At 41.0% G+C, this 288,358-nt stretch overlaps 1 protein-coding gene across 4 annotated transcripts; it reads right to left on the bottom strand.

The window, feature by feature from the left end:
• Positions 1-47,321: 47,321 nt before the first annotated feature.
• ARID5B (AT-rich interaction domain 5B) lies at positions 47,322-237,200 on the bottom strand. 4 transcript variants are annotated; one of them, XM_057530645.1, is made up of 10 exons: positions 237,180-237,200; positions 236,498-236,752; positions 205,722-205,947; positions 144,115-144,345; positions 93,057-93,169; positions 86,503-86,707; positions 84,501-84,553; positions 74,780-74,877; positions 56,785-56,983; positions 47,322-53,413 (listed from the first exon to the last, which is right to left on the bottom strand). In XM_057530645.1, exons 1-10 carry the CDS (start codon positions 237,198-237,200, stop codon positions 51,260-51,262), a joined length of 3,555 nt encoding a protein of 1,184 aa, XP_057386628.1. In that variant the 3' UTR covers positions 47,322-51,259. The 4 variants fall into 4 exon arrangements, with proteins under 4 accessions (XP_057386628.1, XP_057386629.1, XP_057386630.1 ...); XM_057530646.1 differs by lacking the exons at positions 236,498-236,752; positions 237,180-237,200 and adding an exon at positions 235,560-235,721; XM_057530647.1 differs by lacking the exons at positions 236,498-236,752; positions 237,180-237,200 and adding an exon at positions 234,860-234,917.
• Between the last annotated feature and the right edge of the window lie 51,158 nt (positions 237,201-288,358).

The raw sequence follows: 288,358 nt of genomic DNA, 5'->3' as shown, positions 1-288,358 counted from the left end.
CATGCCTTTTGTTCCATTTAGAGGAGGAGAGACGCAAAGCTTTAGACTCATTTAATCCTCGGGTTCCAAGCAACAGGTGCTCAGAGCGAACCCAACCAATTCCTGGGAGAAGGACTTTGGGGCAAGAGGTCACAGGGCCACGTTCTCTCTGACCTGGAAGAACATTCCTCTCATCTTCTATTTTGTTTCTAAACATGTTTAGTGAAAATACAAGTTGTTTCTCTGTAATTTTTTGAATTTTGAAAAGTCTGTCACCTTCTCTTTGTTTTTTTTTTTATTGTGACAAAATATACGTAACGTAAAATTTACCATTTTAACCATTTTTCAGTGTACAGTTCAGTGGTATTCAGTACATTCATAGCGTTGTGAACCATCATCACCCTCTATCTCCAGAACTTTTTCCGTCTTACTCAACTGAAATCCATACCCATTAAATGGTAACTGCCTGTTTCCTCTCCAACTAGCCACTGGCGACCTGTTTTACTTTCTGTTTCTAAGAACTTGGCTACTCTAGGTACCTCATAGAAATGGAATTTGTCCTTTCGAGACTGGCTTATTTCATTTAGCATGTCTTCAGGGTTCATCCATGTGGTAGCGTGCGTCAGAATGTCCTTCCTTTTTAAGGCTGAATAAGTCCACTGTACATATGTACCACATTTTGCTTATTCATTATCTGTCGATGGGCATTTGGATTGCTTCCACTTTTTAGCTATTATGAATGATGTGCTGTGAACATGGGTGTACAGATATCTATTCAAATACTTGCTTTCAGCCCTTTTGGGTGTACACCCAGAAGTAGAATTGCTGGATCAGTTGGTAATTCTGTTGTAATTTTTTTGAGGAACTACCATACTGTTGTCCCCGGTGACTGTGCCATTTTACGCTCCCACCAGTAGTGTTCAAGGTTCCAATTTGTCACCAATACTTGTTATTTTCTATTTTTTAAAACAATAGCCATCCTAATGGGTCTTTCTGGGTTTTAAAGATTATGCTAGCTGGTCCCAAAGGATGTGGCAAGTTCAATGCAGTAGAATCTCTTTGTAGAGGATTTTCCTTCCCCTTAATTTTCAAGGTATCATCATTCTTTAGGTAAAACACTAGGTGGAGTAGACCACATTTAGAAAAATATGTCCTGAAAAATTCTTTTTCTTATTAGTACTGTCTGATCAGACGGTTGTACCAGCTTTCGAGAACAGACATAAAGAATGACTTTGAAATAATTGCATGTGTCTCCCTTCAAAGCCCTGGAGGAAATGGTGCCTTTGGGGAGGTTTTCTGAGGGCAGAACTGTGGGCGGTGGTTCATAGGTAGTGGGCATTGACCTCCCTCTCCGCCAGAGCAGGGACCCTGATTTGATCATGACCCAGGTGTTCATGGAGCAGCTCCTTGGCCAAAGTACTGGCTTTTGAACAAAGATGCATAAGACGTGGTCTCTGCCCTGATGGAGGGCTGCCTGTTGGATTGGATCAGAAGTCATAGGTGGACAGTGTAGTCCCGGTTGCTGGAGAGAAAGTAAATGCTTCGGGGCTCTGAAGGCTCTCCTCGGGGCTGTGGTCATCTAGGACGGCTACCTGCAGGTGATGGGACACCTCGGGGCTGGGTAGGTCTGAGGGGATGTGGCGGGAGAGGGAGTGAGGGACATTCCCGGGAGGAGGAAGAGGCTGAGGAAAGGGAGGAGAAAATACAGCCTAGTCATCCATGCCTCATTTTAGGGTGCTGAAAAGTCACTAAGAGGATCTTCGACGTTATCTTTTCTTCAAGCAGGAGGTTTCTGAGCGGAGGAGTGATACCATCGAACTGCTGCTTACAAGGATTGTTCTAGTAACAGGCTGTGGATCGGATAGAAAGTGGAGAGAGCGGACAGGAGGGCCCTCGTATTCTGTGACGGGAGGCTCTAAACTTCGGACGAGGCTGGCAGTAAGTAACGCTAAGGGATTCCCATAAACACAACGCTTTATTTACTTTCTGTCCCAATACCTGGTGCCCTTAGGCCTCCAGCATCCAGCCAGCCCAGGCCTGTCCCCTGGTGAGCCAGAGCAGCCGTGTGCGGTCTGCCCCGCTTTCTCTTCCCTCTGGTTTCTCCTCCTTTCCTGCGCCAGCAGACCCCTCACCAAGGCAGGGTCCGCTCCATGGCCAGCCTGGGAGAGGAGGGAAATTGGCCTTTCTAGCCTAGATGCTCCTGTGATAAGGCTTTTGGACCGACCCACAAATCCTGCCCGTATTTTGGCTTTAGCCAGAGGGGAAAAGTCAGAAACTATAATAACCAAAGAAGAAAATAAAAATCAGCCATACTCCCTATCATCAGGAGTACAGGTTAGGTTTTGTTAAGGTAACAAATAATTAGCAGTATCGGTGGTTTAAAACCATTGGTCTTTTTCTTCTGCAAGCTACATGATCATCATGTCAGAAGGTTGCCTGGGGCATCTACTCCAGTGTCATCTTCCTCATTCTGGGACCCAGATAGGTAGAGCTGCCACTTAACTTTTGGAACATTGCCAGTTGCTGTGGCTGAGGGGAAAGAAGGGAGCAATGGAAAGTCTCACGCCAACAGTCACACACTTGACCCAGCAATGATACTTGTACTTCGGCTTACAACTCACTGGCTAGGACGCTCGCATGGTCCCACCCCACTACAATGGAGCAAGGGAGTATGCTCTTACTATGTGTCTTCATGGTTGGGAGCCAGAAATATTAGGTCAGGAGCACAAATGACTATTATACCAGGACCAAGTAGAGCTACAGTGCTAACGTTTTGGTGTTTATCCTCCAGGGTTTTGTTTTGTGTTTTTTAAATGCACATAGGCCTGCCTAGTCATCCACACATAAAAACAGATATTTTGTATTGATTTTTTTGTTTGTTTTGTTTTTACAAAAATGGAATCATGTTATATGTATTATCTTGCAACCTGCTTTTGGCACTTAACGGATTATGGTTGTTTTTACTTATCACTGAACACATCTAATGGCTGCATAGCATTCTACTACATGAAGACCATTATGTATTTAACCAGTCTCCTACTGTTGGACATTTAGGTTATTGTGCAAGTTTTACTATGTTAAATAATGCTGCAATGGACATCCACGGAAATGTCTTTGTATTCTTATACTATTATTTCCTTAGAATATATTTCCAGAAATGAAATTACTGTCTCCAAAGATATGCCATGTTTTATATTTTGATAGATATGGCAAACCTGCCTTGCAATAATGCCTTGCCAAGTAACTCTCTTACCAGTGGCATTTAAGATTCCCGAGAGCCTGGTTTCATCAGGAACGACTTAGTTCTCCAGCAAGAGCTTTCTAATAACAATGATCTTAATAGCACTTACTAGACATGGCAGTGTGCAAGTATTTATTGAGCATTATTTCATTTGATTCATACAATGTTAAGGAAGATATTATTATCTTTTTCCAGATGAAAAATCAGAAGCTAAGAGAGGTTAGTTAACTTACCCAAGTTAACCCAACCAGGAGGTAACAGTGCTGGGAATGACAAAGACTTTGCTTTACCAAACTTGAGTTAGGTTCCTCTGAGGCCTCTTTGTGACTGGCTTCACTCTTAGGCTCTGTCCTTGGCCCACTTAGTCCAGTTTTTTTTTTTTTTTTTTTTTTTTATTTATTTATTTTTGGCTGTGTTGGGTCTTCGGTTCGTGCGAGGGCTTTCTCCAGTTGCGGCAAGCGGGGGCCACTCTTCATCGCGGTGCGGGGACCGCTCTTCATCGCGGTGCGCGGGCCTCTCACTATCGCGGCCCCTCCTGTTGCGGGGCACAGGCTCCAGACGCGCAGGCTCAGTAGTTGTGGCTCACGGGCCCAGCCGCTCCGCGGCATGTGGGATCTTCCCAGACCAGGGCTCGAACCCGTGTCCCCTGCATTAGCAGGCAGATTCTCAACCACTGCGCCACCAGGGAAGCCCACACTTAGTCCAGTTTTAGCTCAAATCCTGCTGGGTCATTTTAGTGAATATCCCCCGCCCTTGATATCTGATCAAATTTCTCATCCCACGCCCTGGCCTGCTTTTAGCAAAAATCCTATCAAAATTGGTTTAGCCAGAATTTCCCTTACCCCCATGTTTCTTCTTAGTAATTTCCCATCCAGTAACCCGTACTCTGCTCCTTGACTATAAATTTCCACTTGCTTTCTTGTGTTCAGAGTTGAACCCCATCTTTCTCCCCTACAGCTAAACTCCATTGCAGTAGCCCACCTTGAATAGTCTGCCTTACCGTTTTTAACAAGGGTCACGAATACTATTTTTCTTTGACAAGTATTTAAACCCAGCTGTCTCTGATTTCATAGCAAATGCCATGGTCTCCAACCTCCTTGACAGAAGATTTCTAAAAAATTTGAAGCTGAACCTCCAATAAAACCGTAATATGCTTAAAAACAAATTTTTTACATGAAGGCGACACAGTGCAGTAGTTAAGAGAACTGACTATGGTACTAGACTGCCCGGCTCCAAGTCCCACTCTGACACTCCTGAGCTGGGAAAGTCACTTAACTTTCTGTGCCTCTGTTTCTTCCTCTGTAAGGTGGAGAGGATATCAGTATGTACGTCATGGAGTTGTGAAGATTAGAGTCAGTATATGTGAGTACTTTGAACAATGTCTAAGTACATAGCAAGCACTACTAGGTGTTTGCTATTATTGTTATCCCAGTAATGTATCATATTTATTATAAAGAACATCCCCCCTAAAAAATGAAGAACGGTGAAATCAACTAGTAGATAAAAGAGAAGTGCAGTGTCTTTTGCCTGCCTTGGGTTGGCTTGCACAGGCATCAGCTCCCTCACCCTCTCCTTTGGATACCACTAGGCTTACATGTACCCACCTTGATGAGTCCAATGGGCCATGAAGGCCCGCAGTCTGGGCCCATTAGGATGCCATCATGGACTTGGAGCTCGCCATCGTGGAAACATATTTGCAGTGAGGACCAGTCTACGTACCCAGTCACGGAGCTGGGATGTGGGCTGGCTCCTCATTTCGGCTAAGGTTACACCTCAGAGGGGCTTATCCTGACCCATCCCTTTGCAAGTAGCTCCCTCACCCCAGGCATGCTCTCTTCCATTACCTAGTCCTATTTTCTTCTTCACAGCTCCTATCACTTTCTGAAATTATCCAGTTTCTTTATGTTTTTGCTCATTTACTGCCTGTCTTCCTCATCAGGATATAAGATGTTGTCTGTTTTATTCACAGCGGTATTTCCAGTGGTTAAGCCAGTGCCCGGTACAGAGGAGGTGCTCAGTACACATTTATGGGATAAATGAGCGATCAGATGTTCCCTTCTATGTTCCAAGGACTGCAAGGCATCAGTAAATAGAAGGAGAATGAACTCCAGAGCTTACCTAAGCAACTCCATCCCTCGCCCCTTTCCACACACTTCCATTTTACAGATGAGGAAACTGAAGAGGTTAGGAGGACATCCAAGAACACACACAGGGCAGGACAAAGGGCTCCCCATTCTTTATTTGACACACAGTGGCCACACCATCGTACTTTGTCCCACTGGGAGGGAATGGAAGAATGCAGAAGTCTTCTCTGTGGGTTCAATAGGTTAGAAGGTTGAAAGACCAGGCCCCATCATCTGCATAGCTTTATTAGCCCCATTTTATACCAAGGGAGACAGAGACCCAGAAAAGTTAAGTAATAATTTATCCTGGTAAACCACAGTACTGGAATCTGAAGCCAAATCTTTCAATTCCAGGCACTTTCCACTGTATCGGAGCTACTGCCTCTTAAGACCAGGTGTATCAGTTAACAGTGGATTTGGCTGCAAATAATAGAACATCCGATTAGTAGCAGCTTAAACAAATGGGGAGCTTATTTTTCCTCACGTAACAAAAAATCTGGATGTGGGTAATCAGAGCTGGTGCAGTGGCCCAACAATGTCTGTGGAGACTCAGGTTCTTTATATCTTGCACTCTGCCCTTCGAAACATTTTGGCTTTACCCTCATGCATGTCGCCACTGGTTGTAAGGTGGCTACTTCCCCTTCAGCCTCAGGGCCACGTCCCCAAGTTAAGAAAAAGCGGGCAGGGGCAAAGGCCAAAGGAACATGGTGACTGGGTCTGTCCTTTTTGCAAATGTTTTTTTTCTTTTAGCGCAAAGATTTCTGTTCGTACCTCTTTGCCCAAACGGTGTTGCAGGGCCACCCCTTGCTGTATAGATGAAGAGGAGGTTAGCTGGTTGGGTCAGTCAACCAACAACGTTTGCTGCCTCTCAAACTCTGGCTGAAATTCTTTCTTTAGATCCCTGTTTTCACGTGGCTGCCTAATTGTTTTCTGAGGCGCCTCAGAGCATCCAGTAGTTCTCTGAGCGTAGGCTCTGAGTTTACCATCTCTTGCACCCATGGGATGCCACACACACAGCTGGCCTCAGAGAGCTGCTTCAGTACAGATGGATTGGGCAGAATTGCCCTCCAAGAAGGGCATGGGCGAGGAAGAGCCTCAGAAACTGGTGATGCAGGAGAGAAGACCCACCAGGATCACAGCACACGTTCCTGGGGCATCCAGCTGAAGCCCTGCAAGTTTAGACCACTGGGGCATGCCGGGCCCACAGTTAGGCAGTTAGTCTGCCCAACTACGGGGGGGAAGAAGAAGCATGAGGTGAGCCTATATCTGTTCTTGTCATCTCACTGAGGTTTATCAATAGAGAGGAAATGCTTGCGCAGATCATAATGACAGTGTTTTCTAAGCCTAATTTCCTTTGGTTTACTTTAACCCTGTTGATGCTGAAGCCAAGTTCCCTGATGGGCATGTATGGGAAGACCATCGTTATGCAAGGCAAGTGGGGAAATCTGTGAGATGCTGGAAAGTCCCCTCTAGAAATACCTCCTCCTGGGGCTCTAACAGTATCAGACAGGTCACCATTGAGATTTATTCCTTTGGGTCAAGACTTTACCTGTTATCTTTTTCTTTATTCCTCCACCAAACTGTTTTTTTTTTAAACTACAGACATTTCAAGAAAAGAAAAAAGTTCATTATCCCACTACTCAGGTAATCCATGTTCATATTTTAATTAAATGAAAGTGGATAATCTGTATATTTTAAAACTGTAAAATGAAATGTAAAAGTCTGCACCCCTCAGTCCCATGCCTCTGCCCAAAGATAGCCACAGATAAAATACTTTTGATTGCTTTCAGAAAATGTTTTTATGCCTATACCGGTGTGCATCTCCCTTGCTCCCTCCTTCCCTCTCTCCCTCTGTCTACCTATCGTCATCATTTATCTATTATGTTTCCTTTTTGACAGAAAAAGGATGATATTACACACAGTTCCGCACCTCTTTTTTTCCCTATATCTGTACACACAAAACTACTCCATTCTTTTTCATACCTGCATAAGAATCATCATGCGGTAGCCCCGTACTTTATATAACCCCTAATTGGTGGGTTTCTTTCCTCTCTTTTGTAATCAAATAATGCCACAATGAACACACTTTTATACATTTCTTGACCAACATCTTTAGGTACATTTACATAGGTAAATTCCTGGCAAAGTCATTGTTAAGTTAAATGGTATCTGTCTTAGTCCACTTAGGCTGCTATAACAGAACACCATAGGCTGGGTGGCTTAGAAACTTATTTCTCACAGTTCCGGAGGCTGGGAAGTCCAAGATCAAGGTGTCAGGAAATAACAGTGTCTGGTGAGGACCCTTCCTGGTTCATAGATGGCCTTCATTTTCCTGTGTCCTCACATGGTGGAAGGGGTGAGGGAACTCTCTGGGGTCTCTTTTTATAAGGGTACTAATACCATTCATGAGGGTTCCACCTGCATGGTCTAATCACCTCCCTCTTAAATACCTCCTAATCACCTAATACTATCACACTGTGGGGGTTAGGATTTAGCATATGAATTTTGGAAGGATGCAAACATTCAGTCTATAGCAGTCCCTTTAAAATGGATTTTGCCAAGTTTTTTTTCCCGGAAATGAGCCAGTTCACCAGCCCTTGCTTTAGCTCTTGCCTGTTTGCCTCTCCATAGCCTTCTCAGAATAGGACCTCATCACATTAGCTTCCCACGATCTGAGTTAAAACTGGTCTCTTGTTGCTGTGTAATTTGCATGTCTTTACTTATGAGTAATGTTGAGCATATTTTCATATCTACTGACTACTTTTTTATTTCACTTTTTAGTAATTGACCACTGATCTGCATTGTTCATCATTTCTCTATTTTATTTGCATGAGCTTTTTAAGAATGAAAGAAATTAGTCCCTTTCCTGTCACATAAGTTAAAATTTTCCCAACTTGTCATTTCTCTTGACTTATAGTATATTTTTATTTTAAATAATCATAATTTTTAATATAGTCATTTATTCTTCCAGAAGTTTTATAGTTTCTTTTTTACATTTAAATTCTTGATCCATCTGGAACTGATGCTGGTGTAATAAGTGAGGTAGAGATCTAGCTTTATTTTTTTTCTCCAATCAGCTGCAACACCATTTATTCACAAATCACCTTTTCCTTACTGTTTTGAAGTGTTACTATTTCATATATTAAGTTCCTTTATGAATTTGGTTCTGTTTATGGATTCTTTTTAAAATTTTTAAAATTTAATTTATTTAAACTAACATATATATACACACACACCGTTTGCCTATTCCTTCCACCCCTCTACCCTCCGACTCTTGCGACCACTAATCTGTTCTCTGTATCTGTGAGCTTGTTTTTTTGTTTGCTTGTTTTTGTTTTTTTAAAATATTCCATATGTAAGAGAGATTACATGGTATTTGTCTTTCTTTGTCTGACTTATTTCACTTATCATAATGTCCTCAAGGTTCATCCATGTTGTTTGCAATGAACATAGGGTTGCATATATCTTTTCTAATTAGTGTTTCTGTTTTCTTCAGATAAATACCCAGAAGTAGAATTGCTGGACCATATGGTTCAAGTTCTATTTTTTTATTTTTTGAGGAACCTCCATACTATTGTCCATAGTGACTGTACCAATTCACATTCCCATCAATAGCGGACAAAGTCTACATCCTTGCCAAAACTTCTTATTTCTTGCTTTTGTTAATAGCCATTCTAACAGGTGTGAGGTGATATCTTATTGCGGTTCTGATTTGCATTTCCCTAATAATTAATGATGTTGAGCATCTTTTCATGTACCTGTTGGCTGTCTGTCTCCTTTTGAAAAATGTCTATTCATATCTTCTATTTTTTAATTGGACTTTTTTTTTTTTTTGCTATTGAGTCATATGAGCTCTTTATATATTTTGGATATTAGCCCCTTATCAGATATATTATTTGCACATATTTTCTCCCATTTGGTAGGTTGCATTTTCATTTTGTTGGTGGTTTCCTTTGATGTCTGGAAGCTTTTTAGTTTGATATTGTCCCACTTGTTTATTTTTGCTTTCGTTGCTTTTGCTTTTGGTGTCAGATTCAAAAAGTCGTCGCCAAGACCTGTGTCAAGGAGCTTACTGCCTATGTTTTCTTCTAGGAGTTTTATGGATTCAGGGCTTACTTTCAAGTAAGTAAGTCTTTAATCCATTTTGAGTTAATTTTTGTGTATTATGTAAGATAGTGGTCCAGCTTCATTCTTTTGCATGTGCCTGTCTAATTTCCCCAACACCATTTATTGAAGGAACTGTCCTTTCCCCATTGTATATTCTTGGCTCCTTGTAGTGTGGATTTATTTCTGGTCTCTCAATTTTGTTTCATTGATCTCTGTGTCTGTTTTTATGCCAGTGCCATACTGTTGGTTTTTTAAAATTTATTTATTTATTTATTTATTTTTGGCTGCATTGGGTCTTCATTGCTGTGTGTGGGCTTTCTCCAGTTGTGGTGAGCGGGGGCTCCTCTTTGTTGTGGTGCCCGGGCTTCTCATTGTGGTGGCTTCTCATTGCAGAGCACAGGCTCTAGTGAACGGGCTTCAGTAGTTATGGCACATGGGCTCAGTAGTTGTGGCTTGTGGGCTCTAGAGAACACGCTCAGTGGTTGTGGAGCACGGGCTTAGTTGCTCCGTGGCCTGTGGGATCTTCCCGGACCAGGGATTTAACCCGTGTCCCCTGCATTGGCAGGTGGATTCTTAACCACTGCGCGCCACCAGGGAAGTCCTGCCGTACTGTTTTAATCACAATAACTTTGTAATATAGTTTGAAATCAGAGCGCATGATGCCTCCAGCTTTGTTTTTCTTTCTCAACATTGCTTTGGCTATTTGGAGTATTTTATGGTTCCATACAAGTTTTAATATTGTCTGTTCTCTTTCTGTGAAAGATACCATTGAAATTTTGATAGGGATTTCAATGAATCTGTAGATTGCTTTGGGCAATATGGACATTTTAACAATATTAATTCTTCCAGTCCATGATTACGGAATATCTTTCCATTTATTTGTGTCTTCTTCAATTTCTTTCATTAACAGCTTATAGTTTTCAATATAGAGGTCTTTCATGGCCTTGATTAAATTTATTCCTAGGAATTTTATTCTTTTTGATGTAATTATAAATGAGGTTGTTTTCTTAATTCCTCTTTCTGATAGTTTACTATTAGTGTAGAGAAATGCAACAAATTTTCGTGTATTGATTTTGTATCTGGCAACTTTGTCTCCTGGATTCATTTTTTAGTTCTAATGGTTTTTTAGTGGAGTCTTTATGGTTTCCTATATATAATATCATGCCATCTGCAAATAGTGACAGTTTTACTTTTTCCTTTCTGATTTGGATGCCTTTTATTTCTTTTTCTTGCCTAATTTCTCTGGCTAAGACTTAAAATACTATGTTGAATAAAAGTAGCAAACGTGGATGTCCTTGTCTTATTCCTGATCTTAGAGGAAAAGCTTTCAGCTTTTCACCATTGAGTATGATGTTAGCTGTGGACTTGACATATGTGGCCTTTAATGTTAAAGTACATTCCCTCTCTACCTGCTTTGTTGAGAGTTTTTATCATAAAGGGATACTGAATTTTGTCAAACGCTTTTTCTGCATCTATTGAAATGCTCATATTATTTTTATCCTTAATTTTGTTAATGTCATGTGTCACATTGATTTGTGGATGTTGAACCATCCTTGCATCTGTGGAATAAATCCTACTTGATTGTGGTGTATGATCCTTTTAATGTAATGTCTTTATTCTTAGTCACTAATATATTTTTTCCCTAATAACAAACTTTTAAAATTATTATAGCTTTAAAATTGTTTTGGTATCAGACTTGGCTAGTTCCTCTTATTGTTTTTCATTTTCAAGAAATTAATTAATCTTCTTAAGTTGTTTTACAAACTTTAATATTATTTTAAGTTTAAAAAGTGGTATTTTAACTGAGATTTAATTATCTGTATAAATTAATTTAGGAAAAATTGATATCTTTCCATCAAAGACCATAGTTTGTCTTTCAATTTCTTAAGTCATCTTTAGGCCTGTCAATAGATTATTAAAGTGTTTTTAATAAAGACCTTGCAAATTATTTGTTACATCTATCCCTAGGATTCTTTGTGGTTGATATTTTTAATGAGATCTTTTCTTTTACCACAATTTCTAACAAGTTATGGCTTAGGAAAATCCATTGGTTTTATATATTTACTTTGCAACTCATCTCTGAATTCTCTTACTGTTTCATGTTGTGGTTTTTTTTAAATTAATTAATTAATTTATTTATTTATTTTTGTCTATGTTGGGTCTTTGTTTCTGTGTGAGGGCTCTCTCTATTTGCGGCAAGCGGGGGCCACTCTTCATCGCGGTGCACGGGCCTCTCACTACCGTGGCCTCTCTTGTTGCGGAGCACAGGCTCCAGACGCGCAGGCTCAGTAGTTGTGGCTCATGGGCCTAGTTGCTCCGCGGCATGTGGGATCCTCCCAGACCAGGGCTTGAACCCGTGTCCCCTGCACTAGCAGGCAGACTCTCAACCATTGCGCCACCAGGGAAGCCCCTTCATGTTGTTTTACAGTTGGTTCTCTCAGGTTTTATGGGCCTGGCATTCTCTTTTAGAATGTAAATTATCCCATTAGGGGTAATTTTGTTAAATCATTTATTTGCCTAATATTTGACTATTCAAGTTTTATGGGAGGTTGTGCCACAGTTGTATGCAGTAAGTCAGTGCTTTTCCTACTTTCTTATTTAGGTACTTCCCCCGCCACCCCAGCCACTGACCCCGCTGCTTTCTCAGTTCCTAGGACACCCATGCTCTCTCTTGTTTTTTGAAATTTCATGTATCTTATTTCCCCATTCATCACTTCCCAGATCACTGCTTAACAGTCACTTCCTCCAAAGAGTCTTCCCCGAATCCTAGTTGAAGTTACCACTCCCCTAGCTCTATGCTCCCACAGCTCTTTGCTCTCTTTTATAATACTCAACACACTTAAGACGTACTGCTTTCATAACTGTTTTTCTCCCTAGACTTCAGGTTCTGGAAGAAACAGAAAGGCACTGCCCTACTCAGTGCTCGAATTGGGAGCTCTGCACTGTGCCTGGCACATAGGAGGCCCCCAATGAGCATTTGCTGGATTGTAGCCTAAAGCACCCTGCTGCATATTTGACATTTTTTTGATGTCTTTTTGGTTTTATCTTAAAACTCAGAAGAATTTTGCCTTCAATTACATAATATGTCTGTGTTATTTTCAATATAAAAATAATGTTTTTTTTTAATGATGGAGTAAATTAGCACAACAGGAGATGGCCTTGGTTTTTGCATGCCTTTGTAAACTGCAAGAGATTTAAACTCTCCATCTTCAGCTTAAAATAGTAATGATGATTTAGCTTTCCACTGAAGTTATTTTCTGAATGAGGATATTTTTTTCCAAAATATTTGCTTGGGGGATCATCATATGTTAGTTTGAGATGGGTGGAGGAACCTTATCATTTACACTTTTCTGTGAGCTCCTCCACGCCAGCCACATGAGGCAGGATACAGGGGCTCAGGTTCTGATGAAGAGTGAGGCAGAAGAAATGGCACATGTGTAACGATAGGGCAAGAATATATGATGAATAAAAAATGAATTTTCCCAAAGATGCACCTCCCAAAGTTTGGGTGGTAGACCCAGAGCAGCTGAAAAAGAGCAGTCACCAAGAGGCCAGATGGAGAGGGCCGAAGGTGGCTGTGTGCCGGCCTCACACTCACACCCACGCCAAGAGCCCGGCAGCAAAGATGCAAATCCTAAGGGGTGAATTCCTGCTGTTTCAGTTCAGGGTAGAGGCTGGGCTCTGGGATGCTGGAGCCAGAGGCCATCACATGTTCACAGTCACAGCGCTGACACTTACCAGCTGGGTGACTATGGGCAAGTTACTTACTTTTTTTTTTTTTTTTAACTTTGGGTTTATTTATTTATTTATTTATTTATGGCTGTGTTGGGTCTTTGTTTCTGTGCAAGGGCTTTCTCTAGTTGCGGCAAGTGGGGGCCACTCTTCATTGCGGTGCGCGGGCCTCTCACTGTCGCGGCCTCTCTTGTTGCGGAGCACAGGCTCCAGACACGCAGGCTCAGTAATTGTGGCTCACGGGCCTAGTTGCTCCGCGGCATGTGGGATCTTCCCAGACCAGGGCTCGAACCCGTGTCCCCTGCATTGACAGGCAGATTCTCAACCACTGCGCCACCAGGGAAGCCCTACTTACTCTTTATAAGCCCCAGTTTCCTCATCTATAAGGTTTTAATGGAAAAAAAATGAAAGAATGTGTCTTGCTTGTATTGTAACAAAGAATCACCAAACACTACATTATGAGGTCACAAAATCTAAGCTTGCAAAAAACTCCATTTTTTCCCACCAACATATCCCCAGATCTGAGCTGCTTACTAATTTAAGAAGCACCAACTCTGGTGAAGACCCCATTGCTCTTTGGTTCTTTTGCAGAATTTCCCAAATTAAGGGAAGCTTGACTTACTGTCTGAGTATGACTTGGTTTGCATACATGGATGCAGCACCTTCCAGGAATCAGACGTTATACTAAAAGTGAGGGAACATGGGCAGGACCCCCGTGCTCAAGGACTAAATGAGTCACCAGCATGTCTTTCTAATACACAGCAAAACATCTCCCTATTGGGGCCCCCACGAAATAAAAGAGGTGAGGGATTAAGACATCCTCTTAGAGTAGGAAGGTCTGGCCTTGAATTATGGCTTTGCCTTAAATAATCTAGATGACTTTTGGCAAGTTGTTTAACCTCTCTGAGCTTTAGTTTCCACATCTTTAAAGAAAGTATGATGACCTAACCCCAGAGGATTGTTATAAGGAGATCATATATGTGGGAGCACTAAGCACAGCATCTGTGTTATACACACACACACACACACACACACACACACACACACTCAACACTCACAGAGGAGGAATTGTAAGTGAATCTTCCTGGCTCATGGAAACTAGTCCCATTATTTTGCACCCTCAGTTTCTCAGGAGGACGTTTGGAGGTCCACACCTCTCCTGTCCTAATCTTCCCCCTCTGGGCAGGTCAGTTTGCTGCTGCATGCACAGAGATGTACCACTATCCCCAGCCTCCTCCCACATGGAGTAGAAGCCTGAACTGGATGGCATTCTCATCATGTTCTTGAAATGTGGAAAATTCGCTCCAAAAGAAAAGCAGAAGGGAGTTCCCTGGTGGTCCAGTGGTTAGGACTTGGTGCTTTCACTGCTGTGGCCCGGGGTTCAATCCCTGGTGGGGAACTAGGATCCTGCAAGCCACACGGTGCAGCCAAAAAAAAAAAATCAAAAACAAACCTGTTCAGAACAGCAGAAAAGTCCTCCTCTTTAATCCTTGGGCACCACTGTAATGACTGCTTCCCAGCCCCACTTGGTTTTGAGGCAAAGGGCCAGGCTGTTGAGGCCCCGCGTTGGGAAGGAATGAGGAGCTGAGCTAAGAAGCGGATTGATGTGCTCTGTGGGGGATTTGAGCCCTTCTAATGAGATCCCAGGCTTTCGTCTTTCTCTGCATTAGGGCAACCGGGAATAAGACCCACCTGTCCTGAAGATAGGCGGGGGAAGCTTGGTGGGGGGTGGGTGGAAGCGCGGGGGTAGATGGGAGTTGATAAGGGGTGGGTAGGACACCCGGAGGTGGGTGGGAGTCTCGGTAACAGAGGCTAGAGTGTTGCGAGGTGTCTTTGCGTGAACACTGACAAGTCTGGGCTGGGAAGTAGACGTCCAGTTCTCAAGAGCAGAGTGTGCGATGCAGTCGTAAACATCAACAGTAACAATAACGTTAGCTGCGTGGAACTTCACTGCTTATTAAACGTCTTCATATCCTGACAACAACGCCGAGAGGAGCCCAGGCAGGTGCTATTCATCTCCAATTTACAGGTGAGTTAACTGAGTCTTGGAGGCTGCAAACCCGTGTGTCTTTACTCCGTATGCGGCGTTATATGTCAGTTAGTTTATAAAGTAGAATTTCATATATACAAAAATATGTCATAGTATATCACCACATTCTTTCCACTCAAATTCAGTAAATATTAACATTTGCCATCTTGCTCCACATTTCAAAAGAAACAAACTCTACAGGCAGTTAAAGGGTTTCCTCCCTCATCTGATTCTCCTTTTCCCTCTCCTGTAAATAACCTAATTTTGATGTGTTGCTGTCTATGTCCTTACCTATGTCCTATTCGTTAAATGCAATATATTCATAAACAGTATTACCTTGTTAGTGTGTGTTTTTCTTTTTTGTGTGTGTGTGTCTGTACCTGTGTCCATTTATTTATTTAAATTTTTTATTGCAGTATAGTTGATTTACAGTGCTGTTAGTTTCTGGAGTACAGCAAAGTTATGTGTGTGTGTGTGTGTGTGTGTGTGTGTGTGTGTGTGTATATGTATGTCTCTATATATTCTTTTTCATATTCTTTCCCATTATAGTTTATGACAAGATATTGAATATAGTTCCCTGTGCTACACAGCAGGATCTTGTTGTTTATCTATTTTATATATAGTAGTTTGTATCTGCTAATCTCAAACTCCTAATTTATCCCCACCACCCCTGTTTCCCGTTTGGTAACCATAAGTTTGTTTTCTATGTCTGTGAGTCTGTTTCTGTTTTATAAATAAGTTCATTTGTATCATAGTTTAGATTCCGCATATAAGTGATATCATATGATATTTGTCTTTCTCTTTCTGACTTACTTCACTTAGTATGATAATCTCTAGGTCCATACGTGTGTTTAATTCTTATCATACTGTCTGAAACGTTTTGCAATGTTTTTCTTTTCCACTCAACATTAAGTATTTGATTGCTTCTTTACCTTGATACATAGAGATTTTAAATATTCATTTTTAACTACTTCATATTATTCCATTTATGTGTCCTTTCTTTATTGATGGACTTTTCTGTTGTTTTGTGTCTCTGTGTTTGTTTCTCAGTGTGTGATGAGAATCAAGGCTGCAAAAAGAATTCCCCTACCTACTCCTTCTAACACAAGTGTCAGGGTTCTCAGGATATATCTAAAAGTGTTCCTTCCGAGTTTATAGTAAGCATGTCTACAACTTTACTGGAGTTTGCCAAATTGCTTTTCAAATTATTTTCTTAGATTTATTCTTAGGTACCTTTTGGTTTTATTGCTACTGTGAATGGAAAAATTTTTACAGTACCATTTCAGTTGTTGCTGGTAGATAAAATGTTATGGGCTTGGGTATTTTCATCTTATATTCAACAAATATGTTGAGCTCTCTCATTCATTATAATAATTATAAATTCTCTTGGATTTTTTGGGTAATCATATTGTTTATGAAAATTTTCAATTTTATTTCTTCCTTTCCAAACTTTTTGCCTTTAATTTCCTTTCCCTGTCATATTACACTGCAAAGGACCTACAGTGCTATGTTAAATAAAAGCAGTGACATGATGGTAAATATCTTTGTGCTCCCAATTTTTAAAAGAGTGCTAAAAACAAGGTAAACAAATCTGATCATAGAAATCAGGATAGCGATTCCCTACCTGGTCAGAGTAGGTGAATCGACAAGAAAGTGGCGTGAGGAAACATGACAAAATGGAGGTGGACTATATTTTGTCCTCGGTCATGGTCACATGGCTGTACACATTTGTCAAAGTTCCTTGAACTGTACACTTAAGGTTTGTGCATTTTACTGTCACTTGCCCATTTTCTTCCTGATTTCTAGGAGCTCTTTAAAGAGATTAGCCCTTGGTGACTTGAATTGCAATATTTGTTACCAAAGTAAAATTTGCCTTTTGAATTTACTTATTTTTTGCATAGACGTTAAATTTTTATGTAAGTAAATAATTTTTTACGGTTTCTAAATTTTGAATCATAGTTAGAAAGGCTTTCCCTACAATTCTCCAATGTTTTCTTCATTGAAATTCATATCTGTTTTGTTTGAGGTATGGATCCAACTTAATTTTTTTTCAAATGGCTTTCACATGTTATTACATTAATAGAATTTCTAATGTTTCACCATCTTTATATTTCTAGGATAAATTCTTCTTGGTCATGCTATAATATTTTTAATACATTTCACATGACTATGTCGCTTTAGTATGTTATGTATGCATGTATATGTACACATACACATTTATGTGTGTATATGAATGTACACACATAAGTTTATAAACAAGTTTATATAAACATAAACTTAATAATTTTCTGATATTTTACCACAGATTTCTGCATCTGGTTCATAAGTGAGATTGGTCTATATTTTTTTTTCTTTCTTTCACAGTCCTTTTTGAGTTTTGGTAATGAGGTCAAAATAAAGTCATAAAACGAATTCCGTAGCTTTTCCTCCTTTTCATTTCTCTGACACAGTTCTTATAACCATCTGGGCCTGGCGCTCTTTTGTGGAGATTTGATTCCTGGTCAAATTTTTAATTTTTATTTGTTTTATATTTCTTCTTGGGAAAATTTTGTTAAGTATTTTTTTGTAGAAAATACCTTCTTTTATCTAAGTTTTCCAATTTACAGGCTTAAAGTTAATGCTATTCTCTAATCATTTAAAAAGTCTCTACTGCATCTGTTTTTCTTTCCTAATACTATTTCTTGGTGTCTTTACTCTTTTTTGCTTCATTGATGTACAAACAAGCTTAGGGTGCTCTGCTGACATTTTTGGCTGATCACTTGAATTTCTGGGTCAGGGTGGCAGAATAAAGGAGAGAAGAGGAACACAATAAAAACAAATTTAAGGAAAGAATCTTCTGATACTACAGCGCAGGCACTGCTCCTTTTGTTTGGTCATCATAAGCTCAATTATGCCTTTTTTCCTTCAACTGTAAGGTAGGAACAAATAGAGTATCTACATTTTGGGATACTATGAGGATCAAATGAATTAATACTAAAAAACCATTTGAAGCAGCGTCTGGCATATATGGAGTTATCAGTCTATATCCTTAGTGTTTGTTGTTGTTGTGTAAAGGAGAAATAAAGTGACATACCCAGGTTTGAAGTATAAGGACCACTGAAAATATGTTTGTTATGGATTCTTCCACGCTTGGTGACTGGGTCCTTTCCCTACCTGGTCATCTCTTTCCTGCTAAATACTTTCCTAGTCTCCAGAGATAAATACTGAATTACCATGAAATAAAACAATGTGGTTTGAACATGGCCACATTAGCATTACATAAACTTTCTGGAAGTCGCATTCAAGCCTCACACAGTCAGATTTAACATGAAAGGCAGGACTGGATTGCAAAATGCCACAATTGTTTGTAGGCTCCTTTTTTTTTTTTTTAATTTTATTGGAGTATAGTTGATTTACAATGTTGTGTTAGTTACAGATGTTACAGATGTACAATGTTGTGTTAGTTACAGATTCAGTTATACACATACATATATTCATTCTTTTTCAGATTCTATTCCCATATGGGTTACTATAGACTACTCAGTAGAGTTCCCTGTGCTATACAGTGGGTCCTTGTTGGTTATCTATTTTATATATAGTAGTGTGTGTGTGTGTTCATCCCAAACTCCTAATTAATCCCTCCCCACCCCCACAGATCCCCCCTGGTAACCATAAATTTCTTTTCGAAATCTGTGAGTCTGTTTCTGTTTTGTAAATAAGTTCATTTGTATCATTTTTTAAAAATTAGATTCCACATATGAGTGATGGTGTATGATATTTGTCTTTCTCTGACTTACTTCACTTAGTATGATAATCCCTAGGTCCATCCATGTTGCCACAAATGGCATTATTTCATTCTTTTTTATGGCTGAGTAATATTCCACTGTATATTGGAATATACATGTTTTGGCTATTGTAAATAGTGCTGCAGTGAACACTGGGTGCGTGTATCTTTTTGAGTTATGATTTTCTCCAGATATATGCTTAGGAGTGGGATTGCTGGATCATTTGGTAGTTCTATTTTTAGTTTTTTAAGGAACCTCCATACTGTTCTCCATAGAGGTTGTACCAATTTACATTCCCACCAACAGAGTAGGAGGGTTCCGTTTTCTCCACACTCTCTCCAGCATTTATTGTTTGTAGATTTTTTTAAATTTGAAGTATAGTTGACTTACAATGTTGTGCCAGTCTCTGCTGTACAGCAAAGTGACTCAGTTGTACAGATATATACATTCTTTTTTTTAATATTCTTTTCCATTATGGTTTATCCCAGGATATTGGATATGGTTCCCTGTGCTATACAGCAGGACCTTGTTCTTTATCCATTCTAAATGTAATGGTTTGCATCTACCAACCCCAAATTACCCAGTCCATTCCTCTCCCTCCACCCCTCCCCCTTGGCAATCACAAGTGCGATCTCTATGTCTGTGAGTCTGTTTCTGTTTTGTAGATAGGTTCATTTGTGCCATATTTTAGAGTCCAGATATAAGTGGTATCATATGGTATGTGTCTTTCTCTTTCTGACTTATTTCACTTAGTATGATAATCTCTAGTTGCTGCAAATGGCAGTATTTCATTCTTTTTTATGGCTGAGTAGTGTTCCATTGTATATATGTACCACATCTTCTTTATCCATTCTTCTGTTGATGGACATTTAGGTTGTTTTCATGTTTTAGCTATTGTGAATAGTGCTGCTATGAACATTGGGGTGCAGGTATCTTTTTGAATTATAGTTTTGTCTGGGTGTATGCCCAGGAGCGGGATTGCTGGATCATACAGTAGTGCTACTTTTAGTTTTCTGAGGAAACTCCATACTGTTTTCCATAGTGGCTGCACCAACTTATATTCCCACCAACAGTGCAGGAGGGTTCCCTTTTCTCCACACCCTCTCCAGCATTTGTTATTTATAGACTTTTTAATGATGGTCATTCTGACTGGTGTGAGGTGGTACTTCATTGTAGTTTTGATTTGCATTTCCCTAATAATTACTGATGTTGAGCATCTTTTCATGTGCCTGTTGGTCATCTGTATGTCTTCTTTGGAGAAATGTCTATTAAGGTCTTCTGCCCATTTTTCCATTGGGTTGTTTGTTTTTTTGTTGTTGAGATGTATGAGCTGTTTCTATATTTTGGAGATTAAGCCCTTGTCTGTTGCATCATTTGCAAATATTTTCTCCTAGTCTGTAGGTTGTCTTTTCATTTTTTTTTTTAGGGTTTCCTTTGCTGTGCAAAAGCTTGTAAGCTTGATCAGGTCCCATTTGTTTATTTTTAGTTTTATTTCTGTGTTGCCTTGGGAGACTGACCTAAGAAAACATTGGTACAATTTATGTCAGAAAATTTTTGCCTATGCTCTCTTCTAGGAGGTTTACGGTGTCATGTCTTATGTTTAAGTGTTTAAGCCATTTTGAGTTTATTTTTGTGCATGGTGTGAGGGTGTGTTCTAACTTTATTGATTTACATGCAGCTGTCCAATTTTCCCAGCACCGCTTGGGACTGTCTCTTTCCCATTTTATATTCTTACCTCCTGTAAGAAGGAGGTAATTGACTGTAGGTGTGTGGGTTTATTTCTGGGCTCTCTATTCTGTTCCATTGATCTGTATGTCTGTTTTTGTACCAATGCCACATTGTTTTGATTACTGTAGCTTTGTAGTATTGTCTGAAGTCTGGGAGAGTTATGCCTCCTGCTTTGTTTCTTTTCCTCAGGATTGCTTTGGCAATTCTGGATCGTTTATGGTTTCATATAAATTTTTGGATTATTTGTTCTAGTTCTCTGAAAAATTTCATGGGTGTTTTGATAAGGATCACATTAAATCTGTAGATTGCTTTGGTTAGTATGGCCATTTTAACAATATTAATTCTTCCACTCCAAGAGCATGGGATATCTTTGCATATCTTTAGGGATCACATTAAATCTGTAAATTGCTTTGGGTAGTATTGCCATTTAAAAAAATCTTTTTATTGGAGTATAGTTGATTTACAATGTTGTGTTAGTTTCGGGTGTACAGCAAAGTGAATCAGTTATACATATACCTATATCTGTTCTTTTTTAAGATTCTTTTCCCAGGCTATTACAGAGTATTGAGTAGAGTTCCCTATGCTATACAGTAGGTCCTTATTAGTTATCTGTTTTATATATAGTAGCGTGTATATGTCAATCCCAATCTCCCAATTTATCCCTCTACCCACTTACCCCCTGGTAACCATAAATTAGTTCTCTAAGTCCATGAGTCTGTTTCTGTTTTGTAGATAAGTTCATTTGTGCCCTTTTTTTTGATTCCACAAGTAAGCGATATCATATATTTCTCTTTCTCTGACTTAACTTCACTCCGTATGATAATCTCTAGGTCCATTCATGTTGCTGCAAATGGCATTATTTCATTCTTTCTTAAGGCTGAGTAATATTCCATTGTGTATATGTACCACATCTTCTTCATCCATTTCTCTGTTGATAGACATTAGGTTGCTTCCATGTCCTGGCTATTAAATAGTAAATAGTGCTGCAGTGAACATTGGGGTGCATGTATCTTTTTGAATTATGGTCTTCGCTGGATATATGCCCAGGACTGTGATTGCTGGATCATATGGTAGCTCTTTTTTTAGTTTTTTAAGGAACCTCCATACTGTTCTGCATAGTGGCTGCAGAATTTACATTCCAATTTACATTCCAACCAACAGTGTAGGAGAGTCCCCTTTTCTCCACACCCCCTCCAGCATTTATTGTTTGTAGTTTTTTGGATGATGGCCATTCACACCGGTGTGAGGGGATACCTCATTGTAGTTTTGATTTGCATTTCTCTAATAATCAGTGAGGTTGAGCATCTTTTCATGTGCTCTTGGCCATATGTATGTCTTCTTTGGAGAAATGTCTATTTATATCTTCTGCCCATTTTTTGATTGAGTTGTTTGTTTTTTTGATATAGAGCTGCATGAGCTATTTGTATATTTTGGAGATTAATCCCTTGGTGGTTGCTTCATTTGCAAATATTTTCTCCCATCCCGAGGGTTGTCTTTTCGTTTTGTTTATGGTTTCCTTTGCTGTGCAAAAGCTTTTAAGTTTAATTAAGTCCAATTTGTTTATTTTTGTTTTTATTTTCATTACTCTAGGAGGTGGATCGAAATGATCTTGCTGCAATTTATATCAAAGAGTGGTCTTCCTATGTTTTCCTCCAAGAGTTTTATAGTGTCTGGCCTTACATTTAGGTCTTTAAACCATTTTATGTTTATTTTTGTATATGGTGTTAGGAAGTGTTCTAATTTCATTCTTCTACATGTAGCTGTCCAGTTTTCCCAGCACCACTTATTGAAGAGCCTATCTTTTCTCCATTGTATATTCTTGCTTCCTTTGTCAAAGATTCAAAGGTAAGGTGACCATAGGCACGTGGGTTTATCTCTGGGCTTTCTATCCTGTTACATTGATCTATGTTTTTGTGCCAGTACCATACTGTTTTGATGAGTGTAGCTTTGTAGGACGGTCTGAAGTCAGGGAGCATGATTCCTCCAGCTCCATTTTTCTTTCTCAGAATTGCTTTGGCTATTCATGGTCTTCTGTGTTTCCATACCTATTGTAAATTTTTTTGTTCTAATTCTTTGAAAAATGCCATTGGTAATTTGATGGGGATTGCATTGTATCTGTAGGCTCCTTTGGGTAGTATAGCCATTTTCACAATATTGATTCTTGTAATCCAAGAACATGGTATATCTCTCCATCTGTTTGTGTCCTCTTTTATTTCTTTCTTCAGCATTTTATAATTTTCAGAGTACAGGTCTTTTGCCTCTGTAGGTAGGTTTATTCCTAGGTATTTTATTCTTTTTGATGAGTTGGTAAATGGGATTGTTTCCTTGATTTCCCTTTCTGATCTTTTGTTGTTAGTGTATAGGAATGCAAGAGATTGCTGTTTTAATTTTGTATCCTGCAACTTTACCAAATTCTTTGATGAGCTCTATTAGTTTTCTGATAGCATCTTTAGGATTTCCTATGTAGAGTATCTTGTCATCTGCAAACAGTGACAGTTTTTACTCTTCTTTTCCAATTTGGATTCCTTTTATTTCTTTTTCTTTTCTGATTGCCAAGGCTAGGATTTCCAAAACTATGTTGAATAATAGTGGCGAGAGTGGATATCCTTGTGTTGTTCCTGATCTTAGAGGAAATGCTTTCACTTTTTCACCATTCTGAATGATGTTTGCTGTGAGTGGGTCACATATGGTCTTTATTATGTTGAGGTAGTTTTCCTCTGTGCCAACTTTCTGGAGAGTTTTTATCATGAATGGGTGTTGAATTTTGTCAAAAGCTTTTCCCACATCTATTGAGATGATCATATGGTTTTTATTTTTCAATTTGTTTTTGTTTTTGTTTTTGTTTTTGGCTGCATTGGGTCTTCATTGCTGTGCATGAGTTTTCTCTAGTTGTGGCAAGCGAGGGCTATTCTTCGTTTCAGTGTGCGGGCTTCTCATTGCGATGGCTTCTCTTGTTGCGGAGCATGGGCTCTAGGCACATGGGCTTCAGTAGTTGCAGCGTGTGGGCTCAGTAATTGTCGCTTGCAGGCTCTAGAGTGCAGGCTCAGTAGTTGTGGTGCATGGGCTTAGTTGCTCCGCGGCATGTGAGATCTTCCCAGACCAGGACTCAAACCCATGTGCCCTGCATTGGCAGGTGGATTCTTAACCACTGTGCCATCAGGGAAGCTCCAGTTTGCTAGTATTTTGTTGAGGATTTTCATGTCTATGTTCATCAGTGATATTGGCCTGTAGTTTTCGTTTATTTTTTAATTAATTAATTGATTGATTTATTTTTGGCTATGTTGGGTCTTCATTGATGCATGTGGGCTTTCTCTAGTTGCGGTGAGTGGGGGCTACTCTTCGTTGCAGTGCGCAGGCTTCTCATTGTGGTGGCTTCTCTTGTTGTGGAGCACGGGCTCTAGGTGCACGGGCTTCAGTGATTGTGGCACGCAGGCTCTAGAATGCAGGCTCGGTAGTTGTGGCACATGGGCTTAGTTGCTCCGCGACATTTGGGATCTTCCCAGACCGGGGATCAAACCTGTGTCCCCTTCATTGGCAGGTGGATTCTTAACCACTGCACCATCAGGGAAGTCCCTATAATTTTCTTTTTTTGTGATATCTTTGTCTGATTTTCGTGGTCAGGGTGGCCTTGTAGAATGAGCTTCAGAGTTTTCCTTCCTCTGCAGTTTTTTCGAAGTTTCCGAAAGAGGTGTTAACTGTTCTCTAAAAGTTTGATAGAATTCGCCTTTGAAGCCAACTGGTCCTGGACTTTTGTTTGTTGGAAGATTTTTAATCACAGTTTCCATTTCAGTATTTTTGATTGTTCTGTTCATATTTTTTTTTTCTTCCTGGTTCAGTGTTGGAAGCTTGCATCTTTCTAATGATTTGTCCATTTCTTCTAAATTCTCCATTTTATTGGCATATAGTTGCTTGTAGTAGTCTCTTATGATCCTTTGTATTTCTGTGTTGTCCATTGTAACTTCTCCTTTTTCATTTCTAATTTTATTGATTTGAGTCCTCTCCCTTTTTTCTTGATGAGTCAGCTAAAGGTTTATCAATTTTGTTTATCTTCTCAGAGAACCAGCTTTTAGTTTCATTGATCTTTGCTATTGTTTTCTTCATCTCTATTTCATCTATTTCTGTTCTGATCTTTATGATTTCTTTCCTTCTACTAACTTTGGGTTTCATTTGTTCTTCTTTCTCTAGTTGGTTTAGGTGTAAGATTAGGTTGTTTATTTGAGATTTTTCTTGTTTTTTTAAAATTTTTGAATTTTATTTTATTTATTTTTTTATACAGCAGGTTCTTATTCCTCATCCATTTTATACACATCAGTGTATACATGTCAATCCCAATCTCCCAATTCATCACACCACCACCCCCACCACCCCACTGCTTTCCCCCCTTGGTGTCCATACGTTTGTTCTCTACATCTGTGTCTCAATTTCTGCCCTGCAAACCGGTTCATCTGTACCATTTTTCTAGGTTCCACATATATGCGTTAATATATGATATTTGTTTTTCTTTCTGACTTACTTCACTCTGTATGACAGTCTCTAGATCCATCCACGTCTCAACAAATGACCCAATTTCATTCTTTTTATGGCTGAGTAATATTCCATTGTATATATGTACCACATCTTCTTTATCCATTTGTCTGTCGACGGGCATTTAGGTTGTTTCCATGACTTGGCTATTGTAAGTAGTGCTGCAATGAACATTGGGGTGCATGTTTCTTTTTGAATTATGGTTTTCTCTGGGTATATGCCCAGTAGTGGGATTGCCGGATCATATGGTAATTCTATTTTTAGTTTTTTAAGGAGCCTCCATACTGTTCTCCATAGTGGCTGTATCAATTTACATTCCCACCAACAGTGCAAGAGGGTTCCCTTTTCTCCACACCCTCTCCAGCATTTGTTTGTAGATTTTCTGATCATGCCCATTCTAACTGGTGTGAGGTTTATTTGAGATTTTTCTTGTTTCTTGAGGTAAGATTGTATTGCTATAAACTTCCCTCTTAAAACTACTTTTGCTGCGTCCCATAGGTTTTGGATCATTGTGTTTTCATTGTCATTCATCTCTAGGTATTTTTTAATTTCCTCTTTGATTTCTTTCTGATCCATTGTTTAGTAACATATTGTTTAGCCTCCATGTGTTTGTGTTTTTTACCAGTTTTTTTTCCTGTAATTGATTTCTAATCTCATAACATTGTGGTCAGAAAAGATGCTTGATATGATTTCAATTTTCTTAAATTTACTGAGGCTTGATTTGTGACCCAAGATGTGATCTGTCCTGGAGGATATTCCATGTGCACTTGAGAAGAAAATGTATTCTGCTGTTTTCAGATGGAATGTCCTATAAATATCAATTAAGTCTATCTAGTCTAATGTGTCATTTAAGGCTTGTGTTTCCTTATTAATTTTCTGTCTGGATGATCTGTCACTTGGTGTAAGTGGTGTGTTAAAGTCCCCCACTATTATTGTGTTACTGTTGATTTCCCCTTTTATGGCTGTTAACATTTGCCTTATATATTGAGGTGCTCCTATGTTGGGTGCATGTATATTTACAACTGTTATATCTTCTACTTGGATTCATCCCTTGATCATTAAGTAGTGTCCTTCCTTGTCTCTTGAAACATTCTTTATTTTGAAGTCTATTTTGTCTGATATGAGTATTGCTACTCCAGTTTTCTTTTGACTTCCATTTGCATGAAATATCTTTTTCCATCCCCTCACTTTCGGTCTGTTTGTGTCCCTAGGTCTGAAGTGAGTCTCTTGGAGACAGCATATATATGGGTCTTGTTTTTGTATCTATTCAGCTAGTCTGTGTCTTTTGGTTGGAGCATTTAATCCATTTACATTTAAGGTAATTATCAATATGTATGTTCCTATTACCATGTTCTTAATTGTTTTGTGTTTGTTTTTGTAGGTCTTTTTTCTTCCCTTCCTCTTTTGTTGTCTTCTCTTGTGATTTGATGTCTGTCTTTAGTGATGTGTATGTGTTTGGATTGCTTTTTCCTTTTTGTGTGTGTATCTATTGTAGATAGATTTGGTTTGCATTTCTCATGAGGTTTTGATAAAGCAGTCTATATATATATATATACAAGGTTGTTTTAAGTCGGTGGTCTCTTAATTTCAAATGCAATTCCCATTTCATGAATTTGTACTCTCCTCTTCTCATGGTTGCTGGTTTTGATATCATATTTGTGTATGGATGATTTCTTGCTTTTACTGTATGTTTGCTTTTACCAGTGAGCTTTCCCATTTATGATTTTCTTGTTTCTAGTAATGGCCTCTTTTTTTTTTTTTTTTTTTTTCCCCTGACTAGAGAAGTTCCTTTAGCATTAGTTGGTTCGGTGGTGCTGAATTCTCTTAGCTTCTGCTTGTCTGTAAAACTTTTGATTTCTTCCTCGCATCTAAATGAGAGCCTTGCTGGGTAGAATATTTTTGTGTGTACGTTTTTTCCCTTTCATTACTTTAAATATATCATGCCACTCCAGTCTGGCCTGTAGAGTTTCTGCTGAAAAATCAGCTGATAACCTTAAGGGGATTCCCTTTTATGTTATTTGTTGCTTTTAATATTTTTTCTTTGTACTTAATTTTTGTTAGTTTGACTAATGTGTGTCTTGGCATGTTCCTCCTTGGGTTTATCCTGTATGGGACTCTCTGTACTTCCCGGACTTGGGTGACTATTTCCTTTCCCATGTTAGGGAAGTTTTCAACTATAATCTCTTCAAATATTTTCTCAGGCCCTTTCTCTTTTTCTTCTTCTTCTGGGATCCCTATAATTCGAATGTTGGTGTGTTTAATGTTGTCCCAGAGGTCACTGAGACTGTCCTCATTTCTTTTCTTTCTTTTTTCTTTATTGTTCTGCAGCAGTGATTTCCACCATTCTGTCTTCCAGGTCACTTATCTGTTCTTCTGCCTCAGTTGATTCTGCTGCTGATTCCTTCTAGTATGTTTTTCATTTCAGTTATTGTATTGTTCATCTCTGTTTGTTTGTTCTTTAGTTCTTCTAGGTCTATGTTAAACATGTCTTGGATCTTCTTGATCCATGCCTTCATTCTTTTTCCGAGATCTTGGATCATCTTTACTAGCATTACTTTGAATTCTTTTTCAGGTAGATTGCCTGTCTCCCCTTCATTTAGTTGTTCTTGTAGGTTTTTATCTTGCTCCTTCACCTGCAACGTATTTCTTTGTTGTCTCAATTTGTATAACTTACTGTGTTTCTGCACATAGCCTTTCTGCAGGCTGCAGGATCGTAGTATGTCTTCTGGTGTCTGCCCGCTGGTGGGTGAGGTTGGTCCAGAGGCTTATGCCCTTATCCCCTTGATAGGGGGTTTGACTGGTGGTGTGGTCACAAGAGCTTGCCCTGGATATTGAGCAGGGCCTTCCCTTTGCTCTGTGGTTGTCACTGCCCTGTCAGGGATGGGGCCTGCTCCCTAGTTGTTGGAGTAGAGGCCCCCAGATCTATTTCTTCCCTGTGTTTCAGATCTGCATTGCGAGGTAGGCGGGATTGGAGCACTCCCACTGGGAGAGAAGCCACTGAGTATTCCTGCTTTGTAACTGTTCACCTGTGAATGTGCTCTGTTGTGTCCCCTTTCACCCATTGTGCAGGCTCACAGTGTATACTGTTGTTGGCACTGTTCTCGGTCCCACCTTAACTGTGGGTACGCCAGCAATTGGCCCTGGTGACTCTCAGGCATTGTTTTCACCAGGCCACCAGTGCAGATCCACTGAGGTCAGTTCCCAGGACTGCAGTAGCTGTGCACCTGGACCCACTGTGGGAGCTGTGGAGGCAGCACAGACTCTGGCCTGGCCCAACCCCCACGTGTACTTGCCCACAAAGCCCACGGCTGCTAAAGCTAGTCCTGTCACAGCTGCAAGAGCAGTTGTTGTCCTTCCGGATGTTTCCCAGGCACTGAATTTAGGAAGCTGTCAATGGAGGTGTAACTCCGCAGTTCATGCAGCCGCGAGGAGAGATTTCAGCTCTCCTTCCATAGTCACACAGCCCCTGGGGCTCAGCTGTGGTTTCAGCCCCACCTCTATATGTGGTCCTCCCACTGGAGTCTGCTCCAGAGGTTGCCAGAGCACATGAGCCCATCAGGCAGGGAGGAGCCAAGGTGGCGACTGGGGCGAGTGGGCCACCCAGGTGGGAGGGCGCTGGGGTAGCAGTTTGAATGCACGAGCCCATCAGGCAGCGATTGGGGTAAGCATGCTGCCCAGGCCAGGGAGGGGAGGTGGGGGAGAAGGAGGCGATGGCAGGGGTGCGTGAGCCGGCCCTGGCAGGAGCCCTCCCTAGTTAGTGCCTGTGGAGGCAGGGGCTGACATGGGATGAGAGAGGCTGCAATGGCGGCCCTGCCCTTTGTGCATCACTCAACAGTGGTGCTTCGCTTCTGTGGCAATCCAGGTTTCCTCCGCGAGAATCCCCGGTTGCGGAGCTCCTCACTCCCATCCCCTCAGGCTGTCTCCACACAGCCAGCAGCAGTCCCCTCCCCAGGTCTACTCTCCAAACCCCACATTCCAGCACCCAGACTCCGTGCACACTGGCAGACACCCATCTCAGGCTGGGGTGTGCAGGGCTGTGGCACGGACTATCTGTGTACGTCTCGCTCTGTCCTGCCTGCCACAGACCGGTTGTTGCTCTCTCCTCCGAGCCCTTGAAGCTCCCCTTCTGTCCCAGCTGATCTCTGCACCAGTGAGGGCATCCCCAGATGCGGGAGCATCTCTTCACCTTCAGCTCCCCACCAGGGGCGCAGGCCCCATCCTGCTTCCTCTCCTCTTCCTTTTCCCTTCTTGTTTCTTTTGTCCTAACCAGTTACGTGGGGACCTTTCTTGTCCTTTTAGGTGTCTGAGGTCCTCTGCTAGTGTTCAGCAGGTGCTCGATGAGAATTGTTCCATTTATAGATTTATTCTTCATGCATTTGTGGGGAAAGGTGAACTCCACATCCTCCTACTCCTCCGCCATCTTGAGCACCTTTGCCAGGGAAAAAATCAGTATTGCCATTTTAACAATATTAATTCTTCCGATCCAAGAACATGGGATATCTTTCCATTTCTTTGAATCCTATTTAACTTCCTTTATTATGTTTTATAGTTCTCTGCGTACAACTTTTTCACCTCCTTGGTGAGGTTTATTTCTAGGGTTTTTTTTTTTTTTTGGTGTGATTTTAAAAGGTACTTTTTTTTACATTCCCTTTCTGATATTTCATTTTTAATATAACAAAATGCAACTGATTTCTGAATGTTAATCTTGTATCCTGCTACTTTGCTGAATTCATTTATTAGATCTAGTAGTTTTTGTGTGTAGTCCTTGGAGTTTTCTGTATATAGTATCATGTCATCTGCATATAATGGCAATTTTACCTCTGCCCTTCCAATTTGGATACCTTTTATTGATATTTCCTTTTCTTGTCTGATTGCTGTGGCTAGGGCTTCCAATACTATGTTGAATAGAACTGGTGAGAGTGGACATCCTTGTCTTGTTCCAGATTTTACTGGAAAGTCTTTCAGCTTTTCACCTTTGAGTATTATATTGGCTGTGGGTTTGTCATAAATGGCTTTTATTATGTTGAGATGTTCCCTCTATACCCACTTTGGTAAGAATTTTTATCATGTACAGATGTTTGGATGGATGGATGGATGTTTTATCATGTATGGATGAGTTTTGTCAAATGCTTTTTCTGCATCTATTGAGATGATCATGTGGTTTTTGTCTTTTCTTTTGTTAATGTGGTGTATTACATTGATTGATTTGCATATGTTGAACCATCTTTGTGAACTTGGGTTGAATTCCACTTGGTCGTGGTGTGTGATCTTTTTTATGTGTTGTTGGATTTCGTTTGCTAATATTTTGTTGAGAATTTTTGCATATATATTCATCAAAGATACTGGCCTGTAATTTTCTTTTTTGGTGTTATCTTTGTCTGGATTTTGTATCAGGGTGATGTTGGCTTCATAGAATGTCTTAGGGAGTGTTCCCTCCTCTGCAATCTTTTGGAAGAGTTTGAGAAGAATCTGTGTAAGTTCTTCTTTGTATGTTTGGTTGAATTCACCTGTGAAGCCATCTGGTCCTGGACTATTGTTTGTAGGGAGTTTTTAGTACAGATTCTATTTCACTTCTAGTGATTGGTCTGTTCAAATTATCCATTTCTTCTTGATGCAGTTTTGGTGGGCTGTATGTTTCTAGTAAGTTGTCCATTTCTTCTGTGTTGTCACATTTATTGGCATATAATTGTTCATAGTATTCTTTTACTTTTTTTTTTTGTATTTCTGCAGTATCAGTTGAGATTTCTCCTTTTTCATTTCTTATCAATATTTTGTTTATTTCGGTTTTCTCTCTTCTTTTTGGTGCGCTTGGCCAGAGGTTCGAAAATTTTGTTTACAGTTTCAAAAACCAGCTCTTGGTTTTATTGATTTTTTCTATTGTTTTTTTAATCTCTATCTTATTTATTTCCTCCCTGATCGTTATTATTTCCTTCCTTCTGCTGACTTTAGGTTTTGTTTGTTCTTTTTCTAATTCTTTTAGGTGGTAGGTTAGGTTGTTTATTTGAGATTTTTCTTGTTTTTTTTTTTGAGGAAGGCCTGTATCGCTATGAACTTCCCTCTAGGAACTGCTTTTGCTGCATCCCATATATATGGGTTTTTTGTTTTTGTTTTTGTTTTTTTTAATATTTATTTATTGATTTATTTGGCTGCACTGGGTCTTAGTTGCGGAATGCAGGATCTTCGTTGTGACATGCGGGATCTTCAGTTGCAGCATGTGGGATCTAGTTCCCTGACCAAGGATTGAACCTGGGCTCCCTGCATTGGGAGCATGGAGTCTTAACCACTGGACCACCAGGGAAGTCCCCCCATATATTTTGTATTTGTGTTTTCATTTTCATTTGTCTCAAAGTATTTTTTAATTTCCTTTTTGATTTTTCTCATTGACCCATTGGTTTTTTAGTAGTATGTTATTTATTCTCCATGTAATCATTTTTTCCCTCATTTCTTTTCCTGTGGTTGATTTCTGGTTTCATACCATTGTGGTCATAGAAGATGCTTGAAATAATTTCTATACTCTTAAATTTGTTGAGGTTAATTTTGTGCCCTAGTATGTGCACAATCAGTCATAGAGAATGTTCCATGTGCACTTGAAAAGAATGTGTATTCTGGTGTGTTTTTTTGCTGTAATGTCCTGAAAGTATGAATTAAGTCTAACTGTTGTATCATTTAGGATCTCTTTTGCCTTATTTTCTGCCTAGAAGATCTGCCCATTGATGTGAATGTGGTGTTAAAGTCTCCTACTATTGTTGTATTCCCATCAATTTCTCCCTTTATGTCTGTTAGTATTTGTTTTATGTATCTAGGTGCTCCTGTATTAGGTGCATATATGTTGATGAATGCAAAATCCTCTTCTTGTATTGATCCTTTTATCATTGTATAGTGTCCTTCTTTTTCTTTTTTATAGCCTTTTCTTTAAAATCTATTTTGTCTGATATGAGTATTGCAGCTCCCACTTTCTTGTCATTTCCATCAGCATGAAATATCTTTTCCCATCCCCTCACTTTCAATCTGTGTATGTACTTTGCCCTAAGATGGGTCTCTTGTAGGCAACATATTGTAGGTTCTTCTTTTTTTATCCAGTCTGCCACTCTGTGTCTTTTGATTGGAGCATTCAGTCCATTGACATTGAAGGTAACATTGATACATGTGTATTTATTGCCATTTTAAACCTTGTTTTCCAGTTGATTCTTTGTTTCTTCTTTGTTTCTTTCTTTTTCTTTCTGTTTTTCTTTTTGGTTTGATGATTTCCTTTTATTTTATGCTTGTGTTCTCTTCTTTATGGTTTTTGTGAATCTATTGTAAATATGTTTTTAATTGTGGTTGCCCTGTTTTTCAAGTATGTTAACCTCCTCCTATATCTGCCTGCTTTAGACTGGTAGTCATATAGGCTCGAACACGTTCTTAAGAGAAAAAAAAGGAAGAAGGAGAATCTGCATTTTATTACTCTCCTTCCCCACGTTTTATGATTTTGATGTCCTTTTTTTACATCTTCATGTTTATCCTTTTGCTGTTCCTTGTGTTTATCATCACTTTCACAGATAGGGTTTTGTTTGTTTGTTTGTTTTTAATCTGTATATGGGCTAATTTAAGTGATTTACTTTCCAATTTGTGATTTCCTCCTTCCTATATCTTTTTGCTTCTTTTCTATTTAGAGAAGACTTTCAGTATTTCTTTTAGGATAGGTTTAGGGTTGCTGTATTGTTTTAGTTTTTGCTTGTCTGAGAAATTCTTTAATCCTCCTATTCTAAATGATAATCTTGCTGGGTAGAGTAGTCTAGGTTGCATATTTTTCCTTTTCAAGACCTTGAATATATTTTGCCACTTCTTTCTGGCCTGCAGTATTTCTGTAGGGAAATCAGCTGATAGCCTTATGGTGGGTCGCTTGTAATGAAGTCTTTGTTTTTCTCTTGCTGCCTTTAGAATCCTCTCTTTATCTTTACCTCTTGCCATTTTTATTATATTGGGTCGGTCAAAAGGTTCATTCTTTTTTTCCTGTAAGATGGCTCTAGTAGCAGTTAGTTGTCTTTAACTTCAGTCAAAACAATTTTGTTAGATTGTATGTGACAGCTGTCATATCAGTGTGCATTTTAAAAAAGACATCAAAATTGGTGAATTTTTGTGTAGCCATTTTAATATTGATGATGGAAGAAAAAAAGCAACATTTTTGGCATATTTTGCTCTATTATTTCAAGAAAGGTAAAAACGCAACTGAAATGCAAAAAATTGATTTGTGCAGTGTATGGAGAAGGTGCTGCGATTGATCAAACTTATCAAAAGTGGTTTGTGAAGTTTCATGCTGGAGATTTCTCACTGGACGATGTTCCAGGGTCAGGTAGACCAGTTGAAGTTGATAGCAATCAAATCAAGACATTAATTGACAACAATCCACATTATGCCACACGGAAGATAGCCGACATAATCAAAATATCCAAGTCAAGCACTGAAAATCATTTGCACCAGCTTGGTTATGTTCCTCAATTTGATATTTGGGTTCCACATAAGTTAAGTGAAAAAAACTTTGTTGGCTGTATTTCCGCATGTGATTCTCTACTTAAACGTAATGAAAACGTTCCATCTTTTAAAAAAATTGTGACGGGCGATGAAAAGTGGATACTGTACAACAATATGGAACAGAAGAGACCATGGGGCAAGCGAAATGAACCACCACCAACCACACCAAAGGCCAGTCTTTGTTCAAAGAAGGTGGTGTTGTGTATATGGTGGGATTGGAAGGGAGTCCTCTATTATGAGCTCCTTCCAGAAAACCAAACAATTAATGCCAACGAGTACTGCTCCCAGTTAGACCAACTGAAAGCAGCACTCAACTAAAAGTGTCCAGAATTAGTCAACAGAAAATGCATAATCTTCCATCAGGATAACGCAAGACTGCATGTTTCTTTGATGATGAGGCAAAAACTGTTACAGCTTGGCTGGGAAGTTCTGATTCATCTGCCATATTCATCAGACATTGCACCTTTGGATTTCCATTTATTTTGGTCCTTACAAAATTCTCTTAATAGAAAATTTTTAATTCCCTGGAAAACTGTAAAAGGCACTTGGAACAGTTCTTTACTCAAAAAGATAAAAAGTTTTGAGAAGATGGAGTTATGAAGTTGCCTGGAAAATGGCAGAAGGTAGTGGAACAAAAGGGTACATACATTGTTCAATAAAGTTCTTGGTGAAAATGAAAAATGTGTCTTTTATTTTTACTTAAAAATTGAAGGCACTTTTTGGCCAACCCAATAATATGTCTTCATGTAGGTCTGTTTGGGTTCCTCTTGTTTGGGACTCTCTGTGCTTCCTGTATCTGGATATCTGTTCCCTTCTTTAGCTTTGGGAAGTTTTCAGCCATAATTTCTTTAAATACATTTTCAATCCCCTTTTCTCTTTCTTCTACAATCTATGCATAATCCCTATTATGCATAGATTGGCACACTTTGTATTATCCCATAGGTCTCTTATATTGCTTTCATTTTTTTTTTAATTTGGCTTTCTGTCTCCTGTTTTTTTTATTCTTTTTTTTTTTTTTTTTTAATTTTATAGCTACTTTATTTATTTATTTATTTATTTTTGGCAGTGTTGGGTCTTCGGTTCGTGCGAGGGCTTTCTCTGGTTACGGCAAGTGGGGGCCACTCTTCATCGCGGTGCGGGGACCGCTCTTCATCGCGGTGCGCGGGCCTCTCACTATCGCGGCCCCTCCCGTTGCGGGGCACAGGCTCCAGACGCGCAGGCTCAGCAGCTGTGGCTCACGGGCCCAGCTGCTCCGTGGCATGTGGGATCTTCCCAGACCAGGGCTCGAACCCGTGTCCCCTGCATTAGCAGGCAGATTCTCAACCACTGCGCCACCAGGGAAGCCCTCCTGTTTTTTTTAAAAATATTATTTTACTCTTTTTTTTAATGATATATTTTAATTAATTAATTAATTATTTATTTATTTATTTTTGCTGTGTTGGGTCTTCGTTTCTGTGTGAGGGCTTTCTCTAGTTGCGGCAAGCGGGGGCCACTCCTCATCACGGTGCGCGGGCCTCTCACTATCGCGGCCTCTCTTGTTGCGGAGCACAGGCTCCAGACGAGCAGGCTCAGCAATTGTGGCTCACGGGCCCAGTTGCTCCGCGGCATGTGGGATCCTCCCAGACCAGGGCTCGAACCTGCGTCCCCTGCATTGGCAGGCAGACTCTCAACCACTGTGCCACCAGGGAAGCCCATGTCTCCTGTTTTAATTGGGTAATTTCCATTATTCTGTCTTCCAGATCACTTATTCTTTTTCTGCATTATTCATTCTGCTATACATTGCCTTGAGCTCAGCTTTTGTCTCAGCAAATGAATTTTCTAATTTTTCTTGGCTCCTCCTTATAGTTTCTAGTTCCTTTTCACAGTATTCTGCATTTCTGTCAATAGCTTTTCTTAATTCCTTCAGCAGTGTTATTACCTCCTTTTTGAACTCGGTGTCCATTAGACTGAAGAGGACTGTTTCACTGTTTGTTCCTTCAGGGGAATTCTCTTGGTCTTTTAACTGGGAATGGTTCCTCTGCTTCATTTTGCTTGTATTTCTCTTACTCTGAGTTTAGGAGAAACAATTATCTACTGTAGTCTTGGAGCGCTATTTATATGCAGGAGCGTCCCTGCATAGCTTGTGTGGGTTCAATATTTTTTTGGCATGAGAGCTGGTTTTGGTTTGGATACTTGCTGTCTTTTTCCTCAGCGTGTGCTGGCTGTTATCCCCTTGATAGGGGGTGTGCAGGTGCCTGGACCATGCACACTCCCGGGGAGGTGGGGGCAGTGGTTGGTGCCTGGTTGCAGCACCCTTGGTGTCAGGCCGCACAGTTCCCAGGAAGGTGGGGGCAGTGACCAGTGCCCGCTTGCAGGATGCTCGGCAGTGGTAGCAGTCCATGCCCACCTCTGGAGTCCAAGATGGCAGCGGTGGCTTGTGCTCATCCCTGGAGCTCGTGTAGGTGGTGCCCTGCCACCTAACAGCATGTGCGGAGAAAGAAACTCCTATAGTGGGACTGCCCCTTGCCTCGCGTGCCCCCCAACAATGGAGGCTTGCCTCTCTGGCAGGCCCTGGCTTCTTTCCGTACTCCCTTGGTCGTGGCCCACCACACCCTAGCCCCTGCAGACTGTCTCCATGCAGCCAACCACAGTCTTCTCCCCAGGGTCCATCCTCTGAAACCTGAGCCTCAGCACCCAGCCCCCGCCTGCCCCAACAGACAATCATCTCAGGCTGGGGAGTGCCGGGCAGCACCGACCTTCTGTGCAGGTCTCTCTCAGCTTTGCCCTCTGCAAACCAGTTGCTGCACTCTCCTCCAAGGCTCCAGAACTCCCCCTTTGTCCCAGCTGATCTCCCCGCCAGTGAGGGGATTTCCCAGTGTGCAGAAACCTGTCCTCTTTCACAGCTCCCTCCCAGCGGCACAGGTCACATTCTGATTCCTTTCTCTCTTTTTTTCTTTTTTTCTTTTGTCCTTCCCAGTTATGTGGAGATTTTCATGACCTTTTGGAAGTCTGAGGTCTTCTGCCAGTGTTCAGTAGATGCTCTGTGAGAATCATTCCACATGTAGATGTATTTTTGATGTACTTGTGGGAGAAGGTGAGCTCCATGTCCTATTCCTCTGCCATCTTGATCTGATCCTCTGTAGACCTTATGATCATGGCCATTCTGACCAGTGTGAGGTGATACCTCATTGTACTTTTGATTTGCACTTCTCTAATAATTAGTGATATTGAGCATCTTTTCGTGTGGTTTTTAGCCATCTGTATGTCTTTAGAGAAATGTTTGTTTAGATCTTCTGCCCATTTTTTGATTGGGTTGTTTGTTTTTTGTTTTATATAGAGCTGCATAAATTTTTTTTCATAAATTGTTTTTATACTTTGGAGATTAATCGCTTGTCAGTCGCTTCATTTGCAAATATTTTCTCCCATTCTGTGGGTTGTCTTTTCGTTTTGTTTATGGTTTCCTTTGCTGTGCAAAAGCTTTTAAGTTTAATTAGGTCCCATTTGTTTATTTTTGTTTTTATTTTCATTACTCTAGGAGGTGGATGAAAAAAACATATTGCTGTGATTTATGTCAATGACTGTTCTGCCTATATTTTCCTCTAAGAGTTTTATAGTGTCTGGCCTTACATTTAGGTCTTTAATCCATTTTGAGTTTATTTTTGTGTATGGTGTTAGGAAGTGTTCTAATTTCATTCTTTTACATGTAGCTGTCCAGTTTTCCCAGCACCACTTATTGAAGAGACTGTCTTTTCTCCATTATATATTCTTGCCTCCTTAATCAAAGATAAGGTGACCATATGTGCGTGGGTTTATCTCTGGGCTTTCTATCCTGTTCCATTGATCTGTATTTGTTTTTGCTCTATACCATACTGTTTTGATTACAGTAACTTTGTAGTATAGTCTGAAGTCAGGGAGCCTGATTCCTCCATCTCCGTTTTTCTTTCTCAGGATAGCTTTGGCTATTCAGGATCTTTTGTGTTTCCATACAAATTGTGAAATTTTTTGTTCTAGATTTATGAAAAATGCCATTGGTAATTTGATAGGGATTGCATTAAATCTCTAGATTGCCCTGGGTAGTATACTCATTTTGACAATACTGATTCTTCCAGTCCAAGAACATGGTATATCTTTCCATCTGTCTGTATCATCTTTGGTTTCCTTCATCAGCATCACATACTTTTCAGAGTACAGGTCTTTTGCCTCCTTAGGTAGGTTTATTCCTAGGTATTTTATTCTTTTTGATGCAGTGGTAAATAGGATTGTTTCCTTAATTTCTCTTTCTGATCTTTTATTGTTAGTGTATAGAAATGCAACAGATTTCTGTGTGTTAACTTTGTATCCTGCAACTTTACTGAATTCATCGATGAGCTCTAGTAGTTTTCTGGTAGCATCTTGAGGATTCTCTATGTAGAGTATCGTGTCATCTGCACACAGTGACAGTTTTAATTCTTCTTTTCCAATTTGGATTGCTTTTATTTCTTTTACTTCTCTTATTGCCCTGGCCAGGACTTCCAAAACTATGTTGAATAAAAATGGCACGAGTGGACATCCTTGTCTTGTTCCTGATCTTAGTGGGAATGCTTTCAGCTTTTCACCATTGAGAATGATGTTAGCTGTAGGGCTGTCATATATGGTCTTTATTGTGTTGAGGTAGGTTCCCTCTGTGCCACTATCTGTAGAGTTTTTATCATAAATGGGTGTTTAATTTTGTCAAAAGCTCTTTCTGCATCTGTTGAGATGATCATAAGGTTTCTATTATTGAATTTGTTGATGTGGTGTATCACACTGATTGATTTGCAGATATTGAAGAATCCTTGCATCCCTGGGATTAATCCCACTTGATCATGGTGTATGATTCTTTTAATGTATTGTTGGATTTGGTTTGCTAGTATTTTGTTGAGGATTTTTGCATCTATGTTCATTGGTGTTATTGGCCTGCAGTTTTCTTTTTTTGTGATATCTTTGTCTGGTTTTGGTATCAGGGTGATGGTGACCTCATAGAATGAGCTTGGGAGTGTTCCTTCCTTGGAAATTTTTTGGAAGAGTTTCAGAGGGATAGGTGTTAGCTCTTCTCTAAATGGTCAATAGAACTTGCCTGTGAAGCCATCTGGTCCTGGGCTTTTGTTTTTTGGAAGTTTTTTAATCACAGTTTCAATTTCAGTACTTGTGATTGGTCTGTTCATATTTCCTATTTCTTCCTGGTTCAGTGTTGGAAGGTTGTATGTTTCTAAGAATTTATACATTTCTTCTAGCTTGTTCATTTTATTGGCGTATAACTGCTTGTAGTAGTCTCTTATTATCCTTTGTATTTCTGTGGTGTCCATTGCAACTTCTCCTTTTTCAATTCTAATATTATTGATTTGAGTCCTCTCCCTTTTTCTCTTGATGAATCTGGGTAAACTTTTATCAGTTTTGTTTATCTTCTCAGAGAACCAGCTTTTAGTTTCTTTGATCTTTGGTATTGTTTTCTTCATCTCTATTTCATCTACTTCTGCTCTGATATTTATGATTTCTTTCCTTCTACTAACTTTGGATTTTGTTTGTGCCTCTTTCTCTAGTTGCTTTAGGTGTAAGCTTAGGTTGTTTATTTGAGATTTTTCTTATTTCCTGAGGTAAGATTGTATTGCTATAAACTTCCCTCTTAGAACAGCTTTTACTGTGTCCCATAGCTTTTTGGGGGGGGGGGGGTTTATGTGGACCATTTTTAAAGTCTTTATTGAATTAGTTACAATATTGCTTCTGTTTTATGTTTTGGTTTTTTGGCTGCGAGGCAAGTGGGATCTTAGCTCCCTGACCAGGGGTCAAACCCACACCGCCTGCACTGGAAGGCGAAGCGTTAACCACTGGACTGCCAGGGAAGTCCCCCATAGCTTTTGGACCATTGTGTTTTCATTGTCATTTGTCTCTAGATATTTTTTTGATTTCTTTTTTGATTCTTCAGTGATTCATTGGTTGTTGGGTAACATATTATTTGGCTTCCAGGTGTATGTGTTTTTTACAGGTTTTTTTTTCTGTAATTGATTTCTAATCTCATAGCATTGTGGTCGGAAAAGATGCTTGATATGATTTCAGTTTCTTAAATTTACCAAGGCTTTACCTGTGACCCAAGATGTGATCTATCCTGGAGAATGTTCCATGTGCACTTGAGAAGAAAGTGTATTCTGCTGCTTTCAAATGGAATGTTCTATTAATATCAATTAAATCCATCTGGTCTGATGTGTCATTTAAGGCCTGTGTTTCCTTTATTGATTTTCTGTCTGGATGATCTGTCCATTGATGAAAGTGGGACGTTAAAGTCCCCCACTCTTATTGTGTTACTGTCGATTTCTTTTTTTTATGGCTGTTACAATTTGCCTTATATATTGAAGTGCTCCTATGTTGGATGCATATATTCTTACAATTGTTATATCTTCTTTTTGGATTGATCCTTTGATCATTATGTAGTGTCCTTCTTTGTCTTTTTTTTTTTTTTTTTTTTTTTTTATAGCTACTTTATTTATTTATTTATTTATTTTTGGCTGTGTTGGGTCTTCGGTTCGTGCGAGGGCTTTCTCCGGCTACGGCAAGTGGGGGCCACTCTTCATCGCGGTGCGGGGACCGCTCTTCATCGCGGTGCGCGGGCCTTTCACCATCGCGGCCCCTCCCGTTGCGGGGCACAGGCTCCAGACGCGCAGGCTCAGTAGTTGTGGCTCACGGGCCCAGCTGCTCCGCGGCATGTGGGATCTTCCCAGACCAGGGCTCGAACCCGTGTCCCCTGCACTAGCAGGCAGACTCTCAACCACTGCGCCACCAGGGAAGCCCTCTTTGTCTTTTAAACAGTCTTTATTTTAAAGTCTATTTTATCTGATATAAGTATTGCTACTCCAGCTTTTTTTTTTTTTTTCTATTTACATGGAATAACTTTTTCCATCCCCTCACTTTCAGTCTGTATGTGTCCCTAGATCTGAAGTGGGCCTCTTGTGGACAGCATATATACAGGTCTTGTTTTTGTATCCATTCAGCCAGTGTATATCTTTTGGTTGGAGCATGTAATCCATTTACATTTAAGGTAATTATTGATATGAATGTTCTTATTGCCATTTTGTTAATTGCTTTGGATTTGTATTTGAGTCTTTTTTCTTCCCTTCCTTTTTTGTTTTCTTCTCTTGCCATTTGATGTCTGTCTTCAGTGATGTGTTTGAATTGCTTTTTCTTTTCTGTGTGTGTGTCTATTGTAGATTTTTCGTTTGTGGTTCCCATGAGGTTTTGCTTTGTTCTGTTTTGTTTTGTCTTTTTATAAATTTATTTATTTTATTTTTGGTTGCATTGGGTCCTCATTGCTGTATATGGGCTTTCTTTTAGTTGCAGCGAGCGGGGGCTACTCTTCGTTGCGGTGCATGGGCTTCTCACTGCGGTGGCTTCTCTTGTTGTGGAGCATGGGCTCTAGGCGCACGGGCTTCAGTAGTTGTGGCACATGGGCTCAGTAGTTGTGGCTCGTGGGGTCTAGAGCGCAGGCTCAGTAGTTGTGGCTCACGGGCTTAGTTGCTCTGCGCCATGTGGGATCTTCCTAGACCAGGGCTTGAACCCATGTCCCCTGTGTTGGCAGGCAGATTCTTAACCACTGTGCCATCAGGGAAGCCCTCCCATGAGGTTTTGATATAGCAGTCTATATATGTACAAGATTGTTTTAAGTTGCTGATCTCTTAATTTCAGTTTCATTGCACTATCCTGCATTTGTACTCTCCTCTTCTCATGATTGCTGGTTTTGATATCATATTTGTGTGTGGATGATTTTCTACCTTTACTGTATGTTTGCCTTTACCAGTGAGCTTCCCCATTCGTAATTTTCTTGATTCTAGTTGTGGCCTTTTCTTTTTTACCTAGGGAATTTCCTTTAGGACTTGTTGTAATGCTGTTTTGGTGATGCTGAATTCTCTTAGTTTTTGCTTGTCTGTAAAACTTTTGATTTCTCCATTGAATCTGAATGAGAGCCTTGCTGGGTAGAGTATTCTTGGGTATAGGTTTTTGCCTTTCATTACTTTAAATATATTGTGCCACTCCCTTCTGGCCTGTAGTTTCTGCTGAAAAATCAGCTGATAACCTTATGATGGTTCCCTTGTATGTTATTTGTTGTTTTCCCTTGTTGCTTTTAATATTTTTTCTTTGTATTTAATTTTTGCCAGTTTCATTAACATGTGTCTCGGTATGTTCCTCCTTGGACTTATCTGGTATGGGACTCGCTGTACATCTTGGACTTGAGTGATTGTTTCCTTTCTCATGTTAAGGAAGTTTTCCACTATAATATCTTCAAATATTTTCTCAGGCCCTTTCTCTCTCTCTTCTCCTTCTGGGATCCCTATAATTCGAACGTTGGTGCATTTAACCTCATCCCAGAGGTCTCTGAGACTGTCCTCATTTCTTTTTATTCTTTTTTTCTTTATTCTGTTCCACAGCAGTGACTTCTACCATTCTTTCAGCTCACTTATCCATTCTTCTGCCTCAGTTATTCTGCTATTGATTCCTTCTAGTGTATTTTTTCATTCCAGTTGTGGTATTTTTCATCTCTGTTCTTTAAGTCTTCTAGCTCTTTGTTAAACATCTCTTTTATCTTCTTAGTCTGTACCTCCATTCTTTTTCTGCGATCTTGGGTCATCTTTACTATCATTACTCTAAATTATTTTTCAGGTAAGTTGCCTATATCCACTTCATTTAGTTTTTCTCATGGGTTTTTGTCTTATTCCTTCATCTGGAACATATTTCTCTGCCGTCTAATTTTGCCTGACTTTTTGTGTTTGTGGTCTCCTTTCTGCTGGCTGGAGGATCGTAACTCCTCTTGCTTCTGGTATCTGCCCTCTGCTGGGTCAGGTTGGTCCTAAGGCTTGTGTAGACTTCCTGGTAAGTGACATTGGTGCCTGCCCACTAGTGGATGGAACTGGTCTTGTCCCTCTGGTGGGCAGGGCCATGTCAAGGGTTGTGTTTTTAGGTGGCTGTGAGCTTAGCATAGCTTTAGGCACCCTGTTTGTTGATGTGTGGAGCTGTGTTCCTATCCTGCTGTTTTTTTGGCCTGAGGTGTTTCAGCACTGGAGTCTGTATGCTGTTTGGTAGGGCCAAGTCTTGATGCCAAAATGGCAACCTCTGGGAGAGCTCACGCCAATCAGTATACTCTGGGGCCTCTTCCACCAGTGTCCTTCGCCCCCCCCCCACCACAGTGAGCCACAGCCAACCCCCGACTCCCCAGGAGACTCTCCGAGATTTGTAGGTACGCCTAGCCCAGGCTCCTATGGAGTTACTGCTTTGTGCTGGGTCTCAGTGTACATGAAACCTTGTGTGTGCCGTCCAAGAGTAGAGTCTCTGTTGCCTCCAGTCGTGCGGAGCTCCTGCATTCAAGCCCTGCTGGCCTTCAAAGCCAAATGCTTTGGGGATTCCTCCTCCGGATGCCAGACCCTCAGGCTGGGGATCCTGACATGGGGCTCAGGACTCTCACTCTTGTGGGAAAACCTCTGCAATATAATTATTTTCCAGTGTGTGGGTCACCCACCCAATGGGTATGGGATTTGATTATGTCACAAAAGCACCCCTCCTGCTGTCTTTTTGTGGCTTCTTCTTTGTCTTTGAATGTAAAATATCTTTTTTCATAGTTCCCAGTCTTTTTTATCAGTGGTTGTTCAGCAGTTAGTTGTGATTTTGGTGTTTTTGCGAGAGCTGGTAAGCTTAAGTCCTTCTACTCTGCCCCTTTTTTGCAGTCAAGGGACTGCTTTTAGTTTGGATGCTTGCTGCATCTTTCCTCAGCGTGTACTGGCTATTATTCCCTTGATATGGGCTGTGCAGCTACAGTGGCCCTTGTGTGCTCCCGGGTCAGCAGGGGTGGTGCTTGGCACCTGGTGGGGGGTCTCGTATGGGTGGCTGCTCTCAGCTCACTCCCTGGACAGCAGGGGCAGGGCCTGGCGCCTGCTCACAGGTTCCGTATGGGTTTCTCTTTCCACGCCCTCCTGGGACAATTGTGGCAGGGCCTGGTGCCTGCTCTCGGGTCTCATAGCAGCGGCCCGTGCCTGCCTCTGGAGCCCACTATGGTGGTGGTGACTTGTACCCGCCCCTGGATCTCCTGTAGGTGGTGTCCTGTTGCCTGGGAGCACACACGCAGGGATAGAAGCTCTTCTGGTGGTTGTGCCCCTCTCCTGGTGCAAGCCTGAACAGTGGCACCTTGCCTCTCTGGTGAGCCCAGGCTTCTTCCGGGTACACCCTCAGCCACCACAGTCCAGCCTCTTCACGCTGTTTCTGTGCACCCAACCCCGGTCCTCTCCCTGAGTCTGACCTCTGAAGCCTGAGCTTCAGCACCCAGCCCCCACCTGCACGGGCAGACGAGTGTCTCAGGCTGGGGAGCACAGGGCGGCGGTGCTGTTCTGACTTCTGCAAAAACCAGTTGCTGCGCTCTCCTCTGAGGCTCTGAAGCAACCCCTCCGTCCAGGCTGATCTCCCTGCCGGAGAGGGGGCTTCCCAGCGTGAGGGCACCTTTCCTCCTTCACAGCTCCCTCCCTGGGGCACAGGTCCTGTCCTGATGCCTTCTTTCTCTTTTGCCTTTTGTTCTGCCCGGTTACGTGGAGGTTTTCTTGTCCTTTCGGAAGTCTGAGGTCCTTGTCCTTTCTGCCAGCATTTAGTAGGTGTTCTGTGCGAATCGTTCCAGTTGTAGATGTATTTTTAATGTTTTTGTGGGAGAAGGTGACCTCCACGTCCTACTCCTCCACCATCTTGATCCCCTCTGTAATCATAGTTTCATTACTTGTGATGGGTCTGTTCATATTTTGTCTTTCTCCCTGGTTCAGTCTTGGAAGGTTGTACCTTTCCAAGAATTTGTCCATTTCTTCTAGGTTGTCCATTTTATTGGCATATGCTCTCCCAATGATTTATTTGTTCATTAGTAAGTATTTAGATGCTTATGATGTGTAAATCCTGAGTGAAAAATAGTGTTAACTCTATAGTTACCCCCTAATGGATTAACGAAGTTTTGCCCAGAAGAGATACAGCGTTGCCTGCTTTAGTGTCTACGTTAAAATTCACTTGCAGATTTTGTCCCATCTGTAATTGTGTCTGTATGTATGTGCTCATTGGCCAATTGCACATTCTAGGGCTGCGCTGTTGAATATAGTACCCATTAGCCACATGTGGCTATTTAAATTTAAGTGAATAAAAATTAAATAGAATTACAGAATCAGTTCCTCCATCATACTAGGCGTGTTTCAAGAGCTCAGTAGCCACTTTGACTAGTAGCTACAGTATTGGAAAACTCTGAATTGTAAGACATTTCCACCATTCTAGAAAGTACCATTGGACGGTTCTGTTCTAGAGAGAGTTTCAACAATATTAAAGTAGTAGTAGTTCTTGTATGGATGCCTCAGGGAGCAGATCACCTTGTCCTTACTAGGTTGGCTGAATGCCTGTGGTTATAGCTAGCATGATTAAAATAGTTTGTTCTTTTAAGCAGGTTAAACAAATGCTTTGCAATGTTGTTTATCCCAGGAGGTAGCCTGGAGATTCCAAAATTCAGGAATTCTCTATTAATGGACCCAAATTAGTGTCATTTACTCTACTGTCTAGGTCAACCCTGAAGGCTATGCTTTTTTTTTACATTATTCCTGGCCAGAGGTCACCCCACCCCCTACCCCACGCCCTCCTCCTCCACTTACCTACTTGTTGATGTAAATGATCACCCATTTCCTGGTCACTATCAGCCCTCAAACATTTGTCAACTTTGGCCACTTTCCTAGAATAAATCATTGGGCAGTTTTATTGCTTTTGCACCATGAGTGACATCTTTAGCAAAAGCACCCTCCTTCCCAAAAGTATTAGTGAGCCAGGCCTGGTAAAAATAGATAACTTATCATGATGCTTCCTGTTGTGTATGATTCAAGTATCAGATCTATAAATGCTGAATGTGTCGTAGATGGAAGAACATTCTTTTGATGTACTCATAACAATTCACATGATACGGTGAAATACACATGAATCAGAATGAGGGCGAGGAGACCACGGGGCTAGGCGTTCTTTCTGTGTTTGGTGTGTTTGGATTAACAAAGGGATGAGAGCCGGGGGAAGAGGGTGAGAGCTCTAACATGTTGCTGTAACTCCTGCTGGCCTGAGAGGGGTGGGCAGGTCCTTCAGGGAGTCAACCATGATAAGAAAAAGGGTCTTAGGTCTTTTATCAAAACGTATTGATATTTGTGGTTTTCTTCCCCCAGAGTTGTGGTGACATGCTGGTTAGCAGTTTACTCTCACCTGTCTATTCAAAGTCCACCCTGACCAGATGGTGTGGGTTGTAAACTAAGACACTCAGCAGAGTCTGTCCACCCTCTCCCCTGCCCCAGTCTCTGGGACCCATTAAGAAGGGAGCACACAGGGTGCTACTTTGTGAACGCCTCACTTCAACTAATAGTAAGCTGAGCAAAACCAGGGGGAAGCTTGGAGGCAGTGGACTAAGGGGATGAAAGACCAGAAATCTTTGTCCATGATCACCAGACATCAGAACGTGCTGTTTTCCTAGCTTTTCAATCCTGAATATACATCAGTTGTTCCATTTAACCCATCACTAAGTCTGTTCATCCTTCCTTCCAAGTACCTCTGAAATGTATCCACTCCTCCATTCCACCACCCCAACTGAAATGACCACCATCTTTGCATTAGATTGCTCTCAATATGCCTTCACACAGCAGCCAGAGGGTGACATTGAAAAAGACAAATCTGAACATATCACCTCCCCACTTAAACCTCTTCTTGCTTAGGATAAAGACCAAATGCTCAACTGGTTCTCTTAGGACCTATCTGGCTGACCCCTGCTATACTCTGAACCTCAACTCAACCTCATTCCCTGGACCTTATTAATTATGCTTCTGTCACATAGGCTTTATTCGATTCCTATAATAAGTTAAACTTGTTCCTGCCTCCGGGCCTTTGCACATGTGTTAGCTTGTGCTTGGATAACTCTTCTCCCAATTCCTTCTCACCTGGTCAACTCATACTCATCCTTCACGTTATCAATTTAGTCACCACCTCCTCTTCATGTATCACTTTTCATCACGTTCCTCTCCCCTGGAACTAAGTCAGGTTGAAGTTTTGTATTTATGTGGGTGACTATTTGATTAACTCTCTTTGCTGTAAGATTTATGAACTCCAGAGACAGTATTTTTTATCTTTTACTCACCATTGTAGTCCCAGCTCCTAACACTATGCCTGGCAGTTGAGACATGAAAAAATCTTTGTTGACCAAATAAGTAAATGGTGACTTCTGTTACCTGCCAGGAGAGGAGCATGGTATACAAAGGAAGTTGTAGACTTAAGAGCCCTGGGTTCAAATCCTAACTCTGCCAATTAGTTAGCCAGGTGATCTTGGGCAAGTTGATTTACCTAAGCTTCAGTCTTCTCATCAGTAAAATGGGCATAACCATATTTACATGGGGCTGTGAAGAGTAAAGATACTGTATGCCAACTGGGCACCCAGTAGGTTCTCAACAAACATACACATCATCATCATCATTGTTATTGTTATTATCCTACTTGGGGACAATGGGGTAGAAAGTACTCTGGTGAGGTCACAGGGCTCCTCAGGAGGAAGTGACAGATTACACCCAAAAGGAAACAGATAGTAACATTTTTTATTAAATATTACAGTGGATCAAAAAGTACAAAATATCTCTTGCCTGCTATGTGATTGGGAAACTATTGGCACGTAATACAGTATCAAAAGCAGTAATAAGTACAATTTGGAAAACATACAAAATTGAGTGTTTATAGTTGGCTCAGCATTCTTCTGGTAGTGTTTAAACTAATGCAAAGGTTACTCAATAACCTCTCCATTGGGAAACTATATAGTATCACTGGGCCATGTTGCTATATACAAATAATCACCTTACAGAGCATAGAGGTTACATAGCTGGAGTCACCAAAAGTATACAATATTTACAACACAGGAAGGTTTAAAAAAGTATAAACAGCCAAGAGATTATGCTGCTATTCTTCAGACATATTTCAACCATGAGGAGACAAGCAGAATATCAAATACATCAACAGCCAACACTGGAATTTAAGTGCTCAAGATATTCATTGCAATGGTGTGGGTCTCACCAGGGCAGACTTGTTCCCATTTTTCTTTAAAATTGGGACAAGAGTAAAACTAGACCAGATGGGACTTGGCTGACCACGACCAAATGTGACTTGTGGGACAACAAGTGAAGAGAAATAAATGGTTCTCTTTGAAGGCACACTACATAAAATATTTTTGTGGGATCACCTCGAAATTTCCATCAGACACACCAACACAGTGAAATACAGTACTTGAGAATTCATGCACCAGGTCAGAAAGTTGTAAAGTCAATGCTGAGTTTTAACAAACCCTTCTGTATATGCCCTGATAAACAAGTGAACTTAAGAGCTTCTAGCTAGTAAATAAATAAGTCAGTCCTGTGGCAAAAACTACAAGTTCCAATCACTTACTAGAATACTTAATTCTGAAACTTGGTTGGGCTGGTTTTTGTGGGGTTTTTTTTTTTTTTTCTTTAATGTTGAGTTGCCAAAAGTTAAGCCAGAAATTTTTTAAAAATATTATTTAGAATCTCCAAATCTCCAGTAAATCACGGACTTAGTGCATTTTGAATTGCAACATTTCTTGGAAGCCACACTTTGTAAATAGATTTATGACTCCACTGCCAATTAGATTCCACAGTTTCCTTTACAGAACTACCAATAACAATGGTTTGATTGCACAAAGAAAGGCTTGTGCAATTCCATTCAATAATAAGGCCCCTTGAACTCAAACAATGCAAACAAAGCCCTATTTAAGACTTTTTAAAATGTAGTTCTCAGCCAATGAAGAATTCAATGGTCTTTTTGAAAGATTTCCAAGATCTCTGTTCGGAGTTTTAAAACAACACACTGCTTCTGTTGGGAATGTATACCCCCATTTCTCTTTATTTGTCCTGCTGTTTTGCCAAGGGTATGAGCTTCCTCAGACAGAAACAGTGAATCTCCTCTCGGAAGAGATGAGAAAAACAAAAGCTGGACTGTGTTAACATTGTTTGAAAATGGTGTGATCGAATTCCAACATGATGAAACCAGACTGAAATCATTGCACTGGGGAAAACAAATGCCCCATATTCAAAACGGATAGGTGAGCTCCACCAGGGACAGATGCCATTTTCTTTGAGAAACGAGCTCAGAGAAACCATGTAGGAGCTAGCCCAGGTCAGCTGCAGAAACACTGGAGTTTCCTCCTTCTTCCATGTCCTCTGATTCTGTGACTATTCAATCTAGTGCAGCTTTCTTATATGTGTCCTGGCCAGCATTCTGCCAGCTGGAATTGAGATTTTTTTCCCCCCTCTATCTTGTGCAATAGCAGGATAATCTGCATTCACACATTTATAATCTAAATTCTACTAGTCTATCTATGGTTCTATTAAATATATATATATATATATATATATATATATATATATTATTCCACAGGAAGGTAAATAATTAATTGAAGCAAATGGAACTCTTAAAACTAGATCTCTACATTCTTTTGTTTCCACCTTTGGATATTAAGTATGTTACACTGAATATTTGGCTTCGTATCATAGAGACATTTCAATACAAATGCACGGCATGCATGGCTTGGTTTAAGAGCCACGGTTTCACTGTTTACCAGTTTTGATTATTTTGCAGTCAAGTTACCTATTTAGAAGTTGAAAATTGTCATCAATTTTCATAGAATGAAATATCTCACAGGTAAAAGGCTTGGTTAACTATGGTTCTAATGTCTACCGGTAGTGGTGGGGCAGGGGAGGGTTGACTGGGGAGTTCATCAAAGCTGTCTTATCATCAGCAGGGATGGGATGTGGAAGGAAAATCCACTCTCTGTGTCGATCGACTTTTAACACACTTAGAAAATGCATCCACCTTGATGTTACGTCTCGGCAGCAAACAGAATAAAGTGGCAAGAATGACAGTACACATTCTCTACATCTTTTGACTGCTTGAACAGCTTGACCATTTCTTTCCAACAATAAAAGAAATTGTTAAGTGGACTGTATTGCCAGGTGGTTAAAAACATGACACAAATCACCCTATGTGTGTGCATACACACAGAAGTCATGCCCCATAAGCCCGAAGAGGATGGCTTTCTTTTGAAATGGGTAATCAGTTTGCCGGTTACCCCCCAAAGATGTGACCTGTGAGGTTCTCCCTGGGAATAGCGAGAAACCAGCTTGAGGAAGGCAATGTGACCACCTATTACTCGAAAGACCACGGCCCTGGGCAGGTATCTGGTGCCTGGGCCTCCTGCTGTTCATTTTCTTCTGGATAGTCAAGCTCTATCTATCTTCTTCCCAACCCCCTTTCCCAGACTGTTTAAAGGGATCAGTGCCAACACGAATGTAAATCATTTTGGCTTCTATTCTAATTTCTGAAATTCCTAAAATATGTGTGCAGCCCACAAATATGTCCTCTAGACTCTGTTGTTATTCAGCAGCTTGCTGCCAGTGAGGTTTTTGTTTTTATGATTCCTCTGGTATGTAGGACAGTTTCACAGCCTAGATAAGGTAAGTACAATGCTCGATATTTTCACATAACCCAATACTTCAAAGCAAAGCATTTGGCCGGGTAAGCAGTGTATAAGCTCTTTCAACTATGCCATTTATGAGGAACAAAATCCTTAAGTTGCAGATTTGCAAAGGAACGTTCTTTGCACTATTGTGTGCTCAACTGTTTCTTTGATCATTTGTTCCACTAGAATCAGTTGCTTCAATTTGTAAACAATAACATTACCACCCAAAGCTGCTCAAAATGATAAGATGTGGAAAAATTACAAACACACATCAACAACTAAGGACAGTCAGCCTTTAAAACAAAACAAAACAAAATAAAACAAAAACAAGACCTGCAAACAAAAGCGATACTGTTTAATTAAAAAAAAAAAAAAAAAAGGGACAAGAAGGAACTGGGAGAAAATAGGACTACCTGTATATAAATTAGGTGAGCAAACAAACAGTGATACGGGTAGTTTTTTAAAGAAGCAAATATATACAGTCAGTTTAACAGTGTTTACTTCTCTGGATTGTTTAATAGTGTCAAAATGAAAGATCTATTGAAGTTTCACTATACATTGCATTGATTGAACCTTGGAGAGTTTTATGAAGAGAGGGGCATCCCTTGGCATATTTGCCAGTCTTCCTTGCCCCTTCCTCTGAAATATCTGCCCTTTTTTGCCCAGATTGTTTCCTGACCATCAGAACTCAGACGGGGTCCTCTAAGTTCTTCCTGGATACACGTGAATCCCTTCACAAGACCCCCGTGCGAAGTGAACGATCTGAGGTGCGAGGGCATCTGTGTTGGCAGGGGCTCAAGACTGACCAGCCAGGGCTAGAGTCATCCCGGAAATATCAGGTATGTTCACCTCCCCTCTAGGCCCCTTTTGGCCGGGACTGATCTCACCCCAGATTAGAAGAATACTGACTTCTAATTCTACAAGCCGTCACCCCGAGGCTAAGGAGTGAAGCTCTGTTATCCACGCCATTTGGGATGCTAGGTAGGGCCAGGCTTACAGTTTTGTACTGGGGTGTACGGACGACAGCTGAGAAGATGGGAAGGCGGCTTGAGGATTTAGAGCAGCTAAAGGGTAAATGCTGTTGTGCAAAAGGTCCCCATACGAACTTCCTACAGGTGTGGCTGCAGCCAAGTGTCTATATAGCTGCTGAGAATTTGTTGGCGACGTAAAAATTCCTCTTTGCATCACAAGCGAGTGGAAAGCCAGGGGCTGCATGAGTGGAGAAAGCACAGTCTGGTTTTTCAAGTACTGCAGAGAATGAGAATACCCAGCCGGGAGCCTGGAGTTGAGGCCCGAGTTACACAGGCTCCCAGAATACAAACCTGGGAAGATAGGGGAGGAGAGGGGCAGCTTGTGGCTTTCCGAGGCGCCCCCGGCATGCCCACCGTGCGTGGCCTTGCTGCCTTCGCTCTCCTGCTCTGAGGCCTTCTCCTTTCCAGAGACCTCCTTGGAGGGGTCCAGAGGAGACACGGCCCGGGCCTTTTTCCCGGCGATCACAAGGTCCAAATCCTCCAGGCTACGCTTTATGGGACGCGCTGCACCAATGTTCTGAGGGCTCATTTTCCGGTGCAGGATGGGGTGGACCATGCCTTCCATCTTCCTGAAATTCTCCAGTCTCACAGGGTGAGGTCTTCCCGATCTGGAAAGCGATTCAGGGTATTTTTTAGGGGCCGACATGGTCATGGGCGATACCCGACAGGCCTTGGGGTGACAGTCTCGACTCTGGCTGTTTATGACCTGGAACTGGGAGGCGCCCTTGCTCTCCTGAGGCCCGGGCGCCGAGTGGGCCAGGCCCAGGGCCTTGCCAGTGGGTTTGTGAGGGTTCTTGGGAAGGCTCAGGTCCGTTGGCTGATCGTCTGTGAGGGCTTCTGCTGCAGCCGACTTTTTGTCTTGCAGATGTAGAGACGCCAGATAATTTACGTGGAGCTTCTCTTGGTGTTTGTGGGAAGGAAAAGAACTGTTTTCCGATTCCCTGTACATGTCCCTGCAAGGGTACTTGGATGTCTGTTCGTTATGCAGATGGTGTTCAGTGTGTCTGTAGAGGCTGTGGAGATGAGGAGATGAGTAGAAATCGGCCAGGCAGCTAGGCATGTGGGAGTGGGGAAGAGCCCTTCTCTCTAGCAGTTTCTCCTTGCCCTCCTGAACGTCTTGCTTGAGGACATAGGAGTCGGCAAGGGGGCTAAGGTGATGCTTGGAGAAGCTGCAGCGGTGGGGCTCCGATCGACTCAGTTTGTCGTGCTTAAAAATGTCACCAATGCTCTTTCTCTCCTCTGAGGGCTTGCTTCTGAAACTCTGGACGTGCTGAATCACTGACGGCCGGCTGACTGCCATGTGGTCAGCGCTTTGGCCGTGATGGGCCTGGGACAAACCCGAACACCGGTCGTCCCTCACAATCAGTTTCTTTTTGCTGATCAGAGGGGGTGGGGAGCCATAGGGGTAGCTGCTGGAGAGGCCGGCCCCGCTCACTTGGGACAAAAGTTTTTTCTTGGCCAGCGGGGACATGATGCCTGGGTTGCCCCTTGAGTAGAGCAGGGGTGTGTAATTAAGTCCATGGTTCTCATTCATGGGCCCAGTCAAGTCTTTGTCTTTGAACATGTCAAATGACTGGACCACAAGGACCTTCGGGGTCTGCTTGAGTGCACTGTGGATGTCGTCACTGCCCAGCTGGTCCACCTTCACGGTGCAGTTGGCGATATAATCCGCCATCGCGGGGAGTTTGTCGTCCTCCATTTCACTCTGGTTTGCCAGTGGTGGCTGCGTGGTGGGGAAGCCGGGGAAGGACGCTTCTTGGAGTTCATTTTCAGGGCTCTCTGTAAAACAGCAGGGCTTGGGTTCTTGTTTTGAGTCCAGGAGAGCACTGGGAGAGGTGCGCGACTGTTTGCCAGCGCCGGGGATCGGGGCTGGGTCCCTTTCGGGGGCCAGAGGGGCGCTCGCGAGTGGAGGGGCAGGCCCCTTCTCTCCCGCCTCCTCGTTGCTGGCACCTTGATCTGTGTCGTCGTCCTTTTCTGGGTCTGCTCGGGACACCAGGGGCCTTGCTGCAAAATCCTGGTACCCTTCCACTTTTTTCTTTGTGTCTGCTACTGGGAGGGGCTCAGTGATGCTTTTCTGGTGTAAAGTCTCTTGTTCCTTCTCTTGCTCTGACGAAACCTGATAAAATATTGCAAAAGATAGTCAGAAGGAAGCCAAATGCGTTGACACTTTATGCTATGAAATAAAATATTACACACAGCCATTTTTTGAAAACAGCTTTTTCAGTCAGCTCATGGAGTTTCTGTAAAGCTTTATTACTCCCCAATCATGGCTCTAAACAAAGAAATATAAATGACAGAAACATTAGGGGAAATATGCATATTCACTCCAGTCCCTTATGAGATACCTATCAAAATAGCAAAGAATTATGTACTCCCGGTATACAGTCATATCACTCCTTGATTCTAATAAATAGTTTAATTCTGAGGTTGTTTTCTTGTCAAATCAGTCAATTATCCAAATGGGTTTTAAATTACATGTTGCGGTTTATGACACTTTGGAGAAAGATTTTTTTAGAATCTTTCAAAAATCCAACCCCGTGTCAACAACAAACTTACTAAAATCCCTTGTTTTTTCTTCGAGAGAGCAAATCCCGTCCTAACATGTTCAGTATGATGGGTTAAATTAGCAATGCTTAAGTGTTAATAATTTCTACCCAGTGCCATATGACATGCAGATAAAGCTAAAATATTGAAAAATTATGCAGATGCAACGTCAGCCTGTCTACCTGAGGGACAGAAGGACTCCAAGTCCTTCTAGGCTGCAGCAAACCACATTTCCATTAAAGCTGAAAATGAAATTGTCAAAATTCAAGCAGTGAATGCCACAACACATACAGCTTTTCTGTTCACTGAAATAAGTTGTAGTCAATGAGATGGATGGTCTTTATGTGTCCCTCCTGACAGAAGTTGTGGGTACAATTCGACTCATTCACTGCATTACGTAGCTGTACAGACTTTGGCCTTAGAAGGTCATCTTAACTTTCCATCTGTGACCCAGGGGGACTGGCAAGTTCTTTCAAAACTTCTGTCATTCTGCCCTGATGTGTCTTGGTGGAGAACAGTCACAAAACGGTTATATTGAGATGGTCTTCCCCCCCACCCCCCACCTCATCCCTTGAATATTTTTCTTCTTTGTTAAGGAAAGAAGTGCCTACCACTTTAGGATCTTTGGGCAAGATTGAGGATGCTGGTGTAGGGGTGCATAGGAACAAAAATTTTAAGGAACCATACCCATTTCATAGATATTTCTCCTTAAATCCACTTCAAGATATCCCTGTTTTTTAGGGATGCTTATCATCATTCTTTTCCTTTCTTTGTTTTTGTACTAATAGCTGCCTTTTCCAGTACAAATATCATTACTTGTTCTACATTAACAATCATCATTGGTCTCGTGAGCTTATACACCACATGAAAATATAGAAAAATGACTCCGGCTAGGGAAAAAGGCATATTGCATTTAAGTGTTAGCTTCTGATGGGGCTGTGGAGGAGTCTCAGCCCCACTGACGTCTCTGTGACCTAGGCCTTCAGCTACACGGAGTTCTATGTTTTTGATTGTAAACAGGTTTAGGAGGTCATTGAAAGCTAGGCAGAAAAAAAAAAAAAAAGTAAAGGACCCTTTTTGTAGGATGGCATTTTATGATTTGCCTTAGTATATATTAAATGGTACCTTCCCACCACACAGCTTATAATCTGATTACTTGAAGATAGTGGGTTTGACTAGAAGGGCTTTTTAAGCCCTCCTATCTCCAAATTAAAAACAATGACAATAATAACAACAACAATAAAATTCAAACCCCAAACACACAGTCAATGAGAAGAAATATACTTGCTATGTATGGAAATATATATAGCAAGTATATTTCTATATATAGAGAGAAATATACTTGTTATATATATATAACATGGGTCTGTGTAGGAGGCAGGGAGCAATTCTTATCTTTGCATCAACCTTGGAGAGAGGGTGTGGGATTCCAGGTAGTTTAGATAACCTGATCATAATCACCTTGGTCACTTAGATACTTACAGTCCCTGAAGGGAACCTGTGGGGGCCTACAGGAAACAGGGATCCTTAAGGCTTTCAGGATTTCTGTGGACCGCAGGGCATCGGGCTCTACTCTTGACAGTGGTCACCTCCCAAGCTGATGGGCTCAGGGCATGGGTTGAGGATTCCTCCCCAAACTCACAAACCAGCCCTTTCAATTCTCATGCCCAGAGTGGAGCCATTCAAAGGTCAGCTGGCCTCTTGGTCCTCAGTTTGTCCCCTGGTGCTTTGGCAATGCTGTACATATGGTATCTAATAGAACTCACTGATCCCAAGCCCTATAATAAATCACCAGACCAACAGGATAAAGGGAGAATGGAATGTAAGCCTTAACTTGGAATTTCCTTGCTTTTGGCCATTTATGTTGCAAGCCTGCAGATGTTTAGAAATCTCTGCATCATCCCCCCCCCTTTTAATTACTAGAGCTTAAAATAATTATGAAACAAAAATTAAAGCAAATTTCTCTTCTTGGTATTAATATTATCTTCTTACACAGGAGTCAGTTCTGTAAGTTAATTTCTAGTTAGGAGGCTGGTGTGTGTGTTGTGAGGGTGTTTTAAGCCGGTGTTTGTTTAATTAGAGAGTCTCTTATGTGTTCATTATAAACCTGATTTTTAGGGAGTGTTTAATATCAGCACCAAAGTTCCCTCTGGGGTTGAATCTTAGAACATGCTGTCTTCAAATGTGGCTGCTAAGTTTTTTTTGTTTTGGTTTGGTTTTTTTGTTTTTGTTTTTTAATGGGCGGCAGAGTTTTTTATTATTCATCTTGAAACAGAGCCCAGCTCACCCACCATGACTGTCTGGACGATGATAGTAACGGCTTCTACCAGAGAGCTGCTGGGGGCTGTGGGTAGCTGGGGCCTGTTTTAAAAGGTTCAGAAACTACCTGTTAACAAGACAGATAATCATGGTTTCAGAGGAACCATTTCAAAATTCCCCTATAAATAATATGTACTTAAGATGTTCCTAAATTGGTCTTAACCCAAGTCTGGTGCACAGAGGTCAATTAATGGAGGCAAACAAGTCTCTGAAGTTTTTAGGACAGTCCTGCAGAGACACAGCAGATCCCACAATGCGTGTTTTAAAGTCACACCGACTCCTCAGACAGGCTGGCTGTGAAATGGCAAAGAAGCCACATCTTTCACACGGGAGTCCCTTGGCTTTAAGAGCTGGAGCTCTGGCTCCTTCTATCTCAAAGTCGGGTCTGCTCTCAGTTTTCTACAGCATGTTTGCTTCCTTCTAGATCCTATTCTTGGCCTATCCCATTCAATCCACGTGCTGCCCCGAAAGGCCCACTACTCAGGCAACTGTGAAGTTCAGATGATTAGGTTTCTTAGTCTGGCGTTGTCTCTGGCAGGGAGGCAGCTATAGATGCAGGGCTCCAGAAGACCCCGAGGCAGGACCAACCTCCCAGAGGTGTTTCTGTGGAGGAGCCCAACTCACCTCTGATGCATCCTGGGGCTTCGGGGCATTCTCTTTTTCTTTCTTGCTCTTAGAGATTTCGTGTTTGATGCGTTTGGCTCCTGATACTTTTGTTTTATTCTCGTTTTCCTGTGAATTGTTCTCCTGTTTTCGAGGTTTGATTGGAGGCAGGGGCTTATCTTCCTCTCCTTTAATAAACCTTTCATACGGCAGGATTAATCTACAAGGGTATCAGAAGAGAGGATCGGTCAGGGCAGGCAATTCCAGTAGTGTTGATGCTATGGGGGTTTACTTTCTTGTCTCAATACAGGCAATTTATCGAGTGACTTCATCTTCCCCGGTCAAAACCAGCACCTGGTAGCTTACATACTGCTTTGCAAGACCTCTTTCTTGTTTTGCGAAGCTGTACACCGAGGATACCAATGGACACATCCAAAGTCACATCATTATCACTGCCCATGGGACCTGGCTAAATGCTGATAACAACATCACAATAATAGCAACTATAATGCTAGCTGCCATTCATTTATCATTCTGCCAACAGCTGTTTATTGAGCACTTACTATGTGTCAGGCAGTGTTCTAGGCACCAAGATACAGCAGCGAGCACGATAATCAAAGCCCCTGAGGCTTACATTCTAGTAAAGTACTAGTATGTGCCAGGTAATGCCCTAGGTACATTATATAGGTTATTTCACGTAATGTCCACAACATCCCTATGGAGTATTTACTATTATTGTTGTTGTTATTATTATTCCCTTTTCAACAGATGAGGCAACTGAGGCCCATAAAGGCTAAATAGTTTGCCTGAGTCACCCCATTTGTTAGATGTGGAATTTGAACCTAGTTCTGCCTGTCTCCCAAGTTTGCATTCATTCATGTCAAAATATAGACCAGACACTTAAGATAAAGAGGTTACAGGAGGGAAGCACGGCACAGCGGGGAGACGGCTGTCTTATCCAGAGCTCTTAGGGGGGGGTAGGTGCCTCCAGTATGAGAAGCTCTGTTTTGGGGTGCCAAGTTAAAGAGGGCCGCAGAGAGAAGGAAGGCAGGCAGAACGTTCAAGCCACAAAAATCAGAGGGCTGAAAAATTCAAGCATTTTAATTATATAACTTTTTAAACAAAGTACATAAAATTGCTCTAAAAAGAGAAACATCAAACAGCTCTTGTTTTAATCTGTTTTCCCTTTGCAACATAGCGCTTGATCTGAAAGGGAAAAATAGCTGATGTAATTAAACGGGATGGATTGCATTACAATCTCAGTTTCAACTTCAGTGATTAAAGTTTTTATAATGCATTTGGTATGATTAATGACTCACTGTGGGATTAATACAAGACTCAGCCTTAAAAATATGAACTTTAATACAGCAAACATAATTTGTTTTAAATAAGACAAGTTGACTCAATGAAGAAAATGTACTTGGCTTATAAACAACATAAATCTGTTCAAATATTGGGAACCGTAATTATTTTTAAACTAAGACTCCCAGGCAAAAACTTCTTTGGCTTGGATATTTGTTAGCTATCCTAAAACTGGTTTCTAACTATGCAATTTGGATCTCAACTACTTAAACGTACACAACTGTTTGGGTTTGTGAGTACAGACGTGGGGACATTTGTGATCATGATATTTCACTCTTTAATAAAATACCAAGTAAATTATGGGAAAATCAAATCTCAATTTATAGCAATTAGAAACAAAAGTCATTACTGAGCATGCTCAGGCAAGGTATGTGCAAGAAGGCGTGAATAATAGTTTCGAGCCCTGCGTCTGGCAGTGGGCCAGCCATGAAGATCAACACAGCCCATGGGGAATAGTTATCTTCAGATCCCATTACAAACTGAGTTTAAACATGTTACAGCTGCTAAAACTGGAAACTGTTCTCTCTATGTAGACTTACTAAAATAATATATGGCTGCCAAATACCTGCTTCCCACTGTAATATTACAGTTAATGTTTATATAATAAAAAGCATAACTAAGCAGAAGAGAGAAAAAAGCAATCTTGTTCATACTTGAATGTATTCCGTCTCATCTGTAAAGTCCCCAACATTCCCCCCAGTTGCTTTTATCTGCATGGCTCTGCCAGGGACTTTATCCCCTTCAGCAGTGGCAGGTTGGGGATTTTTGTCCGGGAGCAAAATGCACTGAATATTTTAAATTAGGAAAAATATGTTAAATTGACTTTAATGAAAACATATTTTTATTGTTAGGACAGATAGGTTTGTTTTACTTTTGTTTGGTTGCCATGGGAACCCAAGGAGCATCGAAGTCTGGGTATTCCAATGGTTATTGTTCGTTGGTACCACCCTCCCCCCAAACTCCACTCTAATTGAGGTGGTGGCACCGTGAGGGACTCCCTTCACTAAGGATGACAGCGTTACCTCTGAGTGTGGGGAAGGGGGTGAGAGGAAGCAGAGAACCGGGTGGGAGAGACACCCAAGGTGAGGACCCCTCACCTCAGGTCCTGATAGTCCTGGGCCAACCCAGCTTTCTAGATGGGTGCTAAGGAGACTTTAATTTCCTCGCACAATTTTGCAAGTTCAAGAAGCAGGGCGACACTTCTATTTCATTTCTTTCTTTTTTTTTTTTTCCCTTTCCTTCATTTTTTTTTTTTTTTTTTTTTTTTTTTCTTCCCTTCACTCAGCTCAGCAGCTGGCTGGCTGACAGCAGTAAAAAATACATTTCACTTTGCTGGTCAAAGGCCTAAAGCCAGAAGCAGGAAATCTGGAATTAAATGTTTCTTGTATCTGGAAAGAGGCATGACTAAGGTAAAACTGAATCCAAACACAAACCCTGCTTGTTCAAGGCTTCCAGAGGGAGAGTGTGTGTGAGTGTGTGTGTGTGTAAAGGTCAATTGAGTGTTTTTTTTCCCTTCTAAATCACTGAAAGATAATTATAGTGGCTCAGGGAATAAAGGCTCCCGAAATAAAACAAGAAAGGCAGCAGCTAAAAGGAAACAAGTAGAAATATGACCAGCTAAGCCCTGAAGAGCAGAGCTCCCCTCACCCAGCACACAAACAATCACTGTTCATATAGTGATTTCCGTTTGGTACGATTTTCACTGAATGTTTTTTCAGTTATCCTGTCATGGTACAACACAATTACCCCACAGGATATGATCTTATCATCTGATTATTAGAAGTTTTTACACAGTACAGAGGACGAAAGCTATTTTAGGTTTCTGAACATTTAAACATTTAACGTACATGCGATACCAGTGAAAACAGGTTAGCCAACATAAGGTCAACATTGCCCAATGCAGCAAGCGTTGTATAAAGAATTTAGTATAAAGCAACATGACTGCACCTTACAACAAAGATTTAATCAGCCTCTAAACTGTACAGATAAAAGCCAAAATGCACCCCAGCCCCTAAGAACTCATTACACAGGAGAAATATTTTCAATGGATTGCAACTCTAAGAATGTGGTTTGGGTTTCTGGTGGATGGAAGTAATAGGGAAGAGAAGCAATATATTCATTAGAAAATCCAGAGAAATTCCCCCTCCCACCCCACCCCCCAATCTAATGTAGTCTGAGGACTGAAAGCTAAGCAGATAAATGGGCCTTTACTATTATCCAGATTTCACATTTCAGATTAGCAAAATGCTTATTTACGATGCCATTAATGGATCTGAAATAGGTAAGCCATCATGTATTAAAAAATAACATCTTTCCATAGACATAAGAATTGTAGCAGCATGAGATTTTATTTTTCCCTAGGAATAATACAAGAATAACATTTTCCACCCCAAAGCAGAAACAGTAGGGGAGCCTTTTTCTATCACGGAGATTCTTACTAAATTCAGTCACTGTGAAAAGCAAGATTTTTTTCTCCTTCTCCTTTTTTTTTTTTTTTTTTTTTCGTAAATAAAGACAACTTAAAATCAACCCAAGTTAAAATTAACAAATCAGTGGCATTATAACCTTGATTTATTAGCGTCTGAGCCACTAAATTATCATCATACAAGAAACTGCTGGTTTGAAAAGATTTCTGCTTTGTTAAATCTCAACTTAAATAATGGTGCTCAGTATACTAGGTTTTTAGATCTGCCTCATCTGATATTATGAAAAATTCAATACATTTCTCTTCAGCAGAAGTCAAGGGTCAGCAAATCTATTACTGTAATGTAAGTAATCTGGCAACCTGCCAACTCTTTCTCCCTTTTATTATTTTTTTAAACACGAAGGCAGATAATTTTATATTTACAAATTCTGAAATCCTCCAGGGCCTTGCCTCTCTTTCTCAACAAAAAGCAGCAGCTTCATGTTCAAGAAATGAATATTGCACATGTCCTCATCATTTGCATTTCATACAAAAGAAGAAAAGACCCTTCATCTTTATTAGGCAACATTCCCCTCCCCTCCGCATAGACAGAGGAAAAATAATGTCAAATCTCATCAGAACGAGTAACCACTAATGTCTCCTGTATTGACTAATGCTTGCATGGAATGACTGACTGAATTTTGGGGCCAAAACATTTAGCAAACAGTGCTTAAGAGGAGAAATGAGAATCCATGTATTTATAGAGCTCTGAAAAATGATATTATAAGAATGTCTAGGACTTATTCAGTCTGAAGAGTTAGAAGAAGTGGCAAATCTTTTTTTTTTTTTTTAATTTATTTATTTTTGGCTGTGTTGGGTCTTAGTTGCTGCGCGAGGGCTTTCTCTAGTTGCAGCGAGCAGGGGCTACTATTCATTGCGGTGCGTGGGCTTCTCATTGTGGTGGCTTCTCTTGTTGCAGAGCACTGGCCCTAGGCGGGCGGGCTTCATTAGTTGTGGCATGTGGGCTCAGTAGATGTGGCGTGCAGGCTCTAGAGCGCAGGCTCAGTAGTTGTGGCGCACGGGCCTCGTTGCTCCGCGGCACAGTGGCAAATCTTTAGGGTTGTATATGAACCTCAAACTTACCCTAGTTACCGCATAGGCACTTTGATGCTATCAAACCAGTGAACAATTCGAGGCCCAGATTTCTACTGGTGCCTTTGCAGCAGAATATCTTAGGGGCAGAGGGAATAAAGTTGGCGTGCATATCAGGGCAAAAATGCTACTACTGTGCTTTTAACTATTAGGTTTTATCGTGGCATTAGAAAAGAAATGACATATTGGTTCCACTGGGGCTTCAGACCTGATCTGATCCCAAATGGAGTTATTATACCTCCAAGTTGATTCTAGGGTCGATAAATTCTAAGGTTTTGCCAGACATTTCCCTTCTCAGCCAGAAACTGAAAATATATAACTTCACTGTGAAGTGTGGGAAGCACTCTTTCACCAAATATGGAGCCAATAGAAGGTATGTTTTTCTTTTTTGAAGATGAAGTACACACACTTGTTAAGGTTCCAAGAAACATGGAAAGTTCTAATCTCATATACTGTTCACCTCCAGCTCAAGGTACCAGACCATCACTATAAAAATGGCTAAAGAGCATTTGTTGGCGGCGGGGGACGGGGGGGGGGGGCGGGCAAGTACCAAAACAAAAGCCAAATACACAAATGTGCTGCTACGTCAACGTGCGGAGCAGTGGGAATGTTTCCTCAGTGGGCACAACACTGGTTGAGTATAATGGCAATTATGCCGCTTTGTTCCTACTCTTTTAAAAGCCAAGCTCCATCTAAGAAAAAATGTGGGCTCCAGATGAAGATCTCCACCAGTTTATGGTGTAAGTAAGTTTCAGTGGAGCAGAAAGAATGGTGTGCAGAGTGCGGAGCAAAATATCAGTCACAAAGAGAGCGGAGAAAGAGGACTTCAGTGTCAGCTTCTGACAGACGAAGGGGTGAACTCAAAGCTTGGAGCACCGAACCATGGAGGGAGGCGCCACGCTGACATGCAGGCCACGGGGAATAAGCCAGCGGCAGGACCCACCTGAGCCAAGAAAACGGTGGGAGAACGCAACATGGGTTCTGTGTGAAAGACTCAGCTTGCCCATGAGCTACCAACGGTAAACTGTACAGAGCTCTTTAAAAAGGAAGTAGGTAAAAAGAGCATCATTTGTATTCCACTCTAAGATGCCTAAACGGCACGTGGCCCATTATTATCAACGACCACTATCAATGTCCTCTCGTCTTCAGAAAATCTCTGCCTTGGGAAAATAATCAGCTCACTAGGGGCTTCATTACCTACTCAAGGGCAAGCAGAAGATGAACAAGAAAACCTTGTGAAGGCACTCATTTTCTCCATTTGCCCCAGTTGTGGGAGAGTTGTTTCTGAGGCCCATTGATGACTCTATGCCTTCCCATAGTCGTGGAGTAACTGTGACCCTAACTAAGCAAAGAGAGGAAAGAACGGTGCTGGGGTCCCTGGCTTGATGGATGGTGGCTTGACTCCCATGAAGGAGAGTCAGCGTGAGAGACGCAGCTCCAGGATGACAGGCCTCTGAACCAAATACATGGGCTGTGGGAGCCAGGCTTAGAGGGGGGGGTGGAGAGAAACTCCTGGGTGTTCCTCTGAATCTCTTTCAAGGGCAGATGAACATCATTTCAAGAATAATAGACAAATACAACTACAGCGTTTTCAACATGATGTGCACCCCCAACATGAAGGGTCCATATGTAAAAGCACAAACAACTGTCGCATTCAAGTCCCACGTAAGTGAGACACCACACATCCCAGAGCTTCTGAAATGCTCAACAATTCCCCCAAACATGTATCACTTTGATCAAACTTTGTAATAACTTGCACAAAACCAAAATGTTCCAAGAGGTTTTCAGTGGAAGAGTTAAGGGTATATTTTAATGGTAAACAATTACATTCTTCTGTCATCTGATACTTTTTTTTTCCTTTCTTTTTTGGAAACATGCTTTCTGAATTTTCAATAGTTCCTTTGTGAAGGCATCTGTTACTCACATAATTGAAAAGATGTTTGTGCAGTGGCATGCTTGAGAATACAGTTATTTAATCTTAATGATAAAGCCCTGAGGACAGAAAATCATAAGTAGAAACCTCTTGTTATTTATCAAAAAGAAAAAGGGCTAAGACACCTAATCTATTCTCAAATTTAAATTCAGGCTGGATGAAAACTATCAATAAAACATGGAACCTGCAAAGTTTCTTAAATACTATAGCAAGGTTCAAAGGGGGTTGGGTACGGGGAGTGGGAAGAAAACAAAAATGAGACAATAAGGGGGCTGGACAAAGAAGAAACTGCTGTTTGGCAAGCCTTTTTTGGGTCAAACAAAGAACTTGCTGTAGTTTACAGCATGACATACACACTTGATTAGTTTGTGCCTGAGGGTGTTTTTACACTCAACAGTGTAAACTCCAACTTCTATTAATTACAACTTGCATTTAGAGGCAAATTTAAGAATTTTTAAATAGAGATTTTTCAAAGGCTGTTGTTTATTTTTTTTTTAAACAGAAACCAGTTTTTCTACTCCAGGGCCTGGCTGGGGTTCTGTTTTCCTTTTTAAAAGTTTCTTGAAAAATCCAGGCATTGGAAAGTTATCAGAGCATTATAGGCATGCTGAGTGATACGGAGGGAGGCTCTTGCTTATGAAATTACCTGACTGTCCTTTGGGGAGAAATTCTTTACAGATGAGAAGCTGCTCCGGGCATAGGGTGCTTACACCCACCCAATTCAGGTGCCCTTATAAGAACAAGCCTGATGGGGTATCATTGGAAGAGCAGCAGCAATACCTTATTTAGTCTGCCTAAATCTCAACACTTTGTGTTAGATTTTGGGGGTCACTGGTTGCTGATAAGGGCCAGGTGGCCTTCTGTGGGTGTGGGGAAAAGGGAGATGAGAGCGCCTGGGTGGCGGTATTACAGAAGCGTTACCAACAGAGTACCCGTTGGCCAGAGTCCCCGTTACCAAGACAGTGTTTACAAAGGAGATGCAAGTCCATAGATTGGTCGACCCCACCATGGGTGAGGATGGGGCACGGTCTACCCATTGGACCTCAAGGCAAGAGACTGAACAGACACTGAGAGGATAAACTATAATACCTGCCTTTGGTGTATCCAATTTGGAAATTCAGCCTTAGACCTCTCCTGACTGCCCCTTCTACCAACTCATTCCCTACCTCTTTGTACACATTTCCTAGAGAAAGCTGTCCTTTTTGTTTGGATTTAATTTAATTCATTCAACCCCTAATTCTTGAGTCCCTGGTATGTTCACGACGCAGTACTGGGTGCACTGGTGAGTCTCAAGGAAAGCAATACCACAAGGTCCTTGCCCTCAAATATAATTTCTTTACTGTTTCTGAGTTCTACAACTGAATTATTTTAGGCAGTGTACGATGATCTATCTTAGGTTCTAACCTAATCTCTTTAAGGTCCAGTTCATAAATTGGTACAACCACTATGGAGAACAGTACGGAGGTTCCTTAAAAAACTAAAAATAGAACTACCATATGATCCAGCAATCCCACTCCTGGGCATAAATCCAGAGAAAACCATAATTCAAAATGATACATGCACCTCAGTGTTCACTGCAGCACTATTTACAATAGCCAAGACATGGAAGCAACCTAAATGCCCATCGACAGAGGAATGGATAAAGAAGATGTGGTACATATACACAATGGAATATTGTATATATATTGCCATAAAAAAGAACAAAATAATGCCATTGACAGCAACCTGGATAGATCTAGAGACTGTCATACTGAGTGAAGTAAGTCAGAGAAAGACAAATCTAGAACGTCACCCATATGTGGAATCTAATTTTAAAAAATGATAAAAAATGGACTTATTTACAAAACAGAAACAGACTTACAGATATCAAAAACCACTATGGTTACCAAAGGGGAAATATGGCGGGGAGGGATAAATCAGGAGCTTGGGATTAACATACATACACCACTATATATAAGGTAGATAACCCACGAGGACCCACTGTATAGCACAGGGAACTCTACTCAATATTCTGTGATAATCTATATGAGAAAAAAATGAATATATGTATATGTATAAATGAATCACTTTGCTGTATACCTGAAACTAACACAACATTGTAAATCAACTATACTCCAATAAAAAAAAAAAATCCAGTTCAAATTCTAGATCCCCACGCTGGAAGACTCTGCTTATTCCATTTGGAAATTTTCTCTTCTTTCTTTGATCTCTGTTGAACTTATTATCTGTATCTATTACTTCCTTACCTAAGGTTTTTATAGCCTTAAATATTTAACTCTGTTTCATGTATGTATGGACTGTGAGTCGGGTCACATAAGATATGGTCACGCCCAGCAACCCCACTACTGGGCACGTACCCAGAGAAAACCGTAATTCAGAAAGACACGTGCACCCCAGTGTTCACTGCAGCACTATTTACAATACCCAGCTCATGGAAGCAACCTAAATGCCCATCGACAGACGAATGGATAAAGAAGACGTGGTACATATATACAATGGAATATTACTCTGCCTTAAAAAGGAACGAAATTGGGTCATTTTCAGAGACGCGGATGGACCTAGAGACTTAAACAGAATGAAGTCAGAAAAAGAAAAACAAATATCGTATATTAACGCATATATGTGGAATCCAGAAAAATGGTACAGATGAACCGGTTTGCAAGGCAGAAATAGAGACACAGAGGTAGAGAACAAATGTATGGCTACCAAGGGGGGAAAGTGGTGGGGGAGGGGGGAGGTGGTGGGATGAATTGGGAGATTGGGATTGACATATATACACCAATATGTATAAAATAGATAACTAATAAGAACCTGCTGTATAAAAAAATTAAATTCAAAAAAATAAACAAAAAAAAAATAAAAAGAAAGCAAATTTTATATAAAAAAAAAAAAAGAGAGGGTCACAGCACCTCCCAGTTCTAGTGAGTTGGCAGTAGTGCCTACGGGCGCCATATTGAGGAGAATTGTGAAGCTGAGCCTGGGTTCTCGGGAAGCGGCATCACGTTCCCTTAGCAGTCTCTGCCATGAATGTGGCAGCATGGGCACATCCTCATTTTTTGCCAGCCCTATTCTTGGTAGATGTTCAGAAAACACCAACTGGCTCTTGAGGGCAGCAGCAAAGGAAAAAGGCAGTCAATCAAATGGCAAATCTATCCTACCCGAGAAAAAGAAACTGGCCACCAATTTCAAACGTAATCTTAGGCTCTGACACTGCCCACATCCCAAGAAATACTATATGCGACATCTGGAACAGCTTTGGGTCTTCTAAGTGACACGAATGGGAGGCATTTACACGAGAGCAAGCCAAACTGGTGAAAGTCCATATATCGTGCTCTGAGGCTTGAATGAATGGATTAGGAAGACTTGAAGTGAGAGAGGAGCTTTGCCAAGTGTAAGGAGGCCCATCACCGAGAAAAAAGAGCATGTGGAATGAGTCAGCCCCAAAAGGCAAGGTAGAGTCAATGGGAAGCCACAGGTATGTTGCTCAGTATGGGGAAGAGTGTACGGATGAAGAGTGCCTTCAACAGTGGTGCTTCTTCGTTGCCTTCCCACTGCAGGGCGATTAAGCAGAGGCTGGATTATAGCCCGATGCCAGAGACAGTTCAGTCCTCGTGGAACACAGCAGCCCACAGGCATGTTTAGTTTAGTTTACATAAAATATTTTCAGAAATACTGGAGCCAGTATTTGTAAGTTGGGTGATTTCACATAAAAATTATCTCCAGAACATGGAAGGTCTGGAAGCACCGAGACTGTATCCTTCTAAGGCAGTAAGCGTCGCTGATCCCCCTGGGCCTCTCTCTCGCCCGGCTGTGTGCTTGGCACTTTCCAGCCTGGCCACACCTGTGCTCACCCATGCTACCTGCCCCCATCAACATCTGAGTTTGTGACCACTGGTGTGGAGCGCTGCTTCTCCAGTGACCTGGTGAGAGGGGCTAGTTTCCTAAATTTCCTGTCTGTTGCTGACTGACACTTTTGTAAAATACCATAAAAAGGAATTAACAGGAAAATGAGAAATTTTAAAAGACATACAAAATGCAAGTTCCCATTAAAAAAAAATTATTCTGGCAAACTGCCATGTAAGTGTATCAGTGCTTCTGCATAGCTGCCCCATTCACAGAGCACAGATGGGCCAGAAGAACCTCACTTGAGTAACACTGGTCTAGAGGATTGCTAAAGGATCCCTGAAATCTGTGTATCCTGCCTGTGGCCCCCTGAACTGTGTACTGATTAACTCCAAGGATGTCAAAATGAGCACGAAGGCACCAAGTCTTGAGCTGGACATGAACAGAGCTGTAGCCCGCCTTACTTCCCCTTGGCTTCCCCCAGTATGACTGGCTGAGTCCCTTAGAACCTGATGTACGTTTGGCATTTACCTTAAAGCACATACTTATCTTATTTAAAACGTGAACCTCTCACACACTGCCTTCCACCTGCAGAGAAAAAAAGGCCGAAGCTCCATCTGACTATTACTCGGGTTCTGCCCAAATGCATGGGGCTTGGGTGCAGCTCCCCCCAAGTCACTGCCCAGGAAGCCGCCTCAGCCAGGCGGCAGGACAGTCTCAGCCCAGGAATGCTTGTGGGAAAAGCAAGACGGGAGACTTTGAAATTGGGCATTAAGTACAGAAGAAGATGAGGCATAATTGTTCATTTCCCCCACAAACAAATACATTTGTTTATGATTTTCTAAATACTCAGAAAAGCACATCATAAAGTACTTTTGCCTTAATGCTCCTTTTAAAATCCCTAGTAACAATTTCATGTGCTCCACAGACACAGACCATGTAATTTATTCAGGAAAATTAAAACCAGTAATCTGGTATTCTGTGTAAAGATTTTTTTCCCCCTTGAATGTGCTTAAAAAACAAAACAAAAAAAAAAAGAGAAAACAAATCTGCATGTGAAAACAGTCTTTAAAGTGAATTACTATTCCAGAAAATCAAGCTAAGAGAATTCCACTAATGTAACCATTTTCCTTTTTGTTCCTTTACTGATAAAAGAAAGTTATTTGGGGCATCTTCAACGAAGAGTTGAACGAGAAAGAAAATGTTCCACTGAGAAGTGTCCTGCACAGAAGGAGGTGGGCATTTTTCTTTGCATTATAATCTACAGTAACTTTATCTATAAATCCTGAACAAGAAATGTCCAGAATAACCACACTTCATAAGCTTTGCTGAGTTGGAGACATCTACATAGCAACAGTCTTTCGATGGGGAAACATTAATGCTTCTTATATTGGTGATCATCTGTAACATGAGCAATTAAGTACAGTACTAATGGACTGTGGCCAGGAGCCTGGTACTAATATTAAAAACTGACAGAGATGAATAGGTTTGGAAGCAAAACCAGGCTGACAAAGACATTTTTATGAAGTGCTTGGACCTATTTGATTTAAACCAATCAGAGGCAAGTTTGGACCAGTCAGGCCTTCAGCGACAATGATGCATTCACAGGCATTGTACCATTCCTGCTATGCCTTAAATAAAAACAACATTGATTCTTTTCAACAACCTGCACTTTCATTATTACACTCATTAATAAACCAAAAGTGCCCAACTAATATACAAGTAACATTTACTGAGGGAACCGGCTACTTTTTTCTTGTTGGAAAATAACATTTACTGGAAGCATGAACCACACTGCATGAAAAATACATCAGTGGATAATGCATAGTAGATCACTCACTGCTTCTTCATCTTCTAGGAAAGCAAAGCTGGTGGCAGGGAAATAGGAAAAGGAGCCAGTCTCTGTATTAGAGTGAAAACAAGAGCCCAGGTGAACTGGCAGCAGAGGGGGCGCTCCAATCATTCCGATCTGGTTTGGAAGGCTTTAAACATTTCCAAGGGCATCTCCAGACTAGATGCGTGCTCACAAAACCCTGACCCTTTAAAACTCCCTGAACCTTCTGGAAGACAATGGCCCTTCACCAATCTAGTCATCTCTGTTTTAATTGTGTTAGCACAGCCTATAACTAGCAGGAATGAATGAAATCTGCCAAAATCACTCAACACAGTTGTAGTCAAGAGCTTCAGCCTTTTCTTTGACCAAAGCATAACTGGTTCAAGTCCCTGGACAGATCTGAGTGTATACTCTTCCCTTCTTTGGTAGAACCATCAAAGAGAAGTAAGACATCTAGTGCAGTGATTCGCAGACATTTCTCCCCACCACAGCACACAGGAGTACGGGTGATTCCTTTAGAGCATCATTCAAATGAGGGAGGGTGGCATTATGGTAAGTAGAGTCTGATTTTTTTTTAAAAAATACCAATATTTGCAGATGATTGATTTAACTATTATAGATTACTAATTATTCATGACACCCCTTGTATCTGACCACAACAACGCAAGAGGGACTAAGATGGCAAAAGGAAGTGCCTACTATAAAACTCTTAGAGGAAAACACAGGCAGAACACTCTTTGACATAAATCACAGCAATATCTTTTTTGATCCACCTCCTAGAGTAATGAAAATAGAAACAAAAATAAACAAATGGGACCTGATTAAACTTAAAAGCTTTTGCACAGCAAAGGAAACCATAAGCAAAATGAAAAGACAACCCTCAGAATGGGAGAAAATATTTGCAAATGATGTGACCGACAAGGGATTAATCTCCAAAATATATAAACAGCTCATGCAGCTCTGTATCAAAACAAAAACAAAAACCAACCCAATCAAAAAACAGGCAAAAGACCTAAATAGACATTTCTCCAAAGAAGACATACAGGTGGCCAAAAAGCACATGACAAGATGCTCAGCATCTCTAATCATTAGAGAAATGCAAATCAACACTACGAGGTATCACCTCATACCAGTCAGAATGGCCATCATCAAAAAATCTACAATCAGTAAATGCTGGAGAGGGTGTGAAGTAAAGGGAACCCTCTTGCACTGTTGGTAGGAATGTAAATTGGTGCAACCACTATGGAGAACAGTATGGAGGTTCCTTAAAAAAACTACAACAGAACTACCGTATGATCCAGCAATCCCACTCCTGGCATATATCTGGAGAAAACCATAATTCGAAAAGATACAGGGGCTTCCCTGGTGGCGCAGTGGTTAAGAATCTGCCTGCCAGTGCAGGGGACACGGGTTCAAGCCCTGGTCCAGGAAGATCCCACATGCCGCGGAGCAACTAAGCCCATGAGCCACAACTACTGAGTCTGCGCTCTAGAGCCCGCGAGCCACAACTACTGAGCCCGCGTGCCACAACTAATGAAGCCCACGTGCCTAGAGCCTGTGCTCTGCAACAAGAGAAGCCACCGCAAAGAGAAGCCTGAGCACCTCAACAAAGAGTAGCCCCCGCTTACTGCAACTAGAGGAAGGCCTGCGTGCAGCAACGAAGACCCAAAGCAACCAAAAAAAAAAAAACTTATTAATTAATTAATTTAAAAAACACAGACTCTTTAAAAAAAAAAAAAAAAGATACATGCACCCCAATATTCACTGCAGCACTATTTACAATAGCCAAGACATGGAAGCAACCTAAATTTCCATTGACAGAGGAATGGAGAAAGAAAATGTGGTACATATGTATAATGGAATATTACTCAGCCATAAAAAAGGACGAAATAATACCATTTGCAGCAACATGGATGGACCTGGAGATTATCATACTAAGTGAAGTAAGTCAGAGAGAGAAAGACAAATATTATATGATATCACCCATATGTGGAATCTAGTTTTTAAAAAATTATAAAAATGCACTTATTTTACCATACAGAAACAGACTTACAGATATCAAAAACAATTTATGGTTACCAAAGGGGAAATATGGCGGGGAGGGATAAATCAGGAGCTTGGGATTAACGTACACACACTACTATACATAAGATAGATAACCAACAAGGACCCGCTGTATAGCACAGGGAACTCTACTCAATACTCTACACAATGGCCTATATGGGAAAAGAATCTGAAAAAGAATGGATACATGTATATCTATAACTGAATCACTTAGTTGTACACCTGAAACAAACAACATTGTAAATCCACTATACTCCACTGTAAAATAAAAATTAAATTAAAAAAAAGAAAGGAAATGCAAATATGCCAAGAACGGGTTAAGGACCGTGCTAATCACCCTGGAACAGCTGTGCTCCAACCTGGGTTTCAGGTTCTGTGCAGGGATTTCTATGTTGGGGGCCCCATGGGGCGCCCACAGCTGACTACTGTCTCTCAACTCCGAATCCACTCTTCTGTGCTCCGCTTGGTGATGCTGGGACTGGGACAACATAAATTACATGTCTCTCTTGTCAGCTGTCTTCCTATTGGGGTTCTGCAAATGGGGCCCTAGCAGGCCAGGGGAAGGGAGAAGGGACCACCTTCCCTTTTGCTTGCTGTTCATTTCAGTGCCAACCCAACAATAACGTAGCACGGTGCCTCTCCTCTGAGCCCCTGAAGGACCGGTACTGGCTGGGCGCCTCTACCTATGAGGGATCTGAACCCCAGTTTGGCGAGGTCCACTCTCCAAACTTCTGGGTGGTGATAACCTACCTTCTTTTCTCTATTCCTTCAACCCTAGGAAACCTATGGTTACTGCCTCCATATTAGTGGACTGCTTCACACCAACGCTTGTTAAGCAGTTCCCTACAGTAAATTCTCTTTGTTGAATACTTAGTGTGGATTTTTATTTTCCTTCCTGGATCCTGACTGATACACTGACCAAACAAATTCTAGATTTGGAGCAGTAACCGACATAGCTTTTCAAAAAATGTATTCCAGTGGGAGACCAAACCTTTATGAAGTCTGCTCCCAAGAATGAGAGAAGAAAAATCTCTAAAAATCTTTAATAATGTTTTTAGTTGCTAAAGTTGGAGGTATCTCTATTAGAATTTTCCATTTTGACTGACTGAAGGCATGTGGGATTCTGCTACTCCAGGAAGAGGTAAATCATAAAACAAAAGTACACAACCTTCAAAAGAACATATCTTGGCATTTCATTTAAGAGTGAAGCTATTTTTATCCACACAACTGCTTGAGTAAATTAAACACACAGCCACACACACATACACACACACACACACGTACCTAGTACTATGAAATCCAATCCTTTTTCTATTACAAACCTTATCTGTTTTTTGACCATGTGATGCTTTGTAATACATTTGATTAATTTTTCACTCTAACTAGGTGAGCCAGCTCACAGCTGAGATAACACTCCTTTTTCAAATTTTAATTGCTATCTGGTCCTTTAAGTGTGACGGTTCACATGTTGGGGACGTTTGCACATGGAGCTAAGGGAGGTTCACTATCATTAAGAAAAACTTTGCAAGTAGAGACAGTGTTGCTAATGAAAATGTTTTGATTAAAGCCTTGACTCATAATCAAAACAAGATGACTGTGGTACCTCAGACACTACCGAACACTCACCCCAGGTACCAGTGCCTTTTCGTACTAGAACTTCAGTGCTGTAAGTGTTATGTACAGTGAGGGTGCGGGCTTTTGTATTAAATACTGCGAGACATAACACTCACATTTAAAAAATTCGTGCAGTATATTGCAAACAATGCTATGAAAAGTAATAATTTGAATTCCTCTTATCAATTTTTAAAAAATCCTTTTCTGGATTATAACACTGTCAAGTAAGGCAATCTCTTGGGAATACTTTGTGAGAATTTTTCATAGGGTACTAAACCCAACTCAATTTTCTATGATTATACCTATAAAAACATTCCAAGTTTCACTGAATGGCCATACTAAAAGAGGCTCTGTGTTAAGTGCAATGCAGATAAAAATATAATTGGACTCAAAAGAAATATGACTAAGAGTTGATGTGTGCGGTGACATTATCTGAAGATGCATTTGTATGATCCAAAGACGGGTGTTAAGCGTGTGGGCTGAAGTTGGAATGGTAGCTGACTATGTGAAGAGCGACCATCAAATTTAGCACTTGTGTTTTATTTTTCAAAGGAGCAACCTAACTGGCCCGTTTGCTCAGCTGACCGTGTCTTGACTTCATTCCATCCATGGCCATCATTAAAACACACACAGACACACAGACACCTCTACTTGGATCTCACAAGCTCTGAATTTGAAACCATGAAGCCAAGTCGGTCAACACTACTGCAGGGAAATGCCAGTGATAAGGAAGTTGTTATGACCTAAAGAAATTAAGTCGGGGCTGGAAGTACAGAGCAAGGATAACGCGTGATTTATGCTAACTGGTCTTCAGCACTGTGGGTAACAGAGTCCTCATGCAAAGGGGAGAAATTCCTGAGGATACAACCCTCAGAGGAGGCCAATTTGGCATTATTTCTTGTTTGCATTATCATCACCTTTCTGAGAGAAGCTGAAATTATTAGAAAACCAAACCACACAGAGCTTGGCAAGAAAGGATTTCCTAGGTCAAAAGCATTAGAAGAGGGCTTCCCTGGTGGCGCAGTGGTTGAGAATCCTCCTGCCAATGCAGAGGACACGGGTTCGAGCCCTGGTCCGGGAAGATCCCACATGCCGCGGAGCAACTGGGCCCGTGAGCCACGATTACTGAGCCTGTGCGTCGGAAACCTGTGCTCCGCAACAGGAGAGGCTGCGATAGTGAAAGGCCCGCGCATCGCGATGAAGAGTGGCCCCCGCTTGCCGCAACTAGAGAAAGCCCTTGCACAGAAACGAAGACCCAACACAGCCAAAAATAAATAAATAAATAAATAATTTAAAAAAAAAAAAAAAAGCATTAGAAGAAAAACACCAAGATGGGAAAAAACAATGGATCTTATCTGGGACCAATTTTCTTATTAAAGAAATGCTTACTTTTCAATATTAATACAGTCAACATTAATACTTTTCAATATTAATGCAGTTACATGGCAACCTCATAGTAACACCACAGACCCCAGAAGCTCAAAGTTTTCCAGAAGCTGAAAGTTCTCATAGCAAATAAACCTACAGAGTACAGAGAACATATTGAATAATCTATGCTTGCGGTGGGGCGGGGAAGGGTAAGTATTATCAGGCAGGTGGTCACAGAATAAAACCAAACTAAAGGAACTTAATCTAATTTCATCCCTTATAACCAGAGAGAGCCATGTTCCCTAAAAATCACAAGGCAGTATGCAAAGTAAAATGCCAGAGGGATACTTTCTGTTTCCTAAAAGGTCTTACGTTTGACCAATTAACTTCCAAGTAACACACTTTTAATTAATCAGTGACTTTCCAAGAAAGGGTGCCTTACCTTTCATAATGTCTGCGGGTACAAGTGGCGGCACTGGTGCTCCCAGGATTACCGCCTAATTCATCATAAATATGTTTCCATTGACGGCGGGCTGTTATCTGAAAAAAGTGGCGATGAGAAATTTAATCTTGCATCATAAGAGATTCACAGTGCCAGGATTCAATACATATGCAACAGTCAGAAGAGAACGGTCTATTCTGGAAACCCAGAAACAGAGAAGTCCAAATGAATATATGGGAGACTTACGGGCTTATACTAAGATCTCACTTTTAGCATTTTTCTTTACAGTAAAAATGGAATTCTGCTTTGGGCTCTATATTTTGTCACCCTTAGCGCATTTTTATCTGAGGCATCTCCCTGGATATTCATGTAGTTATTTGCCCCCAAGGTCCCAAACTTATACTCTGTTCCTTTATGTCATGTGATAAAGCATCAAAATAAAATAAGATTTCAGCTAACATACATCTTAGTGTAGCAGTCTAAGTGAATCAGAATTAACATTACTTGCTTAAGGGGGATGGTAATGGGTGGCTAAGCACACAGGTAAAGACAGAGTTTTCATAAAACATGCTTTTGTATCTTCCGGTTTTTCAACTATTGTGATGTGTTGCCTACTTTAAAAACTAAAAAAAAAATTACTACACAAATTAATTAAAATGATCAAGTTGGTTATGAAATTTATAGTCATCTCAGGCTGTATTTTTATGCCAGCTCCTCTAACCATCAGAACAAAACCAAAATCTGAAACTGTCTATGTCGCAAGCTGTTTATTTTTCTTCACTTAGGTCAGGAAAATGGGATATCCATCAAATCCTATGAAAATTAACATATTCCAAAGTTAAAATGTAAGCTCTGTATTTTACTGAGTTGGGTGAATAAAAACAAACAGCTTGCAACATACCGAAAGGCATACTATGGTCTTGTTTTCTTTAATTTTATTTTTATATATAAATTACGATTTTACAAAATAAGAGATGCATGATCTAGCAAATGATTAATCTGGGGAAACCACGTCATTTACTACATCTGAGCAATCTAGTGTTTCCTTGAAACTGGGAAGACCGAGCAAGTTCTGAGATCCTTGTGAACGTTTCTAAACAGGGCTCCAGGAAAACTCTGTTAGTGGAATGTGCAGGGGGCAGGGCGTGGCAGAGGTGCCAGTGGCATTTAAACAATCAGAACAGGAGGCTTCTTTTGAAAAACACCCGCAGAGCTGCCAGCGGAGTTCACTTAGGGGCTAGAGGCAGCAATGCGTGAAAAAAAATCTCAGCGTGCATCCAGGGGCTCTGTGATTGTGATCTCAGGAGGAGAAGGGTGGTTAAATATCATAGGGTAAATGGTACCCTTTCCATTTCAAGTAAAAAGAACCCCTTCATTTCCATAAACCCTTCTTAACAGACACAGGTAGGACCTCGAGACAATGTGAGTTTTGCATTGTTCAATTTCCCATGAAGCATTCGCGAACCAATTTGTTTCAATAGCTCTTGTTAGCCTGAGCCACCTCTTACATCTACTAGCAGGTATAACTAAAAATCCTCCTGTATCTGTAGCTTGGTTTAGATTATAATAATAAATGTTTTTCCAAGCCCCTTTAAAAATACTCAAAATACATATTTTGGTAATTATTTTATATTTAGTTACAATCTCCCTCCAACCTTTTAAATATTACAGTTTCAGGCTGATCCATTCTAGACCTGTGTATCACAGAAGAATAAACAGGTTCTCCTTCTTCCAAGTATCTACCTTATTCCTCAAAGCCCTTAGAATACTGAGTCCCTTGAAACAAATCTCCATATTCCCTTCCCTCAGGTGAGGTGTGGGCCCTGGAAAATAGCCTATGTGTGTTCCTGCAATCACTTCAGAAAGAAACCATCACTCGTGTCATTCTTGTATCTCTTGTGTACACTGTATTTTATATTTTGTAAAGAGTTTTCATATCCATGATATCATTTAATCCTCCTATCAGCCTGTGAGGCAGATTATAGGAATCTCATTCACAGACAAAGGAAACAAGTCTCAGAGAGGTTGCACGACTTCCCTAAGGACACAGAGCAGCAGAGTGGGAATGCCAGGACTCATACCGATGTCTTATGGTCCCAAGAGCAGACTTTTTTCCACTACATCAAAGCAGCCTCCAGATCAGAATGACCTGATGCACAGTGTAGCAGGGTGACAATATAGAACTCCAGGGGCCTTTTGCTTCAAAGGAAGGAGATAACTGTGGGACCCATGGCTTCTGCTACAATTTCTCAAATTCTCACTAGTGGGAAAATAGCATCACTACGAGGTCAGCAAGAATATAAGGGGGTGGGTTGGGTTACCAGTGCTCTGAGATTGTACTCTTAAAGTAAAACCATTAAAACTGTGGTTCCTGCCACCCTGCCCACTTGTGTCTCTAGTTAGAACATAGGTTCACCATTAAGTCACGGATAAGTCCCAATTATACCAGAATCCATCCATTCACTCATCCATTCACTCACCAAACATTTATTGAATATCTCCCATTTGTTGGGTACTGTGCTAGCAGCTGGGTGGCAACAGTAAAAACCCAACACCCAAGATGACTGCATCCTAGTGGCAGATACCCAAAAATAAACAAATGACCAAATATATAAACAAAGTACTACTGACTGTGAAAAATATAATGAACAAGAGGCCACTGCTGACAGGGATATGTGTGGAAACTGGCCGTGTTCCCTACCCACAACCCATCATCCAGACTAGGGGATGCCCTGTTAAACACATGCCTATGACAGAAATGACAAAACTTCTTTGAGAATAAATAATGAATTATCAAAAGGAAAAACAAAAAATCTTCCTCACACTAGGATTGAAACTGTGGCAGCGGGAAGCCAGCATCAGTCACCACTTGGCATTAATAAACCATATGCAGCTGGCTAGGGGTCTGTGTTAGCCCCCCGCTAGCAGGTTCTGGTGTTTCAATACAGTTTTTACCAGTGGAGAAAAGACAAGGGCTGGGCCTTCAAGGAAGTGGGTTCTCAACTGTTTACTGAGCTTCCACTGGCCATCCTGGATGAATCAGGCCATTTTGAGATATTTTCTTTCCACAGGAAAGTCATAAAATGTGCTCTTTCCAACTGCTAAATGCTTTTAAGTACACAGTTCTCCTGGGTATACGTCTCTTATTTTTTGTGCCCAGATGCGCTTTCAATTCAAACGCTGACCATAGGCTCTACAGCAAGAAACGTCTAAATCCTCGCCTTGTCCAAACCTACAGGGGGTCCCAGAGCCCTATGAGGAGAGAGAGGAGGACAGAGCTGGGACAGCTCCTGGGCGTCATGCCCCCACCTGTGTACCTCTGCCTTCTGTACTAATAGGCTTTCGTCGTGCCTAGGTACGCATTGGCTTTGGGTTTTTATTCTGTTGTCCTCTCTGGATGTGTGTAAGCTTTAAACCCAGTCTCAGGCAGAAGCAATGTCTGCCTCCTGGTATCTGGCCCCCAGCCCCATTCAGCTGGAAAGTTTGATCTAGCCATGGGGTTAGCTTAATCAACTCTCTCATAAAGCCTCAGGCTTCCTGGACATGTTCATGTTTCAACCTGACCTTCTATTATTTTAGGTTTTTAAGGATACAAAGAACTGTGGCTGTCTGTTTCCTAAAGAAAATTCATCCAAGCAGTTACTTCTCTTGGATTCCTGACCTCAACACATCCGCTGCTGCTTACCATTCTAGGACGCTACCAGGTACAGAGGATCGGAGGCGGAAGGGAGGGTGGAGGGTTGAGGGTGGGGTGATAGCATGAAAAGAAAGAGACGTCACCGCTTTTAAGGGTTCACAACCTAGCAGGATTCATAACGCCATACAATTAACCATAAAGCAAGACGGAAAACTGAGCGGACCACACCCAGGTAAAGTAAACCAATCTAGGTGCATATGAAACTTAATCTCACTCTGAAGACACTTGATAGTTACTTCTTTCCCTAGTGTGGATAAGACCCAAGGAACTCTGTGAAAAGCACTCTACACCTATCATGTTCATGAAGTTTTCACTGCTTAGGAATACAGTCGCCCCTCTGCATCCACAGACCCCTGCAGATACCAAAATCTGCGGACGCCTAAGTCCCATATAAAATTTGCATATAACCTATGCACGTCCTTCTGTATACTTTAAATCATCTCCAGATTGGTTATACTACTGAATACAATGTAAATGCTATGTAAATAGTTGCCGGTACTTGGCAAATTCAAGTTTTGCTTTTTGGAACTTTCTGGAATTAAAAAAAATTTTTTTTCCGATACAAGACTGGTTGAATTTTCGGATGTGGAACCCACAGATACAGAGGCGCAGATACAGAGGGCAGACTGTACAGTGGTTTTCAAACTGCTTTTTAGAATTCAGGTGGTGTTTTAAAAGGTGGCGTGAAACTAACTCTCAACAATGCTAATCCCTGCCAAGAAAATGGGCCCAGTGAGTGGGAAAGGAATCTGTCCCTCCCATAATTTTATTTGATGAAAATAGTCTGTCACTTAAAAAAAAAATTGGAAAACTATTTAACCCAAGACACAGTCTTGGAGGCTTTATATTTCCTACCTTTGAGGTCTCTAGGATGAAATAATTTTGGTACTTCTGTGGCCTGGTGAGGAAACAGTCATCAGAAATCTTTTAGGACAACAGTGCTTCCACTATTATATTAATTGTAAGAATGTGTAGGACGTCACGAAGTCAGAAGGAGAGTTTGCCTGCGAGCAGTGTTGCCCAGGCTGCTGTCAGAAAGCCTTTTTCCTCAGGACACCTTGAAGGTGGACTGCATTCAAGGAAGATGACTTTTTTTTCCTGGTAGTACTCCAGGAACTGGAGCCTTTCAAAGCGATATGACATCATCTTTGGCCTCGAGAATTCTGAATTAAGCAAGAGGCTTTGTCTGTCCAGAGAACTAGGGTTAGATTCAGAGGATGTCTTGAAATGATGTCAAAGCCAGCATCTGATGTCAAAGCCTAATCCTTCCAGCAAGAAGACAAGTGACTTCTTCCAGTTGGGAAATAATGGTCCGGTCTCACCCATGGGGCGAGGCGGGGCTGTGAGCTGACATTCTTAGAAGGCAGCACTTGCATGGTCCTCCGCCTCTAGGATAAGATTTACTCAAGACCCATTTCCCGACTCAACCTCTCTCCAAATATTGCCTCTGGCTCGCCATCAAATGTTTAGCCAAATGGAAATCGCTTTAGCAAACCATCATCAACACGCTGCATCCTGGTAATACCCCAAGCTACTCTGCAAGCTTTAATTGCTTCACCAGACACTGAAGTGAAGACCTCCTTAGGTCATCAGCAAAACTTGATTCAGTTCTGCCTCTTCCACGGTAGGTGACCCGGACTCTTAAATGTTTGGAAGGAGAAATTGGATATATGACTGTTAAAGAAGGGTCCTCATTGCCAACCAATCAAAATGCCAGTATACTGTTTTTTAGGAAATCAAATCCATTCAATACATTTATGATCTCTAAACCTAGGGGTGCAGAGACACAATATACATTTCTAGCAGAGGCAGAAGAGGCCAAGAGAACAGAATATAGCCATTAGTTGAATGCTGTAAAGGCTTAAAATAGAACTTCTGCTCCTTTTTTTTTTTTTTTTATTCAATTTGAGGGTTGTGAAGGACTAAAATGAAATAATCCGTAATCCTCAATTCGAACCAGAAGGTTTGGAATAGTTTATAACCACAAACAAAAACAAGCCAATTAAGATGGCCTCTTTTTATAACCAGAAGGAATTCCAGAGAGATGTCTTTATCCAATCACAAGTTAACAGCAGAAGAAATATATCTACACATTTTAAACTTGCAATTTTTTACTATTACTGAGTATTTACATCTTCCAGACTTCTTGACCCATCTTCTAAGGTCACACATTTTTCTCAAGAATAAGAAAATCTCAGCTAATAGTTAGTATATCTGGTAAGGTTCATGTTAAGTACAAAGAAATGACTGAAAGATGCTACCAATGAAGGTAGGTTATTAGATCTTTTTTTTTTTTTTTCCCAAAACATCACCCCAAATACATAAAAAGATACATAAGAGACTGCTGGGAACGGAAGACACAAAGAATTTATAAATCTCTTTCTTCCCAGTGATACTATGGAGGTTGAAGTAATTACGCACAAAATTCTCAGCAATTCAGAATGTGAAGAACGCCACGATGACCCCATTCAACTCATTTCATCTCCCTGTGCCTCAGTTTCATGTGGAGCAGGGCAAGGATCCTTTTCTGCACGAAGGCCAATTTGTGAAAAATAAAAAAGTTGGGGGGCTACACTTTTCCTTATTCAAAATGAAAGTGGCTTATTGAGTCCCAATTTAGATTGCCCCTTTACCAAATGGAAAAATATTCATTGGAAACTTTGTGCTACTTCTGAGCCAAGGAATGTTAATATTCTGGCATGTTTATCATGTTTATTTAGTACTAGCATGAAGACAACATTCTAATCTTTGATACTTGACTTAGATGGGGGCTTCTGAAGCTAGGAGTCATGAGGTGTAGTAATCATTGTTACCATTAGCTTTGGATTAACATAATCTGGGCAGTTTAAAAAAAAAAAAAAAAGGATTCTCAAATTCTCAGGCCAGGCCCCACCCCAGAGTTAATATCTTAGAGACCTAGAAAACTACTTACACTTTAAAGTTCCCCATTGAAAATTTGAGCCCCAGTTCTTGAGTAGCCTCTGGGAAGCCTTTAGAATCTTCTTCACTGATCTCGAAGATTCTAAGATCTCTTTTGAGCTCTAAATGACAAGTCTACACTTGCTTCCGATATCAGATAATCTCACAGATAAGTATCCTCTAGTAAGGCTGTGATGACAAGGATAGGTCCTCAGACTCTGGACATTGTTCATACATCTCCTGCACTGACTTCACAACTGAATCCCCATTGAGCATCTCATGGTTTTATTAGTCAAAATATACTAGAGAAAAATGTTTTCTGTACTTCACAGGTTCAAAAGCTTAAAGGTAGAATGGGAGTGGCAAACTTAAGTGCCTGCAGGGCCAACAGGTAGTATGAGGCGTTTTTTAAAAAGGAAGGAAGGAAGGAGGGAAAGAAGGAAAGAAGGAAAGAAAGAAGGCAGGAAAAATCCCACCAGTTGGCTTCATTCAGTTTATGGCCCCAAATAGATTTTATAGTGAGATAGCCACGTAGATTCACTGCTTGAGATGAGATGAAAAAATATGGCGTATTGTGAAGAGTGGCAGGGACCCACCAAAGGATGAAGGAGTTGAAGGGTGAGTGGTGAGGGAAGGAGGGAAAGGGCCACCCCACAGGTCACCAGTCCTCTTTGTGGCTTGGCTACAGAGACGTGAAGCACATAACCAGATGGAAAGCGGATGCCAGTCTGGTCTTGCCATGTTCACCCATCCCACTCACTCTCTCCTCCACTCCATCCAGCACGACACAGTGCAGGAAGAGTACGTGGCAAAACGTAACACTTAACTTGTTATCAATCTTCATAGCCCCCCAGCCCCATCCCTCACTGCCTAGCATCCAAGGGCCTTCTTCCCTTGGTTCCATCCTTCTCTCTGGATTCCTCTTCATGGTCACTTATCCCCACCACCTAGTGACTCTACTTTAAGTTACAAACTCTCTATACCCAACTTTATTCTACCTACATAGTTTGTTTCCCCATCTGATTTTCTCTTCCAAGAAGGCCATGATCTTTCATGTCTAAATTCCATCCGTTCTCCAAAATTCTGCTCAACTGGCATCAGAGCCATAAGTCTTTCTTCCTCATCTCTAAACGAGGAAGTACTTTACCTGAACTGGGCACTGATCTTTTTTTCCACCTTGTCTTATAATTACTGCCTTTCCTGGATGGTAAGCAACTGGAACCCCTGGCCTAGATATTTTTATGTCTCCCAGAGTGTCTAACACAATACCTTATACACATAAGACACTCAGTAAATATGTGGTCAGGTGATCTGCTGATTGTGTGATTCATTCATTCATTCATTCATTCATTCAACAGAAGAATAATCACTGGTTGTTCAAAGAGTATTGCAAATGCCTTGAGACTCATCAGAAGTTTCTTCTGTATTTTCTACACCACTTTGCTATTGCATGTTAAAAAAAAAAAAATCCTTGTGCAAATACAGAAGATACAAAAGCAGGAAAAACTGATTCTGTGAAATTTGCTGGCACTCTCCCTATCAGTGAATAACAAAAAATTCCTGGGTTTAAAAAGACATTCTAAATGTTGTGCAATATCATGTAACTGCCTGCAGTCACAGTCTGTAAGAATGTGTATTCCTATTCTGAACATTAAAGGTTAGGCTTAAAAGTCTAAGCTATGGGGTTGACTCCTCAATTTATGAGACTAACACTGAATAAGTTATCAGCTTTTTCACATGCACAAAAGCTATAATTAGCTCAAGATTTTGCAAAACTATGAGCCACAGTGGGAAGGAGTCAAACTCCCTGTCCTATCAACAGATCCAACCAAGTGAAAAATTACATTATTTATTTTTCAATACGGCACTTGGTAAAACAAATATTTTAAACAAATTCATGTCTATGAAGTGCACCTTTAAATGTACCTCATATGAGTATTCGATTTCCTTATAAAAACCTATGCACTGCCCATATATTAAATAAGCATTTTACATGTATATAGACTCACATCAAAGAATTTTTAGTCAGAATTCACAGCAGGTATCTCCACATTAATACCAGATTACGTGAGTCACATAACACTTGCTATCTTTTCCCATCCCAAGCCCCTGACATCACACCCTTACATTAGTTTGTGGAACAATATGCTATATCTGGCAAGAAACACTCATTATTTTGGGTTAAAATGAATTTCATTTTCTTGACTCTGTGTCTCTTACTGTCATTTTACTACGATACAGGGACATACCCCAGGTTACTCTGTAAGGAAAGAAAAAAAATAATTTCTTCTTCAGTTGTAGAAGAACCTGCACAACTCAATCTGATCATTGTGTGGAGGAGAAAAATCTTTCCAATGACGACATCTTCCTGTGTCACTTGATTTTATTACAGATGTCATCTCTGCGTGCTATATTAGTGCAGCTCTCTCTTCTTCTTTCAAGATTTTAATCTGAGTCTGTTGCTCTAACATTTTATCAGTTCAAAATACATGCTGTAAACCTCCGTGGCCATCAGATTTTCCTGTGAGCTAAAAATAACCCGTTCCTGTCAGTTAGAATTAGCTGATAAAGAGTGTCAGAGCCTGTTCTGAATAAGTTTGATAACTTCCTGTTTATGCGGCACTGACCCTTGTCTAATAAAGCTTCTTTGCCCTAGAATGAGAGGAGATTCTGCTGCATTCTATTCTTTAATGGCCAATACTGATTACTTTTGAAAGCCTTTAATACATTTCCCATATTAGACATGAACAGATGTCAGGTATGTTGCCAAGGGAAATTTCTTTTATGCAATCTTGGCTTGTTGTACAATAATAGCCCTTTCTCAACATGGGAAAAAATTACAGACCCAACTAATTTCCCTGACAGGGGAGAGTTACATATGTTTTCCACTTGTAGTTTTTACGACAAGTTTACAATTTTGCCAAACCTGGAACTAATTGGGACTGTTTCCAAAAGCGGCCCAATAAACCCCCAAAAGTGTAGAGCCATTTGAAAAGGCAAGTCAGCGATGGTTTGCTTTTGCATTTTCTCCATTTTGGTCACAGCAGGGTGCGGGTGGGGGGTTAGATTGCAAAACTATTTCATTTAAGTCGCTTAAACACTTACTGTTTCATATCCTCCCAGTTTTTGAGCAGCTTGAAACATAGTCCAAAGGTTAACTGTTAGAGGGACAATAAGTATTTAGATAAGCATTGCATTAACATATTTCCAAGAAATGTCAATTAAAACATTTTGCTTTGTTTTTTTTCAATGAGAAAGAGAAAAAAAAAAAAAGAAATACTAAACGTAACCCAGGGAGCTAAGTTCTTAGGAAACAATTTGCCAAAGGGTGTTCAACAACAGGATATATTAGTACCACTTAAAATATTTCTTAAGAAACAGTCACAAATACGGAAATAGTTCTACTTTTAGGATAAAGGACAAACACAATTTTTAGTCCTATTGCCATCAGCAGACCAAGGGAAGCTAAGTTACAGCCTCCTTGGGAAAAGAGGGGGATTTCAAAACGGGGGTTGTTCTTGTAGGACCCTTAGAAAGAAGCCATTGACTAAACGGTAATATATAATGCCTCCTTCAGATAAGAACTCTCCATAATCAATAAATAACAACCACTTTAATATATGATTAGCTTCTTAATAGAATGTCTGATGGCAGCACTATATTAAAAGCTCATAGCATATTTCACTAGCACATGGTACCTTGCACTGAGAAGGAAAACAGCTATTTCACCCTTGAGGCTGCAGTGATACAACAGATCAAAGGAAAGGAAGATACTGGTTCACAGAGGAATTGAGTCATTTGTCCACTCAGTCCCCTAACTTGCCTGTGTGATGTTGCAAATTTATATTTTTAAAAACAATTTTCTCTTCTCAGGGCATGCATGTGTTTATGCTATTAAACATCTACGCCAAATTGCTAGCAACCCTGTTCATTTGTACTAAATACCATGGAATGGGACTGCTACGGATTTGATTCTTTCACAAGAGGGGAAAATTGAACTTCAAGTAATTCCTTGGGAAAGGAAATGAAGAATAAAATTAAAATTAAAAAAAAAAAGAAGGCTCTTTGACACAACACGTTCGAAAAGCCTCATTGAACCCTGCACTATTTCAAAGCTATCAAGAGCCCTGCCTCAGCCTTGATTTAATCTGAACCAATGCATAATGCAACAAAGCTGTTCATAGTACATTAATTTTACTTCTATTTCAAGCAACCAGTTTTCAGACAAACATTGTAATCATTCGTAGTTATATAAGTTTATAATGGCTGCGAGTGTTCTCTTGCAATCAGTGCCAGTTGCTATTGGGTATGTAAATTGTTATGTAAAACACACAGGTTTGACATTCTTCATCAAAATGACACATGGTTTTAATCTAGGAAGATGCATTTGGAGAAAATACTATTTCAAGCCAGGGGCTCATTGCTTTGTGTGCCACAAAGTCCAGACAGAGGCAGTATATATATTCAGTTGTGAAACCAGGACAGGGTCTGGGTTTCTTCTCTTTTTATAAGGAATTCTGCTCAGCTAAGACTTCCCTGTTCTACTTTAAAATATGTGATGACGCTTACATGTACATGTCAAAGTAATTCAAAATTGGGCCCTCGGTTCAAATTTGTGTATTTCTTGCTTCCTCTGAAGTCATCAGGTTTTTGTTATCTCCTAACAAATTTTGGGGCTTAGGAAATATGTTTTCTCTTTGTGGTTGTTTTGTCCATCTTTAAATGTCCTCCTTTTAAAAGCTGTCTCTTCAGGCAACATCTGTGCCTGATAAAGCTACGTCATATTATTATCTCAGAAGAAAGGCGTTACAGACACTCAAGACTGACAAAACAGAAAATGAGAAACTTTCAACATGTCTATTTCCAGTCATAATCAGTGGATTCGAGCCTATAAATATCTCACTGCAACTGCCCCAGAAGGGAACAATATCGCGGAAAGAGGCAGGGGGAAAAATTCCTGGCCTGGATGATTTGTGGATTTAGTATAAACAGAAAGCATCATCCCCAGAATAGGATTTCAACATAATCCTGAGTCAAAATTCTTTTTTCCCAATTCAAAGAATCTGAGCGCTTTTGATATTTCAGAAATGAAAACAAGTATACTTACTCTGTTTAAAACCTAAATACGGTATTCGTTCTATTGGTGTCTTCCTTTCTTTCATGTATTTATAAAGTGCCACCAGGAAGGCCTGCTCATCTGCCCTGCACTCTTCACCAATTCCAACCTTTGGTTTTTCCTCATTGGAGACTTTTTTACAGTTATTATGGTTATTCTTCGGCTTGGTCAAGGCTGACCTGGCCTCACATTTCACCTGGAAAAGGGAAAAAAACATGCCACATCAAATCAAGCACAGCTCTGGAACACTTACAAAGACATAGCTAGGACAGGAACCAGTAAACTACCCTTGCCCTGAAATAGCTCTTAGAGGCACCGCTGAATATGAATTGTCTCAGACCAGGAGATGGTAAATTTCTGTGAAGGGCCCGAGGGTAACTATGGCAGGCTTTTGGGCACTATCGTCTTGGTCACGGCTACTCAGCTCTAGCACGAGAGCCATCCCAGACAATATGTAAATGCACGCATGAGGCTGTGTTCCAATAAAATTTTATTTATAGAAACAGGTGGCCAGTGGGCCATGGTTTGCCAACCTGTGCCAGCCTCTTTTAGACGCCTTACAAGTATGTTGATACGAAACCAGAAACAGTGTTTGCATCCACTTAGGACCATTCTCCCGTCTTTTTTTTTTTTTTTTTTTTATTATATTATTATTATTATTATTATTTATTTATTTATGGCTGTGTTGGGTCTTCGTTTCTGTGCGAGGGCTTTCTCTAGTTGCGGCAAGCGGGGGCCACTCTTCATCGCGGTGCGCGGGCCTCTCACTATCGCGGCCTCTCCCGTTGCGGAGCACAGGCTCCAGACGCGCAGGCTCAGTAACTGTGGCTCACGGGCCCAGTCGCTCCGCGGCATGTGGGATCTTCCCAGACCAGGGCTCGAACCCGCGTCCCCCGCATTGGCAGGCGGATTCTCAACCACTGCGCCACCAGGGAAGCCCAACCCTGCGTTCTTAATAACAGTCCCATGTTTCGCACTTTGTATCAAAATGAAAGGCAAGTGCATTTCTTCATAGTAAGCTTATCTTGTTGCCACTCTTCCCAGCAACCTGGAAAAACAGGTCAATGCCGGCAGATGTTGGCATCAGGAATACCAGCAAGGTCTCTGCTACCTGTCACCCGAGGGTGATGCCCAGATACACCCTCAGTAGGAAACAAAACACCTCACTCTTTAAGGAGGGTGTCTCGCTTTTCAGTCAGCTCTGAGAATCTCATAGATGCTAAGTTGCCACAAAGGAGAAAGTAGAGGTCAGCTAAAAACCCAAGAAGAGTAAGTGAAAAGCTCCATAATTAATAAATAAATGACAGTAAATGGGCCAGATGTTCTTCCCTCCACACTCCAGGCAAATATGGAGCTCGCCACATGGAGCAGCTAACCTCCTGTTCCCTCCTCACTGCCACCTTCTACAAGAGGCCTTTGATGGTTGTTAAATATAACACTAAGTTGCTGAGCTATTTTAATTGTCAAAGGGGGAAGTACAAAGGGTCAAGCTCCGAGTTCAAGTGAGCCCATGGGGAATGTGTACATTCCAATATTCTTTACATCTCCCGATCTAACGTCAGAGAGAAGAGGATGATTGCCCAGGAAATGTTATGAATTAAAATGTCCCACACATTCAACAAGGTTTTCCATTTCAGATTTCTGACCCCTCTTATTCTTTCCCTTCAGATTCTCCTTCCCAAGCGCTAAGAACATAAAAGGCTACACTTATTTATTAAAGGGGAATGTCTCCTCTAAGAACATAAAAGCCTACATTTATTTATTAAAGGGAAACAAACGTCTCCTCTGCAAGGGTCTTCTTTATTGTTTATTCTCTCAAATGGACACACTAGTTTAATATCTTTAGAGTCCTGGAAAAAACTAAAACTTCCTGCACAACTCAATCAACTGGGCCTCTAGATAAGATTTTTAATTTTTAAAGATCAGTGGAAGTGGGATGAAAACATTTTTCCATACAGGATTTCTTCTTCCAGTATTTTCAAACTTTAGTACTTTGTAACATTATATTAAGGCAAGCATCCTGGGAAACTTTATATTGTCATCATTTTTCACTGTCAAATTTCAGATTGTTGAGTCTGAAGTTCTGATGAAATCTATAATTTAACGGCTCTTTGAAATCATAAAATCACTCCAGTTCTAACCTGTCCTGCTCTCTGGCCTTTTTTGAGTGCTTACTATGTAACCAGGCTCTATTCTAAGCCCTGTTTTGGCCCTATCTCATTTCATGCTCACAACCCTAATGGGGCAGGTTATTACTCTCCTGTTAGGGAGGAGGAAACAGGTACAGAGAGGATGGGTAACGCATCCAAGATCACAAGATCATGTCCAGGTTAGTAAGCGGCGAGTTTGGAATTTGAACCCAGGTAGTCTCACTCGATGGCTTGTGGTTTTAAACACTGTATTTTACTGACACTCATAAAAATATTAAATTGGTAGTCAAAACATACTTCCAGTTAAAGAGCATATCTTATCACTAGGCATTACAAAACCTACAGCTTAGAAATGTGATTTATCAAATGAGAAGTTGAAGATAAAACTCGGTGGTTTCCAAAGTGTAAAAGGGCTCCATTCCTTCCATTGTGTGTTGAGCAGAGGGAAGGAAACCAGTATCAACGGAGCAGCTACAGTGAGCCAGGTACAGCGCCCTGGGCTTCACACAGTCTACCTAATGTTCACAAGAATCATAAAAGGGAGGTTTTGAGCCCCATTTCACAGTCGAGGAAACTGAAGCTCAGCGGTGTGTATTTTAGTGTGTGGCTAGTGTCGGGTAGAACTCTGAGTTGAGAACTCAGGTCTCCCACACTCCAAACCCATCTTTTAAAACCAGGAGTAGATGTCAGTTTTGCATATTAAAACAGGCCGAGGTCTTAAATCTGCAGTGATAACAGGCCACTTAAAGTGCCACTGTTAAGGGAGTATGAGGTTTGCCCCTCAGCGTCTAGGGAGCTGCCTCACCCATGCAGAAACACCCAGAAACAGAAGGAAAGCACAGAGGGCGTGCACAAGCCCGACCCAAAGTCATTCAGACCCCACGATCACAGGGGAGGCTCCAGGGGATGCTGGGCTGCCACCTACTGAGCTGCATCCTGAAAGTCAGGGCGCTTCTCTTGGGGGCCAGGGGCTTCGTAAGACATGAACAGTGCTTTCTGTTCTCAGACTAGCTCCCTACGTTTCTTCACTTAACATAATAAATGAGCTCTTTAGGGTATTACTCTGTTTCTGGATAGGACCAGGCCAAGGTCCTTTCTACATTTTTTTCACACTTACCGGAAACATTCTCAGCATTTTAAGCTACTGAAATATGACACGGGAGCTAGTCTTCATGCTGACCTTGAGAAAGCCCAGCCTTTTGATGGTGACAGTTAATTGACTAGATCTGTTCCCCCACCCCTCCGCCCCCCCGAGACCTGAACACCTTACACTTGTTGAGTTCAGTAAGAGCTTTGGGGTTCCCAAGTGATTGGGGAAGTGCTAATTAAAGAGCCCACATTTAACATTGTCAGCGAGCCGTCACCTATTTGATACTAACCACATCCTTTCACCGGATTGAGTTGTAACTAATGCAGCCTTCAACTGGGGCAGCAAGATGTGCTGAACCAGCAGGAAGGGAACTAGAGTCTAATTTCGATTTGGTCACTAACTTCCTAGGAAACCCTCATTTTCTTCCTCAGGAAAGCAAGAAGGGATAACCCCTGGGGTGAGTTCTGCGGACCAAATGGGATGAAAAATATTGAAAATAATGGCAGTATCACATTTGTGAAATATCAAAAGTATGTTTGTGATTTAAATGAAAGAACATATTGCAGTCTCCCTTTTTAATGTCCCTTTAAGAATATAAGCCACCTGTCAATGTACTTCTGGCCTTTGGAATGTGCTTACAGGATGTGAAAAGTCATTTGCCTTTTATCAATGGGGGCCTTTCATTAGAGAGCCAGGCTGAGAAGACTTCTCTTGTACAGGTCGCCATTATGAATGGGCTTTTGCCCCAGACCTGGATTTGTGTTGGACACATTCATGACATCTTCAGAGAACTGGTAGCCTCTTCTCCATGAGACTTTTGCTATTGTTGGAAAGCCATGAAATTCTCTGTCCCTTGGAAAACAGAGTCTTGCAAAGTTAGTTTTCATGTTCTCACTGAAAGCGGGCAGCCTTTGGATAGCAACAGGCAAATTACTTGACTCGCTTTTCCAGTCATGCACACAACAAACTGAGTGGGTTCTTATTCCAAGAGCTCTGCTGCGTGGAGCTGCGGGAAGCTGGTACTTATCCACAGTTAGAAATGGTCTGTTTGAGGCACTTTTGAAAAAAAAAAAAACAGTCATACAAGTCTTGGTCATAAAGCCAAACTATCACCTGAAATGTTGCTTCCAGTTCAGCAAATGATCAGATGGTCACAGCCTTGTAACCTCTACGGTAGCGTTCCATGAGAAGAGGCCGCTTTAAGTCACAAACGTCTTTTTAATGCTGTCCTGGCCCCAGATGTGGCTTGTTCATTCAGCAGGGATTTTACATCCATTTGTTGGTGCCAACAGATAAGCCCGCCGTACTTCATACCTACCAGTCTCTCTCTTCTAGGTGAAGCGGTCTTTCCAGACCCACTGGAAGCAGCCGAAGCAGGACTGTAATCCAAGACTCCGAGAAGAGCAGGGCGTTTCAACCAGTCCCTGGGAGCTGACTGCAGCATGACATTCATCAAGTCACCACTGAAACTAATGATGGAAGGATGATCCTCCTCCTGGTCAAGATTCTAAATGGCGGTGCTGGTGCACATCAGGTGGAAAAGGTCTCTTCGAAAACCCAGGCTTGACTACTATCCCTTCTGAGAAGGGTAAGTCAGTGAACAGCAATTACAGACTCCAGTTCTCTTCAGTTTTGCGGGTCCTAGTAGGGGTCCTGAGCTGCCTTCCATGGAGGGAGATAGCAGAGGTGCTGTTCTTTCAGATCAATTGTATGAGTTCTGTAAAACTCCCAGAGGCATTCTTTGGTGGTGGCTCCAAATGAAATGACATGGGAAGGAGCTTCCTCCTGCTGGGCTCAGGTGCAGAACATGCTGGGATAAACACGTGATGTCACCTTAGAGGTATGGGGCAGGGCGCCAACACAAGACCTTGTCAGGACAAGCTCTGCTGAATGCCTCGCGATCCTAAAACCCTCTCACTCCATTCTGCAGTATCTTGCAAGCCACGTCACAGGGAATAAACTGTTCCCGCTGACATCCTTCAAGACCACAGCAGTCGAAGCCCTAGATAGGTAGTTGTAGGGCCAAGATGTCCGAATTCCTAGAAAATTCATTTCTGGTATCCACACAAGACTCACTCGCAGAAGGTCAAAGGAACAGAACAAAAACAACTTTAGGGAAAAACAGATTTGTTTTTAGCCAGAAAACACACATTTCTACTGGGTGGTCTCTTTTTAACCCCTTGCAATCTTGGAAGCGTGAAGAAATTTTAACCAATAAGTCTTCAGAACTTCCTGATGAAATAATCCTTGAAGATAAGATATAGAATGTGAATGTCTGGGATTTGCTTCTTTACACTGGGAGGAGAAGAGGAGGCCATGGCAGAAAAATAGTAGATGGTCAACAGAGACCTGAATTGATGTTTTCCTACGTCAGGATCTTCCAAATTCACTAATAATGCTCCCATTTTCGTAAGCTTAGTCCTTGGATCTGGAAACGTGGTATCAGTTGAAATCCGGGCTTCAATTCAGGTCCTAAAGGGGCTACTGCTGTCTTTGGCACAGAAACAACACCTAAACGCAAACACCCCGTAAACGGAATCATGGAAACACGATCCAAGCCCACAAAAGTAAAAAAAAAAAAAAAAAAAAAGATAAGCCTAAAAATATGAAGTGACACTTCACCCTTCATGGTGCTAAATACTTCAGGCATGCACTTTCCAGATTCCAAAGAATGCTTAGGCCCCAGGGTCTGAAAAAGAGTCTAGAATTTGGACTTTCATTCTGCATCAAGAGTGATCTTTAAAAACATGTAAATCTATATATGAGTCTATGTATACATGTAAGTACTGGGCTACGTGTCTTTAATTCTAAGGTAAATTAGAGGTGACTTTGAAAAAAAAGTAACTTGAAAAAAGATTAATTCTAGCCATTTCTAATTTCATCCTCTGTTAACTGCTGAAACATATTTAGATGAGTACATTCAGAAAGAGGATGGTTCAGCTCGTCTATTTTTGATACAAGCAGAGTAAACTATGTCATTGTGTCACCTACTATGAAATCTCAGCCTCAATGACGTGGGCGCTTAATCATCTGTCCTTTACCCAACAGGCCAAACAGGGAGGTGGGAAGTCTTTCTGTTGACTAATCAAAATGCCTGCACTGCCCCTCCCCCAGCCCCCCCCCCCGGGGGAGGGGAGGGGAGGGGAGGGGAGGTGGCGGGAACAGGCACAGCGGAGAGCTGTGAATAGCAAAGTCAGACTCTGAATTGAAAACTGCCACCAAGACACAGGAGCAGAGAGAGAAAGAGAAGAGGGAAAAATAAAAAGATGCAGCAAAACGAATACCATGGAGCCGAATGACCGTACCTTGGCAACGGATTTGCCATCGGAATTGTTGTTGGAATCTTTACCACCACTGAATGAATCTCTTCTCTGTGGGCATGGTTTCTTTTTGCGTGGTCTGCCTTTAAGATTTGGCGCTGAAAACAAATGGAGAACAGATGAGATACGTTTTCATTTGCGTGGGTTTCCTTATGAAAAACCAAGGATCTTAACTCCAGTGGCGCCCTCTAATTGTTCAGAGAAACATACACATGTGTGGTAGCCAAGCCTCCTTTTAGGCGTCTCTCTCTGAAGGGCTGCCTCTTGGTAGACTCTACACTTCTGTCCATGTTCCCCAAAGCTAATCTATTACACTTGAACGCGTCTAATTAATATAAATAAAATGAAGCCCTGAGCTTTAAAGGATGATGATAAGGGAAATGTACTTCCCCATTGTTATAAAAGAAACATGCTGGGCTGAAAGACAGCCCTGAGCCTGGCTCATTCCTTGTTTTTTGTTTTGTATCTTGTTTTCAGAAACCCAAATGATATGCCAGCCCATTATGGTATCATAGGAATGTAACGTTTGAAAACATCTCTCTTTGAGAGGGAGGACATGAGCATTTTCTCAAAGTATGATACAAACAAGTAAGGAGAGAGCTGTAGAAAAAGAGGCATTCAAAATAACCATCTGAAAAATATTATCCCATGTATTTACTATTAATATTGCGACCAGCATGTTTCAAATCTCAACAAATCTGGCAGATACATTTAAGTCAGCATGTTCTCTTTTCCTTTTCAATGTATTTTTTTTTTATGAAGATCTTGAGGGTTATTTAAAATAACTTCCAAAGATCACAGTGGAGTTAGCCTGATTCCGTGGAGATTATACTTTTTAAAAGCCATAGACAAGACACAAATCAAAGTTATATTTCATCTTGGATGCTGAGCTTGAATCCCTTTAAGATCCATACAGAAAGAAGGAAAAAAAAAAAAAAAAAAAGGCTGCTGTTTATTGAGTGCTACGACTCTCCGGCATCAGCTTTCACATTTAACTTCATCAGTCACTGGAGTCAAGCAAAAATAAAACAAACCAACGAACCGACTAGCCCTTGAAGAATTCCAAACGAACAAATTATACCCCAAGCAATTTCTTTAGGACCTTTCAAGGTACCCACACTTTTTTTATTGCTTTAAGGTATGATTATGACCATGGAAAATCTGAACAACTCAAACCCTCTTAACTGTTGTTAATCTTACTCATGTCACGCCGTTAACCAGTGCTTTTAGGACACTGTACACTGTACTCCTCTTAACAAACACAATTAATCCCACTAATTTGATTTTCTACTGTGGATAATAGTCTTGCTGTTGACAAAGCACAATAAAGCAGAGCTGCCTTTACGATCAGGCAAAAGTTTAAAAAAGTGGCTTTGGGGCTCAGACTCCCCCCTTCCCAAATCCGTTCTCCTCTCATTTCCCCAAAACGTTTGTCTGAAAGTCCATCTCAGAAAGCCAGCTTGGAATTATCAAAGGTAAACAAACTCACAAACAAAAAATCAAGCAAAGAGAAAGCGGCGATTACCCATTCCAGTCGACAAACATCTGCCTGATGATGTCTGTGCTGGTGAAAGCTACAGCATGTGACTGCTTCCCGGCCCTACGTCCCTGAAGTCTCCACTTGACTTGGTGTGGATGTCAGCTTCCCTCCGAATGCGGGCTGCGAGGCTCAGCGCTCTGCTTACAACTCCCCTCCCCCGGCAGCTCCATTACTCATGTAAACACACAGCAGTGACTAGCACGGGGGTGTGTGGGATGAGCTCGGAGGACTTGGCTTGAGTTGCCAGACTGGCAGGCAGGGCTTGCCTCTCTCTGAGACTGCCACACGGGGTTGGTGATTTCATCCGGCCTGTTTTGTGGATCCTGGCCTCCTGCTCCCCTGGAGCCCGATGCCACCTTCCTTCCAGGCTCGGCCTGGGGCCAGGGCGGGGACCATTTTGGTTTGAGGACGCAGCGTAGCACAGAAGTGTTTCCACAACTGACCCAAGGGCTAATAAGACTTTAATGACCGCGAGGGAAGGATGTACTTTCAAGTCCCTTATCAAAATAATAGCAGAGCAGAAAGCTGACAGAAACCCACAGAACTTGGGGTAGGTCTGAGGCATTTCATTAAAAGGAAGAAAACAATATTGCCTCTGTTCTAAGACTTGTTACTATGATCTTTCCTTCCTAACATGTTGGCAAAAAAGCATTTAAACCTAAAAGGCATTTATTTCCAGAAAAGCTTTCAAATCCCAAAGGCCTTTTAGATAGAGAGAACTTGCACTGAACAGGCTGTTTTGAATAAAGGCAGAGGTTCCGGGAACTGACAATAAGTCATCCCCAAATCGGGTCTATTTTCTCCATTCTTTGAGCTGCTTTCAGAACCCAGAGAGGCACATGCCCGTCCCCAGCAAATTCTGAGAACTGCAAATTTAGAACAGACTAACACCTAATAGTCTGGTCGCACAAACTTAAACTCTAAGTGGAATCTGATCAAGAGAAAAGGGCTTTTGTCCCTAAGAAAGGCAAGTACACTGATGTTTCAGGTATGGTTACGTAAATCTCACCAGCCACTAAAGCCTCAAACTCAAATAGCTCTTTTAGTCTCCCCTCTGAACTTCTTTTCCGACCTTCTCTGATGGAAAGTATCGCTGTATTATTTGTACTTGAACTGTGCCTCATAGCTTACTATTATACTAAGTTGGAGAGTCCTTAAGGGCAGGACCATGTTAGACTCACTTTTCTCTGCCCCAGCATCCCTCCAGGGGCAGCACTGTCTAACATACTGTTGAATAATCAAGTGACTAGTGGAAATACAGGTGCCCACATAGGCCTCCTTGGTGTCAAGAGCTGGGCTCGCCAACCTGACCACATGTATGCCCGTCACACTGGGCACCTGAAAAACGGCACTCACCTTTCCTGCTTACCTGTGAGCTCTGGGAGCACACCCCAGTGACCTGAGTTTGCTGTAGGAAATGAGACGGAAAACCTACAGCCTTTGGTTCCTGCTCAGGGTAATTGTATCTGGCATCTCAGTGGGGCCATGACTGTCCCACATGCAATGAACAAATGCCCTGAAGAGCATACGTTCAAAGCCCCGGGGGAATGGACCGTGCGGGACTCCGTATGGGGTGGGAGCCCCCATCATACAACTGGAGACTTTTTGGATCCACAAGACCCCAGGTGAATCTTTGGGACCGAAAGGCTGGCTTTTGGGGAGAGCGAATATTCTTGTCCCCAGATTACATTTTTTTCCTACAGGGTCAAGAAGACAAATCATTTGCTAGGCGGGTGAATGAAAGCAAATGCTCTATGGTGTGGTGGGGTCAGGGGGGCGTGGCTCTGGCCTTTAACTCTTCCCCACCTCCTCCTAGCTGCCCTGGACCAACCTAAACCTGCCCTCTCCTTGACAGCTAAGGGCCGCACACTTCCTGAGAGAACCCAAATCCTAAAACTCCAGAAGCACACCAGCTCCCGTGCTTTAGATGAGAGCAGTCTCTACCAACAAAGCCATTCTTGGAAGCCAGCAATACATTTACTGATAGCATAACTGGTTCTGGTGAGTTCTACTTCAAAAAAATACATGTAGTGTATTTTAGTGTGAAGCAATAAATGCACAGTTACTTTGATATGTGTGTATAGCCACTGGCCAACCCTGGCCTGGCTCAGATAGTTCAGTCAAAGCTCTTTGCACGAATGTTTTCAGTATTATTCACAAATAATACTAATAGCTGATGCTTACGGAGCACTTTTTCTTGCCAGTCAGCACTCTGCATACAGTAACTCATTTAAAACTCAAAACAAGCCAACAGGAAGGCACAAGTATTATCCCCATTTTACAGACCAGGTAACTGAGATAGAGTGAAAGTACTTTTGTCTTAGGTCATACCGCTGGTTACTGGTAGCAGAAGGCTTCCAACCCAGGCAACTGGACATTATCCAGAGCCCCTGCTTTAAGGAACTTCTCTCTAACAGAGGACACACACACTGTGTCTCATAATGAGGTATTTATATTATTAACTTCGGCTGGCGGTCTCCAGGGAGCTTTCCCCAAATGAAAACACTCTCAAATACCACACAGCACGAGGGCGCTGCAGCCCATCTCAGGCATCAGACAGTATCCTACTAGCCCTGAGGGCGAGCAGGGTCCCCACCAGTTAAGTCACAGAGTTCCAATAAAACTTAGAGCACCAAAGTACATTACCCCCTTGCCCTGAGCCACTGACTGACTCTTCTGCCTAATCGGTGAAAGATCTCTGTGGTTTTAAAAAAAAAAAATCTTCCCTCTCTGACTGCCCATCTGTTCCTCTTACTCAGCGCCATGAAATTAACAAGTATTCACCATTGTGACGTCACCGCTATTTCTATAGGTGTTAATCCCAGGAGAATCGGCACCCCCCAGTGCCCCAGGCTACTTTGACATCTGACCCATGTGTTTTGTTTTGTTTTTTCCTTTTCTTAAAAACTCCTTCAACTATTACTGAATCACAGTCTTTTTTTTTTTAAACAGTATAGCAAAACATGCTTTGTGTTTTGCTTTGTTTTTCTTAAAGAGTCTAGAAGCTCAGAGTTGCAGGCGTTCACGTACGTATTTACTTCACTGTGGGTTCTGACAAGGTATGTGTCAGGGCAGCACAGGTGTGGGAAACTTTCATCTTGCAATAATAATAATAAAACAAAGGAAATGTAACCAGTTACTGGCAAAGTAAATTGCTTTTGGCTTAAATGTTCCTGTTTTTTTCCTACTGTGTTCTTCCTGTCATGACCGTCTCTCTTTTTTTTTTTATAACATTTATGCTCTTGGAAATGCCATGAAGATAAACTGCTATAAAAGCTGGATTGACTCATCAGTTAACAACTCTTTCTTCTCGTTTTGCAGAGAGGATTTTGTTGCCAGCACAGCAACATGTTCTCTCGAGAAATTCTTTGTGAGCTTCCACTCAGAGATAGGACTTGCTTGTTGGTAGGGGCTGGAATTAGGGGAATGGAAAACCAGGCATCATTTTCCTAAGAGTTTGACCCCCAGGGTCAATGTCTAGAGGAAGCTGGCAGAGCGTCAACTCATTTGATTTGCAAGTTGTGTGTGTGTGTGTGTGTGTTAAACACTAAACACAAGTCAGGAAACTAAACGACACCGATTGAAGTATTATGGACTGGCAAACATTGTTCTATGCATAGTGTGCATTACTGATAATACTTTGCATTTCTTTAATGCCTTTCCTCTGAGCATCTCAATTCTTTGGTACATTGTCTTTACAGACAATAATCTTAAAATACTCTGGCAAGTTTCAGCATGGAGCACTGCTCCTGCTGGGGGAAGAAAAAAAAAAAACAAACCTATCCTAATTTAGTTATCATTTATTGTGTTCTATTTTCAATGTTTCCCTTTCGACTCTTTAGAAACTTCCTCTTGCACTACAACAAAAATAGGATGAGTGTTTTTAAAGTTATTAACGTATGAGTAAAAGATTTAGAAACCGAGAATGGCAGAAGGCTTGATCAAAGCCACTCCTGAAATTTATGGGTGTAATAAAAGAAAGGCATTTCACAGATAATCTCTTACAGAATTTCAGTTTTCAAATACTTGGAAAAAAAGAAAAGAAAAACAGAAGCTCTCAGCTCTCATGTTGGCTTTAACTTAAAGCCAACTTTCTTACTTTTAAATTCATAAATGATTCCCTGAAATTTTTATTTCAAATCCACGGTTACGTTCCATATACTCCCCGCTCCACACCTCACAGAGCAAGGCCAGAAAACTGCAGCCGCTGGTACTCAGCGTCTGATAATTGGTTGAATCTTTCCATGAATTCACAGAGCATCAATTACATATAGATTTAAGAACACGCAAGTTTACTTTTATTCTGTTCGCCTATAAATAATTTCCCACACCCAGCAGAAATGTTTGAGAAGCAACTGTGCTGTCTGAGAGATGAACACACCGGGCTATTAACAAGCACAATTCCATCCTGAGGGGCTTGCTAACTTAAATGATGACTTTAAAGCAATAGGCACAGTTTAAAAAAAAGCTGCAAGAGTGTTATCATTTTCTGTCATTGTTCTGACAGTTTCCTTTTTAAGAGTAATTTTTTCCCTCAAATAAAGGCATTAAAAAGATGAGTCCAGACTTGCAAGCTGAGACCAGAGCCAGCCTCAAATGCCCTCACTCTCAAATGCCACCAAGACGAGGCAGCCCTGAACAGGGACCAAGGGGTGTGCCTCAGGGGAATGGTCACACTCACTCCTCTGGATGTCATGGCTGCTTTGAGTTTCCAAGGTTGCTTTAGCCCAAGCCATACCTTGATGTGGGTTCAACCACCGTGCCTATTAACTACAATTTAGCATTTCCAATGAACTATGCTCTCACTGAATCCAGGTCCTCTCCTACCACCTGTGGAAGGGTGAGCGGTATAGTGTTATTAGAAAGAGTGTGGGGGGAAAAAAAATGAAGCAGGCTTTATATGAGGTCAAGCCACTTGGGCTCTTTGTCACTGAGATCCCCAAGAGTCACTAATGAGAGTGGAATGTATCACTGCATTTGTCATACCTGGACTGGTCAGGCAACTTAAGTCCAAAACAGCCGTGGACTTCACTGACTGCTCAACAAACCATGCAAGTAAACACTTTTGTAATGCCTTCCAAATATGCCCTGTCTTACTCACTCCTTGTTTCCTACTTGCGAATGCTGGAGCAGTTGTTAATGCCTCTGATCAAAGTCTTAGTAATTTCATAGGCATGTGATTTGCATAGCTATTTCCTGATCCGCCTTCTCTCTGCCCTGGAGGTCTTCATTTCTCAGAAACACTTAACAACACAGATTATTTTACTTCTCCCCTTCCCCCAGCCTATAAATGGAACTTGACTTGCTAGCTCATCTGTATTGCTAATTGGTTTGAAAGCCTGTGACTACATGCGTTCTTGCCATTAATACACAATCAAACCTCTTTTTTAGGCAGGTTTTACCAGCAGTGATGGGCAGATCTCTATCTTTATTTCCCCTCCGTGTCTTGAGGAGGGAGACAAATTTAAATGGCCAAATGTTATCTTATATTATTTCAAAATGATGTAGGGAATTCCAAAGGAATTCAGAAATGCTCCAGAAGTCCATGATAGGCTTGTCTAAAAGGGCGCTGGCAAAGAAGAAAGGGATTATAGATGGCTTTTCACTACCACTTGCAGAGTAAGAGGGAAATCGGGGAGCTAAATTGAGGTCTAGAGTGAGGAGAGATTCTGGGTTTTCAGAGGATTGACTCTTTAAGGAGAGAGTTCTGGAAAAAGGGAAGGAGACTGACGTCAGTGCCAGCAGGCCTTTCAAACTTTGGTCTGTTCTGGCTACTCACAGTATCCTTTCAACCATCTCAGATGAAAGATCCCCTTCAGGACCTTGGTGGCTCATAGCTGCTCTGCAAATGCTTATTCGTCTTTTGGGGTAATGAAGTCTATAGGCCATGGCCTCAGGAGCCTGTGGAAAGACTCTGGCCTTAGAATCCCAAATATTTTGTAAAGAGACATCAGGGCAGCATGGACACCTGAGGGCTTGGCTTGGATCTTAAGGTACAGGAGGCAGCACTGTGTAGGTGCTCAGGCTGCGCGCAAAGGGTCAATTTCCTCCCCAGCTGCCAAGTCTTGTCGAGAAGTCGCAAACCCAGCCAAACCAATAAATGGACTCTAAAACGCTATCGTGGCTCGAACTTCACTTTCCCATCTACCTGGCAACTCATTTCTCCTGCTGTTCATCTCCCCAGATGCCAGGTACCCACCAGCCATTTCCAAGCCCCAGGCTCCTCAATTAATGAAGATCATGCTGGATGTTGAGGAAAAAAAAGAAAACCTGCATCAAAACTCCTACAATTAGAACAAGCGTGTCGTCTCAATGCTCACTATGTACTCTTTCTTAAGATTTTGAAATAACTCAATGTTTCCATTTTTTGAAAACTATTCAGTATACACAGATTTCGTTTTTCTTAGTATGATTATCTACAATACCAATGGAACATTAACTTAAGATTCTTGTCTTTTTTTTTTCTTAGGCTATTTAAGGATCCACTTTGGAAATGATTTTTTAAGGACATTTTGATTTCTGTAATTTATGAAGTTTATAAAGATAGGACCTCTTGGGCTTCCCTGGTGGCGCCGTGTCCGCCTGCCAATGCAGGGGACGGACACGGGTTCGAGCCCTGGTCCAGGAAGATCCCACATGCCGCGGAGCAACTAAGCCCACGAGCCACAACTACTGAGCCTGCGCTCTAGAGCACATGAGCCGCAACTACTGAAGCCCGCACGCCTAGAGCCCGTGCTCTGCAACAAAGAGTAGCCCCCACTCACCGCAACTAGAGAAAGCCGGCTCGTGGCAACGAAGACTCAACACAGCCAAAAAAAAAAAAAAAAGATAGGACCTCGTAAACATAGAGAATTAATTTTTGTCTCTCTCTTTTTTTGTTATAATCAATAAACCTGTTTATTCTAGTCCATGATTGATATGTTCTATGGTGTTACTATTGTACGTGACAGCACAGAAGCGCAAGCCACATTTTTGTATTGAATAACCTTGCGAGGATCAGTAAATATCAGAACAGTTCTTAAACTCGTGTATAAATAGAACATTCTTGTTCAGCCATTTCTCCAGGTTTGGAAATGAGATATTCCATTTTCAACACTGAGGATAACTGATTTGCTGCATCTCTAAAGAAAACATTGGAAGTAAGTAAAAGAGACTTTTTTGTGTGTGTATATATGTGGATTAACATGGAGATATTTAACTTACTACAGACTTGGACTAATATAGTATGAGACTTTTCACTTTTTCAAACACATACAGAAGAGTAAAAAGTAAAAGATCATCAAGTAATAGGTTCCCGATTTCTTTTTAAAAAGATCCCAAAAGGAATTTGTACTTAAAGGGGATTTTTCACTCTCTTCATGTTTTTCTACCTTTCAGAAAGAATAATTTAAGAAGTAGGATAGTCCCAGGGAATTCCCTGGAGAACCACTGGTTAGGATGCAGTGCTTTCACTGCTGAGGGCGCAGGTTCAATCCCTGGTCAGGGAACTAAGATCCCGCAAGCCACGAGGTGCAGCCAAAAAAAAAAAAAAAAAAAAAAAGAAGAAGAAGAAGAAGAAGTAGCATAGTCTCTTACTTAGAAGTAAAAAGATGACTGTTCCTGTTTGTCTGAGACTTTGAGACATTCTTCTTTGCTCAGGTAAATCCCTCTCATCCGTTCCTCCTCTATGAGCTGCGAGCCACAATACTGGAAAACGACTTTAAAAGCTCTACTGTGGTACCAAGGAACTCACAGGTGGCAGAGAAGAGTGTGTGTTGCAGCAGGGTAGAGTGAGGGTCCAAAAGGAGAAGAGAAAGGGGCTGGTGGTATATTAAGTAAGGTCAGCTCGTTATAACCCCAGCAGGGCAAGCTAGGGAGCTCAGCTCCCGGGAGTGAGAGTGTGTCACACTGTGGGGAAACAGCGGACAGATACAGATAGGAATCTTATGATGAAGATAGAGAACACACAGAAGATGTTAGAATTTATTCCCACTTATTTCAGTGAAAGCCAAAACATTTCTAGGACTGTTTAGAGTTGCTCTGTCCAATATGGCAAGCACTAGCCACATGGGGCTCGCGAGCACTTAAAAGATGTCTAGTCCAAGGACTTCCCTGGCAGTCCAGTGGTTGAGAATCTGCCTTTCAATGCAGGGGACGCGGGTTTGATCTCTGGCCGGGCAACTAAGATCCCACATGCCATGCCCGTGCGCACCGCAACTACTGAGCCGCACGACACAACTAGAGAGCCCCCGCTCCACAACGAAGATCCCGCGTGCTGCAACTAAGACTGGACGCAGCCAAATAAATAAATATTAAAAAAAAAAAAAAAAGATGTCTAGTCCAAATTGAGGTGTGCTGTAAGTGTAAAACACACACTGGATTTCCAAGACAATACAAAAAATATGAAATAGCTCATTAATAACATGTTATATTGATTACATACTGAAATATTTTGGACATACTGCATTAAATTAAATGTTATTAAAATTAATTCTACCTGTTTCTTTTTACCTTTTAAAATGGGGTTATTGGAAAATTTTAAGTTACACATGGCTTGCGGTATCTTTCCCTTGGGTGATGCTGGTTTAGTCAACAGTTCAACGTTACGATTATAGATATAGGTCCTTAGAAATGTGTGTTAAAGTGCAGACAGAACAAGACTAACATCTGAAGCTAAAATAGTCAGCAAAAATCATGAGTCAAACTTTCAATACAATTTAGAGTTTTATTCACTGTTTTGCAGGGTAGTCATGCATAGATGTTAGTATCTGAAAATTTTGCCAAAGCTGAGGTGTCTCCTTCGTAAAATTCAAATCTGGTAATCATTGATTCAAAGTAACCACATGGCCCCGATGAAGATGTTATTTCATTAACTTCCTTAACTAAGATGTCAAAGCAAATTTTAAGCCTTGACAACAGACTTGGGGAGTTGGGTGGGGGGTAGGGAAGAAAGTGAGAAAAAGAGCTGTCTAATTTTTTATTTTACTTGTTATTCTCTCCTGCTACCAGCATGGGCTGGGCATAAGGTAAGTCATTTGCGAACTGAATAAGAGAAAATCGATTCTGAGTGATTTTGGCTCACTGGAAAAGTAGAAGCTTCTACACCACAAATTGTTGAATAAGTTCATGGTCTGCGTGTGTTTTTCTTTTTGGAGTTTTCATCTGCAAGTAAGTAGAGAGGTTTGATACAGCCAGGTCCAAAGGCAAGGGCACAGCCTTCACAGCTTTGCCAAGGTGCTTGAAGTCCCATGGTTTAATATGACATAAAGGGAGACTGTTCATTGAAGACAGGAGCTCCATCAAGCCCAGAAAAGCTGACAGAACAAAAAAGTTTGAACTCTAGGGGGCAGGAGAGGAGATACATCCTTTTCCCAATCTTAGCACCAAAAAGACCAGGGGGCATCACTCCGAGAATATGGCTGCTCAGTTGGCCCCATGTCTCAACTTCCCAAATAACTTGTCACAGTTGCTGAATCAAAGCCTGTCCCCCTCCACCTCCTCACCTTTTGATTCCTGTGGCAGCAGCAACATAGAAACATACCTAGACATTAAGGGTTCTCCAAATATAACATGCCAATCAAAGGGCTACACACCTGCCTGGATTCTTTTATGGTACCCCCTGCCCCTTACCCCCTTTTTAGGGCTCTCATTATAAAAATAAAAGAACAGCAATGGTAGCAGTAGAAATAAGCTTAGGAAATATTTTCTCTTCTTAGAAGGCAAGAGTTGCTATAGCATTTAAGGCAGTAACATGCAGCGAGATTAAGACCAAAATCCCCGCAACATCAACAGAAACGTGCAATGACTATTATTCATTCTACTGTATAATACTTATAACAATAATTTTTATGAAATTATTTGGCAGGTTCAACCTACATCCAGAGAAGCAGTCTGCACACCTCTGGTATGCTTTTGATATCTAACTATAGCAGTATTTGTCTTTGTCCTCCAAACTCTTTTATAGCACATGGCATGCATATTTCAGCATCCAACATTATTAACTCATGACCAACTGTCAGTTGATGGTTATCTAACACGTGGGGTCTCCACAAAAGGGATCCTTATTTGGGCAAAAGCTCTTGTCTGCACCAGTCTGTCTATATTTTCCCTCAGAAGAACTTTATTTGGATTATTATTCGCTGTTAGTGGAAACTCGGAGGCTGCATGTGTGGCAATTGGAAGGCGGGGAAATAAATCCTTAGCAAGTTAAAACACTTAGCTGATATTAAAACCATTTCTGGCTTTGTTAGCTGAAAGGAAACTCTCGGTTGCCCTCTTGTGGTCAATCTATGTGATGTGGTGGGATGACCATTAAAAAACCAGAAACTAACAAGAGAGTTTAATCAAATACAGGTAAGAACATTCAGCCTTGACAGAAACAGTCACAAATCACAACCTTATGTTGTTTTATATGTTTTAGAATTTACATTGAGCAGCCCTCCTATGTGGAGAGGGAGGGGGGAGGGGGGAGGGCTAGTAATATGGAAATTAGAACTCTGTCTTGCTGGAATACAATGACTTCCCTGTATTTACAACCATAACTGTTATATATGTGGCAAACTGATTTTTAGGAGATTTAGAACCTGAAAAAAAATCATGCCTACATTTTCAAAGTTTCTTCATAACCAAAAATAGACTGATGTTCCAACTAGTTTGGAATTATAAGAACCAAGGAAAGAAGTCTGAATAATTCCCTAATATGGAAGAAAACCACTTTTTTTTTCTTTTTAAATAAGGAACAGTTTATTTGTTCCTGACAATAGGCAACATATGGAAACGCAGAATTTATAGAAGTTTAAGTACAGAACTTAGCCTTATTGCCTAAAAATAAAATTTTATAAAAATCTGAACTCCAAATCTAATAATTGGTTACCCAATTTGGTATTTAATTTTAATTTTAAAAAACAGCATTTAAATAAAAATTCTGCTGTAGGCCTTTCAACAATTTCCTGCCTAACAGGCCCATCCCCAAAAAGCAAACAAACCTGGTATTAAAACAGACTGAGGAGCTTAAGAAAGAGCTGGGGGCAAAGTACATGAGAACATAAACTATTTTTCATCTTATTACCAGTAAATGTACCATTTCCCTCTTTTATGTGTCTTCTCTTTAGATAAAAGCCGCTCCTCCAACCAGCATTAACAAAAATGCTCTGTATTTTTAATATGAGGTTGGGGGCAGATTAATCTTAACTTGGCTTTTCCACTCACACGTGGAAGTTCAGTGTTGCGACAACAGTTGTTTGGTTTTGTCTTTGAATTTGCAAAGTTCTTAAAGTAATTTTACTACAAAATTAAACAGCTGTGAGTTCTTTAGCAAACATGATGATTCTTGTTCTTTTTTGTACTATTGTGCAAGCTGAAATACCCTTTCTTTCATGTCTTTTTATTCCAAAATGAATTCCCTAGTTAGCCTTGTTTAGCTTTAAAAAAATATAATGAAGAAAGGGGGCGGTGTCTGCTGACCTCTGAAATTCATCCGCATTTAAGCACAGGGAGCTCACACAAGGTGCACACTCAAAAGGGCTTTTGTTTAAGTCCCATTATGGAATGAAAAATGATACTCGGCCCCAATTTAATGCCAATCCTTGCGTACAACAAAGCCATTTGCAAATATTTCTGTGGCGCAAGGGATCTTATGCCTATTTTGCAGATGAGAAAACTGATGCGGATGAGAAAACTGAAACATCAAAAAAATGGTGAGAGAGTGAAGAACGAAGACGTTCACAGAGACTGGAATTATATTTAGAATTTGACTCCTAGCCCAGGACTCTTAACCACGTGAGGGCTCTGACTCTTCGGAATCAACAGAAGAGCAATTTTAAAACATTCTTTTGACATTATTAACCACAGCCTCAGGGCTCTGGGAAGTGGAGGCGGGGCCTGGAAAGGACACAGAGCTGCTAGGTGACAGCCTCTGGCGACACTAATGAAGTGGATTATTTGATCCATACCACCATCTATTCGAGGAACAGTCAGGGGCTTAGCAATTCCCTTTGTACCTTAAAAAATTAAAATCTAGATTTGAGTGCCAGTGTAGACGGCCTCCTAAAATATGGAGCCAGAAAATCATGACAAGACGTGAAGTGCAGAAAGTGGTTTGTGGCTTTTCTACTGGATTTGGAACCAAAGATCGCCGCTAGGAGCTGTGAGGACGGTAGGCTTCTTCACTTGAGTAATTTAAAGAATGATGAAATTCCAGAGAGTAAGGAGACCCTCAGACACCATCTAGCCCAAACCCTTATTCTACACATCAGGAAAGGGAGGCCCAGAGAGTCTGCCAATTGCCCAGAGTCACACTGGTGTCTGTTGGCTGCAGGGGATTAGCAGCAGTGCCTTGGCAACAGACGGCTTTGCAATGGGCCCCGAATACCTCCTCTTGGGTCTCTGCAGGGCAAGCTCCGTCATCCCAAGACCATGTAACTAAAACACACTTTCCAAGGAACTGCAATTAATAAAGTCAAATGGGAGCTGACAAGGACATTCCCGCTGTGTTCAAATGCCAAAACACACAACGGAGAAAGCTCACTTGGAGCGCACGGACCGTGGGTCCTTCTGGCGGGACTTCTGTGCACCACACTCCCAGCTGTTTGCTCAGACCAAGATGGGAGGGACTAAGAGGAAAATACTCACGAAGCCATCGTGGCAACACTTGGCACTTGGCGACGGTGCCTGCCACCTGCTTGCTTTTGCTGGGCTGGGCGGAAAACCGAAGGGGCCTCCTCATGTGCGGAAAGGCTTTGGGAATTCAAGACTTCTGGGAGCAACGGACCACTGCCCACCTTGCTGCGGGGTGTCCTCGGTACCTTCCAATAGTAACAAATACCCTAGAGGTCCCAAGCTCTTCACATGGCTCCGCACCTGTGTGCCCGAGCTCCCCGGCTGTCTCCGACGATACCCTTCCTTTTTCACCATTTTCCCTCCTGCCCCAACTTGTAATTGTTCCCCAGACTCGCACTGGGAATTGCATCCCCCAAAAAACTTCCTTATTCTCCCACAACCCCAGCTGGGGGAGGAACTCTCTGTCTGTAACTTCTGTATCCAGTAGGCTTCTACCCTAGCACCTAGCACCCTGTATTGAAATCCTCTGTGAGTCTCTCTCCTCACCAGACTCTAAAGGGATGATGTCTGTCTTAGTCACTGTGGCATCATCATAGTAGGTGAACAATAAAACTTTGCAGGCTCTCTGTATCATGTTTTGAAAGCAGTGTCTGGCACTTAGTGAGAGTCTAGTAAATGTTTATTAAACTGCACTGACTGCTGATTCCACTAGAGAAAAGAAATACCTCTGAAGACGGCAAGGTGGCTGGGCTGTCCTTGGTGGTTCACCTTCCTGTCTGTAGTACCTTCCCTTGGTTGCCATTAGTAAGGGGGGAAAATACACGTCCACATTTTATTTCCCACTATGTAATTCTGAGACCCAGCAATTGTCAACCAGTTAAATGCTTAACAGAGACCTGCCTTGTCTGTGAATCTATAAATCTGACTTGTTTTGCCAAGACCCTCCAAGCCCAGGGGATGATGCTGGCCCTATTGGAGAACCTAAACAGGGGAAAAGACAGCAACACCTAAGAGAAACAAAGTTCCTTGGGGAAGATGGCAGACTGTCTGGTGAGAATTACTTTTTTAAGAAAACCCATCCCTGCAAAGCTACCTAAAAAAATGTTCCTGCAGGCCAAAGTCTGGGCAAATCTATAATGTAGAGATTAAATTTAAATTCTAATAAAGATTTTCAACAAAGATCAATAAAATAGGAGATTGATCTGCAGTTAAAAGTTCCCAGTAATGGGATAGCCTAGAAATTTCATAAATAATGCTTTTATTTTGATTGCAAAATAATCCCCTGCCACAAAAACAAGGCAAATCAAGGTAGGAAATTGTTCAGCGGGAATTAAAATGTCACACTTTACACAGAATAAAGCATTGCAATCACCAGGGAAACACACATTGCAAATGTGTTAACACAAAATTACATACATCACTTAATTATATAAGCGCATAGCTCCTGAGTAACCCATTAGCTAAACATGTCGGGTTGCGGTTGAATATATACATGCAATATTTTTAGCACAGAGGGGATGTAACTATGTCGGGCCTGGCACCATAAAGCCTGAGATGGCAAGTGCTATTAAACTGAGATGCAATCATGTTGAAAGGAAACATTAACAAACGGCAGACAATTGAGAAGAAAATACAGTGAGCTTGTGTTCTACTACATGTGCTTCCAAAACCTTATATAACTATTCATTGTCTATTTCGTCTGGCTTGCATCCCTGGTTTGTTCTATGCAATACTAATTTTATAATAATAAACTGCTACACCAGTTTTATGAAGTCACACATGCAGAGAGGTTGCAAGATGACATTACATCTGATTACCTTTGGCAGCAAAGGACACTGTTCTGAAATTAAACAGTCTCATTCAAAATCGCCATCCGCTTTGTTTAAAATGTCCCTTAGAGTTGGCTTCTGAAAAAAGATACACCTTTCACTCCAGAAGGCTTGTGAAGTTGGTAAAATTGCTGCTGCAGACCCAAGTTTCATAAAGAAGGCAGAGCCTTGGAGAGCAGGTAGTTCTTCATAAAATTCACAAACCAAACAACCGTGTGACCCTGGGCAAGTCCATCTCTCTGGGGTTGAATTTGCCCATTTATCAAAAAGGGATTGAAAGATTATGACTGAGAAAGACTACGAGTGAGATAAAATGAGGCAACATGACTAGCACATTATCTGGTATCTAGAAAACACCGATAAATGGTGGACGCCATTATTATTACTATTATACGCACAGACACATGGAAGTAATACATCAAGCATTTCAAGAGGCCAGTAGTTCTCTCGTGGGTGAGTTACTGGCACACTGGGAACACCTGCACCCTCAGCATAGAGGTGAGCACCCAAGAAGAAAGAGTAAGTGCGATCAAAGCTGGAGGACCGCTTGGCAGCTGGTGTACCTCCTTGGAGGCTGACAGCTGTCCACTTGCGCAGAGCCTTCCAATAGAGAGCCAGTAACCAGAGGTTGTTAAAAGAGGAGAACATGTCTTGGTGATAACTGATTCTATGTTTGGGGCAACGTGAAATCTCAAAACAAAAAGTGAAGAAAGGAAACCGCCACACGGTAGTGTATCGCCTAAATAGGGTGAAACATTTTTTAAAGAAGAGACTATATGCCAAGTATCTTCATTCTCTAAGTTAATCATTGAAATCCCACCCCCACCCGCCGGCCGCCAGCTCCTCTGAATCCCCTGTGTCTTGAAATCACCATACAGAGGCCTCTGCACACTGTAGGAGCTCAATTAATAGACAGAAAGTTGAATGGAATTGGGGACCTCCCTGGCGGTCCAGTAGTTAACACTCCACGCCTCCACTGCAGGAGGCGTGGGTTCCATCCCTGGTTGGGGAACTAAGATCCCGTGTGCTGCATGATGCGGCCAAAAAATAAAAATAAAAAATTTAAAAATCTGAATGGAATTGAATATGGTAGGCCAAGAAAACCTATTGTTTGTAGGAGTCCCAGTATAGACAAATCTATGGGAAGGCTGAACCCCAGATAGAATCCAGGGCTTTTCCTTTGGCATTTTCACTAGAACATTCCTATTAATCAAATACCGCCTTAAACAAGCCACAACCTGGCAAAAGAGCAAGTTCTATCTAAACAGAAGCTAGTGAAGGTCACTTAGAAGGAAAATAAAGTCATTTAAGAGAAAGTATTTAAGGTCCTGATTTCTTACTCACCAAGTCCTGGTTTTGCCTCTAACACCTCATATTTGTTGATTCGATACATACTTATGGAGTTGCCATCATATGCCTGACCCTGTGCTAGTCCAGCTGGGAATAAAACAGAGAAGACAGCACCGTTCCCCACTTTAAGGAGTTCACATAGTCACTGAATTTGAGTAAGTCTCCTCACTCACCAGGCCTCAGTTCCCTCATCTATAACATTACAGGTTCATTAAACAAGATTGGTTCATGGACTAAATCTGCCTTGGTAGCATAGTTTATTTAGTTTGAAGACTTCTTAAAAATTATTATTGTCATCAGTTGAAAATCATGAGATTTTTCACATAAAAATTGATACGTCTGGCTTTTCTTAAAGAGTTGAGAGATCTGAGAACTCTGGGCTCATATTCCTACAACACAACAAAAGACTGGAGCTGAAAAGTAGCTGCTGCTTTTTACAGACCATGGGTATCTACTGTTTCCTGATTTCTCATAGGCCCCACTGGCCCTCCTCCCTCAAGGTTCTCTGCTGACACCTCTGGGCACCCGTGTTTGTGACCTCTGATCTAGAAGATCCCTTAGGTTCTTTTCATTTAGAATAAGGTATGACTGTGAAAGCCAACCATTAGTATAAATCAGTAACCCAAAGAAAAGAGGTTAATTCCTGGATTAACCCACGTTCTTTACCTAGTGGTCTCAGTCCAAAGGCTGCAAGATTCCGAAGTGGGTTACCAGAGGAGGTGTTATAATAATCCTTCTTCTTAAGTGTTTTCCAAAACCCCGTTACCTACACATCCATGTGGGATTAGGTAGGAGGCAGTCCTGCCTGAAAGCAAAGCAGTGGATCAAGCTACACTTAGAGGTTCCTCTTGTATCTACATATTCCCTCTCTGCATGCGTCCAACACGAACAGGACATTTCAGTGGGTCTCTAAGGATGCCAGATCAGATCTTGTTACTCTTAAGGGATGCCTGGCCTGATTCCTGGGGGGTCTGCTTTGAAACTGCTATCAGAAACCTGGTCATCTCAGCTGTAACTTCAACTGTTTTTGCTCTTCATTCATTTTTAGACCCTTTGCACTCCAAAAAATGCTTCTTGATGGTTGCTAGGCAACTTTTGTTGAATACATGCAAGAGGTATTAATCATGTGAATGTTTTCGAAAACAGGGGAAAAAACTGTTTGAAACTGAGGATGTTGCCATACCTAAAATAAAACATTTTCTCCTTAGGCAGCTGTCCAGAATAGGGACACTGCAGGCTGTTGGCTTCTGTATGTCTGGAGGCAAGAAGATTCACCAAAACCGGTAATATATACAATGGATAAACAACAAGGTCCTACTGTAGAGCACAGGGAACTGTATTCAATACCCTGTGATAGACCATAATGGAAAAGAACATGAAATAGAATGTATATGTATGTATAACTGAGTCACTTTGCTGTACAGCAGTAATTAAAACAACATTGTAATTCAACTACACTTCAATAAAAAATAAATTAAAAAAAAAAGAAGATTCACCAAAAATCACTCATCCACACTTCTGTCTCTTCTACCATCCGTCATCAGCCCCTGACTCACATAAATAAGTGGTCTCATCTTATAACAAAGTCTCGCTCACAGGATAACTGGGACTTGTCTTATTAAGTATTTTCTGCTTTTCCCGTTGTGCGGTTCCTCACTGACTACATTTTTCCTGACGTGTGGATTTCACACTTGCATATCCTCAGGGCAGGACAACTTGTGGCTCGTTGATGATTACATCCAGCGTTGGAACCCACTAACCTTATCAGAGAGCCATCATCTCTTTCTCTGACCCAAATGGAAACAGCGAGAACTCTTCTATTTTCTACATCAAAGACTAAGCTTTCTGCTGATGCCAAATGCTCTGTGCTTCTTACCAGTAAACGTAGATTTCATTTCATAGTGTTCTCCCCTCTTCTTTTTTACTTTGACATTCCAATGTCATGATCAAGCTACAGAGATGTAGACTTCTATAAACTGAGTCAAATGTTTCAACTAAACAAGGGTAGAACTTGTGGCAAGGTGATCTCCTTCTTTTGTTGGATATTAAGTGGAGAAAAATAATTTTCTATCAGGATGGAGTCCTAAGGGCAAAGTAGGCTAATTACATATTCTTTCCACTATATGGTTCACACAGGCAACTAGTTCCACCCTCTGTAAAACGGAGAAAATGATTCAGGGCTCAGACGAGCGCCTGGCACATAGTAAACAGCACAGAAGCCTCAGCAGCAGCAGCGCTTCTGGGTCTTAGATCCTACAACTGTCTTCCCACTATTTCTTGGCCATATATTCTCATTTTGTTTAATTCCAATGAAAGATTATGTCTTCCCTATGAAATCAATTTAGAAAAAATTGAGGATAATAGACTTAAACAGAAAGAAAAAAGAGGCTGTTATCAGAGATTAAAAATGTGTCAAATAAAGAAATCTGGCTTTTGGAAAGCCACCAAGGTAAGTTAGGGTGTGGCGCACCTGGAACTGAGAGTGGTCTGTACGTGGAGCGCAAGTGCTGGGTGGTGGGATGGAGGGAGAGAATAAAAACAAGAGACAAGAACACTGTGGCTCTGGAATGTTCTGGACAGATAAATCCTAGGCCTCTCTGTGTACCCACAAACAGTTCTGGGGAGCAGACGGAGGCTAGTCGGTCTCCCTTGATGGAGGCGAATAGTGATAGATATTGCAGGTCACTAACAAATGTCTCATGCCAGGTGCTGTGCTGAGAGCATTACGCGCAGCACTTCACTTAATCCTCGTGTACAATCAGCCCACCGTATCTGTGTGCTTTTTGATCCTCAGGTTCAACCAACCACGGATCAAAAATATATATTAAAAAAAAAACTTCAGAAAGCTCCAAAAAGCAACACTTGAATTTGCCACCTGCCAGCAACTATTTACATAACATTTACATTGTATTAGGCATTAAAAGCAATCTACAGATGATTCAAAGTATATGAGCGGTTGTTTAGGTTATATGCAAATAATAATTTTATATAAGGGACTTGAGCATCCTCTGATTTTGGTATCAGAGGGAGTCCTGGAACCAATCCCCTGAGGATACCGAGGGATGATTATAATATCCCCTTGAGGTGTGTAGCAACATTACTGCCAACTCAAAAATGAGAAAACTGAGGCTTAGAGAGGGTAAGTAATTGCCCAGGAGCACAAAGGTGGTGAGTAACCGTGAGTGGAGACTGAAACCCAGATTCATGTATCTTTGGAGTTCAATTTCTTGGCGCCGTGCTACCTGCCTGTACAGAGCAGCCTACGCAAAGACCCTACTGAGGAATAGATTTTGTTCCCTGAGATGAGGGCCAAGGAAAAGAGAGGCTGTAAAGCAGAATGCAGTGACAACTGGCAGACACTTCACAGGCGATTGCTCATTCAATACTATAAACTAGTGTTTTTGTGCTTATGTAACTCCTTCCAACTAAGAAAGAAACAGGCCCAAGCTCGTTCATTCCTCTCGCTGTCCCACACATCATTAAAGGAAACTCCTCTCATGCCTAGCTAAGGTAATAACATAATTAAGAATTATTTTCAACAAACATTTCTTGGGCACCACTTAGCCTTACGAGGGTCACCAAAGATTCATGAGACGAGATTCTTGCTTTCTAGGGAAGCAGAATTGAGTTTGTTTGCTGCAAGTCAGAACTGAAACATCCCTTCAACACATGCTGGTTACCGAGGATATGCAGGCTACACACAGGGGTTCCCACGGCATCCCTTGGCCCTCCTCTCACAAAGCTGAGGTTCTGGCGTGAAGAGTAGAGGGAGAGGGTAAAGTGGGTGGGTAGGTGTTATCAACAAGCAAGAGAAGAAGCTCTGAGAACACCGCGGGGGTGCTGAACGCATGGAAACATCAGGGAAGACCTGTCTCAGGAAGTGATGTTTAAGCTGAGATCTGCAAGACGGAAGAAGCTGGCCAGTTTGAGGGGTGAGACGATGATGACAGGTTTTCTTTTCCAGGAAGGACATATGCAGAAGGTTTACAATCAAGGGAGAGAAGAGCAAGGTCAAGAAACTGAAAACAGTCCCATATTGCCCAGCTGGACAGAGCACAAGGGAGGGACCATTATCCTCTTCCCCATCTCCATGAGACAAATGCATCACCGTGGCAGAGACCTTCACGAGCCACACAGACGGATCCAAGGAGGCTGGTGCAGGACGTGTGGCAGGAAGGGGCTTGAGGGGCAGGCAGGATAGGAAAGACAGAGGGAGGAAGAGAGGACACACAGACCCCGCTTCCTTCCCTGCTCTTTCAGTCTGTATTAGGGACACAGCCGGAGGTGAAGCTGGCTGCCCACCCCGCCAAGAGCCTCCTTACCCCAGCTCCCTGTCTCTGTGACACAACTCTACATTTGTACGTGTCATCCTCGGTGAAAAAGGGCTCACAATGACTCCTCTCACCATTCCCCGCTAGCCCATGTTCAGCTCCTTCTGCAGGCGGACGACGCCCGTTCTGACATGTGATTCTTCATTTATTCATTTCCAGCTAGCAAACAATCTTTAATCAGCCTGCTCTCTACTAAGGACATGGAGCAGGGTATTAACTAGGTGCATCTCTGGGTCTTTAAAAAGAGCGAAAAAGACATAATCAATCTGTGTGTGATGTTTAGGGGTTTAACTGGTATTAGTCAACATCTTTAGAACAAATCTCATCAAGTTCCATTTTTAAGCCCTGACTCAACTGACAATCCCACAAGGCAGAAGGGAAGAGTGGGATTAATGTATTAGTCACTTGTAAAACTTGCCAGTCCCTCAGTTACATTAGTTCCAGTAAAATATTCAAGGGAATAATCGAAATTTAAAAATAATAAGTATTTTCCTCTCTTCTGCTGAATCTGAGGATTCTCTTAGCTCTATCACAGCACTTAAATAACATTTTAAGTGTCTGTTTAATTCAAGGGAGCCTCCACTAGCACGTGTGCGCCTCAAAGGTTAACACTGTGCTGTGCTGCTCATTGTAGTAGCCCCACAGCCTTACACAGGGCTACATACCATGACAGAGCTGGTTATCAACACGCGTCGGTTGGACATACGGATAAATGAACAAACTGACTGTCCTCAAAAGTACGTGCTAGTACATTATTCAGGAAAGTGCGGGATCAAGAGAACCACGTGAGCTTCCCATGACCTGGAGGAGAAGGCCTTTAGGTCACCCCATCCGGCAGTCCTGCCCTGGTCGGTTGTTCTTTGTGGTTCTGTTTCTTGCAACACGGATTGGGTATAACTACCCAGCGTGAGTCTGACTTCACTTATGGAAAAGCCATTTGGGATGTGGACCTAATTGAAGGGGATGAAAAGGAGGGAAGTGAGTGGTATCACCACCTTATTAGAAAGCTTAGCCCTTTCGAAGTTACTCAGATATTTCTTTATTATCCATTCTGAGGCACAAGTCAGAATTTGCAAGACCAGCATCTTTGGTGTACCTTCACCAGATACAAACACCGCTTGAACCTCCACTTAGTGAAAGCCATTTTGGAAAATATTTATCAAAATCTTTTAGAAATCCTTCTAATTTGCCAAAGTTAAAAGTGCAAATATGCTTTTCCTTTGCTTCAATCCCACTGTCCCTAAGTCAGCCTACTTTGGAATGACCTGCTTGATTATACATAAGAAACTTGAAGGATTTATGTAAATACAGGCCCCACAACATGGTTGTAAGTTAGTTCCACCTATACTTCTCAACGTGCAGGGACTTGATCAAGAGTGATTTGTATTTAGCATGTTTGTCTAATTACACCTCTGTTGTAATATCTAGCATCTATCACAGGAAGTACACAAGCAAACATAGGTCATCTAGCTAATTTCAAGGCAACGTATACCAACTGTGGATACAGTAGCAAGACCACAACCTAAGTACAAATGCCCAAGGCTTGTTGTAGAGAAATTTTTAACGAGTAAAAGTAGATAGACAAATCCAGATTACCTTTCCAAAAAGCATTAGAAATGCCCCCAAATCTTCCCCACTCCAAACTCTCTTTAAAGATACCCGTATCACTCTGCTCAAAATAATGTCACTAAATTCTATGGCCAAAATAAAGAGGTTCCTTTACTGTGATATTTGTTGCAGCAAAAAATAAGGCACAAATGAATCACAAAGATGTTAAGAACTGTGTGGAAAACACTGTGATAGATGACACATCTCATTAAATATAATTTTATGTGATCGGTTACTGTATTGCCCTGTTTAATTGATTTATATATACTTTAGGAAGCTTTTTACAGTTCAGAATGTAATTATATACTTTATAATTGAATACATAGTTGACTAATTACGTTTATGGTCATTTCAATTAAAAGCTGGGTATCCGGCCCATGGTCAGAAACCTACCTTCCTCACCTTTAAAACACTGCTTCTACAAATAATGTTCTATGAAAATGAATTATACTTAACCTGCAAGACTTGTTTACAGCAATGCTTCTAGTAGGGTACTTATACATAGTAATCAAGAAGATATCTTTTCTTGGGGTAATCGTCTGTTCCGAGGTATCTTTGGTACAGGGTCATTCTCAATATTTTGAAAGTTCCTTCCAAACAATTTCAGAACAAGAAAAGAACATCAACACAGATGATAATTTACATCAGTGGGAACTCATTCAATATCTACCCATGAAAATTTTTTTTGCATTTTCTACACTTTTGTAGCTTTTGTGCTCTTTAAGAAGAACAATGAGAAGTTAATCTCTCTCCTTAAAGAAAAAAAAAATCAGAAAACATAATTTTGTCACATCCCTTCAAAGGAATTTCTTTTCTAGCTGCTTATCTGTTCAAAGCTGCTTAAGATATGGTAGTCAATATCAATCAGGAAACATTTGACCTGAAGAGATAAAGTCCGGAGGTACGATCGTTTGATGAATGGTTTGCCCTTATCAGCTTGTAATTGCTATTATAAACTCAACAGAAAGGTTCCCTTCCACTCTCCTTTCTGAAATAAGCCTCAAAGAAAAAGGGGTGGTGGTGTCACCACTAAACCTCAGGCACTGAGCATGTGCACTAGCACTGGCTGCCACAGACAGCAGGTGTTGCATTAGTCAAAGTTAAGTCTCTGAAGGTCTACATTTTATAGCCTATGATGCATTTTCTCATACATTATTTCATTTAATCTAGACAGCAATCTTTTTGTGTTTGTAGCTCTTATCGTGGCCTGTAATTCTGTTATGCGTGCATGTGTGTGACCATGTATATATCTGCTTACTATTCACATCCTTAGACCCTAGTCTTCAGGAGGGCAGGGGACTTATGTCTGTTTCATTCATTGAGTTTGGCTCTAGGTCTAATGCAATAATACATAATAAGTTCTCCCTAAATATATCTGTTGAATTGATGAATGGTAGCCCCAACCAAAAGAAGAATGGATGGATGGATGAATAAGGCACTCCGTGTTGAGGGGGGTTATCTCACTCATTTTATTTTATTTTACTTTATCTTTTTGGCCATGCTGCGAGGCTTGCAGGATCTCAGTTCCCCAACCAGGGATCGAACCTGTGCCCCCTGTAGTGGAAGCTCAGAGTCCTAACCACTGGACTGCCAGGGAAGTCCCTATCTCGCTCATTTTAAAGCTAAAGAAGCTGAGGCCTGAACATGAAGCTGCTTATACAGCGGGGGCACACACTTAGATCAGTATCTGCCGTATCTTCGTGTGGGTGTTGCTGAGGATGCCAAGGAGTCTCTCACCTTTATCCAAGACACAGAGGAGACGAAGCAGGAGAGGGCACACCACCAGCCCCAGCTCTGTGTGATCTGGATCATAACCACTATTGGGCCTATTTAAAAACTACTATACCAGGAGCACGGTGCTAAACATTTCCCACACATCTTGTCCAATCCTTAGGACAACTATGGAAACAGGTGTTATTCTTGGGTATAAGACGAGAAAACTCAGTAAAGTTAAGTAAATTAACAACAACAACAACAGAATGAACAAGAAAACAGACCAGGCATTTTTAAAAGCTGGGGGCAAATTTCCTAAATCTCTATTATCTGTTACCCAAAGGTGAGTAGACATCAACAATCTTGAAGCGACGGCTTCTTTTTAAGGGCCAGGAGAAACATCCCAACACTAGAACACAAGAGTAGCAGCAGTGGCTGAACCAGGAACTGGTTTATTCCAGACTCTTCCATTAACACATTTTATTCCACAAGTTCCAATAATGCTATTTCTTCATTTGTGATAATGGGCTCATATTATTGCCCTTCATCCACTCAAAGGACGCTTGGAGGGACAAAGAGAATCACGTTTACCAGCTAAATGCTAGTGTGACAGTTTAGAAGGGAAGTGGGGTCACTGGTGTGAAAATTACCCATAAAGCCCTCATCATCTCCAACCAAAGGTATCATCTCTATGAAATTAGTGGCTTTGTATTCTGTAGACTGTTTCACCCACAATGCCACCGATCCCAACAGGCTGTAAATACCACCTGCTCTGACTGCCTTCCCTTAGAGGTGAGATGTAAAATCTCACCAGGTTCAAAGCTATTGTCAACACAAGTGTGCCAAACAGTGTGAACATACCTAAGCCTCTTTCAGTACTTCATTCTTCTGGTATAAAAATATGCCTCAATAATGTGGCAATGACCTGCCCATGTGTGTATAAATATGCTATTTGGTCAAGTTGGTGTGAGTAAACTGAAAAGAACTCTATGCATGTATATATGGAACTGTGAAGACAGCAGCAGTTCCTTCAGGGCTGGTCAGTTTTACACTCTGAATGATGGCTGAAGGAGGTACTGCGGGGAAGAGATCCCTCACTTGAATTTAAGGAGCAAACAAAACTATGGACAGTCTGAACTAATGAATACTTTAATAGGTATTTTGTTACTTTCAAATATTTGTCTATCTGCTAACAAGTACTTTAATGAACACATAAGAGTTGTCCATTGCAAGGGGCATGAGCTGGTCAACATCAATGGGCTAAAATCCTCAAAACAGTCTTCTCTGAGTCATCCACCAGCATGTGGTTCTGCCATACATACTAGATACTGGGGTCAGGGTGGGAGACTTGCCCCAGTGTGTTGAAAGTCCAGGCAAGGGAAAGAATTAAACACGGAGGCACGTCTGTTTGGCTTGTTTCCAGTATTTCCTTGATCTAGAGACCTCATCGAAACTCTCAAGAAAATAGATGGTAACTAGTGACTCCGGTTCAATGGGTTTGGCTCAAAAGAGAAGACTGTTTTGAGGATTTTAGCCCACTGATGTTGACCAGCTCATGCCACTTGCAATGGACAACTCTTATGTGTTCATTAAAGTACTTGTTAGCAGATAGACAAATATTTGAAAGTAACAAAATACCTATTAAAGTATTCATTAGTTCAGACTGTCCACAGTTTTGTTTGCTCCTTAAATTCAAGTGAGGGATCTCTTCCCCGCAGTACCTCCTTCAGCCATCATTCAGAGTGTAAAATTGACCAGCCCTGAAGGAACTGCTGCTGTCTTCACAGTTCCATATATACATGCATAGAGTCCTTTTCAGTTTACTCACACCCTAGTCGATGAACAAATTTAACCTCGTGCTCCAGTTATAGGAGATCTCTGTGGCTTGTTCACACTGAGGGGTTTTGGGGGGGTTGTTTTTAGTTTAAATTTTGAGTTAATTTCCTTGCCAGAAGGTTTGCTCTCAGCTCCTTTCTATCATTTCAGTTCATCACAAGACCCAGGGAATATTTTGCCCACAGAAAACACATTGATTTTAATATTCCTCTGATGATGGCCCTTGTATCATATCAAATCCAGAGCCGAACCCACAAATGAGGGAATCACAGTGGCTGTGAGGCACAAGTAAAGAGATGAGGTTTTCAAAGGCCCCCACCCCATGCCCTAGAGGGTTAAAATAAAGCAAGAGTGCCCCGTAGCTGGAAAACCGTGAGCTTCTAAAGGACCTCCTCCAAAGAATGGGTTTTAGAGTCTCAAGAAAGTGGTGTTTGGAGGATTACAGAGCTCATCGGGTCTAGTCCACTGGACTGTACCAACCAACTTAATTATGCGAGCTCTGTTCTTATCACAAAGAATTCTATTTCAGAAAAAGAAGAGGATTAGGGAACATGGGGCAGGAGGAACTGCCCTGAGGCTTTCAAGCTACTAAAATGATTACAATATGTGAAATTTATAAGAACTGAGAAGAGCTATGTAATATTGGGTCTTATTTCTATTTCTCCCAAAAGGGAAAATTACGAATCATTAAGAACTTCCCTTCTGTGACTCCGCTCTCTGTTGGGTCATTTCCCAATCACCATGACTGTGCTGACGGCGCCAGTTCCTTAAGGGCCCGGCTATAAAATCCGTGGACTAATTGTTGAACAGAATTGGGGAGCGACCAGCCCTTCTGGCGGCACTCTGTTATACCTACGCCACGGGGTTTATACAGCTCCAACTCAGGCCTGAAAACGCTGAATTAACCTAACGCCTTCATTTAGACATAAACATCACATCATACCCCCGAAGGGGCCAGAATGGACATTTCTGGTTCACACGTTCAGTCCAGGGCAAAGAGAGATACTTGTCTATAAATATCGCTAACCACAATCTGAATTCTCTAATTTCAGAAACCCACTCCTCCAACAGAGGAACATTTATAGAAAATGAAATTTGGGTTTTCAGTTATGCCAACTCGCTCTTTCATATTCAAATGCTACATATATTCCAGAACATGTTTACAGAATTTTCCTGTATTTCTAAATAAATACACAAAAGAAGTTCTGAAATACACACATTTTAAAGATGACTTCGCACACACCAAGTTATTCCCAGATGTTTTACATTCCGAATTTCTCAATAAATGAATAACATGCTAGGAAAGCAAACACGGGCTGACAGTATTTAGTCTAAGTTTTTTAAACGGTATAACATGTGTAGCTAAAAATAATTTTCAATAACTATATTTTACTATCAGCAGTTATTAAAGAATCGAAAATGAGCATTTGTAGGGTTCGCACTGATTCTAATAAATGTGGTCTCTAGGATGATTTTAACTGTTCTGGGTTTCTCGCAAGCACATGGCAGCAACAACCCTCGTTTTCTATCTTCTGAGTTTTATACATACATATATATACATTCATGTGACAAACCCATGATCCCAGTTCACTGCCACGAGTGCTCATTAACAAGCCTCACAGCCCCACAGTCAGTTCTGCGAGCTCTGAACCAGTTCCAGAACGAGGGCTACAGCAAATGGCAGCCTGGCCTTTTCACTTCTTCCATTTCTTACATCTAAAAAAAACTGCAAAGAGCTCCCAATAACTGCTCCTTTCATACCTTTTATCTCCTTTATAAATTGGTAATATTCACTCATTAAATCTCAAACTTTGCTACATTCTTATGTAATGCTTAATTCTCTTCTTTCTCTGGGGTTGGCTTGTGAAATGTCTTTAATTAAAAAAGCTAAAAGCACTCTAAATCTGGATGGCAGACTCATTTCCAGGGCACTCAGGCATGTTGTCTAATTTTAAAACTCTGACAGGATACATGTAAATTTATGCAAGTTTCATAAAAGTCACAATTTCCTCCTTGAATTCAAGCTAAAGAAAATGCCCCCAAGCTCTTTTCAAAGCTGTTTGTTTTACTGGAAAGCTCATTTTGCCCATTGTGTTGGAGGTGATTATTCTAAAGGCTATCCAGTGTCAGAGTCCCATCAACCCACTGAGAATTACAGAGTTATATTTCCCTACTATTGATCAAATAGGCTCTTTGATCACTATTTTATGGCTCTTAGACACCGATGGGGGAGAGGGAAAAATATTATCATGCAAATTATTTTGGTTGACAGTAATTAAGAAATTATATGTTAAGAAAATCAGTAATTGTTCACGTGAGTCATTAATGTGTTTTCATTCTTTGTAAAACTTTCTGGCATGCCCTTCCTTTCTTGCTTTAAATAAGCAAGGACTGGAAAATATGCATAGTATTTGGAACCCAGGGGAGTGACATATTAATTCAAAGTTTGCTTGGAAGTGTAGTTTTGTGGAAACTCAAACATGTTCCCCTCCTTTTTGTTTCTACTACTCTTCACCCAAGACTTCTCTCCAGAACGTTGAACAGTGAGGCAGGGTCTTCTCTGGGCTGGGCCCTCCTCATGCCCAGAAGACGCAGTGCTTAGGAAATCTGCAAGAAAACCCACCTAGTGGGGGGAATCAAAACTAGCTCGGCTCTGGGCGATTAACCAGCCTTTGCTAATTCTGTTGCTCCCCAGAAGCAAATCTTCACTCTGAATTAAACCTTCGCCAAAGTTTGTTTTGGAAAGGTCTTAAATCCACAGGAAAGAGACTAACAGTGAATGATGGAAGCCTGAGACAAGCTCCCTCCCAAACGGTTGGGACACCTTCGCATGAACTCAGGTTAGCTTACAAATCGCCGATCCCTAAAAGGGCACAAACTAAAATTACATTTGTTTTTATTGAAAGACAGACTCAAGTGCTGACATGTAGTGTATGACATGTGATACATAATAATACTCTTAAACTAGTTCTGACATAATATCTCCGGCGGCCTAATAACCACAAATGATTGCTTTAGTTAAGAACTAGCCAGAAGCAAAATAGATCCATGTAAAAGTAGCTTGAACCATAAATACCTCAACAATATTTTATGTCACTTTGTAAAAGTTAAAGGAGTCTTATAATAATTAACAACAAAAACGCCAGGCTCTCTACTATCGCGTGTTGGTTGTGAAAGGTTATTTCATGGTCTCCAGGCTGCCAGTGCCGTAAATTATGCAGGCACCAAGAAGCATTAAGGAGAAATAATAGCAATTTAAACGAAGGCTGACGTAATTCATGATAAACAGTCATTGGAAAATATTACAATGTTGTCTTTTTTGAGTGGGTTTAATCAGAAGAATGTGACCATATTCTAACATAAACCACTTCTCTTTTCCATTGTGCTCGCACTTGGAATGTTGGCACTCACCCTAGCTGCAAGGTTCTTATTCACAATAATTGCTGAATCCGGACCCCTAACACCTCCAGGGAGCCTAACAACGTAAATTTGGTATTCTGATTGATGGAAGGAGCTTCCAAGACAAAGCTCAAAAGCTCTGGGCTGCCTGGTGGTCCAGAAGAGGGGCTGAAATTCGAGACGCACGTAGCCAGGATGCCTCAAAGAATACACATCCAAAAGATGGCCAAGTAATGCAGACAATGAAGAATGACTTTATTGTCGCATCCGATAGAACCCTGAGATGTGGTAGAAATCCAGCAGCTGTTCTGACAAAAGCAAACCTTTGTCACAGATTGTTCTGGGTGAACTGTAAATACAGCAACACATTAAGAAGCAAACACGATGACGGAGACCAAACCTGCCAACTTTCAGTGATGCAAAATATCGCCAGGCCAGGATCACAAGATATGATGGCCAAGCAGATGTTCATATCTGAACCCATACAAATAATTGTTACCTTTACTATGGGGGGGAGGGGGATTTTGTGCATAAAAACTGATTGGGGGAAGGTTTGGGGAAAAAAAAAAAAAAAAAAGCTCAGGAACATGCGAACATGGGGACTGGGCAATATTTACCTCTTTGGAATTCACCCAGTCTTTGGGAGTGTAAAGAGAATAATGGATTGAAATATACATAGGAAAAGCTGAAATTCCATGTTCTTCCCTGCCCTCACTTTTCCACTTCCTCCTTTCCCTAGGTATAACCACTGTCATTTTGGTGTACTCAGATCGACTCTCAAACACTTGGTAAGGCTCAAAAATATTATCAGTGATTTTTTGTTGTTGAAACTGTGTTAAAGTTATACATTAAGAAAAACTGTCATCTTATATTGTCTTCCTATTCAAAGACATATTATGTCCATTTAGTTAAGCCTTATTTTATTTACCTCATTAAAATATCATAATTTTATTTATATAGATTCCAAAAAAAAGAGAAAAATGATATTGCTATAATAACTGCAAAGCCTTCTGAGGTAGAGTTCACTTAAAAGTCTTTAAGCCAACTATTGATTATCTGTGTCGACGAAGGAAGGCAAGGATAAAAGAAAACACAGAAAACCCAATAGCTTATTTTTCCCACTGGTTTCTATTTCATTCATGATCCATTCTTTCCAAAGGCCATTAAGAGCAGCAGAGGTGATTTCATTTTTTCTTCCTCTCCTTTTCTCTGCCAGCCTTCGGGTGGAAGTGCTAATGAGCTGGAATAAACTCAAATGAAGGCAGAGGGGACCTTCCCAGGAAGTCAGGGACTTGGATAATCTACATAGTGAGGGCCCCTGTCCCTGATAATCGAAAATTAATTGCCACCTTCCAAAGATCATTTAAAATCTCCATTAGATAGCAAAACAGACTATTTTTGACTCTAGATCTCTTTTTCCAACTGAGTCTATTTAAATAGCCCCAGAGGTCAAATATCTGGCCACTCCTTTAAAAATATTCTTTCAAAATACGATAAATGGCTTTCTTTGGCATTTAGACTAATAAAAATGTATTTTATCTCCTCTTACCACACAAACCTTACTTTCTCTAAATAGCCCATTGCGAACATTATCAGTGAATTTTGCTCAGTGTACAAATATTTTATGTATTACAATGAGTAGCAGAACGCAAAACTTGCAAATATTTATTTTTAGACATATGGGAAAAAAAGCAATTAGAGCTAAAAATGTGAAGAATGAAGAGCTCACTTAGAAGCAATTACATTGGACATGCAAACTGTTCTGCCATCAAACTCTGATTCAGATGCTGTAGAGCATATTAAGAAATATCACTTGCACAAGCACAAAAAAGAAAATATTATTTCACAACTGAAAATATCCAATCACTATAAACAACATCTGGGGGTCATTCATAATTTACTCTGCAGCTGAATTAGCCAAATAATAAGTGGCCGAACTCAGAATTCCTAAATTTCTATTTTTGAAGAAAAAACAAAACATGACTTATATTTGCAAATACAGATGCTCTCTGGACATTTTCTGTGAGTGTGCAAATGTGTGTAAGCATCATGGGTGACGTGTATACACATAACGAGGGACATGCTGTTTGAGCATTCACTGCTACCTCCCCCATTAAGTGGTGTCCTGTTTTTGTTTTGAGGAAGTTGAAAACTGGAATATTGAGTTCCCTCTCCTTGCTCAGAGCCTTGTATGTAATTAGCATATTTTTCAGACTGGTAAGAATCTGACCATAAGCAGCATCTGAGAAGTTTTCCATTCCAAACTACTACAAAGCCTTTTGTACATAGCCTCATAACACATTTTAAGAACAGGCACGCTCTTCAAATATACCAGCCCTAAGATAAAAGAACAAATTTGCTGCTACACAAGCCACTGTACTGAAACACCCTAAATATTTATACTAACAGGAGTTGAAAATAGTGTCAGAGAACAATGCCAAAATATTTCCTCCACTCATTAATAGCAACTGTCTTTGGGAAGACAGATGCCAAAAAGCCAGCACTTTTCTAATTCACTGGGTCCCATGACATGTCTGTTATTACAGGTTTCGTAAGGAGTCAACAGACTGGTTGATTTAAGGGCAAAGGAAAATAGTCTTTAAGACAATCCGTATTTATATTTTTTAAAAATATCTCTAAAACATCTCTCTGAAAAGTACCAAATTTTGATTCTAAGATGCACAATTCTTTTCACATTTCAGGGTCTCCGGAATTGGTGGTCTCCCAATGAACATCTTACAATTATGCTTTTTTACTTCCTAGCAGTACACATGAAAAATGATGTGTATTACAAACATGTTGTCTTAGATTTGATGAACTGCAGTACCTAGTTGTTTGGTCTATATCAGGGGTCAGCGGATTCTTCTGTAAAGGGTCAGAGCGTAAATATTTTCAGCTCTGTGGGGCACGCTCCACTCTGCTGTTGCAGCACGAAAACAGCCATAGGTAAGACGTAAGCGCGTGAGTGCGGTGTGGCGCTGTTCCAATAAATCTCTGTAGCACGGCGACAGGCCAGAGGTGGCCCGTGGGCACGGGATGCCCTAAACTAGACGGTCAACAGCACACGATGAGAATGGGCCCAGCGGGGAGCGGGGCTCACTGATGGGACATCAGGCCTGATGCTATACCTGCTGAAGGCATGAACCTTGTCACACGCTGCAGTCTTCCGGGTCTAATAACTCACCTGCCGCAGGATATCAGTACAGGTCAGATAAGGCTGAGGCCACTGACCACGTTTAAACTCACATGAGTCAATCACTAAATGGGCATTGTCCAGGGTGGGGAAGCGAGGACCGTGCAGGTGAATGAAGAGAATGTGGTTGGCTGCGCCCGCAGGAACACTGTTTTTGTCCTTTTTGTCAAAATTTTTGAGTACAAGCTGGATTCTGTAATTATCATTTAAGTAAATCAGAGGAGTCAGCAGTTTACTTCAAAAAGCAGCACGCCCTGTAAGAGTACCCACTGTACAGGACACGGAGCTGGGTTCAAATCCCAGCTCCCCCCCTGCAAGAACTCTACGGAATGACCTCCTTCAACAGCTCTGCGCCTCACTTTTTTCATCTGCAAAACAGGGATAACAACACCTACCTCAAAGTATGGTTGTGAGAATGTAAGGAGATAATGCAGGTAGTTAAGTGTTTAATAAATGGTAAAGTTGGCTTCACCAAGCCCTTCACATGATTCATTAAGTGGATATCACTCAGGGACACAAACACTATATTTAGGCACCTAACACAAAGCCTGACACATAGTACGCTCTCAATACAATAAAAGGCATGAGCTACTGCTATTATATATACTTTTTCTATTAATTTTTATTGGAGTATAGTTGCTTTGCAATGTTGTATTAGTTTCTGCTGTACAGCAAAGCGAATCAGCCACAGTATACATACATCCCCTCTTCTTTGGATTTCCTTCTCATTTAGGTCACCACAGAGCACTGAGTAGAGTTCCGTGTGCTATACCATAGGTTCTCATTAGTTATCTATTTTATACATATTAGTGTATGTATGCCAATCCCAATATATATATACTTTTAATTAACCAGAATTCTCAGGAAATGAGCTGTCCTAGTTAACAAAAATATAAAATTTACAGAGAATCATTACAAATCATTATTTCACTGACAGAATGCAAGAATGTGAGAACAAAAGGGGATCTTAAAGATCATTCAGCCTTGGGGTTCTTAATCCAAGGTTTCACACAGTCTGTGAACCTGAAAAATATATGCAGAATTTTCTATATTTGCTTGATATGTTAATTTTTGCTAATAATAATGTTCAGAGCCATAATGATGATGATGATGATATCTGCATGCACATTTTTATAAGAAGATCCGTAGTTTTCATCAGATTCTCAAAAGGGGCTGAGATCCCAGAAAGCTCAAAAATCCAGTCCAACCTTCCATTTCACATGTAAGACATGGAAACAAGAAGTCAACTGAGGGGGCTTCCCTGGTGGCGCAGTGGTTAAGAATCCGCCTGCCAGTGCAGGGGACACGGGTTCGAGCCCTGTTCCGGGAAGATCCCACATGCCGCGGAGCAGCTAAGCCTGTGCGCCACAACTACTGAGCCTTCGCTGTAGAGCCCGCGAGCCACAACTACTGAAGCCCGCACGCCTAGAGCCCATGCTCTGCAACAAGAGAAGCCACCGCAATGAGAAGCCTGTGCACTGCAACAAAGAGTAGCCCCCACTCGCCACAACTAAAGCCCGTACGCAGCAACAAAGACCCAACTCAGCCAAAAATAAAAATAAATTAATTAATTAATTTTAAAAAAAAGGAAGTCAACTGAGTTGCTGAAGCTCCCTATTTAGTATGAGGGTCAGATCTGAACCCAGGTCTCCTGACTTCCACCCAAGTGCCCTCTCCTGTGCTTTTTCTTAGTTTCTCGGGAATTAATAGCACTAGTGTGTACCTCTCCAACGTCCTGGCTCTGCAATAAAGGCAAGGCCTTCACCTGAGCCCACTGCCTAAGGAACAGACCCCACCTTCTGCTGCTATTTCTTGCCACACCGTACCACTCGTGTGGGCACCAGCTACAGCCCAAGGTTCCTCCATCACGCCTGGACAGAAGCAAACAAGGAAGGAGGAGCTCGCGGTAATAGTTACGTTGTCAACTTCCATTCTCCATTCACCACTGCCACCGATGCCAACTTTAGGCCATCCCATGACACTGAGCCTCAATCTTAAGTGTGCATGAAGTGTAATTAAAACATGGGACACTCCCCATTTAAATTCAGGAGGTCTGAGACTAAAAGTCAAAATTTTAGTAAGTTCTTCAAGAGACTGCTGATGAGGTGAAAATCTTTGCCTAAACTCACTTTCTTGCCTAAGCCCAGTATCCACTGAAGAAATTTTTTCCTGTTGTGCTTTAGAGCTGTACAGAAACTCAGGGTCTTCATTCTGAGCACTGGTTCTGTATCTTCAGCCATAGCTGTGGAAGGTTCAGAAGATAAGAGCTGATTGTGAACTCAGCCCATAGCAGGCTCTGATTATCTGATCTCTCCACTATTGCTCAGAAGGAAAATAATTTTGGCAATAAGAGATTCCTGGAATTTATCCTAAAGAAATCATCAAAACGCTGATATTTTTATATATAAAGATGTTCATTACAGTGTTAATTATACATTATACATTAAAGCAACAAAACAAAACCCTGGAGGAAACGATACAAACTTTTAACAGAAAGGGATTATGTAAACTCAGATACATTCATTTTATGTACTATTATGCAACCATTAAAATGGTGTTTATAAAAATGTTGACAATAATATGAGGAAAGGTTTATTTCGTAATAACTAAATTAAGATACAACAATTGCATATATAAGATGTTCTCAATGAAAATGCTTTGGAAAAAGACTGGAAGGAGGGGCTTCCCTGGTGGCGCAGTGGTTGAGAGTCTGCCTGCCAATGCAGGGGACACGGGTTCGAGCCCTGGTCTGGGAAGATCCCACGTGCCGCGGAGCAACTGGGCCCGTGAGCCACAATTACTGAGCCTGCGCGTCTGGAGCCTGTGCTCCGCAACAAGAGAGGCCGCGATGGTAAGAGGCCCATGCACCGCGATGAAGAGTGGTCCCCACTTGCCACAACTGGAGAAAGCCCTCGCACAGAGGCGAAGACCCAACACAGTCATAGATAAATAAATAAATAAATAAAAGAACGTGAATTTCTAAAAAAAAAAAAAAAAAGACTGGAAGGAAATGGATGAACACTGATGAGATTATTGGTGCTATTTAGGAAGGCAATATCAGAGTGGATGAGAATGCCAGCTTTGAAGCCAGACAGACCTGAACTGGAATCCAGCCTGACCACTTACTAGCTGTGTGGCTTACTTGCTATAAACTTTCTGAGCGTCTGTTTGTTCCCCTGTGAAGTGATGGTTAATACGAGCCTCCTTATAGGGGTGCTGTAAAGATTTTTTAAAAAATAAATTTATTTATTATTTATTTTTGGCTGTGTTGGGTCTTCGTTGCTGCACACGGGCCCTCTCCAGTTGCGACGAGCGGGGTCCACTCTTCGTTGCGGTGCACGGGCCTCTCACCACGGTGGCCTCTCCTGTTGCAGAGCACGGGCTCTAGGCGTTCGGGCTTCAGTAGTTGTGGCACGCAGGCTCAGTAGTTGTGGCACGTGGGCTTCAGTAGTTGCAGCACGTGGGCTCAGTAGTTGTGGCTCGCAGGCTCTAGAGCTCAGGCTCAGCAATTGTGGCACACGGGCCTAGCTGCTCCGCAGCATGTAGGATCTTCCCGGACTAGGCCTCGAACCCACGTCCCATGCATTGGCAGGCAGATTCTTAACCACTGCGCCACCAGAGAAGTCCCGGGGTGCTGTAACGATTAAGCAAGAAAATGCATGGGAAGGGCTTAGCCTAAGGCCTGACATGTGGTCCATACTCAGAGAAGAGTGGCAATTATTATTATTATTATTATACTTGTATTTTCCATAATGGAAATAATTTCATGAGAAAATTATTTTGAAAAACATATGAGCTGGGGGTTTTTTTTTTGTACTATTTTTTTTCCTATTGTACAAAGGGGATGGGGGATGGGGAACATCTGGTTAACTGAAGATTCTGGTTAATTAGAGTTTGCTGCATATAATCTTGCAGCTGTGATGCCATACCCTTCAGCACTGGGTCACACTTGGGGGGGGGAGAGCATTTAGGCACAGGGTGAGAAGCTGATGCTCGAGTCCTATTGAGGTCCCACCACTACTGCACTAATGTTTAGCCCCTGATTTTCCTGATCAGTTCAACTGCCCAGTGGGGCCAGTGACACCTGTCCTCTTGGTTATATAGAGTTGTTCAGAGGTAAGGCATCAAAGACTGGGGGAAGGTCTTTGACATGTCTGAGGAAGGCTCTTCCATGAGAAGGACAGTCCTCTCGTGAGCTGTGAATGCAGGGGTGAGGATGGGATGAGCAATTACCAGGGCTGGCAGTGGAGAGACCACACTCTACAGCTCTGAGGTCACCTCCTCAGCTCGGGCAGATGAGGTCAGCAAGTCAACTTAGGGGGGGGCTCCACAATACTCCCTGTTTGTTCAAGTCCTCACACATTTCATATCTTCCCTTCTTTCAAGAACTATGGGACAGAATGCGCTCCCTAGAGCATAGGACCTGTCATCGGTGCTACGGTGAAAACAAACCTCAGAAGAACCAACTATTACCAACCTCCTCCTCCTCTCTGAAAGCCCATGTGCAGGGGATGGGGCAGTAGTCAGTGCCCTGCGAGAGGACAGTTTCTGGCACTGTGTGTGATATCTTTGTTAAAATATTTTATCTCTTATTTAAAAGACCTACCGCTCATGTCTGGGACTGTGAGGAAGAAAGTGTGACCTGCTAAACCCTGCGTGTCGTGAAACTGCCTCATGCAGGACCCTCTGTGGAACTCTTCTGGGAGCCAGAAGACCTCATCCTCATCCATAAATAACACAGAGCAAGTCAGGGATCCATAAAGTATCCTTGGGGCGTAAGTGCCACCCACTAAGTAATCTTCCTAATAATGAACATTATACTGGCTAAGCCTTTTCTTTCCCAACACTTTCTGATATGATTCCAGCCTGAACTGTAATCTATATATACTATGTTCCTGATCCATAGAACCCACATTTAATTAGAACTTGCCAGTGTTCTGTATGCTAACGGTCCCGCCACCATTCCTTTTTTTTTTTTTTTAACATCTTTATTGGACTATAATTGCTTTACAATGGTGTGTTAGTTTCTGCTTTATAACATACTGAATCAGCTATACATATACATATATCCCCATATCACCTCCCTCTTGCATCTCCCTCCCACCCTCCATATCCCACCCCTCTAGGTGGTCACAAAGCGCAGAGCTGATCTCCCTGTGCTATGCAGTTGGTTCCCACTAGCTATCTAGTTTACATTTGGTAGTGTATATATGTCAATGCCACTTTCTCACTTCGTCCCAGCTTACCCTTACCCCTTCCCGGTGTCCTCAAGTCCATTCTCTACGTCTGCGTCTTTATTCCTGTCCTGCCCCTAGGTTCTTCAGAACCTTTTTTTTTTAGATTCCATATATATGTGTTAGCATATGGTATTTGTTTTTCTCTTTCTGACTTACTTCACTTTGTATGACAGACTCTAGATCCACCCACCTCACTACAAATAAGTCAATTTCATTTCTTTTCATGGCTGAGTAATATTCCATTGTATATATGTGCCACATCTTCTTTATCCATTCATCTGTCAGTGGACACTTAGGTTGCTTCCATGTCCTGTACTGTAAATAGACCTGCAATGAACATTGGGGTACATGTCTCTTTTTGAATTATGGTTTTCTCAGGGTATACGCCCAGTAGTGGAATTGCTGCATCATATGGTAGTTCTATTTTTAGTTTTTTAAGGAACCTCCATATTGTTCTCCATAGTGGCTGTATGAATTTACATTCCCACCAACAGTGCAAGAGGGTTCCCTTTTCTCCACACCCTCTCCAGCATTTACTGTTTGCAGATTTTTTGATGATGGCCATTCTGACTGGCGTGAGGATACCTCATTGTAGTTTTGGTTTGCATTTCTCTAATGATTAGTGATGTTGAGCATACTTTCATGTGTTTGTTGGCAATCTGTATATCTTCTTTGGAGAAATGTCTATTTAGGTCTTCTGCCCATTTTTGGATTGGGGTGTTTGTTTCTTTGATGCTGAGCTGCATGAGCTGCTTGTAAATTTTGGAGATTAATCCTTTGTCAGTTGCTTCATTTGCAAATATTTTCTCCCATTCTGAGGGTTGTCTTTTCATCTTGTTTATGGTTTCCTTTGCTGTGCAAAAGCTTTTAAGTTTCATTAGGTCCCATTTATTTATCTTTGTTTTTATTTCCATTTCTCTAGGAGGTGGGTCAAAAAGGATCTTGCTGTGATTTATGTCACAGAGTGTTCTGCCTATGTTTTATAGTGTCTGGCCTTATATTTAAGTCTTTCATCCATTTTGAGTTTATTTTTGTGTATGATGTTAGGGAGTGCTCTAATTTCATTCTTTTACATGTAGCTGTCCAGTTTTCCCAGCACCACTTATTGAAGAGGCTGTCTTTTCTGCACCTTATACTCTTGCCTCTTTTATCAAAATTAAGGTGACCATATGTGCATGGGTTTATCTCTGGGCTTTCTATCCTGTTCCATTGATCTATATTTCTGTTTTTTTGCCAGTACCATACTGTCTTGATTACTGTAGCTTTGTAGTATAGTCTGAAGCCTGGGAGCCTGATTCCTCCAGCTCTGTTTTTCTTTCTCAAGATTGCTTTGGCTATTCAGGGTCTTTTGTGTTTCCATACAAATTGTGAAATTTTTTGTTCTAGTTCTGTGAAAAATGCCATTGGTAGTTTGATAGGGATTGCACTGACTCTATAGATTGCTTTGGGTAGTATAGTCATTTTCACAATGTTGATTCTTCCAATCCAGGAACATGGTATATCTCTCCATCTGTTTGTATCATCTTTAATTTCTTTCATCAGTGTCTTATAGTTTTCCACATTCAGGTCTTTTGTCTCCTTAGGTAAGTTTATTCCTAGCTATTGGTATTTGATTCTTTTTGTTGCAATGGTAAATGGGAGCGTTTCCTTAATTTCTCTTTCAGATTTTTCATCATTAGTGTATAGGAATGCAAGAGACTTCTGTGCATTAATTTTGTATCCTGCTACTTTACCAAATTCATTGATTAGCTCTAGTAGTTTTCTGGTAGCATCTTTAGGATTCTCTATGTATAGTATCATGTCATTTGCAAACACTGACAGCTTTACTTCCTCTTTTCCGATTTGGATTCATTTTATTTCTTTTTCTTCTCTGATTGCTGTGGCTAAAACTTCCAAAACTATGTTGAATAATAGTGGTGAGAGTGGACAAACTTGTCTTGTTCCTGATCTTAGAGGAAATGGTTTCAGTTTTTCACCACTGAGAACAATGTTCCGCCACCATTCCTTGATGTCCACAATGAATTCTGATATCTGAACGTGAGAGGTGGGAAAGGTGGATGCACTAATTTCTGGATACACGCTACCATTTGCCCTAACTTAAGGATGCTCCTCGACTTCCTCAGAAAGAGCAACTTCGAGGTCGTGCAGACTCCAGGGACTGTTAAGCTTCGTAACAAGTGAACAATCTTCAACCAAAGACATTGACCAATTTATGAAGACTGTTCCTCTAGTTTGAAAAGGTGAGTAAATGTTGAGAGAAACCTGGTTGCTTTGAGCTAGACATGTTCCCTTGAGAATTAAATCAACTGGCGATGAGCTAAAGTTTAAAGATTGAGGTCAAGAAGTACTTGACTCTAAGGAAGGTGATAAGATAGATGATGGAGATTTGAAGCCCTCTGGAATCTAGCAGAGTTTTCATATATATTATTTCCACAAGCATATGTTGTTACAAATATGAGTATGGCATGATTCTTACCCCCGCCCCCCCAGGAGCTTAGAATCTAGTGAAGAGAAATGCAGTTGACGCTGGTAACTTTAATACCAAGCAGAAGGAAAAAATAACTTTGGAAAAGTACTGAGTAACACAAAAGGGATAAGGAGCAAAGTGTCCAAGATGATTATTCTGAAGCTACTCATTCAGCCTAGAAGCAGTCCTTTAAACAGCCAGGAAATCAAGCAGGCACCTTGCTCCTTTACCCGCTGCTGCGAAGCTCGTGCAGCCCTCCCTCTCTTATACACCCAAAGAAACATTTCCAATTTAATAAGAGACACATTGATTTTTCCTCCAAGAGGTTTCCTCTGGGTCTTAACCACAATGGGGCCTGTGAGAGAAGGACTCAGGAGCACGTGAGTCCTCAGGGGCAGGTGACATCTTCTAGGAGGAAAAAAGAGTTCTGCTCGTGGAGGCTGTTTTTTTTGTCTACGCTGAAAGCCAAAAATGGCAGAGGAAAAAAACCTCATTCTCTGAGCTTCAAAGTCCAGAGTATTTTCCACCTCCTCACCTGAAATAACTTCCTCCTTTTCGAAGCCCTCAAGGTCCAGCTGAAGATCCACTTCCTCTAAGAGGCCTCCCTGACCTCCGGGCCCTCTTTCATACATCTTTTAACTCCACTGGCACCTAGACTTTGACCTTCTCCGTTCGCCCTTCACAGACTGCCCGGCAGCCTCTGTGAGATGGCAGAGCTTTCCCATTTGCAAAGCTTCACGATATCATCTCTTTGAACGCCAAAGTAACTCCAGACTCTTAGCTCCATGCTCCTCTCACTTTGTGGTGGAAGTGTGCCCACGGTGGTCAGCAGCCTGGGAGGGGGGGCGGTACAACTCGCACGTCAGCAGCACGTTAGGCCTGTGACCCTGCAGCCACCATGTGACCCTAAGGTTGCTCATGGGTCAAAGGCAGGATTGTTAAAAGGATAACAGATAATAGTGGCAGTGACCACTGCTCTACGGTTTATCTCAACCACCTTGATTTGTAAGTGTCTTGAGAACAGAGACCAAAATCCCAACAACGCCTGGAGCTCTGCCTTCAACAGAGTTGGTGCTCAGTGAATGTGTGGATAAGCACCCAAGAAGCATCAGAACGCACAGCCTTCTTCTGCCCAAGTCCCATGTTCTTTCGTCCTCCAAGATGACGACTGGATAGCCAGAAAGGCGGTTCAGAGAGGAGAGTCTTAGGGAGAGAATTTCTAGGCAACTTCCAAAGGGAGCATAAAGCCCAGATGATGGAATCAAGGCCCACGCCAGCCAGCAATGAGGAGATTTCCTGAGCAGGCAGCACAGCTAGCTCCTTTGCCAAGAGCTTGGCTACTCAGCGTCCTTTGAAAACCCATTTCCAAATCATGGCAAACGAAATTTAATTTTAAAAAGGGAAATGATTTATGTGCTACAGGAATAAAGAAGTGACAGAAGCAGGAAAGCTTGCATACATTTCATTTTTTGAAATTAGACCTATAATTTTTTCATTAAAAAAAAAGGATGCCAAGTTGGGAAAGCCAAGGCACTCTAAGCAGAAAATTACAGAGAGGTGTACAATGAAAGTCCTGTCAGCATCGCAATCCCATGCCTTAAAAAGAGTCTCGGAGAACACAGGCTAGTTTACTACTGCCCCCTTCAACTTCTAAAGAGTTCCAGCTCTTAAAGGGCTTGATACTCACATCTGCTTCTCTGATGAAGTGGGAAGCCACTGGGAGATCTGAGCAGGGAAATGATCATTCTGACTGCTGTCTTGAAAAGAGACCAAAGGACAGCAAGGGCTGAAGCAGGGAGACGGGTGTAACATAGACAAGAGAAGACGCTGGCATCAGAGTTTCTTGATCCCAATCCAATGGTTTTCATATTTTGAATCTTTACCATCATTCCTTTCTAAACCACTCCAACACATACCAATCCCTCTAAATCCTACAGAACCTATTTTACATTGATCATCTAGAGACCTGGTGGTCAGTTATCTGTTTCCTGTCAGCCTGATGATCTCCGGAAATCTGCCAGATCTTTCCGAGCAGGGACCAAGGTGAGAGGCACGCAAGTATCATGGTTAAGAGTCACCCTGTCTAGTCTCAAGACCTGGTTTTACCACTTGCTAGCTGTGGCATGTTGCTGTGCTTAAATGTCCTCATCTGTAAAATGGCAGAGAGCAATGTTATCGATACACAGTATGGACGTATCCGTTCATTCATGTAACCGATATTTATTACATACCTACTGTGTGCCAAGTATTGTTCTGGTCTCCAGGCACGTGGTTGTGAAAAGACAGAAGAGTTCCTGGCTCTTAAAGAGCTTACATATAGTATGGGTGGGGAGGAGGCAGACAGACTAAAACATGTAAAGAGACAAATATAGGAGTTCATTTCCGATAGGGATGAGTGATAGGACGATAATGATACACTGGGTGATGGGATAGAGCCAGATTTGTGGAAGAGGGAAGGTCAGAGAAGACTTCTCTGGGGAGGAGACATTTGAGCTGAGGCTGGAATGACGAGAAGAAGCCAGACCCATGATATCTGTGGAAACACATTCCAGGCAGAAGGACAAACAAACAAGTATTTCTGGAATGAACGGATGTCGAATGAGTTTTAAGAAGCAAATGATACCTCATTTTCCCTGGCAGTCTGTATAGGTATGAAACGATTTTGTGCATGTTTTTTGAGGAATCACTGTGGACCCCATATGTGGTTAAGGTAGTATTGGGTGGTGCAAGAGGTACAAGAAGATTCTGTTAACGTGAGTGCTTAAATAGTACTTGCCATGTTCCATCTAAGTGCTTTAAGTGATTAACTCATTTAATCTTCACAACAACCCCGTGAGGCATGGTCTATACCGAGGAGGTATGGTCATGGCTATCGCACATTTTGCTAATACCCTTCCCACATACTACACTGTAAGATCCTTAAGAGTAGGGTATTTTTCTGTCTTGTTCACAACTGTGTGCACAGGCACCGCTTGCTGCACTGTAGGTACTGAATAGATATTGGCGAAACACAGGAGTGGATACGGGCATACTGTGTATCAGACAACGTCCCGGGCCCTAAGCATCCCCAGAGAGCCTCTCCCACAGTCCAAGGAACTTAAATCAATCCAGTTTCCCTGACAGGATAGAATGAAGGAGTTTAGAGAGAATCTTCATTTATCAAGAAGATTTTAAAAATCAAATGAACACAGACTTACTCGGGACCTTGTTCCACCAACCCTACCCCTAACCAGCACTTCTGCCTGTGATTTTTCAACGACCTGGCTCCTTCCTGTAGCGTGTGTGGTGTGTGTGTGTGCGCGCGCGTTTTAACTGATAAAAATATCTGTTTCACCCTGGAGAGGAATATGTTGATCTTGCTAAAGTAATAGGATATAACTTTCTTGCTTTTCTCGATAAAATCCTAGGTGAAATATTAGCCAATATAGACACAAATCCTTTCTTCTGGGGTGAACAGAGTGTATTGAACCCATGAGTCCAAATAGTTTCCAATAACCTATGGAGTCCACTCAGCTACAAAAGGAGTCCAGAGTTATTTTAAAATACATTTTAAGTTCTAAAAACAGAAGAGAAATCCACTAATCCTACCCACTTCATATATCACGACTCTGTAAATTAATTTACAGTAGCAACATAAAAATTCTTTCTATTAACCCCCAAAAGGGTTGGCACCCTAGCTTCCAACGCCTCTGCCCAAGGAGGCCTGTTCTCCAGTCCTCTTTGTGTCTCACTGTCCTGGAAGCCAAAGCCCTATGTCCACCATTCCATGTACTCTAGAGCACATCCCACACACCTCTACCAGCAGACGTACTGGGGTTTGGTTGACTATGTGGTATGATGAACTTAACATCCTCTCTGGCCCTGCTTTGGCAGCTATGTGGAATAAAGAGGAGGTACCAGGAGTGGTCGTGGTTAGACCATCCTCTAATGATAAACAGAACCTCTAGAAAATTTCCAAGACAAAGCAGTCCTCCAAGCGAGATCTCTGAAGGTGAAGGCCTTCTACGGAAACAGCAATGTACAAGAAGCACAACTCCTTTGCCACTCGGCTTCAGTTAAAGAGAAACATCTGCCTTGTTATCATTTGGGAGGTGGGTGGGCACCGCAGGCAGGCAGGCAGGCAGGGGAAGCCTGAATGTGGACAGGGGCCAGGAATAAAGCCATCAGATCATCGAAATCCACTGAGACCATGAAACCTACTTTGGCAAGGAAAAAATGTTTACTCACTTACAAATTCCCATGATCTTTAGCAAAACAACTGCCTTTCCTTTCATTTCCAGCAAAACATGTGATGTTCAGAGGGGAAGAGGCTGTGTCGTCCAGCTCGTCCTTTACACTTCAAAATAATTTTATAGGTCCTGAGTTTTCTTTCATAAAACGTCAAGGTTTCATCCCCTCTTCTGTTTCCCTCCCTCCCTTTGCTTTTTCTCCTTTTGTCTATAATGTCATTATTTCACCCCACAGGAAAACGGAAAGTTCAGGGCAGAGTCAGAAAAGCGTCTTTAAAACATACTGTAAAAAGTAGAAAACTATTCTTTTCCATTAAGGTTCCAGTAAGAGCCCCAGAGCCTTAGGAAAACAGTTCCTTTATTATTCAAAGAGGACGATGGGTTTAGATGACTACGTACAAGTTGTCTGACGCCTAAGACTACAACAGAAACAATTGAGAATCTTCATTTATCAAGAGAATTAAAAAAAAAAAAAAATCAAGTGAATACAAATTTTTTCTGAGCCCAGCAAGTGGGCTGTTACTACTGGATTTTATAGATGGGACAAGTGAGGGGGCCTTACGTCACTTGCCCAGAGCACAGCAAATCAGACGGTTGAGCCTTGATTAAACCGGGGCTATGTGCCTATAAGCCTGGCACTCTTTTTATTCAATACTATACCACATTACCCCCCAGCCCCTCAGCAGAGGCTATGTCTTAATATTGATGTAGCCAACTTCTCCCCGAGGATCAGGGTTCACGGTGTTCTCCATGTGGACCAAACACCAAGATGACGGTCCATCTCATCTCTGTTCTGTTCGGGTGATTTACCACATCCTTCCTTTAACCCCATCCCACTCCTTGGTCAAGAAGCCCATGCACACACGCACACGTGCACACACCATCTGCCAAGGAACTTAGAAGCATGACTTCTTATGTCTCTCTGCAATTCAAAACTCAAACCAAAATAAACCATACTTTTATTAATTTTTTAACCAACCATATCTTCATCCATTTAGCCTCACCCACCTTTAAAAACTGATTTCATCTCATTTACGTTGGGTCTGCCTCACATCTCTGATAGAAGCCAATACCTTAAAGTTATCCATTTATCTACCATACTGCGGGTGCCTCTGTTTGGATTTAGCTGTCAACACCTCACACATGTGAAATCAATTTGTGTGATATTAATGTAAACATTGTGCATTACAAACTGGTGGACATTTTATTGTTCTAACAGGAAAAACAGACAAAATGTTTGCAGGTGTGTGTTTTCTCTACAGCACAGACAATAACACACTATAAATGACAGTACGTGTTTTACAAAAGGATCATCACATTATAAAAAGAGGTAAAAGTAAGGTGGGGGGCTGTCAGAGAATGTCTTATGCTAGCAGATTCTGACAGGACAGTGGGGGGCGGGAATTATACGTAGGGTAAAGATTTTTATGAAAAAAAATTGCCATTCATAATGTCACTTTCCCCTCATTGTTATTATAACCTCGTTTCCTAATTGCATGTGCAAGACAACCAGTTTTCATAATGCTTCAGTGCGGAGTCCATTGCTTTAGTTTTAAAAATAGTCAACTCTCTTGTGCTAAGAAAACAGCACATTGCCTTTCAGAGCGTTGTAACTGACAAGATGGAAGAATGCGGGCAGGATGCTGAGGCTGAAGCTTTTCAATCACCTAACATTAATACGATTCAATTTATGCTTATGTCATAGGTTTAGACATTGTGCTGCAGTGTAAGCAAGGAAGGGACTTGAATAAAATACACTGAAGAAAGCAGATGGTATGCTATCAAAACCCTTCAAGCCTAAAATAACCTTTCCCAAGTAAGGAGAATAGTTAATTAAAACCAGGATATATTTACTCTATGCTGAATATCTCAATGTAAATAAAAATCAAAATGACACTACTGTCATGTGGGACTAAATGATGAAATTTCATCTATTCTCTTTTTCTTTCATAGTTTCTAATCAAACTTTTCATTAAACAGCTTCATAAAATTCCATGGAGAATTTATTTACAGGGACTCGTTGCAGATTTAAAAGCCTTACTTTTATTGTTCAATTAAATTTGTTATTCAGTGGACGACATTAAAACAATGGGAAAGGGGTGGGGTGTCTGAGCAGTTGGGCAAGGTGGTCACACGAGCAAAGTCCATTTTCGGAGATGAACCTGGGGAATGGGAGTAAGCTGGATGGCACACAGAGGACACGAGGGGACATCCCTGCTCGAGAAAGCAAGCCCAGATCCGGTCCAAAGCCACGGCCTGGGTTTGTCCCAGCCCGGGTCCACCGACTCACATTCATGTCCTACTGGTAGAGGGGGCGTCAGGCCATTTATAAATCCCACCCAGAGAGCATGGCCTCCTGAGGGTGATGACTAAGGGCAAACAAATCTAAGAGAGACCAACAGCTGACCCAGGGCAAAGGCAGCCATTCCTAATGGAGTCTGGACCTGAATTTTAAATGATCTAGGTATTTCTAAAACTTTTCTAATAACCTCTCTCCCTATTTTTACTTTTTAAAAATTTTAATTGGAGTATAGTTGATTTACAACGTGGTGTTAGTTTCAGGCATACAGCAAAGTGAATCAGTTATGCATACACATGTATCCACTCTTTTTTTTTTTAAGATTCTTTTCCCATATAGGCCATTACAGAGTGTTGAGTAGAGTTCCCTGTGCTATACAGCAGGTTCTTATTAGTTATCTATTTTACATACAGCACTGTGTATATGTCAATCCCAATCTCCCAATTTATCCCTCCCCTTCCCACCGCTTCTCCCTATTTTTAAAAACCAGATCCAGCTCTGCCTTTTCCATGAGGCTTTCCCTGACCCCTCGCCATGACATGACCATCTTTTCCAGCCAGGCCATCTCCTGCATGCCCCCAGCTCACTGTGAAATGCCTACTGCACGTGACTTCTACAGCACTCACCCAATACTTCATCACTGACTTTCCTGTAACATGAGTTAACCTTTCAGGTGCGTTAATCCTGTCTTCCCCAATTAGATTTTAAATCCTCAAAACAAGCAAGGACTGTGTTTTATTTATCTTTGGAACACTCCCTCCCACCCTCACTCCGTAACCCCCTTTAATAAAAGAAAGCAAAAGATATATTAGTTAATAAAATAAACATTATTTAATCATAGGAAAGCAGACACTGTCCTTTCGAGAAGGACCTTGGAGGTATTTTACGGCAATTTATGAATTTCATGTGTCAAAGGCGTAGCTGCTAAATGCTATGCACTCTTTGCCATCAGCTCCACCATTCATCCACCTGGTGATATGGCTAATAAAATTTGATTTTTACAGCCTAGGCATACTGTTACCTAAATTACATTTGACCAATTACTGAAGTCACCAAACGTGTGGTACAGAATATATACTGTGCAGAAAATTCATCTGTGGGCCCCCCGGCACTCACGGTAATCTGACAGAAGTGTTTCAGTCATCTGGCAGTGTTTAATATTAGGAACATTTGTTTAATGCCAGTCACTAATTAAATTTATGTTCTTCCACCAACTGTTGGTTGGAGAAATCCAACCCCGCGTTTCAACAAACCCTTTAACCCATGTTGATTTCAAATATAACCAGTTGGAGGTTTAAAAGGAATTTCTCTGGAAATTGAGATGTATGACCAGAAGTGCAAGGTGGGGGAGGGATGTTGGTGAACGTGTTCAAATTGGGTCAGAATAAGCTTTTTTTCTGTTCACTTACTAAAATGAAACCCTGTAAGAAGTCCCAACTATTTGAAGTAGAAACTTAACTAAAAAAATCTGATATTCCAATTTTTAGACTAGCCATCTAGAAGCTCTTTAAAGGTACCTTTATTTCAAAAGAAAGCTTCCACTTTAAGAGGCTGGAGAAGAAAAACAGCATTAAAATTAGCTATACCAGAAGAAAATTCTGGAAAACATTCAAAAGTCAGATGCTTGTGTTTGTGAGAACATTTAAAACTAATTTAGTAACTCTTAAACAACCATTGTGATCGCTGTTAAACTGGAACTTCTATTACCACTTCTAGATACAACAGCTTTGAAACTCCATGACTAATAACTCTTAAATTAGCCAAAAAGGTTAAAACATTTTTTCATTATATTACACGTGAAACTCTAATTTTGAATACTCTTAAATGAGGGAAAGCATTTTTTCAGTTCTATTCTGTTTCAGAAATTTAGAGACCTCTTGAGCAGCAAGCAGGACAGAGAAACCCTTTGTCCTGGGAGTAGGGGCTAGAGATGAAAAACTCAAAAGAGAAGTATTGAAAAGGGAAGATTTATAAATGTTGATCTGAAAAGAGAGTATGTTTTAAAAATGTATTAGATACATTCATCTACTTAAATAAAAAGGTTATTTGAACATTAAGAACGATAAGAAAATCATAACTTGACTCTATTACTATTACTCTCTTATAAACACTATTACTCTCTTATAGACCGATAAGCCAGAGTTGTGAAAGGCACCTGGAAAAAGTTTGTAACAACAAAAAAAGTCATGTCTAATAAACTTAGGTCCCCTTCCTCTCTTTTCTCCCTTCGTTCTTGGATCAAGATGAGCCGTCTGGTCACCCTACCCTCATCTGCCCACACACCTACTACTTACAATACCCCCGCAGCAGCTCCAGGGCTGCTGGAGTCGTGAACAATCAGACTGGAGAGGACACCGTGGACCCCCAAACCACGGTGAGGCCTGTAACGGCTGAGCAGAATAATCTGAACCTGAATAATCCGCAAAATTAGGCATCCTCGGAAAGACATTACCCAACAGAATCAAGGAATGTTCTGCCCCAAGGGACCCCGTCATACTCTCTAGGCCAGGGGTCTCCACTGCGTCTGCACCCAGATACCCACATGGGGGCCAGCGCGGCTCAGTCATCACCCCGCTCACTCTACGGTGGTGATTCCCAGAGAAGGGAGAGGGTGAGAGTTGGGGGTGCCTTTGCCTCTGTAAGTATAGGAACTGCCAGGCGACACGTGTACTACGATGACGCGCCCCCAGGGTATTCTGATGTCCCTGCCCAGCCTATTGAGAACCACTGATATGATCCAATCTCTTCAAGAAAGAGATGAGAAAGTGAAGATGTGAGAGATGTGATTTTATCTTGCCTCCAGTCTTTCACGGCATCATGAAAGGTCTCCTAGACTTAGGATGTGATCTCTTCTCTTCCTTCCTTTCTATCTACAGAGACCTCATGACCAATCAGCTGAACAGAGATGCAGATACAGATATGTGTGCACATACCCATCTTTGATGGGCACAGTGTATAAAGATATATGTATATGACAAAATTAAGGGGCATGGGGATCTATTATCTATCTATGTCTATCTATCTATCTATATCTATTTACCTTATGATACTGAAGTGGTTAAACTGGTGTGTTTTTTTTTAAACTGGCGAATTTTTATAGCTCCTTATACCACTGAAAAGGAAGTGATCAGTTAAATGAAAAAAATCAGTATCTGAATAGCCGAACCCTTTTAAGAAGCAACTAGCATAAAAGCTTCCTGTCCTATGAAGTCCAATTTCAAGGTTGACCAAACAACTCCAGACTCTGTCTTGAACAACAAATTCTAAAGAATAATCCTGGGCCCTGGTACACACAGGCTGCCAAGGTGGCAATGACGTCTTATGCCGCAATCACTGGGGGGAGGGGAGGGGTGGGTGGCACACAGGGCTTGTCAAAGTAAGCCCCGTTCCCCATCACTGCTCTTCACAAGAACTGAAAACAGCCAAACACACACGCACAAGTTTCATGTAGGAAAAAAAAAAAAAAAAGACTCACCAAACTCATCGCATATGCTCTCATTTTCTATGAGAGTTGGGTGGTCAAAGGTGTCCCGACAGTACAGGATCTGAGGGTTCTTGCTGACCACTGCGATGCCCCCCAGGGCCAATGCAAACTGGTCCGTGAGAATGGAAGACGGCTTATCCTGGATGCGTTTCAGCATCGAGCGGTAGCGGCAGTACTGAGGGTAGCTGAGAACTATCACGTTCGTTTCTTCCTCGTCCTCCCCTAGACAAACAAGAAAACACTTCCATTACCCTTTTCCCTCCAACAGAGAACTGTCGTGGCCCTGGCATCATTTCAATGAGCACCTCTGGTTTTGTACTAAAAACAGAGTCTTCAAAAAGACTCTTGCATCAGTTTATCTTCAGCACAGTTCGGCTACTGCCAGCATCCTCTCAGCACCATCACCCCTCCAGCTCCATGAAAAAGCCTCAGGCAGAGAAAAGGAAAAGAGTGGGATGGATAACCCCACAGACACATTAAGCAATGTTTAGGTCACCGGCAAGCAGCAGAACCAGAAAACTGTCTTGAAAGAATCTGATGTATATATATATTTTAAGCATTAAAGGCATCACCGTAGGAAAAAAATCAGAATTTTGTTGAGCTTCTTTATACTTCTTTCCACAGTTTGGTATTGCTTTTATTTTGGATTATGTCATCTTTCAGCGCTTAAAGCCCCTGTAAAGGTCATCTGGCCCCAGAGCGATGTCTGTGGGTCTGAAGAGCATCGTCATCTGCTCTGGTGGTTGTTAGTTTTGCTCAATGAATATTTCTCATTCTCTCTATGGTCCTGTGGAAAGGCCATACTTCCCTGCCCATTGAGGACAAACGGCTGTGTGACTCGTTCTGGCCAATGAAATATGGCAGTAGTGGGCGGCTACTTTAAGAGCCAGTGTACCATGGACCACACTCTCTCCCTCCCTTTGTTCTGGACATCTGTAATGTTTCAGACAGTGGCTACTCTGCCAGTCTTGGTCTTGAGTGAGGATAACACAGAGCAAAGCCCCTGGTTGGTCCTAAATGGATGTATAAACGTAAGCACTTGTTGTTTCAAGTGAGACTGTGATTTGGAGGTTGTTTTTGCAGCGTGATCTATCTCAATGTGACTGATACATCCACCTTCCCCGCCCTCCCCCCAACCCATACCCCCTATCTTCTAACGTTTCTCAAATCCATCTGGTAACTTAGCACAACGCAGAGGACCACACTGAGAGGACTCCCCAGGCATCTCTGTGAGAGCTCCATCAGAACCAACTTAACTCAGGAGAATGTTTCAGCAACTTTAATGAAACTCCCTCTTACAATGATCTTAATGCTTATTTACACCTCACCATATTAAGCGCTCATTTACAAAACCCAGATTCTGCGTGGATGAATCCTTCCTTCATCTTTTTTTTTTTAATTTTTTATTTATTATTTATTTATTATTTTAATTTTTGGCTGTGTTGGGTCTTTGTTTCTGTGCGAGGGCTTTCTCTAGTTGCGGCAAGCGGGGGCCACTCTTCATCGCGGTGCACGGGCCTCTCACTGTCGCGGCCTCTCTTGTTGCGGAGCACAGGCTCCAGACGCTCAGGCTCAGTAGTTGTGGCTCACGGGCCCAGCTGCTCCGCGGCATGTGGGATCTTCCCAGACCAGGGCTCGAACCCGTGTCCCCTGCATTGGCAGGCAGACTCTCAACCACTGCGCCACCAGGGAAGCCCCCTTCCTTCATCTTAAGCTTGAGAAATGGCACCCCCTCCCTTTGTTATCCTGCCACCTGCAAAACATCAAGCTGAATTTAGGCTCCATGACCCAGTTTGCCAGCACTCTCTATAACCACATCATCAGGGCGTTTGTAAGCAATTCCCAGATATGTCAGTTGCTTATCCAAAGGGAAAACACTCATTATTTCAAGCTTTTACCATGCTGCAGGGAACTGCACAAAACAGTTGTTAAGGATACCAACACGGTCGTGGCCATCTGGTAACCAGTGGGAGACGAATGAGTAAGGACGGAACATAATGATGGGACATAACCAGTACCAAAGGAAGGTGTGCATGTGACCTTTTCAGATAGGAGGCCATTACCCAGATGTATCTCTAATTATGTTCACTTAGTTCCTCAGGCTGGAGGCTTCTTCGAGAATGGAGACGTTTAGCTGCTTTCCAGATGACATCTTTTAACGGTTTACGTTGCTTAGACTCCTGCCTGGCTTGTGGGTAGCCACTTCATCAGCTGGCACACTTAATTAAAAGGAAATATGTCTACGCTGAAAGCAAGTCCCCAGTGAAAAGTAGTTCTGAGATGCTGATCTATGTCCCAAGACACGCCAATTTGAGATTTTTACAGTAGATCAAGACACTAGTTCACACTTTGGGTTCAAATCTGTGCTTTCTAGAGAGTTAAAGCAAAAAAATGTTTTAGTGGAAATATCTACCTAACATCATCAGAACTCCAGAGTGTCTAAGTACTATTGGAAGAAGCAGCCCATAATGTGTCAATTGCATCATTACACTCTATTTGTCCAGGATGACCAAGATTTCTCCAAGATCGTCCAAGATGAGAGACAGGGGTATAAACATGAACCCTCAGGACTTATTTCAGCATGCTCAGCCCCTAATGCCATCTCCTGTACATAGTAAATACTGTCCAAATATCCGTTGATTCCAAATCTCCTGGCTTTCTGTAATGGGTGGGGGGTGGCAGGAAGCTGTACTAGTTTCTCCAAGAATTCTTGAATGAAATGGAGAAAGTCATGCTTCTCAGGCTGAATAAAGGTGAAAAAATGAATGCTTCAGAGTTAGTTTTATAGCAGAAGATGTCACCTGGACTCATGGGACCACCTCACTTCCTTCCTATCCCTTCATTCTCCTTCTGTTTTTCTCTGACCATTTTTCGTGATGATGCCATCTCTAGTTTCTTCTTAATTTTCTATTCTGGATGAAATCAGCCCCCTGGCTACGTTCTGTGCTTAGAAATAACTTTTTTTTTTTTTTTTTTTTTTTACTCCACCTCATCCTTCAACCATTTATCCCTCTTTCATCATGCAGTTTCTAAAACACTAACCAAAACATGTGGTCCTTCTCTTTCTGATGGAAAAAAAATGGCAAATTCCCTCTGACCCCAAGTCATGGAAACACATGCTATGATGTCCATTCATTCTGGAGATAGTATCTCTAAGAATGCTCCCAGGACCGCCTGCATCAGAATCACATAGCGGGGTGTAAAGAGGCAGACTCTGGGGCCCCAATGAGAACCTCTGACTCAGAATCCCTAAGGTTGGGGCCCAGAAATTTATATTTTTAACAAGCTCCCAGGTAGTTCATGCACATTAAACTTTGAAAACACTACCTGAGTTTTACTTATAGTTATTTATTCAGTTGGGCTTTGATCTCTCTCCTCTCTCTCTATGTATATATACATTTTTTTTCTTTTTTTCCTGTTTTCAGGTATATGCTTCTATCCAAAACCCCAATGTACCTGAAACAGAATACAGGACCAAATTCCCTTCTCCTTGCCACTTTCCCAGGACTGTTATAGGTATCACAGAAGACAGCAAACGTAAAAAAGCTCTCTTAACCAAAAATATGAGGAACTGAGGAACTGTTTTCTTGTTTAGGAAGCGGAGCAAAAATACTAGTGCAATTTCTGGTGCTAATAAAAAAACATTAAAATTTACAAAGGCCTTTCACATAGCATATCTTTTGTTTGTTTGTTTCTCACAACAACCCTATTAGCATGACAACCTGTTTATTAATATTCCCTGACTTAGAGATGGGAAAGTTGAGGTTCAGACACCCAAGTGACTAGTCCAGGATCTCAAAAAACTAGAAAGTGATGGAGGTGAGACTATAACCCAATCTTTTAACTCCAAGTCTGATGAGCTTTTCATTATGACAAAATGTCACTAATAATAATAATAATAATAACAACATTCCTTAGGGTAATATCTTGATTTCTTTTCCCATATGGGTGTGGCTGAAATAAAATATTTTTCCTTTGACATATGATTATTATTGTTGTTGTTATTGCTGTGGAAGAGATTTAACTAATTTACAATATTAGAGATGAGGATGGTGGTCTTGATCAAGTAAAATAGGAGACATCCGTTTCATCAAGAACTGTTGAATTCAGCCAGTTATAAGCCAGAATTCTTTTACTCTGGTTAAGTTGACGTGTCCTTATTTTGGAACACTGAAATTCCCATTGTAACGATTTAACATTATTGACACACCTTTCATGTTTATCAACTTTCTACTTTCTATCCACATGATAGGAAATAAAGTCAACTCTAGGCTGTGCAAGCCTAGAACTCCTGCCCCTCACTGAGAGGTTAGAGGCATAGCTGGGACCTGGTCTAATGTGGCAGTGCTTAGTGATTCCAAAAAAAAAAAAAAATTATAACTTTATTGCTTATTAGCAGAACCATCCATTTGGACCAGAATTTTGGCACTGTTTGGACAGAGGCAAATTTCCAACCTTTCAAATTCCCAGAGGAGCTGCCTTGAATATTTACAAAAGCAGAGAAAGTCCATGAGACCCTCAGGACTCCTGTGAAGAGGTTAACAAGCATTCTAGGTGAGAGTCAGGAGAAAATCCAGAGTAAAGGTGAGATCTGGAAGAACCAACAATTCATCTAGGTCAAAGTTTCCCTGAGTGAAGATACCCTGGATCTCTTCTTTGGAGTTTAGGCAGAAGTTTCTTGAACTGAAGAAACTTTTATTTTTTTCAAGACGAAGTGTGGTCACCTTAATATGAAAGGTATGTACAAGAGAGTACAAAACTGAGTTTGGAAGAGCTTTCCAGGTCTAAAATTCTATGATCCTATAACTTCCTCCTAAGCCTTTGCATTAACTTCTTCCTGATACAGCTACAAAAATATTAAATTGTTCAACAGCTGTCATATTTTATTTTGCCCTAGTACACTAAGAAACAAATAAAGCCAAACAACCTTTCAAGAATTCTTAAATTCCTCAGCTACTTCTTTCCTCCTATGCATTTCATACACACACAAACAGATACTCCTATGCAAAGTTACGCATGAAACAAGGGCTGACAGTAAACACTGTGTAGGACATCTCCCCCTGCCCAATTCATAATAGGTCTAGCAGATAAATCTAAGAATGAATAAAGAGTGGATAAATTGCACATTTGTTTAGCAAGAGACAAACAACGTGTTCCTGGAACAAAGATTTTCTTTCAGCCACACCCACATAGGAAAAGAAATCAAAGTCTTACCCTAAGGAATCTTTCTCCAACACACTCTAGTTGGTTGGGTTATATACACATTACTTGATTTCTGTCAATAGAAAATGACCAGCAATAAATTACTGGTACCAAAGACTGAAATTTCAAACCATAATTATGATATTCTATTAAAACGTCATCCTGTTCCTCAAGTCCCCCTCCACCCAAAAAAAAGTGTGCCTATTTTAAAATGAAATATTCAAAGGGAATAAGAGTCCCCAAATTACTAAACCTTATTTCAACTTCAGTGAAAAGAACTTTGCCTATTAAAAGTTAATACCTAAAGTACACTGCTTGTAATGCTCAACCAAAATTACTCTAATCCTGCACTTATATCATAATTACACGTTTTGTTAACCTCTCTCAATGTCAATTTTTCACTTATTTATATGTTTTCAAAGTCCAAAACAGAATTCCACTGAGAAACTGTAATTATAACGTGAGACTCCACCCAAGCTTTTCAAACAGTAACTGTATACCATTGCTTTAATCCTCAGCGTTGGGCTGGGAGCGGGGAGAAGGTGGGGGGAGATGGTAAGAGCAGGCATTCATTCTGAATAGCACGTTGCTCAAGTCGTCTTTGTAAAAAGAGAGATGCATGAAATAGCAAACACAATGAATTAATGGAGCATTGACTTTCAAATATCCATAATGCTATTTTTTTTAAATAGATAATGGTGGCCAAATGCACAGAAGGCTGAAAACATAAATTCCGGAGGAGAAATTTGCTTTTATCTCTTACACAACAATTTAGAAATGTAACTTTCTTTTTCATTCTGTGGGGAGGAGGGAAGGCTTGTTTCGGAAACATCACACTATTATGCTTACTGAAAACCACTATAATCTATTTCTAACATCACAGTAAGCTTAAAAAAAAAAAAAAAAAAAAAAAACTTAAAAAAACCCTCGCACCAGGATTTTATAGAGCATGGTGGAAAAAGTATGCATGTTCCTTCCTGCACCTAATTACCTCAACTGAAAAATCTGCCAAGTATTTTGCCCTTTAGTTCTCTTAATCGTATTAGGGCAAATGCATTTGGATGCCAATAGAAACAAACATTTAAAGATTTTCACTTAAAAGATTCCAAATATGTATGAAGGTTATGTTTGAGACACAATGTCCCTAGCCCTTCAAAGATGATATACAGTGTTCTTTTATTTTTCCCCAAGCAAATATGAATTTGCTCATGTTATAAAACTTGATGTCTAGTTTTGAGACAATTTAAGTAAAATAATGTCAATATGAGAGGCTCTTACAATGATTTATGCTTCTTTCTGTTACTTTATTACATTAGACATTCCTTTCTCAAAGCTTTATACTTTTCACTGTGCTCCTAGCAACGACCCAAGGCAAAGCATCAACTTTATATACCTGGCACCATTCCAATTCTTACTGCTATTGACAATTATATTGAAGTTTCCACTTAATTGCTACTCTGTTGTGACACTGAATATTTGTCATAATTAGGCATTTCCTATTTTCCGTCCATTCATTTTTGATTATTACTGAAAATGAAATTTTTTTATTCCAGAAAACCTAAGCATGAAAATTCTACAGATAAGAGTAGCTACAGCTGTTACTATCATTACCAACATTGTAACATGCAGCAAAAAAAAAAAAAAAAGAAAAGAATATAATTTCTCGGAAGGTAATTTTCCTTTCAGTCTAAGTGCTCTTATTCATCTTACAGTTACTCAATGATTTCCTGTTCTAATTACAGGACATTATACAGAAAGACGTTTGTAAAAGGAAAATGCAGCAGTGCATATGACTTAAATGGCCTGAATTGGTTGAAAGTGTTTAAAATTCACAGTTGTACATTAACTTTATCAATTCCTGATTACAATTCTGTGTAAACGTGTAATGTGTCCCTACATCTCTCATAAGGCAGTCAACCTAGTACCCAAAGTTAGTACACATCAAAGGAGAGAATACAGTTGCAGTTAAACTGACGTTGAAGAGTTGGGTTGAGGAAGATCAGTTTTTTGGGTTTTTTTCTCACCAAAGCTGTTAAATTGGAGGCACGCCAAGATAAGGAGTGGAAAATATTAATAATAAAAATAAATTAAATGCCTGAATAAAAGGGAGAGAGAACAAGATTCCATCCAGAATAGAAATGAAAAGGCCACAAACTATTTCATAAAAACATACTGTGACGTAAATTGCACATCAGTATTGCACTGCTGTGGTTATTTTGAGAAATGGTTTGTACTGTAAGTCAGCTGGTGCTGCCCCACCCTTAATGATTTTGTAAGTCTCTACACAGTAAGCAAGTGGGGCAGCCCTGAGATTGCTAAGACAGAAAACAGACCTAGCCAAACAGAACTGACAATAAAAAGATAATGTACTTTTAACATAACAGAACAAGAAGATTGGTTTTATTAACTAAAAAAAACCCTACTTTAAATGGTCCCCAGCTTGCCATTTGTTTTGATAAATGGAAAGACAGATCTTCCCAGGATAGGCAACAAAAACACCACTGGAGAACTTATAAAAAGAGAATATGGGAAAATATGTCAGTGCATGGTTACAAACAGAACAAAGAATATTTCAAATGTAAAACCCAGGGTTTTAACCAGCTGTTTCCAAAAGCAAGCCACTTCAAATGGATGGATACACAAATATAAAAATACGTGTTAATATGTTAATATCAGCTTTTGCCCTACTACTGCTTCATCACTCAAAAAAAGAAGACAACAGAAAGCTAAACTAAAACCAAGCACTGCCATCACACTTCAAGGAACAAATGAACCTACTAGGAGGCAAAGCCAGCTCCACCACCAAGGGTCCCCCAAATGGTCACTGAATTCTAAGCTGCATTCAAGAGCCATATTAGATTTGTTCTAGAGAATTTTGTGTCTGATTCCCACATGGCTCAATTCAGCCAAATTTAAATGTCATACAAGACAGGGATTATGCAACAGGTGTATCTACTGGTGAGACCACATGGCTAGAATGACGCATAGGTAAAAGTGGTGACCACATTTGGGGTGTGATTCTAAGGGGTCTGATTTACCATAACCTGCCTCCCTTTCACAGGATTAACTGTTAAGCTACAGTCAACCATTCACTTTTAGTATCAGTGAGTTTCAGTGTCTGAAGAAGAAAATATAAAGAACCCTTGAGACCCCCTAGGAGCCAGATCTTAGTCAAAATTTCTCCTACTTTAAAATTATGTCAAAGAGATTAATTTATCCATTTATTTATTTACTAGTGACCCAGGTAAGGCTATTATATTGGATTTGAACTTAGTTCAACTCAACCCTCTCTTGCTTTACAGGAAGCTACTACTAAGATCCAGTTAGCCCCTCTGGTACCATGACAAAGTTGCTATAAGAGAAGGAAACTTGACCATCATTAGCACAACTGGTCTTAAAAATCATATTAACTTCTGCCATCTTTCCCCTTAAAATATCTACACAGCTTTTTATTCTTATTTTGTAGCTTATGTCTGCCATCATTGCGAGAGTCACAATTCCATTTCTGCAAAGTAAAGGAGCTGTTACAGTGGAGGATTACTGGAAAAAAAAAAAAAAAAAAAAACAATTCCATTTCTGCAGCAGCCATGTAAGCCTTTGACATTTGAGAGACCCTCCTGAACCCCCAAACTCATGAATAAACCTAATTAAGGTGTGATACTGGACAGATCAATAGCTAAATGATTAACTTCCACACATTAGTCTCTCAGCATGTAAGATCTGAATTTGTGCATTAACAAAATGACATCACTATTTGTCATGACTTTCATGGACATGATTATTTCACTAGTCAGCACTGATCAAGCTAAATCTCATCATTTCCAACATGGTTTGTATCAGGGGGAAAAATCTGTGTGTGTGGAGAACTAAACACCAAATGATGCAAGACTAATTAATATTGATTACCTAGTGCTCAGCATTTTGAAGGCATTCTATATATATATACATACATACGCATACATATGTGTGTGTGTGTGTATATATACACTACATAACAGAATATATATCTGGAAATAATATTATGTCATGGTATGGCTACTTTCATTAAAACTGTGTGGTCATTAAAAATACTAAAATCAAATAACATTTCAGGTCATGCAAAGATGCTTCTGTTATATTCAGTGAAAATAAGAAAGGTAAGAAATAATATATTCAGCCCCTTGTCTTTTGTTTAATAGCATTACTGAGATATAATTCACATACTAGATAATTCATCCATTTAAAATGCACAAGCTTTTAGTATATTCACAGAGTTATGCATCTATCACTACAGTCAAATTTAGAACATTTTCATTATCCCAAAAGAAACCCTAAACCCCCTCACTCCCACATCTCTTTGCCCCTCATCAGTCCTAGGCAACCACTAATCTACTTTCTGTCTCTATAGATTTGCCTATTCTGGACATTTAATATAAATGGAATCATACAATATGCGGTTCTTTTTGACTGGCTCCTCTCACTTAGCATAATGTTTTCAAGGTTCATACATATTGTAGAGTGTATCAGTATTTCATTTCCTTTTACTGCTAAATAATATTCCATTGTATGGACATACCACATTTTATTTATCCATTCCATCAAGAGATGAGACGTTTGGGTTGTTTCCACTTTTTGGCTATTATGGATAATGCTGCTATCAACATTTGAGTAAAAGTTTTTGGGTGGATATATGTTTTCATTTCTCTTGTGCATATATCTAGGAATGGAATTGATGGATCATATGGTAGTTCTGTGTTTGCCCTTTTGAGGAACTGTCAGACTGTTTTCCAATGTGGCTGCACCATTTTACATTCTCTCCAATAGTGTATGAGGTTTCTGATACCTGCACATCCTCGCTAACACTTGTTATTATTTGTCTTTTTGATAGCCATCCTAGAAGGTGTGAAGTGGTATCCCATGTTGTCTTGTTTAATGCTTAAAAATCACTAATAGTGGGGTTCAGCTAGGTTATGAGAGTATCTGGGATTCTTATTTTCTCCTTTGTTTGCCTGCATTTTAACTGTGCAATATTTTTTTAAAGATGTGGACATCTGGCACATTTATATGGAATTTCAAGAGATCTCAAGTAGTTAATCTTGAGAAAAAACAAAGCTGGAGGACTCACACTTTCCTATTTCAAAACTTACTACAAAGCTACAGTAATCAAAGCAGTGTGGTAATGGCATAAGGGTCAAATGTGATTGACAGAATAGGGAGTCCAGAAATAAACTTTCAAATGTGTCAACAAGGGTGCCAAGATCATTCAATGGGGAAAGGACAGTCTTTTCAACAAATGCTGTCGGGAAAACTAAATATTGATAGGAAAAGAATGCATTGGAACCCTTACCTCATACCACATACAAAAATTAACTTAAAATTGATCAAAGACTCAAATTTAAGAGCTAAAACTACAAAACACAGGAGGAATCTTCATGACCTAGGATTTCACAATGGTTTCTTAAGCATGACACCAAAAGTGCAGGCAACAACAAGAACAAAAAAATAGATAAATTGGACTTCATCAAGATTTAAAACTTTTGTGCACCAAAGGACACTATCAAGAAAGTGAAAAGACAATGCTCAGAAGGGGAGAAAATGTTTGCAAATCATATATCAAATAAAGGATTAATATCCAGAATATACAAATAGCTCCTAAAACAAAAAGACAAACAATCCAACTTAAAAGGACTTGAATAGATGTTTCTCCAAAGAAGTTATACAAATGACACATGAAAAAAATGCTCAATATCATTAGTCACTAGGGAAATGCAAATCAAAACCATAATGAGATACTACTTCACACCTACTGGGATGGCTATTACTTTAAAAATAAATAAAACAAAAACAATAAACTCCAAGTGTTGGTGAGGCTGTGGAGAAATTGGAACCCTCATATATTGCTGGTGAGAACATAAAATGGTTGTAGCTGCAGTGGAAAATAGTCTGGAAGTTGCTTAAAAAGTTACAAATTGAATTACCATATGACCTAGTAATTCCACTCCTAGGTATATACCCCAAAGAATTGAAAACAAGAACTCAAACAGATACCTGTACATCAGTGTAACAGCAGCATTATTCACAAGAGCCAAAAAGTAGAAACAACTCAAGTGTCCAATAACAGATGAACAAATAAACAATGTGGTTATGCATACAATGGAATATTATTCAGCCATAAAAAGGAATGAAGTTCTGATACATGCTACAATATGGATGAACTTTGAAAACATTATGCTAGTGAAATAAGCCAGACAAAGGACAAATAATGTATGATTCTATTTATATGAAGTATCTAGAATAGGCAAATTCTTACAGAGAGTAGAACAGAGGTTGCCAGGGGCTGGGGCTGAGGATAGAGGCAGGGAATAAGGAGCTATTGCTTAATGGGTAAAGAGTTTCTGTTTAGGATGATGAAAAAGCTGGAAATAGATACTGGTAATGGTTACACAAGACTGGGAATGTACTTAATGCCACTGAATTGTATGCTTAAAAATGGTTACAACAGTAAATGTTATGTACATGTGTTTTACACAATTTAAAAAAAGAGGGGGCTATCTGGCAAGGGTTATATTTTCTATGTGGATGCCTTCTTAATTGCTTCTTGAAAGAAAAAGAGGTGTCTCTCCAAAAGAGGTGTTTTATGGTCTAAAATATAAACTCCTGGAGGGCACAGAATCAGTGTCCTAGTTTCTTGTTATCCCTCCTAGACCTTTGAAGGACCACTGACAAATGCAATTGCCTACAGAGAGTATCGCAGTCAACATCTGAACCTTCTGTCAAACAGTAAGAGCAGTCATGTCACTAGTTCACTCTAGGCTCTGGACCAGCAGCTCTGCCCAAAAGGCTCAAAGGATGTGGAGAAAGTTATCCACCAAACAGTGTTTTAGTCATTGGCTGGCATTAGATGATGGGGACTGAGGTTGGGCAGTCATCTCATTTTTGTGACTTTTTAAAAAATAATTGCACCGCTTGAGGAGTGTGTGGACCACCCTCAAAGAACTGAGCCATCTCCAAACAACAGCATTGACTTCTGAGAGCTCATGTCCTCATGTGACAAGAGTTGCTTGGATGCATTGTTTTCTTGCATATTATCATAGGCCTTCTGGAGTGGCTTAACAAGGAGGGCAAAGGCTTCTTTCTTCTACCAGTGGCTCATCATGAATCAGGGGACTTCAAACTGGTGAACCCCTGGACCGAACCTGCATAGGCATGGGACAGATGCTCAACATCTGTGTCACTCACTACTCCACTCATCTGCCTGAGAGTGAGCCTGCACTCAATACAGTCAATCTCCTTTACCCATCTACTACCCCTTAGTCGTCTTAAGATCACTAAAGAGACAAATCAAAATACTGGTTTTGGAGAAGCCTCCTTTATTGATATATTAAGGCACCATAAACCATGGGCTTTGATCTTTCTCTTTTTTCATATATTTCCGTTAAAGGAGATGCTTGGCAGTAGTAACAGAGTACTTTGGCCTGCGTTAAGATGCTCTGAATTCAGAAAAGCCAGAGCAATAAAGGTTAATGATGCTGATCCCTTTAAATGTAGCTGGAATGTTCTGCAAGGTTACCAGATTTTTAAAAATAAACTGCATAAAACCTAAGGATAAAAATTTTACATGATTTATATCAGAACTCTTGTACGTTAATAAATACAGACTCTAACACTTCAGATATTATCAAATGATATATAATATTTATTCTAATTATAGTCAATCACCATCTTATTTCATTCCATGTCATGTTTAACATTTTCTACTGCCTATTAACAAAAAATTCATTCAGGGCTTCCCTGGTGGTGCAGTGGTTGAGAATCGGCCTGCCAATGCAGGAGACACGGGTTCGAGCCCTGGTCTGGGAAGATCCCACATGCCGTGGAGCGGCTGGGCCCGTGAGCCACAGCTACTGAGCCTGCATGTCTGGAGCCTGTGCTCCGCAACAAGAGAGGCCGGGATAGTGAGAGGCCCGCGCACTGCGATGAAGAGTGGCCCCCGCTCACCGCAACTAGAGAAAGCCCGCGCACAGAAACGAAGACCCAACTCAGCCAAAAATAAATAAATAAATAAATAAAACTAAAAAAAAAAAATTCATTCAAATTTATGATAAAAATATAAACGTCCACTTAAAATTGGAAAAAGGCAAATATATGGTTTTTGAAAAACCTTTTACAGCAGGATTATTCAATAGAAACAATGTGAGCCAAGTATGTCATTAACATTAAAAAAAAGTAAGAAGCAAACAGGTGAAATTTTAATAATCTATTTTATCTTTTTTAGCTCTAGTTTTTTTACTACTAAAAGTAATAATTCAATGGACATTTTTGTCTTCCCCCTTTAACTGAGATATAATTGACAAGGCTCTTTGGTGGGGTTAATGGTCGACTCCGGGAGGGCTCATGCCAAGGGGTATTTCCCAGAACTTCTGCTGCCAGTGTCCTTGTCCCTGCGGTGAGCCACAGCCACCCCCCACCTCTGCAGGAGACCCTCCAACACTAGCAGCCGTGTGGCTGACAGGGTCTTGGTGCTTCGGCTGGGTGTCAGGCCTGTGCCTCTGAGGTGGGAGAGCCGAGTTCAGGACATTGGTCCACCAGAGACCTCTCAGCTCCACGTAATATCAAACAGCGAAAGCTCTCCCAGAGATCTCCAGCTCAACGCTAAGACCCAGCCCCACTCAACGACCAGCAAGCTCCAGTGCTGGACACCCTATGCCAAACAACTAGCAAGAGAGGAACACAACCCCACCCATTAGCAGAGAGGCTGCCTAAAATCATAATAAGGTCACAGACACCCCGAAAAACACCACCAGACGCGGTCCTACCCACCAGAAAGACAAGATCCAGCCTCATCCACCAGAACACAGGCACCAGTCCCCTCGACCAGGAAGCCTACACAACCCACTGAACCAATCTTAGCCACTGGGGGCAAACACCAAAAACAATGGGAACTATGAACCTGCAGCCTGCAAAAAGGAGATTCCCAAACACAGTAAGTTAAGCAAAATGAGAAGACAGAGAAACACACAGCACATGAAGGAGCAAGGTAAAAACCCACCAGACCAAACAAAAGAAGAGGAAATAGGCATTCTACCTGAAAAAGAATTCAGAGTAATGATAGTAAAGATGATCCAAAATCTTGGAAATAGAATGGAGAAAATACAAGAAACGTTTAACAAGGACCTAGAAGAACTAAAGAGCAAACAAACAATGATGAACAACACAATAATTGAAATTAAAAATTCTCTAGAAGGAATCAATAGCAGAATAACTGAGGGAGAAGAACAGATAAGTGACCTGGAAGATAAGACAGTGGAAATAACTACCGCAGAGCAGAATAAAGAAAAAAGAATGAAAAGAATTGAGGACAGTCTCAGAGACCTCTGGGACAACATTAAACGCACCAACATTAGAATTATAGGGGTCCCAAAAGAAGAAGAGAAAAAGAAAGGGACTGAGAAAATATTTGAAGAGATTATAGTTGAAAACTTCCCTAACATGGGAAAGGAAATAGTCAATCAAGTCCAGGAAGCGCAGAGAGTCCCATACAGGATAAATCCAAGGAGAAACACACCAAGACACGTATTAATCAAACTATCGAAAATTAAATACAAAGAAAAAATATTAAAAGCAGCAAGGGAAAACAACAAATAACATATAAGGGAATCCCCATAAGGTTAACAGCTGATCTTTCAGCAGAAACTCTGCAAGCCAGAAGAGAGTGGCAGGACATATTTAAAGTGATGAAAGGGAAAAACCTACAACCAAACTTACTCTACCCAGCAAGAATCTCATTCAGATTTGATGGAGAAATTAAAACCTTTACAGACAAGCAAAAGCTAACAGAATTCAGCACCACCAAACCAGCTTTACAACAAATGCTAAAGGAACTTATCTAGGCAGGAAACACAAGAGAAGGAAAAGACTTACAAAAACAAACCCAAAACAATTAAGAAAATGGTAATAGGAACATACATATCGATAATTACCTTAAATGTAAATGGATTAAATGCTCCAACGAAAAGACACAGACTGACTGAATGGATACAAAAACAAGACCCATATATACACTGTCTACAAGAGACATTTCAGACATAGGGACACATACAGACTGAAAGTGAGGGGATGGAAAAAGATATTCCATGCAAATGGAAATCAAAAGAAAGCTGGAGTAGCAATTCTCATAGCAGACAAAATAGACTTTAAAATAAAGACTATTACAAGAGACAGAGAAGGACACTACATAATGATCAAGGGATCAATCCAAGAAGAAGATATAACAACTGTAAATATTTATGCACCCAACATAGGAGCACCTCAATACATAAGGCAAATGCTAACAGCCATGAAAGGGGAAATTGACAGTAACACAATCATAGTAGGGGACTTTAACACCCCACTTTCACCAATGGACAGATCATCCAAAATGAAAATAAATAAGGAAACACAAGCTTTAAATGATACATTAAACAAGATAGACTTAATTGATATTTATAGGACATTCCATCCAAAAACAACAGAATACACTTTCTTCTCAGGTGCTCATGGAACATTCTCCAGGACAGATCATATCTTGGGTCACTAATCAAGCCTTGGTAAGTTTAAGAAAACTGAAATCGTATCAAGTATCTTTTCCGACCACAATGCTATGAGACTAGATATCAATTACAGGAAAAAATCTGTAAAAAATACAAACACAAGGAGGCTAAACAATACACTACTTAATAACCAAGAGATCACTGAAGAAACCAAAGAGGAAATCAGAAAATACCTAGAAACAAATGACAAAGAAAACATGACGACCCAAAACCTATGGGATACAGTGAAAGCAGTTCTAAGAGGGAAGTTTATAGCAATACAATCCTACCTCAAGAAACAAGAAACATCTCAAACAAACAACCTAACCTTACACCTAAAGCAATTAGAGAAAGAAGAACAAAAAAAAACCCAAAGTAAGCAGAAGGAAAGAAATCATAAAGATCAGATCAGAAATAAATGAAAAAGAAATGAAGGAAACAATAGCAAAGATCAATAAAACTAAAAGCTGGTTCTTTGAAAAGATAAACAAAATTGATAAACCATTAGCCAGACTCATCACGAAAAAAAGGGAGAAGACTCAAATCAATAGAATTAGAAATGAAAAAGGAGAACTAACAACTGACACTGCAGAAATATGAAGGATCATGAGAGATTACTACAAACAACTATATGCCAATAAAATGGACAACCTGGAAGAAATGGACAAATTCTTAGAAAAGCACAACCTGCCGAGACTGAACCAGGAAGAAATAGAAAATATAAACAGACCAATCACAAGCACTGAAATTGAGACTGTGATTAAAAGTCTTCCAACAAACAAAAGCCCAGGACCAGATGGCTTCACAGGCGAATTCTATCAAACATTTAGAGAAGAGCTAACACCTATCCTTCCCAAACTCTTCCAAAATATAGCAGAGGGAGGAATACTCCCCAACTCATTCTACGAGGCCACCATCACCCTGATACCAAAACCAGACAAAGATGTCACAAAGAAAGAAAATTACAGGCCAATATCACTGATGAACACAGATGCAAAAATCTTCAACAAAATATTAGCAAACAGAATCCAACAGCACATTAAAAGGGTCATACACCAGGATCAAGTGGGGTTTATCCCAGGAATGCAAGGATTCTTCAATATACGCAAATCAATCAATGTGATACAACATATTAACAAATTGAAGGAGAAAAACCATATGATCATCGCAATAGATGCAGAAAAAGCTTTTGACAAAATTCAACACCCATTTATGATAAAAACCCTCCAGAATGTAGGCATAGAGGGAACTTTCCTCAACATAATAAAGGCCATATATGACAAACCCACAGCCAACATCGTTCTCAATGGTGAAAAAGTGAAACCATTTCCACCAAGATCAGGAACAAGACAAGGTTGTCTACTCTCACCAGTATTATTCAACATTGTTTTGGAAGTTTTAGCCACAGCAATCAGAGAAGAAAAAGAAATAAAATGAATCCAAATCGGAAAAGAGGAAGTAAAGCTGTCAGTGTTTGCAAATGACATGATACTATACATAGAGAATCCTAAAGATGCTACCAGAAAACTACTAGAGCTAATCAATGAATTTGGTAGAGTAGCAGGATACAAAATTAATGCACAGAAATCTCTTGCATTCCTATACACTAATGATGAAAATTATGAAAGAGAAATTAAGGAAACACTCCCATTTACCACTGCAACAAAAAGAATCAAATACCAATACCTAGGAATAAACCTACCTAAGGAGACAAAAGACCTGAATGCAGAAAACTATACGACACTGATGAAAGAAATTAAAGATGATACAAACAGATGGAAAGACATACCATGTTCTTGGATTGGAAAAATCAACACTGTGAAAATGACTATACTACCCAAAGCAATCTACAGATTCAATGCAATCCCTATCAAACTACCAATGGCATTTTTCACAGAACTAGAACAAAAAATTTCACAATTTGTATGGAAACACAAAAGACCCCAAATAGCCAAAGCAATCTTGAGAAAGAAAAATGGAGCTGGAGGAATCAGGCTCCTGGGCTTCAGACTATACTACAAAGCTACAGTAATCAAGACAGTATGGTACTGGCACAAAAACATAAATATACATCAATGGAACAGGACAGAAAGCACAGAGATAAACCCACGCACCTATGGTCACCTTATTTTTGCTAAAGGAGGCAAGAATATACAATGGAGAAAAGACAGCCTCTTCAATAAGTGGTGCTGGGAAAACTGGACAGCTACATGTAAAAGAATGAAATTAGAACACTCCCTAACACGATACACAAAAATAAACTCAAAATGGATTAAAGACTTAAATGTAAGGCCAGACACTATAAAACTCTTAGAGGAAAACATAAGCAGAACACTCTATGACATAAATCTCAGCAAGATCCTTTTGGACCCACCTCCTAGAGAAATGGAATAAAAACACAGGTAAACAAATGGGACCTAATGAAACTTAAAAGCTTTTACACAGCAAAGGAAACCATAAACAAGACGAAAAGACAACCTTCAGAATGGGAGAAAATATTTGCAAATGAAGCAACTGACAAAGGATTAATTTCCAAAATTTACAAGCAGCTCAATATCAAAGAAACAAAAAACCCAATCCAAAAATGAGCAGAAGACCTAAATAGACATTTCTCCGAAGAAGATATACAGATTGCCAACAAACACATGAGAGGATATTCAACATCACTAATCATTAGAGAAATGCAAATCAAAACTACAATGAGGTACCACCTCATGCCAGTCAGAATGGCCATCATCAAAAAATCTACAAACAATAAATACTGGAGAGGGTGTGGAGAAAAGGGAACCCTCTTGCACTGTTGGTGGGAATGTAAATTGATACAGCCACTATGGAGAACAGTATGGAGGTTCCTTAAAAAACTACAAATAGAACTACCATACGACCCAGCAATCCCACTACTGGGCATATACCCTGAGAAAACCATAATTCAAAAAGAGTCATGTACCACAATGTCCATTGCAATTCTATTTACAATAGCCAGGATATGGAAGCAATCTAAGTGTTCACTGACAGACGAATGGATAAAGAAGATGTGGCACATATATACAGTGGAATATTACTCAGCCATGAAAAGAAATGAAATTGACTTATTTGTAGTGAGGTGGATGGACCTAGAGTCTGTCACAGAGAGTGAAGTAAGTCAGAAAGAGAAAAACAAATACTGTATGCTAACATATATATATGGAATCTAAAAAAAAAAAATGGTTCCGAAGAACCTAGGGGCAGGACAGGAATAAAGACACAGATGTAGAGAATGGACTTGAGGACACGGGGAGGGGGAAGGGTAAGCTGGGATGAAGTGAGAGAGTGGCATGGACTTACATATACTACCAAATGTAAAATAGATAGCTAGTGGGAAGCAGCCACATAGCACAGGGAGATCAGCTCGGTGCTTTGTGACCACCTAGAGGGGTGGGATAGGACAGTGGGAGGGAGACGCAAGAGGGAGGAGATATGGGGACATATGTATATGCATAGCTGATTCACTTTGCTATAAAGCAGAAACTAACATACCACTGTAAAGCAATTATACTCTAATAAAGATGTTTAAAAAAAAAAGCAATAGACTCAGTCAAGAGTCAGAAAAGGAAAAAATAAAATAAAATGACTTTTTGTATGGTTTGGTCACTAAAAAAAAAAAGAGAGAGATATAATTGACATATAACATAATTTAGGGTGTACAACATAATGACAATATACATAGAATGAAAACATTTTGTCTTATGTCATGGCATAAGTGCAAGTGTTTCTCTAGGGTACTTTTTTTTAAATTAGTTTATCTAAATACATCATAAACATTATCTCAATGCATGAGCAATATAAAGAATTACTAATGAGATATTTTACATTATTTTTTCATATTAAGTTTTAAAAATATGTATTTTACATTTACAGCATCTCAATTAGTACAAGCCACATTTCAGGGCTTTATAGCCACACGGAGCTCGTGGCTGGCATATTGGATGGCATAGCTTTAGAGAGTCCACCGGGAAAGAAATGTGAAGACCACTGTGTCAGACAACTCAGGCCTAAAAAGGCAGCTGGGACGACCGGGGCTGTTCTGGGTACCTGGTGCAGTCCTCACGGTGCCTTTCAGTCCTGGACTCCAGGACCCTACCATCTTAAGTAAAAAGGTTCAGAAACCCAGCTGGGAGAAGAGAGCAAAACAGGAGGAAAAGCCACTGTTGTGGCTGTTATTTCATTGTTCTAATAACCAAAACCCCAACAAAGGCCAGAGGTAGCAAGCAACCTTGTGTCATTATTTTAGTAGAGATCCTTGCTTGCCACCTTTGGTTTCTGGTGAATGATAAAAATCAATTCAAAGTTAAAAAATTAAAAGCTTCAACTATTAGAGCCGGTGAGAGGCCTCTCCTCTGGGTTCTATCTATTCTCCTGCTGTAACGAGCTACAAGTTCCCCTGGTGTCATGTCCACACACCATCTGTTCTGTTTTCTGACACAATAGCAGGAGAACATCAGTTGTTCAGAATGGGTATATTTTTAATCTTTTTTTTCCTAGTGTGCACAATACGAAAATTCATTTAACATCTGAAGGAAAGAGATACTTATTAAACCCAATGGAAACTGAAACCACTATTCAATCTCACAGCAACGCAGTCATATAAAACTCTGGCACCTTCCAATGCGCTCTCACAGCACAGCGTGGGAGAGTATCACTGCAAGCCAGTGATGCGGATATGCTGTTTTACTTCCTTTTGTACAGTGTTAGCGTTGAGTATGCTGATGTAAGACATCAGGAGGAAGAATCTGGTTTATTCACATTTCCCATAATACCCATCATCTGCTGAAAATCATTTCCACTGCAAATGTCTTCCTTTCCCTGATCTCTAATATCCAAACCTACTTCCCTTTTCTCATAAAAGACACAATAAACAAATTGCTGGTGACTAATGTATTAATTCCAGTAATAATTCTGTGGTTTCATACCACGAGTTACCAGTGCTACCGAGCTCTGCTCTGGGCACCTCTTAAGATAGTTCTGTGGCATGGTTTATGTTAGAGCACGGATTGGCAAATTATGGGTCAAATTCAGCCTGAAGGCTCTTTCTGTAAATAAAGTTTTATTGCAACACAGTCATGCCTCTTTGTTGACGTACTGTCTATGGCTGCTCCCATGTTATAGTGGTGGAGTTGTGTAGTTGAGACAGAGCCCCGACAGCCCGTAAGTCGGAAATATTTACTCTCTGTGTCTGCTAACCTCTGTTCTGGAGAACAAATGATTGCTTCCAGAAATCTATCTTGGATCACTGATATCAGCTTAATTCCTAAGATACAGTTACCCTGTGACACTACACTGAACTTTATTTGTTCATGTTGGGCTCCCCTTTCTAGACTGTGGGTTCTTTGAAGGACAGGAACTGGGTACCATGTCTGAATCCCTAACATCGTAGATACAAGTGAAGCACATGGTAGGCTTTCAATTGATGTTAATTTCAATTAATGTTTCAAATTAGTGTTTTCTGGTTATTCACTGTTCCGTGTCCCCTACTTCTACCCTAACCCCGGATCCATTTCCTAAGCCTATCTCCCTTGCTGTGTGACCCCTGAAGGTTGTATCATGGGTCTCCCTTGCACTCTGGCTTTCGCTTAGTTCAGCAGATGGACGACACCAGCAGGATAGCAGGTGGTGGGCAAGAGAGAACTTGGGGTATTTCTTCCCTGCTCCCTTCCAACTTCGGCACCACAGTTCTGGCCGTGGCTGCAGCCCTGCACCACTGCAGCTCCCCCGTGACTCCTGCTTCCACGGGAACCTCTCTTGCTTCCGCTGTTACAGCCCCTGGGTTACAGCCTCAACGGCCCCTCTTGGTTCTCCTCACTCTAACCAACCTCCATAAATCTTCTCTTCGTTAACGTCTCTCCAATTGAACCCTGAGAGGAAATCTGTTTCTGCCTCAACCTGGAAAGATACTTCTCACTTCAGGTTGTAGGTCCCCATACTCAGAGGTTAAATGAAAACCAAGAAATGACACGTGTTCTGTGGACAATCACATTAGAACCACCGAGGGGTTTGTTGAAATAAAGAGTCCTGGGGCCCCCTCCTGCCATGCTGAACGAGGACGCCTGAGCTGCGTCTCTGGATTAGTGCTTTGTAACAGCTATCCCTGTTGTTGTCATGCACCTATTGAAACAGATGAAGACATTCAGCCGTGGGGGGCAGGATGAAAATAAGAAACAGAAAACCAGTTGGAAGCAACTACAGAGTATCTGAAAGGTCCTGAGGTCAGCTGTATAAATATGGAAGTGTTAAGCTAAAAAGGAGGTCAGAGCTCCTTATCAGAAGGTCACAGGGAGCGCTGATGCTAAACACGGGAATTACCCGTTTCTCTTGGTAATACAGGTGAGCCCTTTAAAGGCTCCACATTTCAAAATCACATATTCCATAAGATTGGCTTCACCAGTTTGCCTTCTCATGGGCACCAGCACAGTGGTGCAGAAGGATCAATTGCTTGGAGACTTTGGAAACCATGAGCCCCGTAAGTTCGATCATTTGTAGAAGAATTCAACAAGGTAGCAAGTGTGAAAGAGCAGCAGGGCAAGGTGTTCACTAAAGATGTGATCTGGGAAATGACGACCTCTCAGAGCCTTGGTTTCCTACTTCAGAAAATGGGCATAAAAATTGTGCTTCCTGGGAGGATACGTGAGTTAAAAGAAAGTACTGAGGCTAGTGTAGGGCAAATGCTCTACAGATCTTCACCATTATTACTGCTTTGCAAGTCATCCCCCCAAATATTCCAAAGAACACTAGCTCCTGGGGAGAGAAAGGAGCATATGACCAAGTGTTGTATGGAAAAAGGGTCCCATAGTATGGAAAACACTGAATTTAACAGTTACACAGACAGTCTCCTTGGGGCCTTTAACAAGCTAAGGGGCATTTTAGCCTACAGGAGGGAGTATGCTGCCTTTCCTGAATTTATTTTACCATGAAATTCTCTCTCACTTGCTTTCTTACCCACCCACCCCCTTGCTTTTTTTGGTCATTCATGGCTCACCTCAACAGGCTAGTGTTGGGGTGTCTCTGATCACATTTTGGGGACTACCCACTCAAATGCTGGGACTATGTACCCAAATGTTGATTATGGCAATTCCCCAGCTCCCTTCACGCCACTCCAGCACACACACCCTGCTTCACGCTGTATAATTACAAGTAGTTTATTGTGCATAGTATAATCACTCATTTGTATAACACTTTGGAATATATAATGCCCCTTCATGAGCTTAGATTCACTTAATCCCCTCAGAACCCCCCTTGAAGTCTATATGGATACCCCTGTTGTATACAAGAGGACATGGAAACACAACGAGGTGGATGACTGGCCCAAGGTCACCCACCTACTGGCAGGGACAGGTCATCGGGCATTAAATGTCACACCATCCCATCACACCCCACCTGCCTTCTTCTTGGCCCCAAACCTCTGAGAGGGGTTCCGGCAGATTTGTGAGAACCTGAGAGCCTCTCTAAGACTGTCCAGTGGGCTGGTGGCCTTGAGAATCCTCGTGATTTCATGAACTAATAAGAAGCAAACTTCTCATTTCAGGTTGTACTATTAAAGTAGCCTTTCCGGTCTCATGTCTCCAGTCTCAAAACAGTCCCCCAAGTGAAGCTAGATTTTGCCATATTTGGAAGATAATCTCGGAAAGAGATCGCTGTTGTATAAAACACTCTTCATCAGCACACTTCTGCACTTTTAACCCCCCAGGGAGCAAATTTTAGGCTCAGTGAAGCCAACGGTACTATTTTCCTCTATTACCTCCCCTGTTTGGGTCCCAGGACAAAGACCCACAAGCCATTCCACCCTCATCACACACATAGCTCACACAACTGCACCCTCTGCATCACTGAAAAGATAGCATTCGACATCAAAATGGCCATCTGCCCATCGACTGGTCAGACATCACTTCCTGTGGCTTAGGAGGTGGCAAGTGGCAGGAGGACAAAGATCAAAGAGCTAGTGGCCCTCCCTGAAGGATGTGCAGCCTAGTAGAGGCGGCGGGCATGCGAACAAGCATGCCAGTAAGTCCTCTGACGAGAGCCACAGCAGAGGAGGCAGGTCCTTGGTACCAAAGGAGTGTCAAGAAGGGCTTCCGAAAGAGAGAGCTCGAGCTGAGGTTTGAAGGCTACACAAACACTCTCTAAAGCATATAAAGACACCATCCCTCCCTGAGCCCCTTCTGTGTGGCGGTCATGAACACATCTCTCTCCTCCTCTAGACAACCCTATAGGAAGTTAGTATTATCCCCATCTTCCAGATAAGGAGACCGACACACAAAAAATATTAAGTGGCCCTTAGCCGTCACACTGCTAAGGAGGCTGGAGAATGGATCTGAGCCCAGGTCTGCCTGCCACTGCAGACTCAAAAGGACAGAGTGGTGGTGGGTAAAACAGTTCAAACAAAAGGGGGTTTTAAAAATGCAATTTGGAATCTGACCAAGTTTATACAGAAGAAAACCAGATACACTGGCTATGTTGCCTACAATTTATTTATTTATTTTCAAATTTATTTATTTATTTATGGCTGCATTGGGTCTTCGTTGCTGCGCACAAGCTTTCTCTAGTTGTGGCGCGCAGGCTTCTCACTGCAGTGGCTTCCCTTGTTGCAGAGCACGGGCTCTAGGCACCCGGGCTTCAGGAGTTGTGTCACACGGGCTCAGTAGTTGTGGCACGTGGGCTTCAGTAGTTGCAGCACGTGGGCTCAGTAGTTGTGGCTTGCGGGCTGTAGAGCGCAGGCTCAGTAGTTGTGGTGCATGGGCTTAGTTGCTCCGCGGCATGTGGGATCTTCCCGGACCCGGGTGTGAACCCGTGTCCCGTGCATTGGCAGGTGGATTCTTAACCACTGCGCCACCAGGGAAGTCGCTATTGCCTACAATTTAAATGCCTCCTTTTTCATTTTTATTTCTGGCACTTGGCTTGCCAGCCTTCATCTGGGCAAGCCCTGCACAGTCCATCCACATAAACAGTTGAGATCTCTTTTAATAATGGAGGATATTATTAATATATTTTGCCTCAACTGAAATGCAAACCCAATTTGATATTTTCCTCAGGTGGGATGTGGACAGAGAACATCCAGATAATAGGTGTTGTTCACGAGGCCAAGACAGAACCAATATTTTGTAGCTAAGTGCCATTCACAAAGCACAATTTAACAGCTCCGTTTAGTGACTCTTCAAAATCAAGATGATTTCAACAATCTCTGAACACCAGCCAAGATGCCACCAAAGTATACTTAAATACCAGCAAATATTACGTAAGATAAAAATTCCATGTTTGTCTCCTTCTCTGACTTAAGAAAATCACCTCTCTTTCCTACCTTACGACAAAGCCATCGCAATTCTTCAATTCTCAACGGTAGGAGGAAGGGAAGGCTCGCATGAGGAAACAGAGCTCAGCTTTTGCTGAAAATTAGCATCTGTCTTCCACCAACTCTTTTTATTGGCTGTTAAGCTTTAAGGTCCTTACTTCAAGTCGAGTGGGACATGCCAAACACCCTTTTCTTGCGCCAGTAACAAATCTTGAAGCTTAGAGGACCTCCGACACCAGTTATTCTACGGATTTAGAGGCACACATGTGTAGCGTCTGAAGGAGCCTCGATACTTGAAAGACAAGTAGGAAGCCCTCAGACTCATCAGCCCCCTCTACCTTTCCCCAGCCTTCAAATCGATCAGACTATTTAAAGTCATCATGTTCTTTCTGTCTAAAAACATTTCTAGATTAAAAAGCAACATAATTTACCACCTTGGGTGGTATTTCCTATTATAAGTTTGCTAATGCTTTGAAATCTAGAGATAAAAATCTCATCCTCCCATGCACAAGAAGAACCAAAATAAGGGGCTTCCAAGGCTGCCCTGTCCCCACAAGGGCTGCATCTCCTCTCACCTTTCTCTAAGAGAGCAGGACTTCAGAGCTTGGGCAAATGTCCTCATGCACAGGTCAGTGGAAGAGATGCTTCCAATATATTTTCCCACCACGTGATGTCTTGGGTTAAGATGCTCTTTTATAAAGTGTTCCTCAATGAGTTACTCCTTCACACGTAACCATGAAGAGACCAGGTTTCTTCGGCCAGAAGAAATAAGTGTTTCTTTTATCTTTGCTCACACATTCTTTAAAAAAAATTTGTTTTCAATTTTAGAACGAAAACATAAATAAATCCTTGTTGTAAAAGGTAACGTGAAGACTCCCCTTGACCTCACAAACCCTCCAACTTTAAGGGAACTTTCCACTTCCACTTCAGCAGAGCCTTCTTGAAAACTGGAAAACTGCTGGTCTCAAGACACGAGGGGGCCTGGAGGACGAGGGGGGAGATCTGGTCCAGTGGTCCCACTTGGTTCGGAGGTGTGTCCGACTCTTTCAGAAATCACGGTGGAGTAATAGCTCTCTTAATTCTGCCAGAGTACAATTCACTTAACACAGACCCCAAAAGATCTTCCCTGTATGGCTCGCTGAGACAAGCCAGAGCACACAGCGAACGCCAGCCTGTGTGAGGACCCCCAGCTCCATCTAACCCCAACTCTAGCTGTGAGACCGCTTCTTCCAACACATGGAGAAGTGAGAATGATTACATTTTGTTCAAAGTGTCTCATTACATTGATTTAAATAAGATGTCTAAACCTGCAAAGAGAAAAACATTGTGAAATGCCATTTGTTTCAAACAAGCCTCTATAAAGACGGTTGGTGAGACCCTTCAGAAACTCAGGCTGGTGGGGACCAAAGTCATCTCCTCTTCCGAGAATGTCTGACAGAAGATAATGGAATTTAGTCACACCCAAGTCAGGTGTTTCTTTTCTGCTTAATGTAGAATCTAACAGACAGGTGTTAAGAGACCTGGGCTGAGGAATATTCAGCCTAGGCTTTGAGGACATCGTAAACCTGATGAACTTGCTTCATCTCTGACAACATTCAAGTGCGACTGACTTGGAATCATTTTCTGAGATCTCACACACCTGGACAGGTAAGATACAGTCCGGTTTGCAAAATGCCGAGCACGCTCCCTGATGCTTATTAACATTGCCGTATTTGCAATGCTTGATGCCAAACTAAAGGAAAATGCAAATTAAAACCCTCAGGCTCCCAGAGTGTTCAGTGATCACACACCTTCCTCCTGGAGTCCAGCTGCTTTGTATTGAACATACACTACTGACAGGCAAGTGCTAAGCCTTTAATGTGTATTTAATCACTGCAGCAACCCTAGGAGGGTCATGTTTACCGCTTCCATTCTATAGATGAGGAAATTGAGGCTTAGAGAGATTAGGTGGCTTGGTCAAGGTCACTCTGGAACCCAGGTCTGTCTGATTCCATAGCCCCCAGTCATAACCACTTCTTAGGACTTCTGAGAGAAGCCTACACCCAGATAAGCCTGTTACACAAAGGGACCTGCCACTGAAGCAGCGCTGAGAACGGAGCTGTGGGCTGTGCACTGGGCAGTGGGTATGCACAGAGGAGCGGCCTATTCGCTGAGAGATGATATTTGGGATCCAGGAATCATACAGAGATGGAGGGCTGGAGTCTCTGTCCTGGGGATCCACGAGCCTCCCCTTCCCTGTTCAGGGTCAGGGTCAGCACAGAACCTGCCACCTCGGAGGAGGAGGCAGGAGGACCCATTCTGGTTTTGCAATTATAATTCCTTCACTGCCCACTAAGTGGAGGCAGGTGTTTACTGAGTGGGAGATACTATTATTTTAAGAGAGGCCTTTGGAACCAGGAAGCTCGATGAATTTATGAGATCAGCTGCTATTTTTCCAAGATGGGTATAATACAATTCATTTCATTTGCAGCTGGTTTAACATGAAACATTGTTTAAGAGAGACAAATAAACAACAATTCACATTCAGTTGGGCTTCTCTCCTCCCCACCTCTCCCAGTTGTTCCACAGGAAATTTTTTACTGATTAAAGTACAATTACATTACGGTGAGGAAAAACCAGCCCTGGAATAAATCGTTTTAAGAAGAAATCTCCTTGACGTCCGAGGGGAAAGCAGCCTTCGCAGGGGAGCAGCGCACCACGCACTGGCTCTGGAATCCTGGGCCAACGCCTGCCCTTCTCTGGGTTTCGTCTCTCCTCCTTGAGACGATGGGGGGGCTCTGCCTTCCAAGGAAGGTGGGATCAGGTCAAGGCAGCGCTGCATGGTGACTTGCCTCGGCCCCTTCCTCCATAGGGAAATACTGAAACTTGTATTTTAGGACCACACTGGTATAAAGATGAATAAATATTACACTTTAAAACATTTTCTGCCACTGAAAAGGTCATTGCATTTTCCTCTGATCTTTAAAGGATTGGAAACATTCTTGTGGGCCCCCCAAAGCGCTAGGCACTGTGCCAGCTATGGCCACTGGATAAGCCAGCCCTGGATGAAGACCTAGCCTCTGGTTTGCTGAGGGCCTGGAGACAGGAAGGTACATTTGGAGCAGCTGGGCCTGAGCAAGGTTGCTGTGCGAAAGAAGGACTCGGTGTGGGAGAAGGGTGGAGAGGAGAGCTCGTACTGCTGGTGGCCAGGTCACGAGACAGGAGGAGAGAGGTGGCAGGTGCAACGGATAACGCTGGATGGTACGTGGAGCAAGGGGTGGAAACCAGCCGCTCTGCCATCCCTCCCATCGACTCTGAGAAACCCTTAGTCAGATCTCCACGGCTCAACCAGGAACACTGAATTTTAAAAATAAAAATAAAACAGGGAGATTGGATTCCATGATGTCTAAAGGCTCTCTGTTCCCACTCTAATATTAGACTTCTCACCACAAGTATTTAAATACTGTTCCACAATGCCAAAAGCTGCTTCATCTCCCAGAGGAAACTCACTAACACAGGAACCAAGAGTGGACTTTGAGGCACCCGATCGTTTGCAAAGATGCCTCACCGTCTGCAGAGGCCTGGCCACAGCACCTCCGGTGAGCAGGCCCAGGGCACGCTGGCCGCACGCCGCCTTCTCCCAGCGACTTGCGTGTTCAGGCCTCGGATGGCTGCATTTCACACCCAATACCACTGGATTTCTCTGCTCCATGGATAGGAATGAATTCTGGATAACTCAAAATGAAAATGTGAAGTGTTACATTTTCTCTGTGAGACAGGGAGTTCTTTACTCTGTAGTTCAATGTTCATAAAGCCTACACTTTTTTCTTAATTTTTAAATTTTTGGGGCATGCCGCAGGGCATGTGACATCCTAGTTCCCCGACCAGGGATCAAACCCGTGCCCCTTGCAGTGGAAGCGCAGAGTCCCAACCACTGGACCGCCAGGGAAGTCTCCATAAGTCCTACACTTATGACTGTTGGGCAGATGCCCCCAAATTGCCTTCGCGCCCCCGCTGGCTCGGCTGGGGCTTCCTGCCGCCAGCCGTCCCGTGTCAGCACTGCCACCATAGGCCTGCTCACCAGAGGCTGGGCCCTGTATGAGTATTTTATTCATTTTCCTCATCAATACGTACCAATTCCCTGCTTCAACAACAAATACACGAAAAAGCAATTCATCTGTTTTGTCCACGGACGTTCTCCAAATAACCAGTTCCTTTGAGCTTTGGGATTGCGTCTCATTCAAGAGGACAGAGACATGGGCAATTTAGTCTCCATGCCGATTACAAAATATTTAGGTTTACTTCCCGACCTGGCAGTTAACCTGGCAAATCTTTACTCTGGAGCTGGGCTGTCCAATACAGTAGCTGCTAGCCACATGAGCCTATTTAAAGGTGAACGAATTAAAATCAAAGCAAATATAGAAATTTTAAAATTCAGTTTCTCAGTTCCACTAGCTATATTTCAGGTGGTCCACAGTCACACGTGGCTGGTGAGCCCTTTATCGGAAGGCACGGATATGGAACAGGTCAATCATCACAGAAATTTCTACTGGAAACTGCTGCCTGAGGCTTGGACACTTGCAAAGGCAAAGAACTATATCCCTTTCACCACTGTGTCCCTGATGCTTAACACAGGCTCTGTCTGACATGCAGTAAAAACTCCAATAAATGCTTAAGGAACCAAGATCCTTCATCTCTAAACAAAGGAATAAAACGTGATCCCTAAGAAATGTTGAATTCGACGAGGAAGACGTAAAAAATACGAAGAAAGGGCTATCTTGGGGAAATTGTTTCCACAAATGAAAACTAGAATTCTAGTGTTAGCACAGAAACAAAACAAAACAAAAAAACCCGATTACTAGACCCCTCCCTTATAGAAGCTAAAAGTGAATGAGACTGCACTCGACATTTACATCCGTGAGCCACTCACAATATTAATAGGCAGGAAAAATGACCAAAGCCAATATATTAATAACACAATGGCAATAGTAGTAGCAATAATAATAATGATGGTGTAATGATACTCATGCACAACAGGGCACTACACACTTACAAAACCCTTTCACATCTAGTCTCATTCGAATCTCGTAACAATTTTGTGAGGTTGCAATTCTTCTACCCATTCTACTGGTGGGGAAAAAAAGAGTTCTGGAGACTCAGTGACTTGTCTAGGATGACCCACCTGGTATATCAGATACCTGGTAAGAGATAGTTGAGTTCAGGCTTTCTGACTCCAGACCTTCCTGCTCTATCACAGCTGCTCCACTTTGCCCAGAAATTACCACGGGGCTATTCCTACTTTCTACCTGTGCCATTAAATGAACTGAGATCCCTTAACAAAAACAGACCTGTACTTCCAGTGCCCCAGAAGGCCAACTCATCGATTGTCTTCCTTAACAATAATTTTTGGCTTCTGCCATATCGAAGGGCTACTCTTTGGTAACCAGAGGCTCCAGAAAACATTAATTTATCATCCAAGAAACCATTTGTTCTGTGGATTATCAATCTCAAACAGTGGTTCTGAAGCACAAGCATGATATACTATGCTCTGGGTTGCACAGCTGCTTTGCATTTTGAATTCTTTATTTATAGAACAAGTCAAATTAATAACTCAAAAATGTTGTTTCAGGCAAAGTAATGGACACACAATAAAACTATTCATTTCCTAAAAGGTCACTCCAGGAGACGCATACATTGTTTAAAAGCCTACCAACAATGCTATTATTCCTTCGAAAACTGAAAATGTATAATAAGCAGTTAGAGTACATATCTGCCCCTGAGACCCCAGGCTAATTTAAAGTACAATCACAAGGCAATCAATCATACTCCAAAATTACTTCATTTTCCAAACTGTTTACACTTTTTAAGTTACAAATCCACTTTCTGCTATTTCAACTCACGATTTACAACTACAGATTTAGACCGCTTGGCAGGCAGCCAAGCACTAGTCATGAGGGAACTAATGATATGAACAGATCAGTGTTTTATAAAGGAGAAAAGCGCATGTAAATTTCCAGTGTGTCTGCAAGTAATCAAGGCACTGCTGACTATAAATGAGACCGTCTCAAATTTATTTTAGGAGAAATATCTTAAAGCTGCACTTTTTATCCTGGCCAAAAAAAGCCTTTAGGAGGAACTCTGAGATTACTCAAATTATTGTAAATAAATGGTTATGTGAACAATATGGAAAGAATAGTGAAATAAGCGACTTATTTCAATAAGCGACTTATTTCAACATTCCTGTCCCACATGCCTTTATCATGATTTCTGGAATGCTAGCGTTAATGGAAAGAGAGGGAAAGATCTGCCAATCTCTCTCTCTCTCCCTCTCTCTCCCTCTCTCCTCACCCCCGCCCCCAATTGCTGTTGTTAACCATAGCAGCAAATCATGTTTGTTTTAGTAGCCAAAAATGCTCTGAATAAAAAAAGAAGACCCTGTGGGATACTGTTTTAAATGTGATCTTTATTGTTTCATTACAACAGCACAGCCAAATAATCACTTTGTGTTATTTGTACAAATAATGTAGGATGCTCGTTTTCTTGCGGAAATAATTAGTCTATCATATCCTGCTCGTCGTCAAAACCTCCCCCTTTGCTGTCACCAAGCATGTGCATTAGACTCAAGAGGCTAAATTTAGCCAAAGTTTCATGTGTTCTTACATGTTAAAGAGTAAAGCCAAGTAAGCATATTCAGCTGTGAGGATGCCTTGACGAGAGAAGCTCAGAATAGCCTCACAGTACATACACTGTAAAAGTCCATTCACCATGATTGATATTTTAGTTGGAGAATCATTACATGACTAAACTCAATTTTATAATTGGATAAGGCCACATACAATAAACCAGCCCTGCACTGTTAAAGTATCCTACATCTTCAAACTATCTGTAATCATAAATCAACCTAATTATGTGAAATACTGTCATGAAATGGAAAAGTAAAGAAATTAAAATAAACTAGCTGCTTGAATATCTCACTTCATTTTCTAAGGACCAAAGCTTTTTATTGGCCTTAAAGCCCAGCCCCACAATGGCTGGTAAACCATACTCTTTAGATAAAACTGTACACACAGAAAATCAATAACAGAGATTAAAAGCTTCCCCCTCCCCTTTTTTACACCAGCATCTGGGTGGGTGGGTGGGTGGGTGTGTCTGTGTGTCTGTGTGTGTGTGTTAATTTCACTGTACTCAAAATAGTGATCTTCAGGAACCTGGAGCAAGACACATAGCCCTATTTTATTAAAACTTCAATTTATCCTTGTTTTTGTCACACTCAAAAAAGCCACTAAGAGTAGAATGAATGTTTCCAGTTCTGAGTAATTTCATAATAAACTCCCTGGAGCCTCTGATCTCACCACTGTGACATCATCAGGATCAATGTTCATTGGCTGCAAGTCTTTTAGGTTAACCCTTTCACAGAAGTCCCAGCCTGTCAACTGGCTAGTACTCCAACCCCAGTCCCCTATATTCAGCTGTGAGAGCACAGACACACACACAGCATGGACCTAGCACATTCTAAAAGGCAGGGAGTGTGTCTCTTCCACAGGAAGGCTTGGTGCAAATCAAATACAGGCCCCCAGAGGGGCAATGTGGGAAGTTCCGGCAGGTGGAGACGGAACCAGTCAGGAACTCTCTCAGAGTTGGGTTATCTTTCCTAATCACAGTGTGAGAGCTGGAGAGAGAATTCTGGGTATAGAAACATGTTCTATACACAAAGTACAAGTCTACCCAAGATTGGCTATATCTGAATTTGCCCAATTTCTCTTGAAACTTGGTAACATATTTTTCATTTTACATTGGCTTCAGCGACGCCAAGCACTGAAGGATTTTCAATATATGTGATATCCTAATTCTACTTTTCTTTACCATTTATATTTGTTCTTTACAAATGTTTTTTTTTTTTACAATTTAACCAATACCTAGCAAAAGCCTCAGAATTCTGCTCTGATCTCTGACCTCACAAGTTCCACTTCTAGGAATTTATTCTAAGGAAATAATCAAGAACACAAAGAATGATATCTCTTCAAGAATGTTCCTGAGAAAAGCGTTCATAATAGACAAAAGCTAGAAAAAAAACTCCAAAGTCCAAGAAAAGGAGAACAGCCAGATAAATTACGGCACTTCTGTACAATGGAATACAGTGGAGTCCATTACTAAAAATGATACTACATGTGAATATCTGTTGTGCATAAAAGAGCATATTAAGTTAAAAAAGTGTTATAATACTGAAGATACACTACGAATAATTTTTAAAACTCACATATAATAGGCAGAGAAAAAAGACTGGAATGATAGACAATAAATATCAATACTAGTTATTTCAGCATGGTGATATTATGGGCAATTAAAATTTTTTCTTTCTATTTCTTTGTATTGTCCCAACATGATAAACATGCATTATTTTTTTTTAAACATCTTTATTGGAGTATAATTGTTTTACAATGGTGTGTTAGCTTCTGCTTTATAACAAAGTGAATCAGCTATACATATACTGCGTTACTTTTATTGTAAGAAAATAAGCACAATTAAAAGAGATGAAGAAAAAATGTGGACATAGAAAAAGAAAATGACCCCATATAAATTCTCTAATGTTGGATAGTCCAAATGTCTGATCAGACCTTTTTGAAATAATATGCCCAACTTTTACGTTTTTGTAACTCTGATAAATCTCCCTCAACACACCTAGTAAGGGAATGACAATCTAATAAATATATTGAGCTGATAAGAGTGACAAAAATAGCTGCACCAAACTAAGGGGAGAAAATGGATTTTGGTTTTCATACCACTTACAAATCTTTTTAAAAATTATTTTGCTGCTGGTATCTTTACGCAAAACATATAATATCTTGCACTAGTATGGTACATTTATATTAACTGATGAATCAATATTGATACATTATTATTAATCATATCCATAGTTTACATTAGGGCTCACTCTCTGTTGTACATTTTTGAGTGTTGCCAAATGCATAATGTCATGCATCCACCATGAGAGTATCGTACAGACTACTTTCACTGGCAATCTATTTTTTTTAAATGAGATTGAAAACTTCCTTCTAATAACACATACTGACCTCGAGTTATTAAAATGGACACAAACATATCAACAACCCTCAGCATGGTCCAAGGTACAAAGACAGCTACACAGTCTTAGCAAAATTAATCATTTTTGGTGCCAGTTCAAAGGGTGGCTGTGAAAAGAGATAAAACTTTGGGATCAGCTAGTCCTTTTCGCTGAAACAGAGGAGGACGAGGGGGAGAGGGAGGAGGAGGAGGAGGACCCACTTTAATTTCCTTCTTCTCCAGCTCTGAATTCAGAATTACTATTCAATTATAAGACAGAATGTCAAGATGTAATAAACCGAACTGAAAAAGGGAAAAGAAAACATGCTCTTTTTTTCCTACAAATGAGGTTCAGAGCTTTTGCCCATGAAAGTAAACCAAATATGTTTCTCTCAAAAATTCCAGCCAAAAGGCAGGATGCCAAACACACTTAACAGATAAATCACTGTTTCAGGGTCTTTTACTCTTTCCCCTTTTTTTCTTTCTTTTGCTACACACACACACACACACACACACACACACATTTTAAAAGCAAATAGAACACCCCTCCCGCCTTCTCAATCTACTTACAGAAAAATAACCAAAGGAAACAATCACTTTTGTTGAAGAAGGCATTGTTTAAGGGAAAAAGGCACATTAAAATAAGTTCTACCTCCATCGGAGATTAGCATTTCATATCTTGGGATCAAGCCATTGTCCTGCACACTATGTATAACTTATTGTAGTTAATTTATCACTAAGGTCATTGTAAACTAGGAGGGAGTTTGTAAACAAAAATGAATCACAGGTTTCATTTTTGTATCCTTTTCAAACTGGAAGACCTAACAGTTTCCTGTTCCAACATACAAAATAGTATCGCTTCTATCGACCTCCTCAGCGCTCTTGCCAGCAGTTTCCATTTAATTAAACTGACAGCAAAACAGGGCCTTTCGCTAATGGGATCCAGACCATTTTTCCTTCAATGTAAATTCTCAGGCATGAAATTACATCTGAAACAGACACAATAATCCCTCTATATCTTCAACATACATTTAATCTATAATAACAATTCCTTTCTCTATATTACAGTGTGTTTTAGATTTCAGTCAACCTTGTTTTAACTGGAATTCTCAAGCGTTACCCAGTCTGAATTCACCTTAGCATTCCTACAAGGCCCTGCCTATATCTAGCCATAGATTATGGTTAAAGACCAGATGCCAGAGGCTAATGTCCACAGCAGGGAGGAAAAATGATAAAATGAATGAATAATGTTTCTGTTTGCATCCTTGTTCTCAATTTATTTAAGTAAGAGCTTTTTCATCAGTTGTTGACTCTAAGTAAATAAAAGCTATCGGCATTTATAAGTATATCTGAATTTCACATTACAAGTCAGGGTTTCAAGTATTTCAATATGGCTAATCAAGGCAGAATACATTAAGTGCAGCTTGGAGACCTGTTCATATTAACATAATTAGTGGACTGGCTAGCCATTTTTCTCTGCTTGGATGTTAGTCACTTTTCTGGTATTGCAAGCCATAATATATGCTTGAAACTTGACTTTTTCCAGTTCTTTAGGCATAATTATGAAAAAAAAATCTCTTTATTGGATGTATTGGTTGAAAAGAGGGCATCTTTTCGTGTAACTTAGCATGGAAATCAAGAACTTCAGGGCAAAAAAAAAAAAAAAATCCAAAAGAATCCTAAGACTATTTCTAAACAAAATTAAAGCACCTACTAAATTGAGCGGTGAAAACATCATTTTATTCTGATTGTCAGACAAAAGAACATGATGATTCCTGAGTGAAAATTGGTTGGGTCAAGTGTCACTAAAAAACAGAGCCTCTTTCACACTCAGGGCAGGTCTAGAGCTGAGCAATGCAGGGTGTAGGAGAACATAAATAATTTGAAAATGCTAATAAGCCCAGGGTCAAGGAAGGCTGACTGATAAACTCAACTCGTTCTCTTTAACACCCTAACCAAATGGCAGTTCCCTTGCTACGGTTTGTCCAGCTATCAAGAAAAGACCCATCTATTTCAACAAAGGAAGGGATATTTTGTTGTAGATATTCCCTGGCCTGACCGCCCAACCCCACCCCAAAAAGAGATAATAGTTTGCATGCATGCAATATTTTAGGTTCAATTCTTGCTCCATTTCCAAAGGGCCACTGTCCTGTTTGACCATGCCATAAAACTGGCAATGCTTGGTAGTCAGTGAATCAAAGAAGCAAATCCTATGAGCAACTTCATGAAACAAAGAAACCGCTATAAAATAAGCATTTTAGGACTTGCTGAAAGTCGCATCTTCCAATATAAGAAATAATGCCATTGTTCTCTTGGAAAATACAAAGCAAAGCACTTTATTTTCAGGGGGCGGGGGGTGCGGGGTGCGGAGCAGTGAAGGAACTGTCTGCAGAATATCCTGACAGTCTCTTTGAAAATGAAACATTTCATTTATACAGCAGAAGACAGTTGTGGCAAGATTAGAAATCATCTCAAATCTCCCAGGCAATCAAAATACAGTCTTTTCATGTGGATGGAAGGGCTCTTGTTTTACAGAAAATGCTAAATAAACAATTCTATGGGCAGAAATGTGAAAGCAATTTATTATTGTTCTATTCACGTTGGTTAAAACTTTAGAAACCACATGAAGCCTATAAATAGAAGCTTTTCTTTGTCTTTGGGACGTTGAAAGCAGTTTCTCTAAGGTCCAAGGCGAACAAGCAGGAAATTATTGATCTCACCGAGGAGTAACATACCAATTCAGACAATGCTTAAAAGATGGATTCTGTAAATTCACTGTATATGGGAAGAACAGCAACCCCGTCCTCATTTTTTGAAAAATCAAGCATCGTGTCATAAATGGACTATATTGTGAGGTTTTCTTTTTATTGTGGACATGGGCAGCTTAATTACTTATGACAATACTTTATATTAGATTACCAAAAAGGGCACAAAACTGTACTAGTAATGGTGCCTTAGAAATAGGATACCTTGGGACTTCCCTGGTGGTGCAGTGGTTAAGAATCCGCCTGCCAATGCAGGGAATATGGGTTCAAGCCCTGGTCCGGGAAGATCCCACATGCCACGGAGCAGCTAAGCCTGTGCGCCACAACTACTGAGCCCACGAGCCACAACTACTGAAGTCCCCATGCTCTAGGGCCTGCGTGCCACAACTACCGAACCTGCATGCTGCAACTACTGAAGCCCACACACCTAGAGCCCATGCTCCGCAATGAGAAGCCTGCGTACCACAACAAAGAGTAGCCCCGGCTCACTGCAACTAGAGAAAGCCCATAGGCAGCAACAAAGACCCAATGCAGCCAAAAAGAAAAAAAAAAGAAGAAATAGGATGCCTTGGAAGGGTTCACTTTTAGACTTTGGGAAAAAAAACACAAGTTCTGTAGGGACTGTTATAGGGTTGGGAGAACCTAAGTAACAGTTGGCCACATTCACATCCATAAACACTTCGTTAAGTTTGGAAATAGTGTGCTTAACCAGAAAGAAGACATCATGCAAAATGATTACTTCTAGGTCAGTGTTTTTTAAACTGAGGTTTGCAGCCCATTAGTAGGATTACAAAACCTCTTAGGTGGGTTGTAACCAGCATTTTTTTAAATGAAATTGAATATAATAAAAAAGAAAATGCTAGAGTGTATCATTCATAGTAAAGTTTGCTGGAACTATTGGTTTAAATACATCTACATCTATACACACACACGTACACACACACACACACACACATATATATATGGACACATACATATATATAAAATACAGATATTTGTGTATATGTGTATACTGGTTCACCATGTTAAGTTTATCGTTATTATTATTATTATTGGACATTAGATTGGGTATATTTGTATACCAACAAAATTCTTTCCTAGGTAATTTTCATGAAATGATCCATCCCCAATACTGCCATACAATAAGAAAATTAATATTTTCAAGAATCCTTCTAAAAGCTAAAGTCTAACGGAGCCTGAGCATAATATGCCCTTAAGGGTTTACTGAATAGATTAATGAATGAATAAACAAATATAAGACTATACAAACAGATGATTATCTACACGAATACAACAAGCATATCCAAACCAGAAGGTTACGTGAACTACTTCATGGGCCTGGGTAGCGTCCCTTGATTACAATGAGCTATATTTCCAACACTTTGTCAAAATAAAAGGCCAGCATCATTCTTCTGTTATAAATGGCACACATATTAACAGAGACATTAACATTCACAGGCCAGAAAGGTATCTGTGGAGGCTGTGTCTATATTCTAGCAAAACATCTACTTGGAAAGGGGAAAACTGAGTTAAACAGTCAGGCAGTTTGTCTACACAGTATAAATCTCAACCTGAAAGATGAGCATTTCTCCATCAAGCAGCTCTGTTTATCATCCTATAGGAAAACACTCAGATGAAAGAAGAGGACTTTTTTTGTGATAGGATACATGACACTGTGTGAACAATCTCTACCTAGGTCCACCGCATGGTCTATTTCTCCTTGGTTCATGTACCAAGAATTGTAGGGGTGGCCAAAGATCTTCACATGATTCATGAAGAGCCAATGGATCCATCAGAAATTGACTCTGAACTAGGAGCTCTGGACAATACAAATATTGACCAGTAAGACCAGCTTTTTCCTGTAAGACACTTGGAGTCAAGTTAGGAAGATATATCTTAAAAAGAAATGCAAGTAGGAATACAGTCATATCCAAACAGCAATAATGGTTTATGTTTATTTGGTGGGGGCTTGTTTTAATCACTACTTGAGTAAAGATATAGAAGATTTCTCACACTTGCAGATGACACAGTTGGAAGATATGCTCCAAATGTATTAAGAGTCAAGAGCAAAAAGCTCTTAAAAAGGCTGAAAATTGGCTGGAAGCAAAAAATGCTAAATATAATAAAGAAAAATGTAGTCTTACACTTAGTTTTAAAAAAAGAAAAAAATTATTGTACAAGAACTGGATGGCGGTGGTCCATCTTAACATTTCATGTAAAAAAAAAAAAAAAAAAAAGACCCAGTTTTCTAGCTAACCATGATTTCCATATGACTCAAAAGAAAGTACTGCTTGGGAGAAACAATAGAACATGGACAGAATTCATGGAAATATAGGTGCAGGATGAAGAATGTAATGGTCTTATTATATGCCACCTTGGTTAGACAACATATACAGTCTGCAGATGGTATTTTTAAATGAGCAGTGATTAACCAGAACACACCAACACAAGTATAAGAATACTCTAGGTTGAAAGCACCAGGGATAGTTAACCTAGAAATTCAAAGATATCAGAAGAACCAGGAAGACTTCAGGAGCTCTTGAAAGGAATGTGAGAACTGCTTTTAAAGTATCAAAAGGACTTTTATGTGGGAGAAGAGTCTAGACCCTTTTCTTATGGGATTTATTAAGGGAACTGGTCCCAGTGGGTAAATGTGGCAGAGCCATTAAACTTAGAGCCACTAAGTTTTATATTTAGTCCAATATAAAAACAAAAACTTTCTAAAATTCAGAGAGAGCATATAAAAAAAAAAAAATCCAGGGCTGTATAAGGTAAGTAAACCCAATATTACTGGGGAAACAGTGGAAGGATTACTCTGATGGATGTAAAATTGAATAGTTGAGGTTCCTTACATTTCTTAGAGTCTTGGACTAGGGCAGGATTCCCGGTGAGCTGGGAACCCAGGGAGTAATACAGCTTCGAGGAGAAGAAGGGCCAGAGCTGGGCCTTTAAAAAGCAATTCTAGGGCTTCCCTGGTGGCGCAGTGGTTGAGAATCTGCCTGCCAATGCAGGGGACACGGGTTCGAGCCCTGGTCTGGGAAGATCCCACATGCCGCGGAGCAACTAGGCCCGTGAGCCACAGCTACTGAGCCTGCGCGTCTGGAGCTTGTGCTCCGCAACAAGAGAGGCCGCAACAGTGAGAGGCCCGCACACCGTGATGAAGAGTGGCCCCCACTCGCTGCAACTAGAGAAAGCCCCTCGCACAGAAACCCAACTTGCACAGAAGACCCAACACAGCCAAAAATAAAATAAATAAATAAATATTAAAAAAAAAAAAAAAAAAAGCAATTCTAAAATGCACTCCCTGGTCCCCTTCACCACTTTGTAATTTTCTGAAATCAGTATGTATCTAAAAATTATGTCTATATATGGAATGAAATTGTTTCTTGTTCCCTAAAAGCTGTTGTGAAATCAATGATGCATCTTTACAACCAGTGGCTCTTAGAATCAAGAACATATAGTAAATTGGAATTAAACTGTTAACAGAGGTAGCCTCTGGGTGGTGGGACTATGAATGATTTTTATTTTTTCTTTTTGCATATTTTTACTTTCTGCAATAAAAAACTTGTTGCATTCATAATGGGAAAAAACATTTTAAAAGAATGATTTAGAATTAGATTTTTATCTAGAAAAGTCCCACTGGTGAAAAATGAAAGTGGTGTTTAAATTATGACATTTCAGTGTTTCCCAGAGAAATCTACATAGTTTTCATTCAGCCAAGGCACTTACTTTCGTAGACCGTGAAGAACAACCCATGGCCTCAAATCTAATTTCAACATCGATGACGGAAAAGTTGCCTTTCTGTTACTATTCCTCAAACATACCCACATGTTAACATTTTAGTGGGCAATGTTCTACTGACATTCTTTATTTACTAAAGTAGTTAATCTAAGATGTAAAACTAGAGCCCCCAGGGACTGAAAAAAAAGCCATTTTTGTTTTAAATAAGGAAAAAAATGCAACCCGTTAACAATTTTACTTTTCTGAACTGGATTATGCTCACAAAAGCTTTTCACTTTGGACAAGGATATATCTTGACTTTACTGTAGCAATAATATACTAAATGCTAACTTACCCACCTGACAGAACAACAGTACTACCCTTACTTTTCAGGATGGGTGGGACAGGGGAAGGGTGAACATTTATTACTATATCCCACTCTGTGGGTTCACAAGCTGGTTTTTTAAAAATAATTGTGTTCCTCTTCTTTAATATAACGTTAAGACCAGTATACATTTAAAATCCTCCTCCCCCTACAGCGTATAAATAAATGTGGAGAAAATTTGCTATGATCTTTATTTATTTATTTTGCTATGATCTTTAAAGAAGGATGTTCAAAGGAGGTGTAAGTTTGAAATATATAACTCTGAATATACAATGTTCTTTCAATAAAGGCTGGGCAAGGGTCATAAAACTATAAAAAAAAAAAAAAATACCCTGCCCCTTCGGACTATAACAGCTAATCATTAGCCATCCATTCGTAATGTTTACCTTTTAGTGTGTCATTTTCACATTTTTCTTCATGGGGACTAACCATTAGTATCCCCCTAAGACTAACAAAAGTACATTCATTGCCTGCTGGCAAATGATTTCCGGCCCCAAAGCATTTACTGGTAGAAAAAGTTAAAGTATATCTAGCTTTATATTTCTATTATTCTTGGGCATTAGCAGCAGCATAAATTTTTCTTCCCAAGAACTTCATTCTAACTGGCTTCACATATGATGGTAAAGATTCACACACACTGTTCACATGTTTGTGAATCAAATTTTGGAAAACAGAAAAAGTTAAACAGTAGATGTCTCAGAAATCTCTTACTAAATGGACATATTTTAAATCCATTCTCTATTCAACCCCTCCTTCTCTACCTGCCCCTACACAGAAAGACTACCCCAAAGCCCCATTAACTCCCAAATTAATATTCTTCTGCTTTTTAAAAAGGGAGCTTGTTTGCATTTAAACGTGCCTATGTAAACAAGGTGTTTGAGGGAGATTTTCTTCTCAGAGTATTCAAAGAGCTGGAGTGGAGCTATTTAAAGAATGGAGTATTCAATTTCTTAGGCCAGATGCTAGTATAAATATGAAACTATGTTCACGCTGCGGATGAAACTATTTTTAGTCCGTGCATTTTGAAGAGCACTGTTCAGTTAAGCATTGTAGGGCGGGCTTTCAGTGAGCTACAAACAGAATCTAGATGATTCTTGCCCCTGTGTTAGCACACTGACACCAGGACTATAGGGGGGGGCTGCCCTTCCGCTGGTACACACCACGACGTTCTCGCCAGGTCAAAATATCAAAGACTTTCGTGCAGGTTAGTAAACAGCCATTGCCCCCAACCCCTCTCTGCAGTGCTCCCTGCCACCTCCCCTGTATCCCTGGATCCTCCCTTGGGAGATCCAAGACCCTCCCCACCTCCACACCCCAGCCACTGTGGAGTTAGTTCCTGGCAACACCAGGGGTCCTGGTTTCTCCCTCAGCCCTGAGGTGTGTGTCCACTTTGCCTGGTGCCTGCATCCGCCCTACAGCTGTTAATGTGCTGATTTTCACCGTTCACCTCTATCTGATTATCCAGTAAGCTGGACTCTTGTTATTCGATTCCAGACTTCAGAATCAAGAAGGGTGCAAATCTAAAAAGGGATTTGAGGACCACAGGAATGTGAAAACATAAAATTATTCTGGGACAAATCCCAGCCATGTTTTTCACACCAGGCACATGTGTCCCTGTGTATAAACTTGGTTAACTAACAGTTGCTAATGATGCTAGTGTAGGTGTGTTGACTGTGCCGGTCACTTCTTTCCCAGTGCCTTGCACATACTAGGCACGATTGTAGTAAATGCACACAGAAGGGGCTCAAGAAAGGCCACAGTCAAGGATGACAGGAGTCTCCTGAACCCAGGATACAGGTATAGAAACCAAGAGTGCAGCTAAGACGCAGCAAGCAACTTTCAACATCCACCAGCACGGGGCATGCATCGTTCTCCTTGGAACTTCCTGTGGGACTGACGGACTTTACAAAGAATGGTCTTGCTCCTTACTCAGATATAAGCTGCTCGGCCAGGCCAGTCCTGCCAGGCAGTGACACTGGCCTGCAGATCAGCGGTTGGGCTGGATCTTCAACTGATTCGCTGCCATGATGTCACCAGGCTGTGGTTCTGGACACCGTCTAGCTCTCCCTGTCCCACTGACAGGCCGCCCTTCCTGCGGATGTGAGTGAAGCCAGGAGGCAGGTGGGGCTCGGTACCCCTTTCCATGTCTCCACCGTTAGCAGACTGGCAGGTAACAACAAGGTAGGGAAGCAAAGCCCAGGGCTAGAGTGATGAATGCTTTACTTTTTAGAATCTGAAATCCAGCCAAGTAGCTGAGAGGCCTGGGACCTTTCTGCTCTTGTCTTTTTTCGCTTATACAAAACTCATTCAAAGGAAAGAAACCAGAAATGAGGGAACTAAGAGAGGGAGGAACAGGAGGGAGTATTTTATTTTTCCTTAAGTATAGATTCTGTTTGTTAAAAGATTCATGCATCATACAAACCAAGGGCTTAATCTCCTCTCGATAGTCGGTATACTCCCATCGACCCTAATGAAAAAGAGTTGCACATTTTTTGATACAACACCAGTTGCTGTTCCCCTCACCTCCAATTAAAAAAAACAAAACAACGCAACAACAACTGTGGTGCTGAGAACACGGCTTTAAATATTTCTCAAGGTTCTACTAACACTAGAAACCACTCTAGCTTCTCTCATGGTTTATTATGATATCACCAAATCCCTGCTATGTATTTACAGCCTGGTAAGTCCTAATTACCATTTACTTTACGATCATAAATGTTTTTTGGCGACTTAAATGGACAACTAATATTACCGGTTGATGAACTGAGGTGCTGCTCATGGATGGTAAAATTTATTCTTGCCCAAACTTCAGGAGTCCATTTGTCAGGTATTTTATGCTACTATCCTTTCAATGATTCATTTACCTTTAATAATATTTGTATTCGGAATTGTGCTGTTTATAGCCAACAGCACAATACTTGGCTGCATTACCTTTTTCTTTCACAGCACAACAGAGAAGAGCGCAGCCAAACTGAGGATGGTCTTCAGGACACTGTTGGAATCAGACTGTCTGCAAACACATCCAGAGCTGTTTCTCAAACCACGCGAAATGTTCTGACTGCCACCGTGCCTACAGCGTCGTTAACAAGCATCCCAAAATGCGCTGTACGTATTTACATGATTAGGAGAGTAGTATGGACGAGGAGCCTTTTTCCAATGGTGCTTCAGCTTCTATCAGTTACGCAACACAACACGGATGTGAGCCTTCACCTTTGTTTTTTTTTGCGCACCGCTGGTGTACACTCCCTTTTAGAGCAGTGTTTATTTCCCTTTGCTTAGCTTAAACCCAAGTCTAGGGCAGGTTGTTCTAATCTAGACAACCTGAAGGATTCAATCTCAGCCAATCACCTTCGCCTCAGCAAATTTCTAAAGAAACTAGTTTTACCCAGGACTCAGATTTGCCAGGTTACTTCATTACTGTGTTGGGCCAGTTGGTAGTAATAACAATTACCCTTTTCCTCACCTGACTGAGATCTGTGTTCAGAAACTGTCCCGCGGCCTCATCCCCAAATGGGAGCTGGGTATGAAGCCAATCATGTGAGTCCAGGCATCTCAAAGGTAAGAGTCATGTCTTCATTCTACTGTTCTTACAGCATCTAATCTATTGGTGCTTAATTAACTCTGTAACGGACACACAAAAGGGGCAGGTGCACGGTGGGTTATTTTCAGACTTCGCATCTGTGTGGCAGTTATACTTCTGAGCCTATAGGTTAATTCAGTGCAACTGGTTCCAACCCTCCCCGGCCTGCTGTTGACATGAGGCTTGCCATAGCCCGGGCAGGTCTCACTACTATCAATAACCTAGGCTGGGCTGTTGCCCAGGAGAAAAGCCTCAAACGAAATGACTTTAGTGTGGTCTACACTAGGAGGACCCAACTCAATTTTAGGTGATACACGGATAAACATTTTTTTTAATTTTAAGAACTATGTATTTATCTTCACTGTTATTTATAGCAAGTGATATTGGTTTTCCATTTGCAGTAGTGATATAAAATTTCCTATTAAAGTTGTTTAAGTTAAAAAAAAGCAGTTAAAGAAAAAATATTAACTAAATTATAAAATAGGGAGTTATCAACATGAGAAAAATTTTGACATTGGTTTACAAATGGCAAAAGTCTAAGATATCCAAATTTAAGGCCTAAGACTTTAATAATGCTCCATTTATCAAGTGTTTTATTGTGCCAGACACTGTCTTAAGTACCTGGAATTCAATATGTTATTAAATCCTACAACATCTCTGTGAGGTAGAAATTATTATATGGATTTTTTTTAATCAGCAATCCAGGTTCAAGTTTAGGTCTGCCAGACTCCTACCATTACATTATTCTGCCTCCAGGTACAAGATTTAAAGCCTCATCATGCAGTCATTCACCCAGTGTATGTATTGAGCACCTACTACATGCCGGACGATATTTTAGATTAAAAATTGGGGTGGGGGCTTCCCTGGTGGCACAGTGGTTGAGAATCTGCCTGCCAATGCAGGGGACACGGGTTCGAGCCCTGGTCTGGGAAGATGCCACATGCCGCGGAGCAACTGGGCCTGTGAGCCACAACTACTGAGCCTGCGCGTCTGGAGCCTGTGCTCCGCACCAAGAGAGGCCGCGATAGTGAGAGGCCTGCACACCGCGATGAAGAGTGGCCCCCACTCGCCGCTACTAGAGAAAGCCCTCGCACATAAACGAAGACCCAACACAGCTAAAAATAAATTAATTAATTAAAAAAAAAAATTGGGGTGAGGGAGGGACTCTCATTCCCTTCCCAGTAAGTAGTTTAGTCTAGCAAACGGCAGATGGGGTCTTGATCAGAATAAAGAAGAAAATGTTTCTCATCTTGGGCTTCAACTCAGGCTCCCAGGAAATAGGCCAAATTTAGACCCATAAACAATATGCAGAGCTCCCTTAGTAAAAGACAAAAAGCCATTATTTTATAAATATTTAGAACACTGAGCATGCGATTGATTCACATAAGAAACAAACTGTCGTTAGAAGTGGCCACTGTGGACTTCCCGGATGGTCCAGTGGTTAAGACTCCACGTTTCCACTGCAGGGGGTGCAGGGTTGATCCCTGGTCAAGGAACTAAGGTCCCACATGCTGTGTGGCCAAAAAGAAAATGTGGCCACAGGGTTGATGTGATAAAAAGGCTTTCAGAAAAATCCTTAGGCAGGTCTCATTTTATGAAACGCGATATATAAAAATTAAGCCACAGAGAACGTATTTACATTACAACAGGGGGCTCTACTTCACCACGAGGAGTTTTCAGAGGGCTTCCTAAACAGGAAGTAACTACTAAAGTTATAATGTATACACAGCACATCCCGATCATCCAGACAGGAGCAAATAAGAATTACCCAGTGCCCATTCCTGCTGTCAAAATTAATAATTTGAAAATAGAAAAATACATGACATGAGAGAGGCATGCTCTTTCTTGTCACACATGCATGAAAACCAAAAATCCTTGTATCTGGAAGCAAAAACCCCATCAACCTTGTGCGTGGACACATATCATTTTCATTTTTCTTCATAGCACAACGATTCCGTACTCTTTAAAGAGAATCAACCAGCAGTCTTTAACCAAGAGTTCAAAGACCAGTTTCACGAAGGGGTCCATGAGTGTCCTCGAATGTCATTCCAATTTTGCAGATGTATTTTCTGGGTAGGGAGTCCATAGTGTTCTCTAGATTCTCAAAGTTATCTATGCCACATACCCAAAGGTTAAGCACCATCAGAAGAGGCCAATCCAATTACCTCTCCTCCCTGTCACATATGCATGGGCTTCTAGGAAAATGCAATAAATAAAACTTGGTGGTAATCCCTGAGGGGTGGCTTTTTGGGCAGAGTGATAAGTAATAGTCATTGAAAAAGTATTTCCTAACCCTTTTTATCATCACAGACTCCTTTCAGAATCAGATGAATGCTAGGTATGGGCTCCTGAGAAAATGTGTGTTTATATGCAGAATTATGCATGAAGATTTGCGGGTTTAGGCACCCCACAAAAATGTATCTATCAGTCCTTAATTAAGAATTCATGACTCAGATGATTCCCCAGCAGAATATTCAGGCATATGACTTACCGCCTAAGCTACAGTTTGTGTGTGTGTGTGTGGGGCGGGGGGCGGGCAGCTGGGGGTAGCTGATGATTATCCGTAAACCTCCTGTCAAACCGTGAACCTGCTATCTATGATCCTATACCCTCCCGATCTCCACTCTTAGATTCAACAGGAGAAGTTTTATTCAGCTAGAAAGCTCTGCCCAGGGTAAATTCTCAGATTTTGTGAGATCCATTCTAACACTGCCTTTGGGAGAAATTGTTTTCTATGAATTGATTTGATTAACCACACTAGCCCCATTTGCAACCATGAACAATGTAACCATGCAGAAAGTTGACATTTTCATGGAAAAGTTTTATCATCTGCAATCAAAACTTAGCAACTTTTTTTCTTAGCTTGTAGGTAACACAAGCTAAGAATACGGTATCAAAATATTGCTTTGATGAATCAAGGACACCCAATGAGAGGGTAAAGACTTAACATTTTGAGTTTCAACTGTTATCCCTTTATTGCCAGAGCACGCATTGGTAGGTATGAAGTCTCCATAGTTATGAAACAAATGAAACTATAAATCCAAACAAATCAAGAAAGAGCCTTAAGTTTAATTATCTTCCCTTCAACACCTCCGAACACTTTCTGGATGGAAGTGCTAAAGCTTTGGCAAAATATTAGGAATTTCAATGAGGGATATGTAAAATATGTATTTCTTTTGCTAACCAGATAAGCTTGATATGAACCACTAGGTATTTATTAGAGCCAATGAAAGGTCAGCATCTAACATCAAGCACAGGAATTCTATCTAGAAAGCCAACTTTGCACCAAATCCAAGCTCGTAGTGGGATAAGTAGGTCCTTCAAAAAGAAGAACTAAGCCAAAGACGACCACGATCGTCTTCAAGCCTAGTAATATCCTGGAAGAACAGTGATCACATGGGATGGGAATCTCCTCATTTATTTAACAATCACACGAGACTACTACCAAAGGAACAGCGGTCATCATCCCTGCTCTTTAAGCATTTACAAGTTTGCTCACGTGCAAGACCCACTCAGGAACCTTCTTCCATACTCCCAGTGCCCTCTGCTTACACCTTCATCCATGCACTGGCTAAACACTACCTTATAACCTAGTTGTGCTGTCCACCCCGCTACACCATGGGTTGGTTCCTAAGGGCAGGGACTGGGTCTCTTTCATCGTCATCTTCCTTCTACAGCAAATACAGTGCCCTGGTCTTCTTCAGCACTCAGTGCATACAACAGCGATTCTTCTACGTAAGTCCCCTACATATGAGCGAGTTCCATTCTGAGAGTGTGTTTGTAAGTCCAATTTGCTCATAAGTCCAACAAAGTTAGCCTAGCTTACTCTGCAGTATCAGCTACATCACCGCTGCTTTTACGCTTGCTTCCGGACATCCTGGGCTTGAAATAATGATACTGTACTACTGTACTCTATACAGCACTGTAAAGTACACAAAAGCACAACCACTTGTAGAGGATGCATGCACGTGACAATGTACACCAGACACGTACTTTAAAATAAAAGGTTTAGCTAAACATCACAGCCGTCCATATCTCTCTAGATCAGCACTGTCCAATATAAATATAATGTGTACCATATATATAATTTAAAATTTTCTAGTAGCCACATTAAAAAAAATAAAGGAAAAGGTAAAATTAATTACAATAATATATTTTTTAACCCAACATATCAAAATATTATTTCAACATGACCAATATAAAAATTATTAATGAGATATATTCTTTTTTAAGCTAAGTTTTTGAAACCAGGTGTCTATTTTACACTTACAGCACATCCAGTTTGCATGCTAAATATTCAATAGTTAAAGTGATGTAGTCCTACCAAAGCAATAAAGTTATGTTTAACAAAAAAATATTTTACACTGCTTTAGTTTTTAATTTTATACTGAAATTAATTAAAATTAAATAAAATTAAAAACTCAGTCTCTCTGTTAAAGTAGCCACATTTCAAGGGCTCAGTAGCTACGTGTGTGGGACTTCCCTGGTGGTGCAGTGGTTGGGAATCTGCCCGCCAGTGCAGGGGACATGGGTTTGATCCCTGGTCCGGAGGATCCCACATGCCACGGAGCAACTGAGCCCATGCACCACAACTACTGAGCCTGCACTCTAGAGCCCGCAAGCCATAACTACTGAGCCAGTGTGGCCCGCGAGCCACAACTACTGAGCCTGAGCCAGAGTTTCCACTGTGCAGAGGGCTGGCACCCAGGTACTGAAGCCCGCACATCTAGAGCCCCTGCTCCGCAACAAGAGAAGCCACCACAATGAGAAGCCCACGCACTGCAACGAAGAGTAGCCCCCGCTCACCGCAACTAGAGAAAGCCCGTGCGCAACCAAAAATAAATAAATAAATAAATTTATTTTTTAAAAAAATAGCTATATGTGATTAGTGGCTACCATGCTGGACAGCACAGTTCTAGGCTACTTAACAGCAGTTGATAAAGCAACTTGCTAAATACTGTACACAGCGTAAGATGCTATTTTTAAAGCAAAACAATTTACACACATACACACACAGATAACTGGAGGAATAACTACCGATCATTAGCAGTGTGTTAATTCTGGGAGGAGTGGAATCAGAAAGGAGGTGAAGAAGTACTTTTGCTTCTGAAAGGTTTAAATTTTTTTGTATAAAAAGTAAAATTAAGGCCGGAAACCAGATTGAAGTATCGCCTTTTCTTTAAATAGAAAACATAGATAGTTACACACGGAGAGCAACAGGGACAACTTAGATGTCTTTAGATAAGGGCTACCAGACAGGTGGGAAAACCAGCAGTCATGCTGTGTAAGGAATGTGGATTGAGACTATTGGTGTTTGACCTGGAGAATGGAGAACTGGAGGCGGGGGCAGTTATTTTCAAATATTTGAAATGCTGTCAAGAACAAAAATTTGATTTGTTCTCTGCTGTCTCGAGAATAGAACTAATAACAATAGTACATCATTAATACAGTCGTTTGTACTATAAACTATACTTTTCTAATTTAATTCCTCAGAAGAAAGAATTTCTAGCACAGAGATGGATTAAAGATGGAAAGGAACTGTAAAGTCATGAGTTTCCTCAATCACTGAAAATATTAAAAAATTAACTATTTTCAGCAGAGGACATTTAAGAAGTAGTAAGCTCAGGAAAGATGTCATAACTAGAGTTTTGTAACTAGATTATCAACCCTGAGATTTTATTATTGTATGAGATTTACCATTATCCAAAGGGCACGTGTGAGATTATTACAGATGTTCACCCAACATCCAATTTTCCTCTCCTTCCAAGAATGCTGTATGATTATATATCCTCACCTCTTGGAAGTAAAACATGACCATGGAATTAATCACTTTGTTGATTAATGAAATATGAGTAGAAGTCGATGCCTGTTACTTCATGTTACTATATTTAGGTTGCAACTGTCCACTTTACTTTCTTGGGGAAGAAAATAGCACTTTGCAAGGTTTACTTTTCTAAAGGAAAGAGGAAAGAAAACTAATGTTCTTGACTAAATGCTCCCCCATATGTAATCTAATCTAATCTTTCCCAGTCCTCTGAGACAGGTATTAATGCTGTTTTACAGATAAACAAACAAAGCAGAATTTAAAAATTTAAGGTGATACAGATTACGGAGCAAGGATTTTAATTCACGTCTGTCTTACTTTAAAGTTCATGACACAAACGTTTAGTACAGTGGTCAAAAAGAAGCCACCCGAATATGGTAGGTTCTGTGTTTGCTCATTCTTCTAAATCTTTGATTGAAAACGTTAATACAAAACAATGGAAACTAAATGAGCATTCTCAATTTAAAAAAAAAAGAAAGAAACCCACACAGAGGCTGCACATGTGAAAGCCTATATTTACACACAGCCATCATGTCATGGGTAATTAGCCAGGTAACTATAGGTTTTTCTCTGCTAGAAAAGTATACGTTTCATCATGCTTTGAAATCTGCCTTATTATCAGCACTGCTATGAAAACAATGTTTTATTTCTTATTGAGTGAATAGGCCAGGCATAAAGCATTGTTTTTGTAGAGCCTAACAGAATACTTCTCTTGTGAACCAAAGAAGTAGAATGAGTAGTTGGAAGGTGGGGAATATCCTCCACCATGATTAGCGAGTAACCATTTTAAGGGAGGTGAGGATTAAAACAGTACAATTGCCTAGAATAAGAAGTATCAGATGTCTTGCTAAAACCATCTCCTTAATAACCTGTCACCTAAAGAAGACAGATTACAAACAAGCTGATGATAATAAAAAGATAAGGGAGAGCAAGTCCAGTCTGGATTTGTTTATTTCCCTGCACATTTTTGTCACTGCTATAATCCTGACACATGAAAAAGATTCCCTTGAGGAAGAGAGGAATTAATAAGTGCCAGTATTAATATGTAAATGTCCACACACAACAAACTCCTACAACACCACCAAAAATCCCTAGGCTGGCAAGCTAGCTTTGAGCATGTTCAAAAGCTCTCTTAGTAAGTTTCCACGAATGAGTCTATAATGGAGGATTATAAACGAAGCCACAAATAGTTAGAAACTAAATACCACAAGTACAGTCGTCCCTCAGTATCCATGGGGGATTGGTTCCAGAAACCCCGCCAGGATACCAAAATCTGAGGATGCTCCAATCCCTTATATAGAATGGTATAACATGTGTGTATAACCTACACACCTCCTCCCTTATACATTTGACCCTGGAACAATACGGATTGGAACTGCATGGGTCCACTTATGTAGGGATTTTTTTCAATAGTAAATACAGTACTACATGATCCAAGGTTGGCTGGATCCATGGGTATGCAGAAGTGGGAAAACAGAGGAATCACAGATATGGACGGACGACTGTAAGTTATACCCAGAGTTTCCACTGTGCAGAGGGCTGGCACCCTAACCCCCGTGTGGTTCAAGGGTCAACTGCACTTTAAATCATCCCTAGATTACTTGTAATACCTAATACAACATAAATGCTAAGTATGCTAAGTAAATAGTTGCCAAAATGCAGCAAATTCAAGTTTTGCTTTTTGGAACACTCTGAAGGTTTTTTTTTTTTTCTTTTCTTTTCTGAGTATTTTCCATCCAAGGTTGGTTGAATCCATGGATGCGGAACCCGCAGATATGGAGGGCCAACTGTACATTGCTTCTCCTTACAGGTACCAATGAGAAAGCCCCTCCACTAGAGGGTGTCCTAGGAAGTGCTGGACAAGAACTCAAGTCAACCACTGAATCCACACAGGTGTCCCGACCACGCAGAGCAGAGAACGCCAGAAATTTCAGAGGAGGTTGATAATGAAAGTCGCATGTTTACTTAACCTACTAAATATAGCTGTGAAGTTAGAATGCCTACAGGATAATTAGGACTGTTGCTGGGAAGATAAGACAAGCATATATATATTAAAAAAAGATACTGCATTATATTGCTAGTTATAGCGTAAGGTGCTCAATCAGGTGGTAGAGACACCGAGTGTGATAAGAGCTCCATAAGCAGGGAAAATCCTTTGAGCAGGATGCCGAACAAGGGCTTCAGGGGCTTAAACTGAAACTTAAAGAAAAGAGATTTCCTGCAGGTAAGAGTCCTGGAAGGGGCATTCCAAGAATGAGTAAAGGCATGAGCCGTACAAAATTCACGGGAGGGTTGGGGAGCAGGGGTGTGGGTGCATGCGGTTAAAGAGAAAGAAGACCAAGCAGACTAGTTAGGCTAAAGCGAGAGGTTTACATAAGCGATAGGAGATAAGAGAGAGAGATAGGCTGTCTTAACATTCTGTGCGCACTTTGAGCTGGTAATTCCACCTCTACAAACGTATGAGGAAAGAGTCATGGACATGGGCAGAGTTACAAGAATTTCAGAGTTTGTGGGAAAACAGAAGCAAATGAAATGTCCAAACAGAAACACCTCTCTAATGAAACATTATGGCAGGCAGAAAGAAACAGTATTTTATGATATGGAGGTACTGTCATAATACACCTGTACAAATTTAAATGGGGGGGGGGAAGGGTATGCATATGAATTTCATACCTATACACACATTCATATACCTTGGCATATTGATATTAAACATGCTGACAGCAGTTACTTCTGGGTGGGAGGAAAAGAAGCAACTTAAATTTTTCCGCATTTTGGATTGCCTACATTTTCTAATATGAACATGGATAACATTGGCAATCAGAAAAACAACAACAATGAAAGATCTTTAATAAAAAAAGACAAAAACTGGAGGCTGGGACTGAACAGTTCACTGGATGCTTGCCTACAACATTTGTATCTTATCCAGTAGGCACGAGGTTATCGAAGAAAGGGGAGCTACTGGCTGAAAGCCAGTATTTTTAAAGGGTCAGAAGTGTAAAAGATGTTAGAAATGATTAAAAAATTAAAAAGCAAGTGGAGAGGTCCAAAGAAAGAGGCCAGGCACATTTGGGAGAACAAAGCGAGGCCACTTCATCCCAGCATACCAACTGAAAACACACAGGGCAAGGCAACTAGGAAAACCCCAAATCAACAGCACTGTTTGCTCAGCCCCTACTGTGCATGAAGCACTTGTAAAGCTTCTGAAACCCCACTATTATTCCAATCTGTCCTAAGTAAATATATTCATTAAAATGGGGTAAAAGTCCAAACCTCAGCTTTCCTCAACAGTGGACCTGTACAAACTACAGACTTAAACACATAATGTTAGAGGAGAGAAGAGGGGTGGATCTTTGACATTTAGGAAAATTAATGTTTTGCAATAAAACCTCACATTTAAAGTACTCTAAAAGGCAAATGAGCAGTTGGGGAGAATCAGCATCAATACTAAAGAGAATTAAGCCTAGATGCCCTAATCAAATAGCTGCTCACAAAACCCTCTGGAAAAGCCCCATCAATTCACATGTTGGATGTATGTGCTTTTGTGTTCCAAGGTGATGCCATCATGATAACAGCTATAATAATGGTCTACAGTCAGTAATCATGCAGTGGCTAAAGAGATGAGAGCTGGAAAGTAAAGAAAAATATTTTAGAGTTACAATAAAAGGAGAAAAGCATTTTACATTTCCAACGGAAGGGGAAATGTTGAATCAAACTTCATTTTTAAAGCACATTTGAGGCGCGATGTTGCACTGTTCAAGGATGCTTAACAGACCACGTGGACCAATCAGGTTTGTTCCTCACAGTAGACTCCTACCACCAAATGCAAATAGAAGTATTGCTCCAAGTGTGCCTGTCTATCTATAATACCAGATATTTATGAGCTTGCAAGAAGCCAAGGATGCCTAAAAGACTTTTTCCTAAAGACCCCGGGTATGTAACCAGAAACTAAAGGGGACATATATATTAGCAAGGGACTCAGGCCACAGCTGAATTTCTTTCATCTTTGGTAATCTTCCCATCAGATGGTGACTACCACAGATTTTTCACTGTGATATTCACATTTTTATTAATGAGACTGAAAACAAAAGTATGGGTTGGTTGCCTTCTCCATCATGGTCTTTTTTTAATCAAAGATATGGCCATACACCAGAAAACAGAGAATGAAAAAAAAGCAAGAACAGCTAGAGTCCAGAAGGATGGTAATGAACTAAACTAACACATATGATAATTTAGGGAAGACGTGTGTGCTGGTCTTTTATCTTATTTGATCAGCACAGCTTAAACAAAGCTGGACACCAAGCTGGTATTCAACTGTGGATCTTTATTGAGGCAAAAATACTACAGTCCTACCCTAAATGCTACAATATACAACTATAGGAATTACAGAAACTTGAAAGGCACAGCAATGATACTGAGCCACAAAACCTCCTGCCATGTTAGTTGACAATGATGTTCATTAGATAATAGTCTACATTTAACACGACTGTTTAAAAAAAACACCAGCAAAAAAAGAGGTAACTAAAATTCAGGAGGTATAGTGGTTGAGTAACCTCTTTTCCCTCCTTTTTGCCCTGAGGAGTAGAAAAGTCAAGGCCGCACAGCTTTAGGGAAGAGATTCCGATAGTTTTGCCCGTGTCATTCCTACCTGGAGGGTGTCAAGCCTGACGCACGTGCCATGGCTCTCTTCCAACAATGGCTAAGTTGGTAGAAAAGAACAACCAAAGTGTGTCCTGAGATGAGTGACCAGGATGGGGAAGGATTCTGAAACCACATCCTGGTGAAAAATGGAAAAAACTGGGATTTGGCTAAACAAGCCAAATAAAGACAGAACTGAGGACTATTTCAAGGAAGGGGGGGAGAGGAAATATCAACTGTACCAGTGTCCAGCCTGACAATTCTATGAAGGGCTCCCAAAAAAGCATGAGCTTCTTACCTTGTTCAAACATTGTATCCAGGAGGTGAATACTGGTAACCTGAATACTTAAAAAGAGCGCTTAAGTTCCAATTTCACTTTTTTCTTACTTCTGCCCCAACATCTCCAATTCTAAAAGTAAGAATAAAGTCTTAAATTCTATGGACTTCTCTTCAGTTGACTATCCAACCTTCAGTCCATTATTAAAAGATTTGAATTTGGTGTCCTAGAAAGTGTTCATCACTCTAGGAAACACTAGAAGATCTGCAAGTCAACAGAAATTCCAAATGGAAGGGTCTTAACTTGGAATGAGCCTTCCTGAGTGATGGCAGTATGATATCTAGACAGCAATATCAAAGACCAGCTGTTGACTGGCTCACACGTGGTTAGGTTTCACAGACTTCCCTTCCAGCAGGTGTAGCCGAGATGGCTGAGTGCAGACAACATACATCGTTGTTTATTCAAGACACTTTTTACATGTTCATTCTACCATTATTTCAGGACAGTCTTCAACTATTTGATTACATGGCCAACCTGAATTTTAACTTTGAAATGAAATGGAATAACCTCCCGTCTATGTTCCCAGATCCTTAGAAAATGGCCTGTCACTAAGTTGTTCTAAAGCTTTGAATGTCTTGGGTACGGACTCTTGGAAGTGTGAACTTGCTCGTGTCAAAGGTTCTCTGGGCTGTCACTTTACAATGAAATGAAGCAACCTCTTGAAGAAACAGCCACGTTGGCACGTGGCCAGCAGGCTTCTCCCGTGTTCACTGTGCTAGAATTAGATTCTTTAAAGAATGCATGGTTCACACAACAATACTGTCAGAGGAGCTTGTGAGAAAATCCTTTGGAAATTATCTTTACAAATTTTTGATAAGCCTCAAGTGTAACTGATTTCTATTTTGAACTCAAGGAGGCCAAATTTGTTTCGGTGAAGAGGCCCTTCTGTAGGGATTCCTCATGATATCCACGAACAGAATAATTCAACAATAGAGCATCCAAGAAATTTCCCAAGTTTCTATCTTAAGAAAAAAATAGTATAGCTAGCTCGGCAATGGAAGTTAAAATATAAACAACAAATACCCTGAGAAGACTGTTTAATATATACATACAAAATTTACATCTAGGAAGGAAGGAAGGAAAGAAGAAAAGGATTGGCTTAGGAAGAAGCGTGTCTTCCATCTTAAGAAGTTCACTAGATGTCTCCGGTGAAAAATACTTACTATGACAAACTGTCAGAACCTTAGCATGCTTCTTATTAGAGACATTTATACTGTTTTCTTCAACACAAATCGAGAATCCTTCCTGTATCCACATCCCAGGAAGCAGCTTGACATATCAAACTCAAAACGAAGTTGAAACAACCATTTGAAATACAAGGCCTCCAGAATTTCCAAGCAAAGACTATAGTCAATTTCTAACTAGAAGTACTACTGGAGAAGACATTTACACCACTGGCCACTTGTGGCCCAGCTTATTTTGACAGAATTTACGAGGAGAAACGTTATATAAAATATAAATACATATCTCTATATAAACATATAAAAATATATATTTATATTCTGTCTCCATATAGTTGTATATATAATATATACAAATATATACATATATATATATATATATATATATACAAATAATATATATACAAATAAAAGAACCTGAAGGATTTTAATAACAGCCTTCTACTGAGGCAGACAGTAAGAGTGTCAACCCGGACCCAAATAACTAGAACATGTGATTAGGGAAATTCATAAGAGACAAATTAGCTAATATTATACCACCTAGCTCCCTATGATATAGAATCGCCTTCTTATAATAATAATAATATGATAATACCATCTTAGACTTCAGTATCACAGATGCTTCCATAGATATTAATCTTTTTTCTCCATTGACCTTCTCAGAAGTCCAGCGAGATAAACAAAGTACACACTATGACCCATTTCACACACGAGGAACCCGAAGGTGTAAACACACAGTGACTTGTGCCGTGAGTGACAGACCTCCAGGACAGGCAGAGGCAAGATTCTCCTGACCTCCCAGCCACTGCTCCTTCACCGCCACCATGCTGTCTATTCCCCAAAGTACAGTAAAAGTCCCAGCAGCAGAAGGGACAGGGGAAGGCACGCTTTCTCCATCTGACGGGACTTTAGAAACAGAAACTGAACTGAGGGAACCTGAGGGAACCCCCAGCATTAAATTCACCCACACCCACATCTTTTGGTCTCTTTTCTTGATTTCAGCTCACACTCCTCTATCTTTTCTTTTTCTAGAGACATATTTGGAGATGAAACCATTCATAACTGCCCATCCACAGACAGTTTGTGGCAGCGTAACTGACAATGAGTCTGCTGCAACAAAATGAAAATGCTGTTTTAATAACCTTGGCCTAAAATACATTCTATTGTATGCCTCAAAGGGTTTCAATAAAAAGTCAACCTGTAGAGACATATTTTCTTGGCTTAAACAACAATCCAAAGCATATAAATGTAGTCCAGCTATAATGACATATTTATAGGCCAATAAAGCTTACACTGCAGCTTTCATACTTCACTTAAAGGAACTCTGTAAGAAGCAGTGTTATATAAAATAATTTGATTTCTTTTCAAACTATAGCCCAAGGAATTAAAAAATGCAAGTATGCTATGTTTAACTGATAGTGTTTATATTCCTTAGTTGCTAAAAGTTTTGTAAAATGAAATAATTCTTCATTTGACTGGTTCCAACTGCCATACCAAATATGGGTATCAGGTCCACTTTATAACAAAAGCTAAGTACTGTAATTCTGGAGACAAAAATAAATAACTAGAGGCTTGTGTAGTGAATGATTTAATCAACCCGATTCTTCTGGAAAAACAGGTTCCTGTGTTCGTTATGCTTATGAATAATACATTCCTTAACCCTTCTATTTTAACATAGTTATTTTTTCTTTCTTCCTTTTCTATAAACGTCAGTATGAAACTGTCTGAAAAAAGGTAAAATATCTCACGAGTAAAGTCACAATCTGAATTGGTTTCATACTGAACTTTCTTTCTTTGAAAAGGACAAAGAGGAGGGAAGAGGATGAATGTATTCTCACACATCTCAGAAGTGTTTTTTGAGATTGTTAGTTTCCCCACTATCTAGATCTGCAGTTTCAGTCACCATTTACCATCTTAAATGAAAACGCCATAGGTTTTTAAAAAGCAAACATGACATCCGCAAATATTGTCCTTGAAGGGGAAAGGGATAAAAAATGAAAGAGTTGTGATTTGAGTCGGAGCAGTTATTGGAAGCTGCCATTTGGGGCAGAGTTTCTCTTTGTGGAGTATTAATTTGTTGGCAGACACACATTTGTGAGAACATTCTTGTTTTTTTTACTATTCAGAGAGACAGGAAGTGACACAAACTGGGATTAAAGGGAACTTATTCTACCTAAACACTGAGCAAGAAGTGTTCTTTAATTAGCTTTTATATGGTAAAATCCCTTCTTTAAGAGTCAACCTAATTATTTTGTTATTATTGATGTTTTAACATGATGACATAATTCAGTTAAAAAAAATAACATATTGCAGTTTTACTTAATCCACAGAAAGGTGAGATGGTTCCACTCTTTGCTTACTTCCACTAGAAAAAAAGAGGGAGGGTCTCAAGTAATCTCAGAGTTCATCTTCTTTCTCTGGTAAGAACAATGAGGAGTTGGAAGGGTTTTACAGAAGGAAAAACCTAATAAGTGTGTGAACTTCCATTAACAATGCGGTATTGGAAGTGGTTTCAGTGTGGCCAAGAGAAAGGGAGATAAGAAAACCACTGTGTAGAAAGAAAAGTACAGACAACAAATATTTTGATGTTGCAGACAGAGAAAGGAAGGGGTTGAAGAGAAAGTTGCTGGGACAGGAATGCACACAGCAAATGACACCCCCTATATCCCCAATATAAATCCTCACAATGTAGGCTTGTAAACCTTAGATCAAGCAGATAATGGAAACTCATTACATTAAGGAAAGTTTTTGTTTCTCTTTCCACATTATTACAACACAGTGTGCATTCCAATTACAAAAGCTATTTGTCTCAAATTCCCCACAGTTCATACCAACTGAGTAGAATTTCAAGGCTCCAAATTCTATCCTTAAAGGGGTATTTTACACTAAAAAAAAGAAAAGAAAAAAAAAATACATGGTGTTTCTTATTCACCAGAGAGCTTCCCAATCCAATCAAATCTCCTGTTGCTTATTTTCCCTTCCTCTGCACTAATCACTCACAGAGCTGTCTCCCAAATGAGACCCAAAGAAAGAAAAAAAAAAAAAAAATCAGAATCACCTAGAGATCCTTTTATCAGTACACATTCTTTGGCCTTGCCTCAATCCTACTGAATGAAGAATCTGGAGAAGCTGTACTCAGCAATCAGTATTATTTAAAAATTTTTCCTAAGTGAGTCTAATGAACAACAAGATTTAAAAACCACTAAGTACTTTGAATGTTCACTATAAACCAATTTCTTCTGGAATCAATTATTAAAAAGTTCGATTATGGACATTTTTAGAATTCAGGAAGATCAAAACCTCTAAATCTTTTGATGAAATTAAGAGGTTGGGTTTCTTTTCATTCATTAATAAACTATCAATTTTAAATACAAAACAACTCTTCTATAAATACTCTTGTTTATATGCATGACATCAAGCCTAACCATCTACACATCCTTTTGTTCCCCCATGGGTTTCCTGTTTAGTTTTTTATTAGTAACAGTATAGTTCATAACTAAAAACAAAATCAAACAAACAGAAGAAAGGTTTTAATGTTAAGGAAAACATAAGACAATAGCAATACAACTTAGATCATATATTAGGCAAGTAATACAACAGCTGTATTATTCAGCATTACCACATGTCAGAAGGCTAGTCATGGTGTGTTCACAAAATTGGCCATGTTAACAGCCTGTATAGGAAGATGATTAAAAAAAAAATTCTTTAATTTTGAAATGAAAACCACTAGATTAATAATTTTCTCTAAATGGGCACATGACAATCAGGCCACCATGACCAAAATATTACTGCCTGACATCTACCAAAAGATGCCAGGAAACTGTTGATTGTTAAACTGCAAGAAAATATTAATGCTATTCCCAAAACACAGCACATCACAAACCAGAATCACATGAAAGACAAGTCAGTTACGGGTGTTACTCAGTCTCTTTATGCCAATTAAAATAAAAAGTCTAGGTTTGTTGTAGTAGTTAAAATCTAGGTTAAAAAAAAAACAACAGGAAGTTGTTACATTAAGGCATAAAACAGGGCTATGAAAATCAGCATTGCGCTAGAACGAAAGAAAAAGATGCCTTAATATGTTAAAAGTGAAGTTCCTCTTTGCCTAAAGAGGAAATAAGTAGTCTAAATCAGAGGTCAACAACTTTGGTCTTGAGCAATGCTAGGAAAGTAAGTCAGTGAATGCCACAAGGAGTTACAAAGGAAAAAAAACAAGCAGGAAAGGCCTCAAAAAAGTCACTGGAGAAGAGAGTGTTGAGAAAAAGCAATAGAATTAATTATGGCACTCCTCTCCGTACACCAATATACACCAATCACTGTGCTAGACCCTTTGTATCTTACATCTCCCAGTGACCCTGAAAAGTTTCCAGGTTTTCCAGATGGGGAAGCTGCGGCTTGGAGGTTAAATTATTTGCCCAAGGCCACACAGCTAAGTAAGCAACAGAGTCAGGATTCAAACACTGAACAGAATAACTCCTCCAAATCCCAAACCTATAGTGGAAGAAGGGAAGGAAGGAAAGAAAAAACCATATAGTTGATGGTGACCAGTAAACCCTCAAAACTCTGGGGAACCTATGCCATGAGTTGCGAACCAGTAGTTCCCCTGCTTTGAAACTGTTCTCCTGCTTCACATTAAGTAACTCATCTCTCTTCCTCACTCTGCTTTCCTTCCAACATAAAACGTGAAATTCTGATGTGGTGTTAAAAAAATGTCACATTATCTACTCAGAACAAATATTTAAACTCTCCATTAATTCAACTTTTGGTGCCTCGATTAAGTCTTATGCCTTGACAGCAACTGGAAGCTGCTAAACGCTGAGTGTTATTATATCACCCAGTTTCCAGCACAGGGCTCCACCCAGAGAAGGTCCTGTGATTCAACAGGTAACATCCATCCCTTCCACACCCAGCCATCTGCCCATCCATATTCCCAGGTCCCTCTGAGGTTAAAGAACTTGCATGCATGTATGAATGACAGGGTTTCCAGAAAAACCTACAATAAGAAAAGTAGGTTACTGTATACGCCCACACATTAGATTTAGAAGTACAAACGATAATTACCAAGGTCAGCCTTTTCCTTGAGAACGTCTTTGAAGTTGAGTCCACTGTTCAAGGTTGACTGCCGGTACTTCAGCAGAGCTTCCTTCTGTCCATTCCTTCCCAGGGACTCCATTTTCACTGACCCAGCTCGAAGACCACATCTCCACTTGGAGAAATCAGAATGTACCCACTTGACCAGGTCTTCAAGCTTCACAATCACCTTTTCGGAAACAGCAATGACTTCATCCTGTAAGAGGCAGTGGCGGAAGGACAAAAGACATTATTGGTGGTTCTGAAGTAAATGATACATTTTCAATAAAGCCCATTTGAAACACCATTTCAGCGGCTGGACCTAATGTAAGCAGACAACGTGTTTTTTTTTGGTGACAGAGAACCTTCAAAAACTCACTTCATTTCAATGGTTTTTCGCTGCTTGTGGTCTCGTTGAGGAATAATTTATGGGATTTATTTGTCATGTGCTTACAAAATGTCCAAAAATTGGGCAGTAATTCTAATAGCCATTTTTAATGCTGTATGCCAAAGCTCACTCTCCCTACTTGACCACATGGGCGAAAGCTAGTTTTTACGTGCCATTAATTTTACAAAAGTAAAAAAGTGAGAACTAGATGACTAATGGTTAGCCTGTCTCTATATAAATGGTCTAAGTAAATCTGGGATTCTTGGAACTCTGACTCACCCCCAAATTCCTATGTTTATGGTACATTTTCCCTTGGCTTATACACAAATATTGAATTTAACTTTTGTCCTAAAATTAAATAAAACTGTGATGTAATCCCCAAAGAAATACTTCATAAATGTTATGTGCTTCCCACTGAAAGAAACTTACACATTCTCATGTTTCTTAAAAACTTTGTAAGTTGAGAAATGAACTGATTTTTTTCTTTTAATACGTATGGGGTAAGAGGCAAGAGGGCAAGGGAGGAGAAAACCTACGAATCTAAGAAAAGTAGTTGAAACGTAAGTTTCTCCTATGGATCATAAATTTCCATTTTAAGCATCTTTAATTGCTTCCAGGAAACGATCAACTTTTCTGACTCAGAATTAATCCAGCAAGATATTTAATAGATATCCGTACATGGAGCAAAGGAGGGCCTCTCTTTCCCGAAGCTTCTTTGGAAAAGGCTTAATAAGATCATCTCACTGGGCTTTAAGTTAAATTATTTGAAGCATTTGACATTTCAACTTGAACTGACTTCTTTCATTTCTTTTACTTCACATTTCTGAAGAAAGCTGAGCTGTGAAAACCCCTAAGCTTACAAAATCTTAGAAATATTTTTGACAAACAACAACAGGAAGATGTCTCTGAGCTATTAAACAAAGGGAATTCACGAGTGATTTTGGCTAATTTTGCTGTAAAACATGACTCTTTCCTCCTTCTCTCCCACCTACACACACACACACACACACACACACACACACACACACACACACTACTCCAAAGCAAACAAAAAAGGGTTTATTAAGATAAGCTTCACACAATAAGAAGCCCCGGATTCAGTTTTTTAAAAATGTTTTAAGGTAGGATCTAAAATTTCACTTTTCCTCATCCAGTTCCAAGCTGTCTCTGAGAAGTTTGTTAGGCAGCAGCAAAATAACGAATACTCTATCAAAAATGAAAAGTAAAACTTTTGTAATGGAATCCTTTCTCTTATCATGATTAAATATGAACTTCCACTAAATGGGAGACAAAGTAGAAACTGTTTTTATTCTCTGCTCAAGAAAAAAAAAAATTTCAATACTTTATATAAACAATGGGGCATATTACAATGTACCATTTCAATGGATGATTTCACTCAGATTCACTACACCATCCTCTCGAAATAAAAGATCTATAGTTGTCACGCATTTTATAACTATTACATGGTGATTATTAAATGTCAGAATAAAAATTCAGGCTGGGTATTGTTTCAAAGCACATGGGAACAGCTTCTGGACAGGGCATACCAGAAATCAAGTTTAGAATATACTGGAAAATAATTAAGTATCATGGTATATAAGTCTCAATATTAGCAAAGATGGAATTTGGCAACAATTTTACCAAATATGGTTCCCTAGAAGAGACAAGTTTGGAGATGAGTGTTATTTTCAAATAGCTCTATGATCAAATGATTATCATTTCAATTACCAGTTGCTTCAGAACTTTTCCAAGAAATGGCATGACTAGCTCTGGCTGGCTTCCAACACCCGCCAAACAAATAGTTTATTAACCGAGAGAAAATACAATCCTTATGATGTCATTGATGAATAAACCCATCTTTCAAGATCCAGTCTACAGGTTTAGTCCTCCCTCCTTTCTCTCTCTCTCTGAAACAGACCTTCTGAATATATACACAATGCATAAAAACAAATGCAGGAATTCAAATAAACATGTATAAGCCATAAACCCAAGTTTGGATTAACTGTGAAACCACCAGTATGTTTCACTGTGGATTCACAGAGAAACTGGCCCGGCAACATTGTCAAACGCCAGGATTTAGAAGGAAATCTGATAAGCGGAGGAGGGGGAAGTAAAAAACCAACCCCCCAAACAAAATAGCCAACATATATATAGAAAACGTCTCAGGAAACATTACTCTGTACACACAATGGCATAAATCACATGTTCGTATTTACTATTCTGAGGCAGTTGCTGACTAAAGTTCCTAATACTCACCATTCTTGGGCAAGTCTCTATGTCTAAGAAAAGAATTTCTATAAGCTCATCTCATGATTACATTAGCTCTCTGCAAACCGAGAATTAGCACTGGATAAATACTGCTTATTTACTCTAATGCAACCCAAAAGGAACACAAAGAAATACACCTTGTTATTCTATTAATGCACCTTGGCTTTTCAATTAACCCAGAGCCTAATCAATATTTATGTAGGCTGCGTTGGGATACTTTCTAAGTCCCTATCCCCTTTCATCATTGTTTCAAACTGCCTATTTCTGTTGTTGGGATTTTGTTTCTCCCACTGCATAATAACAGTGTACTCAATCACAGACTCCTCTAAGTCAGAGGAGATCATCTGGTCAAGACGTCATGTATCAGCCAGCCCATGTGTATGGCCGGCCTCTCCAAGTGTTGTAAGAATTGGGACACTTGGGACTCCCCTGGTGGCACAGTGGTTAAGAATCCGCCTGCCAACGCAGGGATCATGGGTGAGAGCCCTGGTGTGGGAAGATCCCACATGCCGCGAAGCAACTAAGGCCGTGCGCCACAACTACTGAGCCTGCACTCTAGAGCCTGTGAGCCACAACTACTGAGCCCGCTAGCCACAACTACTGAGCCCACATGCCACAACTACTGAAGCCCACATGCCTAGAGCCCGTGCTCCGCAACAAGAGAAGCCACCGCAATAAGAAGCCTGTGCACTGCAACAAAGAGCAGGCCCCGCTCACCGCAACTAGAGAAAGCCTGTGCGCAGCAACGAAGACCCAATGCAGCCAAAAATAAATAAATTAATTAATTAAAAAAAAAAAAACAATTGGGAAACTTTACACAAAGTCTCCTGACTTCTATCTTCTCCTATAAAATAAAATAAAGGGTTATCTGGGGGAAAAAAAGAGAACAAAAAGACCCCTCAAAACAAAAAAGTTGAAACTGAGTAGAGGTTGCTTTCTTTAGATGAGATGCAAGCTCTCTAGTCTGCCACTGACCCCACCGCTCCTATCGCCTCACACTCAGTCCACCGTTCCTTTACCTCCCTGGCCCCTTGGGCACGCACCCACCATTTAAACGTCCACACCCTAATTTATCCCACCTCCCTCACTTTAACGATGAGGACAGTCAGGTTCAGTGACATGTCCGACTGCCAACTTCAGGCAGAACTTGGACAGGAATCCAGGTTTCCTATCGGCCAACACAGCATTCATCCTGGACTCTGGAGCCAGACTGCCTGGGTTCAAATCCCAGCCCTGCCATTTACTCCCTGTGGAATACTGGGCAACTTCTTTAACTTCCCTGTGCTTCCATTTTTTTAAATGTATGTTTTTTAAAAAGGTTAATGATACTGTCTATCTCTGACGGTAATGGTGAGGATTAAATGTGTTAACATAAATGAAGTGGTACATCGGATTTAGCTGTCATCACTGTCATTGCTTCTCTGAATTAGTGTTTTCCAAAGAATGCCACACAGAGATGAGTATAGATGGTTCATGGATAAACCTTCTAACATTTAATATAAGTTACTCATTGCTTATTTATTTTTGTGGTAACTTTCCACTTATGGGGAAGTGGTACTGGTTTCCCATTTATAGGAGATATAGAAAGTTTCCTCTTTAAATAAGTTTTAGTTAAAAAACAATGGGTCAGTTTGAACAAAGCCATTAAATAAACCCAGTAGATTTGAGTATGGCAAAAAAAAAAAAGGTCAAGATGCTATGAAAATGACTGAAATTTGGGACAGTACATTATATATCAGTGGTTCTCAAAGTGTGGCTCAGGAACCCTGGGGAATCCCCAAGACTATTTCAGTGGTCCACAGAGTCAAAACAATGATCATAATAATACTAAGAAACTATTTGCTTTTTTCACTCTTATTCTCTTTCAAGTGTATAGTGGGGTTTTCCAGTGACTACAAGACAGATGGTATGGCAAAAGAGTGAATACAGAAGGAGATACAAGAATACAGCTGTCTCTATTAAGCTCAACAGTAAAGAAGTTTACAAAAATGTAAAACAATGCCACTGTTTTTACTAATTTTTTTTGTTTTTGAAAATAAGGTTAATTTTCATAAAAATATGTTACATTTACATGATGGCTTTATATTCCCATTTTCATTGTATTAATATTTTTTAAAATTAAGTTACAGTAAATTTTCCTTTTTTTATGTACAGTTCTATGTATACCATAGTACACATGGCAACTACTGATCTGTGCTTGGTATAGTTTTCTCTTTTACAAAATGTCATATAAATTAAATCACACAGTATGAAATCTTTTAAGGCTGCTTCTTTCACTCAGCATAATGCCTTTGAGAGCCACCCATGCTGCTGCCTATATCAACAGCTTGTTCCTTTTTTTCTGCTGAGTAGTACCTCATGTTATGGATCTGTCCCATTGAGGGACACTGGGTTGTTTCCAATTTTGGCGATTACAAATAGAGCTGCTATAAATATTCATGTACAAGTTTTCGTGTGAACATACATTTTCAGTTCTCTAGCGTAAATACCTAGGAGAGGGATTGTTGAGTCATATAGTAAGTACATATTTAATTTTGCAGAAGCTGGCCAACTGTTTTCCAGAGTGGCTGTACCATTTTGCGTTCCAACCAGCAATGTATGAGAGCTCCAGTTGTCCCCCATCCTTACCAGCACTTGATACTGTCACTGTTAATTTATTATTGCCATTTTAATATGTACGTAGCGGTTTCTGATCATGTTTTTAATTTTCATTTCCCTAATGGTTGATGATGTTGAACATCTTTTCAGGTGCTAATTTGCCATCCGTATATCCTTTCTGATGAAGTGTGTGTTTAAGTCTTTTGCCCATTTTTAAACATTGGGTTGTTTTCTTACTGTTGAGTTTTGAGAGTTCTTGTACCCTCTTGATACAAGTCTTTTACCAGATATGGGGTTTGAAAATATTTTCTCCTGTTCTGTAGCTTGTCTTTTCATTCTTTTAACAGCGTGTTTCACAAAATGAAAGTTTCATACTTTGATCAAGTCCAACTGGTCAGTGTTTTTCTTTTATGGATTGTGGTTTTACTGTTAAATCTATGAACTCTTTGCCTAATTCCTGGTCATGAAGAGTTTCTACTTTGCTTTCTTCCCAAAGTTTTATAGTTTTACATTTAGAAGTATAATCCATTTTGACTTAGTTTTATATAAAGTGTGAGGGTCAGCTTGACATTCATTTTTTTGGCATATAAATGTCACATTACTTTTATTTTTAAATAAATTAGTAAGCATTTAAAATCATTTTAAGTTTTAATTTCTAATACCAGTAGATATAACCCACATAAATCAAAGCTCCTTTGTGGTCCTAAATAATTTGAGCATAATGGGTCTTTAGTCCAAAAACTTTGAAAACCACTATATCACTAACCAAGGCCGTTCTTATTCTTAACTTTCCTTAATGTCTTAGTAACAATTTAATAATGAACAACTCTACCTTTGACTTGAAATTCTCCCTCTTGTTAAGAACTATGAAGAATCCGAGATTTTACACTACTTTCAAACTTATAAGTTAGCTTGTCACAGTTTCATGGATGCTTGCAGAGGACACAGACTCCTGGTCAGAGACAAACGATGGTTTATAGCTCACAGAAATAGCTGTAGTCAAAGTATCAGCATTTGTGTTGGATCTCTGATACCCAATTCCCAAAAAGAGATACCAAGAGGGCTAGATGATATGTGTACACAGAGTGCGGTGCATTTCAGGAAAAGAACCCCAAGCATAGGAAACCCAAATCTTTTAATACTGATCAATAAGTATGTCTGCCCTTTGTTCTGGAGGAAGGCACTAGCTCCATCTTCCAAGGCCGTTCACTATATAAACATCCTTGAAAAGATAGTTGGAACAAAGAGTCAGTGGCCCTGCTCACAAACGTACAGATACTCAGTGGACCCATGAAAAATACCTACCCAACGCCTACCACCTCTACATTCCTTTGCTTTGTTCAATTTCTCTCCTTCCTCATTCTATTTCCCTGCAGGAAAAATGTAGGAAACATTTATCTTTAGATGCTGTCTGGGTCCAGTCTTCCTTCTCTGCATATCACTCCTTGAAGAAATCATTCTCCATGGAGATTCCAATGTTACTCTCTAAGGCCATGACTACATTCTGTAGTTTGGTTCCAACTAGTTGGTTCAGACCTTCATCCAGACTCCAGTCCTTTGTCCAGTCCTCAATTTAGATGTCTCAAGAGTCAACTCAAGTTCAGCAGAACTGTACTACCAACTTGGCTTATGTGTAAGAAAAGAGCTTAGTTGACACAAGAAGAATTTAATACTCCCCAACTGTGGTTAACTTTTTGCCCACATCTATTCTTCCTTTCATCTTTAGTAACAGACTGCTAATTTGCTCGGCACAGAATACAGACACCACTACCCTGCTTCCCTTACAGCCAGATGCGGCCATGTGACCAAGTTTTGACCAATGGGATGTATCAGTGATGGGCGCAACTTCCAGGTCAGGGCCTCAGAGGGGATGGATGTGCCTTTGGATCATACAAATAAAGGCACATCTCTCAGGAGAAAACGCTAGAGGGAGTCAGGTCTCTAGATGACTTCGTAGAACACAGCCGTCATACTAACCCTGAAACACTTACCCATTGGCTGTGACATGAGAGATTTTGAACTCCCAACTTATTTAAGCAGCTTTAATTCTGGGTCTCTGTTAAACAGAGCTAAACCTATTTTTTTTTTTATTAATATATCATTCCTCAGGAGAGAAGACATGAACGGAACCTTCCCTATAGCACCACGTGGTACCCTGTAACAGACCACTGCTGAGGAGAGCCATGTTCAGCTATGTTAATGGAGCCCAAAGGACAATAAACACATACGTGTATTATCAGAGGGGTTGGCGGGGGTGGGGGGTAGAATGAAAACAGGAGAACACGGCATATTCACCTTAATTGTCCCCAAACATCCTGGGTTTTCGCACCAATGGACTCAGGCAAGGGGAAGAAAGTGCCCTGTTGGGCCTGGCTGCATTGGCCACTTCCCTTGCTTGCAAGCCTCCCTCAGATACCTGATATTCAAGGTACCATCTGCCCCATGACTCTCCCTGTTACACATTAGTATGTTCTGCTAACAGGACATCTACAAAGTGAGTAAAAGGTTTCACTCTGCAGGCACATGGTTGCCAGTCAGAGGTCCAAGAAGGTCTGGCAAAAGAGAATGGTAATGTGGGTCAACAAGATGAAGCTTTCACTGGTCAGTGGTGAAATGAGAAAAATGAAATGATAAAAATGAAGACAACACAGTGAGTATTTCAAGAAGCTAAATATGCTAGATTTTAAGGACTATCCTTGTATCAGCCAGGATCCCAACAGGAAAGAGATGGAACAGTTGAGTAATGATAATCCAAGGAGGGTTTTACAAAGGGACTAATGACAAAGATGTTGGTGGGATATAAAGGAACGCTAAGAGAGCGATAGTGCAGGAACCTGGGCTAACAGCATCTCAGCTATCACCACTCCTGGGTGAAATCGTCAAAAGGGGGGGGGGGGGATGGTTACCAGGATCAGAGCAGATCCTTCCACCAGTGGCTGTGACTCTTCCTTAGAGGGACACCAGCAGCCCGGGGGAACCTCCCGTGTAAGGACAGGGAATAAACACCTGCCTTCCTTCTCCTTCCTCCCTCCGTCTTCTGTGGGGGAACGTCACTGGAAGCCACGGGTCCCAGGAGCTCTGTTAATGCGGCCACGCCGGGGGCCCCAGGACAGAGAGAAGGGTGCGGCGCTGACCTGGAGAGGGTCCCTGCACACTCCTGCTGTTTAGGACTTCACCTCTCCTCCTTTCATCTGGTGTTACAATAATCTTTTTTTCCTCTAAAATGAGGATGGCAATGGATGCTGGTAGCTGCTTTTTAACGTCCTTACTCGGCAAAATAAAATGATATCAACACTAACTTGGTCCCCGAACTGGGAATTACTGTGCTTATTACCTGTGACATAATGTTAAATCTTTTGTTAGGTGTCAGTATTTGATTCTGAATTGCATAATTCTCTCTCCTACAATAAACACCAGAATTGCAGAGACTTTAACGGCGAGGACGTTTAACTTTTACTTCTCTTGTACTTCCCAAGGAGCCATGGATCGTGCTGGGCCCAAAGCACACAACAAGTATTTATTTTAATGGTCCCCCCTGTCTGGATGTTCCATGCTGGGGGAAACTGAGAGCTGAGGAAGCACTGGCTTCTGAGTCTCATGGACCCAGGTTCACAGGTAGCTCTACTGTGTTTAATGTCAATGTTAATCTTGGGACGTGACATTATCTCGCCAAGGTCTCATCTGAAAAAAGGGCGAGGGGAATTGGATAAAAGAACCCACCTCACAGGATAACTAGGCTGTTGGAGTAGTTCTAGTACAATTGTCAACACAGGCATCCAAGAAATGACGGCTATTACTGTTATTACATAACATCACTTTAACTGAAAATGAGGGAAGGAGGGTGAGCGATCTTCAGATGTCACCTGCAAGGAACTGTGCATGTTCTTTACTCCTCTTAATTCTTTGTCTGGGGACAGTAATATCCCTGTAGCTCCTGCTGGGTACCTCCAAGGCAAAGGGTGGGCCAGAAAGCAATTAAGAATGTCTGGGCTTCTCCTTAACCCTCAAGGATACAGCGGTGGCAAACTCTGAGGTGCTTTACTCTACCCAGACGTTAATCTATGAATTTAACAGACATCATCTTATCTAATCCCCATGAGGACTTGCTGAGGTAGGTAACCTCAGGCCCATTTTAGAGATGACAAAACTGAAGTAGAACCAGAAACCAGCTTGGTAAGCCTATCATTTCTCTGGGAAATTGGTCTCTAAGCCTTTATAGCAGTAACACTCCAACCTACTCCTATCCTGAGATAAGTGAACCTTCCCCATCTCCCAGCAATTTCCTGGGGTGGCTGGGACTTAAGGTCATGTTGGGACAAAAAGATTTGTAATTTTTTCATTTGTATTTTTTTTTTTTTTGCCCCCAAAGTAAGACTACATGCACTAGTTAAAAATGTGAAGAATTTTCTGTTGTCTGAGTGATGCAGGTATCCTCTCAAGTTTGCTAAGGGTTAATGTGACTCCCTTAACACGATGAAATGGATTTGCCATGGAGGCTGATTAGTGTATTGGGTTCCAATTTCCCAAGCCAGCCCCTTCTCTTCCAACCTCTTCCCTCCCCCTCACCAGACACTGGCGTGATGCTTGTGGCTCGGTGAATTTTGGAAATCCATCCTGGCGCAATTACAGGGAGTGAGCAAACAGAAGACTGCTCCGAGGGGCGATTTGTCAAATGTAATGTGACCATCCTTCACGGCACAGCCAAAGGCATTTCAGTATCAAACAAGTAATTCAAAAACCCTAAATATTTTAATATTCCTAAAAACATTTTTAATACTCGCTAATCTAAAACCTGTTAGGATGCAGCCTGCTTCCCTGACCAGAAGGCCTCTCTAAAGAAAGCCCCAGAAACATCCTCTCATTAATTCCCAGTTCCATTTTTTTCCTTTTGGATTTACTATGCACGCATCTCTTTTTCCTCCCTAAGATTAAAAAAAAATTTACACAGAAATCAAGAAAATGCATCCCAGCATCCTCTCTAAACAGGCAAGCATTTGATATGTAGAGAAGATGCCTTAAGTCAACGGTTGAGCAGCCTACCCTTCCTTTAGCCAAATTAATAGGGTGTTAACGTCACAGTCTATTTTTTAACTACTTTCAGGTTGCCATAATAAAAACTAGCTTGGCACCCATATACTTAGCTCTGGCCATTAAAACAGAAACAAAAGAAGATAAATGAGGCCAATTCCAGTGTTAAAGCACAGCTGAGTTACCTATAAGACCATTCTCTAAAAGCAAAAACAATAACAATAAAACCCAAACTCAACCACCACCCAACCCAGATGTTCTAATATGGTGAGTGACTTCAAACCATTACTTTTACACCTGCTGATCTTTTTTTCACCTAGTTTTACAGGCATACGGCACCCTGCTCAGGTACGAAGTTCAGCAGGGCCCATATTCAATCAGGACCCTAAAAGGAAGAAGGAAGTTCTTTGCCCCTGTTGGTATATGAAAATCACGGTGGGAGCCGACTGAATTAGTCAAGGTTATTGGTGATCTGGCACAGCACCTTGATATACTGCTGTCATTAATGAGAAGAGCAGTCTTCACAGAGTCATCGAAAGCCTTACGCCTATTTAGCACACTTTAATGTAGAAACCAAGTAAATCTTCCTGTTTTCTGTAGCCTTTATTTAAACGTAAACATACGATTTAGACATGCTCCCTCTTGCTAAACATTTTTTTTCACTCTGTTCACTTAGCACAGTTCACGTTATTACCCTCACATGTACAATGGCAGTGGAATAATTTGAGACCCACGGCTTTATTTAATAATGTAATTATCCTATATTGGATTACTTAAAAGGGGCTTTGTATTTTGCAGTTCTAGCTTTTCCCATACCAGTGATATGCTCTGACACAGTAACTGATTCAGGCTTCAGTCAAAAGCTCTAAACTCAGTTTGGAAAAATATTGAGTGTTTCTGAATAAGCCAGGATTAACATAAGAGCCAATCTGCAGCCACAGTTGGTGACCTTTCTACTCCTGTTCAAAGACCGTGGTGTGGAGGCCAACACAGAGGACAGACACGAGCAACTATGGCTGCCTGATTCCAACTCTCTGCCACCTCAGTGAGGTGGTATAAACCACAGAATAAAGCCCAAGTTTTCCTCAAGGTAAGCTTTCTGAAGGCAGGGCTGTAACTTGCCTTCCATGTCTTCTGATATTCCGTATACTACCAGGAGGAGCTGGATGCATGAATGAATGAATGAACAAACAAATGAATGAGGGAATGAAGGAATGAATGCTACCGGGCATTCTGACAAAACAGTTGCAGAAGGGAATCCAGAAGGAGCTATCACAAGCTGAGCGTTCACAAGCTGAGCTTCATCCGGTGCTATTGTCAGGAGGGATTTTGTTTGAGCTTTTCCCCAACTCAACTCAATCTGATCCAATTAACCTGCATTGACTCTGCTCTGTGCCAGGCACTGGACTGAGTACCAGCCATGGAGAGAGAAGGATGAAGAAGACACTGGTGCTGCCCTTCAGAAACGGGCAGTGCCCAGGGCTCCTGTTCCTTGCCTAGAAGCGAAGGTTACTCTCTCTCTAGTCTCCTTTGCCAGAGAATCCATTCATTCTTTCATTTTCAATGCCTGGAGCATCTACTCTGAGCTGCGCTAGGCACTAGGAACAGCAGGGGTCTGGGGAAGAACAGCAGTCTAGCGGGGGTGGGAGACACAGGACACACACAGTAAACCACAGTCCCCAGCTAAGTGTGATTTATATAATGAGAAACTGTCATAAGTGATCTCATTCATTCAACAAATATTTATTGAGCACTAACTATATGTCAGGCACTGGGACCACAGAAATTAAAATAGATGAAAATCCCTACCTTCCTGGAGCCCACAGTTGTGTGTGGGGTTAGGGTACGTGTGTGTGTGTTGGCAGAGAGGGGAGTGGGGGGCCAGATAATAAAATCTGAGGCGAAAGAACTAGAAGAGGCAATAATGGGAAACAGAGGGTAGAACTGGGGATGATTTCAAATCAGATGGTCAGGGAAGGTCTCTGCTGAGACCATAAGGAAGAGAAGGAACGAGCGGGGAAAGAACACAGGACACTGCACGCAGAGGGAACAGAGGATACAAAGGCACGGGGAGGGACACGGTATGTTGTCAAATTCAAGGTGAAAGAAAAAACACATAGCATACATATGTCCTAGAGCTGATACATGCTTGTAAATTTGAATCCAGACTCCTTTTCTCTAAGTTTCTGGCAGGTTTCGCATGGAAGCTACCCCATAAATCAATTTCCATTATTAAAAATTGACCAGAATCTGGGAATTCCCTGGCAGCCCAGTGGTTAAGACTCCGCACTTCCACTACAGGGTGCACGGGTTCGATCCCTGGTCGGGGAACTAAGATCCCGCATGCCGTGTGGCGTGGCCAAATAAATAAATAAATAAAAAGTGAAAAGAGAATCAACAGACTGGGAAAAGATATTAAAAAATAATTGACCAGAATCTGCTTAATGCCACCCTTTTCTCAAACCTTTAATGCCTACATAGGTGTGTTTTAAGCACTTTATCTAAAACCAAGTTGCATATTCCCTGAAAGAGGAACAGTTGAGTTTTCCTGTGAAACAGATAATTTCCACAGAATTTAAAAGATGGAAGGCCAGCTGCTCCCTGACATACGCACAAAGTTGAAGAGTGGCTGAGAGATCCTTATTTCCTATAGGTTCACCTGTTAGAAACACAAACTGGGACCACAATCCCTTTCATTTGGATGTTTAGGACTTCGTTACATGGACATATGCCAACCTGATTTAACGCCCCTCCTCAAGCACTGTGCGTGAACCATACCTATGTTTTTATGCATCTAGGAGCCTGTTTAATTATACCAGCTACAGCGTTCTCATTCCCCTTCTCTCTGCAGACTCATCATCACACCAGACACAATGTCCTTGCCAGCAAAACCCCCCAAATTCACTGATCAAGACATTAGGTTTGAGACTTCCCTGGAGGTCCACTGGCAAAAGAATCCGCCTTCCACTGCAGGGGTATGGGTTCGATCCCTGGTCGGGGAACTAAGATTCCCACATGCCGTGGGGCAACTAAGACCTGACACAGCCAAAAATAAAATAAAACAAAATAAATAAATAAATTTATATATATATATGACATTAGGTTTTAGAAAGACCCAATATAACTTGTTGACATGCTCTAAGACTAACCAATATTTGAAGGATTAAAGCAGTCTGCTATCTATTATGTATGTCGTCTATAATTAAATGCCCAGAAGAGTAGGGAGGTGTTTGGAAGAACCACTCAAGGAGAATGCATAATAACAACAAAAGGAGAAGAAAAAAAAAAAAAAAAAAAAGAGCGAGACAGGGTGAGAAGACTATCTTCCAATCCACATCAGACTAGCTTTATACTAACGTGATTGGTTCCACTGCTGACTGTAGTGGGCAGCCTCTAAAAGGACACCCAATGATCCCCACCTCCTTGCATTCATGCCCTTGTGTGATCCGCTCCCCTTGAATATGGGCTGGACATAATGCCCCACATCTAACAAACAGACCTAGGCAAAAGTGATGGGATTTCAACTCTGAGATTAGTTTACCGAAGGACTGTGGCTCCCGGCTGGCTCCCACACTGTGAGGGAAGTCAACTGCCATGCTGGAGCCAGCCTGTGGAGAAGCCCATGCGGCTGGCCAAGGAACCAGGGAGGTCAAGGTCAACGGCAACAAGGAAGGAGGCCGTCAGCCCAACAGCCCAGGAGCAGAGAAGTGAGCTCAGAAGTAGACTCTAGCCCCAGAGAGCTTTGAGGTGACTTAGGGCCCACCGGGCACCCTGACTACAGCTTTGAGAGACCCCAAGCCAGACACACCTAGCTAAGCCTTACCCAGACTCCTGACCTACAGAAACTGTGAATGAGAAATGCTTTAAGATGGGAAATATGGGGTAATTCGTTACACAACAATAGAGAGCTAGTACACTAATCTTTTAACATGGAATACGTTGACATATTTTTGTGTGACAATGAAATAAATTCTGTGAAACAAGGTGCTAAATACCAGTTTTAACTGTGCCTGGAAATTAGATTAATTTCTGCTGAGAAGTTGACAAGCCAATGGAAGAATGCTTTATGCAACGGCCTAAATCCTGAAATAACTGCCTGTAAAAGAGATCTTTTCTTTTTGGGGGGTATCCATAGAAATTTCCAAGAATACTACACAACAATATAAGCATCCCTTTCAGGATGGAAGGGGCAAAGTAAAATATAAGTTTATCAAGTAAGGCTGACTTTATGTTCTATCTCCTCTAAGCAACTAGAGGAAGAAGGGCCAATCTTACTCATCTCTTTATCACCTCCACGGTACCTTGTATGTACTAATAAATATTGGTTGAAGTCAATTGAATAAAAGTTTGCAGTCAAAAGGTCTATATTTAAAAATAGAAATGTTAAGAGCAATATTATATTATGTCCTCCGCTACCGCAGAAGAATTCCAAGCCTCATGTCTCTTGTCCTCCTCTCACCTTCTCAAGGGCCTTGGCATGGCTGACCAGTTACACAACGGTGCTGCCTACATATACAATCTACAGGTCCTGTAGATACACAATCCTCTAGCCCTCATGGCCAAGATCAAAGCAAGGCTTCTCTTTCCTTAAAAAGAGAGAAAAAAGGCAGAAAATAGCCTTTAAAAATTAATACTGGGCTTCCCTGGTGGCGCAGTAGTTAAGAATCTGCCTGCCAATGCAGGGGACATGGGTTCGAGCCCCGGTCTGGGAAGATCCCACATGCCGCGGGGCAACTAGGCCCGTGACCCACAACTACTGAGCCTGCGCGTCTGGAGCCTGTGCTCCGCAACAGGAGAGGCCGCGACAGTGAGAGGCCCGCGCACCGCGATGAAGAGTGGCCCCCGCTCGCCGCAACTAGAGAAAGCCCTCGCACAGAAACGAAGACCCAACACAGCAAAAATAAATAAATAAATAAATTAATTAATTAAAAAAAAATTAAGGCCAAAAAAAAAAAAAAGAATTAAGGCAACTGAGGTATCTCAATATTCTGTCATGCTGAGAATGTTTTCACTCCACTGTTTCGAGGGGTCATTTAAGGAATTCTGGGGGTCAGAAGTGATTTGAACACCTGCTTGGCTGTCTACTGAATTACTGATCTAGTAACATCCAAAATGTGGAGTGAGAAATAGGACTTATAACTGTAAAGAAAAAAAACAGAGCCTACTGATAATTTTAAAAGACACTACCATGTGTGTGATTCATACCACTTGCATTAGGAAAAACATCTTCAGCCTTTTTACTAGAACCTCCTTCTAGCCTGCCCAAATAGTTGGGGATGCATATTTTACAACCCAATGCATTGTTGCTGAATACACATTCAGCCCCCAGGAGCACAGAACACAATTAGACTGTTATGGAGAATGTGCACAAGAAACAGAATGGAACAGATTATCTCACTTAGGACATACAGAATTCAATTATTTTCTGTATTTATAACCCATGTACACTAGATTTTGGAATAATTTGGTGAGGAGCCTGAGTACTACAGCAGTATTTTCATCTGAATTCTAGCCATCTGATACACACTGTGGGATTAACCCAAAGCAAAAGGATTTAATGGCCCAGCAGGCAGCCTCTATTTTGAAGATCCTTCTTCTAAGATTCCCCAGCCATTTTGGCTGGGACTCTAGTCCTTTACATCCTTCTTTCTGCTGATGCTTTCTGCTTTTTGAAAGAACCTGGCATCACACATCTCAAAGGAGTTAGTCTGGAATACACTCCTTACCACCACCAAAAGAGGAAAAGGAGGAGATGACAAGGGGGTGAAACCCATTTCCAGATTCGGGGTGTTTTGAAAAATAAGAACTAGGAGAGGCTATTTTTAAATGGCGGGAAAGGGAGGGTATTTACAATAAATTCAATGCTGTGCACATTCAGCACATCAACACAGGTTTCCCAGAGGTTGCATCATGAAAGGGGAGGGACCTGGGAAGCACCAAGTCTGAACTTTCTTCGGCACACTGAGATGGGACATCTGGAATGCAGGTTTGGTCTCTTGACTCCCATCTCTTTTTATTTTGTTGTGGCTGATGGAAGAAATGCCCCCTCAGGGTCCTTTAAGACCCAAATAGAACAGAGTAGAATGGGCTTGAGGGTGACTCCTTCACAGTGACTGGAAACCTCAAACATGAATCAAAAACTCTGAACCTAAACACAAGAAAAATCTCTCAGGACACATGGAGAACCAGGAAGTTTAACTCAATTTAAATTGATAATTTTCTTAGTTATTGTTTTTTCAAACAATAGTTAGTAACCCAATGACTCAACCAATAAATTACTTAGTAAGGGACTATTAACAGTCTTAGCACCAGGACAGACTTCATGGAGACAATAAAGTTAGGATTTGGTCTCGGACCAGAAAGGACAGGGTCGGTAACTGGCATCTGCTAAAGGCCTGGGTCTTCTATTAGCCAGGCCAGGGTTTGGGACTTTATGCCCATGCAAATCTCATTTGATAATCACAGCCCAGCAAGATGAGCCTACTTCACAGATAAGGAAAGAGAGACCCCAGAAAAATTAAGTAACGGACCAAGATGACATGCAGCTACTACCAGTCAAAGTACATATGCACATGTTGGTTCTACCAAGCTTGGAGACTAAGAGTTTATATTCTAAACAGAAAGAAAAATCACACACGTGAAATTACTAATCAACACTGCCTCTAGGTCCACATCCAACCTGACCAGCTAGACAACCCGAGGTCTGGCTTCAGTCTACCTCATTGCCTACCACAGCCCTGCTCCCTTGCCAAATGCAGACCCCATCCAATACTGGAACGTCCTGCCTTCCTACTTGCCTATGGCTTCTTCTGCCAAGGATTTCCCCTTCTCTCACTCTCACTCCTCAAAAATCTCCACCCATGAAAGGCCGAAGTATTTTCAAGGGTCTGCTCACAAGCCCCCTTCGGCAGGGCGCCTTCAGCATGGCTTCAGGCCACCTCCCCACTCACACACTTCCTTCTTCCCACATCTTGATACCTGTCCCCTTCCTGACTGTGGGCCCCAGCTCACACGTCCGTCCATTCCTTCCATCCCTCCAGACTCCGGAGCTCTGGCTGGAGAAAATGGTGAGGGCTTTGTCCACCGGGCTGCCTGGGCTCCTCCCTTTGCTGCCCCTTTAGGACTAATAGGTTCCTTTTGCTTCATTACAGAAAATGGGCCAAATATGAGAAAGTTTTCAAAACTGGAATATTCCAAAGCTTTCCTCCAGAGAGTGCAAGGTGGCAGCCCATGGGCCACATCTAGACTGAAGACATGTTGCGTTTGGCCCACAGTGTTTTTTTTAAAATTGTATGGAACTGCCAACTAAAACCACATAAAAATCTGGCTTTCTGGCATGTGTCTTGAAAAAATGGAAAGATAGGGCTTCCCCAGTGGCGCAGTGGTTGAGAATCTGCCTGCTAATGCAGGGGACACGGGTTCGAGCCCTGGTCTGGGAAGATCCCACATGCCACGGAGCAAATGGGCCCGTGAGCCACAATTGCTGAGCCTGCGCGTCTGGAGCCTGTGCTCCGCAACAAGAGAGGCCGCGATAGTGAGAGGCCCGCGCACCGCAATGAAGAGTGGCCCCCGCTTGCCACAACTAGAGAAAGCCCTCACACAGAAACGAAGATCCAACACAGCCATAAATAAATAAATAAATAAATAAATTTAAAGCCGGGTACAATTTAATTAAAACAAGTATTTGTTCATTTAAAAAAAAAAAAAAAAGGAAAGATAGGGCAACATCAAATGACACTGCTGCCCACAATGTTCGACAGGACCTGAGAAGCAACACCCAGACGAGTCACGTGCTCCCCAGTTCTCTCAAGCGTCACTCTGTCTCCCAGCCCTGGCTCCATCCACTTTGGCCTCCCTGCCCGGCCCACACCTGTGCCTCTGCTCCGGGTTCCTTTCCCTCCTTGTCGGTGGAAGACACCATAGAGGAGGTGGTTTCTGAATAGGATACACCAGTTGTGCTATTTTACTTCACAGAGAAAAACCTCAGCAAATTTTACACCCCTTTTCAGATACAACCCCTAATTCTTCGACCTGTCAGCAGGACAGCACGAGGCGTCTGCCGTCTGTGTTCTGGAATCAAGACAGCTCGAGCTCCCATTCAGTCTCTGTCATTTACCTGATGAGTGAACTTAGAAACCTGCACAGGTTACCTAGCCTCTCAGGTTGCCCTCCTGCAAAACGAGATGACCCTAGAACCTACCTCATAGTACTATGGTTGTAGGGAGTAAACAAAAGGTCCATGTGAAGCTGTCGGCACCTAGTTTTACTACTAACTTTATTAAAATCATTTTAGACCAGGGGTCAGGCAAACGTTTACTGTAAAGGGCCAGATAGTAAACACGTGAGGCTCTGTGCGTCACAGTCTCTGTTGCAACTACTCAGCTCTGCCAGGATAGTGTGAAAGCTGCCAGACACCATTTGTAAACAGGTGGCTGTGTGCCAATAAAACTTTATTGACAAAACAGGCAGTGGGTCAGATTTGGCCTATAGGCCTTAGTTTGCGGCTCCGTTTTCTACTTCTCCACAGCCAGGCAGACAATGTAAATCAGTTCTGAAAATGCTACGCAGGTGTCTCAATGGGATCTAAAACAGTAGGTGCCTCCAGTGGGCTTCAGTGGGCGTCTCTACCTGTTTCCGGGATTCACCAAGATTCCGCGCAGCCCAGAAATCATGCCAAAGGGAGAACGCTCCCACCTCCACATCCTACCAAGAAACCCTGTCCCAATCTTCACTGGAATCTCTTTAGCCCTGAGTTCAAACGCTACTTCTTGCAAAATGCCTCCAGAGACCTTCCTAACAAGATCAGGCACCCCATCCTAGGTCGCTGTATTTTCCCTTCTCCACGCTGACCGCACCACAAAATCACCCATTTATTTAGGATTGTTTGCTTAATCGTGCCTGTGCTCCCCGCGCAGTGAGAAGCCCCACGAAGGCAGCATCTGCCTGGTTTCCTACCTGTCTCTCCAGGGCCCAGCGTGGCAGCACACAGACGCCGCTCAGGAGGGAGCGAACCAAAGGGAGACGCCTGGTGCCCCCCGGGGGCTGCTGGGATTTAAAGCGCCCGTGCAAACACTTTACTGAGCAGGTGCGCGGTATTATTACCAAATGACTCGCGTATCAGTCCACGGCCAATTTGACTGCAAGTTCCCAGACAGCAGGATAGAAGCTTTCAACAACCATATGCTAAATAAATAGATGAAGGACCAAAAGAAACTATTCATAAAGGCTCAGGTAAACAATAGGTCAGTATATAATGAAAATCCCAATTTTAATTCTCAATATATTCTAAATAGGGGGATATGAAGATCACCTGGCAGAATCGAGAATCTGGTGTTTTCAATCCTGCCTGTCAGTCTCACTTAGATGGGACCTTGGGCAAGTTACTTAACACCTCTTTTGGTCTCAGTTGCCTAGTCTATAAAGTGTGGAAATGTCACAGTACTACCAACCTTAGAGAATTTCTTTGAGAGTTAAATGAGTATTTAATTTATATGTTAATATATTTGCAATGCCTGACACATAATAGCTACTCAATAGAAAGAAAATGTAACTTCATTGAAAACACTGTGGGTGAAACTTTTGCAAATGGTTTTGGAAAACAGCAAGTTGGGAAGCTTCCTCTGGGTTGTGCACCTGGAAGAAGGAAGTGTGAATGTGGTTCTAAGACTACAATGTATGGCGATGGGTTTCCTCCATTTTGGATAAATCAACTTACCTTTTCCTTCTTCCTTTAGAGAGTGAATAATATAAGAACAGAAATCTTTATCTGGGTATTAGTCACTGTGTTCAGTGTTATATCCCAGTGCAGAGAACCAGCACATAGTAGGCACTCAATAAAAATTTCTGAATGAAAGAAACCATCCATGAATATCAGACGGTAGCAGAAATGCCAATTCTGTTTATCACCAAGAACGCTTTTCTTGAGTCAATATAAATATCCCTATCAGAGGGCCCTCCTGGCTCCAGGAAAGAATTTGGAAATGAGGGTAATAAAGGTGAGATCCAGAGGGGACCCTGAATATCAAAGCCTGGTTTCTGTGTAATCACTCACCCTTTGGTAAGTATCTCATCATTAGAATAAAAACCATACACTCCATTAGTGACTTTATAAAAGTGATATCCCACAGAGGCACCAACTACTGGTGTAAGACAGGGCACTGGAACGACCCGCCTGAACACACCCATGGGAAACACTTGCCTACTTTCCTCAGACTACAACCTCAAGAGAGCAGCCCTTCCCCAAAGCAGCAGACCACTGTGCTTGAAGGACTGGTTTCTGGTTCTACTTGTCACCCACTAGCTCTGAGCACATGCCCAAGATTTTTCTGAGCCTTAGTCTCTGCATCTGTTAGATAGAGGGGGCTGGACTTGTTCTCTTGAATATCCTGTGAGTCTATTAAAGCGTCCACAGCACATCAGCCAGGAGCCTTTTTCTGAGATAACCACGGCAAGTCTTCCTGGTCATCGCGATCAACAGTGCCAAGAGCGTCTGGCCAGTCCCGCCTACAAGCACACGTGTCTGATGGCAGAGGCAGAGAGACCGGCTGCACCCATGGACAGGCTATCGTTCCAGCCAGGAGAAGGTCCCAGAACATCAGAACAACCTGCTCTGCATTGGACGGCTTCACCGCATGTCAGAGGCCCTCATTCCACAATGCAAATTTCCAATCAGGACGTCGCCAAAGTTGGGTCGTTACAGAAGAGAAACCGCTAAACCTGGGCCCGTCACTGAGGAAAGTCTGAGGACAAGGTAATGAATGAGAACATTTTTATTCCCTGGTACAATATCTGGCTAGTTTGCTTTTTTTCCCAATGGTACTCAGAGCTGAGCTCAAACTAGATGACGGCAAGCAAAACTTGGACTAAAGGGAAAACGGTATTCTGTCAAAATGATTTCCATCTCCAATGTTCCACAGGGAGCTTGGAGCAGGCCTAGTGACAAGTAACTGGATGGTAACTTGGCCTGTTATCTCTGTAGTATGCAAGGCTTCCTTTGTGAGAATAACACACACACACAACACACAACTCCATATATACATATCTGTATATACATACACACACACACTTTAATATGTACGTATATGTACATATTTGTAAACATATTCGTCCTTTAAGAAGAACACACAGAATTATCAAGATTAAATTATTCGCACTTACTTCTTTGTCTCCAGTAATACCGTGTTCTTTTGTGCTGGTAAAACAACATGTGCTTTAATTAGCAAATATCTGTAAATAATTTATTTGCTTTCAAATACAACAGAACAATGGGGTCGATTTTCACATACATTTGCCCAGCACACATGCTGGGTCTTAAGCCAGACTCTCCCATTGTTCAATAACTACATCAAGCTGTCCAACTCTTGCTGCCCTCCGTGGTGGAGGGGTGGGATAGGGGGCTAGAAACCCAAGTTCCTTCCAGAAGCCACATCCCATTTTGCAAGACCCTAGAAGGCAAGCACATAGCACTGTCCAGTCCAAGCTACAACAAACTCTTATGATCTCCAACCCTGGAGCCTTCTGCGAGGAACATGGAAGAGTGCCAGAGCGAAGGGCGTTGGAGTGATGGCTGCTGGATGCAGGCGCTCTGCTGCCCCCTTGCCCCCCAACAGTGTGAACCCCAAAACATAAGGCACAAAGTGTGAGGCCCGTGAATCACAAAACCTCATCTAGGCTCTGCAGGGTTAAAACTGGGCGCTGCGCGTGCAGTGCAAAGAAAGATGTTAAATCAAATGAGAATGACTGCTCTAAGACTGGAGGCACTATTATTTTGAATAAGATTGAAAAGGCCAGAAAAAGCAATTCAAAAACATTTCAATTATGTATTTCCCAGAACTACATCTTTGAGCAACTAATGCAAATGTTACCACCACAATAAAACTTCTTCCCACATAAAAGCATATAAAACAGGTTAAACAGCATATACTTTATATATCATATGCATATTTTTGACTATTAATAAAAAATTCAAAATCTATGTATGCTTTACTCTCCTGAGCAATACAGTAATTATGATTAAAGGACAGGCAGCACAAAAAAGAGCCAATTTATCTTACTCGTGCCCAGGAATACTATTGTGTAACTAAGCAACTAAAGACAAAATATGGTCTAATTAATTCACTCCTATGCTTATTTAAAAGACACAATTAGAACATTTTTATTTTCCAGCCTGCACAGTAGCTCAACATGCTTGAGGGTGTACAAAGCAAAGCCTATTATTCTCAAAGACAAGAGTTTAATGTTTAGTGCCACTGATCCGGCTTGGAACTCAACTCTGGGGAGGAGGGATGTGCATCTCAGCCCGGGTGCGCTGGAGTCATGAGAAAGGAAAGGTGGGGAGAGGGGAGATGGTTATGGGGCCGCCAGACTGACTAGCAACACGTGGTTTCTACCCCCAGGTTTTCTCTCTGTTCAAGGGTGGAGACGGGACCCTGAACTTGATGTTCATGTGTGTAAGGACACCCGCCACTGTGCGTCGATTCATACAGCCACCAAGATCCTACAGAAAATTCATGCAGTTAAACCACACGTCCCAGTCTGTGTGATAAATGTCAAATATCCATCTTTAACGCTGTTAACGGTGCATCTGATTTTAAGCAGAATTAATTTACGCAAGTGTGTACTGGAGACTGATGCCATTAGCATGATTCTAAAGCACCCTTTCAATACTCATCATCATCTGCATGTTTGAAATGTTGTGTTGTCAGTACGGATGCTGACTGTCCAGGATGTGAGCCACGCTCTTTGAAGGCCAAGGCCCAGGTTCTCATCTCCTGGAAGCCAGCAAGGATCATGGTGCGGCTAGAAAAAGCCATCCTCGTGTAAGGGCACAGGAGCAGATTTTTCAAGAAATGCAGGAATCCATGACCACATTTCTGAGAGGCGAATGAATCCTTAAGCCAACAATCAATACATTTATTTTAAATTTATTTAAAAGCCAAGCCAACGGGTAATCACTAGCTGCAATATTATTCCGAGCAGAAGATGGCAAATATCCAACCACCCTGGCTATAAAAAATGACAAGCAAATCCATTTGATTCCAGCAATTATATTCTGGATATTGGTTAAAACTAGACTTTGATAAATGAGCCTGAGTCATGTATCACTAGATGCCACTATGAACAATGGTATGCTTTATTAATAATTAACAGCGAGGTATTTACATGTATGGACTCGTGCACTTCATAAAAATAACATTTCCTTAGTATGTGCCTGACACTCTAAATGTCAAGACAGGTTTTAATTGATTACAATTTTGACTTGCTATCAAACATGTGGCCTCGTCAAGACCATCAGTCTGAAAAACATGCTAGTTCACCGGAACTGCCAACCAACACTCAGGTGAGAAGTGACTCCTCTTCCCTGAAGTCCCATCTTTCCACGGACTGCCACCCCAAAGCCCTGACTTTTTTTTTTAAACAATCTTTATTTATTTATTTTTAATACAATTTTTTTTTGCCACCCCGTGCAGCTTATGGGATCCTAGTTCCCCGACCAGGGATTGAACCCAGGCCCTTGGAAGTGAAAGCTCAGAGTCCAAACCGCTGGACCGCCAGGGAATTCCCCCAAAACCCTGACTTTTTATGAGCTGATGGCTGAAGACTGGAAACATGCTCAAAAAGATGGAGATGCTGGCTCTCGCCTGATCATTCAGTCCCAAATAGTCACTAATTTCTTTGGCGAGTTCTCCTGAAAAAAAAAAAACTTTTGCGCTTTTTCAGAGCCTATGGTGCAAAATGATATGGATTTTAGAAGAGAAAGAAATGTGAGGTGGGCTGCTGGAGCTGGCCCACAGGTGAATGACCCTCTGCCAGAAAGAAGGAAATTGGGCCAAGCTTAAGGAAAGCAGGCTGTGGGGAAGCAGTCATTTTAATCATGTCATTCAGTCATTCAATAGATACTTGATGAATGCACTGACTGCTCTGGGGAGACCCAGAGGTGAGTAAGGCACAACCCTCTGCTTCTGAGACCAGCACTGCAGTGGGGAGGGGGAAGAGGGAGTGACAAGCACAGGAAAAGCACACAGATAACCATCCCAGGAAGCACCATGTGAAAACTACCTGGGAGATTAAAACCAAACACTGGACTGTAAGCCCCCTGAGGGCAGGGATACTTGTCTGTTTTGTTCAATGCTGGATGTCGGGGCCTAGAACAGGCTCTGGCACAAAATAGGTGCTCTATAAATATGCCTGGAGTGAATAAGACCTCAAAGGTGAAGACAGTACTTCATAGTTTCCAGAAAGATTGCGAAAGGCTACAAATAAATAGTGACCTTAGTTAATCTCCACTTTAACTAAGGGATGCAGATAAGAGTCTGACAGCTTTTCTGTGACCAGTGTCTATCTATGGGGGTAGACTAAGAGTTTTTTGAGGGCTGGGCCATTCTCCTGTATCTCAGTACCCCACTGTCCAGCACCCAGTAGGTCTTCAATCAGCAGCTGAGGAGTTGAACACATGCCTTTTCCAAAAACATAGATAGTGACCCTTCCTTTGAAAACGTATTGCATTTACTGTCAGCACAATTCACCAATGTGTTACATCTTATATTGCTTTTACATTTTTTAAAAACATGTGTTGATCTCATCTCTCTATCAAGATTGATAAGCTTCTTGAGAAAGAAAGCCACATCATGAATTGTTTCACATCCATCTCTGTACCTAGCAAAGCACGGAGCACATAGCTAGCACTCAGCAAGTAGCTTTTATTAACTCACGATAGATGAAACCAGCATTGGCTGGAATAGGGAACTTAACCATACAAAATACAACTTAGTATACATTCTACTGATTCTCAAATTTTAACACCCTAGGCTCAATGCTGAAACAGAATTTTGTACATGTAAAGGTTTTTGACATATTAACGTTAAAGTATTTCTTCTATTACTGGATCTTGCTCCAAAGCCAAGTAAGAAAGACAAAAAGGTACACAGTCACATTTCTTATTTCGGATCAACTCCATAGACCAGGGGTCAGCAAAACTTTTTCTGTAAAGGGCCAAAGAGTAAATATTTTCCACTGTGTGGGCCATATGGTCACCGTCACAACCATTCAACTCTGACACTGTAGCCTGAGAGCAGCTATAAACAATACATAAACAGTCTATGTTCCAGTAAAACTTTATTTACAAAAGCAGACAGTGGGCCAGATTTGGCCCTTTGGCCTTAGTTTGCTGATACTTGTCACAGTCTAATAAACTCTCTCCATGTAATTCATTAGTTCTCACCCTAGTTCTAAAGGGCCTGCCAGGGAGAGAGTAAAGATATTCCTTCTCTTAGCTTAAGATCATTACTAAAAATAAACGATAACTATTATAACAGCATCCATCATTTGCTGAGCTCGCATGTATAGGTACGAGGCTGGTTGCCAGGACATTTTCATTATTATTACTAATTCTCTTGGCAAAGTAGAAGCCATTAAATCCATTTGACAGATGAAGAAACTGAGGCTTAGAAAAGTTAAAGAAATTGTACAAGGCTAGTGAGGACACTGAAGAGATCTCAGAAACTTCTAAAAAAAAAAAAATCAGCTCATGGAGACAGACCAGAGACCCAGTGAGTGGCCACCCACAGGCAGAGCAAGGCCAGTCCAGCACCTCCTGAATTTCAGAATGTGTCTGTGATACGATCAGGTGATCTTCTAAAAAATTCTGCTGATCCAGTTGACAGCATATTTCAATACTAAAATGTAAATCCTTAAGGAGCCTTTTATAATGGCAACATTGCTAAATCCACCATATGGATGAAAGCCAGCCTGATCTGGGGGGACCTGAACTGGCTATATGTTCTAGTAAACTAACCTAGATGCCGCCCTCTCATAGAGAAAAGCTTTCTTTAGGAAGGTCCATGGTAGTGGTCTCAAACTTTAACGAGAACAATAATACTAATATTAATGATAATAATAAATGAGTCAACCATTACTGGAGACTCTACTATGTGCCCACCTCAGTTGTAAGCACTTTACATGTATTAACTCCTTTAATCCTTAAAATAATCCTGGGAAGTAGGTACCATATTTCCATTTTACAGATGAGAAAACCGAGGCACAGAGTTTAAAACTCGCCCAAGATCCACACAGCTAGAGCAAGACTATTTAAAATGCAGAATCCTGGACCCCAATTCCAGAGATTCTAAATAAATTAATTCCAGTAGGGGCTCGTGAATATGCATTTTTAACAATTTTTGACCGGATAGTGAGGCTGGTGATAGTCAAACCACTGTTAGAAACCCTGGCTGCATACTAGAATCTGTAATGCCCAGATATGCTTGATATTGACTCCCTGACATCACTGACTTACTCATCCACACTCACTGTTGCAGGGGACCAGCAAGCTTTCTTGTAGAATCCAGCCCATGATCCGTCAGGCTGAAATCCAACCTTGTACATCACCTATTTTTAAGAGCGTATATTGCCTAGAGATTAAGCACTTGGCAATCTGAAAATGAATGTAATCAGAAGTTACCCAGTAACAGAACCAATTACCCGCCTACTCTGCCATCTTCCTCCTCTGAAGAGCTACTGGCTGAATATGGCAATTGTAGGTAATTACTGAAGACACTTAACTCCTTGCATATGGCCCTGCTCTTCACTTTCATAATAATTCAAGACTGTATCATGATTAGGCCCAGAAGCCTCCAAACAGACATAAAAGTTATCATGTTTCTTACTTATAAATTAAGAATATCTAAAATAAAGACCCTCATAATCATAACTCTTTTCTATTTATTTAATTTACAGTTATAAAGTAATTTTGCCCATAATAATGCCTCTTGATATTTATAACAATCCCCAGTCAGCCTTACTATTGTTCCCATTTTGCAGCTGAAGAAACTGAGGTTCAGAGTGTTTACAGTTATCCAAGGTCAAACAAATAGGAAGTTGTAGAATCAAGATGTGACTCTCTGGAATGCTTTTCCTCCACACCAGCTGCCAGCACTGTTAAGTACGTGTAGGCAGCAGTGATGTAAGCAGGCCAGACATTATCCTAATTATTTCAACTAGTAATAAATTGTTAATGATTATTAATAATGGTATTAAAATGTAACTGTTATTGTTCTATGACACTGGCTAGGATTAACTGAACTTTATAGAATAAGAATGATTCTGCTACCTAAATATCTGGTGACCTTTAGCAAAGCTGACTAGTCATAGTTCTAAAATGTACAAGGAACTGCCCACATTTAGTACACACTTCTGGAATATAATATGAGGTATTCAAGCTCTAGTTTCAAGGGTAGGTTTCAGCGGGAAAATAAAGCAACCCTAAAGCTTAAGAAGGCCTAGGTTCCAGCCGGCGACCTTTGACAAACCACATAAACTCTTCAAGCCTCTGTCTCCATCTATAAAATGGGCATACAAAGTCCTGCCTTATCTAGCCTGATACAATTAATGCAAAGATCAATAAGAAAATTTCCCTCCTCCACCCAAAAAAAAAAAAAAAAAAAAGTCCTCTGCAGATCATAGCAAACCACACAGGGACGCTATTTCTAATCTCGCACAATGATAATCTCCCTGTTTTTAGAACTGATGTCTTTATATTTCAAGAAATCATAAAAAGACAGAATGGTGCTCTTAAACCAAAAAAGCATACGGAGTCCTGGCTGTCCTTTCAAAATGGATGCTGATGTCAGCTCAATCAAGAAATTATTAACCTCCATTTGGTTACTTTAAATAAACTGTACTGGCTGATTAAATGTGCTGAACATTTTCTCCAAGTCACAGTGCGCACCACCACGAAACCTCTCTCTTTCAGTTATTCATTGCAAATGGCAAGTGCATCATTCAAAACTATTTAAAATCAATAATAAAATCATTTCACTGTATATAAACAAGTTAACAGAGTAAGAGAAAACAAAGCAAACGTCTTAATGAGAGGGCCCTGTTGCCCCCTCTAGGTGCCAGCAGTAAATGCTGGTTTCTGCAGGCTCCCCTCCAGAGGAGACTCCTGCTGCTATTCTGCTAATGAATGACTATCTTAGGCCAGGGGGGGAAATGACATCACCAGGGTGGAAAACCGATCTGCACCGGGAAACTTTCTACCTGCTTTACATTTGTCATAATTATTTTGCACAATGTAGCCTGTATTTGCATAATTTTGAGGCGTGTCATTATCTCAACTGAAAATTGTTTTAATATGGCTGAATAATTCACAATGACATCAGCCAAAGTCCTAATGAAATATACAACTATAATCATACAGCTAATTACCATCCGTGTTAGCATTAAAAAACAAATCATGCATAATATTAGACGATGTATATGCAGCTGAGGAATATAAATAGAGCCAGCTCCCTCTCCAAACCCCCTAGAGTTTACTTTTAAATGGCGAGATTAATTTTCTCAGGTATGGCTCATAGAGCAGTGACGAAACGCAAAGATCATTAAAATGGTTCGCTTACATTTCCCCATAATGAATAATATCTTTTTAAAAATCGTGTATTTAAAAATATATCTATTCACTATCATTAGTTCTACCAGATGCAACCTTCGGCTAATGTTTCTTTTATTCTTAAATCAGAATTTACTGTTTAATTACACAACAGAAATTAAAACTGGACCAAGTGGGGTCAATTCAGGGTCTTTAAAAAATATTCCGCTTTCTACTGAAAAAAAAAAAAAAAAAAGAGTGTGGCCAAAAAATATCCCATAAAACACTGAATAATTTCCTCCTGGGTTCAGTCAGAAGTCTATTAGGCACCAGCTCTTTTCTGGATATTTAATCCTTCCCTTTTCCAGATCACAGGCCATGTTGAAGTAATAAATTTGAAAAGCAAATAATAAGAAATCAGGAGGGGGAGGGGAAGGCAGACAGCTGCGCAGGAAAGTTGGGTCGGGGGAGGGGGCCGAGCCAAACCTTGGGCGGTGCAAAGAGCTCAACCTGTTGGTAGGCTGCAGGATTTTTCACAGCATTTCCAAACAACACCTTTGTAAAATTGCCGGCAGACGTCGGGAAAGGTGAACGTTTAAAACCCAGAGCTGGCCGGGAGGGCGGAGGGGAGGGCGTGTGGGTTGGGAGAGGTGTTCGGGAGGAGGGAGGGGCTTATTTCCGAAGAGGCAGATCCGAGGGCGAACGTTTTGACGAACTCCGGTAATTAACCGGCATAGACCACTGACGGGTAACTCGATCCCGGCGAGGAGGAGTGAACCGAAGGTGCCAAAAGTACAATCAACTCCACCAGACCAAGGAATTCTGGAAGGACTGGCAGGGAGCTTCGAGCTCCGGGATGAGTTCAACGGGGAACCGTTCACTTAACAAAAAGATCCTTACACCTACCTCGACAGCTCGAAAGCCTGGCACAGAGCTAGCTGCCCTCAGAAGTCTGAGTTTGACTGCCCTGCTCTCGCTTGGGCAACACAAAGCCTGGCCAGGCGGCCGCGCGCCCTCCCGCCCCGCCGCGCCGCGGGCACAGCCTCCCCAAAACAGTTCCCCCGGTAGGTACCAGGGCGCTGAGGTCGGTCAGCTGACGAGGGGAGCCCGCAGAACTGCGGTCACACATGAAATGACAGAGCCGAATAGGGGCGGCCGCCCCGGCGACCGGTGACAGCGGGCTCACCTCGGGCGTCCTGCCGGGAGCGCGGCGAGCGCCCCCGCGGCCGCCCAGAAACGTGCCGGGGAGGCTCTGTCCCTCTCCACCCTCCCCAGGAGCGCCGTCTGGGCACGGAGGACTCCGGACCCGCAGGGCCAGGGGGCGAGCACACACCCCTCTGCCCTTCCCTCCCCCGTCCGCGTCCCACGCATCCCCAAAGATCGCGCTGGAAGGCGTCCACTTTGCGTGGAGTAATTGAAAACTAGAACATCAAATGGCTTGTCCGGGGGGAGGGGGTGGGGACGAGAGATAGTTGTTAATGCTTAACGTGTTTGTGCCGGTTACACGACCGCTTTGAAATCCGCCCGGGCAGATCTGCAAGTTATTTGAATGTATTATTCCAGTACCTGTCATTTATCACTTTATTCAACACGTCTTTGCCAACTCAATAGCTTTTGATCTCACTCTGCCTCCATTTCGTAATTTCCGCCCTCTTAAACATATCAAATACTTACTTTAAAAAAAAAAGAAAAACGGGAACAATATCGAAACCCACCGAAAGAAATCCACCCATCCCCTACCGAGCCAGACGCGAAGGTAAATTTTCAAAAGGCAAAAAATATAAAAAGCATGTGATGTTCAAGCGGCAATAGCAGGATCACACACACACACACACACACACACACACACACACACACACACACATCCTTGAACAAAACCCTTCTCGAACAAGTTATTTGATCTTGACTAAAATCAGCAGTTGGATCTTCTTTGTAAAGCTGACAGCCAAACTCTGACAATGGCAAAATACTCGAGCCCCAGCTAGTGGCGCTACCCCTTTAAAAAAGAAGTCGATCCTGCTCGCCTGCAGAAGTGAATACAGTATTTTCAAGCTTGCCCTGTAATAAGCATTACTACGGGAAAAAATAATAAAGAAAGAAGAGAGGGAGATATAAGTTTACCACCTCGCCATGGTCGCTATTTCTGCCCTGGGGAGTGTCTTCTGGGAGGAAATAAAGTTTAGAGCTGGATAAAAGTTGCCGGCTGGTCCTCTCTTCCCACAACAGCTGGAGCTCCGCTATGCAAATCGGATCCTTTGGCGTACATCTTACAAAGAAAAAGTCGCCAAGGGACAAAATTCTTGGTTTGCCTTCAAGGTGGAATTGAAAAGCCTTGTAGAAAATGTAAGGTCCGTGCAAGCCACACGGTGAGCCGACCCACTGCAGGGGAAAAAAAGCACCAAATAAATAATGTAACCATCAGAGCACAAACGTCTATTCCCAGACACATTTACACACAGACATCCACACTCTTAATACAGAAGAGCCAACAGATATAAAGCTGGGTGGAAAAAATAATAGAGCCCACACAAATTTTCTGCCTCCCTTAAAAAAAAAAAAAACAAAAAAACTCCGGGCCCCCCACCTCTCCCTACCTCTCCATCTGAGGCGGTAAAATTACATTATGTATGTATGATCACTGCAGGGATTTTTTTAAACAATAAAAATGATTTGGGGGGATGCAGAGGGTAAAAGTTTGGTGAAAAGTTTGTGGGGGGTGTGGGTGGGTGCAGAGGTGTGGGTGAGCCGGGGGGCTGGGGGGTGCCGGGGGGTGCCGGGATCGGAGGAGCGGAGGAGAGCGAAATACCTGGAGTGAGTTGGGCTCCATCTCGACGTTCTGAATTGATTGAACTCAACATTCTCTCCAAACTTGTTGGCTTGAATGGATTGCATCAGGTCCTGGCAGGGAAAAACATTCTCTGCCTTCAGCCGGCGTAATGTCTCAATATAAAACTAAGCTCTCGCCTCCCCTTCGGCACCAAAATGATTGAAAATGTGTCCTAATATTTCTCTGACGACTCAATTTTCAGCTCCTGTCAAAAATGTGTGGGTTTCCTTCCAAACGTGGGTTGATCAAATTCATAATCGGCAGAAAGGCTCCGTCCGATCTCGGCGGGAAGAGGATGGATCAAGGCAAAAAATATATAGGAAGGTCTGTAAAAATAAATTCTACCCTAAAGGTGTGTGAAGATGAGATCTACCTCTTCCCAATCTCCCTTGTCTAGTGGTTTCATTTGATGAGATTTTTGGAGGAGACGAGAGCTAGCGAGCTCCGCTGTGCATCTGACAGGACCTGCTTGTATATGTCTAATATAAAGAACATTTCCTGCAGAGATTCCGGGGCGCTGCTCCTCTTTCTAATGCTCCTTAACAGATTTGCTGTTATTAGACATGTAGATTTGTTTGATAGTTAAATTACGCTTCCTCACTGCCATGTTTTCGAGAACTAATCTGTTAAATTATCTTTTGATGCCTATTTACATGGAAGGGAAAAGTGGGTTATCGATTATATAAACATATAAATATTAATGCATTTGTTCGCGTCGCAAAAAAAATACTCAGCAAAAAAAAAAAAAAAGAACAGAAAGACAAGTGAGCAGCGCACACACATCTCAAGATTTTGCAAACAATATTGAACGGACAGCGCCTGCATTTAGGGACTGGAACAATAAACGATGCACGATAAATCAATAAATGCGAGCAGCGAGTCTGCTCGGAATATGAATTCAGGCTCCCGGTTCTGCGTGTGCATTCTTTAATTTTGAAGTATATACACTAGTACGTGTTTACAATGCTGATGGACGCCAAGGGCGCTCTCAAATGATAATGTGTTTATATAACCCAGCGCTACAGGAATAATATACCGACTACTACCCCACCCCCAACCCCTCCCCCCGCCAAAAAGGGAGAGGAGCTTCCTCAATAATAGTTTGAAACTGAAAAAAATCCATTTGCAAACTAGTTAAATACAACCAGAAATTAAGCTGTTGAAAACCGGGGGCATGAACCGTAAGACAATAAAGGCTTTAAATGTGTATATTTATTGTTCTGGAGCCCTGGAGCATTGCGAGGTTTGCATGCATGGCTATTATGCAAACACAGAGAAACTTAAGAGCGACAGAACAAGGAACAGGCAGAGACTGCAAAGCCCTCGCTCGCTCCGACCCAGCTGCCGGTCCTCCGCCAGGCTAGATTGCATTTTCGCAGTGTGGATGTAAAATGGTGTACTCGCTTCCCCCACGCTCCCCCATCCCCTTCCCCGCCCTCCTCCCACTCCTTTCAGTGTTACACCCACCACCACCCCCCCTCCGATTTTATTATATTGGCACCAATCTTTCCAAAGTGGGTCTGGCATGCTAAAAAAGTAAACATGTACTATATGGGGAATAAGGTCTGTATAGTATGACAGTTGAAACTTGATCTGTGATAAAATTACAGGATGTTGAAATTACTAGTAAGCTATTTTTAACGCTTTCGCAACGTTTCACCTCTAGTCACAGCATCTAGTTGAAACAGGATTACTTTAATGAAAATTATATTCACATGGCTGAAGTTAATACACCCGGCAGAGCACAAATGCCTCATATTCAGTGACTTGAGGTGGAAAGACCCTCTGTGTGTATTTTTATGCCTTTTCAAAACGTCTGCGTCCACTGCAGTAAGAATTAGGACACTTAACATTATCTAAACCACATTTTTGATTCAGAACATGGGGAAGTAATAAAAGGCAAGACCTAGCTCGTTTCTATACACACAGAGATAAACGAAAGAAAATGGCAGATCCTCCAATTACAATAAGTAATAAAAGCCCATGCCAAAGAGCCGGTATTCTGAAAGATGTCGAAAACTATTTTAATAATTTAAAGTAATATCACAACTCTGCACCATGGAGGACAATGTAACAATTCACAGTCTCCCATCTTTTGCATTAGCCAATTATGACTTGCACATCACTCTTTAATTATCTTCCTTGAAATTTCATCTGATCTTTCTATTTTATAAGCATGGGTTACAAAGAGAAATTACAGCTCTCTGGTGCTTTCTGTCTCTTTTTAAGTTTATGATGCATACTGCAGACGTTTGATTAGAATAACCCATTTTGTTCATTTTTTTTACATATGAATGGACTTGACTGAAGGGCATTTTACATAATTTTTTAAAAAATACATGAGAGACGCCTAAGGCTGCAGTTAGTCTCTGTCCTGTTCATGTAAATATATACATTCAGTTCAAGAAATACTATATTAAAAAACTTGAGTTGCAGTATTTTGACAAGATCATATTTGAGATCGACTGTGAGTCAGTTTCCTGTATGACCAATGCAGCAGCATTTATGCAGGAAACCTCAACAGAATGCCTGAGGGTATCCCTCGATTGTATATTAAATCTCTCTTTTTAAAAATACACAGCTCTTTATAGCATGTAAGCAACTTCTGCTGGTTTTGTTGCTATAAGTCTTCAAGGGTCTGTAAGGAACTTCACCTAATTAGAAACCCTGTTTCTATGTCTGTTCAAGGTTAGGTGCTGAAATAGGCTGCATGCTGCCTGATCTCTCTGTCTTCTGGAAAACTCCGGATAAGGTTTTTGAGATGTTAACAATTGCAGGGATCTAGGTCTGAATATTTTTGAATATCTGCAGTCTTACAGTCAGATGTCAAAACTGAATCACAGGGGCATCTTCCCGCTCTTTTTATAGGAGCAGCGCTAGCACCCCCATGAACCTAATAAAATCCAATAGATCAAACCTCAGGTCCAATCCTGTGATTGACTTTTTAAATTACAGGTCACAATGGTGTGTGTTTACAAACAAAACAAAAACAAAAAACAACCCCCCAAAACCCCCCTCTACTTTACTTCTTTAATATGATGCTTGATAGGCACCTGTAAATTATCTCTGTAGCAAATATCCATACAAAGAAAGTTTCAATTAAGATAAGGAGATTGTATTGAAACAGTTCTTTGAAGTAATGTAGTTAATAGCCTGTTTGATTTCTGCTTGTAGGAGAGTAATAACGTGGATTCAAGGTTCCATCAATCACAGAGCAGATGTAAGACTTGAGACACCCGACACCCAGGGGAATAGAGGCAAACTCCTGCAGTGCAGGGTCCTTGGGCTAATGTAAAGTAAATACTCATAAACAGATTGAATGTTGTAAGAAGACAATCCATTCTGGACAGTTAGAATCATGAAAGCAAGTGCTTTATCTATAAAAAAAGCTTGTAGCTGGGACTCACAGTGTATAAAAGAAGAGTGGGGAAAAAGCAGTATATGTTTATATCACACATTATTTCTGGACTCTTTCTTATACTGCAACACAGGAACCTATACCCACACATCTATATTCCGGCTGCTTTGCTAAGCCAAAACCCAACTTCTGTTTTAAGTTGTTTGGTTTACTTAAAAGGTTAAAAAATTAAAAATCATTTTCACCCCTCAAGGGAGTGGGAAGCAGTAGACACATTTTTCAGTGTCTGTGAATAAAGAAAGATCAGGAGGATTAAGTTAGTTTCAAAACCTAGCAGTGACATAATTAGGCAGCTTGGACTATAATAAACAAGATCATTTAAAAAATTTTTTTTTTAAAGTACAGTTGAAGAAAGAAGGCGACCATTTCAAAAATTCAACCCTCTCTGCGCACCTCTGGGCCTCCCCCTCCCCCAAATTGTAAAAGACAAATGAAACATTTTTGACCTTGGCTATAATAATACTTCATGTTTTAGCACTTTAGTCAGCATTTTATCTACTAATTGCTACACACTACCGCATGTGGCTCGAATCTGCCACTGCAGCTTGCTTTCACTGGTGAGCGAATTGCTTGATAAATACTGGGAATTCAACCTGGCTGTTTCCTTCCTTGCTCCCCCGACCACGTTTTTTTTTTTTTTTTCTTTTTCTTTCCTTTCCCACGTAGAAGCCGCTATATTTTTCCAGAAAATATCGCATGGGTCAGAACAGGGACGGTGAATGGTCCCCTAATCTCCTTCCACCGGTTAAACTCAGGCCACTTTGGCGATCGGGAGGCAAAGGGGGAAGGTGAAAGGGGGCAGGAGAAACGAGTGGGGCGAAGCTGGGGGAGTGGGCAGGCCGGGGGGGGGGGTGGGGGGTGGGTCCTGGCCTGCTGGTGGACCTGCTAAGTGCTTCTACACGTTGGTCCCCTGGCTAGTCCATAGCCGGTTAGAAGTCCGGGAGACTCCGCGCTGCCCACCTGGGGACCTCGAGTTAGAGGCTCTCTCCCGTCTTGCTTGGTCGATAAGTGGGGTTCGAGGAGGGGTAGCCCCGGAGTCTGCGGACTGATTCGTGGATTGAAAAGCCAGCACTGTCCGAGGGTCAGCCACTGCCTAGTCCCCTCCCCCCTTCCAAGCCTGGCGCCATCGCGAGCGCTGGGGGTGGGTGGCGTTATTAATAAGGCGGCCTCCAGCAGAGCAGACTCGCGGAGTCTGAGCTCAACAAGTCTATGGGTTTGAAGGAGGGTAAATAGGGTTATACGGGTCATTGCTTTCCAGGAGACCTCTAGTGGTCAAAGGTTGAGCTACACCTTAAATTTGGGCCTCCTATTTGTCTCCTGTCTCCTGGGCTGTGGTGGGGAGACACACTGAGCCTCTTAACTCAGTTCCAGGCAGTAAAGGCTGGTAGCTTGGGACAGATTTCTCATGGACTTGACGGCAGAGCCAAGAGAGAAGCGGGGAACTCGGAGAAAGGGACCCCCCCCTCCCCCACTCCAAACCCCGCCCCCTCCCGCCCTGCCCAGGGAGGGGTCATGTGATGCCCTTTGTGGGCACTGGAAGCCCCAAGGTCCTCTGCCCTTAGTACAGACGGAGACTTCCTATCTTATCTTGATTTGCCTCCGCGTTGGGAGACTAATCAAGTATTTTCAGGGAAGTTGGATTAAATTTGCCCAAGCCATTTCCAGTTACAATAGAAATGCTGAGTCTATTTTTTTCTGATTTGTTTGTAAATCAAAGCCAAGTCCCACTCCCTCACCCCAATCACATATACACCCAAACACCCCTTAATTTTAACAATTCATTGCCTTCAAGTGCCCTTGACATTTCTGGGTTATTTAGTTTAGAAATAACTAAGCTTCGTTTTTCTCTTCTTTTTAAAATTGCATGCACTGCAGTGGAGTATGTATGACTTTTGACTAAATTGTGACCTTGTCCCTCTAACCGAAATGCCACACAATTCCATCTCAGGTGGCCACGTCCTAGGGGAGAGGGTGGTGGTGACTTATAGGCTCCTTGTTCTTCAGACTCATTTGTGATCCACATACTAATAAAGAATTTGATTAAATTGACCCCCAGCATGGTATTAAAGGCATTGCTGGGAACAGCTATCTTAGATCATACCAAAAACAGAGGTCCCAGCCATCTGAGGTTATTAAAACATCTTGCCATACCTGATTTTTAAAAAAAGAAGACAAGAAAGTGTACAGACATGCGGTATGGGCTCCACTGGGGGACTCAAATACCACCTACTAAAAATTTCTCTGTGCAGTTTCAAATGGACGTTAATGATGCCTTGTATTTAGTGATTTACAACTTAAAAATACTTGACAAGCATTAAAAGCAGAGTGAGCATGGTAGGTAAATCACTAAACTGCAAGTCAAGGGGCCACTCTTCACTGATTTTCTGTGTCTCCCTGTCCATGGCTCTAATTAATTGTCTGTAGGACTCAAATCCTAATTCCGGCTCTGTCAGAATCTCTCAGATAATTGTGGCAAAATGATCCAGACTGGTCATCTGTGTAGTGGCATCCCCCTGTGCTAGGCCATCGGCCAAACCCATGGAAGCACCAGCAAGTCCCTGGGCTGTCTCCACCTACATTTTGCCATGGCCACAGACTGATTATTTTATGACTTGTTATTTCAGGTTGAAATATGTAAACGTAGTAATTCACTAAGGGTGTGAAGAGATCTGAGTACTTCAGAGGAAAAGTAATACCAAGAAGAATAGTGAGATTGTTTCTGTTCTCACCTTCAGTAAGCTGTGGCCAAAATGAAACTGGGCAGGATTTTCACAAAGATGGTAAGGGACCAGAGGAGCCTCAAACAAAGTTTACACAATGCTGTTCTCAGGGTGTACTGGAACCACCTGTTTTGGACTCACTACAGCTAATTGTTGCATTTTCAGGAATTTTGCAAGCTGGCTATTAAACATGTCTATTATTAAATATTAAATTGTATGTATATATTGTATATATATTTATATCAACTATACTTCAATAAAAAATAAATTCTATAAATTCACAATACATTGTATTAAAAACAAAGGTAGTACATACGGAAAACTCATCACTTTCTAATTATTTTACTACATTTTACTATTATCTATACTCTTGAGGTTAATTATACCTTTTGTATTGTGATGATTGCAATACTATATCACAGTATGTTACCATCTCTCTTCACAATCCATGCCCATTGGCATTATGTTGGTAGCTTAAAATTGGCCGTGGTGGGAGTATTTAGAGCATGGAACTCAGCAAACATTACCAATCAGGGCTTGATTTATTGTACTGTTGATTGTTTAGACTTAAGAAAGGAATGGAGAAAATGTAAATATTGTAGATTGTGATGATTAATTTTATCGGTCAACTTGACTGGGTCATGGGGTACCCAGATATTTGGTCAAACATTATCCTAGATATGTCTGTGAGGATGCTTTTGGATGAGATAAACATTTGAATAAGTAGACTGAGTAAAGCAGATCGCCCCCAACCCCACGTGGGTGGGCCTCATCCAATCAGTTGAAGGCCTGAATAGAACAAAAAAGTCTGAGTAAGAGAGAACTCCTGTCTGATTAATTGAGCTGGGGCATGGGTCTTTTCCAGCCTTTGGACTTGGACTGAAACACTGACTCTTCATGGGCCTCAAGCCTGCCGATTTTTGGACTGGAACTTACACCATTGCCTGTCCTAGTTCTTGGGCCTTTGGACTCACACTGCAACTAAAGGTCAGTTCTCCTGGGTCTCCAGCTTGCTGACTATAGTTCTTGGGGCTTCTCAGCCTCCACAAACTATGATATATATATATATCAAACTATGATACATATATCTCCTATTGGTTCTGTTTCTTTGAAGAGCCCTGACTAATACATGGATTAAACTTAAACGTGTATCAAGGGCTTCCCTGGTGGCCCAGTAGATAAGAATCTGCCTGCAAAGGCAGGGGGCATGGGTTCGATCCCTGGTCCGGGAAGATCCCACATGCCGCGGAGCAATAAAGCCCATGCGCCACAACTACTGAGCCTGAGCTCTAGAGCCCACAAGCCACAACTACTGAGGCCACGTGCCACAACTACTGAAGCCCGCATGCCTAGAGCCCGTGCTCCACAATAAGAGAAGCTACCGCAGTGAGAAGCCCGTGCACCGCAACGAAGAGTAGCCCCCGCTCGCCACAACTAGAGAAAGCCCGCGTGCAGCAACGAAGACCCAACACAGCCAAAAATAAATAAACAAAATAAAAATTAAAAAAAAAAGAACTCATTGTTTAACAACGAGGCTTAAAATCACATTTAAAAAAAATGTATCAAGTCTGCAGCCAATAATATTGTGAATAGCACAAAAAAATTGAGGAAATTTTTGAAAGCTATATAATTCAGCAAAGAAGTTGCTCATGTCATTGGTGAACGAGTGAAATTTTTGGATACATCTTTGTTTTCTCACTTTTATTTTACTCCTCAATTTAAATGAAAATTTCAAACAATATTCAGGTTGGAACTACACTCGTTTGCTAATGCAATTATAGGTTAGCTATGGATACAAGAGTTCAGCAAATAGTTAACAAAAGCATTCTCTGAGAATAGATTGGCTCTATGGAATTTACAGTGAAGAGTGTGGCATATTTTATTATTATTTGTACATTTGTGCTACACTTGCTGTGTATCAGCAAAATGTGTAATGAACTTATACACCTACATATATATCTAAATCATACATGTATACCATATGTACACATCTGTATCTACATCTAGATCTAGATATATAAAAACTAACACAGACATACCTCTTTTGGGTTGGGGAGCTAGTTAAATATTTAGAAGCACACCTCTGTCTACAGGTAGCCTTCAGCCTGACATGCAACTCAAACTTCTAGAGCAGGGGCTGGCAAACTGCAGCCTACTACCTGTTTTTGTACAACCCACGAGCTAAGAAGGTGTTTTACATTTTTAAATGGTTGAAAATAATCACTAGAAAAATAATATTTTGTGACAAATACAAATTATATGAAATTCAAATTTCAGTGTCCATAAATAAATTTTGTTGGAACTCAGCCATGCTCATTCATTTATGTATTGTCTATGGCATCTACCACACTAAAACAGCAGAGTTGAGTAGTTACGACAGAGACCGTATGGCCCTCAAAGCCTAAAATATTTACTATCTTGCCTTTTGTAGTAGAAGTTTGTAGTTGTAATTGCCTGTTCTAGAATATGTAGGTATGTGCCTTGGCTGGCAGTAGTATACACAACCAAATGACCTTTTGAAGTCTTTTCTTGTCATTGGTCCTAGAAATACTTCCTCAGTAAACAGAGAAAATGGAATACCCAGAGTTGTGAGGGATTCAAGTCGCTGACTCAAGGTCAAAGACAGAGCCAATGCCATCAAAAAAGTAGGAATGGAGCATGAGATTTCCCACTCCTCAGTTTGTGTTCCACCCATGGATGAAAGTACCTTTCTTCCTGACTGCTTGTCCTAAAGCACTGTATAATTTTGTTGGGCGCTGTTAAATATTTATGGAGTTTTCTTGTCCAGTGTGGTTCGGTTACTGTGTGTCTATGTGTGTGATGGGACCCTTCAGGATTAAAGGTTCTATGTAAATCGAGGATTATTTTATGACTTGTTATTGCAGGTTGAAATATGTAAATGTGGTAATTCACTAATGTTATATCAGTGCATATATCTGGGAAACAAGAATGCATTATCCTTCCTTTTGAATCTAACATCATTTACATCCTTTAAAAAAAAAAAAACACCCAATCAATTTTTTTTTTTAAATGAGGAAATGCAGTGGAGGAAAAAAAAATTCCTTTAATGCAATACTTCAGCTGAAAGTTTAATGACACAAAAGGCAGGCAATTCAAAGTTACAGTTCCCACAGCAACTGTAACTCTGTTATATAGCACATTTAGGCATAGATTTCACAGCATGTACTGCAATACAAAATACTCCACACTGGGCATGCAAGGGGGCAGAGTTATGGTTGCTATGGGTACCATGACTTTGAATTTCCAGATTTTTTGAGAGTTTAAATTCTCAACCAGAACATCACATTAATAGTTCATTTTTTTTGCATTGAAAATAATAAAGATTGTATCACTGTTTCCACTGTCAAACCTATCTCCAGTTCAGTCCACTGCTTAGTATAAATACCTACCCAAATATATTCACCCTACTTGCTAAAATTAAACACATGACCTCAGCCCAGGGAATATTTTGCAAATTTATATGCGATGACTTTCACTGGATTAACTAAATCTGCTCCCTCCTCCTTTCCAAAAATCACCAATAGATTCAGGTTAAATCTTTCAGCCTTTTAGCATATTTTATCTGTTATTCATGGGCTGAGAGGATATGGTAATCATATTCATTGTGTATGAATGTGTGATGTATATATTTATAATTTACACTCTACTCCAAAAAGAACTGGAGGCAGCTAACTGCATGTCTTCATTTATTCATTTATTCCTTGAACACGCCGCGCAACTTTATGCCTTTATGCTAGTGGTCTGAGGACCCTTTTCACTTTTAAAAATTGCTGAGGCCCTCAAAGAGCTTTTGTTTATGGTGGTTTTATATAAATATATAAATATATACATGTATATATTTACCACATTAGAAATTATAATTGAAATATTTAAAATATTAACTCATTTTAAAATAATGATAATAAACACATTACATGTTGACATACGTGTATTTAAAAAGTAACTATAACTTAGTGAAAAGAGAGGGCATTGTTTTACATTTTCATTAATCTCTTTAATAGAAGACAGCTGGATTCTCATAGCTGCTTTTACATTTAATCTGTTGAATATCACAAGTCATGTAGCTTCTGGAAAATGCCACTATACTTTTGTGAGAGTATGTGAGTGGAAAAAGCAAACCATGTCTTAGTATTATGATTGTTATTTTAACCACCTGAAGTGGCCTCAGGGATTCCCATGGATCCCCAGACTACACTTTGAGAACAAGTGCTCTATGCATTTGCTTGTGCTCTTCTTTCAAGCATATGCCTCTTCCTTGTCCACAGGAAAACTCCTATTCATGCTTCAAGGCACTAGGAAAAATTAATTGCTCCCTTAGCTATATTCTCATAGAATTTTATAATATGCCGATCTTAGCATCTATTTTGTATCCTTATGATTGAGTGTTTAAACGTCTGGGGTTTTTTTTCCTGTTGTTAGACTATGAGTTGCTCAAAGGGGAAACCATGTCTTATACATTTTTTTTCTCATTTTCTAGCATGGTACCTGGCATTCCATATGTATGGGATGTAAGAATTCAATTCAACAAACAAGTAATAAAACAGCTCCCATTCACTGAGCAACATATGTTAGGAACTATGTATGAATTATCTCAAATGTAATCCTCATAATAATGCTATGAAGGTACTATTATTATCAGTATTTTTTAAGTGAGGAAACTAAGGTTTGCCCAGAGTTGAACAGCCATGGGTCGTACACCACGCCAAGAAATATGAAGGATAGTAAAAAGCACGAATCAGAATCTTTGCCTTAAAGGCATTTACAGTCTACTTTCAGAGACAAGGCAAAATGCACAGATGAAAGGCAGATAACAACATAAAATTAGCTAACAACAGACCACAAAGACTATAATTAAAGAAATGTCTACTTAGTAGAAATGGCTACTTACCCAATGAATTATTTAGATTCAAACTTCTGGAGGATGTACTTCTATCAGAAAACCCTTGTTTTAGAATGCACACCAGATACGTGTGTATTTGTTGATAAAATATATATTTACCTCTGCACTAATCTGTTACAAATGTACTAATATATACTAATATACTCAAAATATAAATTATAAAGAATTTTAAAAGAATGAGATAAAGTATATATATAAGAAGACATTCTGTAAGTTTTTTCAGCATCTTGATGAATTATGTACCCCACTTTGGAGCCAGTTCATCTACACTGGCAGTCAACTTTGGCTGCACACGATGGTCATCTGGGGAGTTTTTAAGATATGACACTGGGATCACACCCCCAGGTTAATTAAATCAAAACCTCTGAGGGTAAGTACACAGGTCATATGAATTTTTTACCCCCTTCCCCCAAACAAGGAATTCTAATGTGCAACCAGAGATGAGAATCACGGGTCCAGCCACTAAGGATCGTGGTACCATGGAGAGAGGGCAGGAATTGCAGCCATTTGGGAAGACATCACAGGAAAGATGGCATTAAAATCAGCTTTGAAATTTTTCCTTGGAAGTATTGAAAAGTTATGTTTGTAAAGTTATGTTTGTCAGGTAAGCTGATCTTTTAAACCCCCCTTCCCTAAGTTAGGACCCATGTTTTTATTTTTGGAAGCAGTACCCATTTTGAGTGTACCTGGCTTGTCAAGGTATGGAAGTGAGGAGCCCTGAGTTGTTTTCTGTGTCTGGCTAAAAATCTGTGTGGACCTCTTGAGCTGTTTTTCAATAACAGTAATTGTGGAGGCGGTGATTTCTGTTGTCATAAAGTACTTTGTTTCAGGAAAGTACATTCTTTGAGTCAATATATAGGCCCTTAAATGGAGTCATGACATGTTTGTTCTGGAAGGCATCTTTTAGGAGAGCACCCTTGTTTTACATAGGAGGAGGCTGAGACCCAGAGATGGGAAGTGGTGTTGGGTGACTTACGTAAGGCAAAGCTCTGAGGAGAAAAGTTTGGGATGTTGGTGGGGGGAGGAAGAGAGATGATTGTCCTGAGACAAATGCTTCTCAAATACAGGCTATGAAATTCCACCTTCATAAAGTGCCTCAGATCATTCTGGGACAGGATGTATGTGCAGAATGGACTCGAGTAATTGTTGGCTCCTCCATCTTTAGCTAATCCCATCAACACTGGGGTTGGGTTTAAACATTTGAAAACAAATTACATGGCAGGCTCCTCAACTCCAAAAGTTAGGAAGCACCCTGAGCTCTCTGCTTTCCTATTCTTGGATCTGTTGTGACTATAGTGATCCAGAACCTTCCCTGTGAATGAAGAGGTTCAACTAGATGAGCTCTGAGGTTCCTTTTGACCCTCCATGAAATCTCTGGGACCGTGTGCATTTCTAGATAGTGTCACCCAAATCTGAGGACAACAGTAGAGTACAAAATTGGGTTCTAAAAATTCCTCTTTGTGCTTCGTAACAGGGAGAGGAGAGGTATTCTTAGATAATTTGAATTTTGAGATCCAGAGGCTGGGGCCCCTAGACTTCTGGGACAAATGTAGCTGTACTTCCCCAGGCCCGCTCAACATGGGTCATTATAGGTGAAAGACAGCACAGCCTGGGAGCTGCTTGAGCTGGGGGACAGTGTCGTGCGTAGACCAAGAAAACTCCATGTTGTCACGGCTTCTGTTCATTTGGGTTAAACTGGGTTTCACAAAGTGGATAACAATGCATGAAACCATTCTTGTTCTTCACTCTTTAAAACACGTGAAAATACTGGAAAGGTTCAAACGTAGGAGCTAGCATGACACTTCATGTTTCTTTATGCATTCTGTTTACCTTGTCGCTTCTCTGTATCCTCCACTTTGCCTTCTTCACCACGTCCACCTAAAGAAGTCCAAAACACCAAGTGAAAAATGGGCCAACAGTAACAGCAGCTCATTGTCCGAAATGCCTGCATGTACTTAACTTTATATGGTAAGCACTAGTATTAGCCACTAGTTTTAGATGAAGACACTGAGGCACACTCAGAGAGGGTAAGTAACTTGCCTAAGGTCACACAGCTAGAAAGAGATTCAATATGGATTCAAACTCAGGTAATCAGTCTAGAGTCTGTGCTTTTAACAACACATTTTACCATCTCTTTGTTGAAACTGTCAGGGATGTCACAGAAGAAAAAAATTCAAATGTTCGGTGAATGTATTAAGTTTTCATCATTACTTTTGATAAAAAATTTTTCATCATTACTTTTCATTATTACTTTTGATAAAAATTTTTAATTAAAAAATGAAATTAGGTCTATACCCATCAACTTGACAAATATTTTAAATAGTAGCCAGTATTGGGTCGGAAATGAGAGCATGGAATTTGCCCCACTGGGGAGACTGCCAATTTTGCACAGTTCTTCTGAAAGACAATTCGGCAGTATATAATAAGTCCTTTAGATACAGCATTCCCTCAAACCCAGAAATTTCACTCTTATGAATTTATGCTAAAGAACATTTTGGACAAGTTCACAAAAGGAATATAAAATTTACCCCAGAACATTGTTCAAAATAAGAAAAAGTTGGAAGCAACATAAGTAACTGAAATACAGGGTCGGCTAAATAAATTATGGTGCAACACTAATAAAGGAAAATATGCACATATTAAGAATGTAATAGAAACATGTTTATTGACCTGGAAAGATATTAAAAATACTCTTGTTTTTAAAAGGAAATATTTTTAACTTAAAACATACAAGTTGATGTTGATAGTAGAATTAAGGCAATTATGTTTCTTTATTTGTACTTTCTGGTAGTTTCAAAATTTTCTACAATGTATTACTTATGAGATATATATAGAAAGAAAAAGTACTAGAACTTCCTTGCCTTAGCCACTGGAAAACGTTTTGCAGATGTGCAAAACAGGCAATGACTGTAACCAGAGAATGTTCAAAGTAAAATTAATAGCTAACATTTATTGAGCACTCATTATGTGCTAGGAGCGCTACTAAATACTTTGAATTATTTCTTTTAATCCTTACAACTCTTATGATATAAGCACTCTCAGTAGTCCTTTTTAGCAGTTGAAGCATGGAGAGATTAAATAACTTGCCCAAATTCACTGAGGAGGAAGCGTCTAAGGGGACGTGAATAATTTGTAGGATTTAGAAATAAAGGAATAAAATTGACCCTCGGGTGTTAAGGCACCATCTCCTGGGAAAGGAACATTTTCTAGTTAATCAAAGAAGATAAATTTATCTGGTTAAAAAGAAAACCATCTATTATGGGAGATTGAGCCCTGAGGGAACCCAAAATGGGTAAATAACTGTATTGTGTGATTTTTGGTGGGGTAGTTGACTTTTCTGCCAGATAGGAAGTGCTTTACTGGTAGATGGTTTTTGTTTTTTTTTTTCAGTTGGGTACCATGCAAAGGGTATGTGATCTGAGAAGCAGCCTAGGAGTAAATCAATTGAATTCATTTGGATAACTTGGGGATTTTGCTTGGCTTTGCACCCAATCCCTCGCTTCCCAATACCTCGCTCAACAAACACTGGTCTGCTCATCTACACCCTCAAGGGTCTCCTCCTTTGGCATCTTGCTCTTCCACATCATTTTGTAGTTGGGAAATAGAGACACGGAAGTCCTAACTGCTCTACCAACTCTAGAAGTTAAACTGTAGGGCCCTAGGGGTGGTAGCACAGTTGGAGATAGGTGTCTGAGGATTTTCTTCAGGTTGTGTTTGCATAGCACTTAGCATAAGAATGAAAAGACATCAGTTGTGTAAATCGAAGAATGGGCCACTGATAAGCAACTTAGTCCCAAGAACAAGTAATGCAATTTCTTTGCAAACCAGTTTACAAAGAAAATGTGCCTAGAGCCCTAACATTTGGCTGTCTCTTGAAGCTCAGTGGTGACTTCAGACAAAGAGGAATTGCTTTCACTACTGCCTTTGATGATCTTTAATATTCTATCTAAATAGTGGGAAACAGGATCTTGAAAGGACAGAAAAAACTTCATTACTGTCAAGTTTTTGTCTATGACATTCATGTTCCTGGAACGCCTCTACTCAACCTTCCCTTCCTCATCATTCATTGAAACCCAACTCAAGGGCCCCTCTTCTATAAAGAACTCTCTGGTGGTATCAACTGAGAATTATCTCAATATTTGTGGAACTCCATGACTTTTTTAAAAAAATAATTTATTTATTTATTTTTGGCTACGTTAGATCTTCGTTGCTGCACGCGGGCTTTCTCTAGTTACAGAGATCGGGGGCTACTCTTCTTTGTGGTGCGCGAGCTTCTCATGTTGCAGAGCACGAGCTCTAGGCGCGTGGGCTTTAGTAGTTGTGGCACGCGGGCTCAGTAGTTGTGGCTCATGGGCTCTAGAGCACAGGCTCAGTAGTTGTGGCACATGGGCTTAGTTGCTTCGCGGCATGTGGGATCTTTCCGGACCAGGGCTCGAACCCGCGTCCCCTGCATTGGCAGGCGGATTCTTAACCACTGCACCAGCAGGGAAGTCCCTCCATGACTTTTTGAATAAGTTTTGTAGTTGCATCGCTCTTCCCCTGAGGGACAGGAGTGCTACTAGATAACAACAATGGTAAACGAACAGCCATGACTAGAGGGGTGCCAGCCTATTTATTTTAATAGAGAGAAGCCTAGTGGTTTAAAGTTAGACATCATCTACCAGACTAAGCCTTCAGTGCACCAGGCTTCAAGTGATTTAAAAAGTCCAGTGTACTGAGAACCTATTTTGTGCAAGGGTTTAATGGGCTTCTAGCTCGAGACTGAAAGGTAGGAGATACCAGTTAGAGGCTTGGTTCCATCATCACTAAGACATGTTCTCAGTTACTTCACTCCCCAGTAGGACAGATGACACAGAGACACTCATACCTGATAAACTCTTGTGAGAACAAAATAAAATCACAGACGTGAGAAAGCCTTTATCCAAGGCACTGTTGTAAACTACAAACCAAATCCTATGTCACAGAGGAGACTGTGATTATAAGGGTGGGTGGTCAATACCTAGAATTCACATATGATCAGTGAGACCAACTATCTGGAAATGACATTCATCAAGAAAAAGCCTGAGCGGCTGAAGAGGTCATAGGGAGATATGGATAGCTTGTGTCCAATCAAGGGAGAATATTAACATGTTGAAAAATAGTACTTTGGCAAGTTTTCCTAAAGTACTGAGTAAACTTTGATCCATGAAACAGGTTTTTTTCAGGAAGAAAAATGGGTTATATAAATTTGAGTGAGACAAAATCAGATAGAATTTTTACCCGCAGCCTTTAGAACGCTGACGTGACTCTTCAAGAGGAAGGTAGGCAGCTCTCATCTTCTCAAGGGCAGTCACCTGGTCAAAGCTGAAACTCAACCCATTGTATTAGGATCTGACAGAAGAAAGAATGTGTTTATGATCTGCTTGAAGTTTCTGAAATAAGAACCCAAAGAAGAAGACTCCGATGATCTTCATCCAGCATTGTAAAGGAGGAGACTTCGATTTTGGCAGTTTTAGGAACATCAGTCCTTGGAAAGCTGGATTCTATTATGAGGGAAAGGGTTACTCAGGCACGCCTGGGTCTGGGAGAACTCTTTCCTCTAGATGGCTGCTACCTTGGCCCCAATTCCATGCTCATCCACCAGCCTTCTGATTTCTCACTCAGCGCCAGGCCCTCTGATCATGGGGAACAATCTAAACGACAGGCGGCAGCATCCTGTGCCCAGGAAACAAAGACTGTGAATTAAAAACTATTACATCAGGGTTCAATTTTTCTTATTAATGATTAATTATAAAATTAAGTAAATTTAAATTCACTTAAAATTTCAAATAGAAGAAATGTGGACTAAGTGGACATTCCTTTCTCACCTATCCCCGTGCCACTCACTGACACACAGTAGCGATACACCACAGGAAAGAACAAAATGCTGCATAATATCCCACAACTATTTAACCTTTTCTCTATTTCTGGATATTTAGGTAGTTTACAATTTTCCATTACGTGTTGCAGTGAACTTGAACATATATTTTTGTGCATTTTCTGTGCGATAGATACACAGAAGTGGAATGCCATGACAAAGTGTAAATACATTTACAATATGGCTATATGCTACTAAACTGGCCCATAAAAGATGGTACCAATTTACATTTCCAACAGAAGCATAAGAGAGCTGCCTATGAGTTTGATCAGTTGGGTTAGTTGCCTGGGCCAGATTATGTCTGCAGCAATGACAAAATTGGTTCTCTGTATTGCAAAATCTCTAGAACTTGGTGATGAAAATTGTCGCTCCTGTGTAGGGTCTTGTCTAGGGGTCAGCAGATGGCCCTAAACAACACTGACCTCATGTCTCTCTTCAGCTTAAACTGTAGCACCTTGTGGCTCCTGGCGTGTATTAGACTGAACATTAATTTCCCGTGAAAACCCTAATCAATTGCTCTTTTGAGGGGTTTTGAGGGACTCAGTAAATATCACCTTTCTCTTAAGCCCCAGGTCTCAATTTTAACTGGGCAAAAGAGTAAGACAGAGAGTCAAACATTACCTTTGCTATTGTTAAAGTTGAAATTGGAGAATATGTACACACAACTATATATATATAATAGATAATCAACAAGGACCTACTGTATAGCACAGGGAACTCAACTCAATACTCTGTAATAATTGTAATATGGGAGAAGAATCTGAAAAAGGATAGATATATGTATATATATAACTAAATCACTTTGCTGTATACCTGAGACTAACACAACATTTTAAATCAACTATACTTCAATATAAAATAAAAAAATTTTTTTTAAGTTGAAATTGGAGAATGTGAGTTATATCTGCTGTGCACGTGGGTTTCCCCATCCTTACCTCTGGCATTAAAGAAACAACACCTGTCTTGGACTTCCCCGGTGGCAGAGTGGTTAAGAATCTGGCTGCCAATGCAGGGCACACAGGTTCGAGCCCTAGTCCGGTAAGATCTCACATTCCGCGGAGCAACTGAGCCCGTGCGCCACAGCTACTGAGCCTGTGCTCTGGAGCCCACAAGCCACAACTACTGAGCCCACGTGCCACAACTGCTTGAAGCCCGCGCGCCTAGAGACTGTGCTCCTCAACAAGAGAAGCCACCGCAATGAGAAGCCCGTGCACCGCAACGAAGAGTAGCCCCCGCCCGCCGCAACTAGAGAAAGCCCACGTGCAGCAACGAAAACCCAACACAGCCAAAAATAAATAAATTTATTAAAAAAAAAAAAAAAAAAGAAACACCACTTGTCTTAGGCAGCACTGGGTCACTGCAAATCTCGCCCAAGGCCAAGGCTTTCACTGATACATTCATTAGCTGGTAGAGAAAAGTCAGGAGTATACACTCTCTGGGTGGGTATGCCTGGCAACCCATGGCTACTGTTTCTTTCAAAGCTCGCGTATCAGATTATGTCTCTTTCCTTCCCTGAGGAAGAAAAAGTGAGGAAACAGTGTGAAGCCAGAAGTGTTACACTAAAGGTGCTCCCTCTACAAGAAAGAAACATCAGGAATAGGGGAGATTCTTGTCCTTTCTGGCCCTCCTTCTCCAGCCCCATTCTAATAGGAAAGAGTTGCATGATTGACTAGTAATGCCTGCCATAGTCTGGGTGGAGGAAGTTATGGCATATTTGGCATGTATTTCTAATCCTGCAATAATTTTATAATGAGTAATATGTGGTTACTATAAAAGTTAGATGCAATTGTGTCTTCTGAGTTACGAAAGATTTCACTACACATCAACTACCCCTGCAGACTTTCTGTCTCTATTCTCTGCAAGTTCTGAGTCTCTGTTCCACGGTAGGGTGGAGAGATAGTCTGCTCCCAGTAATCTGCAACAGTCTAGGTCTTGATAGCTCTTGGTGCTATACCCAGCACAGAGCTGGTATCTTTCTTATAAGTGTTCATAATTCAGGACTCACATATCCAAATACCCAGCTTCTGCACTGGGGTAACAAGAGGCAGAAAAGAAAAAAAAAGTCACTTTGCCAAGTGGCCAAGGATTAAATTGGTAGTGGAAAAAAATTAGATTTTCAAGCTGTTAAGAATTTATTGCAAACAATGGAGCAATTAAATAAAACAAAGCTGATGTCTTCCTAAACACTTGGCGTTTTCTACTTTGTACTCTAGTTGATGTTCTTTTCTAGAGAAGGAATCTTTATTTCTTTATTTTATTATTTGTATGTAGATACTTTCCATTTGCTCTACTGAGGAGAGGAGAACGTTTTTACTTGAGTGATTTTAGGGCTCAAGAGAGATGACAGATATGTCAGGGACCAATTAAGCAGGGTTTAAAAATGCATGAGCTTCCTAATAGAAAAATAACAGGTGCTGGGTGGGGTGAAGCTGGGGGATAGGACAGAGGTGTACTGAGGAGGAAATGAGGAAGAACACTGAGAAGACAAAAAGAGAGCTTTTCCTTGATGAACATGCTGCCCTGTTGACACTTCATTATTTCTGGCCCTTCTCCCTATTCAGGCAACAAGACTGCTGCTCCCAGAAGACGGACTTTAATTGACTTGTATATAGAGCCAGCCCCTCCCAAGAGCCCTGACCACATCCCTCCTCCTCCAGACCAGTGTTCCTCCAACTTCAGACATTAGCATGTTGTGTTTCTGATTTTTGCCATATCAACTTGCCACCTGCACTGTTTGCCACCTGGCTGTGATTTACTTATTTATACTGACTCACTTTCAAAACTTTTTATGACTAAAAGACAAATCAGTGTCACTTGCAGTAAACAGAAGGTAATCATAAAAATAAGTACAGTGGAAACAAAAACGTTGTTTAGAAGTTTAAAAAAATAAATTAAAAGTCAATAATGAAAAATAATTATTGATGAACCTGGGAGATTTACAAATTTCTAAAACTAAAATAAGTTCCTCGATGAGAAGAATATATGTATTTACTAACAGTCAGTAATAGAGGAATAGTCAACTCCTTAGTGCTTACTTCCACCTAAAATCACCTAATCGCTACAATTTGGAAAACAGACTTTTCTAGGAGGCCGAAAGGTATAGTGGGAAAAGCTTGGGATTTCTAATCAGACCACACTGAGTACCAGCTCTTACTGGTCTCTCACAGTAAGGTAGGATGACAATAACTACTTCACAGGGCTCCCGTGACACCAGAATGTAATCATATTGAAAAGCATTGAGAGCGTATTTAGGAAATTTCAATTTTATTCTTTTCTACAAATATGATATTTATAGAATATCTTGTTTTAGAGTATTTTGTCCTGGGTGGGGAAAGGCATAACAAAATACAGAATCACAGAATTTGAGAAATGGAAGGGATTACTCAGAAAAAAAATAAACAAAATTTATGGGCTGTATTTATTTTCCATTCAAAATAAAAATAGCTTTATTGAGTCCCACGGGAAAAATGTACTGTCTTACTTACGCTATCTACTTCATTGACTAGAAGAATGTCAGTGAGAAAAGTGTTAAGAGTTTACAGACATTCAGTTAATATCTGGGCGTATCTGAGAAGCAGCCACACAGGCAGCATTCTAACCCTACAGCTTTACGTTCAAATGAGGTCGGTGGGTTGCATGGAACCTCTGGGTCTCATGGCCCCTTGATCAGCAGCCCATTCCCCTCATTACTGATGAGGAAGCTGAGACTCAGAGCATCAAGGGGCCCCATGATCTTAAAAAATAAATCATAGGGACTTCCCTGGCGGTCCAGTGGTTAAGACCCCAAGCACCCAATGCAGGGGGCCCAGGTTCGATCCCTGGTCAGGGAACTAGATCCCGCATGCCGCAACTAAAGATCCTGAGTGCCGCAACTAAGACCTGGCACAGCCAAATAAATAAACTAAAAATAAAATCATAGATAGTAACAACATTTTACCCAACGTCGACCCTCATTAAATGCTTAGTAGTGACCTAATACCAATTGACAGTATTTTATATAATTCTAGAATAACAGAATGCTTATTATGGGAGGAATTTCAGAGCTCATCTAGTTCAGGGGTCAGCACTAAGGAGTGAAGTGGGTCTGGGGGCACGGGGAGAACCAGAGAGATCAAACTATCTGGAATGGGCACAGTCCCCCACTGTTCTTCTGTGGCTTTGAACCCACTGTCGCCAGATCTGATTTCTAAAGAGAAGACAGAAATTTGGATTTCTGGATGCTTATGTAAAAATGTCTTTATCTTTTGGCAACTAAGCAACTAAACTCCCCTACCTCCTACCACACACAGAAACAAAAAACCAAAACCCTCTATGTTGGTCACATAAGACGTGTCTATGGTTTCCATCCACTCTTGAGTGTTGCCATATTGGTGCCTCTGATCTGGTCCAACTGTCTTGTGTCCAAGATGAGGAAATGGAGGCCCAGAAAGGAGAAGTGACTCAACCAAGGTCATATCAGAAGACTCTCTTCTAAAACCTCCTGTGAAAAGCAGACAGATCATTCATTTTTAAAAAGTATGAGGAAATGAAACTGGAATCGGATAATCTAGACAGCAATAATTCTGAGCACAGCTCTTTGTGTAATTGTCTGTAACCTATATTATCCAAGCTGGTGAACACATGAAGTTAAGAAAGTGAGCCACTGCAGGGACTTGCCTGGCGGTCCAGTGGTTAAGACTTCGCCTTCCAATGCAGGGGGTGCAGGTTCAATCCCTTGTCTGGGAGCTAAGATCCCACATGCCTCACGGCCAAAAACCCAAGACATAAAACAGAAGCAATATCGTAACAAATTCAATAAAGACTTTAAAAATGGTCCACGTCAAAAAAAAACAAAAAAAGAAAAAAAAGTGAGCCACTGCAATAAAGAGTTGGTAGGGAGGGTTTGAAAATCAAGTGGAGGTATTTGTTGGTGCAGGATGTTCCCAGAGGTGAGTTCCTACTCCAAAATCATGGACCAGCTGTTCAAGTAATATGGGAATATGCTTCCTCCAGGTCTCAGAGAAAACGCTGAGTGAGATAATAAGTATCATTTGCAGTTCCATGGAAGGAAAACCCATGCATATTTTGCATCAGTCTTTGAGATGGATAAATGAACTGATGCTTCATTTATTAATGCCACCCTTTACTGTGAACTAGTCATGGTTCAGGCATTGGGGACACAGCATGAATAGGAAAAAAATTCCCTGCCCTAATGTGACTTATGTCTTAATGGCTTAAATGAGCTGCTTAGGCAGTTCTCAACTGGCTAAATAATGGACCAGCTCTTCCATCCTTCATGCCGACAAGAACAAGAAAGTTGATGGTGGCTTTGGGACAAAAAGTTGGCTCTCCAACTCCTAGGCCAATATTCTATTGCCATGGTAATGATATGCTCGCTGGTCTGGATTATGGCATAGGCTTTTATATTTTGAACCAAAGCTCTAAAAATACCAGGAGGCAAAAGATGCTATTAACGGGACAAGGCAGGGGAACTGATATCAATTTACTTCTTTGTTGCCCATGCCTCACTTAAAAAAATATCTGAAACCCAGCACAAGCAAGGCGTGTACCTAAATTAAGCCTTTGGTCAGCTTTGCTGGGGAGAGATGACACATTTCCGTAAGTGATTCGTCTTCAGCCCTGTTGGCTCTGGCAGATTTATAGGGGTTATATTTTCATACACAAATTGTCCTTGAACAATTTCTCCACTACCTGGAACACTGCTCCCTCCTCCCTGCCCCATGTCAGATGTGCCCATCTGCTGTCTCCCTCCCAGATTTTTTCTTTAATAACAAAGTAATTGTTGACACTGTAAGAAAAATCCAATTCTTGGTTGACGTTTATGTTCCAGAGGGTCTCTCTTTGGGGAGAAAATCAGCAGCAGATAGAGTTGCACATTCCTGACATTGGGGCCAGCTCCCTCGAAAGCCTGTATTACCGCAAAACAACTGCACTGCCCTTTCCAGCTGGTTCTCTTTTCTTTCTTGGGAGGGATCAAGAAAGACTAATGCTTTTTGTCCTTTACCCTCCCTCTATATGCCAGGGCTGCTGCATGGAGAAATGTCAGAAGACGGTCAAGGGGAAGATGGTCCATGAGCCTAATAGTCCCTGAGTTAAACTTCCATGCTCGCTTCCCATGTGCCGGGTGATACTGTGACCTTACACAGGTCGTTTCTTAAACGTATCAGTTCCCTGACAATAATGGGAACTTGGAAGTTGTCATGAGCATCAAACCTTCCCTGGCATCCACAGATAATGACACCCAGGCAGGCTGAAGGGACTTAATAAAGATTTGGTCAAGGGTGGCCATTGTCTTCTAGGAACGTGCCAGCTGATGGTGTGAAGACTGACCCTCTTAGTAAATTTCATTGTAGCAAAGTCTCTACTAAATTGTCCTAACTGGATTAAAGTCAATCTTAATTAACAGACAAAAGAGAAAAATGGTCAGGAGAAAGGGCTTTAGAATCAGGTAATCCTTGGTTTGTATCCCTGCTCTAGCACTTTCTAGCTTCAGGACACTGGACAAGTTAATTAAACTCTCTGAGCCTGGCTTTCCTGTTGGTAAAAATAATCTCCTCTACAATACATCATGGAGTTGTCATGTTGGCATCAAGGTTAAATGAGATGATGTGTGTGAAAACACGTAAAACAGTGGCCTAACATCAATGAGGACTCAATAAAAGGTAATTTTCATTCTTGGTATAAATTCTAAGTTAGAGAATATTTTCACCAATACATTTTTAATTAAGGAAACTCAGTTAACAAAAGCTTCATGAGTAGGCCCTTATGGCACTTGCCGTAACAAAGAGGTAAGAATATTTCAGAATTGCTATATTACTTATTTATAGGAAGAGGTTGCTTTGAAATAATTTTAAAAGTTCTGAGCAAAATGCTTTGATGACTAACTCGAGAGTAGGGTCTATACTCCCCTTGAAGCCTCGTTTACACATTAAGTCCTTATTTCATAATTAGTGCAAAGGTAGGTTTTAGTTCCCTCCAAGGGGTGATACATTCTGAATTTGCAGTACCTGGATTTCTGAGACTTTACTACCATCCGAAGTCTTAATTTCAGAGAGATCCTGCATATTTTAAACCTGAAATAATCTAGTCTTATATCCAGTACAGCTGACCTAGAATATACGCTGTTGATGACATGATTTTGAGGCTCAGGTCTTGGTGCCGGTCTTCAGGAAGATAGTGATAAAGAAAGTAATAGTAATACCTCCTGTATCTGTGGAAATGATTTCATTTATGCTCACCACAATCCCTTGTGGCAGAAAGAAACACAAATTATTTCCCATATTTTACAGTTGAGGAAATTGGGGATTGGAAAGTAAATCACTTGCCTCATGACGTGTCCTTCAGTGGTTTACGAACCTTTATGCAGCTATTTAGTTGCAGAATTCTTTCAGAAACGGAAATGTTTTCTGTAAGAGAAAAAAAAAAAGAACCAGAGAACTGCCTACCAGCCTCACCCTCCTTCCTGTCCTGACGTTCAATGATCCCAAATCTGAGGTGCGAAGCAGCTTTCTTTGCCGATGACCATGGTAGCCCTGGCAGGTGGTTAATGAGAGAGTAGAGCTCTTTGATTCTAGATTTCTACATGCCCTTGAAATCTACTGAGAATTACGGAGATGAGATCTGCCTACCTAATACTGATGGAGCTGCCTTGGTGGTTGAAACGCTGACCCTGAAGGTGAGTTGGCATGGCGTAGCAGACTGATGGGCTCTGCTCCCTGCTCACCACTGGCTGCAATTCTGTTTCTTGCCTATTTGACGCACTGAGGGAATAGCAGAGTCTGTAAAAAGAGGAAGAGCCCTAGTGTTGGCGATGCCAGCACATAAGGATGGGGAGGGGAACGAAACCAGTGTTTCTAGGTGAGGAAGTTGCAAAGTAGCCAGTGGGATATGGGGGGCCATTTTATAAAATCCTTTTTTGCAGTCTCCAAGATCGACTGGAATCCTTTGGTTATAATGATAGTGCACATTCACAGCTCTCTCACTGGTTTCAAACACAGACACACATTAGCAGGAATGTAGCTAGCTAGAGAGATATAGAGACAGCATCGTCAGCCATTGGTGAGTGCTTTACTTTATGGCTTACAAAGCACCTCCAGATATACACGCTCATTTCATGTTGGCATTGCAACCAATTTGGTGCTTCAGCAATGTCAGTTAAATGAATAAATAAACATCATTGGCTGAAAAGTAGGTATCTTTATTCATATTTTACAAATGAGGAAATTGAGGGATGCAGGTGCCATAAGGTTATCTGACTCTGAATCTGGTGACCTTCCCATTACATCAATGCATGCTCTCATTGACACCTTCGTCACTGCATCACAGAAGCAGACTTGTTATGCTACAAAGAGGCTTAGGCCTCCTGTCTATTCCATGCTCTTCTTTGTCTATAAAGGAAAAGGGGCCCAAAGGAGTTTAGAGTAAAATTCTATGTGGAAACACGATCTCTTCCTCTAAAGAGATTTGGATTTTATCTTCTTATCTCTTCTCCAGAGATCATACAATTTATGATGTTCAAAAGATCAGAGATGTACAAAAAGTTCCTAGGAAGATGCAAAGGTATTCAAGAAATGGAAATGTGAGGTGGCTCTAACAGAGAAAGAGATCTTTGTTGGTTATGTTTGTAACAGCTGCTGTAACAAATTCTAAAATGTTAGAGGTTCAACATCATAAAATGGTCTCATTCATGGGACAGTCCTGTGCAGATGTTCCTCATTAGTTAGGGTGGGTGGACGCTCCGTGCCATCACTCGGGTGTCCAGGTGAATGGAGGCGCTGCCCTCCTCAACATGTGGTTTCTCAGTGCAGGTCATGCTGGGCAAGCAAAAGGGAGAGGAGAATGGGGGATTGAATAGCAGAGTTCTTTATGGGCCAGGCCTGCAGCACATCATTACTTTCCACAGATCATTGTTAGAACGCAGCCATGTGGCTTATCTGATGCAAAGGAGCCTGGGAAACGTAGCTGTGTTTACGAGGAGAAAAGGAAATGCTGGTGACCAGCCAGCAAACTCAGCCACAGGATCCAAAGGCAGGATGGTCATTACGGGGAAGTGACAACCTCCTCAGGTTGAAAAAATTCCCATAGGTCTGCCCTTTAGATGGAGTTCTCAGAAGATCTTGATTCCAAACTATAGCTTTGACAAGGAAGGGTGAGTGCATGGAGAAAAGAACGTCCAAATTATGTTCACCTTTACTACCAAGATGATGAAGATTTTCCTGGTCAGCTCAGCCAGACGTCGTTGTTTTCTCCCCTGGATTCCCACATTACTCCATTTCTTCACCTCCCATGCACTCTTCAGCCTTGACAATCAGGCTCCCACCTTCTTTTTTCTTCCCTCCGTAACCTCTGAAGTAGAGAGTGATTTCTGGGGCTGTACCATTTGGTTCCACATCATTCCACCTTTACTTACGTATGACTGTGGGCAGGTGACCTAGCTTCTCCCTATCTCAATTTCTTCATCTACAAAATAGAACCTACTTGCTAGGGCTGTTGTGAGTGTAAATTGAGAGGGTGTATGTGAAGGACTTAGAACAATGGTTGGTACCTAGTAAGCATTAGATATTAGCATTAGTTATTTGCATTTTGATATTGTGGACATGTTTCTGAAATCTCTTCCCTTGCTTTCCATGACATGGCCCTCTCATACGTCTTTTTCTTCTTCTTCTCAGTCTCTCGTAGGCTCTCATTTCACCACCGATAACTAAATTTAGAGTTCTAAGAATGTACTTTTCTAAGTCTTCATCTCTTCCTCATACACCCATGGCTCCATCCACAATCCACACGGAGGTGACTCCAGAACTATATCTCAGCACAGTTCTTGTCTCTCAAATCCAAGTTTGAAACCAGGTGCCAAACAGGCATTTCTATTCAGAGATTTCACAGCCATAAATAACTCAACACGTTCAAAATGGAATCCATAATCTTAGTCTTCATCACTTGGCTCCTCTGTCTAAGCTTCTGGACTGAAGAGATGGCTTCACCATGTGCTATACTCTCCAAACTAGAAACATGGGCCTCCACTCTTTCATTCCTAATATTCAAATTGTAACTGTAGAGGACAGCATAATTACTTTTTCTTTTCCAAAATATTTACTACCCTTTTTACTGCTCCCATCTCTATAGAACCTCTCCCTCTACAGGACCTCCCCCTCCATGGCAGGAATATATCCCAACTTCACTGGCTGCAGCCTTTGCCATGTGAATTGCTTTGGCCAATGGAATGTAAGCAGCAGGGCAATATTCGCGGTGTCTGAGTAGAAGCTTTAAGAACCACTGTTTTTTTTTTCCTTCTGCCATGAAAATGAAATGTCCCAAGTCGGGGCTGATCCCTGAGCCTGGGTGCTTGAATAAAGAAGACGCATGGAGCAGAGCTGCAGCTGTCCTGCAGCTGACATGTAATATGAATGAGAAATAAACCTTTATCATCATAAGCCATGAGAATGTTATGGTCATTTCTTATTGAAGTATAGCCAAACTACGTGCTGTTTGGGGCTGGGTAATGAGCAATTAATTATTATTGGAGGACGGAAAGATGGTAACTCATGTTATATGAAGGTAAAATAATACAATATTCAAGGGTGAAAAATGTCATCTGTGATTACTTGGAAGCATGGGAGTTTGGGAAATGGAATAACGCTGCTATGCCTTGGTTCTACTGGCTGCATTTGACAAGAAAGACCAGAGCTTGAAAATGAACTAGCAGGTTGACAAGCAAAATCAAAAGGGCATATTTAAGCCTCCAAACTGCAGGACTTAGGGAAAATGAAAGCATTTGTCACCTACACTGATAAAACACAAAACTGAGAAGGCAAAACTGAGTGACAAAATCGAACTAAAACTTGCCTTCTTACAACAATACAATTTGTATGATTATTGAATGGTTATTTTGTAGGGGTGCTTACTGGGCAATTGCTTTCTTTTAAATTTTAAAATTAAAAAATTAAAAAAATTTATTGCAGTATAATTGAAGGGCGGATGCTTTTGACCAACCATCTCCTTTCTCTTTTATTTCTTTATAAATTTTTATTTGAAAATAGGACTCTGCCCTTAGAGATTTTTGATAATCTGTTTTATTCTTAAATGGTAGAGATTCTAACATGACTTATTAATTTATTCAACACATGTTAATTAAGCACTTGCTATGAGTGAGGCGTTGTGTTAGGGAATCAGGATGCATTAATGAACAAAATACAAAAACTTCTGTTGTTATAAAGCTTGCAACCTGGGGTAGGTGAAAGGCTAATAAAATTTAGCAAAAAGAAAATAGACTTTGGGAATTGGTGGAAGAGGAGGAGGGGTGGTCAGATTGGAGCTGACTAAAGAGGCAATAGCATCTGTTGACACTTTTCAAGAAATTTAAAACATGGTAGTAGAAAGGTATTAACATTATGAAGATGTTGGGGTACTGGGTGATTGAGGCTTTTTGTTTCTTTATTGTTTGGTTCATTTGTTTTAAAGATGGGAGATAATAAAACATATATATATATATATATATATATATATATATATATATATATATATATATATATATATATATTCTAGTGCTCAAGGAATAATCTACAGAGAAGGAGAGATGGGAGACGCAAGAAAAAAAGGGGTAACTGAGGAAGCTTTGCCATTTACTTCGCAATACGTCGTTGGGCAAATCGTTTCCATTCTGAGTCTTGGCTTCCCTATTTTTAAAATAAGGAGGTTGGACTAGCTCAGTGGTTTCCAAACCATATTCAGGGGTTTTGCAACCATTTAATTTGAGTTTTATTTTATAGTACATTCCTATTCAATTTTAAGAATTGCAATAACAAAAATTATATTCCCCCAAATTCTATATGTTAAAGTCTGTCAATCCTTCTACACATGTGGCCAGGTTACCTTGTTTTTGTGAAGACCTTGGAATACAGTGTCTTCTGACATTTGAAATTGTAAAATTAAGTTTCCTGATTCCATTAAAAAAAAACACAAAAAACTGTTACACTACTTATTTCTGTGAGAAATGATGTTCTCAACAGCAGCAAACTAGATGCTGAGGCAGGTATAAGACTGTTAACTATCATTCATAATCCCAAATTTCAATATTTTGGATTTATCAAATCAGTATTTTCATTCTAACTTGTTGACTTTATAAAAGATAAATGTTAAAATTAGGACTATTTCTTGCTTGCTGTTTAAATAAATTTATACTAGTGAAATACTGTTAAAACCTAATTTATACGCTGGAGTTCTACGTATGATTTCATTAACAAAATATTTAAAGTTTGAAAGCTGTGGAATAGGATAATCTCTAAAATTCCTTTAAGCTCCATCAAATCTACAATTTTGTTGACCTAACAACATAACCCGGATTTATAGGATAACTGCCAACTTCCCACTTTACTTTGTACTTGGAGCAAGTTTTTGAAGCAAGAAGAAGATGGAAAAAAATGGCTGAGCGTGGAAGGGGGAAAATTCAGCTGCACTTACTTGAAACCAACACAGCCCTTCTAGTGAATACACTAAAGAACCAGTGGCCAGCTTTAATCACCATTTCCTATAGTGAATTAGGAAATGGATTCCCCTTAGTGGGCCATATCTGTCTCTTGTAAATGACTCTAATTCAGATGGTCACATGGAAATAAAATGGCATCCAGGGGCTGTTTTAAACTGTACCAAACTGAATTCTACTGTTATCAAACCCAAGCCCTAAATTTCAAACTGTCAGTGTATAAGTATATGCTTTTTGCTTTCTCTGAATTTGCATAAACTCTAGTAACTTTTTTATTTTTTTGGTTGATAACAGTGTTTGTGTTAAAATCACACCTTCTTTTGATTTCTTGCATGCATATAGGCTTTCTCCTGCTTGTGGACATAAGTGCTTTTATCTCACTCTGCAATCAGTCACAAGCCAGGGTGGAGGCAGGGAATGTTTGGTACAATATTTCCTATATAAACAGTTTCGCTGTAAAAGGAACAATATGGCTCTAATTTTGATGTATGATCAGTTTAGAAATGTGCAAACGCATTTGAATATACATCCTGTACATGACAACAGCAATGTGAAACTGATACACAAAAGGATTTTTTTTTTGGCTCTAGTGATTTCCCTAGCCCTCCCCCAACCAGATAATATCAGCCTCATTTGTAAGCTTTTAAGTGAAAATGCCTGCTTTGATAGCTTTCCCAAATTGATAAAAATATATGCAGTCAAATAGAATTTTTTTTAATGGTCAAGTTGTCCCCTGGCATACACACTCTATCTTAGTCTGAATACAAATAAAAGCAGCCCAAATTGAAGAGGATTTAAAATTTTCCAATGTAGCTTGAAGTAAAATTGGAAGTGGCAGTGGTAGAGACACAGCTCAGGGATATTCCAGATGTATGTGTTCTGTGTGAGAAAAAAGCACTGGATTATTCGGTCCTATTTGACTGGGCCACGTGGCAGGAGCAGCTTTTTCCCTCTGGCTGGTCACAGGCGGCCCAGGTGTGGCTCAGCCTTGACCGGGCAGCCTATGGTGGTAGTGGTGCCTTTGCTCTTCGCTCTCTTTCCCACAGTACAACTTTGGGGTTGAACAATAGAAAACTCAGTGAATGCGGTTGTAACTTGGCCACTGGAACTTTCTATTATTGAACAGAGATCCTTTCTTAAAAGGTACAAGTATCCCCATAATCCTACCACCTAATTACAGTACTATTTACTGTGAATTTACTAAAGACCAGAATTTACGGATAGCAGCTAAACCAACCTCTGAAGTTGATACTATTATTAATATCCCTATTTTTCTGAAAAGGAAACTAAGGCTTAGAGATACTATGTAATTTAGCTAAGATAATATATTTAGGAAGTGGCCTAGCTGGGATTAAAGCTCAGTTTAAGAGCTAATGTTCTTAATTTCAAACTGCATCTCAGCCCTAATGCATGAAAATTATTTTTCCATGTTTTTGTCTTTGTACATAAATATGCATAAATTTTCTTATGTGAAATTAGAGGGAATACACACAGACACTGTAATACAGTAAATTGAAATATTGGAATATTTGAAATATTTTAAAATTATCTTAAGAATTTTTTGATATTGCTTGTATAGTCTTCATTACTGTGATTTTGTCATTTCTAATGGCTGCAAAGTTCATATTAAAAATGTATTTACTGTGTGATTTCAAACTATATGGTAGGCATTTCGTTATTATGTACACTAGGCATTTTGTTCTTCTCCCACCAAAAAAGGAAATTATTAGATGTATGTATCATTATCTCCATTTTACAGATCTGGAAGTTGAGGGTCACAGGATTTGAGTAACTTACCCAAGGTCACGCATCTGGTCAGTGTCTGGGCTGACTCCATAACCTGGCTCTTTTCACGATCCCACAGCTGACTTCAGAAACTAGCTCATCAGAAGTTAGAAGTTAGCAAATCAAAACGTCCAACACTTGGGGCACGGATAGGTATCATATCCTTTGTGGGCAATAAATTTACCATGTTGATGGCAGCTGAATGTAAAAATGAGCACTGATTTTCTTCCCAATGAAAGAAAGCCTATCCTGTGGACTACAATGATAGGATCTGTGCTTGGATGGGTGATCTAGTGAATCACAATGGATTTGGGCAGATTTATCCAGGCCCAGCAATCTGTCAAACAATATAAGTTTACAGGGTCTGGGCGTTAGGTCTCCTGGGGTCTGCTCTGGGGACAGAAGGCCATTAGATGGGGAAGGAGGCCGCTTGAGCATCGGGCTTCAGTGCTTCATTTGGGTGTGTGGGTGTGTGGGTGTGTGGGTGTGTGTGTGTGTGTGTGCGCGCGCGCGCATGCGGATGGGAAGTCCCCATCACCACCAGACACAACTTGGAGATTCTTTTTCCACACATGCCAAGTCCTAGCCATCTTTTTCTCATCCCTTCCTGTTCCTGGTTTCTTCTCTATCTTAAGGCAGGCGTCTTCATCAGGGCAGGTTATTATAACAAAAATACCATAGATTGGGCAGTTTAAATAGCAAAAATTTATTTCTCACAGTTCTGGAGGCTGAGAAGTTCAAGATCAAGGGGCTGGTAGATTCGGTGTCTGGTGGGAGCCTGCTACCTGCTTCATAGACAGCCAGCTGGTCCTCACCTGGTAGAGAGCAGAAAGCCAGAGCAAGCTCTCCTGTCTCTTCTTCTAAGGGCACTAATCTCATTCACGAGAGCTCCACACTCATGACCCAATTATCTCCCAAAGGCTGCACCCCCAACGCCATCACATGGGGGAATCAGGATTTCAACATGTGGCTCTGGGGAGGGGGAACATATTTAGTCCATAACAGCAGGGTTTCCCACCATGTGCTATGGCAATGACTGGTGGTATACCTGAGGTAATGTTTAGGGGGTGCCCAGATGAAACATTTAAAAAATTTTAATAGTCATGTACTTAATTTATATATATTTGAAAATACATATAGAAGCACATTAAACAGTGACTTCAACCAATATTATTGCTGAGGATGAATCTACATTAAAATAAAAAAGTGAATCATTTAAAGAAAAATGTTAAAAAAAAAAAAAAAATACGGGTGGTACTAGGATGTGCAAAAATCCCGAAGGTGGTTGATGAGGGAGGGAAGTTTGGGGCAATACTGCTTAAAAGATGTTACCTCCTTCCCTTGCTTCTCATGCTGCACAGCGGGCCCGGTCTGCTCCTCCAGCACTGTGCTTTCGTGATCTTCCTGGCTGGAACCCTGTCTCTCTTGCCCTTTGAATCCTCCACTTCTCTGCCTCGGCACCTGGCACAGTGTTCAGCACAGAGTAGGAGGTTCAGCTGGGACCCTCAGCGTCTCTGCGTGTGAAATGTCTGTCCAGCAGCTCAACCTGTGGCCGGCCCCTGGGCTCTACCTTCCAGCAGCAAGTTCTGAGATCCAGGGCTCTCGAAGTCTGATCTTCTGCTAAGAGAAGGGAACAAGGGACAGAAATAGAACAAGAAATCTTGAACACAGATAAAAGGCTTTTTGATATTTGCATGAGATATGCTTCTTAAAGAGGAACTATTTTTATAGTACTATCTATAAGAGATTATAGGCAAAAATTAATTTTCTAAGTCTTTATAGTTAAAACAGTCTGTGCACAGAAGGAATTTAAATTCCTCTTTTAATAAAAAACCGTGCATTGTCCTGCAGGCAAAGGGCTAGGTTGGTTTTTTTTGTTTTGTTTTGTTTTGTTTTTTTTAAATGTGATTAGTGATTTCTGAGGCCCGGAGAAATTTGTAAAATGCTATAAAGACTGCTGTGCTTACTTCACTGCATTCCAGACTGTGTCCATGCTTCTTCATAAAGGATTATTTGGGGGGCGGGGGAAATGGCAGAAATATTACAATATAGCAATTCAATAAAGTATTGTAAAACCATAAAATACAGTAAGGATAGGAACTAAAGCTTTTTAGGCAGAGGAATTAAGAAATAGGCGAGGCAGGATGAACTGCCTGAGCTAAATGAACAGGAGGCCAATAATTGAGCTTAGAACTAAGGGTTGAACCAAAGGCATTTGAAGTGTTAATTTATTAAATAACCCTTTGCTTTCATGGCTTACAATAAAAAATATTTGTGGTCAGGAAAGTTAGGAGACAGGAAGTTGAAGTCTTCTAAACCCATTTCTATGCTTGGAATGAAACCAAACCTTTATCCAATCATAAACCTTACATGTTTATCTGCCCGGGAATGGAGAGGGGGAGAGAGGGGAGCAGAATTTGATTTAAGGAAGCTCTTTTCGCCCTGGGTTTCGGTCCCAGCGGGGTGTCCTCACGCAGCTTGGAGGAGACGGCGGTCTCCCCTGCCTCTCTCCTGCCTCGATCCACAGCACCCACCCCCTGAGCTGATGGGCATGTATTGGCTGTTTCCCCACTTTGGTGAAAACTGACAGGGAAGCAGGGAACGGTTTAATGATCAAAGCTGAACTGGATCTTTATGAAAAGGATCCTTTCCATCTTAGAAATCTGAGCCATTTGAAAATAGTTTAGATCCAAGAGGGAGACTACCCAACTGTCCACACAGGCCGGCTTGAAAGGAGACTGGGGCAGATGACCAAACATTACCTGTCTTTAACAAGATGCCTTGTGAACAGAGGGCTTGAGAGCGAGCCATTGCCCTCAGGCTCTTTTTACCAGTGCGGCATCCTGGTCTAGTCTCAGGGAAGAATGTGATGGGAAATACCCTTAAGGGCCAGGACAAAAATATGAATTTCTTACATGGCCGGATATTTCTAATATCTTGATTTGATGGATGAAGAAACCGAGACCTTAGGTAGGAGGATGATTTGCTGCGGTGTGTATCCACTGAGGAAGGAGACTCTCTGAGTCCTCGTTGAGAGTAGAGTGATTTTGAGAAAGTGATTTAACCTCTCGAAACCTCAGTTTCCCCATCCTTAAAGTGGGGTTAACGATAGTCTGCACTTCCATGGATTGTATATAAATATCTGAGTTTTCAATTCCCAGTCCAGGGCTGAATGTGGTATAATTGTACCTTCTTCACAAGATGCTACCTCTTTTTTCAAAGCTAAGAAAAGGAGTGTTTATAGCTTTGGCATGATCTGCTCACTATTCACCCAGTGACCTGGGGCAAGGTTGGCCAGAGGTGATACAGGAATAAAAGGGGAGAGTTAAGGAACTTAAATTTGCAAAGTGAGTACTGTGTATCAGGCACTTTACATGCATCATCTTATTTATTTTCTGAAAAAAACAAAAAGAACATTTAGGAGATGGGGCTTATGATTCTCATTCTCAACTGGAGATACTGAACTTCCAGTAGGTTATGGGATATAACTGAGGTGGCACAGCCGGGACAGACCAGGTCCCAAACCAGGCTGCTCGTCTCCAAAGTCTAGGCTTTTCCACCTGTGGTGCATCACCTTTCGTGGTAGAATGGAGGTGCTGGTGGTGGAGGAAGAGAAGGTGGAAGCGGGGGACTAGGAGGGAGTACCCGGGGGCATCAGGCACTGCTCCAGTGGCCTGAGATTTCGTCCCCACTAGCTACCGAGAAAGGTACCTTGTGAGTCAGATCTCCTGACGTACAAGGATCGTTTGGATTCCATGTTCAGGTCCTGGGGGTGATGCCCTGGGAGGCTACAGGGAGTCTATACACACATGGTGGGGATGTACGGAGCATCACTTGGAGGCCTGGTTTAGATGTTTTATGAACACGGCTCTATTTAGCTCTCACACTGGCCCAGTGAGGTAGGCATATGGCAAATTGACATTTAGATGTTAAGTGGCTTGCAGTGCCAAGATTCAAGGTGGTGTTTCGGTTACTTCATCCCATTACCTCCAGAGAGCGTGAGGGAAGAGCTCGTGGTGGGAATGAGACAGCACAGTGCTCAGGAGGTCCGTGTTGCAAGTTTGATCTTTTGGGCCAAGTGGATTGGCCTAGAGGGAAACTCCTTTTAATGGTTATAGGCGTCTTCTCCCTTTTGCTGGAACACAGCACATCAGCCATGGACCAGGGGACATTTAAGAGACTGGGGAGATTTGGGCAGGATTTGGTGACAGTCGCCATGGCTGTGTAGTGAGGGGGCTTTGGAATCAGTCATTCCTGGCTTGAGTCCTGGCCTCTGCCTAAATCTACATGCTGGGTGTGATTTACTGAGTGGTTCTAAGCCTGTATCCTCTATGGTAAACGGTAATCATAATAATACTCATTTACCTCATGGGGTTGTTTTGAAGATTAAATGAGAACTTGTTTGTAAAGAAGTAGCAGACTAGGGGCAGGATGTAGCCCATGGGTGGAACACCTTGCAAGGTGTTCAAAAATGTTTTTAAGTCGTTGCCAACTGAAAAAAATTTTGAGATATCACCCAAATATCTATCTGTCTATCTATGTATCTATCTCTCTATCATCTATCTTCATCACTTCCTTCCCCAAATATGAAATTCATGATGCAAAGATTTCTATGAAAATTCAGAAGATGTGGCAGCAAAGGACCCTTGTTCCCACGATGTAAACAGCAGCCACTACCTTAGAAAGAACATGTATTTTCTGGTTTTCCTCAACTGCCTGCATGCCCTACAGTCTGCTTTGTTCACCTGGTCCCTGTGGACTTCACAGTGTGGAAGCTGGCAGATAGTAGCAGTGCTGTGCCTGGTGTAGAGGAACATACAGAAAGCAGCAGAGTCAGGATTTGAACCCTGGCAGTCTGACCCCAGGGCCAGCAGGATCACTCAGTTTCTGCTACGGCCTCACTATTCAAATGTGGTCCACAGACCAGAGTCCAGCATCACCTGGAGCTTGTGAGACTGGCAGTGTCTTGGCCCTCCTCTAAAGCTACCGAATCAGAATCTGCATTTTAATGAGCTCCCTGTGTGATTCATATGCACGTGCAAGTTTGAGAAACTCTGCTCTGTAGTTCTTACTATTGACTGAACATTCGGACATTCAGCTTTATAGGTAGAGGCTACTATGTAGTAAATGGAACACGGGCCTGGGAATTGATAATGGAATTCAAGTATATTTGTCTTGTGACTTTGATCAAGTCTACTCTGGGCCTCATCATCTTTCTCTGTAAAATGAAAGGACGGAGCAATATTTATATTTTGCATTTCACAAAAACGCTTACGAACGGTATGGCTTCTGGTCAAGTGCCTCCAATACAGTGCTGGATGTTGAGGCTACACAGTCCGATGAGGTCTAGGCCGCTCAGGCCTGCCCTCTGGGGCCTCTCTGTTCGGTCCACCAGAGAGACAAACAAATTAACAATTAAAGCACAAGCCCAGGTGGTACCCGACGCTAATACTCTGTGATCCCCAAACAGCATCTAAGATGCACTAAATGGTCCCCAGCGTCATGACCCAGGTAAAAGAGTCTGCACGTGTGTCAGAGCAACTCCCCAGCACAAGACACACACTCAGTGGAGAAATGGGCCAGCCGTGTTTACAGCTCGGCAGCTGGGTGCAGCTCCCGGGGGAAAAACGTATGTTGGACCAACACTCAGTAAAGAATGTAGATCCTACAGACCTTTATTTATTAACATTTATCCTGAGGGGAGAATGCTTTTTAATTTCATTAAAAAAAAAAAAGACCTCTGAGCTAGCACTGAATTATAGATAGTGCTAATTTGGTTCAATTATTTTGCTCATTATGGGCAGAAACACAAGTGACATTACAGACCCAGGACTGAGAAATCAGGTCCCAGATTACTCTGGTGAAAATACAAGTGGGATTTAAAAATGTATCAAATAACTAGCTGTCACACCTGATTAATACCACCCGATCTAAGAGTAGCGGCCGTTCTATCTTCTAAAATGTCATTAAAATATCAAAAATAAAGAGTTCACGTAATTAAAGAAACATTATTTTGTTCACACAGCCTGAAAAAATGTGATTAGGCAGCAGTTCTGAAATGGTGATATGCAATCAGGTAGGCGTGTGTATACCAGCTCAGAGCTGATACTGCTGGTTGTGTAAAATATTGCCTCGTAATGGGCTGTGTTAGGGCAGACGCTGGGGAAAGAAAGAGATGGAGGTGGGGACGCGTGGTTCATTTGCTCTGAAGTCGCAAGGGTGGAGTTTTTTGTTTCAAAGCCAAAATAGCCCTGTTTTATCAAATAAGCTATCTGGGTTACATTTCCTGTCAGCAAAGCGAGAGGATCCACATTGACGCTTGGGTTCCACATAAGACTGATTTAGTTACTCTGTCACTAAACACAAGCTAAATTTCCATTCAACAAAAACAAGAATAATTGGTTTGGTTTCAGAAAGACAAGCAATCATTTTTTATTAGCGTGTGCGGGAATGAAGCATGCTGTTGGTTGCTAATGTATGCTCACAATGATGCCAGGGGATGGACACGCAAACAACACTTAGCAATCATTTTCCGGGAAATAATTTTCTTAAAGTTAGGGGCTCTGTATATAACCGAGTCTCTTAACCCACATATCTCTGTTGGCTTAGGTCATTGGGCAAAAATAAATTCCTATTCGTTGTGTCTTGTTCAAGGTAGGCACTCAATAAATGTTGGTTGAATTAATTTGCAGGCATATGAGTAGAAATTGGTGTGAGGAAACACCGTTTTCTTGGAGTTCATGGGCTGTACAATTCAGCCTTGGAAATAGAGGGTGACAAGATATACTGATGCTTCATAATTGAAGGCCTGGCTGGAGTGAGCAGCCAGCCTTGTCCAGGTAATGAATTTCTGGAGAGAAGGCACTGAGATCTTTCTTAGTCCTTGAGTTTTCTGGCACTGGTCAATAACCAGCTATTTTTGGTATGTGAGTGAGATATTTCATGAGGAATATTCACTCAAGCAGTGTGTCTACCCAATGCCAAAGCCAATGGTTGAAAAGTGAAAACTCAGTCAGTCACATGACTGATTTGATCCTGGTTGCACTGATTTCACAAGTGGTTTGTAGGAGTCTGCAAATCCCAGACAGGATCTGTGATGGTGGCCAGGCATTGATTGGTGGCTCCCTAAACGGGAATAAGAAATACTCCGCCCAGCCCTAGCTCCAGAGGGAAGGTCAATCCTTGACAGTGCCTAAAGGGAGCTGGAACTCAAGTTAGGGCAGTACTTGGACAATGGAAGCCCAGCCCACTGCACTAGTGGTCTCCAAAGAGGGATGTGGGAGGGAAATATCAGAACTCTTTATACTAAATTTTGGTCTCATCCTTTTTGCTTTCTGGTTGTATGTGTGTGTGTGTGTGTGCGCGCGTGTGCTTTCAACTACACATATTTGAAAGTGGAGCAAGTATAAAATTTACAAACTAGTAAATATACATTTATTAGGGATGCATCAAGAGTTTTCTAATAATGGAGTGAAACAACAAAAACAGTTTAGAGGTACTGTACTTGGTCAAGCCCCGTGAGGGCAGGGGTGATTACAGTTTTATTTCTCTCTGTATACCCAGTTTCCAGCACCACACACAGAAGGCATGTTTTACACCATAAGCTCCCTGAGAGCAGGCTCTCTCACTGTTGCTTTATATCATTTCCCAAGAACCTAACAGAGTCCTTAGAATTTAGTAGGTGCTCAAAAAAAATTTTTTTAAGTGAATACCTGCAAGATAAGTCAATTGTCCCCATAGAAGATTTTATCAAGTTTTTCTTAAACAGTTGAGGATCTCTACCCTGTGAGATCTTTGGAGGCATTTTGCATATTTTGAATGATCTATTTGTCCAAACACCTGAAACAGAGAGTAAAAAAATGCTCTTTTTTTTTTTTTTTTTTTTTTTTTTTTTACATATGATCTGCATGTTGTCAGGATTCCCTTTCTCTTTAAACTATAAACCAGATTTATTTTTAAGCAATCCTGATTGATCGATGCCCAGATTTAAATTACGGCACTAATTTACTTTTGACATTAAGATTCTTCACTTTGCAGAAGAAGGATCACCATAAAATCCCTTTGAATAAAGAATATCTCTACACAATAAAGTCTGACTAATAAAAAGTAAGTAAGTACTCACATTTTCAGGACTATTCTTCTGTACTGTGTGAGGCAGACCTTCAGAGTTCTCTAGTGTAATAGTATATCTTGATTGGAGAGAGGAGCAGAAAGGCTCACAGAGATCATTTAAAATCTCATGGTAAGGTTTAGAGATTTGCGCATGTGTGTGTTTGTGTGTATTTTCCCTTATCCACATTGTTAACAGGTTTTAATCTCATGACTACTGAGAACAGCGAAGTATAGAGTTAGGAAATCCCAAATTCTAATCTTAGCTGTGCTGTTTATTAGCTATGATTTGCCTAAAGTAATATTATGGAGTCTTAATTTACACTAATTTCCAATAATACCTCCTTAATAGGTATACGGATTAAGACTCTTTTAGTTTGTAAAAAAAAGGAGTTGATTTGCTCATGTGAGTGACAAGTCCAGATCAGTGGCTTCAAGCCCAGGTGTGTCTGCAGCTTCTCCAACATCATCATGACTCATGTCTCCCCTCTCTCAGCTCTGCCTTCCTCTTCGTTGGCATCGTTGGGAGGCTCAGGTGGGCAAATGGTTGTAGTGGTTCTGGCAGTACATTTCCTGGGGAAGAGAATGTACATCTATCTTAGCAGCCCAGCTACATTTTTCTTTGCCTCTCATTGGCTCATTTGGTCACGTGCTCATCTCTGATGCAACTGCTCTGTCTTGGGCAATGTGAGATGCTCTTTGGCTTCAGTCTTGGTGAGATGCCCATTCACTGCTATGTGCTATTAGCACCCCTCACTCCACCCAAATCACTTGGTCTTGGTGTTAAGGGGTGGGTGGCTCTACAAAGAATAACTGGAGTAAGGTTATGAGATGAAAGAAGAGTGAATGCTAGTAGGAGGCAAAATACCGTCTACCATGGCCAGTTTGTGGGAAGATCAAATGAGGTCACATACGTGAAAATGCATAGCATGTAGACAATCAGTAAATGATCAAAAGTGGATGATCAGATGACGTCAATCTCAAGAAATGAGACTGAGAAGCAATGTAGGACAGGTTTGAGGTCAAGCACACAAGGAACCTTACTTACTTGGAATAAATTAGTTGAGTGCACTCAACAGGGGGGAGAGGTGGGAGGGCCTGACCTGGAGGGGGAGAAGACAGAGGGCAAGAAGGAAGGAGTTAAGGCAGCAAGACTAAGGGATTGGTCAGCTGTATGGAATTAGGGATAGGGAAACAAGTCAAGTGTGTGACAAACATTGGGGTGCATGTGAACCTGTTCCTTTATGAGCAAAGTTAAAAGGAAAAGAAAACAAGTGAAATTGGCCAGTGCCGTCAAAAAGGAAATGGCTGACTATACAATGTTGCTTCCATATGGTAGGCTAAACTTACTCTGAAGAAGCAAACATAATATTTTGATAAATATTTAATGGTTGGGAACACGCTCATGATATATGAAGTGAAAAAAGCAGGCTATAAGACAGAAGAGCATTATTATGCCCATGTACGTAGAGTTAGTTATGGAAACATCTGTATTATATAGTTCCAGATGACTTACAGCACAGTGTTAACCATGTTTATCTTTGAACTGAGGGAGTATTTTCCATTTTTAAAGACAACAAATTTGTAATACTTTTCAAAATTAGAGGGAAATAAATGGTACATTATAAAAGAAAACCAAAACAGCTGTTTCTGATAGACGTTGACCTTCCAGGGAAGACGTTCCCAGTGAAGATGAGCAACTGGGTTGGGGGCTTGGATCAGAGCGTGGGGAAGGAGCGTCCACTTTTGGTCTAAGACACTGGTGGGTGAGAACGGTCATTCATACCATGGCTTCTGAAGAGGGGCCACGGAAAGACTAATGCCTGAAGTATCTATCCCACTGAAGCCTGATGTCCGCCACTTGCTTTTGGTTAAGCAAGAAGCTCCCAAATACTCAAAGGCCCCGAAGTCAAAAGACGTGGATGTGAAGCTTCATTCACTCTGGTTTATAAGCAGTGGGACTACGGGAAAATCACTTATCTTCTCCAAACCTCAGTTTCCTCATTTCTAGAATGGAGCGAATACTCCCTGCCCTGCCTAACTCATGAGGTTGCTGCAGGATTCAGGATATGATGTGAAAGGGCTTCCTTAAGGGTAAAATGTTGTCCACCTCTGAGCTACTTTTACCTCTGTCTTGTGACATTTTACATAGCTCAGTACCACTTCCTCTCCCCAAGATGGTCTCCTACCCATGGTGGGTACTCGTAAGCTCATTTAATGTAAACAAGTTTACAAATAAATCTATGAATGTACTCACCCACATCCCTCACTCACTCCCCACACCAATATTGATAGAGTGTATCACATATTCCTACTGAGAAGCATGGAAAAGTGTGTTTTTCTTCTTTCCCCCAGTGATATCTGCTGGCCTACACCTCACATTTGGTTTAATGCACCAGAGCTTATAAAATTCAAAAGGTCATGTGACATCACACAAAAGGAGGCACCTTTAGATGAGCTTTGTTTCTCAAGTTCTCCCCATCTCAGTAAATGTCACCATCACCCACTCAGTTTCTCAGAACCTTGAGGTCTTTCTTGTCTCTTCAATCTTCCTTCACACTTTACATCCAACCCATCAGCGTTGGCTCTGCATCCCGAATCTGCCCACTTTTTCTCATCTCCACTAGTTCTGCCCAAGTTCAAACTATTATTGTCTCTTTCCTAGAACACTGGGTTAACCTCTTAGGAGTTTTCTCAATTCTATTTTTAATCCCTGACAGTCTGCTGTCACACAGCAGCCAGAGTGATGTTTAGAAAAACATTCCCCTCTCAGAACCCCCTACTGACTGTACCTCAGGGTAAGCAAGTATGGATGAGAAAGTTTCTCTTTATAAAAGTATTTCTGCTACTAAATAAAGAAGCAATGATAGGATTAGAAAAGTACCACTTAAAAACTCTCTAGTGAAAAAACATGTCTAGGTAACAATCATCAATGGCTGCTAAGATCAGACAAAAAAGAGACAACCTTACATCATGTGTGGATGTACATACTACCACCTATGAAGTTTTCCTGCCAAAATATTAAACGTGAATCCAATTTAGCTTCTAGAGCTCACTGCCAATTTATAAGAAATACAAGGGATAGAGGTACACGTTACATGACACGAGAAAGCGTTTAGCAGACAATGGGAAATGCTACAGGACAAATAACGTGGCTACTTCAGTAAATAAATAGCAAGGGGTGGAAGAAAGAGGGGGACAAATTTCCACCTGTTTGTCCAGGACTCTTCTGGTTTTAGTACTGAAAGTCTAGCATCCTGGAAAGCCCCTCAGTCCTAGGCAAACTGGGATGGCTGCTCACCCTCAGCGCTGGTGGAGGGAGTGGGGGTGAAGGACCCTATAGATGAAAAGAGGCTTATGAGACAGATATGGGGACTTGACGTGGATCTTACTTAAATGAAAATCATGGAGGGAAAAACATGATGAATATTTGATGATATTAAGGAATTATTTTTGTTTTTTAGGTATCATTATGATATTATGATCATGCTTTTTTTTTTAAAAAAAGAGTTTTCTTTTAGAGATATATGGTGAAACATTTATATATAAAATGACATGATATCTAGGATTTCTTTCTGTATAATATCGGGGTTTGGGACATAGGTTTATATGGAATTAGGCCATCTGAGTTCACGATTGTTACAGCTGGGCAATGAGAATATAGGGATTTTTTATACTCTTTTCTCTAGTTTTGTAAATGTTTGAAATTTTTTATAATGAGACATCAACATGCAAACCAGCAAACCCCAAATCCCCTCCAATGGCTTCCCTTCACATTCAGAAGACAGGTCGCACTCTCTCGCGTGACCTTCAGAGCTCTGAGTGGTCCGACTCCTTCATCCTCCCCCTCACATACTCCCCTCCCCCAACACTGGCCCTCCAGACTTGTTCCCTGTAGCCTCTGGTGTTGGCTCTTCTCTTTGTCTACGGCTCCTCCCCAGAGTTCACCTCCTACACGCCTTTGCTCAGTTCCTACTTCTTCCCTGAGCAGTCCACAGAGGAAAGGAAATTGCCTTTCCCCAATTGCATTGATCATGCCTTTTATTTTCTATATTTTAAAATGCCTTTGATATGCAAGCCAACCAACCCGAGTCAGATCCCCACCCACCTCCTTTTGTCAAGTTCCTATCCTCTCAGACACTATCCCCTGCCCTAAGTCACCCAGGGCCAGGTAGTAGAGATCACCCCTATAGGCCAGAGCCCACCAAAATTATTCAACTATGCAATCCCACAACTGCTCAGCTGCTTATCCGGCCTCACCCATTCCTTCCCGCTAAAATCACAAAGAAGTCTTTTGCCACTCTTTCCCCTTGCTCTGTCTTCCTCCTCACGGAGGCTGGCACTTCTCTGCGTGGCGTTCCATGGTGTGGTGTGCGCCTTCCTCTTGAAACTGTGAGTGGCAAACTATCTTTTCAATGACAACCATCTCCCGATTTGTTGGCCTCACCATACTTGAATAATAACAAAATCCTGGGTACATCGCAAATACCAACCCCTGTCCTCTTTCTCCTTACTCTGCTTTACTTTTCTCTAGAGCATGTATCACTTCCCAAAAGCATTACTAGATGTTTATTTATTTATTATTTATCTCTGTAGGTACTTGAGAGTAGGAACCTAGGCTGTTCTGTTAATCCCTTGATCCCCAGAACCTAAGATGGTACCTGTTCCATAGTATTTACTCAGTAAATATTAATCCCTTGATCCCCAGAACCTAGAATGGTACCTGTTCCATAGTATTTACTCAGTAAATATTTGTGAGGCAAATAAGTAAGAGAAGAAGCCCCATTTGCTGCTTGAGTAAATGGAGGTTTGGGAAGGGGGAGAATGCTTTGCAGGGAGATTGAGGCACTTCCCCCTTAATGAATATCATGGAAGTTTTTCTTTTTCCAAGTGTCAGGACAGAGAAGGTATGATCTCTGATTGACGGCACTTGATGCAGACCTTGACCTCGGGAGATAGCAAACCTTTAAGTTTTTTAGTTCTGAATCTCAGTTTCAGTACTTACTAGCCATGTAACTAGTTTTCTCATATTTAAAGTGGAAATATAATTGAGAATGAGGGAGTTAAGGCCAGGAAAGTTCTTGACATAGGGCCTGGCACATGGTAGGTCCTTAATGGGTGGTAGTTTTTATTACTAGGAATGTTATCTGCTACCCTGCTTGTTCTCTTCTTGGGTCATAAAAAAAAAAAAAAAGTAGGAAAACTAATGCAGGAAAAGGCAGGCTTAGCAATACTCTTTATTGGCCGAAACACAATTGGAATATGGTATCCTAAATCTATTTGTTGACCTGGATCCAGGGCAGGGCCTTCTGGATGTCAGGCAGTCTAGAAACTATATCATGTGAGAGAGATGGTTGACATACTGGGAGGGCTCAGCCCCCAAAAATAAGACCTGAAGGAGATATTACAGATGACTTTTAGCAGATGATGTATGATCATGTAGAAGAGATATATTTTGGGGAGATCCTCCAAGGGGAGGCCAGGGCTCATAAATTACCTGAGCTCACACTTAGAGCTGCCCTGATACAGAAGTGGCGGCCTCCAGCAGACTGCAGCTCTCTGAAGCAGGGTCATGTCTGTCTGAACCTTTCCTGCACCCCCAGGGTCCAACATTGATCCCTGTTATAACGGCATTGAATGAGTATTTGTCTCATAAAGGAGTGAAGCAGACACTGGACAACCACTTAATGATTCCAAGGTCTTTTGCAACCCAGCCGTAACTTTCTGTGGTTCTACCCCAACCCAGCCAGCTTTAGATTATGTTCAACTCTCTAGCTCTCAGTTAATGACCTGCTTTAGCTCATCATATTTCTTTGGTAAAAGAAACCGATAAACATAGGCTTCTCTTAGATAAACATCACTAACAATGTCCTCCTATGCATTGTCTTAAAACTACAAACACAGAGATACCTCTTAAATTGTCTACTGATATTTGGGATTCATGAGGCTTTGTCTCACATAAGTAATTGTCAAGGAACAAATGGAAATACAAGCCTGTCAGAATTGCAAGGGATTTATATGGTCATTAGTTTAGCTTCATATGATACTTGAATCCCTTCTATAATATCCCTGCCAAGTGGGTGTTCAGTCTGTGTTTGAACATCTTTAGTGATGGGAAATGCACCTCCCTTGAAAAGAGGTATAGCATTGGGTTTGAGGCCATGGACTTTGAGGTAGTCCAGACCCTAGATTCAAATCTCAGTGCCGTACTTACTAGCTCTGTGTCCTTTGGAAGTTATTTGGGCCTTTGTTTTCTCATTTGCGAAGCACGAAAATAATGTTGCCTATGTCACAGAGTGATTGTGAACTTTAAATGAGATATAAAATGGTTGCGACATTGCTTGGCACATGGCAAACACCCAATAAATGGTAGTTCTTTTGTTTTTTGAGGCAGAACTATTTATTAGATTGACTATACGAAAAATTTCCTTTCTATAGGTGAAGTTTGTCTTCCTTCTTCTGGAAGATCAAATAGGTGTACAGTCTAATGCCATCTTTAACTGACTGATAGTGGCTTTCTGGAGACCAATGCTTGAAATATTGTAAGGCTTTCTCCAATAGGAAAGAAAGACAAGATGACTTAGTGATGCCAGCCATGGTGCAAGAATTGGGAAATGTTGGAGGGCGAGAGGTAGAAATTTTGTGAGTGAAAACATTTGGGCAGTTCATTGGACAGGTCTGTCTTTTCTCCCCCTTGGAATCCTACAGAATGTTTCTGTTCTCTCATGTCCCAACTCTTCTCATCCCATGAGCCCTGCACCCAACACTTAACATTTTTCCTGTTCTGTTGCTGACGGGCTGTTCTCACATAAGTAATGCCCTTCTTACTTAGAGAGCAGAAACAAGTGCCAAGAAACTGTCAAAAAGCCCTTGCTCTTTAACCAGTTCATCAAAGTCAACAATGACTTCCTGAAAGCACAATATGAATAAGGAGAGGCTGGTCTCACTTTTTGATGTAACAGAGGGACAATTAAACTTTGAATAAGGGAACATAAAGCTCTAGAACAAGACTCAAGCACTGAAAACACAGAAACCTGCAGGTCTTCTGGTGCGGAGGCCAACAGCTCTACTTGCTTCAATGGCCCTCAAGGGCTTCATTATCTGATATCAGAGAACAATAACTGGGACGCATAAGGTTGCCTAAGTCATCAGGAAAACAATACATTATAATCATTGTACTCTGTTTAAGGAAGCAGGGAAGTCTACAATGCTCTTTACAAAGGTTATCAACAATTAATTAAAATAAGGAAATACTATTGCTGAAAAGCAGCTTCTGAAAATTTTATTATGTGAAACACCCCATTCTTTGAAGATGCTGCATAATTATACGTGTTTTAACACCAACCACATTTAGATGGCACGTAGCATTTAAAAGCAGAAACTATTCAGTGCTGTAGAGATATTATAAATTAGATAGGAAATAAATATTGGGGGAAATAAAAAGTTCATTAGGAGAGATAGTAGATATTGATTTTATTTTCTTTCTACAAGCATTTACCAAGTGCTTTTCATAAGCCAAACGCTGTACTGGGTCCCAGGGGTGCTAATGGAATGAGATGTGGTCACTTGCTCAGAGAGTTCTTAGTCTAGCAGGAGAGACCAACATGTTAAAAATAACTGTAGCACAAATGAAGGAAAATAACTCTGCCCAGCAAAGGATGACAGGTATGGCAGGGAAAGCTAAAAGGAGACATAATACTTGAGTAGGGTATTGAAGGATAAGTAGGAGTTTGCTATTTTCCAGATATGCAAAGGGGAAGGCATCCCCAGAAGCCACAGTGTTTTCTGTTGTTTAGCATCACCCTCAGCCATATCATCATAAAAGGAATAAAGACCCTAAAGAGTTTTGCTGGGAAAAAAATGGTATTGGGGAATGTTTATAGGAAGGAAGGAAATATTGGAAGTGAGTCTGAACCAAAAGGACAGAGAAAACCTAAAAATGTTTAAATACAAGGAAAGGCTAGAGAGGAAGCTGAATTTACATGGTGGAGTAAAGTATGTGTGTAGACCAAGTCAGGAGAACCACATTTTAGTGTGGCTCTAGCCCTGACCACTATGCTCTGATCTTGGATATGAGCTTTACAATATGCTGCAAGTCAGGGCCACCTAATGACTTCTTCAGGCTTTTAATAAGGGGCTGAACCAGCTTGCAACTGAGTTTCCTTCCACATCCCGAATGCCCCAATGCCCTACAAGACTCGAGAGCTTGGACAGAGACAGCACCTGGAACAGAGCAGGTGCTCCAATAAATTCAAAGGAATGACTTACATGGCCTTTCCTTTAAGAGCTGGAGGCAACTTGTGCAGTCTTGCGAAAAGAATTGGAATGGCATTAGACAAATGTCTGATTTTGCGAGTGGCTGGTATTCTATAAATGGACTGGGGTTTGGAACTCAGAGGTGACTGGCAATGAGATGACGACACTAATGATAAGGCAAAAGGGAGATATCTGAGGATTTATTGACCTAGGAACGGCAAGAAGGACGAGATCAAATATCGGTAGGAATGTCAACATTTGGGAACTTAAGGGGACTTAAGGAAGCGGCGTAACCTGCAGTGCAGTGTTTAATTCTCTGTATTGAGACTGTGATCCTGATCCACGTCCTTGGGGGGGTTGGGCGAGACCGGCCTCGTATGGGAAGATCAAGGGCTCTGTAAACATTCAAGGAGGATGAGGAGCCACACATCCACCTTGCCCTGCAGAAGATTTACGGGACTTGGAGGGGAAGCGGGGGCAGGCTATTACGCACCTAATGGAGAGCATTAAACTTAACGCCAGCCACTAGCCCTTCCTATGCTTCTGATTATGTTTTACACTCTTCTTAACAATTTCCGCAACGTCTTGGTAAGAACCTCATTTGACTGGTCCATGGGGATCGGCGACAGTGTGTCACGGGGAAAGTCCCAGGAAACCAGCAACAATTTACGGATTTACAGTTTCGCAACACCACGCAGCACCCCGTCCTCGGAAGCTCCCGCGGTTTTGAGAGGCAACAATTTTGTCAGGAACGGGTTCCCAGAGACCTGAGCAGAAAGAAGCCATGGTACAGAAAGGCACCTCAGTGCAAGGAAAGGGGTGCCTTGAGGAACTGCTCTTCTTACTATCATCACAGAGGCTTTGAGGGCGTAGAAGTTAAATAAGGGTGCAAATACCAAGGTGGAAGTGAGTAACAAGTACCCTCGAGCACAACGCTTTCCCGTAAGTAACTGTAATGAGTTTATGAAGAAGGAATTTGACTAATTCATGTCAAGCTCTTTGATAAATGATATTGTCTCAACTGGTGCTAATAATGTAGAGTTTTTTCTTGGGGGGGGGTGTTATACTGAAAACCAAAAAAGAATTAAAACTACTCATATTGTCACCACTTTCTATTGTCACCACTTTCTACTAACAATAATATGAAATTAAAAGTTTCCATTCCACTTACCAAAAATAACGTCTCAACATTTTGCAGTGCCTCTTTTCTGAGTTCTGTCTCTCTTCTCTCTCTCTCTGTGTCTCTATTACGTGTACATGTGTATATGCATACATAGGTGGGATCTTTCTACATATATTATTAGTCTGAAACTATGGATAGTGTAGAATATGTTTATATATGGGTAGATGTAAATTTATAATATTTTAAAAATAGCTGCATAACATTCTATAGTGTATATCATAATTTCAACCAGTGCCTTACTAGTGGACATGTTTGTTTGTTTGTTTGTTTGTTTGTTTATTTATGGCTGTGTTGGGTCTTCGTTTCTGTGCGAGGGCTTTCTCCAGTTGTGGCAAGTGGGGGCCACTCTTCATCGCAGTGCGCGGGCCTCTCACTATCGCGGCCTCTCTTGTTGCGGAGCACAGGCTCCAGATGCGCAGTCTCAGTAGTTGTGGCTCACGGGCCCAGCCGCTCCGCGGCATGTGGGATCTTCTGGGACCAGGGCTCGAACCCGCGTCCCCTGCATTGGCAGGCGGATTCTTAACCACTGCGCCACCAGGGAAGCCCCATGTGTTTATTTTTAAAAATTCTGTTGTAAACATTGCTGCAACAAAAATCCATGTGTATGATATGTATGCTTTCATTTCTGTAGGCTGATTCCTAAAAAAGGAATTACGAAGTCAAAGGCTATGCACATTAAAAATTTTACTTTCCAAAAGAAGTTGGATCAATTAACATTCCCAATATCAGTATTTGAGAGTATCTATTTTTGTTACCTCTGGCACCACTTAAACAGTAACTCTCAAATTTTTACATTTTTGCTGAATTGAAGGCTGAAAACTAGTACCTCATTAGCGATTTAGTTTGTAATTCTCTGACAGCTAGAAGGTTGAACATTTTTCTGTGTTTATTGTACATCTGTATTTTCTTTTCTTCTAATTGCCTATTCAAATATTTTGCTCATATTTCTATTATTTGTATTTTGAATCACTTTTTAGGAACTCGTTCTATGTTCCATATTAACCCTTTATTAATTTCTTCTTCCAAAGACAAGTGACTTTCAAAGAAATGTTTAAGTAGCAAAACCTTTTATTCAAAGGAACTATCATGCCAAAGCTCAATAAAAGCAATAAAGTGGGGCTGCAGAATGTGGTCTTTGAATACTATTGCTCACCAAAAATAAACCAGAGTTCTTTGGAAAACTGGTTAGTTCCAGATCTGGGGCAGAAAAGGTACAAGAAGCACCTAGAACATCTTGACCTACTAGAGAAAATTTATCAAAGACTACCAGTGTCCAGGAGCCAGTCTGAGTCAGCTCCCACTGGACAAAGATGTGAAAACATGAGAATCAAGAAGGACATTAACTGCAATGAATTAAAACACACCAAATTGTTCGAATCCACGGGTTTATAAATATACTTTAAAAAGTTTTGATTGGTGCAAAGAAACCAACTAATTTTGAAAACTGATAAAGAAATCAATCATTCATCCTGCCTCTCCTGTACCTCAGGGTAACCAGAAAGCTGATGAGAAGGGTTCAGCTGACGAAGTTATTAAGATTACAATATTACCCATTGAATAAGGAACCTAACGCAATGATTCTGATGAATTCTCTTAGCGGTTCACAAATCTTTCATGAACCCCTAATGAAATAGTGATCTAGGCAATGACCACGCATGGCTGCTAACATCACAAAGAGCTCAATATCAACCAGATATTAAACACCTCCTGATAAATCTCTGAAATACTCTTGCCAAAAACATCAAAACTAACTCTGAACAAAACTCTCACTATAATGACCACATTACAGGAAACACAGGGGACAGAGGAGGAACATGTAAAATGATATCGTGGGGATGCAATCAGCAAACTCCAGACTGTATAGAATAAAAGCCATGGTTACTGCAGCAAATTTCAAGACCAAAAGGAGAAGGAGAGGGAGAGAGAAAGGAAATGATGCTTTAGAGCAAAAGAGACTGAAGCGACATATCAACTAATTTCAATATATGGACCTTATTTTGATCCTGATTTTAATGAATACACTTAAAAATATGAGACAGTTGGGGGAATGCCAACACTGACTGTCAATTTAATGATATTACAAAATTAATGGTAGCTTTTTAGGTAGGATCATGGTACGTTGTTATTTTTTAAAAAGACTATCTGCATCTTAGAGATACCCGCTGACAATATTTACCGATGAAATGATACGTTGTCTGGGATTTGCTTCAAAATTATCTGGGCGATGAGGGTGAAAGTGAGTATGAAAGAAAACTGGCCATGAATTGACAACTGTTGAAGCAAGGTGAGAGGTATATGGGGGTTCATTATACTACTCTCTCTACTTCTACATGTGCTTTAAAATGTCTATAAGGATAGCACGGCTGTGCTGTAAAACAGAGCTGGGGTGTGC

This window comes from Balaenoptera acutorostrata, chromosome 16, assembly GCF_949987535.1.
Source record: "Balaenoptera acutorostrata chromosome 16, mBalAcu1.1, whole genome shotgun sequence".
In the NCBI taxonomy this organism is placed as follows: Eukaryota; Metazoa; Chordata; class Mammalia; order Artiodactyla; family Balaenopteridae; genus Balaenoptera; species Balaenoptera acutorostrata.
Note: the sequence above shows the minus strand (reverse complement) of the source record. Positions and strands in the feature narration are given on the sequence as shown.

What these genes read in the sequence shown, in the direction of transcription:
- ARID5B (XM_057530645.1), bottom strand. Translation starts at nt 237,200, where the DNA reads ATGGAGCCCAACTCACTCCAG. An exon ending in CAAGGAAAAGGCTGACCTTG is followed by an intron (nt 144,346 to 205,721) that starts GTAATTATCGTT and finishes TTGTTTGTCTAG; the next exon opens with GGGAGGACGAGGAAGAAACG. An exon ending in GAGCATATGCGATGAGTTTG is followed by an intron (nt 93,170 to 144,114) that starts GTGAGTCTTTTT and finishes ATTTGTTTTCAG; the next exon opens with CGCCAAATCTTAAAGGCAGA.